Source organism: Bufo bufo, chromosome 2 (genome assembly GCF_905171765.1).
Source record: "Bufo bufo chromosome 2, aBufBuf1.1, whole genome shotgun sequence".
Lineage (NCBI taxonomy): Eukaryota > Metazoa > Chordata > Amphibia > Anura > Bufonidae > Bufo > Bufo bufo.
The window spans coordinates 189585287-189873644 of NC_053390.1; the positions used below are offsets into that span (position 1 = coordinate 189585287).

Below are 288358 nucleotides of genomic sequence, written 5' to 3' on the forward strand. Positions count from 1 at the left end.
GATAAAAAATAGATTTTTGGCACTTTTTTAAAAATTTTTTTGGTGCTCACCAGATGAGTTGGATCACATGCTATTTTTTTAGAGCAGGTCTTTACGGACATGACAATACCTAATATGTGCATTTTTTGAACTTTATTTTACTCAATAAAAGCATATTTGAAAAAAAATAAATTTTGTGTCTCTATTTTCTAAAAGCCATATTTTTCTTTATTTTTTTTTGGACGATTGGCTTATGTAGGGGCTCTTTTTTTGTGGGATGAGGTCACGGTTTAATTGGTGCTAATTTTGGATACATGTGACTTTTTGATCACTTTGTATACCTTTTTTTGGAAGTGCGGTGGGCAAAATTGCAATTCCATCATAGTTTTTCTTTTTTTTTTTATGGTGTTCACCATGCAGTAAAAGTAACATGATCCTTTTATAGAACAGGTCCTTACGGACGCAGCAATACCAAACATGTTTAGTGTTTTTTATTTTTTACATTTTGAACCAATTATGTGTGGATATAGGAAGGTTTTTTATTTTATTTTATTGCACACGGCCGTTGTTTTGGTCTGCATCCGAGCCGCGGACCCATTCACTTCAATGGGGTCGCAAAAGATGCAGACAGCACTCCGTGTGCTGTCCGCATCCGTTGCTCCGTGGTTTGCAAAAAAATATAACCTACTCTATTCTTGTCCGCGCTTTGCGGACAAGAATAGGCAGTTATATTAAAGGCTGTCCGTGCTGTTCCGCAAATTGCGGAACGCACACGGACGCCATCCGTGTTTTGCGGATTTGCAGACCGCAAAACACACAACGGTCGTGTGCATGTAGCCTAAGCCTGATCAGGCTTAGGCCTCCTGCACATGTACGTGTGCTGCCCGATACCTTATTGCGGACTGCATTCGTGGATCCGCAATACACAGGCGCCGTTCCGTCGGCATTCCGCATCACGGATCCGGACCCATTCACTTCAGTGGGTCCACAAATCCGGAGATGCGTAACGGAAGCACAGAACATGTCCTATCTTTTTGCGGAACGGCCGGATCGCGGACCTATTAAAGTGAACGGGTCCGCGATCCGCTGCGGGCTGCCCCATGGTCGGTGTTCGTGCATTGCGGGCCGCAGTATGACCACAGGGCGCACACGTTTGTGTGCAGGAGGCCTTAGATATACCACAGCAAGCCAGATGCCTGTGAAGGCGTCCGGTTGCCATGGTAACCATTGGGACGCTGTCCCTAAGGACCACGGCATGGAAGGGGTTAAACTACCAACATCGGTGCCAGCACCTGGACATTACAGTTAACACTCTGCCCGCTGCCGCTCTGGCGTCCTGAAAGGGGGAAGGGGGCAGGTGCTGCACAGTCAGGCCGCAGGGAAACTTGTGTGGAGCTCTGTGTTCGCGTGGAGCGCTGTGTCCTGATTGGACGCCGCACATGGCCAGTGCAAAACTGGTGACACACACACGGACACAGCGCACTTACACAGGGATCAAAGTTCATCTTAAAGGGGTTGTCCGCTTTCAAGAAGAAACCGGACAACACATGAGATATATTTTTTAAAACTTTTTTTATTTTGAGTCCCCTTAGGTGGCTTTTTTATTATTTTATATATTTTTTTTTTTGGGGGGGGGGGGGGCTGCAGGGTATGAGTTCTCCATTCTCGTAATTGGTGGGTGGTTTCAGACGTTGGAAACCCACAATCTAATAGTTATCCCGTATCCACAGAATAGGCGATAACGTTACGACTGAAATACCCTTTTAAAGGGATTGTTTAAAGGGGCAAATTTTTTATAGAGACCTCAACAAAAAACGAAACAAACAATAGTCAACCTCCCGCTCCCCCACCACTCCTGTTACTGGGTCCTGCTGCTCACACAGTTCTGTGCTAGGAAAGGCCCGCTCAGCCATTCACTGGTTGGACCAGGTCACCGCCTAGGCCAGTGATTGGATGGGCAGGCCTTTCCTGGCAGTGGGGACCTGGTGGGGACTGGGGTGCAGGGGGATAATATGAGTAGAATGAGTATCTATTATATCATATTCCAAACCTGTGACCCTTTAACATTAGATTGATGTTTTCTGTTAGGCTACGTGCACATGGTTTGTATGACACAAGGATTTTCTGCACAGATTTTTATACGGAAAATCCACAGCATAATAAAGTACCAGCTAAGTAGATGACATTTTCAATGTCTCATTTACACAGAAATTTTCTGTGCAGAAATGAAAGCGGTATTCCCATCTCGAACATTGGGGGCATGTAGCTAGGTGGGACCTGCACCTATACTTAAAAAGTGCCAGAGGGCGCACCACGCAAGCGTGGTCACCGCTCCATTCACTTCTATGGCGCTGAGGGAAATAGCCAAGCCAGCGCTTGGCTATTTTCGGTGCTCCCATAGGAATGAACGAAGGTCGGCCGCGCATGCGTGGTGCGCCCTCCGGCACTTTGCAGGCATTTCCTAGCGATAAGCCCCCAATGTTCAAGATAGAAGCACCCCTTTAAGCTGCAGTGCAGATTTTGAAATCTGCAACATATCATTTTTTGGGGGGGATTGTCAGTTCAGATTTCACCCATTGCAAATAATATTCAGGACACTACAGTAATAGCCTAGAGCGCCGAATGTTGTGTGCTGTACCCGTACTGAGGTCTTCCTAATACACAGTGAATGGACAATGTCCTATGTAGATAGGGTAGGTCACAGGGTTAAAGGGGTTGCCACCTGGACATTTATGGCATATCCACAGGATCCCACCTCTGGCACCCCCTACTATCTTAAAAACAGGACTCAGTCTCTCGCTGCTGTGGATGGATAGCCGGCCGTGCATGTGTCTCTCACCATTAACTGCTATGGAACCCATGTGTTGTCCGGTTTCTTCTTGAAAGCAGACAACCCCTTTAAGATGAACTTTGTTAATTGTGGATGAGTATATCACATATTACATGATGGATGTAGCAAATATATACAGTACAGACCAAAAGTTTGGACACACCTTCTCATTCAAAGAGTTTTCTTTATTTTCATGACTATGAAAATTGTAGATTCACACTGAAGACATCAAAACTATGAATTAACACATGTGGAATTATATACATAACAAGCAAGTGTGAAACAACTGAAAATATGTCATATTCTAGGTTCTTCAAAGTAGCCACCTTTTGCTTTGATTACTGCTTTGCACACTCTTGGCATTCTCTTGATGAGCTTCAAGAGGTAGTCCCCTGAAATGGTTTTCACTTCACAGTTGTGCCCTGTCAGGTTTAATAAGTGGGATTTCTTGCCTTATAAATGGGGTTGGGACCATCAGTGGCGTTGAGGAGAAGTCAGGTGGATACACAGCTGATAGTCCTACTGAATAGACTGTTAGAATTTGTATTATGGCAAGAAAAAAGCAGCTAAGTAAAGAAAAACTAGTGGCCATCATTACTTTAAAGGGTTTCTATCACTTCGTATCATATATTTAGGTGTCAGACACTAGCGATCCGCTAGTGTCTGCTCTAACAAACCATCCTAATATGATAGGTTTTGGGGCAGCCGTTTCGCTAAAATAACAACTTATATCTATATGCTAATGAGCCTCTAGGTGCTATGGGGGCATCATTAGCACCTAGAGGCTCCGTCTACCTTCATAAACTGCCGCCGCCCAGCGCGTCCCTCCAGCCCGCCCATCTCCTGCTGAATGCGATCCTCTCCGTACGCGTCTCTGTTCGGCGCATGCGCAGTGAATGTCAGACCGCTTCCCTGCTCAGACATCTCCACTGCGCCTGCGCCGATGACATCATAGTGCTCCGAGGAAACGGCGCAGTGGAGATGTCTGAGTAGGGAAGCGGTCAGACATTCACTGCGCATGCGCCGAACAGAGACGCGCACGGGGAGGATCGCATTCAGCAGGAGATGGGCGGGCTGGAGGGACGCGCTGGGCGGCGGCAGTTTATGAAGGTAGACGGAGCCTCTAGGTGCTAATGACGCCCCCATAGCACCTAGAGGCTCATTAGCATATAGATATAAGTTGTTATTTTAGCGAAACGGCTGCCCCAAAACCTATCATATTAGGATGGTTTGTTAGAGCAGACACTAGCGGATCGCTAGTGTCTGACACCTAAATATGTGATACGAAGTGATAGAAACCCTTTAAAGTAATGATGGCCACTAGTTTTTCTTTACTTAGCTGCTTTTTTCTTGCCATAATACAAATTCTAACAGTCTATTCAGTAGGACTATCAGCTGTGTATCCACCTGACTTCTCCTCAACGCCACTGATGGTCCCAACCCCATTTATAAGGCAAGAAATCCCACTTATTAAACCTGACAGGGCACAACTGTGAAGTGAAAACTATTTCAGGGGACTACATCTTGAAGCTCATCAAGAGAATGCCAAGAGTGTGCAAAGCAGTAATCAAAGCAAAAGGTGGCTACTTTGAAGAACCTAGAATATGACATATTTTCAGTTGTTTCACATTTGTTTGTTATGTATATAATTCCACATGTGTTAATTCATAGTTTTGATGCCTTCATAGTCATGAAAATAAAGAAAACTCTTTGAATGAGAAGGTGTGTCCAAACTTTTGGTCTGTACTGTATATATATATACATTTAGTGCTAACTTTGTCGCATATTCTCCATTGCAGTGATAACAGTGAGGCCTTGGATGATGTCGAAGCAGTGAACGGCAAGGTAAGAATTACACTGAGCATTTCATGTATTTTACAGACTCATCGATGGGTTAAGCCTCTTCCATATCACGGGTTTTGTTTCAGGCACCGCATTTAGGGACCGAATTACAGAAACTGCATCTGATCCTAAAACTGATGCAAAGTTTGCATCACTTTGCATCTGTTTTTAATTTGTTATTTGTTAACCAGTTCCTGGCCATTTACCCACCTTCCTAACCAGGCACATTTTCTTGTTTTTATCTTAGAAAGCCTTAACTTTTTTTCCCCCATTCGGTTATGTAAATAATTTTTTCGGTGATACACAGGGCTTTATTTTTGTCATTTTTATTTTAGTATTTATTTGTTTCTATTTTTTATAGAAAGGAAAGATCTAAAAAATGGTGGATGAGGGTACCAGTTATTTATATATATATATATATATATATATATAAAATAGAAAACAGCGGCACTGACTATATAGTTTATGAAAGGGTGCTATGTCCCAGGGTATAGGCTTATAACCCAAAAATAGTCAAGAAAATCGGACAGCACTCCAAGATATAAAAAATCGTGAAAAATGTATTTACCCATGTGGTACAGTACAGCGATGTTTCGGCTCATCCATAGAGCCTTTCTCAAGCATCCATCCATAGAGCCTTTCTCAAGCATCCATCCATAGAGCCTTTCTCAAGCATCCATCCATAGAGCCTTTCTCAAACATCCATCCATAGAGCCTTTCTCAAGCATCCATCCATAGAGCCTTTCTCAAGCATCCATCCATAGAGCCTTTCTCAAGCATCCATCCATAGAGCCTTTCTCAAGCATCCATCCATAGAGCCTTTCTCAAGCATCCATCCATAGAGCCTTTCTCAAGCATCCTTCCATAGAGCCTTTCTCAAGCATCCTTCCATAGAGCCTTTCTCAAGCATCCATCCATAGAGCCTTTCTCAAGCATCCATCCATAGAGCCTTTCTCAAGCATCCTTCCATAGAGCCTTTCTCAAGCATCCATCCATAGAGCCTTTCTCAAGCATCCATCCATCGAGCCTTTCTCAAGCATCCATCCATCGAGCCTTTCTCAAGCATCCATCCATCGAGCCTTTCTCAAGCATCCATCCATCGAGCCTTTCTCAAGCATCCATCTATAGAGCCTTTCTCAAGCATCTATCCATAGAGCCTTTCTCTTTGCTTAAAAAAGGCTCTATGGATGAGCCGAAACGTCGCTGTACTGTACCACATGTGTAAATAAATTTTTCCCGATTTTTTATATCTTGGAGTGCTGTCCGATTTTCTTGACTATATATATGTATTTTTATTTTTAATTTGTTAATAGCATAACGTGCAAGCGTATTTTTTATAAAATAGAATAAAAAATTCTGCAATCAGAAAATAAAAACAGATTAGAAAAAAAGGACTTGTCATTGTCTGGTTTTGAGTGGCAGAAAAAAAATTGTGACACCGTGCCCATGCTGCGGACTGCAAATTGTGGTCCGCAATACAGGGGCACTGTCCATATTACCTCCATCTGTGGACGCAGACACATTTACTTGATTCCGACGGTCCGCACCGCAAGAGTAGTGTATGCGCTATTATTTTTGCGGTGCATGGACATAGACACGGAAGCGCTCTGTAGTGCTTCTGTGGGCTTCCGATCCATGCCTCCATTCCACACCGTATCTTCTGGATTGTGGACCCATTCGAGTGAATGGGTCTGCGTCCGTGATACGGTGCACACACAGCTGGTTGTGCTATGGTTGTGTGCATGAGGCCTTAAACTGTCTGAAAAAACAGATGCTATTGTATGCAGTCATTTTAACTGATATTTCTATTACTTCCCATTGATTTTTTATTATTTTTTTCCCGTTTTGCAACTGAGAGCATCGCATCATTTATTTTTTTTTTTTTTGCTGGATATAAAAGCGCAGACATGTGCACTTTTCTATCCAGTAATAAAAAATTAACCTGAATGCAAAGTTAACAAAATGGATGCGCTTTTTTTTTTCTATAGAAGCTTTTCTATCAGTTTAAGGGCTCGTTCACACGAACGTGTGCTGCCGTAGCCGTATTGCGGACCGCATTTGCGGATCCGCAATACACAGGCACCGTTTTGTGTGCATTCCGCATTACTGATGCGGACCCATTCACTTCAATGGGTCTGCAAATCCGGAGATGTGGAACGAAAGCGCGGAATGGAACACTACGGAAGCACTACGGAATGCTTCCTGGGGTTCCGTTCCGTGCCTCCACACCGAAAAAAGATAGCACATGCTCTATCTTTTTGCGGAACGGAGTGATCGCAGACCCATTCAAGTGAATTGGTCCACGATCCCCATTTGGCTGCCCCACGGACGGTGTCCGTGCATGGTCCCCACAATGCCCCTCTATCATGGGGTGCAGGTCCCCACAAAGCCCCTCTATCACTGCCACTTTATCAGAGGGTCGGGGTCACCCACTTCAGCAAAGCAAGTCACCATCTCCACATGACTACCCTCCAGACTATAAGAACAGCTTGGCTGCAAGGTGAACCCCAACTTCAGCTCCACTTCAGCTCCCACTCATTGCAGTCAGAGGGGTGCACGCCGCTCACTTACCTGCTGGGGACACACCTGCTCCGGGCTCCCTCTCACTCCACAACTAGAAATATTGCAGAGCGCCCATGCTGCCGACCCTGTCTGTAGCATCACTCACCCCAGGGGCTGAAGGCGGAGACTGGATGCTGCCCATGACTCCCGCTAGCTTAGCTCCTCCCGGTCTGTGTAAAGATGGCGGACGAGGACGGTATCCACTCTAGTCAACAGAACGGAGGCCCGCGGACAGCTGGCGGCGCAACGCAAGTGATTTATGAAAAAAATATAAAAAATCACAGCCTCCAGGCCACGCAGCACACCCGTGCGCACGCCTATGGTTTTAACGCAGATGGAAGCAATTGTTGCTGACTCTTTGGGGCAAATTCATGAAAGCATTTACACCACTTTTATGGTATAATTTGAGACATTTTGCACTTCTTGCCACTTTTCAAAAGTATCAAGAAATGATGTGGGACTTAGGACTCATGCACACCGCTTTAGCCGTTTTTTGTGGTCTGCAAATGGATACCGGCCAAGAGCTTGTGCAGTATCGTCGGGCGCACTGCTTGGGGTCCCTTAAAGTACATATTTGTCGTGATGCCAGTTGCAGTGAAGCAACAAAGGCACAGGGCCCCTTTTAGTGAAGTAGATGGGACCCAGGTGTAGGAATGCCAGAGTGGTGTAGGATGGCCTAAATGTCCCTTAATGGTGTTGCACATGTCACGGTGCTCCTACCTGGATATGTTGGAACTCCAGGCATGGCCTTCCGAAACGCAGAAAAAGTGGGTAGTAGTAAGGGATGAAGAATAAATTGAGTCCAGACCTTGTGATGAAGTTGATAACCGCTTTACTTTCAATAAACTTTTCTCCAAACAGTTTCAGGCTTTATCTTGGATCCAGCAGGCTTTGACATTAACTGTGGCAGGCAAACTCCTCTCTACTACGTCTGTTGCTCTCTGGCTATGCTGTGCTGACAGGCTGGCTGTATAATTTAGCTTTCTCTTTATGCTGTACTTCACTTTGTAATCTGGTCTGTCTCTAACTTTGTCCAGGGAACTTTACTCCTGGTTGCTGAGGCTCTTTGCTGTGGCCTCCAGATCCAGCTAAGCTTAAGGTGCTCAAGCTGGCCTAGGCAAGGCTCGTCCAGCAGGGACGGGCTCCTGCTTCCTTCCCCTAGCAGGGGGTAAGCTAGACATTCCCCTAGAAGAGGATAAACTGAACTGCACTCTAACTAGGACGCCACCCTCCCTGCAGCAAGTGGGACACGCCCACCACACCACAGGGGGGTGTTAGAATGGAAAGGAAAGCTCCATTCTCTCTAAGATAGCTCTGCCATGTTTGCTGCCACCTGCTGGTAAAACAGGCATATCACATGTTAACACAAACAGTTGCGAAATAGGAAATGTATACTATATAGAACTTGGAATAAATACATATGATGACATGAGTTTAACCATAGGAGATAGTAGCAAGGTGTAAAAGTGGTAATGCACTTCTGGGGCGTTACATATGCTGCCATTTTTTTTTACTTCTTCACAAATATCCTATCGTTGTCCGCAAAACGGACCAGAATAGGACATGTTTTATTTTTTGGCGGGGCCATTGAACGGACTTTTGGCTGTGGACAGCTATGACATGCCTGGAGACCTATGTTAGGTTCCAGATGGTACATTCGCGTCCACAAGCTGCAAACTCCCCCCCCTGTCAAACCATTTACAGGTGAAACTCGAAAAATTTGAATATTGTGCAAAGTTCATTTATTTCAGTAATGCAACTTAAAAGGTGAAACTAATATATGAGTTAGACTCATTACATGCAAAGCGAGATATTTCAAGCCTTTATTTGGTATAATTTGGATGATTATGGCTTACAGTTTATAAAACCCCAAAGTCACAATCTCAGGTACCCTTTGCTCAGGGGGTTTGGATTAATTGGCTGACTACAGTGTGACACTTTGAGCCTAGAATACTGAACCTTTTCACAATATTCTAATTCTAAGTTGCATTACTGAATTTACTAAAATAAATGAACTTTTGCACGATATTCAAATTTTTTGAGTTTCACCTGTAGATGCTGCAGTCGGCAGCACATCTCCCTGTGTAATTAGTCATGTGCTTCTGATAATAGAGCAGAATTAGGGTGGGGCGACTGACTCCCACATTCACTTTGCATCGGCCTGTGTAAAAGGTCAATGAAAACCTTGGATGTGATGATCGATGTGTTTGTGCTCTTGCTAAATAAGATGAGATACCTCATTGGGGCGTACAGAAGTAGTATAAATTGTCTAAATTATATCTACAGCAGTAGTTCTGGCACCATCTGGACTACAGTACACTGCGTGCAGAATTATTAGGCAAATGAGTATTTTGACCACATCATCCTCTTTATGCATGTTGTCTTACTCCAAGCTGTATAGGCTCGAAAGCCTACTACCAATTAAGCATATTAGGTGATGTGCATCTCTGTAATGAGAAGGGGTGTGGTCTAATGACATCCGCACCCTATATTAGGTGTGCATAATTATTAGGCAACTTCCTTTCCTTTGGCAAAATGGGTCAAAAGAAGGACTTGACAGGCTCAGAAAAGTCAAAAATAGTGAGATATCTTGCAGAGGGATGCAGCACTCCTAAAATTGCAAAGCTTCTGAAGCGTGATCATCGAACAATCAAGCGTTTCATTCAAAATAGTCAACAGGGTCGCAAGAAGCGTGTGGAAAAACCAAGGCGCAAAATAACTGCCCATGAACTGAGAAAAGTCAAGCGTGCAGCTGCCAAGATGCCACTTGCCACCAGTTTGGCCATATTTCAGAGCTGCAACATCACTGGAGTGCCCAAAAGCACAAGGTGTGCAATACTCAGAGACATGGCCAAGGTAAGAAAGGCTGAAAGACGACCACCACTGAACAAGACACACAAGCTGAAACGTCAAGACTGGGCCAAGAAATATCTCAAGACTGATTTTTCTAAGGTTTTATGGACTGATGAAATGAGAGTGAGTCTTGATGGGCCAGATGGATGGGCCCGTGGCTGGATTGGTAAAGGGCAGAGAGCTCCAGTCCGACTCAGACGCCAGCAAGGTGGAGGTGGAGTACTGGTTTGGGCTGGTATCATCAAAGATGAGCTTGTGGGGCCTTTTCGGGTTGAGGATGGAGTCAAGCTCAACTCCCAGTCCTACTGCCAGTTTCTGGAAGACACCTTCTTCAAGCAGTGGTACAGGAAGAAGTCTGCATCCTTCAAGAAAAACATGATTTTCATGCAGGACAATGCTCCATCACACGCGTCCAAGTACTCCACAGCGTGGCTGGCAAGAAAGGGTATAAAAGAAGAAAATCTAATGACATGGCCTCCTTGTTCACCTGATCTGAACCCCATTGAGAACCTGTGGTCCATCATCAAATGTGAGATTTACAAGGAGGGAAAACAGTACACCTTTCTGAACAGTGTCTGGGAGGCTGTGGTTGCTGCTGCACGCAATGTTGATGGTGAACAGATCAAAACACTGACAGAATCCATGGATGGCAGGCTTTTGAGTGTCCTTGCAAAGAAAGGTGGCTATATTGGTCACTGATTTGTTTTTGTTTTGTTTTTGAATGTCAGAAATGTATATTTGTGAATGTTGAGATGTTATATTGGTTTCACTGGTAAAAATAAATAATTGAAATGGGTATATATTTGTTTTTTGTTAAGTTGCCTAATAATTATGCACAGTAATAGTCACCTGCACACACAGATATCCCCCTAAAATAGCTAAAACTAAAAACAAACTAAAAACTGCTTCCAAAAATATTCAGCTTTGATATTAATGAGTTTTTTGGGTTCATTGAGAACATGGTTGTTGTTCAATAATAAAATTAATCCTCAAAAATACAACTTGCCTAATAATTCTGCACTCCCTGTATATCAATACTGGCAGGTTCTGCAGAAGCAATTCACATGTAAAGAGGCCTCATGGGGAGGATTTCTTAAATCTGAAAAGCAGACTTCTGTAGAAAAATTCTAATGTTTATCCTTGATAACTGTATGTGCAGTGTGTCTGTACATTGATGTATTACGGTGCGTTTATGCTTAGGTTTTTAATAGTGTTTTTGTGCACTTTTGCATTTTTAGTGCTGTTTTTGCACAACAGTGTTTATTGTATTTTTTTGTGATAACAGCTAGCGTCAGATTTTAGCTGAAAGTCTAAGGGATATATGAAATGCAATTCTTTTGCTATTAAGGTTTTTATGTAGGTGGCGTTTTTTTGGGTCTCTGACATGTAGAAGCTTTTGGCATTTTTCAGGCGTTTAAAGCACATCTGTCACCAGATTTGTACCTATGAAACTGTCTGACTGGTTGCATGTGCGCTTGGCAGCTGAAGACATTTGTGTTGGTTCCATCTTCATATGTGACCGCATTGCTGAGAAAAATGAAGTTTTAATATTTGGAAATGAGCCTCTAGGAGCAAAGGGGGTGTTGCCGTTACTCCTAAAGGATCAGCTCTCTCTGCAACTGCCACTCCCTCTCCACCTTGATTGACTTTAGGAGAAGTCAGGGCCAGAAGTGATGACGTTCATACTGCCTGGCCCTGTCAATCAAAGTGCAGGGGGCCTGGCAGTGGCAGAGAGAGCGGAGAATCTAGGAGTAACGGCAACACCCCCTAGTTGCTCCTAGAGGCTCATTTGCATATATTAAAACTTCATATGTCTCCGCAATGCGGGCACATATGAACATGGGACCAACACAGATGGCTTCAGCTGCCAAGCGCACATGTAACAGGTCAGCCAGTGTCATAGGTACAAATCTACTGACAGTACCTTTAACGCTGCAAAGCAAAGCAAAAATAAAAATATTAATGTTAATGCAAGCCTTTTTTAGTGAGCAGAAAACAACAGCAAGTTCATTTGTGTAAGGCTACATGCACACGACAGCGGATCCGCAAAAAACGGAAGCCGCCCGTGTGCCTTCCGCAATTTGCGAAACAGAACGGGCGGCCATTGATATAACTGCCTATTCTTGTCCATTTGGCGGACAAGAATAGGACATGTTATATTTTTTTTGCGGGGCCGCGGAACGGAGCAATGGATGCAGACAGCACACGGAGTGCTGTCCGCATCTTTTGCGGCCCCATTGAAGTGAATAGGTCCGCATCCGAGCCGCTAAAACGGCGGCTCGGATGCGGACCCAAACAACGGCCGTGTGCATGAGGCTTAAGGGACATTGATAGATCATGCCATCCATGCTGTTCTCTTTTTGTTGAAAGATACAAAAACAGAGAGCAAACTGAATAAAGGCCAGTAACCAAAACATGCTTGTGTGTCCTGCATTTCACATCTGCAGTCCTGCGCTCCTGCATTTCAAATTTCCTCTTGCACACGACCGTATGCCCTCTGAGAGCGGGCCATATGTCCCGGAGCGGCATTGAATGTGCGCACGGGAGCACACAGCGTCATAGATTACAATGATGCTGTGGACGTCGGGCTGCCTGCGGGGCTATTGTCCTGACGTGCACAGCATCATTGTAATCTATATGATGCTGTGTGCTCCCGTGCGCACATTCAATGCCGCTCCGGGACATATGGCCCGCTCACCGACCGTATATCTCGGAGGGCATATGGTCGTGTGCAAGAGACCTAAAGCTGTCATCTGGGGCTGGTATTTTTTCAGCACAAAATCACCCCAAAAAAGTACCAAAAAAGTAGGTAAAAAATACCTGATTTTCACTCATTTAAAATATAGGCTGAGACCTACTTATTTTCCTAATGCAGATGTAGCAGTTCTAAAGCTGAGTGTGATATTTCGTCACCAAAGCTGTTGAAAGCCATTGAAAAAGTCAGTTAAAAGTTTCTTGCCATTGTTTAGTTAACTCGTTATGAATGCAGAAGAGGAATACATCTTTATTTCTACTGATTACATATTCACATGATTACGGGGCAGGCGCCATGAGTTGCAGCATCAGCAGTTTAGAGATTTCCTTCTGGTCAGTCAGAAAAAAACTGGTCACTTATAAGACTTGTACAGAATACAAAAGTTAACATTTTTTGCTACTTTGTTGCTTAACATGGTTTTTGAGGTGGGTGGGGCTTAGCGGAGGGGGCGGGTACACCAACACATTTACAATCATTTACGCTAGAAAACTGCCATAAATTGTAAATTAAATAATAGATTTTAGTTTCTGGTGCATGGATAGCAGAAGATGCGACAACTTATTAAAGCGATTCTCTCTCCAGGATGAACCGTATTAAACCAGACATACTTCCTGGTGGGGCTCATCATGCTGATTAAACGATGCCTTTCTTTGGTCTGTATGCTAAACGGCTGCAGCTTTTTTAGTCATATGCAAATGAAAAATTGTAGCAGGTGTGTCTAGTCAATACAGAACTGCCCTACTTTGTGAATGGTTCAGTGACAAGCCCATACTACCTAATTTACATCATTAATCCAGTCATTGTGCCTCTGCATGAACAACACAGGCCTAATTTCATCTTCATGGATGACAATGCGCCAGCTCATTAAGGGAACGGCTGCTGGAGACTGGGGTACCTCAAATGGGGTGGCCTGCACTTTCTCCAGACCTGAATTCCATTAAAAACCTATGGGATCAGCTGAGTTGCCGTGTAGAGGCTTGTAACTCTGTATCCCAGAACCTCAATGACCTGAGGGCCGCCCTTCAAGAAAAGTGGGATGCCATGCCTCAGCAGACAATAAGTCAACTTGTGAACAGCATGAGACGTCGTTGTCAAGCTGTGATTGATGCTCAAGGCCACATGATAAGTTTTTAAGATATTGAATTTTTTTTGTGGGGGTATACCCACCACTGGTGTTGGCTTTTGTTTCAATAAATTGTTTGAGATGAGTTAATATGCATAGAATGCTTCTACTTACATGCCCTACTTTCCTAATATAATATCACTGTAGCGTGAACTTTTTATGTTTTCCATAAATTTCACCCGAAAGCCAAATATTTCTAACTTTGTGTGTAGTGTATGATTAGAAAGACACCAGTAATATGTGTTAACTTATAAGCATAAAAAAGACATGCTTCTCGATGTGGTAATGCTATAGCTTGGTGATAACTGCTTGGTTTAGAGACTGCCAGGCTTTTTTCTTCCATTATTAATCCCTTCCTGACCCATGACGTACTACTACGTCATGGAAACCACTGCGGTGCGCGCGATCACTGCAGGGGCCCGGCAGTCCCTGGTAGCCGGGTCCCTGCTGCATCCGCCGGCATGGCTGTAAAAGCCGATGATGGCGGATTAACCCTTTCTATGCCACGGTCCGCGCTGACCGCGACATAGAAGGGGTTTGTGTCGGGTGAGTGAGTGCATCTAGGCCCCGCGCTGCTGTGGCGGGGCTCGATGTGTCAGAAGGCAGCCCGATGCCGTGCAGAGGCTGCCCAATGCTTTGCACGGCATCGAGACCTGCCTTCTACGGGTGCCAGGGAGATCCAGCCTCAGGCTTGGTCTTCTAGGCAACCTGTTCGTGTACTACTCACTGTAGTACACGAACAGGCAACACATTACAATACAGATGTATTGTAATGCATTGCAGAGGGGATCAGACCCCCAAAAGTGAAAATAAATAAAGTAAAAAAAGTTTAAAAAAGTGTTTTTAATAAAATTAATAAAGTAATAAAATTAATAAAGTAAAAAAACGCCCCTTTCCCCTTATTTTATAATAAAAAACTGAAAAAAAAACCACACTTATTAGGTATCGCCGCGTCCGTAATGACCGGCTCTATAAATATATCACATTATCCACCCTGTCCGATAAACACCTTAAAAAATAAAAATGGTGTAAAAAAAAGCCATTTTTGTCACCTTACATCACAAAAAGTGCAACACCAAGCGATCAAAAAGGCGTATGTCCCACAAAATTGTATCAATAAAACGTCACCTCATCCTGCAAAAAATGACCCCCTACCTAAGTTAATCACCCGAAAAAAATAAAAATAAATATCGCTGTCAGAACACGGAGACACTAAAACATCATTTTCTTGTTTCAAAACTTGTTTTGTGTGCTAAAGTGAAATACATTAAAAAAATACATATTAGGTATCGCCACGTCCGTGACAACCAGCTCTATAAAAATATCACATGACCTAACCCCTCAGGTGAACACCGTAAAAAAATAAAATAAAAAAAAGGCATTTTTAGGACATTACATCACAAAAATTGCAACAGCATGTGATCAAAAAGGCGTATGCCCCCCAAAATAGTGCCAATCAGACCATCACCGCATCCCGCAAAAAATGAAACCCTACCTAAGAGAATCGGTCAAAAAATAAAAAAGCTATCACTCTCAGACAATGGAGACACTAAAATATGATTATTTTTTGCTTCAAAATTGCTATTATTGTGCTAAAGTTAAATAAATAATAAAAAGTATACATATTTTGTATCGCCACGTCCGTAACAACCAGCTCTATAAAAATATCACATGACCTAACCCCTCAGGTGAACACTGTAAAAAAAAAAAAAAAAAAGCAATTTTTGTCACCTTACATCACAAAATTTGCAACACCAAGCAATCAAAAAGGCATATACCCCCCAAAATAGTATCATTTAAACCGTTACCTCATCCCGCAAAAAATTAATCAAAACAACCAATTTTTTGGTCCCCTTGCCCCATAAAGTGTAATAATGAATGATCAAAAAATCATATGTACCCAAAAATAGTACCAATAAAAACGTCAACTTTTTCTTGCAAAAAATGACCCCCTGCACAAGACGATCGGCAGAAAAATAAAAAAAATAGGGCGTTCAGAATATGGAGATACAAAAAACAAATTTTTGCTTTCAAAAATGCTTTATTATGTAAAACTGAAACAAACATCATAGAAAGTAGACATATTTGATATAATTGTGTCCGTAACAACCTGCTCTATAAAAATAGCGCATTATCTAACCTGTCAGATGAATGTTGTTAAAAATAAAAACGGTGCCAAAACATAATTTTTTTGGTTACCTTGCCCCACAAAAAACGTAATATAGAGCAATTAAAAATTATATGTACCCCAAAATAGTACCAATAAAACTGGCACCTTATGCCGTAGTTTCCAAAATGTGGTCACTTTTTTGAGTTTCTACTGTAGGGGTGCATCACGGGTGCTTCAAATTAGACATGGCATCTAAAAACCAGTTCAGCTAAATCTGCCTTCCAAAAACCATATGGCGTTCCTTTCCTACTGCGCCCTGCCGTGTGCCCCTACAGCAGTTTACGATCACATGTGGGGTGTTTCTGTAAACCGCAGAATCAGGGTAATAAATATTGAGTTTTATTTGGCTGTTAACCCTTGCTTTGCTACTGGAAAAAATGGATTAAAATGTAAAATCTGCCATATTCCATTAATTCTTGTGGATTAACAAAGTTTGTAAAATCAGTTTTGTATACCTTGAGGGGTGTAGTTTCTAAAATGGGGTCATTTTTGGGTGGTTTCTATTATGTAAGCCTAACAAAGTGACTTCAGACCTGAACTGGTTCTTAAAAAGTGGATTTTGGAAATTTTCTGAAAAATTTCAAGATTTGCTTCCAAATTTCTAAGCCTTCTAACATCCCTAAAAAATAAAATGTCATTTTAAAAATGATCCAAACATGAAGGAGACATATGGGAAATGTAAAGTAATAACTATTATATGAGGTATCACTATCTATTATAAAAGTAGAGAAATTTAAATTAGAAAATTTGAGAATTTTTCTAAATTTTTGGTAAATTTGGGATTTTTTCACAAATAAAGGTGAAATATATTGACTCAAGTTTATGACTATCATGAAGTACAATGTGTCACGAGAAAATCTCAGAATGGCTTGTATAAGTAAAAGTGTTCCAAAGTTATTACCACATAAAGTGACACATGTCAGATTTGCATAAAATGCCCTCGGCAGGAAGGTGAAAACAGGCCCGTGGTTGAAGGGGTTAACCCCTATTAAAAGTCTATATCTTTATTATATTTAGAATTATGTTTTTTTTTTAGAAAGCAGTATATACAGGGAGTGCAGAATTATTAGGCAAGTTGTATTTTTGAGGATTAATTTTATTATTGAACAACAACCATGTTCTCAATGAACCCAAAAAACTCATTAATATCAAAGCTGAATATTTTTGGAAGTAGTTTTTAGTTTGTTTTTAGTTTTAGCTATTTTAGGGGGATATCTGTGTGTGCAGGTGACTATTACTGTGCATAATTATTAGGCAACTTAACAAAAAACAAATATATACCCATTTCAATTATTTATTTTTACCAGTGAAACCAATATAACATCTCAACATTCACAAATATACATTTCTGACATTCAAAAACAAAACAAAAACAAATCAGTGACCAATATAGCCACCTTTCTTTGCAAGGACACTCAAAAGCCTGCCATCCATGGATTCTGTCAGTGTTTTGACCTGTTCACCATCAACATTGTGTGCAGCAGCAACCACAGCCTCCCAGACACTGTTCAGAGAGGTGTACTGTTTTCCCTCCTTGTAAATCTCACATTTGATGATGGACCACAGGTTCTCAATGGGGTTCAGATCAGGTGAACAAGGAGGCCATGTCATTAGATTTTCTTCTTTTATACCCTTTCTTGCCAGCCACGCTGTGGAGTACTTGGACGCGTGTGATGGAGCATTGTCCTGCATGAAAATCATGTTTTTCTTGAAGGATGCAGACTTCTTCCTGTACCACTGCTTGAAGAAGGTGTCTTCCAGAAACTGGCAGTAGGACTGGGAGTTGAGCTTGACTCCATCCTCAACCCGAAAAGGCTCCACAAGCTCATCTTTGATGATACCAGCCCAAACCAGTACTCCACCTCCACCTTGCTGGCGTCTGAGTCGGACTGGAGCTCTCTGCCCTTTACCAATCCAGCCACGGGCCCATCCATCTGGCCCATCAAGACTCACTCTCATTTCATCAGTCCATAAAACCTTAGAAAAATCAGATTTGAGATATTTCTTGGCCCAGTCTTGACGTTTCAGCTTGTGTGTCTTGTTCAGTGGTGGTCGTCTTTCAGCCTTTCTTACCTTGGCCATGTCTCTGAGTATTGCACACCTTGTGCTTTTGGGCACTCCAGTGATGTTGCAGCTCTGAAATATGGCCAAACTGGTGGCAAGTGGCATCTTGGCAGCTGCACGCTTGACTTTTCTCAGTTCATGGGCAGTTATTTTGCGCCTTGGTTTTTCCACACGCTTCTTGCGACCCTGTTGACTATTTTGAATGAAACGCTTGATTGTTCGATGATCGCGCTTCAGAAGCTTTGCAATTTTAAGAGTGCTGCATCCCTCTGCAAGATATCTCACTATTTTTGACTTTTCTGAGCCTGTCAAGTCCTTCTTTTGACCCATTTTGCCAAAGGAAAGGAAGTTGCCTAATAATTATGCACACCTGATATAGGGTGTTGATGTCATTAGACCACACCCCTTCTCATTACAGAGATGCACATCACCTAATATGCTTAATTGGTAGTAGGCTTTCGAGCCTATACAGCTTGGAGTAAGACAACATGCATAAAGAGGATGATGTGGTCAAAATACTCATTTGCCTAATAATTCTGTACAGGGTGTATTGCTGGTTTCTTTTATAATCATATATTGTCTGTGAATAAACCAGTAATAGGGTTCAGGTTTCTAAAAAAAAAAAATGTATTCTCAATATATTAAGGCCTTACTATGATGATGATTATTATTATTATATGATAATATATTATTTATTATACTATAGCCTTTTATTATGGATTAAATGGAAGAGAAAAAAAAATGAACAGAAAAAGAAGTCTCTGGGGACTTGAATTTAGGATTTCCACATATATGTCAGACCACTTACTAATAAGCTATAGCATTACCACATAGAGAAGTATGTATTTTCTATGGTTATCAGCCAACACATATTACTCTTTATAATCATATATTGTGCTGGCTAGGCCTCTTTCCCATGGGCGCGTGCGCCCCGTGGTTGTGCTGCGCTCCGCAAAATGCGGGCCGCAATGCACAAGCACAGTCTGTGGGGTAGCCGCAGCGGATCACGGACCGATTCACTTGAATGGGTTCGCGATCCGGCCGTTCCGCAAAAAGATAGGACATGTTCTATCTTTTTGTGGAATGGAAGTACGGGACGAAACCCCATGGAAGCACTCCGTAGTGCTTCCGTAGGGTTCTGTTCTGTGGTTCCATTCCGCACCATTCCGCATCTCCGGATTTGCAGACCCATTGAAGTGAATGGGTTCGCAATACGGCAACGGGGCGCACACGCCCGTGGGAAAGAGGCCTAAATAAAGCAGTAATATGTATATTACCTTTCTGAGCAGATCTCAGTGTAGTGAAGCTATAGTACATAGTGTATTTGTAGATACTAGGACACAGTTCTGCCCTCAGCATATCTAGATCTGTCAGTCAAGGGGAGGGGAGAGTGTGTAGAGAACAGGGGGTGTTACAAAGCAATGCTCAAAGCATTCAGCCCCGCCTCCTGGTGCTCAAACCTCCAATATGCATATGAATAAAACTTGTAACGGGGTGCCGAAGGCGCACTTGTCTCCCATCAGCCGCAGACCTGCTGCTTAGCTTCGGGAGTGAGGATCTGTGTTTGACCTCGTTCCCAGGGCGGCTTTGCTAGCTGGGAGGCTCCCTGCTCCTAGGTCTGCCTTGAGCGCCGAGCTGATCACTCGGTGCTCGACTGGTCGGTCTGTCGTCATGTGACGCTGGCCACGTCACATGACCCTCACTCCCCACTATAAATACAGGCAGCCTGCTGGCCACAGGTTGCCTGTTAATTTAGGTTCTTGGTGTTTGTTGGATACCTGTATACTTACCTGATCCTGTTCCCTGACGATCCTTTGCCTGCTCCTCCTGTACTGCGCATCCCTCCTGGTATTTTGACCTCGGCTTCCACCTGCCTATTCTTTGCGGACTCCTTTGGTACTTCTCGACTCTCCTGGTATTTATGACCCCGGCTTCTCCTGACCATCTGTCCCTCTGTACTGCGTTGTCCTTTTGGTTTTGACCCGGTCCGTTAACTATCCGTTATTTGTCTTGTCTGTTCTTCCCGCAAGTTAGGGACTGCCGTCCAGTTGTCCCCTGTCATCAGGACTCGTGAGGCAAGTAGGCAGGGCCAGGGGTGAGGGTGGAGCGCAGTGGTCACTATCCTTCCCCTGTGTGTGTGTGTACGTGACTGTTACAAAACTGTTTAGCATACAGACAAAAGAAATGTTTTAATCACCACGTTAAGCCTTTAGTAAACGAGCCCCAATGCCTTATATTGGAAGGTGTTGTGGGCATGTTTTGTGAGGTGTGGAGATCATATGAACATTTTGCCAACACAGATGCCTTCAGCTGCCAAGCGCAAATGAAACAGGTCAGCCAGTTTCAGAGGTAAAAATCTTCTGACAGATGCCCTTTAGGCAATTTTGTGGAACATCCGTGGTTCCATTCAGCAGCCCCACAAAAAATATAGAGCATGTCCTATTCCTGTCCTCAGTTGCGGACAAGAGTAGGCATTTTTTATAATAGTGGCGGCTATGTGCGGTCCGCAAATTGCAGAACGCACACAAGCCAGTGTCCGTGTTTTGCGGATCCGCAGTTTGGTGTGAATGTAGCCCCAGGTTGTCCCATGAAAAGTATTGTTTATAGTTATATCTATTCCACTATTGTAAACATTTTTTGCATTCATCAAAATTTTTTGATATACCCAGATATTACAGCCTTTGTGTGTCCATCAGCAATTACAATAATGCAGTCTCATTCTCTTATCACCTGCTCAGCATTTTTTCTGGCATACAGACAAGACATTGGAGATTCAGTAGCAGCCGGCTCTCCACATTAGGGATCCCTCTGCATCCCTGAAGGAGCAAGACTAAGCATGTATGTCCATCCTGACACATTTACTGAGGTGGACACAGAAAGGTTGTTCATTAGAGACAGCAGGTGGCGCTATTTTTTATTATTCCTGGAATATCTGAGGGTATGAGCATGATTTGTAGACACAAAACATGATTATGATTGTCTATATTGAGCTATAAACAATCTTTTTTATGGGACAACCATTTTATTTCTTAAATGCTCTAATAGTAATAATAATAATAATAAAGAGCAAAATATAAATCATAATGAGGAAAATAATTCCAATGGTAAGTTCATATGGAGGATATTAATACTGTGAAAGTCCGCCACGTAAACTACGTTAGAAACCATGGCAGTGTATATTCACTTTGGACACCATGAACTCGCTTGCAGCTTAGCTCCATTGATTGAAGAATTTTGAAGGATCCGAGGCTATCACAGCAGTAGTTCCTTTGGAGGCATGCAGGTGGCAGGGCTCCATAGGACCATATTGCATCTCCCATACACTAGAATCTGGGGCAAGCAATCTAACAACCACTTGTTAAAGGCCCCTAAGAGGACTTAAAATCTGTGTAAAAAAAAAGTGATGAAAAAATTTGTAAAAATATAAAAATTCAAATAAACTCCTTTTCCCCATAACAAAAAGTAAAGATCATTTGCACCGCCACAACCCAAAATTCCGAGCTATTAAAATATAAACATATTTATCCCATACTGTGAATGCTGCAATTTGCAGTATGCAGTTAGCAGTAACTATTTGCAGATTGGTTGAGTATGATCTGGTATGGTTATATGCAATTTGGATTGCAATATGGAATTGGAATTTGGATTGTGAACTTTGTAGTTTGCAATTGGTGGAACTGTAAGTAAACACACATATAACTGGTTCAGTATACAGTTCTAATCACTATATTAACAGTAGGAACATTATATAACTGTTTTAAATACCTATTTTGGCCTCTCTGCTTCCATAAAACACAGCTCTTAGTGGAGTGAATGTCTGTTCAGCTTCTCTCCTCTAGTGTAATGATTCTAGTAGCTCCTGCTAGGGGAATTTCCCACACAGGCTGTGTGTGAGGCTGGCTGTGATTGGTCAAAACGTATGCTGTGTGTAAGGCTGGCTGTGATTGGTCAAGACTCCTGCCCAGCAACAACAGTTTAACTATATGCTTTCTGTTGTTTCTGCTGTCATTGAGCTTACCTTACATCCATATAATGAATCTTAAAGGCATATTATCTTTTCAGCTTCTGTGAACACAATATATATATAACACTCATATGACATCCAAACATGAAGTCACTGTAAATAACTCTGCTTTTGTCTTTAACACACAAACATAGAAACTGTATTAAGGTTATTGGCAGGTCTAGCTGTATAAACATATAAGCTATGTTATAAACCTAGGAAAGGTCTTAGCTGGCCAGCTACAGATGGCACTAGATATGCAGTAGCATTAATTGTTAATGTCTCCCATCTTTCCTGTAAATTTGGGTTTTGGGTTATTACATGGTTTCCTCACAGGTTCTGCACATTTGGGGAACTGTACTGATGTGGGAAATGTGCTTTGTCTCTACAACTAATTTTCACACACAAGTCCCGTGTACACATACAATTCTAATCTTAATTGACCCCATAATTTCTGTACAGACCTGAAGGAAAGTGCATCCCCGTGTAATAAGTTCATACTCTGATCTTCCTCTCTCTCTAGGACGTATTGCCTAATTGTTTGAGAGCTTGCCTGTGTGGCTGCAGTCTGGGGCACAAAAAGGGTAAACAGCAGGTACTCATAAACTTATTTCTTCTGTGGCAATGAGAATCCATGTTTTGTGACCAATTCCTGTCCTCTTTCCCCCTGATCCATCCCACCAGAACAGTAGAGTGGTATGATGCTAAAATATTCTGGAATTATTAGGCGTATGAAAGTCATAGAGGGGATCTAGCTTGTGACTCCCTGCTATAAGATTCACAGTAAAAAAGTCACTAGTATATATATCTGTATCTGTAATCTTGCGCTGCAGGTTTTCAATGTGATGTGGGAAGATCACAGAAGCAAGTAAATCAAGAAAGTGGAAAACCACGCTGCTTGATACACCTCCTCCCTTCTTGGTATGGGTTACAAAAGGCACGGGGAAGGATCTGCAAGGGGTATACCTGAGGATCCCTCCTCTCTCCAACACTCCTGTGGGTAATTAAAGGTCGCAACAATAGTGAAGCCCAGACTGCCACCATCATGTGCAAAGATTTATTGTACTTACAACAGTATATCTGATAAAACGCATAAAACAATGGTATGCACACTTCGGTATCGCCCGACTCGTGTTTCCCTGTCATGCTTCGTCAGGAGCGAACATCTTAGCATCAGAAACCAATCTTAAATACCATTAAAAGGCACACCCTTTCCCTGCGTCACCACTCAGGTTCACACCTCCTTTGTTACAATATAAAAATACAATTCAAAAACACATCAAAATTTATCATAAAAGAAGGCCCCTTCTAGCTGGTCACAGCGGCTCTGCTCAATCACCTCATTCATTCTATCACATGACTCGACTAGTCAGACCTTCAATCCACCTCTCATCCTATCCCAGTTAGGAAGAACTCCTCCCATCACGGGTCCTACCTGGTCACAGGTCAGAGAAGTAGAGGATGTACAATACCCCTCCACACTATCTCAGGCCGGCCCCTTCTAGATGTAGCAGACAGCACAGGACTTATCTTGTCTAAATAGTTGTCACGACACCAAAAAAGCTGCGTGCATTCCTCATTTTATGGAACGTCTAGCCCATAATCGAACAGTCCTATCCTATTTTTTTGGGGGACAAGGTGACTAAAAAATGGCGAAACGCACAGTTTATTTTTATTTTTTTTCTGTTACGGCATTCACCGCATAGCAGATATTGTTAAATATTTTAATAGTTTGGACTTTTCGGACGTAGCGATATGTAATATGTTTATTTATTTATTGTTTATATATTTTATATGTAAAATTGGGAAAGGGGGTGATTTATACTTTATATATATATATATATATTTTTTTTTTACTTTTTATTTAATAACTATTTCCCCCTTAGGAGCTAGAACCTGGGATCTTTGGATCCCTTGTCCTATTCACCCTAATAGAGCTTTATTATGGTGAATAGGACTTCACACTCTCCCTGCTGCCCTGTGCATAGTGCACACGGCAGCAGGGAGGTTACCATGGCAGCCAGGGCTTCAGTAGCGTCCTGGCTGCCATGGTAACCGATCGGAGCACCGCGATTTCACTGCTGGGGCTCCAATCACAACTGCACCACCAATGAGAAGGAGGAGAGGGGACCCTGTGGCCACTGCCACCAATGATTTAATACTGGGGAAGTTGGGGGGGGGGGGGCGCACTGCGCCACCAATGTTTTTAAACCATTAATACAAATACAGGAAGGAGGTGCCGGCGGCAGAATCACATAGCCGGCACCTGACCTCTATGACAGGGAGCTGCAATCAAAGGCAGTTAACCCCTTAGGTGCGGCACCTGAGGGGTTAACTGCCTTTGATTTTAGCTCCCTGTCATAGAGGTCAGGTACCGGCTATGTGTTTCTGCCGCCGGCACCTGCCTCCTGTTTTTGTATTAATGGTTTAGTTATCATCATGGGTGGCGAAGTGGCCATAGTCCCTCCCCTCCTCCGCCCCTCTCTCTTCTCATTGGTGGCAGCGGCGACACAGGGAGGAGGGAGAGACTGCTTCCTTCTCCCCTGTGCTGCTGAGGAGAACATGGCAAGCATTGAGAGCAGCGCGCTCCATGTTCTCTGATACTAGGCTGCGCAGTAGCGCAGCCTAGTATCGGTAAATGGCAAATCCCGGTATCGAATAGATACCAATACAAAAGTATCGATTGGGTATCGATAATTCGATGCCCGGTGCAACCCTATGCGTTGAATGTCTATAAATTGGTGAATGGTCCTTATACTCGTCTCTTACTTCGAGCGCTCCAGAATCCTCCATGAAGTGGGTCCTGATTACACAGTCAGTATAGAAAAAAAGAAAGATTATTTCAAAAGGGCTAAGTTAAGGGTAAAGTTCCCACTTCGGTGCTTCAATCACTTGTCAAATGCACCGTTGACGCAATCAGTCACTGCTCTTCATTCTTGGAGGCCATTCCTTCTAGGTTCAAAATAGAAGGAGAGCAGATAGGAAAGTACTGCTAGTCCAGGGATACAAATCCCAAGCATATCACATAAATATGTATTTCTTCACTGTAGCTCGTCCGACCTCGAGTTTCACCAAAACTTCAGGGGTGTATTGAATGGCTATGTATACCTTTTCATTGAATTTTTTATTGAATTGAATGTATTTTGTGTTAAAAAAAAGAATTTTTTTCCCTTTCATCCTCCATGACGGCATACCATGAGAGATGACCCGCCTCCAACCAGGTAGGAGATAGGGTTTCGCTTATGATCGCGGACCACGAAGAATGAAAGAAGAAATTACCATGTGAGGAGGCAACAGAGTCCGAGCCCTAGTTGGGTCACGGGCGCTGAAAACGTGTCTCTTACCTGCTGCTAGGCGCGGGCAGACAGGTCCACGTGGAGCCGGACACTCATGGAGTCCCTCCGGTCAGTCACCAAGCTCCACACTGCGATCCGGCATGGCTGGCGCTCACAGTTTCGTCACCGGAAGTGGACGCGCTCCATGCGTTCCACGGCTTACTTCCGGCCTGGGGCCTGAGGACACTTCCGGCGGTGGATCGAATGCCGGGTATGGCGGGAGATTTGAAAAACAAGCAGGATTATGACGGAGGTCGTCCTCTGATCTCAGGTCTTAAGGTAAAAGTTATTTAAAAAAGGGGGAAAAGTGTGGCTATCTACCCTAAACATGTTGGATCCAAGTGGAGTTATGGAGACCACTCAGGGATCTACACTTGTGAGTAACGTTACCGATACAAGGGTTAAACAGTATATTCTGTAATTAACCCATATGTGTTTCTCTTTCTTTATGTACAGTACAGACCAAAAGTTTGGACACACGTTCTCATTCAAAGAGTTTTCTTTATTTTCATGACTATGAAAATTGTAGATTCACACTGAAGGCATCAAAACTATGAATTAACACATGTGGAATTATATACATAACAAACAAGTGTGAAACAACTAAAAATATGTCATATTCTAGGTTCTTCAAAGTAGCCACCTTTTGCTTTGATTACTGCTTTGCACACTCTTGGCATTCTATTGATGAGCTTCAAGAGGTAGTCCCCTGAAATGGTTTTCACTTCACAGGTGTGCCCTGTCAGGTTTAATAAGTGGGATTTCTTGCCTTATAATTGGGGTTGGGACCATCAGTTGCGTTGAGGAGAAGTAAGGTGGATACACAGCTGATAGTCCTACTGAATAGACTGTTAGAATTTGTATTATGGCAAGAAAAAAGCAGCTAAGTAAAAAAAAACGAGTGGCCATCATTACTTTAAGAAATGAAGGTCAGTCAGTCAGCCGAAAAATTGGGAAAACTTTGAGAATAAGGGCTATTTGACCTTGAAGGAGAGTGATGGGGTGCTGCGCCAGATGACCTGGCCTCCACAGTCACCGGACCTGAACCCAATCGAGATGGTTTGGGGTGAGCTGGACCACAGAGTGAAGGCAAAAGGGCCATCAAGTGCTAAGCATCTCTGGGAACTCCTTCAAGACTGTTGGAAGACCATATTTTCAGTTGTTTCACACTTGTTTGTTATGTATATAATTCCACATGTGTTAATTCATAGTTTTGATGCCTTCATAGTCATGAAAATAAAGAAAACTCTTTGAATGAGAAGGTGTGTCCAAACTTTTGGTCTGTACTGTATGTTTGCAGAGTGAGAAAGAGGTTGCTCAGAAAGTTAAAACTAGTCAGCGGGCAAAAAAGTGCAGCATTTGTTCTGTTAAACTTGCAGATTCCTATATTAGGAAAGTTTGTGTAAAATGTACTGACAATATTTCTAAAGATTTGGTTCCGTCTTTAAAAGAAGAGCTTAAAAATACGATCAGAGAAGAAATCAGGTCTGCTATGTCAGATCCCTCGGTAATTCCTTCCTGCTCTAAACAGGCGACAAAAACCTCTGATTCGGATCTAGATGAAGATTCGAAATCAGGAGAATTAGGTTCCAAAGACTCTTCTGGATCTGATTCAGAATTCAAAAACTATCTTTTTTCCTCTAAGGATACCAGAAAATTAATTAAAGCCGTTAGGGCCACTATGGATCAAATAACAAAAAAGTGGGGGGTTCCCCAGATAGATCTCTTTGCGTCAGCCGTAAACGCAAAGGTGGATCACTTTCTTTCCCTCAATCCGAAAGACGGAAACGAAGGGATAGATGCCTTATCAATAAAATGGGATTTTCATCTGGCTTACGCCTTCCCCCCTTTGCAACTAATATCTCGAGTGATAAGGAAGATACAGCAAGACAGGGCTCACGTTATCCTGATAGCCCCCTTATGGCCCAAAAAATCATGGTTTCCACTGTTAAAGATCATGTCCATTAAAAGTCCGTGGATTCTTCCTTGGGATCAGGATTTGTTGTCGCAGGGACCAGTTCACCATCCCGGGGTGGAAAGGCTGCATTTGGCAGCCTGGAACCTGAAAGGATGATTCTAAAAGCTAGAGGCTTGTCAGATTCGGTCATCAATACTATGACGGCCAGTAGAAAGGAGATAACCTCAAAAATCTATGTTAAAGTGTGGAGAACTTTTAATACCTGGTGTATGAAAGAAAAAGTATCCCCTGAAAAATTTTCCGTTCTTTAACTTCTAGGTTTTTTACAGTCCGGGCTGGAGAAAGGTCTACGTCCCAATACACTAAGGGTTCACGTGTCGGCTCTTGCAGTTTTTGATGAGAAAATTGCCAATCATTCTTGGATTATTAGATTCCTAAAAGGGGCAGACAGACTGAGACCATCATTGAGATCCACAATTCCCCCCTGGGATCTCAATTTGGTTTTATCAGGTCTAACAGAAAGTCCTTTTGAACCCTTGTCAGATGTCTCAGTAAAATATATAACGCTAAAAACCCTGTTCTTAGTGGCAATTACGTCAGCTCACAGGGTAAGGCCTCATGTACACGACCGTTGTGTGCATCCGCGGCCGTTGTTCCGTTTTCCGTATTTTTTTCGCGGACCCATTGACTTTCAATGGGTCCGTGAAAAAATCGGAAAATGTACCGTTTTGCAGCCGCATCCGTGATCCGTGTTTCCTGTCCGTCAAAAAAATAAGACCTGTCCTATTTTTTTGACGGACAACGGTTCACGGACCCATTCAAGTCAATGGGTCCGTGAAAAAACACGGATGCACACAAGATTGCCATCCGCGTCCGTCATCCTTGTCCGTAGGCTACTTCCACACAGACGGATCTGCTGATCCGTCTGCATAAAAGCTTTTTAGATCTGATTTTTCACTTAGTGAAAACTCAGATCCGACAGTATATTCTAACACAGAGGGGTTCCCATGGTGATGGGGACGCTTCAGGTTAGAATATACTAAAAGAACTGTGTACATGACTGCCCCCTGCTGCCTGGCAGGTGCTGCCAGGCAGCAGGGGGCAGACCCCCCCCTGTATTTAACTCATTGGTGGCCAGTGCGGCCCCCCCTCCCTCCCCTGTATTTAACTCATTGTTGGCCAGTGCGGCCGGCCCCCCCTCCCTCCCTTGTATTTAACACATTGGTGGCCAGTGCGGCCGGCCCCCCCTCCCTAATTAAAATGACCGACCCCCCATCATTAGTGGCAGCGGAGAGTTCAGTCTACAGGCAGCATGGTATTGAGCAGGAGGAGCTGAGCCGATTGATATATGATTTCGTAGGAAAAGAGTCTTCAAAACTTCTAATTTACTCATTTAAACCTCTGCCCTTTTTATGATTAGGAGTCATGTAGGCTGTGCTGTGATTCACAGATATCAATTCACAGTCATACAAAGAAGGCTGTCAATCTCTGAGTAGGACGGTCCAACTTGACTCCTAAGCATTAAAAAGCAGAGGCTTAAAGGGGTTGTTGCACTTCAGCGAGTGGCATTTACCATGTAGAAAAGGTTAATACAAAGAACTTACTAATGTATTGTGATTGTCCATATTGCTTCCTTTGCTGGCTGGATTCATTTTTTCATTGCGTTATACACCACTCATTTCCATGGTTCCGACCACCCTGCAGTCCATCACCGGTGCCTGTCCTTGCACACTATAGGAAAAGGCAGTGGCCTCTCTGGTGGCTGGAATCGTGGGACCGCACATAGGCTAGTGCTTTTTCCTATAGTGTGTTAGCATGGCCAGCGCTGCTGGATTACAGGGTGGTCGTAACCATGGGAAAAAGCAGTGTGTAATGTGATCGAAAAATCAGCCAGTAAAGGAAGCAATATGGATAACGACAATACATTAGGAAGTGGCTTGTATTCACTTTCTCTACATGATAAATTCCCGTTAGGCTACTTTCACACCTGCGTTCGGGTGTCTGCTCGTGAGCTCCGTTTGAAGGGGCTCACAAGCGCCCCCGAACGAATCCGTCCAGCCCTAATGCATTCTGAGTGGACGCGGATCCGCTCAGAATGCATCAGTCTGGCGGCGTTCAGGCTCCGCTCAGCAAGCGGACACCTGAACGCTGCTTGCAGCATTCGGGTGTCCGCCTGGCCGTGCGGAGGCAAGCGGATCCGTCCAGACTTACAATGTAAGTCAATAGGGACGGATCCGTTTGAAGATGACACAATATGGCTCAATCTTCAAACGGATTCGTCCCCCATTGACTTTCATTGTAAAGTCTGGACGGATCCGTTCAGGCTACTTTCACACTTAGAATTTTTTCTAAGTTATAATGCAGACGGATCCGTTCTGAACGGATACAAACGTCTGCATTATAGGAACGGATCCGTCTGAGCAGACACCAGACGGACCCGCTCTGAACGGCAGTGTGAAAGTAGCCTAAGGCGTAAGTCGCTAGGGTTGGATTCCCTACTGATAGGTAAACATAAGCATATTCTAAATAGGCATTTGGGAAGGGGGGTTTTAAAGGAAATGTGTTAGCCGTTTTGTCCAGTCTAAACTACTGACAGTGCTAGGTAGGGCTGGGGAGACCAGTTCAGACACACCTTTTCGCTGCGGATTTCACCCTTTTTAATGGAAGGTTGAGATCTGCAGCAAAAACGCATCTAATCTGCACCACAATCAGCAATTAGAAATTGCAGATTTTGGTGCGGATATATGCTGCAGAAGCTCACAGAAATCCGCACAGAAATTTGCACGGTTCTTATGTGCGGTCCTCCACTTGTGTGCAGGTAGCCTACCAGGGTGTTACAGCGATCCATCTAAAGTGAAAAACCCGGCAGGTGCGCTATTCTTGATGTGAAAGTCCTGCAGTCTGTAAAATTAACTGTGATCCTGCAGTCTGTTAAACCCTTCCTGACCTAACTCTGGCAGGAAGGGGTTAATTCACTTTAATAAAAATAAAATAAAAAAAAGAGTAACAATAAATAAAAAAATAATAAAAACAATAGTGAAATAAAGAAAATAAAAATGAATAGCTGTAGTAACTAGTTTTAGCAATAGTATAGCCGGCTACGTACACACATTTATTTCCACCTTTTCCATCTTTTTCTTCTAATCAAAATAATAGTATTACAGACTTTCTATGTGTAAAATACGGTATATAAATGTACACACATGTATTTTCCTTTTATAAAAATGTTAAAGTATAGGTATTCGTTTTAGCTATATTTAGTATAGCGGAGGGGGGGGGGGATTTGTGTGTCAAATATACACACGCATGCGTATTTTTTTTCTTTTATAAAAAATGAGCCAACAGCTTAAAATGTCCAAATTTCTCTAAAATGAATACTTTAGGGGGTCAACATAAGAAAAAGTCACTTTGAAGAGTAGTACAGTACAGTGCCATAGAACTATCAATAGAAATATAGGCCTCCAAAATCCAAAATGTGTTCCAGTCATTTGAGGTTATGTGGTGGGCCCAGCCAGTAGGTAAATTACACAAATAGCATCAGCGTCGGACTGGGTGCCCAGGGCCCCTTGGTCAAATTCATTTTGGGGGCCCACTGTACAGATACTTATAAATATCACCTACTCACAAAGAAACAGGCAGCAGCAAGATGCTCAAGACGATTGATTATGGAGATTCCTGCAGCATCTTCAAGAAGGCAGGTCGCTGGGGAAAGGGGATACTGGCTGGACTACCACTGGGCCTACTGGTCATCTCAGCAACCTGATGTATCTATAATAATAGTTTGCTAAATAACATACAAGTTTTTTTTTTATGACCATAGGCTGGTTGAAGTGCTGTGCACTGCCTGTGTATATGTATTGCAGTCAGTCTACTGTATCATGTGCCACTTGTTGCCCTGTGGGTCAGTCAGAGCCCATTTTTACAGTACAAACTTACGCTAATGGTTTTAGGACTGTTTGATCTTGAAATCTTTTAAAAAAAAAAAAAAAAAGTTGATAAGAAAGGAAAAATATACATTTTCTTCGTAATTTTCACAATTTTCATTATCTGTTATCTAATGGCACAAAAGAAAGGTCTCAGTGTCCCGTGAAAAATAATATCAAATAAATGTAGGCTGGCTCAGAAATGAATTAGTCACTTACAGTTAGCTAGGTAGGTCTATTTCTAAAACTGAAAAATTGGCCTGGAAAGGTGTGTGTGTGTGTGGTGTGTGTGGTGTTGTGTGGTGTGTGGGGGGGGGGGGGGGGGTAAACTTTCCAGCATTGAAGCGGTTAAGAAGCAGAATCTAAGAGAATAAAACTTTTATATTCTCAATACACCTGATAAAATCTCCACAAAAGGTATGTTTGCCCTGCTCTCCCCAGCCCCTACCTAGTACTGTCAGTAGTTTAGCATAGTCAGAACTGCTGACAGATTCTCTTCAAAGTTGAGTGCTGTATTGTACTTCTAACAGCACAGAAAGGTTTGGACAGTATTTCTATATAAGGTACATACGTCTAAGCATATGAATTGTTTCATATAGCCTTCAAGAATATATCTCGGTACAAAAGGAATTATTACATGAGCGATGTTCCATTTCTCGAGCATGACAACTGCCAACACATGGACTGCGTGACAAGGAAACAGTCCACTCACTTCACAGCTTATCTCAAAGGCTAAATTATTTCCAGATATGTTCATGTCAACAGGTTAGGGATCTCTGCAATGTGCCCAAAGCTCTGGACTCAGTCACAGCTTTCACTGGAAATCTCCAACTTGCGACAATTATGTTAAAGATTTCCAGTAGTAGCTCTACTGTATGCTGCTTCAGTTTAGGAGGCAGCCGGGTCGAAGCTCATGGACCCGTTTATGATGTCATCTCTTTCGATGTCTCCGTGAAGTTGATATAAAGTGATATAAAACTGAATAAGCAAAAGAACATGTCTTTTTGTATCTTTTATCTTAAAAAAATACAATATTGCAGTCCGTATAGTATTATAGGCAATCTCGGCCTATTTTTATCAGAGTTCATTTTAATTTTAGTTCACGCAAAATAATATTTGGAAAAGTTGATGAAATGTACATCTCGTGTTAAAATTTCTTTGTATTCAGCAAGAACTTTGAGACGTACAGCACTGTGCGGGTTTATTGTGATGCCAAAGTGCTGATCTTTTAATTAATGCAATTCATCACAGTGACATTGTGTTTAGATGAAGATATGCTTCACTGGAAATGATTTGAGATCTGTGAAGTAGACACAGTGGATAGATGAAACACATCTGTATATTAGGCAGATGAAAACAGTAGCTTCCTACCTCTATCCAAAATCCTCATTTAGTCAATATAGTTGGCTGTTCAGTGGCTTTGGCTGGTAGTATGAATCAGCAGAGCCCTTACCTTCTAATACCGGTATCATGGGATACAATCTATGCAAGGGGATCACTTGATCGCTGGAAGACGAATTATGCGACCAAGTTTAGCTAGACCCAGCATTTGCCCTTATTAGTGAGAGTTGTTTTCCCTCCCCTGTAATGTGGGCTGCTATGGAAGCTCCAATTGCAGAGGAAAATGACCTTTGAGAAACAAGGAAGTAAAAAAATTTCAAAAACCCCCAAAAAATCCTAAAATATCCCCCTCCAGTTTTGTGAAATGTAAAACAAACATTAAAGGGAACCTTTCACCTTGAAAATGCAGTGAAATCTGCAGGTGGCATGATCTAGAGCAGGGATCAGCAACCTCCGGCACCCCAGCTGTTGTCAAACTACAACTCCAAGCATGCTTCTTTCACTTCTGTGGGAGATTAGAGAACAGTCAAGCAAGTGTGCATGATGGGAGATGTAGTTTCACAACACCTGGAGTGCCGGAGGTTGCTGATCCCTGATCTAGAGCAAGAAGAGCTGAGCAGATCGATGTATATTTTTTGGGGGTAAAGATTCATTAAAACTTAAAATGTATTTAGTTAATCCTCAGCTTCTTCTATATTTAGAAGTCATGTGGGTCGTCCTACTTAGGTTAGTTTTACACTAGCGTTCAGAGATCTCTGAGTGCGGCATTGCCAGATGCTGCCTGAATACCCGCCGACCCCATTAACCATAATGGGCACTGGCAGAGGTCTGTCTGCAACCTGGCAAATATGCGAAGAATCGGCTGGACAAAGACCACTGCGTGCAGTGTGAACCTAGCCTTTCTCTGTATGCTTAGTCATACAAAATGGGTGTGCCAAGTTTTACGCTTATCCTCTATGCACAGGATAGATGTTATATGTCTGATCAGTGGGGGTCTGACCTCTGGGACCCCCCACCAATCATGAGAACAAAGGTCCTATGTCTCCCTCTATGAATGGAATAACCGTCATCTCTGTGGGACCGCTGAAAAGAAGCTGAGTGTGAGTGCAGCCCATTTTGTGGGTCAGTACAATTACAGAGATGTCACATTTCTAGAATTTTTGTTGCGTTTCACTACTTTTGCAAAATGAAAAGCCTTAAAAAAGTCTCCATATTCTGTGACCCATATTTTTTTTCTTTTTCTTTCATTGTTGCTGTGTAAGGGCTTGTTGTTTGTGGGGCAAGGTGCAGTTACACTTTTGTTTATTTTAATCTCACTAGGGGACTTTACTACGCAGTTACTTGATCTCTTCTATAATACACTGCAATACATCTATATTACAGTGTATTGTGGCGGTCAACATTAACCTAGTCTTCAGCACCCGACGATGACATTAGGCGGGACTACATGAGGGGCTGACTGAGTGACAGAGGGAGCCCCTCATTTTGTTTAACCACTTAGATTACATGGTCACTTCAGCCTCTGATCCTGGCTGTTGCAGCATAATAGCATAATGTCATCTGTCATATGAAGCTGAAATGGCAGTGACTTAAAAAAAGTTAAAATTATTAATATATATTTAAAAATTCTAATCTTCCCCTTTCACCCAAATGAAAATAAAGATAAACAGTATAAAAAATAAACATCCTAGTCATCACCGTGTCTGAAAACACCTGTACTAAAATATGAAAGCATTTTTATGGTATGTCGAAAAGTGTAATGGGGAAAAAAACTCAAAATGGCCACACAGTCACAGTTTTTTTTTTTGTTGCAGCTCCAAAATCGCCCTTACAAATGAGTTATGGGGGTTAGAATATCATAAAGCAAAGAAAACAATTAGTTTTTTTCCAAAGTTTTTATATATATATTTTTTTTCCGCACAGAGAACACCGTAAAGACAAAACCCATAAAGCTGTGATGGCGTTTCATTTTCTTTCCTATTCCACCTCATTTGGAATTTTTTCCAGCTTCCCACTACTTTGTAGGCAACAGTAAATGATACCATTAGAAAGTACAACTTGTCCAGCAAAAAATACGCCCTTATACAGCTAAGGCCTCATGCACACGGCCGTTGTTCTGGTCCACATCCGAGCCGCAGTTTTGGCGGCTCGGATGCGGACCCATTCACTTCAATGGGGCCGGAAAAGATGCGGACAGAACTCCGTGTGCTGTCCGCATCCGTTGCTCCGTTCCGTGGCCTCAGAAAAAAATAAAACATATCCTATTCTTGTCCGCGCTTTGCGGACAAGAATAGGCAGTTATATTAAAGGCTGTCCGTGCCGTTCCGCAAATTGCGGAATGCACACGGATGCCATCCGTGTTTTGCGGATCCGCGGTGTGCGGACCGCAAAAAACGGAACGGTCGTGTGTATGAGGCCTAAGTGAATGGAAAAATAAAAAAGTTCTGGCTCTGGGAAGGCAGGGAGTAAAAACAAAAAACCTCTGTCAGTGTCTGACATGTTTTTTTTAACAATATTTTAGAGAAACAGTTTCAACTGTGTGATGATTGAGAGGTCTCTTGCATGCACCATACCACCTCAATGTTATTGAATTCTTGGCTTTAACTTGGCCGTTCTAGAACCCCCTGTCTGAGACTTTGTTCCCAGACAATTACATGGTAGGAAAATTCAGACCGGGAATGTTCCTAAAAGCTGAAACACAAGGGAGATCCAGTATAAAGGAAAAAATAAACCTCAGAAGAATGCAATTGGGTGGACTACAGTGGAAAAATGACATTGCATAAAAAGCTTACTATGGTGGAGGAGTTTCTGATTGCAACATTGTCCTTTATATACATATGTGACAATAGAGCTCTGCCTTTATGGATTTAAATATAATTTAGAAGGATATTAGAACAATGGCATATTGTTTAGAGATTACAATAATCCTTCCAGTGAAGAACGCGGGTCATTTGATGTTAGAATAGTAAAAGTTGACCTTGAAAATCAAACTCGTTAACATTACAGAATGATATTTTCAGTATTTCCTTTATGACCGTCACACCCAAGTTTTCAAGAATATTGCTCGGCTTTAAGTCAGAAACGTAGCTTGCTTTGAAATTGTGTATATTATTTTCACTTGCGCCGACAATCACCTAATTTTGACAGGAGCTGAACTTTTGAAATGTTGTCCACATTCACACGACCGTATGTATGTTGCGGTCAGCAAAATGCGCATCCGCAAAAAATACAGATGACGTCCATGTGACATCTGTGTTGCATCGTTTTTTTGGGCGGATCCATTGTAACAAGGTATATCCTTGTCCGCAAAACGGACAAGAATAGGACATGCTCCATATTTTTTGCAGGGCTACGGAACAAACATTCGAATGCGGACAGCACACGGTGTGCTGTCCACATTTTTTGCGGACCCATTGAAATGAATGGGTTCTCATACAATCCGCAAAAAAAAAAAAAACAGAATGGACACGGAAACAAATTACGTTTGTGTGAAACAGTGCTGAGATTCTGTAGGAAATATTTGGAGATGGGACAAGGGTTAATTTTAAACTTTATATTATCAAATGGGGGTGTCTCCAGCTAGGAAAAACATCCTAGGTAAACAGTCCAGTGTAGAAAACCCATCTTCCTATACCCTATTAGCGAATTCTGAGTTAAAGATCCTAATTTCTTGGTCAGAGCAAAGAACAATTACAAAGTCTCTTTGGCACTGGAGGACTTGTCCTGTCCTGCGTTACACAGACAAGCTATTGATCTGAATGGGGACTGTGTAATGATTAATTCCTGCTGTGGTGGCGCTGCAGGGAAACTGAACACCTACTGCCCGTTTCCAAGCAGATCACATCAATAAGTATTGTCCAAAGTGGACGACCCCTGTAGTCGGGTCTTTAAAGAAAGAGTCTGCTTGTGAGCGCAGAGGGGGCCAGCAGATACCCAGGGCTAATGTCTGTGATCAGTGATAACACCGCTCGCAGACATTTTAAACCTTAGGCTACATGCACACGAACGTTGTTTGCTTCTGTGTCCGTTCCGTTTTTTTGCGGATACGATGCGGACCCATTCATTTCAATGGGTCTGCAAAAAATGCGGACAGCACACCGTGTGCTGTCCGCATCAGTATGTCCATTCCGTAGCCCCGCAAAAAAAATAGAACATGTCCTATTCTTGTCCGTTTTAGGCATTGTTACAATGGATCTGCAAATTTTTTTTCTTGCTTTACCTCCCCCAAATAACTGAATAAAAAGTGATCAAGTGATACACATATTCCAAAATAGTATCAATAACTACAGAACGCCCCACAAAAAATGAACCCTCACCAAACTCTGTAGACGTAACTATAAAAAGGTTATTGGGGTCAGAATATGGCGATGAAAAGAAAAAAATAGTTTTTTCAAAAGTTTTTATTTATTTAGTAATAAACCTCAAGAAAAGCTATATAAATGTGGTATCACTGTAATCGTACTGACACAGAGAATGAAGGTAACAGGTCAGTTTTACTGCACATGAAACGCTGTAAAAACAAAACCCATAAAACTGGCAGATTCAATTCCACCCCATGTTTAAGGCCTCTTTTGGCTTTTTCAGTGTTTTGCAGTCTGTTTTTCACAGACCATTTTTCCGTATTGGCATATACAGTATACAGTAATTACATAGATAAAATTGGGCTGGACATAAAATTTTCAATAGAAGGTTCCGCAAGAACGGATACGGAAGACATACGGATGCATTTCCGTATGTGTTCCGTTTTTTTGTGGATCCATTGTTTTGAATAGAGCCACGGAATGTGATTTGCGGGCAATAGGACACATTCTATTTTTCAGCAGAACAGAAATACGGAAACGAAATGCATACGGAGTACATTCCGTTTTTTTTGCTGAACCATTGAAATGAATAGTTCCGTATACGGACCGTATACGGAATGCAAAAAAACGGCCCGTAAACGAGGAAAAAAAAACGGTCGTGTGAAAGAGGCCTAACTTATAGAGATTTTTTTTTTTTTTTATGTCTGATTATAGCTATTTGATGAATAACACTGGCCTACATCCTCTTTATCCAGCAGCAAAATCATCTATATCAACTTTAGGCCTCCTGAACACGACCGTAGGTGTCCCGTGGCCGTATTGCGGACCGCATTTGCGGATCCGCAATACATTGGCACCATTCCGTGTGCATTCCGCATCACGGTTGCCGGCCCATTCACTTCAATGGGTCTGCAAATCCGGAGATGCGGAACGGTGCGGAACGGAAGCATGGAACGGAACCCTATGGAAGCACTATGGAGTGCTTCCGTGGGGTTTCGTCCAGTACTTCTGTTCCGCAAAAAGATAGAACATGTCCTATCTTTTTGCGGAACGGCCGGATCGCTGACCCATTAAAGTGAATGGGTCCGCGATCCGCTGCGGCTGCCCCATGCTCGGTGTTCGTGCATTGCGGGCCGCAGCATGGCCACAGGGCCCACATGTTCGTGTGTAGGAGGCCTTACTCATTCCTCTTATGAGGTATTATGGCAAGGTAAAACATGAATGGGCATTTGGGTCCCACCCAGTCCTGAAGCAATCTATACCATTGCAACAAGTCAGACTTCAGATTCCATTTTTGCAGTGCTGGAAAAATAAAAAAATAAAGACGCCTGGTTTTATGAGCATCTGCTCCAATCTATTACAATATCTATTCTTTTATACGTGATGCTGGCTGTCATCTGAGACGGACACAAGTATGAAAATCTTAGACTGAGAGGAAGATATTGGTCAGGCCCTATTGGTGAGGAAAGTTCAGAAATTCATAAAGGCCAAGGGAACTGTCTAGAACACATTGGCAATTGACAAGAGAAGGGTATGGAAAATGGATGTGAGCCCATATGACATAAAATTGTTCAGAAAGGCATCGTACTGCTGATAGGTAATTCAGAAAACGTGAAACAAGCGGAGAAGAAGATCAAAGCTCTAGAACACGCGGTATTTAACTATCGTCTGGACGGGTCTTGGTTAATCCATCCACCTTTGTCGGTGGCAGCATTGTCATTTGTCACATTTGTGCAGGACAGACTCTGTCATTATAGATTTAGTGCAGCGTTCTCTTCAGACGTCTATTGTTTGGTAATGCTGCTGAGCTTCTCTTTTCCAAGATGAACAGCCAAAAAACCCATTAATGTCACCTTTGTCCTGATTACAGTCCTGACAGTGCTGGCACGTAAGCGTCTAGGATTTGAGTGGGAGATCTTGATGCAAATCCCTGTGACTACTTCCTTCTGTCCTTTCTCCCGTGATTTAATCTCTGTGTATTTTGTCAAGGTCCTGAAGTATCAAGTAACATTAACCGCTTGTCTTCGTTCCTTGCTGGTACACAGCGTCAATAAGATTTGTTGCAGTTTTGTACAGCTGTGTTATATTTTATACAGTTTGTACTACGTGCATAGATATACCGAGCCTGGCATCTGTAGTAGATAGTGAGGTACATTTACTAATACTGTATTGGCATACCAAAATAACCATTCATAATAACAAGGGAAAGAGTTATAAGGGTTTCTCAAGATCCTCAGGATAGGTCATCAGATCTGATCGGTGGGGGTCCGACACCCCTGCCGATCAGCTGTTTTGAGATGACAGCGATGCTCCTGTGCTCACTGCGGCCTTCTCGCGGTTTACCAAGTGCTGTAAATTGTACATTGTTGTTATTGGGCTAAACTGCGCCAAGGCCACATGACCAATGAACATGTCACTCAGCCTAGCCCTAGGAAAAGCCGTGAGAAGGCTGCGGAGCTCACAGGAGCGCCGGTGCCTTCTTAAACAGCTGATCGGCGCTGGTCCCGGCTGTCGGACCCCCAACGATCAAATACTGATGACCTATCCTGAGGATAGGTCATCAGTATAAAAATCTCGGAAAACCCCTTTAAAGCCATTGGGGCAGATTTATAATTTCCCTGTGCCAGTTTTTTAAACGCCACTAGCGACACATTTTGTTTGATGTGGCGTTTGTAAATATCGTACCTGTACCAGACCTGTATTATACATGTCCAGCAGAACTTATATGTTTTGTGTATTTGTTACAAACTGTTCTTTTAATTTACTGTAAGAAAACGTAGCTTTTACCTTCACTAGGTAAGTGCTGTGACCCCTTCAAACAGCTGATCAGCAGGGTGCTAGGAGCTGGCCCCCACCATCTGATATTGATGATCTATCCTGACGATAGGTCATCAATATTTGAGCTTCGGAAAAAAAAACTTTAAGAAAGCCGTCTTTTATAATCAGTCACACTTGTGATTGGGATGCCATAACCTAGTTTAAAGTAACAAACAATAATTGCCTCTATAATTCAAATCAAGAACAGCACCGCACCCCTCGCTTTATTACCTCAGGAATGCAACATATCGTTTAATCAATGGATCCATATTTGGCACTTCATATGACGTCAGCATCTCCAAAACTGGTGATTTTATTGGGTCAATGCAGCACGTACAATTCTGCAACCTTCCAGTTTTGGAAATGCTGAAATGATAAGGAAAAGTGTTGTCTTGATACATATGGCATGGGCAGTGCACACCATTCTTTTTAATTCAGTTATGACTGGAAGTGTGCAAAACTGCATGGGCTGTGGTTTAAAAGCAAAATGTACTAATTTTGCACGTATTTTAATGTGATCAAAACTTAATTTTTGGCATAATACGATTGGTGAGGCCCAATAGAGGCCCCAGTAGAAAAAACTGAGGAGCCATGTCTTGCTAGAAAGGTTCTTATAGTCTGGTTTAGAAAGGTTGCTGATGACAGGTTCAAATATTGACAAAAAATTGGAGTTGAAATGTTGGACCCATAATGCACTCTGTGGATGGTCACGTAGCTTTTCCATGCACATGAGGCCTAATTCACATTTCCATGTCCGTGGAAAATCCATCTGTGTTTCATCCATGAAGATGTCCGTGTGTCCACTTTTTGTCCTCTGTTTGCCAACCGTATTTCACAGACACTGCTCCGCTGAAAATTAATTTGTAAACCATCTCCTATTAGTAGTGGTCAATGAAAAATGAACCAAACACAGATCCATAGATTTCAATGGGCATGTTTGGTCCACATCACGGACCAAAGTAGTGCACGATCAGTAGAAAACCACTGATGTGTGAACAAACACATCAATGGGTACTTGTGCTGTCTGTGGAAAATGTGGAAGACAGACATCCTTGAAAAATGGAAATGTGAATGAGGCCTTAAAGCCCTATTACACGGAGTGAATATCGTAGAGATTTTCGTGCATGCGATCAATAATGAACGAGAATTGTGTGCTGTCATAAGTATGAATGATTCAAAGATGAGTGACATATCGCTTGTTTCTCGTCCATCGTAATCTTTCAGCATACTAAAAGATTATCGCTGCTCGTTAATAGATCCGTTCGTAGAATGTGGTGTCATCTATTCGCTAATGATCTCATACATGCCTTTTGACCAAGCATCTGTCCCCCATCTTTACATGTAAAAACAAGGAACGATATATAAAATCGCAAGTACGAACGATTATCTATGTGTATAATAAGCAAAATTTTCGATCATTCAATCATTTATCGTGATCTGTATGACATCTGCTGGTGTAATAGTACCTTAAGTCTGATTAGTCCCAGACAAAGCTAAAGAAGTTGGGATGAGGTGGAATGATAGCTGTATGTTGGTGTAAGGCTACTTTCATACTAGCGTTTTTTGCGGATCCGTCATGGATCTGCAAAAACGCTTCCGTTACAATAATACAACTGCATTAATCCGTCATGAATGGATCCGGTTGTATTATGTCTTATATAGCCATGACGGATCCGTCATGAACGCCATTGAAAATCAATAGGGACAGATACGTTTTTTATTGTGTCAGAGAAAACGGATCCGTCCCCATTGACTTACATTGTGTGTCAGGACGAATCCATCTTGCTCCACACCACATCGCGGACAGAAAAACGCTGCTTGCAGCATTATTCTGTCCGCGATGGGAACGCAACCAAACGGAAAGGAATGCATTCTGGTGCACTCCGTTTCGTTCAGTTCAGTTTTGTCCCCATTGACAATGAATGGGGACAAAACTGAAGTGCTTTCTTCCGCTATTGAGATCCTATGACTGATCTCAACAGCGGAATTGGAAACGCTAGTGTGAAGGTATCCTAAGTTGGTTATTAGAAATAGAAATTAAGTAGGATGGTACATTATTCTGATAACAGAGCTTTGAATGTAGTCGAGAATAATAATAAAAAATTTTTTTGCTAATATTAGAACAGGGGTTTTAGTATTTCCATTGGTAAGGGCTCTTTCACACTTGCGTTCTTTTCTTCCGGCATAGAGTTCCGTCGTCGGGGCTTTATGCCGGAAGAATCCTGATCAGGATTATCCTAATGCATTCTGAATGGAGAGAAATCCGTTCAGGATGCATCAGGATGTCTTCAGTTCCGGAACGGAACGTTCTTTGGCCGGAGAAAATACCGTAGCATGCTGCGCTTTTTGCTCCGGCCAAAAATCCTGAACACTTATTGCAAGGCCGGATCCGGAATTAATGCCCATTGAAAGGCATTAATCCGGCCTTAAGCTAAACGTCGTTTTGGCGCATTGCCGGATCCGACGTTTAGCTTTTTCTGAAAGGTTACCATGGCTGCAAGGATGCTAAAGTCCTGGCAGCCATGGTAAAGTGTAGTGGGGAGCGGGGGAGCAGTGTACTTACCGTCCGTGCGGCTCCCGGGGCGCTCCAGAGTGACGTCAGGGCGCCCCACGCTCATGGATGACTTGTCGCATGGATCACGTCATCCATGCGCATGGGGCGCTCTGACGTCATTCTGGAGCGCCCCGGGACCCGCACGGACTGTAAGTATACTGCTCCCCCGCTCCCCACTACTACTATGGCAACCAGGACTTTAATAGCGTCCTGGGTGCCATAGTAACACTGAACGCATTTTGAAGACGGATCCGTCTTCAAATGCTTTCAGTTCACTTGCGTTTTTCCGGATCCGGCGGGCACCTCCAGCAAATGGAGTGCACGACGGATCCGGACAACGCAAGTGTGAAAGAGCCCTTAGAAAGATCATCGTGATTAAGGACGTTTGTCATCGTACATGTTACATAGTCACATAGTTAATACGGTTGAAAAAATACATCCGTCCATCAAGTTCAACCAAGGGATAGGTGGAGACATGAATCCCAGAAGGAAATGAGACTCTTTCTACACGTTTTCATAAGCATTAATGTTTTTTACTTTTAACCCCTTAAGGACCCATGACGTACCGGTACGGCATGGATCCCGAGTCCTTAAGGACCCATGACGTACCGGTATGTCATGTTTAGTTCCGATCACCGCCGCCCGGCGGGTGGTGATCGGAACCTGGTGCCTGCTCAAATCATTGAGCAGGCACCTAGGCTAAATGCCCGGGGGGGTCGCCGCAAACCGCAGGTAAATTCAGACCTGCGGTTTGCGGCTTTTTATTGTGCGGCGGCGGCTGGCGGAGGTGCCATCGGGTCCCCATGGGGCTGTGGGGGGGACCCGATGGCATTGAAGGCAGCGCGATGTCTAAGGAAGGCATCGCGCTGCCTTCCGGTGAAGAGCCTGTGAGATCCAGCACCCTGGATCTCACAGGCCGGAAGCTGTATGAGTAATACACACAGTATTACTCATACAGCCAATGCATTCCAATACAGAAGTATTGGAATGCATTGTAAAGGATTAGACCCCCAAAAGTTCAAGTCCCAAAGTGGGACAAAAAATAAAGTGAAAAAAAAGTTGAAAAAATAAAGTTTTCCCCCCAAAAAATTTAAAGTTTCAAGTAAAAATAAACAAAAGCGTCATTTTCCCCAAATAAAGTTAAAAAAAATTGGTAAAGAGTAGGAAAAAAAAATAAGTATACATATTAGGTATCAACGCGTCCATATCGACCGGCTCTATAAATATATCACATGACCTAACCCCTCTGATAAACACCGTAAAAATTTACAAATAAAAACTGTGCTAAATAGACAATTTTTTTGTCACCTTACATCACAAAAAGTACAACAGCAAGCGATCAAAAAGGCGTTTGCCCACCAAAATAGTACCAATCTAACCGTCACCTCATCCCGCAAAAAATTTGCCCCTACCTGAGACAATTCGCCCAAAAAATAAAAAAACTATGGCTCAGAATATGGAGACACTAAAACATCATTTTTATTGTTTGAAAAAAGCTGTTATTGTATAAAACTTACATAAATAAAAAAAGTATACATATTTGGTATCGCCGCGTTCGTATCGACCAGCTCTATAAAAATATCACATGACCTAACCCCTCAGATGAACACTGTAAAAAATAAAAAATAAAAACTGTGCTAAATAAACAATTTTTTGTCACCTTACATCACAAAAAGTGTAATAGCAAGCGATCAAAAAGTCAAACGCACCCCAAAATAGTGCCAAAAAAACCGTCATCTCATCCCGCAAAAATCATACTCTAACCAAGGTAATCGCCCAAAAACTGAACAAATTATGGCTCTCAGACTATGGAAACACTAAAACATGATTTTTTTTGCTTCAAAAATGAAATCATTGTGTAAAACTTACATAAATAAAAAAAAAAGTATACATATTAGGTATTGCCGCGTCCGTATCGACCGGCTCTATAAAAATATCACATGACCTAACCCCTCAGATGAACACTGTAAAAAAATTGAAAATAAAAACTGTGCTAAATAAACAATTTTTTGTCACCTTACATCACAAAAAGTGTAATAGCAACCGATCAAAAAGTCACACGCACCCCAAAATAGTGCCAATAAAACCGTCATCTCATCCCGCAAAAATCATACCCTACCCAAGGTAATCGCCCGAAAACTGAACAAATTATGGCTCTCAGACTATGGAAACACTAAAACATGATTTTTTTTGCTTCAAAAAAGAAATCATTGTGTAAAACTTACCTAATATGTATACTTTTTTTTGTCTTATGTATCGCCGCATCCATGACAACCTGGTCTATAAAAATATCACATGATCTAACCTGTCAGATGAATGTTGTAAATAACAAAAAATAAAAACTGTGCCAAAACTGCTATTTCTTGTTATCTTGCCTCACATAAAGTGTAATATAGAGCAACCAAAAATCATATGTACCCTAAACTAGTACCAACAATACTGCCACCCTATCCTGTAGTTTCTAAAATGGGGCCATTTTTTGGGAGTTTCTACTCTAGGGTTGCATCAGGGGGGCTTCAAATGGGACATGGTGTAAAATAAAAAACAGTCCAGCAAAATCTGCCTTCCAAAAACCGTATGGCATTCCTTTCCTTCTGCACCCTGCCGTGTGCCCGTACAGCTGTTTACGACCACATATGGGGTGTTTCTGTAAACTACAGAATCAGGGCCATAAATATTGAGTTTGGTTTGGCTGTTAACCCTTGCTTTGTAACTGGAAAAAAAATATTAAAATGGAAGATCTGCCAAAAAAGTGAAATTTTGAAATTGTATCTCTATTTTCCATTAATTCTTGTGGAACACCTACAGTAGGTGAACCCGATTTTGTGTCAATCTCGCTCTCTTTCTTGGCGAGATTGAGCACCTACGAGCCCCATCGCGGGAGCCAGCGCCGAGCTGGCTTGCCGCGATGGAGACAGAGCCGTCATAGAAGCGACGGGAGATCCGACTTGGATTCCCGCCAATTCTACACGTGTGCGGCGTTTGTTATGAATCCTGAGGGGGAAGTCCCCGCCGGATTTTAAATAAAAATCCGGCCTGGGTCCCCCCCTCAGGAGCATAACGGGCCCTTAGGTCTGTTATGGGTTGTAAGGAGAGCCCCCCCTACGCCAAAAAAAACGGCGTAGGGGGTCCCCCTACAATCCATACCAGACCCGTATCCAAAGCACGCTACCCGGCCAGCCAGGAAGGGAGTGGGGACGAGCGAGCGCCCCCCCCCCCCTCCTGAGCCGTACCAGGCTGCATGCCCTCAACATGGGGGGGTTGGGTGCTCTGGGGCAGGGGGCGCACTGCGGCCCCCCCACCTCAGAGCACCCTGTCCCCATGTTGATGAGGACAGGGCCCCTTCCCGACAACCCTGGCCGTTGGTTGTCGGGGTATGCGGGCGGGAGGCTTATCGGAATCTGGGAGCCCCCTTTAATAAGGGGGCCCCCAGATACCGGCCCCCCACCCTAAGTGAATGAGTATGGGGTACATCGTACCCCTACCCATTCACCTGCAAGAAAAGTGGTAAAAACACAAATAAACCACACAGTGTATTAAAATATTTTATTTTTCTGCTCCGGAGGCCGCCCCCTGTCTTCTTTATTAGCTCTTTTACCAGGGGGGGGCTCTTCTTCTTCCGCTATCCCGACGGGTCTTCTCCGCTATCCGGGGGGTCTTCTCAACTCTCCGGGGTTCTCCTTCTGTCTTCTCCGCTATCCGGGGGGTCTTCTCAACTCTCCGGGGTTCTCCTTCTGTCTTCTCCGCTATCCGGGGGGGTCTTCTCAACTCTCCGGGGTTCTCCTTCTGTCTTCTCCTTCTGTCTTGTTGACTCGGCGCACCCCGGTTCTTTGTCTCGCGAGACTCGGCGCACCCCGGTTCTTCGTCTCGCGAGACGAAGAACCGGGGTGCGCCGAGTCAACAAGACAGAAGGAGAAGACAGAAGGAGAACCCCGGAGAGTTGAGAAGACCCCCCCGGATAGCGGAGAAGACAGAAGGAGAACCCCGGAGAGTTGAGAAGACCCCCCGGATAGCGGAGAAGACAGAAGGAGAACCCCGGAGAGTTGAGAAGACCCCCCGGATAGCGGAGAAGACCCGTCGGGATAGCGGAAGAAGAAGAGCCCCCCCTGGTAAAAGAGCTAATAAAGAAGACAGGGGGCGGCCTCCGGAGCAGAAAAATAAAATATTTTAATACACTGTGTGGTTTATTTGTGTTTTTACCACTTTTCTTGCAGGTGAATGGGTAGGGGTACGATGTACCCCATACTCATTCACTTAGGGTGGGGGGCCGGTATCTGGGGGCCCCCTTATTAAAGGGGGCTCCCAGATTCCGATAAGCCTCCCGCCCGCATACCCCGACAACCAACGGCCAGGGTTGTCGGGAAGGGGCCCTGTCCTCATCAACATGGGGACAGGGTGCTCTGAGGTGGGGGGGCCGCAGTGTGCCCCCTGCCCCAGAGCACCCAACCCCCCCATGCTGAGGGCATGCAGCCTGGTACGGCTCAGGAGGGGGGGGGGGGGGGCGCTCGCTCGTCCCCACTCCCTTCCTGGCTGGCCGGGTAGCGTGCTTTGGATACGGGTCTGGTATGGATTGTAGGGGGACCCCCTACGCCGTTTTTTTTGGCGTAGGGGGGGCTCTCCTTACAACCCATAACAGACCTAAGGGCCCGGTATGCTCCTGAGGGGGGGACCCAGGCCGGATTTTTATTTAAAATCCGGCGGGGACTTCCCCCTCAGGATTCATAACAAACGCCGCACACGTGTAGAATTGGCGGGAATCCAAGTCGGATCTCCCGTCGCTTCTATGACGCGCTTGCTGGGATGTGCTGTCACTATTCCAGTGAGTGCGAGATCTCGGCACCATGTTGCCGAGTATCAGCGCGACGCTGTCGTGCTAAAAGCACAATCTCACAAACACCCACTGTAAAGGGTTAACAACGTTTGTAAAATCAGTTTTGAATACCTTGAGGGGTGTAGTTTCTAGAATGGGTGGTTTGGGTGGTTTCTATTATGTAAGCCTCGCAAAGTGACTTCAGACCTGAACTGGTCCCTAAATATTGGGTTTTTGAAAATTTCTGAAAAATGTCAAGATTTGCTTCTAAACTTCTAAGCCTTGTAACATCCCCAAAAAATAAAATATCATTCCCAAAATGATCCAAACATGAAGTAGACATATGGGGAATGTAAAGTAATAACTATTTTTGGAGGTATTACTATGTATTATAGAAGTAGAGAAATTGAAACTTGGAAATTTGCTAATCTTTCAAAATTTTGGGTAAATTTGGTATTTTTTTATGCAAAAAAATTAACTTTTTTGACCCAATTTTAGCAGTGTCATGAAGTACAATATGTGATGAAAAAACAATCTCAGAACGGCCTGGGTAAGTAAAAGCGTTTTAAAGTTATCAGCACTCAAAGTGACACTGGTCAGATTTGCAAAAAATGGCCAAGTCCTTAAGGTGAAATAGGGCTGAGTCCTTAAAGGGCTTCTGTCACCCCCCAACCCCCAATTTTCAGTTTTTGACTTATTATATTTTTTAATGTAAGCAGATTCCATATATGCCCCTCTTACCTCGGGCAGTGCAGTAATTACAGTAAAAAACGTACTTTTATTATATGTAAATTTCTTCACTACCAGCAAGTTGGGCGGACTTGCTGGTAGCCGCCGCATCCTCTTTTTGAAAAAACGCCCCCTTCTCCACTTGATTGACAGGGCCAGCTCTCCTCCTCTCGCTAGCCTTGCCTGCAGCCTCAAATCCCGCGCCTGCGCCGTACCGGTCGTCATTCGACGCAGGCGCTCTGAGAGAAGGACGCTCGCTTGGCCGCTCCTTCCTCAGTGCACCTGCGCCGATGATGTCAGCCCTACACCCTGAAGAGAGGTCTTCTCTTCCTGGTGTAGGGCTGACGTCATAGGCGCAGGCGCACTGAGGAAGGAGCGGCCGTCCTTCTCTCAGAGCGCCTGCGCCGAATGACGACCGGTACGGCGCAGGCGCGGGATTTGAGGCTGCAGGCAGGGACAGCGAGAGGAGGAGAGCGCTCGCTGGCCCTGTCAATCAAGTGGAGGAGGGGGTGTTTTTTCAAACAGAGGATGCGGCGGCTACCAGCAAGTCCGCCCAACTTGCTGGTAGTGAAGAAATTTACATATAATAAAAGTATGTTTTTTACTGTAATTACTGCACAGCCCGAGGTAAGAGGGGCATATATGGAGTCTGCTTACATTAACAAATATAATAAGTCAAAAACTGAAAATTGGGGGTTGGGGGGTGACAGAAGCCCTTTAAGGGGTTAAGAATTTGTCTAAACCTTTTTTGAAACTGTCTACTGTTCCTGCTGTGACCATGTCCTGAGGACGTCTATTCCACAGCTTCACAGTTCTCACAGTAAAGAAGCTTTGACACTTCTGGAGACTGAACTTTTTCTTCTTCAGTCGGAGGCAGTGCCCCCTTGTCTTTTGAGCACATTTTACATGGAACAGCTTTTCGCCGTATTTTTTGTATGGCCCATTTACATACTTGTATAGGTTAATCATGTCCCCCCTTAGACGTCTCTTCTCAAGACTAAATAAATTAAATTCTTTTAATCTTTAGTCATAACTAAGACCCTCCATTCCCCTTATCATTTTAGTCGCTCTCCCCTGTACTTTTTCCAGCTGCAGTGCATCCTTTCTATGTACTAGTGCCCAGAACTGGACTGCATATTCCAGATGAGGCCGCACCAGCGCTTTGTAAAGTGGTAGTATTACATCCCTGCCCCGCGAGTCCATGCCTCGTTTAATGCATGACAATTTCCTGGTGGCCTTAGAAGCAGCTGATTGACATTGTATGCTGTAATTTAATCTACCATCCACAAGGACACCCAAATCCTTCTCTATAAGTAAGTATCCCAGTGTTACAGCACCTAGGACATATGATGCACAGAGATTATTACTACCAAGATGCATAACTTTATATTTGTCCACATTGAACCTCATTTGCCAAGTTGATGCCCAATCACTCAGAGTGTTCAAGTCAGCTTGTAGTGTGTGGACATCTTCCATAGACTGTACCGTTCTACATATCTTAGTATCATCTGCAAAAATAGATATGGTGCTATTAATCCCGTCCTCGATATCATTAATAAATAAATTAAATAATAAAGGGCCCAGCACTGAACCTTGGGGTACACCACTTATAACCTGGGACCATTCTGAATAGGAATCATTGACCACAACTCTCTGGACACAGTCCTTCAGCCAGTTTTCATTCCAATTACAAACTATACTTTCCAAGCCAATTGACCTTACTTTACTTATTAGGCGTCTATGAGGGACAGTATCAAAAGCCTTTGCAAAATCCAGAAATACTACATCCACAGCCACTCCCCTGTCCAGGTTACTACTCACCTCCTCATAAAAAGAAATCAGGTTAGTCTGACATCTTCCGTTTTTGGTAAACCCATGTTGGTTATCACTTATAATATTATTTATAGTCACATACTCCTGTATATAGTCCCTTAAGAGTGCTTCAAACATTTTTCCCACAACAGAAGTTAAACTTACTGGTCTATAATTACCTGTGGAGGTCCTTGATCCTTTTTTGAATATGGGCACCACGTTTGCCTTGCGCCAATCACTTGGCAGTAAAGTTCAATTAGCCTTAGGCTACTAAATTCCCATTTCTGGTCATTTAAAACATAACATTTATTTCCTTTTATTAAGACTAATATACAGTCAGGTCCATAAATATTGGGACCGACACAATTCTAAATTTTATGGCTCTATACACCACCACAATGGATTTGAAATGAAACAAACAAGATGTGCTTTAACTGCAGACTGTCAGATTTTATTTAAGGGTATTTACATCCAAATCAGGTGAACGGTGTAGGAATTACAACAGTTTGCATATGTGCCTCCCACTTGTTAAGGGACCAAAAGTAAAGGGACAGAATAATCATAAATCAAACTTTCACTTTTTAATACTTGGTTGCAGATCCTTTGCAGTCAATTACAGCCTGAAGTCTGGAACGCATAGACATCACCAGGCACTGGGTTTCATCCTTGGTGATGCTCTGCCAGGCCTCTACTGCAACTGTCTTCAGTTCCTGCTTGTTCTTGGGACATTTTCCCTTCAGTTTTGTCTTCAGCAAGTGAAATGCATGCCCAATCGGATTCAGGTCAGGTGATTGACTTGGCCATTACATAACATTCCACTTCTTTCCCTTAAAAAACTCTTTGGTTGCTTTTGCAGTATGCTTTGGGTCATTGTCCATCTGCGCTGTGAAGCGCCGTCCAATGAGTTCTGAAGCATTTGGCTGAATATGAGCAGATAATATTGCCCGAAACACTTCAGAATTCATCCTGCTGCTTTTGTCAGCAGTCACATCATCAATAAATACAAGAGAACCAGTTCCACTGGCAGCCATACATGCCCACGCCATGACACTACCACCACCTTGCTTCACTGATGAGGTGGTATGCTTAGGATCATGAGCAGTTCCTTTCCTTCTCCATACTCTTCTCTTCCCATCACTCTGGTACACATTGATCTTGGTCTCATCTGTCCATAGGATATTGTTCCAGAACTGTGAAGGCTTTTTTAGATGTCGTTTGGCAAACTCTAATCTTCAGTTGACCCATTGTTGTCCGTTTGTTGCAGCCGTAATACAGATGCTAAAATGCTCCAATAGTTTGGCCATGTAAAAGCAGAGAGGTTTTCATGTTTTATGTAAATATGGTTTAAAAATAAGCAAGATAAAAGGCACAATTAAAAAACAAACCAAAATCAATGTAAAGAACCATAAGAAAGCAAATAGCGCATGCACACAACTGCCATTTTCTGACCCATTCATTTCTATGGGGCTGAATTTTTGCAACTGTTTTGCAAATTACAGAGCAAGTCCTATTCTTGTTCATACTTTCAGATGATAACAGCCCTTGCAATTGATGGACTTGCTCTGTAATTGAGAAATATAGAATGCACGCAGAAGGACCCCCCCCCCCCCCCCCCCCCCCCCTCGCAGCTCACCTGGCCCTGGTCCCGTCTGCAGCAGCTGGCTTCTCCTCTGTGTGGTCCTGGTATCTTCTCTCTGCTTCAGACAATCGCTGGTTTGAGGACCGTATTTTTCGCCCTCTAAGACGAACCTAGGTTTTAGAGGAGTATAATAAGAAAAAAATATTTTCCATTACACCTCAGGTCAGACCAGCCATCAGACCCCCAATGTTAATCAGACCTCAGATCAGACCCCCAATGCCTCAGATCAGACCCCCATGTCAGACATCAGCCCCCATCCATTAGTCCCCCATGTCAGCCATCCGCCCCATCCATCAGCCCCCCATGTAAGCCATCATGTCCCCATGTAAGCCATCATGCCCCCATGTAAGCCATCAGCCCCCCATGTCACATTTCTCCCCCTCCTTTGTATATAATCCCCTATGTCACATCACCCCCATGTCACATTTTTTCCCCATGTCAGATTTCTCCCCCTCCATGTCACATTTCACCCCCTCAATGTCACATTTCTCCCCCTCAAGGCCTCAATGTCACATTTCCCCCCCTCCATGTCAAATCACCTATGTCACATCAGCCCTCCATGTCACATTTCTCCCCCTCCTTGTCACATTTCTCCCCCTCCATCCATGTCACATCACCCCCTTCGTGTCACATCATGATCACATCATTACCCCCTATTGTTTCACATTTCAGTCCCCCCCATGGCACATCATCCCCCCCCCCCAGACGGCCCTGGCCCCATCCCCATGTCACAGACTACAGACATTGTCCCCCCTCGCATCATGTCACAGTCACCCCCCCCCTCCATTTATGATTGTTGTTTGTGTAATAATTTTTTTTTAAACACATGTATGCCATGCACTCTGGCACTAGTTTGCTCATCAGTGATCACCTACCCACCTGTCCTGCTGCTACGGCAATCTGGCTGTGTGTGAGTCAGACTTACAGACACAGTCAGCTCCAGTCCTTGCTGCCACCCGCCATCGCTGCGGCGCTCGCCAATCACACCCTCCTGGCCTGACTCAGTGACCGTGCTGCCGGGCCCGTGCTGCTCTGTGAGCTAGGGCCGGGGCCGCACAGCACCCGCATCACAAGTAAGTGATTTAAAAGAAAAAAGGTTTATTTTTCCGCCCTCCCCCAGGGTGCGCCCTAAGGCAGCCGCTTGTAGCCGGCCCTGGGCTCACCAATGGTTTACATCTTGTGGTGAACCCTCTGTATTCACTCTGGTGAAGTCTTCTCTTGATTGTTGACTTTGACACACATACACCTACCTCCTGGAGAGTGTTCTGGATCTGGCCAACTGTTGTGAAGGGTGTTTTCTTCACCAGGGCAAGAATTCTTCGGTCATCCACCACAGTTGTTTTCCGGGGTCTTCCGGGTCTTTTGGTGTTGCTGAGCTCACCGATGCGTTCCTTCTTTTTAAGAATGTTCCAAACAGTTGTTTTGGCCACGCCTAATGTTTTTGCTATCTCTCTGATGGGTTTGTTTTGTTTTTTCAGCCTAATGATTGCTTGCTTCACTGATAGTGACAGCTCTTTGGATCTAATCTTGAGAGTTGACAGCAACAGATTCCAAATGCAAATAGCACACTTGAAATGAACTCTGGACTTTTTATCTGCTCATTGTAATTGGGATAATGAGGGAATAACACACACCTGGCCATGGAACAGCTGAGAAGCCAATTGTCCCATTACTTTTGGTTCCTTAACAAGCGGGAGGCCAATATGCAAACTGTTGTAATTCCTACACCGTTCACCTGATTTGGATGTAAATACCCTCAAATTAAAGCTGACAGTCGGCAGTTACAGCACATCTTGTTCGTTTAATTTCAAATCCATTGTGGTAGTGTATAGAGCCAAACATGTTACAATTGTATTGATGTCCCAATATTTATGGACCTGACTGTATAACACCCTCTTCAATCAGTTTTTTTGCTGGGCGACTGGTATATCACACCAGTAGAAATTATTTGTTCCAATAACGCTTGTCCCTCTATATACCTGCATTATCGCAGTAGAACCGGACACAACTGTCGCACAATACAAATGCACTATAATATACTTTCAAACATTAAAAGTATATATAAAACAATGTACAAGGAAGGCAATCCATTAGAATATTCATAAAGATAAAATGTAACCTTTAATAATGTTACTATGAGGGTCCATTCACATGTCCGTAAGTGTTTTGCGGATCCACAAAACACAGACACCGGCAATGTGCATTCCGCAATTTGCGAACCGCACATCGCCGGCACTATAATAGAAAATGCCTAATCTTGTCTGCAATTGCGGACAAGAATAGGACATGTTCTATTTTTTTGCAGAAACGAAGCACGGATGCGGAAGTGCGGATCCGCAAATGCGGATGCGGACAGCACATTCCGGCCCCATTAAAAATTTATGGGTCTGCACCCGTTCCGCAAAATTGCAGAACGGATGCAGACCCATTTTGCGGACGTGTGAATGGAAAAGATATACCTCAAAATGAAAATAAATTAAATTATTAAAGTTAAGCAAAAACCATAGATGTGGTAGGCAATAACAAGTGCTCGGCGGCACTAAATCAGGTGCTTGGCGGCACCAAATCAGAAACCATATGTCCTACCACAATCCGGGGGGTTCCAGTGCACATCCATGAATCCCAGAGGGAAAGCAAAAAACATCTATTCCTGGGCTAGATGATGATGTGGTATTGAAGTACAGGGTGGGCAAAGAACTGTCCCTGATATTGCTCTACAGGGGGGTGCTATTCTGGCCCTGATAGCCTAACAACAGACCACCCGCCCTAATAAGAGCGACCCCGTCCGGAACCTTACCCTATATAAAAATGGCCCTACTAAGCCCCTAGCCCCCTGACTTCCAGGTGATCACTATATAGATCTATGTGTTTTTGACTCATTATAAAAGTATATTATAAGTATATCGCACCCCTCTGTGTATCACACCTATCAATAGCACACCTATACCAGTCCTTAAAAGGACTTTTGTGGCCCTATTAGCTAGCGTTTGGTGTCCCTAACAGCCTGTCCCTGCTCCACACAGCAACCTCTCCCTACACTGGCAAAACACTGAATGTAAAATGGCGGCCAGATCAGGTTTATTTATAAGGTAGGTGGTATGTCCTTGTGCTGAAATGTCTCAATTGGCTGTCCTGTACCACCTGATGGATGTGTCATGGGTCAAAGTTCTTCACAATGTAAAAGAATATGGCGGGCGCGAATATCTCCATATGTTCGGCGAATCGCAAACACGCAAAGTTCGCCGCGAAACGACCGCCGGGCGAACCGCAAGGCCATCTCTACCTATTAGCACACACAAAACCTGTCCTAATCACACAGAAGGACAAGTTACTTTACAACACTGAGGTAAAGAGCTGCCTCATCCTCCTCTCTGCTCTGCTTGTCAGGGATTATGATCCTGAATACAGCAGATAAGATCTTCAGCTAAATCTCTGTAGGAATGGAGTTCATGAGGAGACATGAAGTACAAGGAGGACGGACAGGATAGGTAATGTTGGGCTGTGGTAATGGAGACTTCATACAAGAGCTGCTGCTCATTAGCTACACCCCCACTATCCTCTCTGTACTTCATGTCTCCTAATGAACTCCATTCCTACAGAGATTCATCTGAAGATCATATTAAACTGTATTCAGGATCATGATCCCTGACAAGTAAGAGAGGAAGATGGCGCAGCTCTTTATCTTATCCTCCTGTGTAATTAGGACAGGTTTTGTGTGGACTAGTAGGATGGCGGCCATTTTATTTTTCCTAATGAGTGCCCCTCTGACAAAATGAGCCATTATAACTAATGAAAGGTGTTTGGTAATATATTTATAAGTAATATTTAAGTATTTTAATTTTATTAATTCCCAGAGCCCCCCTTTAAGTTCCCACCACAGCATTTCAATTGGGTTGACGACTGGACTTTGACTGGGCCATTGCAACACCTTCATTCTTTTTTTTCAGCCATTCTCAGTGGCGTAACTAGAACTGACTGGACCCCACAGCAAATTTTTGAATCGGGCCCCCTGCCCTTGCAACTTCTTAACAACCCCCTTCTCCTGTGCATCCTTCACTCTTAAAGCTAGTCAAGATTGAGCTCTCAGACGAAGCCTGGCAGCCGCTTCATCCGTTTCCTACAGTGTCACTGTATATAATGTAATCTTTATAATACTGTTGAGGGGGCCCTGATAATAAAATCTGTTAGTTCTCCTCTTAAGGGGGCCTCTTGTGAGTTCGGGGCCAAAAGCAGCCACTTCCGCTGCTTCCCCAATAGCTACGACCCTGGCCATTCTGTTGTAGACTTGCTGGTGTGCTTGGCATCACTTTCCTGTTACATGACCCAGTTTCGTCCAAGTTTTACCTGTTTGGGTCCATTCACACGTCCGCAAATGGGTCCACATCCGTTCCGCAATATCAGGAACGGGTGCGGACCCATTCATTCTCTAGGGGGCCGGAAGAGATGCGGAGAGCAGACTATGTGCTCTCCGCATCCGCATTTCCGGAGCGTGGCCCTGAACTTCCGGGCCGCAGCTCCGCAAAAAAATAGAACACGTCCTACTCTTGTCCGGAATTGCGGACAAGAATAGGCAGTTCTATGGGGGGTGCCGGCCGGGTGTATTGCGTATCCGCGATAGATGGCCTCACATTTGACTCTAGAATACTTTGGTATACAGAGGAGTTCATGGTCAACTCCATGACTGCAAGGTGCCCAGGTCTCTTGGCTACAAAACAAGCCCAAATCATCACCCCTCCACCACCGTGCTTGACAGTACGAGGTGTATTTGCTAATATGCTGTGCTAGGTTTTCTTCAAACTTGGTTCTGTGTATTATGACCAAACATCTCCACTTTGGTCTCATCTCTCTAAACAATATTATTCCAGAAGTCTTGTGGTTTATTCAGATGACACTATGTAAACTCACTTTTTCTACTACCGTGAACTTAAACATTTAACATGCTGAGGCCTTTAAAGTCTTAGCTGTAGCTCTTGTTTTTTTTTTTTGCAGTTTCTCTGAGCCTTGCACGGTCTGCCTTTTGGGTGAATTTGCTGGAATATCCATTCCTGGGAAGATTGTCAACTATCTTGAATGTTTTCCACTTGTGAATAATCTTTCTCATTGTAGAATGGTGGACTTCAAATTGGAACTGTACTTATAACCCTTCTCAGATTGATGAGCAGCAATATTGGCTTCTCTAAGATCATTGTTGATTTCTTTCCTCTTTGGCATTGTTTTAACAGACAAGCGAACTGCAAGAATTTCAGTTTTCTAGAGGTGGTCATTTGCTGTTAATCAGTTATTTAAGGGTATTTGATGATTAACAGTGCCTGGCTGATACTTACCATCTTAAAGGGGCTTTCCAGGATTTGCATATTGATTACCTATCCTCAGGACAGGTCATCAATATGAGATCGACAGGGGTCTGACTCCTGGCACCCCAACCGTTCAGCTGTACAAAGAGGCCGCAGAGCTCCGTAAGGGCTTAGGCCTCTTCGTAGGCCATGTAATGTCCCTTTCTTTGGTCACATGACCTAGGTGCAGTTGAGCCCCATTCAAGTGAAATATACCAGCTGCTATACCAATTACAGCGCTGTGCTTGGTAATCTGTGAGGAGGCAGCGTGAGCATCGCGCCCTTCTCAAACAGCTGAGCAGTGGGGACGCTGATCTCATATTGATGACGTATCCTGAGGATAGATCATCAATAAAAAATTGCGGAAAACCCTAAAAGCCTATGGAAGCTGTAAGGATATACTGTATTTATCGCTTTATAAGATACACCGAACTATAAGACGCCCCCCTCCCATCCCAGGTTTAGACAACAGAAAATCTGAAAAAAATATTTTTTTGATCCTCTTTGAAAGGAATGTGGTTTATTGATGTTTTACAAAAGTGGAGGAGTCAAGGTCAATAACTTTAGGGTGTAGGGAAGGGAATAGTTTTCGTCAGTTCCTGTTATTCCTAGTGTGTCATCTGCTGACCATTGTGACAACCAGCAATCGTGCATATGGTAACCTCATTAAATGTACCTATCCAAATAAATGTGTCTCCATTGCTCTGTTGTGTCAAGCCATGCTTCTTGTTCTGCTGCATTATTTTTGAGTATTTGTCTGAGACACACACACACATTAACGCACACAGCTCTGCAATACAGACATACAACACTGCCATACACACAGATACAGCTCTGCTATACACATACAGCCCTGCTACACACACTGCTATACTGTACACACATACAGCTTTGCTTCACGCACAGTTCCATTACATACATACAGCTCTGCTACACCCATACAGTTCTGGTACACATGTACAGCTGTTCTATACACATACAGCTCTGCTACACCCATACAGTTCTGGTACACATGTACAGCTCTGCTACACCCATACAGTTCTGGTACACATGTACAGCTGTGCTATACACATACAGCCTGCTACACATACAACTGTGCTACACCCATACAGCTTTGCTACACACACATACAACTCTGCTATAACACAGCCTGCTACGCACACATACAGCCCTGCTACACACACATACAGCACTGCTATACACACATACAGCACTGCTATACACACACGCACACTTTTTATTTTTGGTATGAGCTCACATTTTCCTGCACTAGTTTCGGCTGTAAAGTTTTCATGCTCTGGCTCCTCCCATTGATGACATCATCAAAGGTCCTTAAGCTGTACTGGAGTTCTCATCTCCTTTCAGTACAGCACAGGACATTCCTCCCCATGTGCTGAATGGATGGTTCTCCTGCTCGGTGTCGCTGGAAGAGAAATGGACGCTCTGTCGGATCAGGAAGCAGTCATGGCCATGCTGGATTTCCCTGATTACTGTTTATAAGACGCAGGCACTTTTTAGCAAGATTTTTTTTTTTCTTAAAAGTGTGTCTTATAAAGCGGAAAATGCGGTACTTGATTTTTCGGAGGTTGTATGTACCTAATTTTACAGTAAGACCTTCTAAGGACCAGATGTTTTTTTTTTTTAATGTCCTGATATGTAAAACCATAGAATTCAAAGAGGGTGTACTTTCTTTTTCTCATGACTGGATGTAATGGATGTAATGGGCAGTATATTTATTTTGAATAAATGGATAACTGATCGACACAAAAGAAAAATTTTTGGTAATGAATTATCTTTTCTGCCATTGTGATACTCAAAAAGGCATGCGATGATGTATGTTCTGCCACAGTAAAATATGTTCTACTTTAAATGTAAAAGTATTTTCAAATATTTTTCTGTATTTAAAAAAAAACAAACAGGGCCTATAAAAGTTATTGATTTGTAGGTCTAAAAAGGCTTGTTGATATGGTTTTGTGAAATGTATAAACTTATGAATATACAGTACTGTATATACAGAACACATCCACTAGGTGTCACTGTTTAGCCACACTGTATATATAACACAGCCTAATGAAAGACACTGAAAGTTGTGTAGGTGCTTATTAATACATACCATATGTGCCGCTGGCATATCGTAATAAACCAGGGATGTCCAACCTGCTGCCCTCCAGTTGTTGCAAAACTACAACTCCCAGCATGCCCGGACAGCCTACAGCTATTAGCCTACAGCAGGGCATGGTGGGAGTTGTAGTTTTACAACAGCTGGAGGGCCGCAGGTTGAGCATCCCTGTAATAAACCATTAATTTTGATGTTAATAACAGTGGATGGAGCAAATAATGTCGTTGATCCAATGACTTTAATCAAGGAAAAGCTTTGTGTTTTTTTATTTGTAGATATTGGTATCCTAAACCAGGAAGGTACAACAGTTGTTTTTGGTCTGAGGGCAGCACTGTTGTTGCAGGTTGCCAGTGGAATAGCTGGAAATCACCTTTGCATTCACCTGTCAAACACTATAGATGCATGTAGTTGTTATGTATTTATTTTTTCATTTTTAACCTCTTCAGAACGCTGCCATTTTTCACCTTAACCTCTTTAGGACACAGGGTGTACAGGTACGCCCTGATGTCCTGGTACTTAATGATGTCCTGGTACTTAAGGACACAGGGCGTACCTGTACGCCCTGTGTATTTCCGATCACCGGCGGGCGGTGATTGGAACAAGGTGCCTGCTTAAATCATTGAGGAGGCACCTTGGCTAAATGAACGGGGGGGGGACCCTGCGGTTTGCGGCTTATAATGTTACGGGCGGCGGCGGTGCCATCGGGTCCCCGTGGGGCTGTAGGGGGGACCCGATGGCATGGAAGGCATCTGCGCTGCGTTCCAGTGACGAGCCTGTGAGATCCAGCCCCCTGGATCTCACAGGCCGGAAGCTGTATGAGTAATACACACAGTATTACTCATACAGCCAATGCATTCCAATACAGAAGTATTGGAATGCATTGTAAAGGAGTAGACCCCCAAAAGTTAAAGTCCCAAAGTGGGACAAAAAATAAAGTGAAAAAAAAAGTTGAAAAAATAAAGTTTCCCCCCCAAAAAATTAAAAGTTTCAAGTAAAAATAAACAAAAACGTAATTTTCCCCAAATAAAGTAAAAAAAAAAATTGGTAAAAAATAGGGGGGGAGTAGACATATTAGGTATCGCCGCGTCCGTATCGACCGGCTCTATAAACATATCACATGACCTAACCCCTCAGATGAACACCGTAAAAATTTTAAAATAAAAACTGTGCTAAATAAATAATTTTTTTTGTCACCTTACATCACAAAAAGTACAACAGCAAGCGATCAAAAAGGCGTACGCCCACCAACATAGTACCAATCTAACCGTCACCTCATCCCGCAAAAAATGAGCCCCTACCTGAGACAATCGCCCAAAAAATAAAAAAATATGGCTCAGAATATGGAGACACTAAAACAAACTGTTATTGTGTAAAACTTACATAAATAAAAAAAAGTATACATATTAGGTATCGCCGCGTCCATATCGACTGGCTCTATAAAAATATCACATGACCTAACCCCTCAGGTGAACACCGTAAAAAATAAAAACTGTACAAAATAAACAATTTTTTGTCACCTTACATCACAAAAAGTATAATAGCAAGCGATCAAAAAGTCATATGCACCCCAAAATAGTGCCAATCAAACCGTCATCTCATCCCGCAAAAAATGAGACCCTACCTAAGATAATCGCCCAAAAAACTAAAAAAAAAAATGGCTCTCAGAATATGAAGACACTAAAACATGATTTTTTTTGTTTCAAAAATGATATTATTGTGTAAAACTTACATAAATAACAAAATGTATACATATTAGGTATCGCCACGTCAGTAATAAGTTGCTCTATAAAAATATCACATGACCTAACCCCTCAGGTGAATACCGTAAAAAAATAAAAATAAAAACAGTGTAAAAAAAGCCATTTTTTATCACCTTACATACAAAAAGTGTAATAGCAAGCGATCAAAAAGTCATACGCACCCCAAAATAGTGCCAATCAAACCGTCATCTCATCCCGCAAAAATCATACCCTACCCAAGATAATCGCCCAAAAACTGAAAAAACTATGGCTCTCAGAATATGGAGACACTAAAACATGATTTTTTTTTTGTTTCAAAAATGATATTATTGTGAAAAACTTACATAAATAAAAAAAAAGTATACATATTACATATCGCCGCGTCCGTATCGACCGGCTCTATAAAAATATCACATGACCTTACCCCTCAGATGAACATCGTAAAAAATAAACCTACCCTACCCAAGATAATCGGCCAAAAACTGAAAAAACTATGGCTCTCAGAGTATGGAAACACTAAAACTAGATTTTTTTCAGAAATTAAATGAAATCATTGTGTAAAACTTACATAAATAAATAAAAAGTATACATATTAGGTATCGCCTGGTCTATAAAAATACCACATGATCTAACCTGTCAGATGAATGTTGTAAATAACAAAAAATAAAAACGGTGCCAAAACAGCTATTTCTTGTTACCTTGCCTCACAAAAAGTGTAATATAGAGCAACCAAAATCATATGTACCCTGAAATAGTACCAACAAAACTGCCACCCTATCCCATAGTTTCTAAAATGGGGTCACTTTTTTGGAGTTTCTACTCTAGGGGTGCATCAGGGGAGCTTCAAATGGGACATGGTGTAAAAAAAACTAGTCCAGCAAAATCTGCCTTTGCTTTGTAACTGTAAAAAAATTATTAAAATGGAAAATCTGCCAAAAAAGTGAAATTTTGTAATTGTATCTCTATTTTCCATTAATTCTTGTGGAACACCTAAAGGGTTAGCAAAGTTTGTAAAATCAGTTTTGAATATCTTGAGGGGTGTAGTTTCTAGAATGGGGTCACTTTTTTGGAGTTTCTACTCTAGGGTTTCATCAGGGGGGCTTCAAATGGGACATGGTGTCAAAAAAACAGTCCAGAAAAATATGCCTTCCAAAAACCGTATGGCATTCCTTTCCTTCTGCGCCCTGCCGTGTGCCCGTACAGCGGTTCACGACTACATATGGGGCGTTTCTGTAAACTACAGAATCAGGGCCGTAAATATTGAGTTTGGTTTGGCTGTTAACCCTTGCTTTGTAACTGTAAAAAAATTATTAAAATGGAAAATCTGCCAAAAAATCTCTATTTTCCATTAATTCTTGTGGAACACCTAAAGGGTTAACAAAGGGGTGTAGTTTCTAGAATGGGGTAATTTCTGGGTGGTTTCTATTATAAGCCTCACAAAGTGACTTCAGATCTGAACTGGTCCTTGAAAAGTGGGTTTTTGAAATTTTCTGAAAAATTTCAAGATTTGTTTCTAAACTTCTAAGCCTTGTAACATCCCCAAAAAATAAAATGTCATTCCCAAAATGATCCAAACATGAAGTAGACATATGTGGAATGTAAAGTAATAACTATTTTTGTAGGTATTACTATGTATTATAGAAGTAGAGAAATTTAAACTTGGAAATTTGCTAATTTTTCCACATTTTTTGCAAATTTGGTATTTTTTAATAGATAAAAAAGATTTTTTTTTACTCCATTTTACCAGTGTCATGAAGTACAATATGTGATGAAAAAACTATCTCAGAATGGCCTGGATAAGTCAAAGCGTTTTAAAGTTATCACCACTTAAAGTGACACTGGTCAGATTTGCACAAAATTGCCTGGTCCTTAAGGTGAAATATGGCCGTGTCCTTAAGGAGTTAAGGACCAGTCCATTTTTTTGCAAATCTGACATGTGTCACTTTATGTGGTAATGATAACTTTAAAAGGCTTTTACTTATCCAGGCCATTCTGAGATTGTTTTCTCGTCACATATTGTACTTCATGACAGTTGGAAATTTGAGTCAAAATAATTCATTTTTGTTTATAAAAAAATACCAAATTTACCAAAAAATTTGAAAAATTCAGATAGTGATACCTCCTAGAATAGTTATTACTTTACATTCCCCATATGTCTACTTCATGTTTGGATCATTTTGTAAATGACATTTTCATTTTTTGGGACGTTAGAAGCAATCTTAAAATGTTTAAAGGTTTTCTACCACCACATTTTGACCTAATTAGCTGTCAGACACTAGCGATCTGCTAGTGTCTGCTCTACCTAACCATGCTATTGTAATTCCTTTCTCTGCAGCGGTTACCCTAATAAACGTAGTTTTATTGGTATGCAAATGAGCCTCTAGGTGCTATGGGGCGTCTTTTCAGCACCTAGAGGCTCCGTCCACTCACTATTTCTGCCGCCCAGCGCGCTCCAGTCCGCCCCTCTGCTCTAGATTGACAGCCTACTCGCGCCTGCGCCGTGTGCTTCTGTATTCGGTGCAGGCGCAGTGACTGTTGGACTGCTTTCTGCGACGTAATCGGCGCAGGCGCAGTGAAGATGCCGGCGCAGGGAGTCGGTCACTGCGCCTGCGCCGAATACAGAAGCACACGGCGCAGGCGCGAGTAGGCTGTCAATCTATAGGAGAGGGGCAGGCTGGAGCGCGCTGGGCGGCAGACATGGTGAGTAGACGGAGCCTCTAGGTGCTGAAAAGACGCCCCCATAGCACCTAGAGGCTCATTTGCATACCAATAAAACTACGTTTTTTAGGATAACCGCTGCAGAGAAAGGAATTACAATAGCATGGTTAGGTACAGCAGACACTAGCAGATCGCTAGTGTCTGACAGCTAATTAGATCAAAATGTGGTGGTAGAAACCCTTTAAGAAAATTTCCAAAACCCAATTTCTTCAGGTCTAAAGTCACTTTGCGGGACTTACATAATAGAAACCACCCATGGCCAGATTTTAGAAACTACACCCCTCAAGGTATTCAAAACCGATTTTTCAAACTTTGTTAACCCTTTAGGTGTTCCACAAGAATTAAAGGAAAATGTAGATGAAATTTCAGAATTTCTCTTTTTTGGCAGATTTTCCATTTTAATCAATTTTTTCCAGTAACAAAGCAAGAGTTAACAGCCAAACAAAACTCAATATTTATTACCCTGATTCTGTAGTTTACAGAAATACCCCATATGTGGTCGTAAACTTCTGTATGGGCACACAGCAGGGCGCAGAAAGAAAGGAACGGCATATGATTTTTGGAGGGCAGATTTCACTGGGATAATTTTAAGTTGCCATGTCACATTTGAAGACCCCCTGATGCACCCCTAGAGTAGAAACTCTAAAAAAATTACCCCATTTTGGAAACTACGGGATAAGGTGGCAGTTTTGTTGGTACTATTTTAGGGTACATATGATTTTTGGTTGCTCTATATTACACTTTTTGTGAGGCAAGGTGACCAAAAATAGCTGTTTTGGCACCGTTTTTATTTTTTTGTTTTTCACAGTGTTCACCTGACAGGTTAGATCATGTGCTATTTTTATAGAGCAGGTTGTTAGATCATTTTTGAAAATTATTTTTTAGTGTCTCCATATTCTGAAAGCCATATTTTTTTTTATTTTCTGGGTGACTGTCTCATGTAGGGGGTCATTTTTTTCAGTATGAAATGACTGTTTGATTGGTACTATTATAGGGTGCATATGACTTTTTGATCGCTTGGTATTACACTTTTTGTGATGTACGGTAACAAACAATTTGACACCGTTTTTTTTTTTTTTTTATGGTGTTCATCTGAGGGGTTAGATCATGTGATATTTTTATACAGCAGATCGTTACAGACGTGGTGATGCCTAATATGTTTACTTTTTTTAATTTAAGTTTTATACAATAAAAGCATTTTTGAAACAAAAAAATATAATATGTTCGTGTCTCCATATTTTGAGAGCCATAGTTTTTTTTATTTTTTGGGCGATTGTCTTAGTTTGGTCTCATTTTTTGCAGGATGAAATGATGGTTTAATTGGCACTATTTTGGGGTTTATATGACTTTTTGATCGCTTGGTATTACAGTTTTTGTGATGTAAGGGGACAAAACATTGCTTTTTTTTACACCTTTTTTATAAAAAAAAATTTGGTGTTCACCTGAGTGGTTAGGTCATGTGATATTTTAATAGACCTGGTTGTTACGGACACGGCGATACCTAATATGTATACTTTTTTTTTCACTTTTAACACAATAAAAGCATTTTTGAAACCAAAAAAATTATGTTTTAGTATCTCCAAATTCTGAGAGCTATAGTTTATTTTTATTTTTTAGGAGATTCTTTTATGTAGAGGCTTATTTATTGCGGGATGAGGTGACGGTTTGATTGGTACTATTTTGTTGGGCATACGCCTTTTTGATTGCTTGGTGTTGCACTTTTTGTGATGTAAGGTGACAAAAAATTGTTGTTTTAGCAGTTTTTATTTTATTTTTTCTACGGCGTTCAAGTGAGGGGGTGGATCATGTGATATTTTTATAAAGCCAGTCGTTACGGTTGCAGAAATACCCAATATGGTTTTTTTCCTTGTTTTTTTTTTTACAATTTTATGTGTTTTATTTTGGGAAGGGCTTTTTTTTATGAAAAACACTTTTTTAACTTTTTATTTTTGTCTGACTCTAGGACTTCAACTTCTGATCCCTTCTGCAATGCATTACAATGCAACCTGTATTGTAGTGCATTGGCTGTCAGCTTATGCTTTAACCGCGGCATACAAGGGGTTAATACACTGGCATCAGTGTTTTGACCGATGGCGGCTTATGCAGCAGAGGCCCGGCTGTCAGTGACTGCCGGGTCCGTGCCGCTGATCGGGCAGGCGCAGCTCCTGCATCCGCCCAATCAGCCCGCCGTATATGTACGGCATTGGCCCTTAAGTCACGGCATTGGTCCTTAAGTGGTTAAAAAATAAAATATGCATTAAGTAGTCATGGGTGACAAGAAAAATAAAAAGTCAATAAAAAGTCATGAAAGAAAAAAAAGAAATAAGGAGCAACAAAGAAAATAATTTATTCTTTTTCGGATACCGAAAAAGTCTGATACAGTCCAGTGGGAGGAATCTTTCCTCATATCATTCTAATTGGTACATGCTCGGCATCCATGGTGTCCATTTACTTAGGTTTTTCCTGTAAGTGCTTCGGTCCCAAAAATGTGAAAACTCCTAATATATATACTGTACTCCTAGTACTCCCGTTTCCTCCTACGCTCCAAAGACATACTGATAGGGAACTTGATTGTGAGCCCCATTGGGGACAGTGGGATGCTAATGTCTCTAAAATGCTGCAAAATATGTCAGCGCTATATAAGTGAGTAAAATTATAAATTAATCGGTGGGGGTCTGACTCCCGACACTCATGACGATCAGCTGTTTGAACAGGAGGTGGTGCTCTTATGAGCACTGCCTCCTCTTCAGGACTATAATCTGCATCTACTCGCTTGCAGAGATACAATGTAATTACAAGTACTTGTCCCATTCAAGTGAATGGAACAAACACTGTACCTCCAAGACGATGGCAGTATAATCTTGAAGAGGAAGTAGCTCGCTGCCTCCTCTTCTAACAGCCGATTGTCCAGGGTGCCATCGGTCGGACCCCCACCGATTAGATATTGATGACCTATCCTGAGTTTGATAATACACATGCATGCTGTTAATAAAATGTTCAAGCAATATGTCAGGGTTTTCTGTCACTTTGAAATTGATGGCCTATCCTCTTGTGCAGGGGTGCACAACGTTTCCTGGTTGGGGGCCACATTGCCAGACTGAACCAATGACTAGGGCCGAAATAAAAATTTAAAGGTGTATTAACAACTGAAATATTGTACTTATGGTATATTGAACACACATTATATACCATTAATGTCTATTTACATTTCCAGGACTCCCATCTAATGGGAGAAATAAATGAAAAATACATGTGAGCAGCCACAAGACATAGACATACATGTCTGTTACCAGATGGTTGGGGGCCACACAGAATGGTATCAAGGGCCGCATGTGGCCCCCGGGCCGCAGGTTGTGCACCCCTGCTCTAGTGCCACCCTGCCCCACCATTGATCTTATATTGACAGCCTATCCCTGTGATGGTTAACCTTCGACTCCCAAGTTGCACACTTGCTTCTCTGTTCTCAGAACTCCATAGAAATGAATGGAGCATGCTGGGAGTCATAGTTTCATCACAGCTGGAGTGCTGAAGGTTAGCCATCACTGGCCTATCCTATCGTTAGCCTCCTTCACAAAGTGCCCTACCTGAGGTGGCCAATAACCCGTTGGACACTGCATGTAAACAGTGCGACAATGCTCAAGCCTGTGCATGGACACCCTCCTACTCCGTGCAATGTACAGAATATATATATATTTGTAGATGTATGTGTTTACCTCTGTATACAGTATTTACTTGAGAGAATGTGTGTTAGATCTTGAATTGTCTCTCTGCTGCCCTGCGCAGGATCCCTATTCCATATTCTGCTATTGCACACAGCACACATTATGCCCTTGGTGCCCGGCAGTGTTCGTTTGTGGTCCATCTGCTATATTATAGGAATTCAGAAGAGTTCACAATCAGGACTGAGCTCCACCGTTGATACTTGTTGTAACCCTTGTACAGGGAAGTATAATATAACACAGTATCAGCTAGGGGTGGGCGATATAGGCGATATGCGATATAAATTTGGGCCACGATATGGATTTTCGCCATATCGCCTATATCGCCGGACCGCGATATGATCTCGCTCTCTGCGCGCACCATTTTCTCCTGAGCCGGCCGGCACAGTGGAGGGAGAAGGAGGGAGTCCCTCCCTCCCCACTGTGCGCGGCTGCCGCTGAACACCAATGAGGACAGAGTAAGAGGAGGGGAGGGACTGTGGCCACTGCGCCACCAATGAATGTATGGCACGGCCATATCCCACAGGGTCTCCCTCCTCCCCCCCATCATTGGTGGCAGTGGGCATTTCCGATCGGAGTCCCAGCAGTGTAATGCTGGGGCTCCGATCGGTTACCATGGCAGCCAGGAGTCACGCTACTGAAGTCCTGGCTGCTATGGTATGTTAGTGAGCAGCATTATACTCATGTGCGCCGTGGCCGCCGGGCGCTCCTTCTTCTGTCTGTGCGGTTCATTGCCAATGCTTATAGCATTAGCAATGCGCCGCACAGACCTATGAGAAGAAGGAGCGACCGGCGGCCACAGCGCACGTGAGTATAATGCTGCTCACTAACATACCATCGCAGCCAGGACTTCAGTAGCGTCCTGGCTGTCATGGTAACCGATCGGAGCCCCAGCATTACACTGATGGGACTCCGATCGGAACTGCCCACTGCCACCAATGATGGGGGGGGGGGGGGGGGGGGACCCTCTGGCCACTGCCACCAATGATTAATACTGGGGAGGGAGGGAGAGGGTGGGTGGGTTTGAGTTACCATAGGGGGTGGATCAGAGGCTGGGGGGGCAGATCAGAGGCTGGGGGGGCAGATCAGAGGCTGGGGGGGCAGATCAGAGGCGGGGGGGCAGATCAGAGGCTGGGGGGCGGCAGATCAAAGGCTGGGGGGAGCAGATCAGAGGCTGGGGGGGCAGATCAGAGGCTGGGGGGGCACATGAGAGGCTGGCTGCCATGGTCAGCTCCCTGCTGTTGTGTGCACAAAGCACAGGGCAGCAGGGAGAGTGTAAAGTCCTATTCACCCTAATAGAGCTCTATTAGGGTGAATATGACAAGGGTTCTAGCCCTTAAGGAGGCTAATAGTTATTAAATAAAAAGTAAAAAAAAAAAAAGTTTAAACACCCCCCCCCCTAATATAGAAAACAATATATCGCAATATATATCGCATATGCTTAAAATTATATCGCAATATAAATTTTAGGCCATATCGCCCACCCCTAGTATCAGCTTATTTCCATGAAGATCTCATCAGCAGAGTCAATCAGAGTTTTGTAGGGCATTGCTTCTAGTGCTTTTGACGTCTTCCGGTTTTAACTGTAATTCTAATGAAAGGGAGAAGCCTTTATGTCTCAGAAGTTGGTGAATATGATTTCAAAATAATTCTGCCTAATTCAACTCATGAGCACATTTAAACATCTGTCTTATTTTTTCTGTCATTTTCAGAACCCAAATGTATAAAGTGCTGGACTGGTGTTACGAACCAGCGGGTGTGAACCCACTGTGCCACTTGTCCTACCTCCTTTAAGGGCGTTGTCTAAGTGAAACACTCAAACTTCACAGTACCCCTGATGGTGGGGATACACTTTCCCGAGGGGAACACCAGGTCGCTACCTGGGATTGGTACATGAGGCAGCTGGTCCCGGCGGACCAGGAGGTACTTGAGCAAGGTACCAGAGGTACAGGCATTGTCAGCAGGCCGAGTCGTAACCAGGAGCAGCAGTGCAGGACCAAAGGATGAGGCAGAGGTGAAGTCAAACAGGCAATAGGTCAGGGCAGGCGACACAGGTACAGATCAGGCAATCCGGATCGACAACAGGAGAGTCAAGGCAAGCAGACAGGGATCAAACAGGTAGCAGAGTCCAGGAATACAAGTACGGGTCAAGAACACAAGCAGATATCAGGAACCTCAGCAGGACACAAGAACCTTGACACTGAGGCATCTGGGAAGGGGACTGAGCTACTTATATATGTGCAGGAGGGGCTAGGATTGGTCAGTGAGGTCACATGACCTCCCCCATAAAGCACAGGAAGTGACTTGCGCCGGCCCTTAAGGGAGTGCTGCAGGAAACAAGCAGCAAACATGCTGTGGCCACGGCTGAGAGGAAACTGTGCATTGGGACCGCGGTGGTAAGCAGGGGAACAGTGGTGCACAGCAGCCGCTGTTACAACTGGTAGGATATGGTCATTCAGAATTGGGTCTATGAAGGGTCGAAACATTATTTGTAGGCACGCACTAATGATGGCTGTGAAAATTACTCTTCAGTTAGTTTACAATGAAGGTCCTCCATCTATGTGAAGGATGATAGAGGTAACACAGTCCTATGGAAAAAGTCTGGTGATAAAATCTCCTCTATGGGACTTCCAGAAATAGTTGAGCCAGCACTTGGCTATTTTCAGAGGTCTCATAGTGGGGAATTGAGGTTGGCCGCGATGCCCTCAGTTCACTTCGAGGGTCCTGTTCTGAAGCTAGTTACCCATAGCTTAACACATGGGAAGAGAAAGCATGGTGGAATTCATGGTGTCTGATCAGAAGCAGACAGAAGGCTAGACTGCAGGGAAGTCAGGAAGTCTTGAGTGTGATAATTGATGGAAAGTTGTGTTTCCGCTGGAAATCTTTGTTAAGGTGGAATTCAAGTTGAGGCCTAAGGAATTATATTTTAAGGGTTTGTACCAGAATCAACATTTATCACCTATCTACAGGCTGAATGCTGCTGAGACCCCTACAATCACTAGAATGGGCACCCCCTTCCACCAGGTTTCTCCTCACTGCACTTGTGGAGGAGTTTGAATGGAGCGATGGTCAAACATGTGCATGCCACTCCACTCTACTCCAAGTCTATGAGACTGATGGACACGGGCGTAGCTAAAGGCTCATGGGACCTGGTGCAGTAGTTCAGCTTGCCCCTCCCCCCTTACCCCAGTGCTTTGTGGCTAGGGGCAGGGAAGCTCCTAGCCTTTATGTTGCCCAAGGCAAAAACTGAAATTGCATCCCCCACCATGCCAAATTTTTGACCTAACCTCTTCCCTCCCTGCATGCACTTTCAATAACACTGGTGTCTTCTTATGTGGCACAAGGGTCTTTGGGCCCCCTCAGGCTCCTGGGCCCGATATCGACTGCAACCTCTGCACCCCCTATAGCTACACCCCTAGTGATGGATATAGACAAGTCATCTATCTCCATCAGTCCCATAGACTTTGAATGAAGCATCATTGTGAGGGTGGGGCCCTCAGTAATCAGACATTTATCATCTATCCTGTGGTGATTCTGGTGCAACCCCTTTAAGTAACTATTCTATGTGATAATCACTGCTATTTATTTTCCTCAGTGTTGGCTACTATGGTACTTCTCGCTCACCAGGAAGCCATACGTGACCAATGAGTAGAAGAAAGTGATTGCCAGAATGAGCCAAATAATGTCCATAGAGTAGGGTAACAGGAAATAAATCAGACTTTTTTTTTTTAATCTCTTATTTAAGGGGGTGTTATCTTGCAAACTATACCTGAGCCCTTTATTTTATTTCTTCAGTCGGTGAGAGACCCACGTAGCATATGAAGATATAGACGTCGTTAAAGCGGAAGTACACTTTAATAAGCAGCTAGGCACAAGGCGCCTGTGCTTGTGAGTGGTGCATATATAGCTTGTAACCAGCATTACTGATGATTCAAGTTCTAAAAATGCTGCTGCTAATCTGCTAAGTTAAAGAAGACATGATTCATAAGAGCACAGGATGTTAGGCAATTTACACTGTGCTGGCTGATAAGATCAAAGCTGCTGTGTTCTGTTCATGTGCAGTAATAATCGTACCCTCCACTGAAATTTGGCTGCTTCGTTGTAGTAGAAATGATAGGGGTAATCAGTACAAAATCAAATGTAAATGTATTCTGCTCTGTGTAAAATGCATTTGTCCATAGGTATTGAATCCCAAAGACCATGAGAACTGAATTTTGCAACAGCATAGTTCACCATTTACATGTAATTAGTAGTGAAGATCTCAGCATCCTATATGCTTGCAGCAACATGTTCATCGTCTACCGGTAGCGAGTGTATATATAGCCTAAGCATTCTTCTGTAAAATGCATGAGTTCCAGAACTCCCACCTCGAGCGTGTACATATATTTCTAATTGAGCTTTATGTTTGTTTTGCTATTGATTGGGATTATTGACCATTTTACCAAGGAACAGCAGCGAAAAACCGGCCCAGTGCCAGCATCTGTGCTTAACCCCTTTTTTTGCATTTTTATGAATGTGCAGCAGGCTATTGTAGCAAAGTGATAAAGTACAGGGAGGATCCGCTATATGGACTGTACTTTATCAATTGGCTATAATTGCCTGTTGTTATTTAGACTAGTAATGGCTCCCCTGCATAAATACCCACCTCTTAGGGCACCTTCACACTCCATTAACTATGATGGAGTCTGTTCAGTTTCCGTTCGGGATCCTGTCCTTATCCTGTACCGGATAAAAAAGGTCTGCATGTAAGGCTTTTTTGTCTGGTCTTTTTGATAGAATCTCCATAGAGGCCTTGAACGGTACCGCCAATGCAGATGTGAACAAGTGTAGGCCTATGTATTATGTATTTGAATTACTGCAATTTTCGTAGTGCGACCTCTGGACTCTCAGACAACCCCTTTAAGCATATTATACAACTGACAGAACCTGTCAGAGTTTGGGGTGGAGGTAATATAATGTGCCTGGCTGGCACATAAGTGAAAAAAAAATTTGGGAGGATATTCTGAGGAAAACCAAGTCTGTTAGTAAATGATACGTAATGGGGGAGATTTATCAAAGACTGGCGTTTTACACTGGTCTTCGAAATCTCCTGCGCTTCCGGAGGATGTGATAATTTATGATGAGATGCAGGCCTCATCATAAATTACATATTTCTCTGTCTGTCCGCGTGCCAGAGTGAAATCTACGGCAGCTCTGAGCTGCTGTAGATTTCTGTCTTCATTTGTGCCTGTTTTCATAGATAAATGTGGCAGACCCCCTGTGCCCGCCCACACCCTCACCATGCCCCCTTTTCATAAGTAGCAAAGGCGGCACAGAAACGCCACCTGCAACTTGGTTGGGTCAACAATAGACTAAATTGTATGGGGGCATTTACAGTCTCAAGGAAGTGATGGAATACAGCTCTTTCCCCCAGAGACCATAGAGTTGTAGTGTATTGCTATTCTAGCTTATCTAGACCTCGAGCAGTGCAATCGAGTTGTTATTAACTTGACCCCCCCCCCCTTATTATGATGAGATGATTCTTCTCCTCCTATACCTATATGTATAGAAAGACTAAAGAGTGGCCTAAAGAGCCCATTAAAAATCTACCTATTGTAGTGGAGTGATTTAGTGGCCAGTGTAAAACTGAGGTATTTAAAGATTTGTTTGTGTTAATAGTACCATAAAAAAACCACGAAACATATAAAATAAAATCCAGCAAAAATGTGATTTCAATAATATGCTATTTCTTATGTCACCTTACCACAGTGATCCAACCTTGTGACATAAAGTGGGCTATCTTCATTAACTGAATTTTAGATCTGTATTATGCTGTGTCTCAGAACTACATTGCTTTCCTACGGTCATACTGTACTTTCATTTTTTTTTGTTGACCATCATATGTGTTCTCAGCAGGACGAGCCACCATCCTTAGAAGTAGAGAGGTGGTCATAGTTGCACATTTAGTAAATGGCTCCCTGGACCTGCAATCAGTTCAACTTATGATTGCCTCTTATTGGCGGTCATAAATTGAATAATACAGGCTCAACTTATGATGCTTTTGGGCAGGCCAATTGGATGGAATATGCATTGCAGGCCATCACCGCGTGAGTCAGTTGCTTTCAGATTGGCTGGGATATACAGCCAATCCATGTGTGTTTAATTGCAGTATAGTATGAGCCTGAATGTCCCACAGCCAATCAGTGTGCTTTATAGTGTACACTACTGTGAGCACTGATTGGCGGACTACTGAACAGTGTCTGCTGTAGGACTGCATCGTGCAAGCTGTACACTTACAGTACATTACAGGGTGGATAGAGTCAGGATCTATACCTTTCCTCTCCCCTCACCAAAAAATCCATCATGTTTAACCTCATACTAGAAGATTATTTTTATTTTTTTTACAAACTTGCACAAAAATAATCAGAGGGAAGAAAATGTAATATTAATAACCACAGCTATATATTACTAGAGCTCTTAATGCCATTCTGTGTGTATGAGACAAGATAGAAATGAACATTACATGTGAAGGTAGAACAGTACCTGTTATTAGAGGTTTTTAATAGATTCTCTTGTTACCATGGCAATGGCATTAGACCTAAAAATGGTCACAATGTGTATTTCTAGATGGAGCTGTTACAGTGTGAATACTATATTTATTCACTGTACAGAGGACTTCACTCCCCACACAGGAATCAACATGAGGGATTTCACTGATCAAGCCGAGGATTGACAAACATTTCTGTAAATACGTTAAATGAGTAAACTTATCCTTTTTTTACAACGCTCAGTCCTAGTGCTATTAAAGAGTTTCTTCGAGACCAGGAACCCATTTTTATAGGGCCAGGCAGGGTGCAATGGTTAAATAAACAAGACTCACCTGTCACCAGCGCTAAGCTGCCTCCTCTTCTTCTGGTCCCCACTGGACCACACCAGCATCACTGCTGCGGGCCAATCAGTGGCCTTAGTAGTGGCAGTGGTCACATGCCGTGCACATGTCTCTGCTGAGGCTGTTGATTGGCTGACAGTGGTCACATGCATGTCACCATTGCATCACACTTCCAGTCCAGTGTGGACCAGAAGCAGAAAAGACGGGAGCTTGGCGCTGGAACCCGAGTTATAGGCGAGTATTTATTTTTTATTATAATTGTTTTTCACCTCTACACCCTGCCAGGCCATATCAAAAAGGGTTCCCAGACTCAGAGCACCCCTTTAAGGATCTGACATGTCTTTCTAACATGTTATGTATCCCAGCATTCACTCTTCAGGATTCAAGATTGTTGTTACTGATAACTTATCCTCTTCAGTGGGGTTGAGCTGCTTCTAGGCCACGTGATCATTGAATGTGTCGTCACTGGCCTAAGGAAAGCAGAGCGAAGGCTGAGGCCCTCACAAGAGCACTGCTGCCTTCTCAAACAGCTGATTGGCGGGGATCCCGGGTGTCAGGCCCCCGCAATCAGATACTGATGACCTGTCCAGTCATCAGTATAAAAATCTCAGGAAACCCCTTTAACGTATAGATCATTCTTAAAGGCTATGGACACCTTTGTTTTACTATATTTTTGACTGAAAATAATAGTAGAGTTTTATTTAAAAATTTGCACCAATGGCATTGACAGTGAAATCGGTCTCCAGCGTCTATTCTCATGAAAAATCTAAGCTGATTTATCTCCAAATGGTGCAAAATGTTGAAGACAACCCTATTGCAGCTAAAAATGCATGCATTTAAATAAAAATAGATGCCGCCAAAGGTATCCATCGCCATGTATTTTCAATATGTAGCAGGGGCCACAACTTATGTTATTCACTTTACAACTTTTGCAACTGTTCATAGACCCTGCACCAACTAAGTACACAGTCGAGTCACATTATTATGACCACCAGGTAATGTCCAGGGTAACTGCCGTGTGCAGCACAGACAGCAGCTAGATGGGCTGGAGTGACTCAGTAAGGTCTTTGTAGTATGTCTTCAGAGGTTTCCTGGTGCCATGCTGACTGCAGTGCATCTGACAGCTTCTGGAGGGTGTGTGGATAGGACCCATAGAGCAAACACACAATTGAGTTGGTCCCACAGATGTTCAATTGCGTTTAAGTCTGCAGAATAAGGCAGCCAAGGTAGTACTTGGAAGTCGTGGTCATGCCCCAACCAATGTAGAACATTTCTAGCCATATGACGTGTTGCATTGTCTTGCTGGGAGATAATCAGCATGTATGGGTGTATCTGATCTGCAAGAATGGATTCATACTCAAATCGGTAGAGAGTGCCTTCCACATGGATAGGTGGGCCCAGAGAATGCCACGAAAACATTCCCCAAACTATAACACTGCAACCACCAGCTTGTTTTCTTCCAGCATTGGGTGCACGGTGGTTGCTCTCTGATGTTTCTCGTCTGACACACCAACGTCCATCCATTCAATGAAGCAGAAAACGTGACTCATCTGAGATGGCAAACCTTTGCCAATCAGCAGAGGTCCATTTCCCATACTGCCGCAAAAATTTAAGCCTTTTCTGCCGATGCAGTTTCATTAACAGAGGTTCTGTGACGATCCCAGGTTCATTTTGGCAGCGATTTTCTCCACTATAGCGGGTTGGTCTACCCTTGTGCACCTTTGTAACCGACGTTCACATCTCACATCAATGGCATGTGGTGCTTTGCAGTTTGCATGTCACTTATTCACAATGGGACCATTTGTCCTCTAACTATGCACTTTCGCCACAGCAGCACGAGAACAGTTTACAAACTATGCCTTTTCAGAAATACTGCCACCCTTGGCCCAAAAGCCAATAATCATCCCTTTTTGAAAGTCTGATGAATCACCCTCTTTACCTGTGACAGAATGAGGGATATGTGTACAGGCTATCGCACACCTTATATACCCACCAAGCCAGCTCACCACACGAGACTTCCTTCATGAGCTACACTCTGCTGACATCAAAAGTAGGCCATAATAATGTGACTCAACTGTATATTGGTAGGCTCTTACTTTCTTTCATACTATACTTTTCTTTGCAGCTTGCAAACCATAAAGACAAGACTGTGGAGTCACAACATGTTGACTGTTTAGAAGATCAGCTGCAAGAGTCCCAAATGAGAGCCTCAGAAGACACATTTTGCAGCGAGTCTACAGAAAGTCCGATTCAGGTATGTTTTGTAAGCATTGTTTGTTTTAAGACTTAGCATGCAAAACTTGGCTAGTCTTAATTTAAAAGTACCAGGATGTCAAGAGGAGCAAACATAACATCTTGCCATTAATAAGGCAGTGCTGCCAATTTTCTGCTAAGATGAGGTTATAAGGTTTAATCAGTGTTGCAAAAAATAAATATTTGCCATACCCAAGGCTGTTTTCCTCCTGCTTCCTGCTAAATATTCTCATGCACATGTCTAATAAAGAGGGTATTGTGGTACAGTATTTACAAAGTACAGTTTTCTTAACTTTGGGTTTATGCAAGAAAGATACTTACTTTTAATGCTTATTTCAATACATATTGGATGTTACGGTTTAAGTAAGGAAAATACAGTATTAAGACTTGCTTATATAACAATGACATTGGACGAAGCCTTTATTTACTGTAGTGTTAAGTCATGGACTAAAAATGGATCCTTACTATTGGCAAGATGTTAGTTTTGGGGTAACACTTTCTGCTGCTGGAGCCTAGCTGTCATTGCCATCTTCTGATGGCGTCAATTAAGCCAGAAAGCATTGTATATCCAAAATGTAAAGTAGAATGTGAAAGTGGATACATACAGTAACACCATATAGTAAATATACCTGTATGATGCAACAGTAGGTGGGATTTAAAGGGGTTGTGCCAAGTTTACAAGTTATCTCCTATGCACAATATAGGGGATAACTAGCTAATAGCTGTGGGTACAAACGCTCAGATCCCCACTGATCCCAATAATGGGGGTCCCATTCCCCTGTTCTGATGAAGTGACAGGTCGAGCATGCACCCTGCTGCTCCATCCATTCTCTATGGGAGCAATAGAGAGAGCCATTCTCTGTACTCGGCTATCTCTGGCGATCCTATAGAAAATGAATGGAGCAGCAGTGCGCATGCATGACCTGCTGCTCCATCAGAACCGGAGAATTGGACCCCCGTTCTTGGGATCAGTGGGGGTCTGAGCATTTAGACTCCCAGCGATTAGGTAGTTATCTTCTATCCTGTATATAGGGGATAACATAAACTTGGCACAACCCTTATATTGCTCTGAGACCATATATTGCTCTGAGACCATGGTGCTTTCCATCAAAGTAGCTTATTTGTGCTTACAGAGTTATGTCACCACCTTACATACTGTAGGTAATATGGTTGAATGGGTTGTCTGGTATGATTTTTTTTTTCTACAACAGAGTCACTCTTGCCCACTATCCACGTCAATGGGATTGATATGCAATGGAAAGTTGGATATTATCTTTAGTTGCACTTAAAACATTTAGCCATTATAGGGTTTTTCCAGGAATTCAATCTTGAGGACCTAGCAGTAGCCATGGCCATTGGCACTGTGTACTGAGCCAGAATCAGACAGCGCCATACACTGTGTAGTGGCTGCACTGGGTTACTGCAGCTCCTCTCCCATGCTTTAAAGGGGTATTCTGGTTTATTTAGTTATCACCTATCCGCGCATGTGCGACCAGCCGCTCCGGTAATTTCAGGGGAGCTGCCCGGGGTACAAAGCCCCTGTGGGAGTCCCAGCAGTAGGACCCCCACCAATCGTAAAGTTATCCTGTGGATAGGGGATAACTTGTACCAACTGGAATACCCCTTTAAGCTCTGTACACTTTAATAGTTCTGGTGACTGCAGCTCCTTCTAGCAGTGGGGGGTATTGGACCTAGTAATAGGTCATCAATATCAACGTCCTGAGAAACCTCATTAAGTAGTTAGTCATCCGATACGGGTCTGTGCACATAAATGCAGGATCCCTTTGCAGCACCATATGGACTCAATGGATTTGTAAAGCTTATACTTCTCTAGAAGCATTATTCTCTAATAATGGAACATTGTACTTTTTATTTTCTCACAGATTCTATATACAGGTGAAACTCAAAAAATTTGAATATCAAGCAAAAGTTCATTTATTTCAGTAATGCAACTTAAAATTAGAATATTGTGAACAGGTTCAATATTCTAGGCTCAAAGTGTCACACTCTAGTCAGCTAATTAATCCATACCCCCTGAGCAAAGGGTACCTGAGATTGTGACTTTGGGGTTTTCATAAACTGTAAGCCATAATCATCCAAATTATAACTGAATTGAATTAAATTGAACTTTGCACGATATTCAAATTTTTCGAGTTTCACCTGTATATCCGTGAAAAACAAACTCCTTTGTGCCACCATATAAATTTAGAGGCACATAGTGTATGATATGGGCCTGTAGTAAACTATGGCTGCTATGTCACTGATCTGTATGACATGGACCTGCAATACAGCTGTCTGCATAGGCACTGATAATTTGTCCCTAGAGACGTAAGATTGAGTTTTGGGAACTTTGAGCTTTTGGGCCAAAAAACTGTGGCTAATCTCCTGCTGAAGTTTTCCATCTTCAGCTGTGGGGGCAGGACTTGGCAAAGGGGGCATGGATTAACCCCTTAGTGACTAATGACGTACTGTGTACATCATGATGTGGTGTTAGTTACCGCGTCATGACGTGCACAGTACGTCATGAGATCAAAGTGCCACCGCAAGTACACTTGTGGTGACACCGGTATCTAAACGGGTGCTACGGACAGCTGAGCTGTCCAGGCACCCAGCAGGGGACCAATCACAGTGGTCCCTGCCTTTGGATCGCTGCGATTGGTCAGTCAGATTTGACTGACCAATCTCAGCATTCAGCAGTGCAGCTCCAATCTCCAAATTTTTTGGCACCTACCATCACAAAAAGTGCAACACCAAGCAATCAAAAAGGCATATGCCCCCCTTAATAGTACCAATCACACCATCACCTCATCCCACAAAAAATGAGATCCTACCTAAGACAATTGGCCAAAAAAAAAAAAATCTATGGCTCTCATACTATGGAGACACTAAAACATGATTTTTTTGTTTGTTTCAAAATTCTATTATTGTGTAAAACTTAAATAAATAAGAAAAAGTATACATTTTAGGTATTGCCATGTCCGTAATGACCTGCTCTATAAAAATATCACATGACCTAATCCCTCAGGTGAACGCCGTAAAAATAAATAAAAACTGTGCCAAGATTACCAATTTTTTGGTTACCTTGCCCCAAAAAGTGTAATACTGAATGATCAAAAAAATCATATGTACCCAAAAATGGGTACCAATAAAAACATCAACTGTTCCTGCAAAAAATGGTTGGCAGAAAAAAAAAATATGGCGTTCAGAAAATGACACAAAAACATATTTTTTTTTCAAAAATGCTTTATTATGTAAAACTAAAACAAACAAAGAAAGAAAGTAGACATATTTGATATCATCGCATCCGTAACAACCTGCTCTATAAAAATAGCACATGATCTAACCTGTCAGATGAACATTGTAAAAAACTGTAAAAATAAAAATGGTGTCAAAACAGCCATTCTTTGGTTACCTTGCCTCACAAAAAACATAATATAGAGCGATTAAAAATCATATGTAACCCAAAATAGTACCAATAAAACTGTCACCTTATCCCGTAGTTTCCAAAATGGGATCACTTTTTGATTGTTTCTACTGTAAGGGTGCATCTGGGGGGCTTCAAATGGGACATGGTGTCTAAATACCAGTCCAGCAAAAATCTGCCTTCCAAAAACCATGTGGCGCTCCTTTTCTTCTGCGCCCTGCCATGCGCCCATACAGCAGTATACCACCGCAGAATCAGGGTAATAAATATTGAGTTTTGTTTGGCTGTCAACCCTTGATGTGTTAAAGAAAAAAATTGAATAAAATGGAAAATCTGCCAAAAAAGTGAAATTGATAAATTTAATCTCCATTTTACTTTAATCCTTGTGGAATACCTAAAGGGTTAACAACGTTTGTAAAATCAGTATTGAATAACTTGAGTGGTGTAGTTTCCAAAATGGGATCATTTATAGGTGCTTTCTACTATGTAAGCCCCACAAAGTGACTTCAGACCTGAACTGGTCCTTAAAAAGTGGGTTTTGGACATTTTCTTAAAAATTTTAAGAATTGCTTCTAAAATTCTAAGCCTTCTAACATCCCAAAAAAATAAAATGACATTTACAAAATGATGCCAACATAAAGTGGATATATGGGGAATGTTAAGTAATAAATATTTTATGAGGTAACACTTTTTGTTTTAGAAGCAGAGAAATAGAAATTTTGAGAATTGCAAATTTTTCCCAATTTTTGGTAAATTTGGGATTTTTTCATAAATAAAAGTGAAATATATTGTCTCAAATTTACGACTGTTATGAAGTACAATGTGTCATGAGAAAACAATCTCAGAATGGCTTGGATAAGTAAAAGTGTTCTAAAGTTATTACCACATAAAGTGACATGTCAGATTTTCAAAAATAAGCCTGGTCACGAAGGTGCAAAATGGCCCGGTCATTAAGGGGTTAACCATCTTTTTGTCCTACTGTAGACAAGCAAATGTAGGGAGGCTCCTGCTTCACCAAGTTGTCTTAAGACAGTCACAGGACTGTGAGGAGAAGGAGGAGACATCTTGGGAAGCACAGAGAGGATGTCCTATGTTTAATTGTAATATAAGGCTAAATAGGATCAAAGGAAAGGAGACAATGAAAGGAGGAACTGATGAGCTTTATTTTTATTTTTTTTGTGTGTTCAATTTCTGTGTTTAGTGTCCCTAAAATGACACCTTAGAACTCAAGTTTAGTTTTGCTGACTCTGCTGCATACCATTTAAATTGCTTCTAGTTGCTCAATGTCAACAAACTATAAGATGGCATGAAATAACGAATGCTTACACTACGTCGTGTGTTGCTGGGGAGCAAATGATGGACATTTTAATGGCATGCAAACAATTTGAGCTCTGCTGAAATGATAGTATGTAGCTTTAGATATAAATTTACAGGAGCAATAACTCAATGTTCACATCTGTGTCCAAGTTTCCATTCATGACAAAACCCACAGTGCACTGCCAGACCCACCTCTAACAACAGCACTACCTGATGGACCCATTTACTTTATAATATGGTCCGTTGGGTCCTGCTGAGGTGTTCGCTGTTCTGCTGCAAAAAATAGTGCTTCATGCAGCATTATTTTTTCCATAAAATGTGACGGGATGTGGGCAGCATAAGAGACTGAATGGAGAAATTCAAATATGTGATGTCCATTGTTGAATGACCCTTGGCTTGGCCTACAAGGGAAGTTTCCAAAGAGGTTGGAAGCTAAAACATCCAAATTGCCTGCACCATGGCCTGCTGTCATTCATGTATTACACATTGTTTAAGATACATTCATTAATTCTGGTATGTTTCCTAAATGACCTGCTGTAAATTACTGTACCCTTCTAAGGTCAACTGAATGAGAGATTGGTAGTAACCAGCATTTCATCAACTATTAATAAGAGTTTCCATCTGTGATGTTATCTGCACAGCAGATGTGTCTGGGTGTGTGGAGGCCACAATGTATTAGGCTGGCGGAGTATTGAAAACTAAAGCCCAATACCTGCTGCTCTGGTACTTGCACAGAATATGGAAAAATATTCAGGTGGTCAAGGTGATCCAGAGGACACGTTTAGAAAAATAGGTTTATCTAATGAACAGAGACTCTGTTGTCATTCTCACAGACCTAGTGTAGTTCTTGGCAACAGCATCTCTTTTCTTCATTATTCTAAAATATAAGTGGAACTTGTCCTTCAAGTCATATATCCTTCTATTTCCGAGTATGACTGCGTACATTGATTGTGTAAGTCCAACTGCCAACAACAAGGCAGTCTCTTCAGATGGGAACCTACATGATCTGACATATCTCTACAAAGTGAACGCATGGCAAGTAGGACAGATCCGTAGGACAGATCCGTAGGAGCGCACGGCCAATATGGAGGCCTCCAAATGTACAGTGCAAAAAAATTCAAGTTAGACGAAGACCTCCAAACAATAGGAAGTAAATGTACAGGTGCATGCCACAATAGCTGATATGCTAAAGCAAACAATTTCACTCTGCAAGCTAGTTAAAACAGGTCATCAATATTAGATCGGCGCTCCTGCCGATCAGCTGTTTGAAGGGGTCGCAGTGGTCTCTTCAGTGTTTACGTGCACCATAGGAAGAGTTTACAGCTGTGCAATGTTCTTTGCTAGTCGGAGCTAGTTTTGGGTGGAGTCGTTCCAACTCCGACTTCAGCTTAAAAAAGATATCTACTATTAATAGTATAGATAATACACTTTTATATAAATTTAGGAAAGTTTAGAAATATTAATCATATATATATTAAATAGGCCCTTATTTTTGAAATCCAGTGATAAGGGTACTTTCACATCAGCTTTTTTGCTGGATCCGTCATGGATCAGCAAAAACGCTTCCGTTCTGATAATACAACCACCTGCATCTGTATTATCTCTAAAATGACCAAGACGGATCCGGCACTAAAACCATTGTAATTCAAAGGGCGCCGGATCAGTTTTCTTTCGTGTCTGAGAAAATGGATCTGGCACCATTGACTTGTATTGTGTTTCATTCCAGATCCATCTTGATCAGTAGCCCATGATGCACAGAGAAACACTGCTTGTACCGTTTTTGTGTCCGGCATGGGATCGCAATGGAACAGAATGCATTCTGGTGCACTCCGTTCCATTCAGTTTAGTTTTGTCCCCATTGACAATAAATGGCGACAAAACTGAAGCGTTTTTCTCTGGTTTTGAGATCCTATGATGGATCTCAATACCGGAAAGGAAAGCGCAGATGTGAAAGTAGCCTAAGCAGGGTGTTCTATTGGTGTTCCTGTGTTCTCTCCTGTCCCTTAGGGCTCATGCACTCAAAAGTTTTTTGCGTTCAGTATACTGGCCGTTTTTTGAGTTCAGTATGCGTTACTTATACTAAACCATTCATTTCAATGGGTCAGCAAAAAAAACTGAAGTGTCTCTGTGTGCATTCCGTTTCCGTATTTCCGTTCCTTTCAAAGATAGAACATGTACTATTATTGCCCGCAAATCACGTTCCATGGCTCCATTCAAGTCAATGGGTCCGCAAAAAAAACGGAACCCATACGGAATGTACTCCGGTTGTCTTCCTTATCCGTTCCATTTTTGCGCAACCATCTATTGGAAATTTTATGCCCAGCCCAATTTTTTCTATGTAATTATTGTATACTGTATATGCCAGGGCTCGACAAATCCCAGGTCGCCATGGCGACCAGAAATTTGGTCCTGACGCTTGGGTATTTGTCAGCCCGTTTTCAAAGATGCGCTCTCGGCGCGCACCATGGTTTCCTGAGCTGGCACAGTGGGGAAGGAGAGGAGTCCCTCCCTCCCCACTGTGCGCGGCTGCCGCTGACCACCATCGAGAACAGAGTAGGAGGAGGAGGGGAGGGACTGTGGCCACTGCGCCACCAATGAATGCCTGAATACCAATGTGCCAGCCATATCCCGGCCCCTATGACTGCACGCTGTGATCTGCGCGATTAACCCCTCAGTTTTTAGCTGGCTCCTAGATTCTAAGGAAATTTGTCAAGCCCTGGTATATGCCATACGGAAAAACGGAATGGAACCAGAAACACTACTGAAACAAAAAAAAGGATCCGCTAAAAACGGCCCGCAAAACACTGAAAAATCCATACGGTCGTTGCTCCAGGGCCCTTAGTTACAACGCCTGAAAGTGTGCTGCACATGATCAGTAGTGAAGGAAATTCACCTCTTGGCATGCTGCAATCAACTCAGACCTGCTAGACAGAACAGAAGGTGTTGTCCAGAAATAGGCAACTTTCCACAGGAGCCCGCAGCCTGCCTCTGCTATGGAAAGAATCATACTTACCTACTCCCCGCTACTCTGGTCCGGTGTGCCAGCTCCCATGTGTCCATCTTTCAGTCTGTAGCTTCTTTAATTCATCCCTGGTACGGGCATGATCATCTGCTCTCCTGCAGCCAATTACTGGCTTCAGCGGTGATGTGTCTCTTTTGGACAAGTCACTGCCGAATTCAGTCTCTGTTTGCAACAGAGAAAATGATCATGCCCATGCCAGGAAAGAATGAGGCAAGCTGTGGACCAGAAGACAGGCACGTGGGAGCCAGTGCGCAGGACTCTTTACATAGTGGACTGTGAGCTTCTGTGAAAAGTTGCTCATTACCAGACAACCCTGTTATGGCAATCGCTGAATACAGCGGATACACTTTTTGAAGGGCATCTCTCACTGTTTTTATAATTTGTAACACGTGCTAGTGCACTATAGTGCCCTCAAACATCATTCCAACCATTCCTTTGTTATTTTTATCCATGTCTCTCACCCCCAGAAAATTTGTTTTTATCAATATGCAAATTAATCTCAAAGTGACCAACAGGGCATCATCAACTGTTCAAAGAGCCCAATGCTGCCTCCTCAAAGAGTAGTGTTGAGCGAACTTCTGTTTTAAGTTCAGCGTCTAAAGTTCGGCTTCCGGTTAGCGGAGAATCCCGATATGGATTCCGAATTCCGTTGTGGTCCGTGGTAGCGGAATCAATAATCGGCCATTATTGATTCCGCTACCACGGACCACAACGGAATTCGGAATCCATATCGGGATTCTCCGCTAACCGGAAGCCGAACTTTAGACGCCGAACTTAAAACAGAAGTTCGCTCACCACTATCCAAGAGCCCAGGCCTGCCTTTCCCAAGAGCCTCGGTTCGCCTCCTCACTTTGTGCCAGTACCTCCGCCTGTTATTACAACTCTGTCAGTGCTTCCACTCCCCTCCACCCGCTACATCATTTTCTCTGTCTGAAATCTCACGCAGACCAGAAATCAGCACTGTATGTATAGCGCATAGGCGAGGACCAGAAATCAGCGCTGTGTGTACAGCACACAGGTACAGAACAGAAATAAACATTGTATGTATAGCGCATAGGCGCAGACCAGAAATCAGCGCTGTGTGTATAGCGCACAGGCACAGACCAGAATCAGCGCTGTATATATAGCGCACAGACCAGAATCAGCGCTGTATATATAGCGCACAGACCAGAAATCAACGCTGTATGTATAGTGCACAGGCACAGACCAGAAATCAACGCTGTGTGTATTGCGCACAGGCGCAGACCAGGAATCAGCACTGTATGTATAGCGCATAGGCGCAGACCAGAAATCAGCGCTGTGTGTACAGCACACAGGTACAGAACAGAAATAAACATTGTATGTATAGCGCATAGGCGCAGACCAGAAATCAGCGCTGTGTGTATAGCGCACAGGCACAGACCAGAATCAGCGCTGTATATATAGCGCACAGACCAGAATCAGCGCTGTATATATAGCGCACAGACCAGAAATCAACGATGTATGTATAGTGCACAGGCACAGACTAGAAATCAACGCTGTGTGTATTGCGCACAGGCGCAGACCAGGAATCAGCACTGTATGTTTAGCACACAGGCGCAGACCAGAGATAAGCGTTGTATGTATAGCGCACAGGCACAGACCAGAAGTTCATGGAAGGGGGGTGTTCTTTCTGAGGGGGGGGGGGTGTACTTTCTGCTTTAGCTCTTTCCCTGTAACTGTCACAGCTTCTAACAGAAGATCTGGCTGGTCACTGGTGGCAGTTGAAGGATGGAACTGAGCATGTGTGACCACCTCAGTGATGTTACTGAGTGTCACGCTCGTGTGTGGGAGGAAAACACCACACTAAGCATAGGAGGGAAAGGGGATACAGGAATAAGGCCTGGAAACTAGGGAAGGAAGATGGACACCTCTTAGAGAAAACCCTAACTCGAGTCCTGACTGACTACCAGTATGAACAGGCCCCAAAGGTAGGCAAGTTCATACACCGGATACCTAGAATCCTACCTCACCCTATAGGACCCTGGAACTAATGTCAAGACTGAGTTAACCTGTTCCTGCAAAGGAAAGGACGAGCAGGAGTTTCCCTCAGGCCTAATGACAAACAACAGGGAAAGACAACACACACAAATACTAAAACAAAATACAAAAGGGAACGGAAACACTTATCTTCAATGAAGCTTTGGTAGCACCAGGAACTCAGCCAAGAACCAAACACAAGCTAGCCACAAGTCCAACAGAAGCTATAAACCACGCGGCATAGTGGGAGAAACAACAATAAATAGAGAAGGTTAAATGACCACCATAGCCACACCTGGGGAAAGAAGGCGTGGCAAGCACCAGAAACAACACAGACGTAAAGCGGGAACGTCTGTATGTCTCGGTACGTCCGTGACACTGAGGTAGACAAGAAATAAGGAAAAGAGCAAACAGCAAACATGCATTTACATAAGTATTCGGATCCAAGTACAGGTTTGAAAAATTGACAACTCCTCCAATTGCCTGAATTAATAAACTATGTTACACCCCCCCCTTCTCCAGCACCAGTCTACTTGCTGCTGCTTTTTTACAAACTACAGCAGTGACATGCCAGTATACAGTATGTGACTGCTGCAGCCAGTTGCTATCCTCAGGCACGTCACTGCTGTAGTTTGTAAATGAGAAGCGCAGGTACACTGGGGCTGGAGAAACATAACATCATTTATTATTTTAGTTAATTGGGGGCTTCACCTGGATTTCTTATTTCAGACAATCCCTTTATGTATCTTACAAGGTATAAAGTGTGATATGAAAATGATCTTGTATCCATACCCTGGCTGGTACTTTTCAACAACGTTGTCTCAGAGTTGTGTGGGGTGTTCCCTTGTGGTTTGTTACCAGGCACACTCTGGAAATGTTCTCAAAATGGCAGTTTTGACTGAGTCGCTTAGTTAAAGGGGTTGTGTCACTTCATCAAATGGCATTTAGCATATAAGTTAATACAAGGCACTTTCAAGGTTCACATTGCCTTCGTTGCTGGCTGGATTCATTTTTACATCACACTATGCACTGCTCATTTCCATGGTTAGGACCACCCTGTAATCCAGCAGCGATTGATTGGTGCTGGATTGCAGGGTGGTCGTAACCATGGACATGAGAAGTTTATAGTCTGATGGAAAAATGAATCCAGCCAGCAAAAGAAGCAATATGGACAATCATAATACATTAGTAAGTGCCTTGTTATAAAGGGGTTGTCCGGGTTCAGAGCTGAACCCGGACATAACCATAATCTCACCCAGACAGCCTCCCCCTGACTTGAGCATCGGAGCAGGGCAAGGTTTTTTTATTTACTACAACACACTGCTGGGCGGAGGCTTCCACCCAGCTGTGTGTTCGGTGAAGTCACCGTCTCTGATGGGGGGCTTAGCGCTGCACTAGCCGTTTTACAGGCCTCCGCCTGGCAGCCCAAAGGAAAGCCCGGTTCATCACCGAAACTCCACATTCAGCGCAGGGCAGAGGAGAGCATCAAAGCATGACCCACATTAGCCAATACAAGCCTGCAAGTCTTTCTCTTCAAATCCCAACTGCCATAAACACAGTTTTACTTCAGGTTTCCATAACAACCCAGCCATTTTTATTTACTGCTTAAAGGGGCGGGCACAGTGGAGGTCACTGTTTTTAAAGGGGCGGGCACAGTGGAGGTCACTGTTTTTAAAGGGGCGGACACAGTGGAGGTCACTGTTTTTAAAGGGGCGGGCACTGTGGAAGTCATTGTTATTAAATGGGCGGGCACTATGGGGGTCACTGTTATAAAAGGGGCGGGCGCTATGAAGGTCCCTGTTAAACGGACGGGCACTGTGAAAGTCACTGTTAAAGGGGCAGTCACTGTGAAAGTCACTGTTAAAGGGGTGGTCACTATGAAAGTCACTGTTAAAGAGGCAGTTACTGTGAAAGTCAATTTTAAAGGGACAGACACTATGAAGGTCCCTGTTAAAGGGGCGGGCACTGTGAAAGTCACTGTTAAAGGGGCGGGCACTGTGAAAGTCACTGTTAAAGGAGCGGGCACTGTGAAAGTCACTGTTAAAGGGGCGGGCACTGTGAAAGTCACTGTTAAAGGGGCAGTCACTGTAAAAGTCACTGTTAAATGGGGGGTCACTGTTAAAGGGGCGGTCACTATGAAAGTCACTGTTAAAGGGGAGGTCACTGTGAAAGTCACTGTTAAAAGGGCGGTTACTCTGAAAGTCACTGTTAAAGGGGCGGTCACTGTGAAAGTCACAGTTAAAGGGGCGATCACTGTGAAGGTCACTGTTAAAGGGGCGGGCACTGTGGAAGTCACTGTTAAAGGGGTGGGCACTGTGAAGGTCACTTTTAAAAGGGCGGCCACTATGAAGGTCACTGTTAAAGGGGTGGTCAATGCTAAAGTGGCGGGCACTGTGGAGGTCACTGTTAAAGGGGCAGGCACTATGGAGGTCAATGTTAAAGGGTCGGGCACTGTGGACGTCACTGTTAAAGGGGTAGGCACTATGGAGGTCAATGTTAAAGTGGCAGGCACTGTGGAGGTCATTGTTAAAGGGACGGATACTGTAGAGGTCACTGTTATGGGGGAAACTGTCTTTTTACAATACACGGAAACATAAAATTAAATAGATGAAATATACCCGTGCAAAGCTGGGTCCTTCTGCTAGTTTCTTATAATAAACTGTTTTCTTGATGTAAAAGCAAAAGACCTCTCCTAAGAATAGGTCATCAGTGGTAAAGTCACAGAAAACCATTTTAACTATGGAAAACAGATGTTTCCAGGCACATGGCAGATTTCTGTCTTTAACATGTGCCTATTTTTAAAAATTTAGACAGGTTGTACAGCAGTTGACACTGTTGAAACAGTTTACAGAAGGAATGCCAGACCTGCAGCCCTTCAGCTGTTGCAAAACTACAACTCCCAGTATGCATGGACAGCCTACAGCTATTAGGGCATACTCGTTATACAACAGCTGGAGGGCCACAGGTGGAGCATCCACGGTTTACTGCATTCATTGTGTATTCTTCTCATAATACCATTGTGTAGGCTTATTGGATAATGTGGTTAACAACTTGTAAGACTGTGACTAATTCCAAAAACTTCCCTGAGAACTCTCTAAAACAAAAGCAGACTGGTCACCTTTGTTTAAGACGTTTGCTTGTAGCAGGCGCTCCTTATTATTTACCCAGAACCAGTTTACGTCATTGACCGGTGTTAGTGGAAACACACAGTTAGAGCGGCACTGCACAAAATATAAGAAAAAAACACATTTAAAAAATTGATAAAAAATGAATAAAGATCCTCACCAGACGATAAGGTATAATACACCGATTATTCAGAAGTGGATTCCTTTTTTGCAGAGGGAGTGGCGTATGCTCAGTAATTTCTTCCATAATATTCCAGAATTTTCACTTCCACCATTGTCTTCCTATAGACGACCTCGTAACATACGTAATAAATTAGTACATGCAGACATTGGTCCATTATGTCATCGTCTGACAGCCATTATTGATAAGAAAGGTTTAAGTTGTGAGAACTGTACCCAAATGTTGAAGGGAGATACATTCCTCCATCCAGGTAATCAGAAAAAATATTCCATCAAACATTTCCTATGTTGTAGATCAGATTATGTGATTTATGTTCTGGTCTGCCCCTGTAATTTATTTTATGTTTGTGAGACGACCGCTGAATTGAGATTCAGTGGGAATTGTCATGCAGTTCTCTTAGCTTAGCGGTGCAGGCAGAAGCTCCGCTCAGCTAATCCTGGCATATTAAATGGCTAAAGGATACCCATGTGCTATGCTAGGAGTTAGGAATTGTCCGGGGAGCACATTGCTGCTCCTGCCCGTACTCCCTGCGCTGCTGCTGCCCCATTGAGAAAATTAGTACTCCATACTCCGTACACCGCTGACAGCTCATCGGTGTACGGAGATCTGAGTTTTAAGCTCACACTGAATGGTGCGCTTTAGGGATGTAAAAGTATAGTAAAAATAAAATGTGGACACCTTCAGAGCCATTGTATTATTGATTTAGATTTATTTTGGGCTAAAAAGTAAAACATTTTTGCAATATTTTTTTTTTATGTTGCACCACTTGGCTTCTGTTACTTTATAGTGGTTATCTGGGATTTACATATTGATGACCTATTCTCAGGATAGATCATAAATATGAGATTGGCAGGGGTCTAGCTCCAACCCCCCTTCACTGATCAGCTGAGGAAGCCGGCCTATAGCCGATTGGTGAGTCTTCCGGAAGTTGAAGTCCCACTGATCTGATATTAATGACCTACGCTGAGAATAGGCCGTCAATGTGTAGAAACTCCTTTCAATGTTTCACACTATATAGCAGCTGCAGAAAGCTGTTCTGTGATCCTAGCTGTATGCTGGCTCGTTCACAGCTCTTTCCTGACCTTCCCTAAATTTCAAATTTTATTTGGGTATAAATCACCTTAGTGACCAAGATCAGAGAAAACTCTGCTCCTGGTCATTTAACCCCTCAGATGATGTATTCAATAGCGACTGTAGCATCTGAGTGGTTAGACAGAAGGAGGGTCTACCTCTGTTCTCCAATTAGAGCCCCTTTGGCGAAATTGTGGGGTCCGATTAGTTGTTGTGAAGGCTCCCAGGCTTGCCATAGTAAGCTACCTACTAAGCCATGCCTGAGGCATGGCTTGACAGGCAGCTAGTAAAAATCCCATAGACTGCAATTTATATTATACCTATAATATTTGTATTATTCGGATCAATTCCAATTCACTTACAATCTATTCGCTCATCTCTAAAGGTGACCATACACCTTATATAGCTATTGTCCGACAGCTATTCCTCCCAACCTACTAATACACGTGCGTCCTAGGATCAGCATGGGAGTGGATAATAACTTGCTTCCAAACTTCTCTGGGGAAGGTTATCGCTGAACAAAAGGATCAGGCATATTTGCCAGGTAGCGGCCAGATCTCCGCCAGACCACATTATAGTCAATCAAACAGGTGGGCATTGCGGTAACATCTGGCAATGACAGATCCAGAGATGTGTAGTAAGTCCAGTTTCTAGATACTCTACCGATGAGAGCGAAATCTCTCATATCCCCCAACTTGAGTCTTTGTAGGGAAGACGACATCCCTTTATTCGAAGATCTTCGCACACATCCGTTGCTGTCTAACCTTTCTACGTTTCATCTGGCCTACTTGTTACAACAAATAAAAAAATACTTTACGGGTCTCCCGATTGCACCAACCCACACTCCCTTTGAAAAACTGGCCTTACAAAAAAAGGAACCAAAAGGTAAAATATCGCAGTTATATGACATCCTACTCTCAAATCAGGGATCAGAGACCCCTCAGTTCATTCAGCAGTGGGTTGAGGATCTGAACATTTATTTATCCCCCTTAGAAGTAAAACAGGCGCTTAGGACGTTTCTTAAGGTGTCCAGGTGCGTCAAGTTGCAAGAGAACAGCTACAAAGTTTTAACAAGATGGTATTACACACCTCAGAGACTTCATCGCATGTTTCCAGAGTGTAGCCCTATGTGTTGGAGATGCAACCTTGAGGTAGGCACGCATGCCCATATCTGGTGGGAATGCACAAAAATAACCTCTTACTGGCAGGAGATTTGTAAGATTATATCTAATTTATCTAGCCTGAAAATACCCGTATGCCCTAAAGTTTGTCTCTTGGGAGTTTTAGGAGAAACTAGAGGCCCCAAATATAATCACTCATTAAGTAACACATTGTTAGCTGCAGCTAGACTTATGATAGCAATAGCATGGAAATAATCGAATCCTCCGTCTATTCAAAAGTGGATACTTAAATGCGATCAGCTCTTCCGCTTAGAACAGATAGCACACTGGGATGCTCTCACCCCTGTGAGGTTTGAAAATATTTGGAACCCTTGGAAGTCTTTTAGGAATTTCTCGGGAGTGTGAATTCTCAACGCAAAGGGGAACATATTGAGAAAGAGAGTCTCCACTTGCGCATTTGACCCTCATTTACTGTACTTATTTACATTGCCTGCTTCCGGATGGAATTGTGATAAGACATACCGTGTTACACCTGCCTCAATGGTAATCCGTTACATATCAAGCTTTCCTTCCCCTTCCCCCCCCCCCTCCTTATCCATTTTATTTTTAAGTTATGTCTTTGTCTTCTTTCCATTTTTATCATTTTATTCCCTTCTACAGTTTTTTCTTTAGTTGGTTGTTATTTGGTCTATATAGATCTCTAATGGAAGTATCTTCGCCTTATTGTCAAGATAGGAGAAAGATATTTTTGTAATTTTATCTCAAATGATTATGATTATGTCCTTCTTCTACAATTGGGAAAAAAAAAACAAAAAAAAAAACACTAGGGTAATGTACGTTCAGGATATATGTTTACTTCCAAAATGTTGTAACATTGTCGACCTTTATGTTCAGATTCTGTGTTAAAAACTAATAAAAACAATTTTAAAACAGAGATGTGTAGTAAGTACAAATTACCTTCTTAAATTTTTTTGACACTTTAGAGACAGTGGGGTAGATTTATCAAAACTGATGTAAAGAAAAACTAGTTTAGTTGCCCATAGCAACCAATCAGATTCAGAGCTCCTCTGGAAAATGAAAGGTGGAATCGGATTGGTTGCTATGGGTCTCTAAGCGAGTTTTCCTTTACACCAGTTTGATAAATCTCAGAGATCTGTCACTTGTGTAATTGGCTTTGTGAAGCGTTCTAATTAGTAAAGTAATATAAGTAACGATCATGAAAAAGACTTATAACAAGAAAACACAATTTTCTTTGCTTGGCGTCAATTTAAATGTTGTTATTGTAATAGGATATAGTTATTATGCACATCCATGTACGTCATTGTACCTTCTTGCTGTGCAAGTTGAAGTATTATATATTGAAGTATTTTCTGGAAAGTTTATTACAGATCTGCTCGGTCCAATAGCAGTCTGGGAATATGACAGCGCCAGTGATAGTAAGCAGATTTCCACTGATTTTCTGTGATACAGCAGATGTTATGATGAAATCTATTCATTGCCAAGGAAATTGCATTATAGTGGGAGCACACACATCAGTGACCTTTCTCATAATATCATACACTCCTGAACATTGAAATTGCAGCACCAAGAAGGAAAAGTCAGGGAATTATGGAACTCACAGAATCAATAGACCTGGCAATGATATGTAAATTATAAAAAAAAATGGAAACAAAATATTTACAACATCTCGATGTATTCAATATCGAGTATAAGTTCCACTCAGACGTACGTACACGTCATGGCATGCTATCAATAAGGTTATTAATGATTGTCTGAGGAATGTTCTGCCATGCTGAATGCACTTGGGCACACAAATCATCAAGATCTGCTGCTAGCAGCTCCCTTCGCAATTGCTGATTAATGACATCCCAGATGTGATCGATGGGAGACAAGTCCTCCATGGTAGCATGCTTAGGCCATGCAGGCTGCTCATAGTAGCATGAGTAATATGCGGCCTGATGTTCTGTTAAAAAACAGCTTCTGGGACAGGAGAAATGGCCATACCACTGGTTCCACCACGAAAAAAAAAAAAACGCTGAGATGTTAGTGTACCTGAAATGAATGCTAAAGGGCCCGTCTACCATATATTTTGCCACCACACACCATAATCCCAAGAATAGGACTGGTGTGACGTTCCCTCGTGAAGGCCTCTTCATGGTGTTGCCTTCATGGTTTCCAGCTATCACTGCATACAAGACAAAATTAGGACTCCTGACGAAAGTGTCACGGTAGGTGAGGGAAGGGAAGCAAACCAAATACAACAAAAGCAACAAAACACCAGGCTAGGCCCCAAAGCTAGGGAACAGGGAAAGGTCACCACCTGACAATCCCTGAGCCTTTCCCTAGCTGCTGACAAAATAGGAAAATCCTTAGGGTGGAAGTGCTCATGCGCTGGAACCTAAGCCTAGCTGAAACTGAAGCAAACCCTCAGCTAGAGAGCTGGAGAGAAGACAACCGGTTCCTAACGCAAGGTGCAGGAACCAGCGTCTTCCTTAGGCCTAGCCAGTACACACAACAAAAGGGAAGGAGTAGGACTTAGCTTAAGACGGACGGGGAGCAGGAGATCCACCGAACACCAACTGAGAACTCCAGAAGCAAATATAAACCGCAAGGGCTATAGTGAGAGGTGGGTATAAATAGCACAACTAAATAGCTAATTAGCAGAAACTGTGAGGAGGTAGGATCCTGCCCAAAACCACAACAAAGAGAAACAGAACAATCTGTCAGATAGACTCATGTGTAGCAAGTCTGTCAGATCTTCTCAGGCCTCTCACAGGGCAGGGCGTGACAGAATGAGAATAGACCTTCATTTCAGTCTAGCTGTGCATGATATCCTTTAAGAGTGGTGGCATAAGGTCAGTGCTTCTGGCCTATAGCCTATTGTTGGTTTGTGTAGGCACTGTTTGCCTCCCTAGGCTTAGGATGTGACATCCAGTTTCACTTGCAGTACAGAATGGATCACTACGTATCATTCTTATAATCAGATGATCCATCTGTGCAGGGGTATATCTACAGGGGGACAGGGGAAGCGGCTGTTTTGGGGCCTGTCCTCAGAAGGGGCCCACCCAGGATTAGGACTAAAAGATTTTATTGTCAGGGCCCACTCACCATTATTATACACTGACTTTATGTATAGTAAAAGTATACAGAGTAACATGACATACAGTATATACATGTAGGAAATGGATGGAGCAGCTGCTGGGCCTGGTCTGAGAGAGCGATTTTGACTAGTGAAAGAAGTGGGGGTTGCAGGGGATGCAAAGAAGTTGCCGGAGGGACCCGTTCAAACATTTGCTGTGGGGCCCAGTGAAGCCACTGCTTCTGTGTACCTCTTGCTGTCATTCCAGTTCGTCGTCGTTCTCCCAACCACTGGGACACACAATGCTGAACAGTGCTGACATCTCAGTGCTGTCCCTCTCAGTTTGTGACGTGGGGATAACTGGCATATCGACAAACAGGAGGCATCGCACAATCATCCCACACGACTTGATCTAATTTTTGAGGATTCATGTGGCTAAAAAAAGTTGCTTTCCATCTGGCTTTTGTGCCCCTCCTACATCTGAGTTTGATCATTTGCAGATCTTAGGAACACCTGCTACTTACTCGATTTGTATAACCTTTCGGCTTGTCCTTGTTGGTGTTGCAGTTTCAGTGTTGAGGAGTGCAGAACACGTTTTATGTTCTAATGCATTCTCATCATAATGTGCAAAGGTATTGAAGAGCATGTACAGTATGTATGTGTGTGTGTGTATGTATACACAAAAACTGCCCTATACTTTGCATGGCTACGTGCCTGTGTCACTGAATCGATAATACAATTCAAAGAGTGAATGATGCACATTTACCATCCAATCTTTACACTTATTTAGAGAATGTTCTTTCAAATTAAAATGGTTTCATGAGTGGCGAGAAACTATTAATAATCACTTACAATAAAAGGCGCTTTCAGGGACGGTGGCTCTCCATTTTACTTTCAGGTCCTGCACAAAACACCACAGTAGGAGAAAATTAGTACTATACTTACTAGTCATCCTCACCCTCTTGGGAACCCGGTCACATGACACTTCTATTTTGAAATTCCATCTTCCGCCAGCATTACGTCTTTTACTAGGTTTCTGGCCTGTGCTATGAAAGGGACATCACTACGGCTAGGAGGGTTCCTCTGCCTGGTGCATGCGTAAACTCCTGACATTTGCTTGCGCCAGCGTGAGGAATAGCTCTCGCCCAGTCCACAGCAGAAGTGACGTCCTGTCCATAAGAGTCCAGAAGAGGAGTATCATGTGACCGGGTTCCAAAAATGCCAATCCATGCAAGTTCAGAATGGTAAGTATGTTACAAACTTTCTAATACAAAGGTGTTATGTGTAATTTCAAGGCATTGTTCGGGTTCAGAGCTGAACCCGGACATATCCCCATTTTGACCCAGGCAGGCCCCCTGGTATTAGTATCAGAGCTTTTTTGTTTTTGTTTTTACACTGCTAGGTGGAGGCTTCAGAACCAGGGACTTCAGAACCAGTTACTAGTTTAACATTGAGTTATGAATAATTAAAGACTGGCAGGAAATGTATCAACAAAAACATCAAAAACAGTCACCTATTAAAATTCCTGTCATTCCAGTGATGTGACTCCCATACCGCTCTTTTGGGATGGGAAGTGATAAGGTCACATGACCACTGTAGCCAGTCACTGACTTCAGTAGTCACATGCAAGAACAGCATGTCACTGCTGAGGCAAGTTACAATATTTTCAGGTTCTAGTGGTCATTTCAGAAATTATTATTATTATTATTTGAGGGACCACTTGAACAAAGATTTCAAAAATCCAAAGCTATACAAAGGATTAGGCGAAGAATTTTCTTTAACTTTTGTTTTGCTATGACTTTGTGCCTTAAATATTTATTATTTTTTTAAAATAAAAAGTGTGGTATATTATACAATAAATACACATGCAATCTGTTTACAGTTGTGTATTTCCTTATTGATATCAGTAGGAGAAAAAAAATCCACAAAAACAAGCCATAAAGCAAAGGACAGGCTAGGTAGATCATGGAATACACATTTTACTAATCTATGAAGAAAAAGATATGCAAAGCCATGATATTTCTGGCTTACATGCAAAGCCAGATATTTCAAGCCTTTATTTGTTATAATTTGGATGATTATGGCTTACAGCTTATGAAAACCCAAAAGTCACAATCTCAGATACAAGTCCAGCAGGGGTTATAATAATAGATATTAGAGGGTAATAATTACATCATAGAGCAAGTCCAGCAACGAAACCCTTCGTACAAAAAGATAGCTAAAGTTTATTGAGAATGACAAACTAACCTATACAGTTATCCAGGTAGGCCCACACTTGGCTGGGTAAGCTAACTAATGGGTGGGGAAGGTGTCCCTAAACTGCTACCCTAGTCTAAACCTCAGCCCAGGGGCGTCCCCTAGTGGTGGGGACTCCCTGTCCTCGAGCCTAGCCTCGCCTCCTGTCTAACCCTGGAATGGTGACAGGTGGTGAAAGCTGGTATCAGAGTGGCCTACCAGTGGATGACTAACACATACACAAACAGATAGAAAAAAGGTGCCCACTGTATACAACCCTCGAGACGGAGCACCAGGAGGTACAGGGTACACCAGGTATATTTAAAAAAAAACCCACAAAAACGCACTCTATTTGGATGGTTGAGGATAATGATCTAGAGTGATAAAGAAAAGAAACCCCGACGCGTTTCACCCACGGAGTGGGATCATCAGGGGGTGATAAGGGGTGAATATATGATGATATTCAAAAAACCTGATAATCAACAAACGGAGCATATAAACGTAAATCAAGCCCTGTTGGACACTAATGCGTCATGGGATATTGCATTAAATAATATTGCGTATTGGAATCAGACCCAGCCTTGGTATAAAGGTAAATGTTTTCATGCTTTCTATGAACATCTCACTGAGATTCTCCTTGCCCCGGCATCCTCCCCTGTTCCTTATTTCTATATCTCCATTGATATATATCGCCATATCCTCATACCACTTATACCACCTGTGCCTGGCCCCCTGGCCCAGCAGCTGGATGTTCCTTGAATTGGAATGGTCCCGTCAGCATGTTTGGCATCAGAAAAATGTATTCTCCCGTTACTAGGCCTGGATACATTAAGTACCCGAATGTAGTATCATTTTTGAGTGGACCTTTATTTGTCCATATCTGTCACTGTGCCACCTTGTTATCAGTAAGGGGCCTGACATACCTGAGAATTATATGTACTTTTCCATATAGCTCCTTCACCCCCCCTCCAGCCTTATCCCCCCTCCTCCCCTTATTCCACCTTTGTCCCTATGCCTATGATGGGGCGGTGACTGTCCTATAATGGAGTTAGCCGTCCCTGGGCTGAGGTTTAGACTAGGGTAGCAGTTTAGGGACACCTTCCCTACCCATTAGTTAGCTTACCCAGCCAAGTGTGGGCCTACCTGGATAACTGTATAGGTTAGTTTGTCATTCTCAATAAACTTTAGCTATCTTTTTGTACGAAGGGCTTCGTTGCTGGACTTGCACAATCTCAGATACCCTTTGCTCAGGGGGTTTGGATTAATTAGCTGACTAGAGTGTGACACTTTAAGCCTAGAATATTAAACCTTTTCACAATATTCAAATTTTAAGTTGCATTACTAAAATAAATGAACTTTTGCTCGATATTCTAATTTTTTGAGTTTTACCTGTATATTTTGATTCAAGTGCATTAGTCCACTCACCACCTCAACGTGGCCTCTTTTGAGTGGTTCCCTACTCTAATTTGGTGCAGCGCCACATGGCAACCACCTGCACCACAACCCAGTGCCTGCAGGTGGCGAGACCCAGCAGCCAAACAACACCCCTGCTATCAAGTTAAAATGTAACTGTCATATTTTTTTTTATTCACTAGTTTATTAGAGCTAGGCATGTATACCTGAGTTAGTCTGTCAATGATTGTAAAAAGATCTGTAATTACCTTATAATAGCTTTCATTAGTGTCCCCTTAATGGTCCCTAAAAAGACTATTGCTAGGGCTTGTCTATCTACCCTTTAGTATAAACAGAAGACAGAGGGGCATTGCATGCCTGCATTAGGCATCAGAGTGAGGAGGCGTGTCTCTCAGTAATCCAATCTGATTGGCTGGCAAGAGGCTGCTGGCTAAAGCAAGTGTGTATGTGAAATGAGGGAAGGCAATTTTGGCCTCAGAGAACTGGCAGAGGAGCCATCTTGAGAAGATTCTCATAATGCAGGATTCAGAACAGCCATAACGAAGGGAAAAACTCAAGGAAAACAGTGGTATGCGAAGAAACTAAAGATAGCTTTATGAATAATGCTGCAGCAGCAGTAACATATCCTAAAATAGATTTTTGTGATGAAAACTTGACTGTTACACTTTAAGCCTCCATGAGTCCCACCAACCCACAGGCACAGTATCGCAACAGCCTCCATGCAGCACTGCAAAATGTGAACCAATCTCAAAAGCATATATAGTATATCCTACAGTCTGTCAGTTCCAAAATATTTTCTACCCATAGTCTTCACAATGTCTCTGTTCACACTTGCGTTGGGGGTCAATCAGTGTTTCCCTAATTTTTGATGGCAAGAACGGGAGAGCATATAGCAAAAAACTGTGCCATCATAAATTATAGAACTCCATTGAATCCCCTTAAAGTTGATGGGTGACTCAGTTGTTGGGTTTGTTGGATGAATGATCTATCCCAAAATCATGACTTCTGTTGCCGAAGCCATGGTGTTGATGTGAACACAGCCTATTTTATATTCCACTTATAGCTGTACCCTGTGAGCAACCAGTCATACAGCCTCTTTCCACAACAGCCAAAATTCAGCACCCTTGGGTGAAGCTAATGGAAACATACATTTTGCATTCTCATGTTCATGGGCAATTTTGTGTAGTGGGAATACTGTACAGCATTATGTTACTGTCTTTAGACTATTATCCCTCCCAGAATACAATATCATTGATTATGGTGGGAGCTTTCTATAGACACTATAGAGCTATCTAATTGCACCCAGTGGGATTCCTACATTAATGGTGTCTCGGGTTCAGTGAGATCATCTGTCTGCTAGTAGAATTACAAAGTAGAATCAACCCTCAGTACTCCAGAGGGTGAAAAAAAGCAATGCTGGCTGCACAGTCTGCATTAACATGACTGTAAATAGACATGATGAATAATTACTTATTGAAAAAGAAAAGGAAAATCCTATTTTGAGGATATGCACTCTGCAGCATGTCACACCACTAGAGACAGGAGAACTGTGTGGTAATGAATACATTTTTTAAAGAGATTGGTGAAATTAATTTCTAAAAGCTAAAGTTGTAGAAAAAGTTCCTTGAATAGAGATGTCCCGAATAGTTCGCAGGCGAATAGTTCCCGGCGAACATAGCTTGTTCGCGTTCGCCGCGGCAGGCGAACATATGCGATGTTCGGTCCGCCCCCTATACATCATCATTGAGTAAACTTTGACCCTGTACCTCACAGTCAGCAGACACATTCCAGCCAATCAGCAGCAGACCCTTCCTCCCAGACCCTCCCACCTCCTGTACAGCATCCATTTTAGATTCATTCGGAATCTGCATTCTCAGTGAGAGGAGGGACAGTGCTGCTGCTGCTGATCTAATAGGGAAAGCGTTAGCTAGGGCAGTGTTCTGTGTCCACAGACTCATCTGCTGTAAGGACAGCGTCCTGACAGCACCCCAAAAAGCCCTTTTCAGGGCTGGTACATCAGTCTGTTTTTTTGTTTTTTTTATATTTATATATATATTGCAGTTGCCTGCCCATGTGGTGTGAGAGGCTGCAGGCTCAGTCACAGACAGTACTGTGTGCGCACCATTCATACAGGGTGTGACAGAAAATACCTTGCAGATAAAAAAAATTATATTTATTATTTCTCTGTGATATAATAGCAGTTGCAAGCCAGTGAGTGACTGTCTGGCCTACAGACATTACTGTGTGCACACCATTCATACAAGGTGTCACTCACACATACCTTTTAGATAAAAAAAAAATAATTTAATATTTTTCTGTGATATAATCCCAGTTGCAAGCCAGTGTGTGTCTGGCCCACAGACTGTACTGTGGCCACTGGCTAGCCTACCACTCATACCGTTACAGGGTGTCACTCACACATACCTTTTAGATAAAAAATATTAAATTTAATATTTTTCTGTGATATAATCCCAGTTGCAAGCCAGTGTGTGTCTGGCCCTCAGACTGTACTGTGGCCACTGGCTAGCCCACCACTCATACCGTTACAGGGTGTCACTCACTCACAAATACCTTTTAGATAAAAACAATTCAATTTAATATTTTTCTGTGATATAATCCCAGTTGCAAGCCAGTGTGTGTCTGGCCCACATACTGTACTGTGGCCACTGGCTAGCCCACCACTCATACCGTTACAGGGTGTCACTCACTCACAAATACCTTTTAGATAAAAAAAATTCAATTTAATATTTTTCTGTGATATAATCCCAGTTGCAAGCCAGTGTGTGTTTGGCCCACAGACTGTACTGTGGCCACTGGCTAGCCCACCACTCATACCGTTACAGGGTGTCACTCACTCACAAATACCTTTTAGATAAAAACAATTCAATTTAATATTTTTATGTGATATAATCCCAGTTGCAAGCCAGTGTGTGTCTGGCGCACAGACTGTACTGTGGCCACTGGCTAGCCCACCACTCATACCGTTACAGGATGTCACTCACTCACAAATACCTTGCAGATAAAAAAAAAATTTTAAAAATATTTTTATGTGATATAATCCCAGTTGCAAGCCAGTGTGTGTCTGGCCCATAGACTGTACTGTGGCCACTGGGTAGCCCACCACTCATACCGTTACAGGGTGTCACTCACTCACAAATACCTTTTAGATAAAAAAAATTCCATTTAATATTTTTCTGTGATATAATCCCAGTTGCAAGCCAGTGTGTGTCTGGCCCACAGACTGTACTGTGGCCACTGGCTAGCCCACTACTCATACCGTTACAGGGTGTCACTCACTCACAAATGCCTTGCAGATAAAAAAAATCAATTTAATATTTTTCTGTGATATAATCCCAGTTGCAAGCCAGTGTGTGTCTGGCCCACACAGACTGTACTGTGCCCACTGCCCACCACTTATATAGGGTGGCACAGTACTTTCCACACATAGTACCACTTATCTAAAAATAAATTACAGGCAGAGGCAGGCCTGATTGGCCTGTCGTGGTGCTGTGATTTCCACTGGCCCTGGAATAATGCCCAGTGTTCAGAGGCCACGTACCCTGAACCCCAAAAATTCGGAGAAAATAGTTGACTGGCTTACACAGGACACCCAATCTTCAACAGCTTCCGCTAAGAACCTTGACGCACCATCCTCCTCCAGCTCAGCTTTGGTCACCTGCTCTCAAGTTACCACTCTCCCGCCCGCCGCCACCACCACCACTACCACCACAGCCGCTTCAATGCATCCCTCAGTTGGATGAGATTAGTGATGCACAACCATTATTGCCAGAGGATGTAGATAACAGGGATATGTCTCAGTCAGGCAGCATTACACACATGGACGTACAGTGTGATGATGATGATGATGTTGTACCCGCTGCTGCTTCCTTTGCTGAGGTGTCAGATACAAGTGAAGTGGTTGATGATGACGATGTGTCCGTGGATGCCACGTGGGTGCCTGCTCGAAGAGAAGAAGAAGAGGGGGAAAGTTCAGAAGGGGAGACAGAGAGAAGGAGGAGACGGGTTGGAAGCAGGGGGAGGTCGTCGCAAGGAGCTAGTGGCACAGTCAGACAGCATGTATCGGCACCCGGGGTCAGCCAGACAGCAGGCCAATCAACGCATGCTGTTGCCACCACCAGAATGCCGTCATTGCAAAGCTCAGCAGTGTGGCATTTTTTTTGTGTGTCTGCCTCTGATAACAGCAATGCCATTTGTTAACCTGTGCCAAAAGAAAATGAGTCGTGGGAAGTCCAACACCCACCTCGGTATAACTGCTTTGCGAAGGCACATGATCGCACATTACAAACGCCTATGGGATCAACACATGAGTACAAGCAGCACACAAACTCAAAGCCACCATCCTCCTCCTGGTCCAGCATCTTCAGCCACGTCAACCACTGCTGTCCTCCTTGCCCCCTCTCAACCACCCGCCACTCCGCCTCTCACCTTCAGCAGTTCCATCTCATCTGCCCACAGTCAAGTGTCTGTCAAGGAAATGTTTGAGCGTAAGAAGCCAATGTCACAGAGTCACCCACTTGCCTGGCGTCTGACAGCTGGCTTGACGGAACTCTTACAGCTTTTACCATACCAGCTGGTGGAGTCTGAGGCCTTCAAAAAATTTGTCGCTATTGGGACACCACAGTGGAAGGTACCCGGAAATTTTTTTTTTGCAAAAAAGGCAATCCCAAACCTCTACTCAGTGATTGAAAAGGAAGTCATGGCATCTCTGGCATACAGTGTTGGGGCAAGGGTCCATCTGACCACTGATACCTGGTCTGCAAAGCACAGTCAGGGCAGGTATATCACGTACACTGCGCATTGGGTCAACCTGCTGACGGCTGCCAAGCATGGAATGCGTGGCTCTGCAGCGGAGTTGGTCACACTGCTACGACTTGCAGGCAGGCCTACTGCCACCTCCTCTATTCCTCCTATTCCATCCTCTTCGATAACCTCCTCGGCTGAGTCCTCTTCTGCTGCGGCGTCTGGCTGCACATCAACTGAATCCCCCCAGCTCCCCAGGGGCTATTCCACATCCCGGATATGACAGTGTCACGCTGTCTTGGGGTTGACTTGCCTGAAAGCAGAGAGCCACACCGGACCAGCACTCCTGTCCGCCCTGAACGCACAGGTGGATCAGTGGCTGACCCCGCACCAACTGGAGATCGGCAAAGTGGTGTGTGACAATGGAAGCAATTTGTTGGCGGCATTGAATTTGGGCAAGTTGTCACATGTGCCGTGCATGGCACATGTGTGGAATCTCATCGTACAACGCTTTGTGTCTAAGTACCCAGGCTTACAGGACGTCCTCAAGCAGGCCAGGAAGGTGTGTGGCTATTTCAGGCGTTCCTACACGGCCATGGCGCACTTTTCAGACATTCAGCGCCGAAACAACATGCCAGTGAGGCGCTTGATTTGCGACAGCCCGACACGTTGGAATTCAACACTCCTAATGTTCGACCGCCTGCTCCAACAAGAAAAAGCAGTCAATGAGTATTTGTATGACCGGGGTGCTAGGACAGCCTCTGCGGAGCTGGGAATTTTTTTGCCACGTTACTGGACGCTCATGCGCAATGCCTGTAGGCTCATGCGTCCTTTTGAGGAGGTGACAAACCTAGTCAGTCGCACTGAAGGCACCATCAGCGACCTCATCCCATTTGTTTTCTTCCTGGAGCGTGCCCTGCGAAGATTGCTGGATCAGGTTGTAGATGAGCATGAAGAGGAAGAGGAAGAGTTGTGGTCACCATCACCACCAGAAACAGCCTTGTCATCATCGCTTGCCGGACCTGCGGCAACACTGCAAGAGGAGTATGAGGAAGAGGAGTCAGAGGAGGAATGTGGCTTTGAGGAGGAGGAAGACCAACCACAGCAGGCATCCCAGGGTGCTTGTTGTTGTCACCTATCTGGGACCCGTGGTGTTGTACGTGGCTGGGGGGAAGAACAGACCGTCAATGACATCAGTGAGGACGAGGAACGGGAAATGAGTAGCTCGGCATCCAACCTTGTGCAAATGGGGTCTTTCATGCTGTCATGTCTGTTGAGGGACCCTCGTATAAAAAGGATGAAGGAGAACGACCTGTACTTGGTGGCCACGCTACTAGACCCCCGGTATAAGCAGAAAGTGGCGGATATGTTAGCAAATTACCGAAAGTCAGAAAGGATGCAGCAGTTCAAAACCAAACTAAAAAATATGCTTTACACAGCTTATAAGGGGGATGTCACAGCACAACGGGAATCTAACTGGGGAAGAGGTGAAAGTAATCCTCCTCCTACCACGACCACGGCGGTAAGGACAGGACGCTTTACAGATGTGTTGTTGATGGAGGACATGCAGAGCTTTTTCAGTCCTACACATCGCCACAGCCCTTCGGGATCCAGCCTTAGAGAACGACTCGACCGACAGGTAGCAGACTACCTCGCCTTAACTGCAGATATAGACACTCTGAGGAGCGATGAACCCCTTGATTACTGGGCGTGCAGGCTTGACCTGTGGCCTGAGCTATCCCAGTTTGCCTGCCCCGCTTCAAGTGTCCTGTCAGAAAGGACCTTCAGTGCAGCAGGAGGCATTGTCACTGACAAAAGAAGTCGCCTCGGTCCAAAAAGTGTTGATTACCTCACCTTCATTAAGATGAATGAGGCATGGATCCCGAAGGGACTGACAGTGGGGTATATGTTTGACTAACAAAAGGCCTGATGACATGCCTTGGCCTCAAAATGGTCCCCACGCTGCTGTATTTAATGTCTGCATACCGGATGACTTTCGTGAATTCTCTGCCACCAACTAGGGTTCAAGCCACAATGTTTTAGTCACCTTTCTGCCTTGAAAACATAAATTTTTCCGGCCGCTGCTACAACAGCGGCTGCAACAATACCATTATTTTTCAGGCATGTGTACATGCCTAATTTTTCTGGCCTCTGGTGCTGCACAGTGGCTGCAAAAACAAAACCAAAAAAAAAAAAAGGCACATACAAGTGTCAATTCCCCTTCGTGATCGTTACCTTGTTTTGGTGAAGGGGCTTGCGTATCACAATGAAGCGATCATCACCTCTATGAGTGTGTTGGCAATGTTGCCACACCCCAGATGATAAGGCCGTTGCTTCATTATGATCAGAGCATAAGCGATCGGCTGGATAATTTTTTATAGAAAAAACATTAATGTAAATTTTTTTTAACATTAATTTTTTTTAATAAAGTCTCTTAATAGTTTATTAGAAATAATGCAGACAATTTAAAAAATCCCCATCAATTCCAATACAAAGCAAGTACAAAGCTCAGAACTAAATTATTGCAGGATGTCGTAATGGTTTGTTAATTCGACAATGGTTAATCAATTCTACACACGTCCCCGGATAGGGGACGTAACAGGGATTAAACTGATAGGAATAGTACTAGTTAAGACACCACTCATATAGGGTGTCACAGCACATTGCTCCGTGCACGCGCAGTGCCCCAACTTGGGAGTAAGAGGACCGACCAAACTGCTTTTTCCATCTCCCGGTTCCTAAAATCAATTCATTTTGGTGTATCAGAGTTTGGTCTGTCACTGTGAAGGCAGTCGAAGGTACCCGGCCTAAATTTTTTTTCACAAAAGGCAATCCCTGATATGGGACGTAACAGGGATTAAACTGATGAGAATAGTACTACAGAAAATACCACTCATATCGGGTGTGAGAGTAAATTGCATGGCGTAAACGCAGTGACCGTGGCGTGGATTCAAACAAAGGGGAGGGAGCCAGCGTTTTTTTAACTATCTCCCCGTTCGAAAAATCTATTTAATAAATGGACCCCAGATTGGGGACGTAACAGGGATTAAACTGATGAGAAGAGAGAACTACAGAAAATACCACTCATATCGGGTGTGAGAGTAAATTGCACGGCGCAGACGCAGTGACAGTGGATTCAAACAAAGGGGAGGGAGCCAGCGTTTTTTTAACCATCTCCCCGTTCGAAAAATCAATTCAATTCACCTTTCGGGGACCCTTGGTGTTGTACGTGGCTGGGTGGAGGAAGAAACCTTCAATGACATCAATGGGACATGGCTAGCTTGGTATCCAACCTTGTGCAAATGGGGAGTTTGCGGTTGGGGAGTTTGGTGTATCAATGTCTGTGAAGCGGGCGTAACCGTTACACTACCTGATCGATACAACATCATACCTGATCGTATACACACACTGGATGTTTTAAACCACGTTGTTCAAAATATTTTAGGATTGTTAGGTGATTTATGCCCTTTATGGATTAAAATCCAACTCTGCGTCAACTATGTAATTTTCAATGGGAGTTTTGCCATGGATCCCCCTCCGGCATGCCACAGTCCAGGTGTTAGTCCCCTTGAAATAACTTTTCCATCACTACTGTGGCTAGAAAGAGTCCCTGTGGGTTTTAAAATTCGCCTGCCTATTGAAGTCTATGGCGGTTCGCCCGTTCGCGAACATTTGCAGAAATTCGCGTTCGCCGTTCGCGAACAGAAAATTTTATGTTCGCGACATCTCTATCCTTGAACTGCTTCCATGGAAATCCGCAACCTCTGTGCAAGGATGCTTATCCATGGCATATTTGAAAAAGCTGCAGCATGCCAGGAAAAGCACACAGTTCTTAAAGGGAATCTGTGAATTACCTCGTTACAGATTACCTTAAGGCTCAGTTCAGACCTGAGCGTTTTACAGCGCGTTCCTACGCGCTGTAAAACGCTCAACAAGGAGAAACCAATGCTTCCCTATGGGAATGGTTCTCACCTGGGCGTTTTACAGCGCGTACGATCGCGCTGTAAAACGCCCGACGCTCAAACAAGTACAGGAGCGTTTTTTTGGGCGCTTGTCGCGCGTTCCCGTACATAGACTTTCGGGAACGCGCGACACTGTGTGTACGCTTGTCTCTGTATGCGCGATTGTAAACGCCCGTACAATCGCGCATACAGAGCGCTCCTTTCAGAACGCTCAGGTCTGAACTGAGCCTAAAAGAGGATGTGTCACCTATATATTTTTATTTAAGTAATTAAAGGGCCATTTTATTGTTTTTACTATGTGGGGATAATCCATGTAAGTGCTTTTGTAATACTCTTTATTAGGGAAATGTGTTCATTTTAATTAAAAAACAGTATGTAAAGTCTCCCCTGAGCAACACACTAATTGAAGTTTGCTAAGGAAAATCCATCTTCAGCCTTCAAATGAACACTGACACTCCGAATAACTGGCACACAGAGGCTTCTCGGCCTGCCTATGGTCTCTGTGCCATAGTCTCTGCCCCATTACCCTAACCTTGCCTCCCTAAATGTGTAATAGAACTCACTAAAAGTGATGTGGCATGCTTACCTGCAGATTAAATGCTGTCAACAGTCCCCTTAGGCCTCTTTCACACGACCGTTGTGTGCACCCGTGGCCGTTGTGCCGTTTTCCGTTTTTTTTCACGGACCCATTGACTTTCAATGGGTCCGTGGAAAAAACGGAAAATGCACCCTTTTGCAGCCGCATCCGAGATCCGTGTTTCCTGGCCGTGAAAAAAATATGACCTGTCCTATTTTTTTCACGGCCAACGGTTCACGGACCGATTCAAGTCAATGGGTCCGTGAAAGAACACGGATGCACACAAGATTGGCATCCGTGTCCGTGATCCGTGGCCGTAGGTTACTTTTTATACAGACGGATCCGAAGATCCGTCTGCATAAAAGCTTTTTCATAGCTGAGTTTTCACTTCGTGAAAACTCAGAACCGACAGTATATTCTAACACAGAGGCATTCCCATGGTGATGGGGACGCTTCTAGTTAGAATACACTACAAACTGTGTACAAGACTGCCCCCTGCTGCCTGGCAGCACCCGATCTCTTACAGGGGGCCGTGATCAGCACAATTAACCCCTTCAGGTGCGGCACCTGAAGGGGTTAATTGTACTATCATATCCCCCTGTAAGAGATCAGGGCTGCCAGGCAGCAGGGGGCAGACCCTCCCCCCCTCCCCAGTTTGAATATCATTGGTGGCCAGTGCGGCCCCCCCCCTCTATTGTAATAATAGTTTGGTGGCCAGTGCGCCCCCCCCCCCCTCCCTCTATTGTAATTATTCGTTGGTGGCACAGTGTGCGCCCCCCATCGGCCCCCCCCTCCCTCTATAGCATTAACAACATTGGTGGCCAGTGTGCGACCTCCCATCTCCCCCCCCCCATCATTGGTGGCAGCGGAGTTCCGATCGGAGTCCCAGTTTAATCGCTGGGGCTCCGATCGGTAACCATGGCAACCAGGACGCTACTACAGTCCTGGTTGCCATGGTTACTTAGCAATAGTACAATAGTAGAAGATTCATACTTACCTGCTGGTGGCTGCTGCGATGTTCGTGTCCGGCCGGGAGCTCCACCTACTGGTAAGTGACAGGTCTGTGCGGCGCATTGCTAAATGATCTGTCACTTACCAGTAGGAGGAGCTCCCGGCCGGACACAGACATCGCAGCTCCCAGGTAAGTATGAATCTTTTACTATTGTACTATTGCTAGTAACCCGCTGCCACCAATGATTGGGGGGGGGGGGAGGGTAGATGGGAGGCCGCACACTGGCCACCAATGTTGTTAATGCTATAGAGGGAGGGGGGGCCGATGGGGGGCGCACACTGTGCCACCAACGATTTATTACAATAGAGGGAGGAAGGGGGGGGGGGGGGGCGCACACTGTGCCACCAACGAATTATTACAATAGAGGGAGGAAGGGGGGGGCGCACACTGTGCCACCAACGAATTATTACAATAGAGGGAGGAAGGGGGGGGTGCCCCACTGGCCACCAATGATATTCAAACTGGGGAGGGGGGGGGTCTGCCCCCTGCTGCCTGGCAGCCCTGATCTCCTACAGGGGATATGATAGTACAATTAACCCCTTCAGGTGCGGCACCTGAGGGGTTAATTGTGCTGATCACGGCCCCCTGTAAGAGATCGGATGCTGCTAGGCAGCAGGGGGCAGTCATGTACACAGTTTGTAGTATATTCTAACTAGAAGCGTCCCCATCACCATGGGAACGCCTCTGTGTTAGAATATACTGTCGGAAATGAGGTTTCACGATCTAACTCATATCCAACAGTATATTCTAACATAGAGGCGTTCCCATGGTGATGGGGACGCTTCAAGTTAAAATATACCATCGGATTGGAGAAAACTCCGATCCGATGGTATAAAAGGGACTCCAGACTTTACATTGAAAGTCAATAGGGACGGATCCGTTTGAAATGGCACCATATTGTGTCAACGTCAAACGGATCCGTCCCCATTGACTTGCATTGTAATTCAGGACGGATCCGTTTGGCTCTGCACGGCCAGGCGGACACCAAAACGACTTTTTTTTTTATGTCCGTGGATCCTCCAAAAATCAAGGAAGACCCACGGACGAAAAAACGGTCACGGATCACGGAAAAACGGGACCCCGTTTTGCGGACTGTGAAAATATACTGTCGTGTGCAATAAGCCTTAGCTTCCCAGTCTGTCTCTGGTTAACACTGAAAAAATAGGGTAGGACCTGCAGCATTCAGCACTGATAGTATGTGTACGGCCTGATTTCTCTCCCTGTGTTTTCAGAGTTAACCAGAGAGTGGGAATATAGAGAGGGGCACTGACAGCAGATAAACTGCATAAAGCATGTAACATCACTTTAGTAAGCCATACTAAACCTTTTAGAGAAGTAGGGTTTGTGTAAGGAGACAGAAGCTGGGGCAGGGAGATCAGAGGCAGGCTGAGTTATCCAGTATCTTGAGTAGAATGCTGAAAATGGATTCTTCTTAGTAATCCTCAGAGTGTTACTAACAAGAGACTTTACATACTGTTTCTAATAAAAAAATAACATATTTCCCTAATACAAAATACACTTACTGTCCCTACACATTAAAAATGAAACAGCAATTACACTTTAAGGACTATGTAGACCTATTTTTTATTTTTTATTATTGCATTGTACTTATTTTGAACTAAAATAATTTTTTCAATTGGTCTTTATTAAAAGTAGGGAATCCTTTTTTGTGCACATAGTTGAGAAGCTGTAGTAACAGCCTTTGGATTTTCTGTCTTTTCCATCATTTGGGGAGCAGACAGGCTGCTTATCTCTACTCTCTGACATTATAAACACTGCTTATAGCTCAGTTCTTATCTTACTGATAAGAATGTGGCTTAAATATGTGTTTATGATCTCTTAGTAGTTTAGAGATAGGGGTTATTAGATGACTAGCACAAAGTGAAAGTACAAGTCAGTCACACAGAAAAACAGTTAACTGTTTGTAGCAGAATGGCTCAATATTTTTAATAAAGGCCAATTGAAAATATGATTTTTAGCCAAAAATGAGTAAAATGGAATCATAAACAAACATTGCCTCTGAAGGTGTACATAGCCTTTAGAAACCACTTAGTGAAATATGTTCCTTTTTTTCTATTCTTGTACTACTGTTTTTATTTCCTAATTGTAGATTTTTTTATTTTTTTTTCCTGTACACCATCATGTGGGTGGTCATCTTGCCTGAGCACAGAATTGACTGAGCCTGAACCATACTCATCTATGTTTCCTAGACATATCATTTCATGTTAAGGCATCCTCTATGTCTTTCCTCCTGCATGCCTTGAAGCTAAATAAGCAGTACATAGTCATAAAAAGTATTATGTAAATGGAAGATCTTAGACCTAGTTGTTCTTGTGAATTATGCTGTTTGTGCGTGCAGAAGCCATAGCAATACAGGCCTTGTATATGCTGATGTCTGATAGATTTCCATTTGGCATTTGTTCATGGTATCTTAACTTCTGTTTGCTTTATAGCTGTTTACTTAGCTGATATCTCTGGTAATGGGTATTGATTACTACTGTTTGTTGGGGGCATTGTACCTTAATGATAATTTTATTGCTTTTTTGCCATCAGGCACTGGTATTATTCTGCAAATTGCGTAAACATAAGTAATGTTGCTAAGTATAAAACTTGACTGAATTCCCAGATCCAATCCACGCCTCATGCTGTTTACAGAGAATTCAGCTGGCTCCTTTACGTTAGAAGATGAGCATTTCCTTCTTTCAAGTTTTGCATTTGAAACCCACATTTTATTATATGGCCTAAACCTGACTGGAATTATTTTTTTTAAACCTACACAATACATTGTGTACCCATTGGGTTTGAGTTGGCTATTAACCCAGTGCACATCTGTAGTATATTTCTTTTTCTGGAGTTTGACATTGATTCTTGTGTAAGCACCTGGATGAAGTCTTCGGCTTAAGCTTTGTCATATAACGTACTATGTATAAAAGACATTGGGGCAGATTTAGTAATGCTGTATAATAGTTAGACAGTGTAAGCTTTTAGACACTTTTGTCTAACTTTACACCACCTACTGGATGGCTTACTTTCGACCAATTTTTTTTCTCAAATTTAATCTGGCAGCGTCAAGTAACGTACTTATATACCTGGGAGGCTGAAGGTGCCCTCCTGACTAGAGTTGAGCGAACACCTGGATGTTCGGGTTCGAGAAGTTCGGCCGAACTTCCCGGAAATGTTCGGGTTCGGGATCCGAACCCGACCCGAACTTCGTCCCGAACCCGAACCCCAACCCCATTGAAGTCAATGGGGACCCGAATTTTTCAGCACTAAAAAGGCTGTAAAACAGCCCAGGAAAGAGCTAGAGGGCTGCAAAAGGCAGCAACATGTAGGTAAATCCCCTGCAAACAAATGTGGATAGGGAAATGAATTAAAATAAAATAAAAATTAAAAAAAATTAACCAATATCAATTGGACAGAGGTCCCATAGCAGAGAATCGGGCTTCACGTCAGCAGAGAATCAGTCTCTTCATGCCATAGCAGAGAATCTGGCTTCATGTCAGCAGAGAATCAGTCTCTTCATGCCATAGCAGAGAATCTGGCTTCATGTCAGCTGAGAATCAGACTTCATGTCATAGCAGAGAATCAGGCTTCACGTCACCCACCACTGGAACAGGCCACTGTCACATATTTAGGCCCAGGCACCCAGGCAGAGGAGAGAGGTCCCATAACAGAGATTCAGGCTTCATGTCAGCAGAGAATCAGTCTTCATGTCATAGCAGAGAATCAGGCTTCACGTCACCCACCACTGGAACAGGCCACTGTCACATATTTAGGCCCAGGCACCCAGGCAGAGGAGAGAGGTCCCATAACAGAGATTCAGGCTTCATGTCAGCAGAGAATCAGTCTTCATGTCATAGCAGAGAATCAGGCTTCACGTCACCCACCACTGAAACAGGCCACTGTCACATATTTAGGCCCAGGCACCCAGGCAGAGGAGAGAGGTCCCGTAACAGAGATTCAGGCTTCATGTCAGCAGAGAATCAGTCTTCATGTCATAGCAGAGAATCAGGCTTCACGTCACCCACCACTGGAACAGGCCACTGTCACATATTTAGGCCCCGGCACCCAGACAGAGGAGAGGTTCATTCAACTTTGGGTTGCCCCGCAATATAATGGTAAAATGAAAATAAAAATAGGATTGAATGAGCAAGTGCCCTGGAGTACAATAATATATTGTTAAGGGGAGGTAGTTAATGTCTAATCTGCACAAGGGATGGACAGGTCCTGTGGGATCCATGCCTGGTTCATTTTTCTGAACGTCAGCTTGTCCACATTGGCTGTAGACAGGCGGCTGCGTTTGTCTGTAATGACGCCCCCTGCCGTGCTGAATACACGTTCAGACAAAACGCTGGCCGCCGGGCAGGCCAGCACCTCCAAGGCATAAAAGGCTAGCTCTGGCCACGTGGACAATTTGGAGACCCAGAAGTTGAATGGGGCCGAACCATCAGTCAGTATGTGGAGGGGTGTGCACAGGTACTGTTCCACCATGTTAATGAAATGTTGCCTCCTGCTAACACGTTCCGTATCAGGTGGTGGTGCAGTTAGCTGTGGCGTGGTGACAAAACTTTTCCACATCTCTGCCATGCTAACCCTGCCCTCAGAGGAGCTGGCCGTGACACAGCTGCGTTGGCGACCTCTTGCTCCTCCTCTGCCTTCGCCTTGGGCTTCCACTGGTTCCCCTGTGACATTTGGGAATGCTCTCAGTAGACACCAACGTACTCGCGCATCTTCCTATCACGCTCCAGTGTAGGAAGTAAGGTGGGCACATTGTCTTTGTACCGGGGATCCAGCACGGTGGCAACCCAGTAGTCCGCACACGTTAAAGTGTGGGCAACTCTGCTGTCGTTGCGCAGGCACTGCAGCATGTAGTCGCTCATGTGTGCCAGGCTGCCCAGAGGTAAGGACAAGCTGTCCTCTGTGGGAGGCGTATCGTCATCGTCCTGTGTTTCCCCCCTGCCACGCACCAGTGATGGGCCCGAGCTGCTTTGGGTGCCACCCTGCTGTGAACATGCTTCATCCTCATCCTCCTCCACCTCCTCCTCCTCATCCTCGTCCTCCAGTAGTGGGCCCTGTCTGGCCACATTTGTACCTGGCCTCTGCTGTTGCAAAAAACCTCCCTCTGAGTCACTTCGAAGAGACTGGCCTGAAAGTGCTAAAAATGACCCCTCTTCCTCCTGGGCCACCTCCTCTTCCATCATTGCCCTAAGTGTTTTCTCAAGGAGACATAGAAGTGGTATTGTAACGCTGATAACGGCGTCATCGCCACTGGCCATGTTGGTGGAGTACTCGAAACAGCGCAACAGGGCACACAGGTTTCGCATGGAGGCCCAGTCATTGGTGGTGAAGTGGTGCTGTTCCGCAGTGCGACTGACCCGTGCGTACTGCAGCTGAAACTCCACTATGGCCTGCTGCTGCTCGCACAGTCTGTCCAGCATGTGCAAGGTGGAGTTCCACCTGGTGGGCACATCGCATATGAGGCGGTGAGCGGGAAGGCCGAAGTTACGCTGTAGCGCAGACAGGCGTGCAGCAGCAGGGTGTGAACACCGGAAGCGCGAACAGACGGCCCGCACTTTATGCAGCAGCTCTGACATGTCGGGGTAGTTGCGAATGAACTTCTGCACCACCAAATTCAGCACATGCGCCAGGCAAGGGATGTGCGTCAAACCGGCTAGTCCCAGAGCTGCAACGAGATTTCGCCCATTATCGCACACCACCAGGCCGGGCTTGAGGCTCACCGGCAGCAACCACTCGTCGGTCTGTTGTTCTATACCCCGCCACAACTCCTGTGCGGTGTGGGGCCTGTCCCCCAAACATATGAGTTTCAGAACGGCCTGCTGACGTTTACCCCGGGCTGTGCTGAAGTTGGTGGTGAAGGTGTGTGGCTGACTGGATGAGCAGGTGGAAGAAGAGGAGGAGGAAGCTGAGTAGGAGAGGAGGAGACAGGAGGCAAAGAATGTTGCCCTGCGATCCTTGGCGGCGGAAGGACGTGCGCCAAACAGCTCTCCGCCTGGGGCCCAGCCGCCACTACATTTACCCAGTGTGCAGTTAGGGAGATATAGCGTCCCTGGCCGTGCTTACTGGTCCACGTATCTGTGGTTAGGTGGACCTTGCCACAGATGGCGTTGCGCAGTGCACACTTGATTTTATCGGACACTTGTTTGTGCAGGGAAGGCACGGCTCTCTTGGAGAAGTAGTGGCGGCTGGGAACAACATACTGTGGGACAGCAAGCGACATGAGCTGTTTGAAGCTGTCTGTGTCCACCAGCCTAAATGACAGCATTTCATAGGCCAGTAGTTTAGAAATGCAGGCATTCAGGGCCAGGGATCGAGGGTGGCTAGGTGGGAATTTACGCTTTCTCTCAAATGTTTGTGAGATTGAGAGCTGAACACTGCCGTGTGACATGGTTGAGATGCTTGGTGACGCAGGTGGTGGTGTTGGTGGTACATCCCATGTTTGCTGGGCGGCAGGTGCCAACGTTCCTCCAGAGGCGGAGGAAGAGGCCGAGGCGGCGGCAGCAGCAGAAGAGGTAGCAGGGGGAGCCTGAGTGACTTCTTTATTTTTAAGGTGTTTACTCCACTGCATTTCATGCTTTGCATGCAGGTGCCTGGTCATGCAGGTTGTGCTAAGGTTCAGAACGTTAATGCCTCGCTTCAGGCTCTGATGGCACAGCGTGCAAACCACTCGGGTCTTGTCGTCAGCACATTGTTTAAAGAAGTGCCATGCCAGGGAACTCCTTGAAGCTGCCTTTGGGGTTATCGGTCCCAGATGGCGGCGGTCAGTAGCAGGCGGAGTCTCTTGGCGGCGGGTGTTCTGATTTTGCCCACTGCTCCCTCTTTGTCTTTTGCTACGCTGTTGGCTCGGTCTCACCACTGCCTCTTCCTCCGAATTCTGAAAGTCAGTGGCACGACCTTCATTCCATGTGGGGTCTAGGACCTCATCGTCCCCTGCATCGTCTTCCACCCAGTCTTCCTCCCTGACCTCCTGTTCAGTCTGCACACTGCAGAAAGACGCAGCAGTTGGCACCTGTGTTTCGTCATCATCAGAGACGTGCTGAGGTGGTATTCCCATGTCCTCATCATCAGGAAACATAAGTGGTTGTGCGTTAGTGCATTCTATCTCTTCCACCCCTGGGGAAGGGCTAGGTGGATGCCCTTGGGAAACCCTGCCAGCAGAGTCTTCAAACAGCATAAGAGACTGCTGCATAACTTGAGGCTCAGACAGTTTCTCTGATATGCATGGGGGTGATGTGACAGACTGATGGGCTTGGTTTTCATGCGCCATCTGTGCGCTTTCTGCAGAAGACTGGGTGGGAGATAATGTGAACGTGCTGGATGCACTGTCGGCCACCCAATTGACTAATGCCTGTACCTGCTCAGGCCTTACCATCCTTAGAACGGCATTGGGCCCAACCAAATATCCCTGGAAATTCTGGCGGCTACTGGGACCTGAGGTAGTTGGTACACTAGGACGTGTGGCTGTGGCAGAACGGCCACGTCCTCCCCCAGCACCAGAGGGTCCACTAACACCACCACGACCATGCATGTCCACGTCCGCGTCCCTTATTAGATGTTTTCCTCATTGTTCCCGTTCACCACAATTTTGAAAATGGCAAATTTGGGAATACTTTTTCAACCCAGAACAAAAACTGTGCTTTTACGGTCACTACAAATAATTTGACCAGCTAAAACAGTACAGATTTGGTTGAATATAAATGTGAGGCCTATTTTTTTCGCGCTGTGTGACAGATATACCTTCAATCACAGAATTAGACTTGTATCTGCACGGTAGCGTGTGTGTTAAGTTTTTCAGAATGACACTATCAGCACCTTCAATCTAAGATATCCTTTTTGGGATAGATTTAAAGTAGGCCTGATATAGCAGAAACTACTAATTTTGAGAATGGCAAATTTGGGAATAGTTTTTCAACCCAGAACAAAAACTGTGCTTTTACGGTCACTACAAATAATTTGACCAGCTAAAACAGTACAGATTTGGTTGAATAGAAATGTGAGGCCTATTTTTTACGCGCTGTGTGACAGATATACCTTTAATCACAGAATTAGACTTGTATCTGCACGGTAGCGTGTGTGTTAAGTTTTTCAGAATGACACTATCAGCACCTTCAATCTAAGATATCCTTTTTGGGATAGATTTAAAGTAGGCCTGATATAGCAGAAACTACTAATTTTGAGAATGGCAAATTTGGGAATAGTTTTTCAACCCAGAACAAAAACTGTGCTTTTACGGTCACTAAATATAACTTGACCAGCTAAAACTGTACTGATTTGGAGGAATAGAAATGTCAGGCCTATTTTTTACGCGCTGTGTGACAGATATACCGTATTTTTCGCCCTATAAGACGCACCGGCCTATAAGACGCACCTAGGTTTTTGAGGAGGAAAATAAGAAAAAAAATATTTTGAACCAAAAGGTGTGCTTTTGGTGGGTTTTGAACTAATTGTGGTCTGTGGATGGCACTGTTATGGGGGATCTGTGGATGGTGCACTGTTATGGGGGATCTGTGGGGGATCTGTGGGTGACACTTATGGGGGATCTGTGGGTGACACTTATGGGGGATCTCTGGGTGACACTTATGGGGGATCTCTGGGTGACACTTATGGGGGATCTCTGGGTGACACTTATGGGGAATCTCTGGATGGCACTGTTATGAGGATCTGTGTATGACAGTTATGAGGGGGATCTGTGGATGACACATATATAGCATCTTATGCTATGTGTCATCCACAGATCCCCTCCATAAGTGTCCCTGTAGTGAATGACCCTCAATACACGCTGGGGGCCGGCATCTGCTTTTATAATGACAGCGGGGCCCGTGCAGTGATTGTATTCTACTACACGGGCCCCGCTCACTGTATGATCCTATGTCTAATAGTTACCGTAATTGTAATTGTATGTAATCAGGAGCGCTGTGTATTGCCGGTACTTACAACTAGAAGCGGTAGGTAGCAGAGAGGAGGGAGAAGGCAGGCCGGGAGGACGGGCGCTGGCAGCGTGAGTCATACGTCATGCATCCACGCCGCCTGCTTCATTCATTCATAAAGTGGGCGGCGCAGACGCTTGACGTATGACTCACGCTGCCAGCGCCCGTCCTCCCGGCCTGCCTCCTCCCTCCTCCCTCCTCTCTGCTACCTACCGCTTCTAGTTGTAAGTACCGGCAATACACAGCGCTCCTGATACATACAATTACAATTACGGTAACTATTAGACATAGGATCATACAGTGAGCGGGGCCCGTGTAGTAGAACACAGTCACTGCACGGGCCCCGCTGTCATTTTAAAAGCAGATGCCGGCCCCCAGTCCCGCCTCCCTCACAGCTGATACACCCGCCGCACGGCATCGCGGCGGGTGTATCATTGAAAACCCGACAAAATCGGCAGCATTCGCCGTATAAGACGCACTGCTATTTTCCCCCCACTTTTGGGGGGAAAAAAGTGCGTCTTATACGGCGAAAAATACGGTACCTTTAATCACAGAATTAGACTTGTATCTGCACGGTAGCGTGTGTGTTAAGTTTTTCAGAATGACACTATCAGCACCTTGAATCTAAGATATCCTTTTTGGGATAGATTTAAAGTAGGCCTGATATAGCAGAAACTACTAATTTTGAGAATGGCAAATTTGGGAATAGTTTTTCAACCCAGAACAAAAACTGTGCTTTTACGGTCACTAAATATAACTTGACCAGCTAAAACTGTACTGATTTGGAGGAATAGAAATGTCAGGCCTATTTTTTAGGTGCTGAGTGATAGGCTCAACTTTCCCCTGATGGAGTATATGGCCAAAAAATAACCACACTATTGATGGTTAAATGCACTTGGGTGACACAGGCTCAGCCTGCACCTGATGTAGTATATGGCCAAAAAATAACCACACTGTTGATGGTTAAATGCACTTGGGTGACACAGGCTCAGCCTGCACCTGATGTAGTATTTGGCCAAAAAATAACCACACTGTTGATGGTTAAATGCACTTCGGTGACACAGGCTCAGCCTGCAGCTGATGTAGGATATAGCAAAAAATAACCACACTATTGATGGTTAAATGCACTTGGTGGTAGCTTGTGCTGGCGCACCACAAGCCACAAAATGGCCGCCGATCACCCCAGAAAAAAGTGATATAAAAACGCTCTGGGCAGCCTAAAAAAAGTGAGCAATTCAATATTAGCACTTCAATGATCCACAGCTGGAGATCGATCACTGAATTAAGTCTTTTGGAGGAGTTAATCTGCCTAATCTCGCCCTAACGTCGCAGCAGCAACCTCTCCCTATGCTTGAATCAGCAGAGTGATGTGCAGCGCTACGTGACCCAAGCTTATATAGAGGCTGGGTCACATGCTGCACTGGCCAATCACAGCCATGCCAATAGTAGGCAAGGCTGTGATGGCCTCTTGGAGCAAGTAGTATGACGCTTGTTGATTGGCTGCTTTGCAGCCTTTCAAAAAGCGCCGAACACCGAACCCGAACCCAGACTTTTACGAAAATGTTCGGGTTCGGGTCCGTGTCACGGACACCCCAAAATTCGGTACGAACCCGAACTATACAGTTCGGGTTCGCTCATCCCTACTCCTGACTCCTGAATTCAACTGTGCTGGCTTCATGAGGCAACTGGAGTAGGCACTGGCCACCACAAAGTGGTAGCTTCTGGGAAGTATTTTGGGGTGCTGGGATATTGTTTTGTGATGCACTGTGGTATTTGGCTGTACTGGGGCGGTATTTTATGTCTCAATATGGTATTGCTGGCACAACCTACTTGTGTTCATCCTGCTTTCTGTCAATTTGGACTCACCTACAACATGGGGCCACTTTCAGTTTTTCTCCAGGGCCACTTTAAATTTCCAATCCGCCCCTAGAAGGAACAACAGGGCTCCATAGACATCACACTTTTATGCCCTTATGCAATGCAGATAAATTGCTGACAGTCTGAATATAACATAAACCCCAATTATTTTTTTATAGGCACACCCTTTTAGTAAAATCTTAGCTTGTGAAACTGAAAAGTGGAAGTATCTACAATAATTTCAAAGGTAAAATCGGAACCAATAGTAATTTAACTTGGCTTCGTGAGAAAGCCCCATATCAGGGACCAAGTCATAAAGTGAAACCAGGTTTTCATCATGAGCCATGTTTACAGCTACAAAATAGTTATACCAATCTATTTGGTTATTGTGGTCTCATATACCATAATTTAAACAATAAAATTCCCGGAGAACGATAGGTAATGTATTTATTTTCTATCTTATTTTGAAAAGTAACACTAAAGCACTGGACACTTAGGCTACTTTCACACTAGCGTTCGGGGCTCCGCTTGTGAGCTCCGTTTGAAGGGGCTCACAAGTGGCCCCGAACGCATCCGTACTGCCCCAATGCATTCTGAGTGGATGCGGATCCGCTCAGAATGCATCAGTCTGGCAGCATTCAGCCTCCACTCCGCTCAGCAAGCGGACACCCGAATGCTGCTTGCAGCGTGTGGGGGTCCGCCTGGCCGTGCGGAGGCAAACGGATCCGTCCAGACTTACAATGTAAGTCAATGGGGACGGATCCGTTTGAAGATGACACAATATGGCTCAATTTTCAAACGGATCCGTCCCCCATTGACTTTCAATGTAAAGTCTGGACGGATCCATCTGAACTACTTTCACACTTAGAATTTTTTCTAAACTATAATGCAGACGGATCCGTTCTGAACGGATCCAAACGTCTGCATTATAGGAAAGGATCCGTCTGTGCAGACACCAGACGGATCCGCTCTGAACGCTAGTGTGAAAGTAGCCTAAAACGTATTGTAAATGGAAAATCCTAAGAAAGGAATAAATTGCAATTTGAAGTGCCTAGTATGAATACAGACGCCAAACTGCATGAAGGATACAAACCGGAATCTTCAGTGTTGCTGCTGCATTATTTTGTATGGGCCGGCAGATAAAATCATTTCTGTGTCTTGTATTTTAGACATGGCTTGTATTGTTGCATGCAGGTTTTTGTTTGCAAATGAGAAGCATTATAGTGAGAAAGCATCATGAAGCAGTATTTTTTCGATAGAAAGCCAGCATTCATCCCAGATATCTGGCAGATCCCATTGTAATGAATGGGGAACCGTAACACAGATGTGAACCAACCAGGTGGTTGACCAGTTTATATTACTGGCTGCATGTGTGCTGTTACCAGTAGATGCATGCAGCTAGTAATATGCATTATTAAACTATTGTTTACATATGGGTCCCTTGACCTGCGCTGGGAACATGGCTTCTAACGGCAGATTCCGTCCATCAGCAGCCTCCATTCATTTACACTGTTGACAGACTGCGCATGCGCTAGGTCCCCTGTCGGAGACCATTGATGGACAGAATTCTCCATCAGCGGCCTTGTTTTCAGAGCAGTGCCAGTGTTCAGGTCAGGGGACTTGTGTGTAAACATGAATTATGCATATTAAACTATCTGACATCAGTGCCGTTTAATAATGCTTATTACTAGCTGCATGCTTATGCTGTTACCAGCACTAGTGCAGCTAGTAATATAAACCAGCCAACCCCTTTAAGCCATATTTAGATGAGTAGATGATCATTAAGGCAAATTACACAATTGCGATTTAAAGCTGATGTAAAACAAACAAATTAGTTTGCATGCCATCGTTTACTAGAGGATTGGTCACTGTATTTAGACAGCGATTTACATAAAAGGCACCTCTTTTTACATCACACAATGTACTGTACCTTTACATTAAGAAAAAAAAAATACAATGCAACAACAAATAAAGTACAAAAAAGTAGTCTAATGCTAATGCTACGCTTATTAAGTACATTTGAGATTCTTGGCAAATACATTTTGTACAAAATTATTTGGGCCCGTCTGCCACACGTCAAGGCGATCTCTGTAAAACGGGAACATAACACTAAATTCTACCTGTTATGTGCCATGACGGCTACCATAACATTTAGGGAGGGCCATCTGGCACCAGGAGAGGTGTGGAGTGGGCTCGGCATTTATGTTGGTGCCTGCGTTCCCTGGACTTAATGGAGCCCATTTTGGCACCAAAAATGACAAAAATTAAGTAGGGCCCAGCATGTATGTGGAACCTACTCTCCCTGAATTTCATGGTACATAACAGGTAGAATTTAGTGTTAGGTTCCCGTCTTAGGCTACTTTCACACTGGCGTTTTGGTTTCTATTCGTAAGATCCGTTCAGGGCTCTCACAAGCGGTCCAAAACTGATCAGTTTTGCCCTAATGCATTCAGAATGGAAAAGGATCTGCTCAGAATGCATCAGTTTGCCTCTAATCCGTCTCCATTCCGCTCTGGAAGCGGACACCAAAACACTGGCTGCAGCGTTTTGGTGTCCGTCTGACGAAACTGAGCCAAACGGATCCGTCCTGGCACACAATGTAAGTCAATAGGGACGGATCCGTTTTCTCTGACACAATTTGGCACAATAGAAAATGGATTTGTCTCCCATTTACTTTCAGTGGTGTTCAGGACGAATCCGTTTTGGCTATGTTAAAGATAATACAAACGGATCCGTTCTGAACGTATGCAGACGGTTGTATTATCTGAACTGATCCGTCTGTGCAGATCCATGATGGATCCGCATCAAATGCGAGTGTGAAAGTAGCTTTACTGAGATCGCATTGACTAGAGATGAGCAAATTTCATGTTATGAAATTTGTTCACGCTTCGTTTGGTGGTAAAAGCAGAATTGCATTATGGATTTCGTTACCACGGACCATAACGCAATTCGATGATGGAATGCATAATGGAATGCCTTTTGAGGCATTCCATTATTCATTCCGTCATAATAGAAGTCTATGGGCTGCAAAACTGATCCATCACGTTATGCAGGAGAGGACTATAGGCATTCTGTTATGCATTCTGTCATAGAATTGCATTATGGTCCGTGGTAACGGAATCCAAAACGCAATTCTGCTTTTAACACCAAACGAAGCGTGAACGAATTTCAAAATATGAAATTCGCTCATCTCTAGCCTTGACATGTAGCAGACGGGCCCAAACAATTTTGTACAAAATGTATTTGCCAAGAATCTCAAATTTACTTAAAAAGCATAGCATTAGCATAAGGCTACATGCACACGACCGTATGTGTTTTTCAGTCCGCAAATTGACATCCGTATGCCATATGTTTTTTTTTGCGGATCCATTGTAACAATGCCTAAAACGGACAGGAATAGGACATGTTATATTTTTTGCGGGTCAACGGAACGGACATACGGATGCGGATAGCACACGGTGTGCTGTCTGCATTTTTTGCGGACCCATTGAAATGAATGGGTCTGCATCCTATCCGCAAAAAGAACGGAACGGACACAGAAACAAAATATGTTCGTGTGCATGAGGCCTTAGAATACTTTTTTGTACTTTATTTGGTTTGCAGAGTGCTGTTGCATTGTATTTTTTTCTTTGTGTTTTCAGCCATAGCAACGTGCACCTGCGCATTGGGATGTGCTGACTGACCCATTTTTTTCTTTGCTGTACCTTTACATTACCACAGTTCATCAAGGAAAACTGTAATTTATTTGTTTGCTCCAATTTTACAAGAGATGAACGAGCATTTTGAGTACAATCGTCCAGTCTCCACATACATTTACACTACTCGATTATCATCCTACACGAGTGGTTAGTGTTCGAATTGTAACAATTATCTACTCCACAATATCTGCCTTAAGGATGTTATCCCATGATAAATGTAAAAAATGAACATGAAAACAAAAGATAATACATGACCTTCTCTTTCTAACAAAACTTAAACCAGCCCTATAGCTCACCTGGAGCCAGAGATCTCCCCCTTTATTTCTCCAATTGATCTGCTAGATTGATTTCAAGCCGGCAGCTCAGGGCGTGTGCCCTTTCTCAGGGGGCATATCGTTTCTGCCCAAGCTGGTGGCAGTTGAAGACTGGAACTGAGCATGCGTGTCCGCCTCACTGTGATGGACAGAGATGTTTGAAAAAGAGCAAACAGCAAGTGGCGCGCTACAGATAGATTTAGAACCAATCCTGTAGCTTAGTGATGCCCAACCTACAGCCTGCGGGCCAAATCCAACCCGCGAAGCTGTGTCATGCGGCCCCCGCAGTGACCGGAAGCCTTAGACTTTTCACTGCCTTTTATCAGGGCAGGGTGCGCTGTGAACGGCACAGGCAGTGCCTGTGCCTGCAGTAACCAATAGCAAAGCTCTGGACAGCAAGGAGCTTTGCTATTGGTTAGATTGGGCGGGCGCCGGAGCGATACAGCGCCCTGCAGTAGGGGAAGCCAGCGGGAGGAGGGGAGGAGGGGCCGGCTCCCGGGGGTGGCTGAAGCAAAGAGTGCCGGGCGCGCTGCGCAAGGACCCCGAGAAGCATGGCAGCTGAGGAGCTGACGCCTACAGCCCAGACATCAAGATGGACCTGCAGAAGAAGGTGACAGCGCAGGGTGTAATGTATTGATGTGTGTAATGTATGTAGAGCAGTGTGTGATCATCACATACTGCACAATATACATTATACACATGTATACATCACATGCCCTCTTCACAGCAGTAATGCTCGCACGTGCCCCCTCACATTAATAATGGCCAGATATGTGCCCTCTTTATAGCAGTAATTCTCACACATGCCCCCTCACAGTAATAATGGCCAGATATGTGCCCTCTTCACAGCAGTAATGCTCACACGTGCCCTCTCACAGTAGTAATGGCCAGATATGTGCCCTCTTCACAGCAGTAATGCTCACACATGCCCCTCACAGTAATAATGGCCAGATATGTGCCCTCTTCACAGCAGTAATGCTCACACGTGCCCCCTCACAGTAATAATGGCCAGATATGTGCCCTCTTCACAGCAGTAATGCTCACACATGCCCCCTTACAGTAATAATGGCCAGATATGTGCCCTCTTCACAGCAGTAATGCTCACACATGCCCCCTCACAGTAATAATGGCCAGATATGTGCCCTCTTCACAGTAGTAATGCTCACACATGCCCCCTCACAGTAATAATGGCCAGATATGTGCCCTCTTCACAGCAGTAATGCTCACACGTGCCCCCTCACAGTAATAATGGCCAGATATGTGCCCTCTTCACAGCAGTAATGCTCACACATGCCCCCTCACAGTAATAATGGCCAGATATGTGCCCTCTTTACAGCAGTAATGCCCACACGTGCCCCCTCACAGTAATAATGGCCAGATATGTGCCCTCTTCACAGCAGTAATGCTCACACATGCCCCCTCACAGTAATAATGGCCAGATATGTGCCCTCTTCACAGCAGTAATGCTCACACGTGCCCCTCACAGTAATAATGGCCAGATATGTGCCCTCTTCACAGCAGTAATGCTCGCACGTGCCCCCTCACAGTAATAATGGCCAGATATGTGCCCTCTTCACAGCAGTAATGCTCGCACGTGCCCCCCTCACATTAATAATGGCCAGATATGTGCCCTCTTTATAGCAGTAATTCTCACACATGCCCCCTCACAGTAATAATGGCCAGATATGTGCCCTCTTCACAGCAGTAATGCTCACACGTGCCCTCTCACAGTAGTAATGGCCAGATATGTGCCCTCTTCACAGCAGTAATGCTCACACATGCCCCTCACAGTAATAATGGCCAGATATGTGCCCTCTTCACAGCAGTAATGCTCACACGTGCCCCCTCACAGTAATAATGGCCAGATATGTGCCCTCTTCACAGCAGTAATGCTCACACGTGCCCTCTCACAGTAATAATGGCCAGATATGTGCCCTCATCACAGCAGTAATGCTCACACATGCCCCCTCACAGTAATAATGGCCAGATATGTGCCCTCTTCACAGCAGTAATGCTCACACATGCCCTCTCACAGTAATAATGGCCAGATATGTGCCCTCTTCACAGCAGTAATGCTCACACGTGCCCCCTCACAGTAATAATGGCCAGATATGTGCCCTCTTCATAGCAGTAATTCTCACACATGCCCCTCACAGTAATAATGGCCAGATATGTGCCCTCCTCACAGCAGTAATGCAAAAGCATCCCCGGCTGACTGGGATAAATATAAAAAAAAATAAGCAAACATTGGCAAATCACTGGGCAACAGCAATTCATGAGGAACAACAAACCACAGGACATCATGGAGTATCTGGAAAATGGCAGCAAAGGACACTAGAGAATCACTGGGCATCAGCATATGACCAGGGCACCATGCCACTTGACATAAAAGATGAACAGACACCCAAAGCTGCCTGTGGTACTAGATCACTAGACATCAAGCACTGCCTGAAGCATAAAACCACTGGGGTGTCTAGATCATAAACCCACTGTACACTAAGGAGCAGGGCCATCTGAATCACTACACCAATGAAAAACAGAGACAAAAAATATTCTACATTTTTCACACCAGCACCTGGTTCTGAATACCTTTGTAATTGCATGTAATGAATAATTTAGAACCGCCATTGAGTCATTCGTTAAAATGTATCATTATAGCGGCACCTGCCGTTTGTTAATTTTCTTTTTTCTCTGTCCACCTTGCTGAGGTGGTCGCACATGCTCAGTTCCATCCTTCAACTGCCACCAGCCCTATCTTCTGTTAAAAGCTGTTGCAGGGAAAAAGCTGTGGCAAAAAGGACACACCCCCTGAGCTATGATAAAGAGCTGTAGCAGAAAGGACACGTCACCTGAGAAAGTACAGGCCCCCTAAGCTGCAATCCTGAAAAAAATGAATTGAAAAAAATGAATGGAGAGATCTCTGGATCCACGTGAGTTACGGGGTTGGTTCTAGCTTTATTAGAAACAGATTGTCTGATTTTTATTTTTGACATTAATTATGGGATTATTCTTATTAAAGCATTTAGGCAGAAATTATTTAGTGGTTAAACTGAGCATTTCTACATGTTCATTGCATTACCCTAAACATATAAATTACACTTTTATTTCCATCTGCAGCCAAATGAAATAAGTATGATGCATTTGTGTACTTCCCCCCAACATGAAAGAGTCATATCTTACATGTGTGACCTGAGAAGAGTCATATTTTCTCCGAGTCAAGCACCTCTGCTCCACCTAAGAAACGCCCCTATAGATAAAATCTTGCGCATGCGCAATATTCATTTCAGCCAGAATGACGTGGCGTAAGTATTGCGCAAGTATCTTCTGTCGCAGTGGGAGCGGATAGTTGAGAACATTCCAGCACGGAGTGGCATGAGGGGAAGGGGACATACACTAAACTATCTGATTGGTCTGACAAAGAAAAGGCAAGTGCGCGATTTCAGGCGAGATTACAAGCAGTGAGAGCGAAAATTATCTGTCAATCAAAGTCTAGGGGGAGGGAAATAGGCCCTAATGGTGTGAGGGGAAGGAATTATGTATGCAAATGAGCATAACGGCGGGAAAGCTTTATAGGGCGATATAATAGAACATGTCCTGAGAAGGTTATGGACGGATCGATGGGAACTATCAGGGTAAACAAGCTTTAAGGTACATTCAGTTTTATATGTGAAAACATGGTGACAGGTTCCCTTTAAGCATATGGAATTAATGTACGACTGGTGCCACCTTGTACAATAAAGCAATGGTATACATGGTATAGTCTAATATGTGTCCTACACAAACATTCAACGTAATATCTCTATACTGAAAATGCTTTCAGTTGCTTCGCAACTTATACAACAATCTGTCACTTTTCAAAACACAGGAAAATAATCCAATTTCCAGAAAGAAAACATTTCCATCGTTAAGCTCTTTATTAATGATGAAGTGTCAGACAACGAAATGTGTGCTGCCACTGGTTATGCCGCCAGCCAGTCTTCCTTGACCACAAATGCTCCTGTTGTAAGGGCTTCTGCTGGGCTGTCTCCAGTGGCAGTTTGCAGAATATTGGAGATTTATGAGACGCTTGAGACAGATCTCAGCTGTTTGTATTGTTTAACAAAAAGTTTTGCTCAACAATTTGCTGAAATTTCAGACACACACTTGACTGGCCTTTACACATTATGTGAACGTTTGGAACACTTTGACATATGATTCATATTTTCATGGACAAGGTGTCTCCCTATTGACTTAAAGGGGCAGTTTAGGATACTTTCACACTCGCGTTTTGGGCGGATGCGTCATGGATCTGTAAAAACCGACCCGTTACAATAATACAACCGCATGCATCCGTCATGAACGGATCCGTTTGTATTATCTGTAACATTGCCAAGTCAGATCCGTCATGAACTCCACTAAAAGTCAATGGGGGACGGATCCGTTTTCTATTGTGCCAGATTGTGTCAGAGAAAACGGATCCGTCCCCATTGACTTACATTGTGTGCCAGGACAGATCCGCTTGTCTCAGTTTCGTCAGACGGACACCAAAATGCTACAGGCAACGTTTTGGTGTCCGCCTCCAGAGCGGAATGGTGACTGATCGGAGGCAAACTGATGCATTCTGAGCGGATCCTTTTCCATTCAGAATGCATTAGGGATCTCACAAACGGAAAGCCAAAACGCCAGTGTGAAAGTAGCCTTACATGGGCGTACAGCACCTGCACTTGGAAAAATATGCAATGTGGAAGAATTTTGCTTCTGCATTTCCTTATTCGGCAGGTTTATAAAGCTGCTAAGGTAGCTTCTGTTAGATACGTCCTATTAAGACCAGGTACTTTACCTTAAAAAGTTTTTCCAGCAAGAAGAAATAATATTCAATGTGTTTCTAATGGAAAGCGAGCTTGTTACTGCACCACAACCTCCTAGGATTGTCCCTCTCCCAGGGCTGAGAGCAACAGCTCCAGTTTCTTCTCATGCTTAGGACAGGAGAGTGTTTCCTGTATCATCAAGTTAACGTAGCTTTGTGCGAAGGGGCTAGCGGACTGTCTCCTTTAGTGGCTAGCTAGCCCCCTTCTCATCACGGGCAATCCAGAAACTGAGAAGGGAGAAGGCTTAGCTACTGCAATCCGGCAGCCCCTTCACACAAAGCAATGGTCACGTACTGTCTCCTGTGTCCACCCAAGGCAGGAAGAGACGCTGACATGACCCTGGAGTGGGGCTGCAATAAAGTGTATAGTTTTACATTAGATACAAGAAGGAAAATAAGGAGGCAAATAAGCAAAATTTTGGCAATGCTGAATTTTATCCATGTACCATAACAAAATGTCTGCTCATGACTATTCATTAGGAGTTCTGTTTTTGCATAGCAGAATACAGGATTTAGGAGCAGATTGGTCTATTATGTCATCTGACATAGGGCTCATGCACACGACCGTATGGCTTTTTCAGTGTTTGCGGTCCGTTTTTTACGGATCCGTTGTTCCGTTTCCTTTCCGTTTTTCCATTCCGTTTTTCCGTATGCCATATGCATTATACAGTATTTACATAGAAAAAATTGGTCTGGGCATAACATTTTCAATAGAAAGTTCCGCAAAAACGGAACAGATACGGAAGACATACGGATGCATTTCCGTATGTGTTCCGTTTTTTTGCGGACCCATTGACTTGAATGGAGCCAAGCACCGTTATTTGCGGACAAGAATAGGACATGTTCTATCTTTTCACGGTACGGAAATACAGAAATACTGAAACGGAATGCACATGGAGACACTTCAGTTTTTTTTTGCTGAACCATTGAAATGAATGGTTCAGTATACACTGCGTGCAGAATTATTAGGCAAATGAGTATTTTGACCACATCATCCTCTTTATGCATGTTGTCTTACTCCAAGCTGTATAGGCTCGAAAGCCTACTACCAATTAAGCATATTAGGTGATGTGCATCTCTGTAATGAGAAGGGGTGTGATCTAATGACATCAACACCCTATATTAGGTGTGCATAATTATTAGGCAACTTCCTTTCCTTTGGCAAAATGGGTCAAAAGAAGGACTTGACAGGCTCAGAAAAGTCAAAAATAGTGAGATATCTTGCAGAGGGATGCAGCACTCTTAAAATTGCAAAGCTTCTGAACGTGATCATCGAACAATCAAGCGTTTCATTCAAAATAGTCAACAGGGTCGCAAGAAGCGTGTGGAAAAACCAAGGCGCAAAATAACTGCCCATGAACTGAGAAAAGTCAAGCGTGCAGCTGCCAAGATGCCACTTGCCACCAGTTTGGCCATATTTCAGAGCTGCAACATCACTGGAGTGCCCAAAAGCACAAGGTGTGCAATACTCAGAGACATGGCCAAGGTAAGAAAGGCTGAAAGACGACCACCACTGAACAAGACACACAGGCTGAAACGTCAAGACTGATTTTTCTAAGGTTTTATGGACTGATGAAATGAGAGTGAGTCTTGATGGGCCAGATGGATGGGCCCGTGGCTGGATTGGTAAAGGGCAGAGAGCTCCAGTCCGACTCAGACGCCAGCAAGGTGGAGGTGGAGTACTGGTTTGGGCTGGTATAATCAAACATGAGCTTGTGGGGCCTTTTCGGGTTGAGGATGGAGTCAAGCTCAACTCCCAGTCCTACTGCCAGTTTCTGGAAGACACCTTCTTCAAGCAGTGGTACAGGAAGAAGTCTGCATCCTTCAAGAAAAACATGATTTTCATGCAGGACTATGCTCAATCACACGCGTCCAAGTACTCCACAGTGTGGCTGGCAAGAAAGGGTATAAAAGAAGAAAATCTAATGACATGGCCTCCTTGTTCACCTGATCTGAACCCCATTGAGAACCTGTGGTCCATCATCAAATGTGAGATTTACAAGGAGGGAAAACAGTACACCTCTCTGAACAGTGTCTGGGAGGCTGTGGTTGCTGCTGCACGCAATGTTGATGGTGAACAAATCAAAACACTGACAGAATCCATGGATGGCAGGCTTTTGAGTGTCCTTGCAAAGAAAGGTGGCTGTATTGGTCACTGATTTGTTTTTGTTTTGTTTTTGAATGTCAGAAATGTATATTTGTGAATGTTGAGATGTTATATTGGTTTCACTGGTAAAAATAAACAATTGAAATGGGTATATATTTGTTTTTTGTTAAGTTGCCTAATAATTATGCACAGTAATAGTCACCTGCACACACAGATATCCCCCTAAAATAGCTAAAACTAAAAACAAACTAAAAACTACTTCCAAAAATATTCAGCTTTGATATTAATAAGTTTTTTGGGTTCATTGAGAACATGGTTGTTGTTCAATAATAAAATTAATCCTCAAAAATACAACTTGCCTAATAATTCTGCACTCCCTGTATGTACCGCATACTGAACTCAAAAAACGGCCAGTATACTGAACGCAAAATACTGTTGTGTGCATGAGCCCTTACTCTGCTGGACTGGCCTGGGCCCTGAGCCTTTGGACACATTCAGAAACAAGGCAGCCTTTCAGAATCATTGAAGCTAATTTACTAATACTAAAAGTCTCTTTACACTGAACATCAGCCACATCGCTAACAAGCATTCATATGATTATCTGCTGGTGTAAAAGTGCCGCGATAACGGTCGTTCAACGGGTAATATGATCATTTGTGCGGTCACCAAAATCATAGTTTGCTGGCAGCAGATTGTACTCCACTGCTGGCAAACAATGATTCTGTATGGGGACGAATGACGGCATTAGCGATTGCTCATCCCCATACTGTGGAGGGGATCACTGCATGTAATGGCAGCAGTTTGCTTCACTGACGAAGAGGCGCTTGCCGGGAAGGAACGCTTCCTTCCCAACTGTAGCCTGCTAAATTATTCAGTGTAAACATAAAGTAGACAGCCCACCTTTAGACTGTCTGGTCTAAGTTTATACCACCTATTAGTTGGCTTACTTTGTGCCAGAACTTTGCATGAAAAATTCTGGTACACCCCTTGTTGGGCATGGTGGAAAAAGTTTTTAAAACCCTAATAAAATCCTAATAAATGTGGTGTAATGCATGTGCGCTAGAATTCTGGCCGCTTGATTTAAAAAAGAAAGTTATTTAAAATGGTACAAAGTGACACTAAAAAATTCAGTACCTGAATGCTCATAAGGAAACAAATCAATAGTGAATACTGAAAACAGATCAAAAATTGGAATCAAATACACTTTTACGCTGCGGCTGAATGAACCTGGCCGCCAGTAATGCAAAGCTTAGTGAGTCTTGTGTATGCGCCATTACTGTAAGTAGCAGCGCGTGATGAATCTGAACCCGGATTTGTTATGGATTGCGGTGCAATGAACTCCTAATCTTTACTGTAATCAGCAAAAAGATTCAGATTTGTCCAAAACAGGACACATTTGAATCTACCAACACTAAAAGAAAGAGCACATGCCGCAGAAACAACCCCATTGAAAAGTGTGGAACCGACTTTAAATTGCACAAAGTTTGCACATGAATATATCCTTAGGATTGTGAGATTAAATAATATAGTTAAAATTACAGAGTCCTCCTAAATTTTATAACATTTTTCTCTAATGTATAATTGCTGCCCTTTTTTTTTTGTTAGCCAGCCATAACTTTTTTTTTATTAGCTTTTCTCTTTACAGGGAGTTCCGCTTTCAGTCTGAATGTCATCATGTATATTGTGCAAAAAGTACTTATAAATAGTGTATTTATTCATCAGGTATTATTTCTGGACGCTTTCTGATTAGTTTGGCCAGTTTTGTAGTCATTTGCTGTATCCAAATATCCAGCGCTATTGTGCCAATCAGATAATTGAGTCCTAAATAGTCAATTGAAGCCAAACCCCCAAACAAATAAAGCATAGTCTTTAGCACAATGCATTTCATTATTTATGAAGAAACCCATTGACACCCCATAAAAAATATGAAATTTTATAGCCTCCCACAGGACACTGGGTATATTGTGTTATAACCACTTTCCGCATGTGACTCCTTCAGGTGACATTGAGAACCAAATCGTGGCAAGCTACAGAAGCATTTCTTCCATCATCCATCTGTTTTTACAATTCAAACTTTAGTAGACTGTAAACTAGTATCTTTAGTAGTGTAGATATATAAAGCAAATGTAAGGCAGACTCCTTGTAGTCTTTTTAAATATATATAAAAGAGTGCTGCCGTGCAGTTTTGTGGGGGTTTAGGGGGGGATTTTTTTGTTTGTTTTATTAGTTTTTTTTTTAGCTTTCTGTAGGCATTTTTTAGGCATGTCTACCCACATAGTGTGTTTTACTACCACTGTGTTTTTATGGTGGTTTTTGCAATCATTTTTTTATAGGAAGGTGTGTGTAAAGTCACTTCCTATGTAAAGCAGTATGGGGAAATACATTGGTGCAAAAATGGCATAAAAAACCCCACCGACATACATTGCACATGTGTTTTTTAAAGCTACAAAAGAGAAAAAACGATGGAGGTCTATAGGAGAAACCGCCAAGCAATGAGGGAAAAAATGGCAGACCCAGAGAATGCTGTGATTTAAAAAAAAAAAAAAAACACCATTGACTTAAAGAGGACCTTTCACCTGAAAGTTAAACTAAAGATATAGCCTTACTTACATGCCCCCTGTATTGCTTATTCAGTCATTCATTTTTCAATCAGTGCCCCCGTTTGTCCGCGCTGCCCCCCGGAATATTTGCCGCCTTGTATGCTAATGAGCCATTCGGCTCAACTGGGCGGGCCTTCAAAAGTTCTCCCGGGCGTGTCATTCTTCTCCCTGGCACGGAGCGCATCCAATCAGCGCGCTCCGCTCTTAGCCAGGGAGAAGACTCTCCAGTTCTCTCGAGATTCGCGAGAACTGGAGCTATTTCAACCATCCGGAGCCGGCGCCATTTCGCGAGAACTGGAGCGTCTTCTACCTGGCTAAGAGCGGAGCGCGCTGATTGGATGCGCTCCGCGCCAGGGAGAAGAATGACACGCCCGGGAGGACTTTTGAAGGCCCTCCCAGTTGAGCTGAATGGCTCATTAGCATACAAGGTGGCAAATATTCCGCGGGGCAGTGCGGACAAACGGGGGCACTGATTAAAAAAATGAATGGCTGAATAAGCAATACCGGGGGCATGTAAGTAAGGCTATATCTTTAGTTTAACTTTCATTTTCAGGTGAAAGGTCCTCTTTAAAAAAAAAAAACACAACTCAAGGGTGAAAAAAAAAAATTTTTGTTCTGCATTTAATATTTCCCATAGACTTTCATGTATCATCTGGAGCTGGAGTTTCTTGATTAAAAAACACATTTCACTTTAATTTAGCCAAGTAACCCTACCATACTTATTTTCCCTTATAACATGGTTATAAGGGAAAATAATGGCATTCTTAATACAGAATGCTTAGTAAAATAGGGATGGAGGGGTTAAAAATAAAATAAAAAAATGTAACTTACCTCCTTTACTTGTTCGCGCAGTCTGGCTTGTCTTCTTTTTTCTTCTTTGATGACCTTGGAGAAAAAGGACCTTTGGTGACGTCACTGCACTCATCACATGGTCCATCACATGATCCATCACATCCCTATTTTACTAAGCGTTCTGTATTAAGAATGCTATTATTTTCCCTTATAACCATGTTATAAGGGAAAATAATACAGTGAATAGACTTTCATCCTAGCAACCATGCGTGAAAATCGCACCGGATCCGCACTTGCTTGCGGATGCGATTTTCACACAGCCCCATTCACTTCTATGGGGCCTGCGTTGAGTGAAAAACACAGAATATAGAGCATGCTGCGATTTTCACGCAACGCACAAGTGATGTGTGAAAATCACCGCTCATGTGCACAGCCCCATAGAAATGAATGGGTCCGGATTCAGTGCGGGTGCAATGCGTTTACTTCCCGCATTGCACCCGCGCGGAAATCTCGCCCGTGTGAAAGGGGCCATAATGTTGCTCTCTGATGCATTTTATCATGGCAACATGAACTTAGAGACACATTTTGTCCAAGCCAAGAACATCTGTAAATGAAGTCAAAGCAGTGCATCTCTTTTTGTTACATATTCCTTTAATTTTGCTTGTGTTTTATAGAATTTGAAGCAAGAAAACGCAAGACCAGAGACACCTCTCCAAGGTAAGTAGCCATGGTAACAGAATGACCATTGAAACATGTAATTGGAGTTCTCACTAATTTGGGATCCATAGAGAATTAACTAAAGTGTAACCTTTCTGGGCAGAACGCTGGAACAAATCTTTTCTGGTTTACACCGCACAATGTTACAGCCGATTGTCGGGAAGGAAGCGTTTGGCTGCCTGTTCAGTGAAGGAGAAGGCTACATTTACATAGTAACATAGTAACATAGTAACATAGTACATAAGGCCGAAAAAAGACATTTGTCCATCCAGTTCGGCCTGTTATCCTGCAAGTTGATCCAGAGGAAGGCAAAAAACCCTGTGAGGTAGAAGCCAATTTTCTCCACTTTAGGGGAATAAAAAATTTCTTCCCGACTCCAATCATGCAATCAGAATAACTCCCTGGATCAACGACCCCTCTCTAGTAGCTATAGCCTGTAATATTATTACGCTCTAGAAATACATCCAGGCCCCCCTTGAATTCCTTTATTGTACTCACCATGACCACCTCCTCAGGCAGAGAGTTCCATAGTCTCACTGCTCTTACCGTAAAGAATCCTCTTCTATGTTTGTGTACAAACCTTCTTTCCTCCAGACGCAGAGGATGTCCCCTCGTCACAGTCACAGTCCTGGGGATAAATAGCTGATGGGATAGATCTCTGTACTGACCCCTGATATATTTATACATATTAATTAGATCTCCCCTCAGTCGTCTTTTTTCTAAAGTGAATAACCCTAATTTTGATAATCTTTCAGGGTACTGTAGTTGCCCCATTCCAGTTATTACTTTAGTTGCCCTCCTCTGAACCCTCTCCAGCTCTGCTATGTCTGCCTTGTTTACAGGAGCCCAGAACTGTACACAGTACTCCATGTGTGGTCTGACTAGCGATTTGTAAAGTGGTAGGACTATGTTCATATCACGGGAATCTATGCCCCTTTTGATGCAACCCATTATCTTGTTGGCCTTGGCAGCAGCTGCCTGACACTGGTTTTTGCTGCTTAGTTTGCTGTTTATTAAAATTCCTAGATCCTTTTCCATGTCAGTGTTACCGAGTGTTTTACCATTTAGTATGTACGGGTGACTTGCATTTTTCCTTCCCATGTGCATAACCTTACATTTATCAGTGTTAAACCTCATCTGCCACTTATCTGCCCAAGCCTGCAATCTATCCAGATCCCTCTGTAGTAGTATACTGTCCTCATCAGTGTAAATTACTTTACACAGTTTAGTGTCATCTGCGAAAATTGATACTTTACTATGCAAGCCTTCTACAAGATCATTAATAAATATATTGAAGAGAATAGGGCCCAATACTGACCCCTGAGGTACCCCACTAGTTACAGTGACCCAATCTGAGTGTGTACCGTTAATAACCACCCTCTGTTTTCTATCATTGAGCCAGTTACTTACCCACATACAGATGTTTTCTCCCAGTCCGAGCATTCTCATTTTATATACTAACCTTTTATGCGGTACAGTGTCAAATGCTTTGGAGAAGTCCAGATATACGACATCCATTGATTCGCCGCTGTCAAGTCTAGAACTTACCTCCTCATAGAAACTGATTAAATTAGTTTGACATGACCGATCCCTCACGAAGCCATGCTGATATGGCGTTATTTGCTTATTTCCGTTGAGATGCTCTAATATAGCATCTCTCAGAAAACCTTCAAACAGTTTACCCACAACAGATGTTAAACTTACCGGCCTATAGTTTCCAGGCTCTGTTTTTGGCCCCTTTTTGAATATTGGCACCACATTTGCCATGCGCCAATCCTGTGGGACATTCCCTGTCAGTATAGAGTCTGCAAATATCAGAAATAAGGGTCTGGCTATGACATTACTTAATTCCTTTAGGATACGGGGGTGTATGCCATCCGGTCCTGGCGATTTGTCTATTTTAATCTTTTTAAGCCGCTGATGTACTTCTTCCTGGGTCAGACAGGACACTTTTAATGGGGAATTTATTTTTGCATTCTGCATGTCATCTGACAATTTATTTTCCTCAGTGAAAACATTGGAGAAAAAAATATTTAACAGCTTTGCTTTCTCCTCGTCGCTCTCTGCGACTCCCCCCTCATTACTCTTTAAAGGGCCAACACCTTCAGCTTTATACTATTTAACATTTATATAATTGAAGAACATTTTAGGGTTAGTTTTACTCTCTTTGGCAATTAATCTCTCGGTCTCTAGTTTGGCCGCTTTTATTTGTTTTTTACATGTTCTATTTTTTTCCTTATAGTTTTTCAGTGCTTCCGTGCAACCCTCCTGTTTTAGTGTTTTATATGCTTTCTTTTTGTCATTTATTGCTTTCTTTACAGTTCTATTTATCCACATTGGTTTCTTTTTGTTCCTTAACCTTTTATTACCATACGGTATGTACCTCTCACAATGAGTTTTTAGGATGTTTTTAAAGATATCCCATTTTGTGTCTGTATTTGTGAGGACTTTGTCCCAGTTAGTTTGGCCTATGGCCTCTCTTAGTTGGCTAAATTTAGCTTTTTTGAAGTTTGGTATTTTTGTTCCTCCCTGTAGAAACGCTCTTTTGAATGATAATTGGAAGGTTATTACTTTATGGTCACTATTTCCCAGGTGTCCCCCGACCTGCACGTCTGTTGTTCTGTCAGGTCTATTGGTTAATACTAAGTCCAGTATGGCCGTCCCTCTAGTCGGGTCCTGAACCAGTTGGGAGAGGTAATTGTCTTTGGTTATAGCCACGAACCTGTTTCCCTTATGAGATATACAAGTTTCAGTTTCCCAGTCTATATCTGGGTAGTTGAAGTCCCCCATAATAACCACCTCATTATGATTTGCCGCCTTGTCTATCTCGTTTAGTAGTAGATTTTCTGTGGACTCTGGTATATTAGGTGGTTTATAGTAAACTCCTATTAGTAATTTATTGTTGTTTTTAGCTCCATGTATCTCTACCCATAGTGACTCCACATGTTCATGTCCCTCACTTATATCTTCTCGGACTGTGGGCTTTAGACAGGACTTTATATAAAGGCAGACCCCTCCCCCTCTCCGGTTTTGACGATCCTTTCTAAACAGACTGTAACCTTGTACATTAACTGCCCAGTCATAGCTATCATCCAGCCATGTCTCAGTTATTCCCACTATGTCATAGTCCTCCTCACACATCACTAATTCCAGTTCACCAGTTTTATTAGTCAGGCTTCTGGCATTAGTATACATACATTTGAGAGGTTTATGTATATTTTTTACCCTACACCTTTCCTTCTGAATTGTTCTAGTCCCTCCTTCGATTCCTCCCCCATTCTTATTACCTTGCCCCCGGTCTCTATCTGCACTATCTTCCCCTCCTATAACGTAATTACCCTCCCCCCCAGTCCCTAGTTTAAACACTCCTCCAACCTTCTAGCCATCTTTCTCCCCAGCACAGCTGCCCCTTCCCCATTGAGGTGCAGCCCGTCCCTACGATAGAGCCTGTTGCCGATAGAAAAATCGGCCCAGTTCTCCAGGAACCCAAACCCCTCCATCCTACACCAGTTCTTGAGCCACTTGTTAATCTCCCTAATCTCCCATTGCCTTTCTTGTGTGGCTCGTGGTACAGGCAGTATTTCGGAAAATACTACCTTTGAGGTCCTTGCCCTCAGCTTTTGACCTAAATCCCTGAAATCATTTTTAAGGACTCTCCACCTACCTCTAACTTTGTCATTGGTTCCGATATGGACCATGACCGCTGGATCGTCTCCAGCCCCTCCCAGTAATCTGTCAACCCAATCCGCGATGTGTCGAACTCTAGCGCCAGGAAGACAGCACACTGTTCGGCGATCACGGTCTTTGTGACAGATTTCCCTATCTGTTCCCCTAATAATGGAGTCTCCCACTACCAGCACCTGTCTGGCCTGCCCTGCTCTCCTGGTTCCCTGCTTACTGGAGCTGACATTCCCCTGACTGGCAGAGGAAGTGTCTGGCTGCAGCAGTGCCGTCCCCGGACTGACATCCCCCTCATCTGCCAAACGTGCAAACTTGTTGGGGTGTGTCAGATCAGGGCTAGCCTCCCTGGCACTCTTCCCTCTACCCCGCTTTCTAACTTTTACCCAGCTAGCTACCTCACTTTCCTCAGCCTCCTCTCTGTCACCCTCCCCCTCATCTACCCCAAAGAGTGCTTGCTCGGTGAGAAGCAAACTCTTTTGCAAATTATCAATGCCTCTCAGTGTTGCAACTTGCCCATTTAGAGACTCGATCTGCGATTCCAAACGGGTAATTTGCTCACATCTAGAACAAAGATATACACCCTTGAACTCCTGTTCCAGGACTGCATACATCATGCAAGATGTGCACTGGACTGCGTTGTAAATTGTGCAACACATACTAAATGGGGATTACAACAGTAAAAAAGTAAAACAGTATAAATGATTTAGATTTAGACCCTGTCTGCTGTAGTTGAAGGACCACGTAAAATTAAGCCAACAACACACAAGGAAATTATATCCAACCTTAGTTTCCAAACTCCTTTTCTTAAACTCCTTATTTTTTAACTCCACTTAATAAGAAGCCACTTAGTAGAGCAAGCCTCAGAAAGAGCAGGCTCTGAAGAGTATAAGTGGCTCAATTTATAGCACCTGGTTGCCCCAGGCACTCGCCTTAATTAAGCAGAGAAAAAAAAAAAAAAAACGATTTTAAATGCAAGTACAAAAATACAAACACTTAACTTTCAATGATCTCTGCTGCAATCCACACTCAGCCACCTGCAATCACTCCCACAAAACCACACACAGCTCTAGAACTCCTTATTTTTTAACTCCACTTAATAAGAAGCCACTTAGTAGAGCAAGCCTCAGAAAGAGCAGGCTCTGAAGAGTATAAGTGGCTCAATTTATAGCACCTGGTTGCCCCAGGCACTCGCCTTAATTAAGCAGAGAAAAAAAAAAAAAAAAAAAAAACGATTTTAAATGCAAGTACAAAAATACAAACACTTAACTTTCACTGATCTCTGCTGCAATCCACACTCAGCCACCTGCAATCACTCCCACAAAACCACACACAGCTCTAGAACTCCTTATTTTTTAACTCCACTTAATAAGAAGCCACTTAGTAGAGCAAGCCTCAGAAAGAGCAGGCTCTGAAGAGTATAAGTGGCTCAATTTATAGCACCTGGTTGCCCCAGGCACTCGCCTTAATTAAGCAGAGAAAAAAAAAAAAAAAAAAAACGATTTTAAATGCAAGTACAAAAATACAAACACTTAACTTTCACTGATCTCTGCTGCAATCCACACTCAGCCACCTGCAATCACTCCCACAAAACCACACACAGCTCTAGAACTCCTTATTTTTTAACTCCACTTAATAAGAAGCCACTTAGTAGAGCAAGCCTCAGAAAGAGCAATCTCCTTCACAGTATGATGCGTCCCCTTACAGAATTATTGTTTCTGGGCAGCAGATGGCTGTTTAGACCAGGAATGATGATTGACGTGCCAGCACAAACCACGGGATCCACAGTGATCAAGTGAATGGGTCCGTATCTGTGATGCGGAATGCACGCGGCCGGTGCCCCATGTATTGCAGAACCTCCGTATGCGGTCCGCAGCACGGGCATAGAGCCCTTACGTTCGTGGGCAAGAGGCCTAAGGCTGGCTTTGGCTATAGGTGATAGGCTTGTTTCACACATAGACTTTTTGGTCATTTTCATTGGTTTTCGGTGTGTTTTTTGCAGCATTTTTTAATCAAGAATATCCAGATGATGCATGGAAGGCTATGACTATTTCAATGTTCTTCTTTTTTAATAAAATCGCAGCATTCTCTGGGTTTGGCATTTTTTCCCTCATTCCTAGGCGGTTTCTCCCATAGACCTCCACTATTTATTTATTTTTTTGTAGCTTTAAAAAAACGTGCAGTGTGTGTGTGGGATTTTTTTAATATCATTTTTGTACCAATGTATTTTCCAAATCCTGCTTTACATGGAAGCGTCAGGAACTTTACAGTGGGGTACACAGAAAAATGATTGCAAAAACCGCCATAAACAGTGGAATTTTCATGATGGATTTTACAATTTGCAAAGCTTCGAGTGTATTCTGCAGCAAATACACAGCAGAATCTGAAAAAATACACCACCAAATAGGAAACAAATGTGCATGTAATACATGCTGATTTTGGTTCAGATTTTTCATGGATTTTGCCAGAAAAGTGAAATTCCGTTGGACAAATCCACCCTGTGTGGCTTTCCAGTAAGGATGCTCATGAGCAGTAAAGGGCGTACAGGCACATTTAAAAACATTTGTGAGGATCTGCTTTCTTGCTCACTCACTGCTAAAATGCCAAGATCTTAGCGTAGATCACTAACAACCAAGAAAAAGGTTAAAGTAAATTGTTTTGACCGATGGAATCAGTAATTTTAGTACATAGACATAACGACTTAGGCTACTTTCACACTCGCGAATGGATCTGCAGAAAAGCATCCATTCAGATAATACAACCGTCTGCGTCCGTTCAGAACGGATCTGTTTGTATTATCTTTAACATAGCCAAAACGGATCAGTCATGAACACCATTAAAAGTCAATGGGGGACGGATCCGTTTTCTATTGTGTCAGTGAAAACGGATCCATCCCCATTGACTTACATTGTGTGTCAGAACAGATCTGTTTGGCTTAGTTTCGTCAGACTGAAAGCGGAACGGAGACAAACTGATGCATTCTGAGCGGATCCTTTTCCATTCAGAACGCATTAGGGCAAAACTGATCTGTTTTGGACCGCTTGTGAGAGCCCTGAACGGATCCGACAAATGAAAACCAAAACGCCAGTGTGAAAGTAGCCATATTAACAAATTACCCACGGTTAGATCATTAATTCCGGATAGGTATAAATGCCAGAGCATGTGGTTGGAAATCTAGCAAGGCTCTATCTTAGAACATGTCCCTCGAGAACGAAAATGCTGATCCATCTATTTATAATTATTTCCATCATCTGCTCCTTTGTGGTGGATGGAAGGATTTTATGATGAGACACCCAGGGAATTACATAATACAATATATACCTTGCATGACTAACCTGTACTGCAAGGAAGATGACAGTATCCTGAAGCAGAGAATATTACAGCTTGCCTAGGGTGTCTGCATTTTTGTGAAGAAATTTACTTGCTGTTTTATTAAGGGGATTATCCTAGGATTTTGTGTGCGGCTCCTCTGTTCATCTTCCTGAATGCACTGAGTGAACAGGGGGCGATTCTGTAGTGCTGCAAACATGAGCGCTGTTTGCAGGTGGGAAACTACATTTCCCACAAGCAAATTGCGTCTCTTCTAGGCTTGTACAGAGCAAGCTCCAGAGATCGGCTATAGAAAGGTGCTTGTCCGAATACTGCATTATATAACCAACAACGACAAGGTGGGACAAAGTCACAAAGTTTGGTAGCACACCATGGTTGCGCAAGATTTTTGTGACTTTTTGGAGTTCAGAGTCCTGCTCACCAATTTTTCAACAAGCGAGTGGAGCTAAGACGGCTATGTAGTGGGGCGGCTATGTAGTGGGGCAGCTATGTAGCGGGGCGGCTATGTAGCGGGGCGGCTATGTAGCGGGTCGGCTATGTAACTGACCCAGCACATTTATTATAATCTACACCTGGAAACTGGCATAGGTTACAGTGCAAATCTACACCAGCTCCCTTGCTCCTGTAGATTTCCAGTTTGGCTCTCGGACCTGCACAGATGCATCACAATTATTAAGAGGAGGTCTCCAGTGGGGGAGAGATAAAGACTGGCAAGTAATACATCTTAATAAACGTCCCCCTAGGTACTTTGGAGGTTGACTACAAACGATCCATGCATTTTACATGATTGAATGTAATTTTGCGTTTATTGCTTAATTTACATGTAAGTGACAATGATGGATACTTTTCATTGTGGGAAAAAAAACACTTAATGCACTTTGGTGTTAACCATACACTGTATCATACAATGTATTTATTTAACCTAGAATATTATTGTGTTAAGGCCCCTTTACACTGATAGATTTAGCAGACGATAACCGGGAAGGAAGTGTTCCTTCCTGGCAAGTGCCTGCTCGTCAGTGGAGGAGACCGCTGCATTTACATGTAGTGATCTCCTCCACAGTATGGGGAGGAGCGATAGCTAATGCCATCTCTCATCCCCATACAGAATTATTGTTTGCACCAGCAGTAGCGGTTTAGATGGCATGATCTGCTGCCGACAAACAATGATTTTGGTGACCGCAAAAACGATCATATTGCCCGATGGAACTAGCATTTCACTCGTTCATCGGATAATCGGTGGCACCTTTACACTGGCAGATAATCACTAACGAACGCTCCTATGAATGCTTGTTAGCAATTATCTGACTGATGCGCGGCCAGTGTAAAGGGGCCTTAATGCCTTTACTGTATATTGAAGTGTCTTTATAATACAGACATTGAAATATTCCACAATGGATTTTTGACCTGTGTAATGGCAAAGTTAATACCAAAGGGAAAAAACTTGTGCTGCTCCTATAGAGGCAGATCATCTTTCCTCTCCTCCTAGAAATACCATACCTCTCACCAGTATGGTGCGTCCACACATACGTAATATGTACAGTGTCAGAATGTACAAAAGCACGTCGGGGACAATGGGAATGGTAATGCCCAGTTGACAATTTCTGAAACAAATTGCTGGAGAAATAACAGGAACTTCAGAGTTGCCATAGTGCTCTAGAATCATTATTTTATGGGTCAAGCAATTATTTACTAAAACAAAATTAGCTTGTAAATCTTTAGCTTGTACAATATACAGTAACTTGTCTCAGAGGTGCATACAGATGGACATATATATGGAGGTTCTGTTGGGGACCTCGGTCACAGATTGTGACCAAATTGTAGGAAACCCAAAGGCCACATTATAGTCAATGGGGTCCATCAGGCACTGCTGGTGTCCATCATAAGATAGCTCCAGTGCTTCTGATTTTTCAGTTTTTCTGTTCCTTGACTGGGCCAGAATAACAGAAGATACCTTGTATCAGGTGGACCTAGCCTTAAAGGGGTTGTCTTATAGGTGCGGGTCTCCCTCTGCTGCTATATAGAGAACGGAGCCTCTCAAGGTGGTGGCTGGAGGACTCCGGTCCGGCTCCCCATAAAAGTGAATGGCAACATACCACGCATGTGCGGCACCCACTTCCATTCTTTTCTATGGGGCTGACGGAAATAGCCGAGCCAGCACTCGGCTATTTTCGCTGGCCCCATAAAAAAATGAATGGAGGGCAGCTGCGCATGTGCTGTGAGCCCTCTTTCACTTGCGGGGCTCCATTCTCGATATAGGTGCGGGTCCTGGCGGTGGGACCCGCACCTATAAGACAATGGAGGCATATCCTAGCGATATGCCCTCATTGTTCATGATGAGGCAACCCCTTTAAGGTGCATTTACACCTGCTGACTAAACAGGTAATTATTAGAAAGGGACTGTTCCCTGCTCGTCAGTGGAGGTGAAGAGCTGCATTTATAGCAGTGATCATCTCCACTGGATGGGGACAAGCATTGTCTACTGCTGTCGCTCGTCCTCATACAGATTCATTGTTTCTGAGCAGCAGCACGCTGTTCACACAGTATAATCTACTGCCCAGAAACTATTTAATGTGTTGGATGAAAGATCACCTCGAACGCTGGTTCATCAGGTGATCGGCCGCCCATTTCCACAGGCCAGTCATTGGGAATGTTTGTTCCTGGTAATAGCCCCGTGTACTGAATGTCCAGGACAGGATACTTAGACAGCTCTTCAGTTATTCTTTTGTAGCGCAGAGAGATATGATGCTAGTTTCTGTCAATAGGAAAGATTAGCGGTGTCCCCTGTGTCAGGCTTGTTGAAATGTGCCTGTGTGGACTTGTTTTTCTGCTGTATGGTCTCTGCAGAGCCATTGTAATCATACCGCCAGATCAGGCTTTTGTTCATTTGGAGCATTCTGTTTCTATGTTCTTCAGCACCACATACTGAAAGCTTCACAGTTGAATGTCTGTTTGTAGCCTTTACATGTGCACATAGTATATTCTGTTTTACTGTAATAATGAGCAAGGCCTCTAACTGAGCAGATATGTGCTATCATGTACATTTGGGAAATCAGTGCACCCAAGCTAAAATCTGCATGTCTTTAAATAATAAAAGACAAAAAAACAACTAGGCCTCAAATAATAAAGCACCTTACGTGGCTGCAGTGGCACAGCATTTACTTTCACATGTCCATAGTAGCCATTATGGATGCAATACATTTTTTGTTATCTTATGTAATTCTACTGTGAGCTAATGGACTCAGGTTTTTAGCTGTTAAATCAATATTTCTTTGCACCGCAGATGGTCCTGTATGTTATTAGGGGTCTGTGGAGATCTACTTTCTTCAACAGAGAGAAGTGATCAAATAGCTGATACTCTTCAAGATGTTGCTAATACAGTAGATGTGTTATTAAAGGAGTATATGCCTTGCGAATTAAAAATATTGTAGCAATTGCTGAGAAACGACGTCAAAAGTGATGACTAGTATGGGTCAGCCTAAGTTGTAAAGAGGTTGACCTATCTGGACATTTATGGCATATCCACAGGTAGCCATGAGTGTTTGATTCTCTCTGTTCATTGCTATGGAACTTCTGAAAATAGCTGAGTAAGCATGCTTGGCTATTTATGGAAGTCCCATAGCAGTGAATGGAGAGAGCTCCACACATGTGGCCACCAAAGCGTTCATTGAAGCATGTTAATGGGCTCCCATTCTTGAGATAGGAGCAGGTCCCAGACCTGAGACATTTATTGCATATCTTGCCAATATGCCATACATGTCCTGGGAATACTCCTTTAACTTTTATAAAAAGTTGGTACGGTATATAGTTGGTATATGACATGCTATTGATTTCAAACAGAGAGAGGTATTCATTCATGTGGTCATCTCTCCACAAAACCTGACACTGGATAACCCTAATTTTTTACTTTATTAAACAGGATATGACCAAACATGACAGTAAGACCTGGACAGGCAAGGGTACCGTGGTAGATGGAACACCACTGGACCAAGTGTACCAGTTTGACTTGGGGCCAAACCCAAAGGGTGGAGTTTAAGTCATCCCCATTCTTCACAATACCCCTGGTGGTGGGGATAGACTTTACCAAAGGCTCACCAGGTCGCACCTCCGGGATGGTCCTGGTGCACTTGGCACCTTACCTGTAAGGGACAAATGCTGGTGCAAGCACCAATGATCCAGGCAAACACAAACAGACTGAAATTGCAAAAAAAATACTATACCGCATGTATATTTCAAATGGGGGAAACAAATGTTTTCTCACAATCCTTCTTAGGGTGTGGTAACAAACCTTCAAACTACCACATACCCCATGTAGTGGTTTGAACTTTTGACATTTTTTTAAAGGGAACCTGTCACCAGTTTTATGGTGTCCAAACTAAGGGCAACATAAATAAGTGACTGATTCTCTTAGCAAAATGCTGGGTCACTTTCTTTAATTGACCCAGTCAATCTGCCAACATCTTGTATTGAAAAGCTCCAGCTCATAATGATGAGTCCTGAATATTCATGAGCTCCTGACTCTCCCCGCCTACCTGCTGCTGATTGACAGTTTTTTTCCATATGAATCAGCAGCAGGTGGGCAGGGGCTTGGCTATAGCTCTGAATTAAATATATGCTGGACTCAATGACATCACGCTGGACTCAAATCAGCTCATTAGCATGCGGCATGTGGCATCTTTGTGTGTATATTATGAGGTAACCATCTGTCACACCAGTAAGTGAATACATCTAAGGTACTTTTTAGTAGTTAATGATTGTATATAATTAGTTAGATTATAATCAAATATGCACATGACAGGTTCCCTTTAATTTAAAAAAATCCTTAAGGAATTTATCATGTAGAGAAAGTTAATAGAAGCCACTTACTAATGTATTGTTATTATCCATATTGCTTCCTTTGTGGACTAGATTCATTTTTCCATCACATTATACACTGCTCATTTCCATGGTTACAACTAGAGGTGAGCGAAATTCTCAAAAATATGATTTGGTCGGTTCGCCGAATTTTCCGAAAAGATTTGATTCAATCAGAATTTATTAGTGGCATTTCTGGGTGCAGAGAGCCTGTATAGTGGTGTAGAGCACTGTGCCTTGCAGTTACACGCATAGGGAGTCTGCTGTGGTAGTGAAACCATACTGTGATTCAGTATGACATGCAGATGACAGGTGTCGCTCTTAGAATCACTGCACACTTCACTTATTTGGATAGATACTGGGCCAAAACTGACCAACTAACTCAAGTGTTTACACCGTTGTCAGCTGATTCCACATAGATGTCTACAGAACCTGTTCTTTTAAACACTTATACAAGTAGAGCCTCCCTGGCAGAGTGGAGAGGGTGTTAGCAGTAACTTTGTGTTGGTGTCACTGATTATTTTGCCCTTCCTCTGATCCGTCAGAACAATAACGGATCCTGTCTGTTGAGCATCTGCCTTCACTCGTCAGCATTTGGTCAGTAATCCATCAGTATTGCTAAAGCCCAAAAAAAACAGGGGTGGATCCAAAACAGAGATGACACGTGAATGGAATATTTGCTTGTCTTCTGTGTTTTGTACCTACTCCTGCTTTTGGTTACCAAATCATAAGCCAATTCTGATGGGACCATGTCATGCAGGCCTTACAGCTGCTACATAGACAGGTGTCACGGTGGGGAGTGGGGGAAACCCCCCACCATGCCGTGTCAAAGGGTAAAAAGGGGATAAGCCTGGCCAAAAGGAGTAATAAGGGAGCAGGTCACCTCCTACAGAATCCCTAATCCTCTCCCTGACTCCTCACTGTATGAGCGGACCCCGATGGTAGCACGACTCATACTCGGGATTCCTAGAGACCCTAAGTCGCCCTGGTAATCCCTCACCAAGGAGCCGGGAAGAGACGACCTGTTCATCCCAGTCACAGAGGAACAGGAATCTCTATCTGAGGCCAGTCTGCAAGGAGAGGGGAACACATACAGCATATGGAGATGGCAGGTAAGCAAAACCAATAACACACTGACTGGAACCCGTGCACTAGTGCTGCTGTGCACACCAACATTAAAGGACACAGCACACACCACAAACCACACAGGAACCCAGGACACCCATAGCTGCAATAAACATGAGACAGGGGGATGTCTAGCAAACATGCTGGACACCAAACACCACCAGACATGTAACACCACACAAAACAAACAAACACTCTGAACATAACCCACTCGCTACAAATAGGGACAGGAAGGGAAGGAGACACCGGGATAACATTTATGACCACAAGGGTGGCCCTTACTGGACAGATGGAACACCCTGGACTGGGGCAGAGCTCCAGCACCAACAACAGCTGAAGTACAACTGACTCCAGCCAGGAAACCACAGAAGATATAAGCCAAGTGACCACACCCAGTCAGGTAGTTAACCCTTACAGCACCAGACAGGTGGAGGCTAAGACTTAAAGGGGAAGTGCACACACAAGCATACCAAACGCGTAACCACCGGCAACAGCATGCGTGGCAACCATGTCACGGCAATCACCCAGAGGGCCAAGACACTGCCACCGCATGCTCTTACAGCAACACGTTGCCACGGGCAACCACAAGTGTGGCAACGGTGTCACAGCGTACACCATAGGCCGTGACAGCAGGATCCATTGTACGTCTCATTGTGTGTCAAATAAATGATGTGAACCAGGCCAAAAAGGCAAAATAGTTGCCCAGTCATGGAGTGGGGATGGTTGGAGCATGAGAAGTCCACAGAGTGGCCCGATGACATAGTGGTGAGGTGCCAGTAGCATGAGGATACCACAGAGTGGCCCAGTGGCATAGTGGGGAGGTGGCAGCAGCATGAGGAGACCACAAAGTGGACCAGTGACATAGTGTTGAGGTGGCAGCAGCATGAGGAGACCACAAAGTGGCCCAGTGACATAGTGGTGAGGGGGCAGCAGCATGAGGAGACCACAGAGTGGCCCAGTGACAAAATGTTGAGGTAGCAGCAGCATGAGGAGACCACAGAGTGAACCAGTGACATAGTGTTGAGGTAGCAGCAGCATGAGGAGACCACAGAGTAGTGATGTGGCAGCAACATGAGGAGACCAGAGTAGTGAGGTGGCAGCAGCATGAGGAGACCACAGAGTGGCCCAGTGAAATAGTGTTGAGGTGGCAGCAGCATGAGGAGACCACAGAGTAGTGATGTGGTAGCATCATGAGGATACCACAGAGTAGTGATGTGGCAGCAACATGAGGAGACCAGAGTAGTGAGGTGGCAGCAGCATGAGGAGACCACAGAGTGGCCCAGTGAAATAGTGTTGAGGTGGCAGCAGCATGAGAAGACCACACAGTAGTTATGTGGAAGCAGCATGAGGAGACCACAGAGTGGCTTAGTTACATAGTGTTGAGGTTGCAGCAACATGAGGAGACCACAGAGTAGTGATGTGGCAGCAGCATGAGGAGACCACAGAGTGGCCCAGTGACATAGTGTTGAGGTAGCAGCAGCATGAGGAGACCACAGAGTGGCTTATTGACAAAGTCGTGATGTGGCAGCAGCATGAGCAGACCACAGAGTGGCACAGTGACATAGTGGTGAGATGGCAGCAGCATGAGGAGACCACAGACTGATGAAGTGGCAGCAGCATGAGAAGACCACAGAGTGGTGATGTGGCAGCAGCATGAGGAGACTACAGAGTGGTGAATTGGCAGCAGCATGAGGAGACCACAGAGTGGTGAAGTGGCAGCAGCATAAGGAGACCACAGAGTGGTGAAGTGGCAGCAGCATGAGGAGACCACAAAGTGGTGAAGTGGTAGCAGCATAAGGAGACCACAGAGTGGCTTAAAGACATAGTGTTGAGGTGGAAGCAGCATGAGGAGACCACAGAGTGGTGAAGTGGCAGCAGCATGAGGAGACAACAGAGTGCCCTAGAGACATACTGTTGAGGTGGCAGCAGCATGAGGAGACCACAGAGTAGTGATGTGGCAGCAGCATGAGTAGACCACAGAGGGGTGAAGTGGTACCAGCATGAGGAGACCACAGAGGGGTGAAGTGGCAGCAGCGTAAGGAGACCACAGAGTGGCTTAGAGACATAGTGTTGAGGTGGAAGCAGCATGAAGAGACCACAGAGTAGTGATGTGGCAGCAGCATGAGAAGACCACAGAGTGGTGAATTGGCAACAGCATGAGGAGAATACAGAGTGGCCCAGTGACATAGTGTTGAGGTCAGGGCTGTGGAGTCGGAGGCAATTTTGGGTACCTGGAGTCGGAGTAGGAGTCGGCAAAAAATGAACCGACTCAGACTCCTACTAGATTTAAATTGGAATAAAATAAAAAAAGCAAGTTTAAATGTCCCAAGTCACAAAAAGTTATAATTAATTACCGTATGTTTTGCCCTATAAGACGCACCTGCCCATAAGACGCACCTAGGTTTTTGAGGAGGGTTTTGAACTAATGGTGGTCTGTGGATGACCCTATTATTGGAGCATCTGTGGATGGCACTGTTATGGGGGCATCTGTGGATGGCACTGTTATGGGGGCATCTGTGGATGGCACTGTTATGGGGGCATCTGTGGATGGCACCGTTATGGGGCCATCTGTGGATGGCACCGTTATGGGGGCATCTGTGGATGGCACTGTTATGGGGGCATATGTGGATGGCACTGTTATGGGGATCATTGTGGGGGCATCTGTGGATTGCACTGTTATGGCGGCATCTGTGGATGACACATATATAGCATCTTATCTTATGTGTCATCCACAGATCCCCCCATAACATTGTCCCTGTGTAGTGAATGGGGGCCGGAATCTGTTTCTGTAATGGCAGCGGGGCCCGGTGCCTGCTTCATTCATAAAGTGGGCGGAACAGGCGAGTGACGTAGTGAGCTACGATACGAGCGCCCACCCGGCCTCCTGACTGCCAAGAAGTTACTAGTAAGTAGTACAGCGCTAGATTTAAGATGATTGGAATACTTTAACAATACCCAGAAGTTAGATATGATTACCGTATACTACAGTGATCGGGGCCCAGTGTAGTAGAATACAGTGACTGCACCGGGCCCTGCTTCCATTAAAGAAACAGATTCCGGCCCCCAGCCCCTCCTCCCTCTCAGCCTATTCACCGGACGGTCGCAGTATTCGCCCCATAAGACGTACTGCTATTTTTCCCCCACTTTTGCGAAAAATACGGTACTTCTCTACTGTAAGAATAAAGGCCAATGCTTGCAGTGCGTCACGTTACCGCAAAACGAACACGTTAAGTGACCATAAAGAAGAATGCTTTTCATATGCTTCACTATATGGCACGCAACGCACAGTTAAGAAACTTATACTTATACTTTCCATTGTGTTGTGTTCCGCTGTTACAGGGAACGCAACGGCCATGGTTAACCTAGCCTTTCACTGATAACTGATTAAGTAAATATGTTTTTCTGCAGGACTAGACACTTGTATAAGTAAAGGGAATGGATAGTCAATAGTTCAAGACTGAAGCTGTAAACCATTTGAAAAACTGCTGTCATTCAGCTAAGGCTATAAAAACTTGTAAACTCAAAATGTTAGCTTAAACTTTAAACATGACTATGGGATTCTACTAGGGAAATCATGTTTTAAAATAAATGCCCCTTCTCCTGCCCCTTCCTGGATCCTCCCACTGCCCTATCTTCAGCAGAAGATCAGCACACAAAGGAGAAGCGCCCCCTGAGAAAGCGGAGGAGCGAAACGTGCGTCGGGGTGCGCTCTCTGCCAGACCTGGGTTTGTTCCATCTGTGCCTTCTATCAACTCTAGGTAATATGTTATAGTATAATTTTTTCTTATTAAACGTTTAATACTACTATTGTTGTCCCTCCATACTGCTTATGGGCTAGCTGTAGGTGCTGTTACTTCACCCTTGCTTCTGGCTCCTATTTTGCAGTTGTTGTATGTTTATCTGTGGGGGTTGGAGGTTTGTACGTGTATTGGGGGTAGGGTTTATATTGCCTGCTTAGTGCAGCATACACACTTTCCCTATTCCTCTTTTGGATTTTTGGACTCATTTACCCAGAGTCAGGCGGCTGAGCGGCTTATCGCAGCGCTTGTCTGCACTGCTGCTACTCATTTTATCATTGTCTATGGTCTGTTGTTATATTTATTATTCAATATAATATTTGTGTTAAAATTGTATATGTGTGTCTTTTTCAATTGGTTGTGTTATAACTTTTCTGCACACATAATCTCATCCTTTGGATGATTTAATAGGTGGTACAGAGGAGAAGGCAGCAGCTTCCTAGCCAGTAGTTCTGTGGTAATGACATGTTGCCTTTCTTTCCTTCAAGGAATGTATAAAATACATTTGCATATTAAATACAGAGGAGTCGGAGTCGGAAGTACCAAAAACTGAGGAGTTGGAGCATTTATCTACCCCATCGACTCCACAGCCCTTGTTGAGGTGGCAGCAACATCAGGAGACCACATAGTGGTGATGTGGCAGCAGCATGAGGAGACCACAGAGTGGACCAGTGACATAGTGTTGAGGTGGCAGCAGCATGAGGAGACCACAGTGTGGCCCAATGACGTAGTGTTGAGGTAGCAGCAGCATGAGGAGACCACAGAGTAGCCCAGTGACAGTGTTGAGGTAGCAGCAGCATGAGGAGACCACAGAGTAGTAAGGTGACAGCAGCATGAGAAGACCACAGAGTAGTGAGGTGGCAGCAGCATGAGGACACCACAGAGTAGTTAGGTGGCAGCATGAGGAGACCACAGAGTAGTGAAGTGGCAGCAGCAAGAGGAGACCACAGAGTGGCATAGTGACATAGTGTTGAGGTGGCAGCAGCATGAAGAGACCACAGAGTGGCCCAGTGACATAGTGTTCAGGTGTTAGCAGCATGAGGAGACCACTGAGTAGTGATGTAGGAGCAGCATTAGGAGACCATAGGGGGTGAATTGGCAGCAGCATGAGGAGGCCACACTGGCCCAGTGATATAGTGTTGAGGTGGCAGCAGCATGAGGAGACCACAGAGTACTGATATGGCAGCAGCATGAGGAGACAACAGATTGGCCCAGTGACAGAGTGGGGAGGTGGCAGCAGCATGAGGAGACCACAGAGTGGCCCAGTGACATAGTGTTGAGGTGGCAGCAGCATGAGGAGACCACAGAGTAGTGATGTGGCAGCAGCATGAGGAGACCACAGAGTGGTGATGTGGCAGCAGCATGAGGAGACCACAGAGTGGGCCAGTGATATAGTGTTGAGGTGGCAGCAGTATGAGAAGACCACAGAGTAGTGATATGGCAGCAGCAGGAGTAGACCACATAGTGGCTTAGTGACATAGTGTTGAGGTGGCAGCAGCATGAGGAGACCACAGAGTAGTGATGTGGGGCAGCATGAGGAGACCACAGAACGGCCCAGAGACATTGTGTTGATGTAGCAGCAGCGGTAGCAGCAGCATGAGAAGACCACAGAGTGGTGGTGTGGCAGCAGCATGAGGAGACCACAGAATGGCCCAGAGACATTGTGTTGATGTAGCAGCAGCATGAGGAGACCACAAAGTGGCATAGTGACAGAGTGGGGAGGGGGGCAACACCAGTACCAGCTGAAGATGGTGGCTGGCAGTAGGAGCACCTGGCATAAGGTGTGGCATCAGGCGGGTGGCAGCATCAGAATAGTAGCTGAAGAATGTAGCTTCAATAAACAGGCCTCTTTTGTCAAATTGTAAGTGTGGCACTATGGATGATCTAGTCTGATGCATCAGGTACTGGTGTTTGAAAATCATGGCTGATCCACGCCTGAATCATCTTCACAAAGATCAGTTTCTTCACATCTTGTGTGGAAAGGCGAGTTCTCCTTGGATTAACTATGCCCCCCTTCCCCCCGCACTAAACACCCACTCTGATGCCACACTGCTGGCCGGGCAGGAAAGCTTGTCCAGGGCAAACTCGTCCAGTTGCGGCCACAAATCGTTTGGCTGCTCAGTAGTCCAGGGGATCTTTGATGTGGGGTGGTAGGGTGCACTCCAAAAATGCCACAACCTGCTGTTCAGGTTCTGCTCTATGTCTACCTGCTGCTGGTGAGTAGTTTCTTCAATAGGCGGGTGAAGAAAACTGCTCATCAGCGACTCTAGATTTAAGTTGCTGCTAATGGAGCTGGTACTGCTCCTCCCCCCAGCAGCCATGGCAGTGGAATGTGAGCGCAGAGGGCCCCCCAGGCAGACCTGTGTGAGTATGGGTGATGGCTCACATAGACAGCAGCCAACTGACTACATAGGATGTCTCGATAATAGTTCAATTTGTCCTCCCTCTCAGCGGGTGTAAAAAAGGCCCCCATTTTCGACCGGTAGCGAGGGTCTAACATAGTGAAGAGCCAGTAGTCATCCCTCTGACAAATGGTGACAATTCGGCTGTCACTACCCAAGTAAGTAAGCATGCATCGGACTATTTGCGCAAGTGACTCAAAGGGACTCCCTGCCTCCATCTCCACCGCATACTGCCACGGTGTGTCTGGGTCCTCTGCTTCCTCTTCCTAATCGCCCTGTAGCTCCTCTGGCTGCTCCTCCTCTCCTGTCACCTGTGTAGAAAAACCACCCATTTCTCTACACATTGCTTGTACTCGAATGTCCTCCTCCTCTTCCTCCTCTAGTTCAACGTCCACAGGGCTCATGTGGCCGTGAGATGTAGTCACCACGTCTCCTATCCCCCAGCCAGCCAGATTTAGCAGCATCTGTTCCAGGACATGAATCAGTGGAATGACGTTGTTCATCCCGTAGTCCTGGCGACTGACTAATAAAGTGGCCTCCTCAAAGGGCCCAAGCAAATGGCAGGTGTCACACATGAGCTGCCACTGGCTAACATCGAAGTTACACAGGAAAGTACCTCTGTCTGCCTGTATCTTCAAGAAATCGTTTATGGCCTTTCTCTGTTCATATAATCGGTCCAACATATGGAGGGTGGGATTCCAACGGGTGGAAACGTCGTATATCAGCTTATGTTGGGGGATGCCGTTCTGCCGCTGCAGCTCAAGGAGGGTGTGGTTTGCGGTGTACAAGTGGCTGAAGTGCATGCAATGTTTCCTGGCTATTTTCAGGATGTCTTGCAGATAGACGGAAAACTTCAGGAACCGCTTTAGAACCAGACTGAACACGTGCGCCATGCAGGGCGCATGGCTCAGCCCTCCTTGACGCAGCGCCGACACCATGCTCATCCCGTTGTCGGTTACCATGGTTCCGATTTTGAGTTGTCGAGGAGAAAGACAGGATTCGATTTCTTGATGAAGGACGTGGAACAGTTCCTCCCCTGTGTGACTCCGGTCGCCCAGGCAAACTAGGTGCAGAACAGCGTGACACCGCCGTGCCCTGCACATGTGGTATGCTGGTGGGGCACTCTTAATTGTCCCTGCAGTGGAGGCTGAGGACACGGTGGAGGATGAGGAGGCACAGGCAGACATTGTCGCAGGACCAACGGCGTGAGAACGTGGAGGCGGAAGCGATGTCACCGGGCCAAGTTGCTTGTGTGGCTGGGCAGGAACCACATTCACCCAGTGGGCCGTAAAGGACATATATTGTTCTTGACCATAGTTACAGCTCCATATGTCGGCACTGCCATGCACTTTGGCAGACACCGACAGGCTCAAGGACTGGCCCACCTTCTGTTCTACATATATGTGCAGGACTGATACTGCCTTTTTGGCAAAGAAATGATGGCTTGGGACTCTCCTCCTCGGCTCGGCACAAGCAATCAGTTTTTTGAAAGGTGCAGAGTCCACCACTTGGAAAGGGAGGGACTGCAGCACCAGCAACTTGGCCAGGACCACATTCAGCTTCTGTGCCGTTGGATGAGTGCACGCATACTGTTGTCTCTTGGCAATCGCTTCAGTGATCGATTGCTGATGGAATGACTGACGAGGAGGAGCAGAAGCATTAGGACCAACAGATGATGGGAAGGACAGACAGCTCCCTTCGGCTGAGGTGGTGAAGCCTTGACTGCATGAAATGGGTGATGCAGCGGTTGCTGCAGCAGGCTGGACCACCACATTGGATCCACAGTTCTCCTAAGCCACTTTATGGTGAAGCTGCATGTGTTGATGCAGGGCGGTGGTGCCAACATTGGCACCCTGCCCATGCGTCACCTTCTGCCCACAAAGTCAGCAAATGGCCATGTTCACCTCCTCCGGTGGCCTTACCAATAATTGCCACACCGCCGAGTATGGCATTTTTCCCCCAACACTCCGTACTGACTGCCTGCTACCGCTGCCTCCATGAACCCCTGCAGCACTACTTCCCGGGCAGGTAGTCTCTGCGAAGCGGGCGGTCTACCCTGGACACATTTTGGCTCCCGAACTCCCGCTGCTGTCACCCTGCTGACTCCCAGCCACGCTACCACCTTGCTGGCTCAGCCGCTGCCTCAAGCGCAAGCTGCCACACTGAGCTCCTGATGATGATGAAGCCCCTTCTTCACCCGGCTCCCAAGTGCGATCGGCTTCATCATCATCCACTACTGTTTGCACGTCACTGATGTCCCCCTCAATGTTCTTAGGGCCAGGAGCCTGACAGCTCGCACCATCAGCTCCCACGCGACTCTCATCATCACTACTTTCCCGCCTACTGGAGGAAGCGGCAGATCTCTCCTCCAGATCTTGGCTTGGCAGTAGCTACTGATTGTCCTCTAGTAGGTCGTCCTCGCTGAAAAGTGGAGTGTAGCCTATGGCATATAGTATTTCTCTAGCAGAGGGATTAGAAAAGGACAAAGGCAGGTTGAGGACAGGTGAGGGCACAGGGCTTGCTCCCGAGCCATGCCAACTAAGCCTTGTGTCTGAAAAAAACACTGACTCTTGGCTGGGGGTGTCTGATGTCACTTGCGATGAAGTAGAAGACTGAGTCAACCATTCAAGCACCGCTGGGTTGCTGGTCAAGACACGACCGCTAGATGACACCGGGAGCTCAAGCCTCTCGCTGCAACTTCTTCTGCCAGCCCGCCCCCCCCCCCCCTTTTCTTCTGCTGCCTGTGACAGAAACATTTTGGCCACTCCCTGTACCCTTTGAAGGGCCTGTCACATGTCTGTCTATGGTAATGTGAGAGAAAAAAAGAAGGAAAATAACCACAAGGGTGGATCCAATCCACTGGTCGTATATTTTGATAGTTATAAACATTAAACAGCGGGTAATGATAATGGGCAAAGAATAGTATGAAGCTTAGCTGATAAGTCACAAACTATTTTTACCCACCTATAGATCCATAAGTGGCAAAACTTAAAATAGTATAATGCAATATATAGTTATAAAATCATTATGGAGAAGAATAAAGTATAAAAATTGTGACCAAAAAAAAAACTCACCTCAAAAGGGAGGTGTTTTGTGGGATAAAGCTCAAGACACCCACAAAGTTTACCTCCCTTGCCTGGATAGCTCGTAGAATCTTAGTAAGAACGGCAGTTCAACAATGGGTACTTCTTGTTAATTCCTTTAATGATAAGACATGTCTGGTCCAACGCATTTCGGGGTTACATTAATCCCCCTTCATCAGGAGCAGTCACAAAACAATGAACATGTATGAACGACAAACACATAGTATATTATATAAAGGGATGCAAAAAACACAGCCAAATCATTGGCATAGGACGTCATTTCCGGTTCCGGAAGTGGTGCGTTCCACTGTGAAACGCACCCGTTTCTTTAGTGTATTAAAACAAGTAAAGTTTATTAAAGCAAATAAAAGTTTGTAAAAGACGACTTCTTTCGCCTGTATAGGGGGAAGAGATAAGGTGTAGGGAAGTTCCGGGCTAAAAAAGAGAGTTCCCCGGAGTCGGCAGAATCGGAAGTGGTGCGACTGGTGCCAATAATTTTGTCCAGCCCATTTTTGGAGTTTGGTGTGACATTATGTCCAATTAGCTTTTTTTCCCTCCCTTTTTTGGTTTTGTTCCAATACACACAAAGGGAATACACATGTGTATAGCAAATTATGTGTTACTGCAATACTTTTCTGTGAGAAATACTTCATTTTCTTGAAAAATTTCATGGGTGCCAACATTTACGGCCATGACTGTATAATTATTTTTTTTTATTACATATTTTGCTTATATCTTTTTTTATATACTTTTAGGCTTTTAAATACTTTTACATCCATATATTTTAATATTAATATTTTTATTGATATTAATATTTTTTATATGTATGTTTGATAATTATATATGTGCTTATCTATTCCAACACTTTTCATTCCTTATATTTATATTGATATAAATTATTGATGCAAATATTTCCCCCCCACTAATCTCCCCTCTTCATGATACGCATAGAGTGAAAGAGAACACTCTACAAAAAAAAGATCTACCCTTTCCATACCATATAATGAGGGAAAAGACGCTACATCAAAGGGTCAACCCACTTCCTGGGTCCATAGAAATCAGGGCCGATAGGAGCGCATTTGCGTTCCAGCTATGCACTCCACAGTTGCGCAATGGAACATCTGCGCTCCCCGCCTGCACAATGGAACCTGTGCGTTCCACGATTGCGTCCCACCAGGTCCGGACCGGAAGTCACACCACTTCCAGTTCCGCCGACTCCGGGGAACTCTCTTTTTCAGCCCGAAACTTCCCTACACCAAGACCGTTATCTCCTTCTATACAGGCGAAAGAAGTCGTCTTTTACAAACTTTTATTTGCTTTAATAAACTTTACTTGTTTTAACACACTTAAGAAACGGAACCGGAAATAACGTCCTATGCCAGTGATTTGGCATTGTTTTTTTGCATTCCTTTATATACTATGTGTTTGTCGTTCATACATGTTCATTGTTTTGTGACTTCTCCTGATGAAGGGGGATTAATATAACTCCGAAATGCGTTGGGCCAGACCTGTCTTATCATTGAAGGAATTAACAAGAAGTACCCACTGTGGAACTGCCGTTCTTCCTAAGATTCTACGAGCGATCCAGGCAAGGGAGGTTAGTTTTGTGGGTGTCTTGAGCTTTATCCCACAAAACACCTCCCTTCTATTATATTCTTCTCCATAATGATTTTATGACTATATTGCCTTATACTATTTTAAGTTTTGCCACACTTATGGATCTATAGGTGGGTAAAAATAGCCCATCCAGAAGGGTCTTTTGATTAACACTCTCTTTTTTATAATTTTTCCTTACTCCTGACTTGTTTGTCTGACATACTGTTAGATTAAATAATTAAATTAAAAGGAAATTAATACACTCCAAAAAGCTGTAGAACAATGTAACTTGACTGCAGAATGGCAAATAAGACGTACTTTTTTTTACTTATACACCCCCAAAAAAACTGTAGAACAATGTAACAGCACAGCAGATCGGCAAATAAGATGTAGTTTTTTTACACTTATACACCCCAAAAAAGGCTGTAGTACAAAGTAACTGCACCGCAGAAAGGCAAGTAAGACGTACTTTTTTTACACTTATTATCACGGACGTTACCGCGATAGGTGGCAGGAGATCAGTGAGATTGGCAACATGTGGTTTGATCTGACATGTTTTCAGCTTGGATCAAATTACGTCTGTCTTGTTTCTGGTGCTTGCCACACCTTCTTTCGCCAGGTGTGGCTATTATGGTAATTTAACCTTCTCTATTTATTGTTGTTTCTGCCACTATGCTATGCGGTTTATAGCTTCTGTTTGAGTTGTGAATAGCTGGTGTGTGGATCTCGGCCGAGTTCCTGGTGCTGCCATAGCCACTTGAAGTTAAATGTTTTCTTTCCTTTTTGTATTTTGTTTCGGTTATTTAGTGTGTTGCTTTTCCCTGTCATTGGTATGAGGCCTGAGGGAGACTCCTGTTCGTCCTTTTTTTTGGAGGAACAGGTTGTCTCAGTCCTGACATTAGTACCAGGGTCCTATAGGGAGAGTTAGGACACTAGGTATTCCTGTTTATGAACTCACTTACCTCTGGGGTCTGTTCATACTGATAGTTAGTCAGGACTTTCATTAGGGTTTTACTAGGAGGTGTCCATCTCCTTTCCCTAGTTTCCAGGCCTTATTCCCTCACCCCTTTCCCTCCTATGTTCGGTGTGGTGTTTCCCTCCCATACCCGAACGTTACATTTATACACCCCAAAAAGGCTGTAGTACAAAGTAACTGCACTGCAGAACGGCAAATAAGACGTACTTTTTTTTTACTCTTATACACTTGCATTACGCAACCCTGCAGGGTGAGCGAGTGTGAGGTCACATGGGTAGTTAAATAACTGAGGGTTGCTCTTGGTACTCACAGTTTTTGTATACCCTGGGCAGGTGTACAGCAGTGATGGAGAGGCTGGCACATGGATCCTCTGGGGCACTCTCTGTATATAGGGACCAGGCCAGGTGGTAGGTGAGGTGCCCTGGGTGTTGCAGGTTTAATGTGCCGGTGGCAAGATCACTTTAAGTTCGTGACGTCAGTGCCGGTAACGGTGGCACACCGATTTCCTTGTAGTAATAATTGAGGAACACAAGTTGCAGTGAACCAAAACTTCCTTTTACCGAACAGTTTAACTATTTACAGTCTTTGGTCAGTTCCACATGTAAAAGGTGATGACAGGCAGGTTTCATACATCAAATGGCAGGCAATGTTCTGGCAAGATACTCAGAGGGTTAAACACTTACAGATCAGGCTGCACTTTTCCTCAGAATCCTGTCTGTCTTTCTCCAAGGCCCGTATGCCCTATTGCTGGCTTTATCCTTGGTTAGGGAATACTTCCTCAGGTATATGTCTCCTTGCTTTAAATATATTCTTCTGCCCTTCAGCTCTCTGTTTGGCTGGAATAAACTTGGCTCTGCACTGTACTTTTGTAGGAACTTAGTTTCTCAGGAGGCAGACTCTTCTCCTGGTGGCAAGCTAGGAGCCTGGGCTATCTAGCTGCATGTCAGAAGCTGCTTCTCAGCTACTCCCTGGCTGAGGTGACTCTTGGCTTCTGCACACTCCCCCTCTGACTGACCCTTTCCTGTCTGGGCCTAACTATTTATATAAGGGGGTTCCCTAGCTCCTTCTACTGTCTAGGAGGAGGAACTACACCCCTAACAGGCCTGGTACACAGGAGATAACATAAGTAACATGAGAATATACATTAAAATGAAATATAAAATACAATGACCATGTTCCACAGGAGGTGGAAAACAACGTGACCCAATTGACCCTTGAGTAGTGCCCACCCTTACGTAGTGGGACACTACATACCCCGTTGCTTTGAAGTTGCCCGTCCTCAGCACAACACAAGGGGCCCGCCCAGCTGGACACTGTGACCTGAAAGACAAAAATGCAAAGCAGGCACATACATCTACATTTGCAATGAAAATATCAGGCAGCTCCGCTGGCAAAAAGAACAAGTGCGGTGAAAAGGGGCATCATTCTCTTCACTCAGGATAGTATAGGGAACAGGGGTGCTGACCTGGTACAGCGTATCAGGAATAACCAGGATAGTCCATAATAATAAAATACAATGGTCCCATAAAACAGCATCTCAGAGGCCCACATGCATTAGGGTCATCTCTGGGCACAGTTCTTGAATTAAGATTGCACATAAGTCACAGCACAGAACTCTACATTTCAGGGATACTTTTTCCTGATAAGTCCTGGTAGATAAAAGTAGTGCAATAATATCCCCTGATCAACCTGAAAAGGGGGTTAAAAAGGGTAAAGGTGCAAAACAACAGAAAAAGCAGGCACAACTTGGATGTGGTCCTTTAAGGCAGGCAGGATGTCCTGGTAACCAATATGGCAGCAGAGCACTTGGTATTCTCAGTGTTTTTTTTTTTTTTTTTCAACCACCACTGGGCCGTGGGTAACTGGCAGCAGCTCTTTGGGCCAAAAACAAAGGACTCCTGTCCTGCATCAGTTAAATTCACTGTGAGGGTCCATCAGCAAAACATGGCCTACCAGGCCTACTTACAGGTAGGTATCCAGTTCATACTGGTCATCAGATGTGGTACATCCTGGCTCCGCTCCGAGTCTTGGCCTGGAACGGGGTTCCATGCTTGGCTGGGCCCACAAAATAGTATTGTCAGGCAACTGTATAATGAATGGGCCTGTCAATTGCACAGGCTTCGCAAGCCTGGGGGTTGTTGCTGCAGGAGGCTCCATAGATCTGGGTAGCGCCGGCTTCAGGCGATGGACCCGACTCCTTGCATAACAAAGTTTATCAGGTACTGCAACGGCGGGCACAGCTATGGAGGTCGCCGAGCTGGTGGGGACGGGAACTTTAACTGCAGGCTCGGGGACATCAGAGTCCTTTGGGGGATCACTATGGTCCGGTGGTATCGGTACCACTCTGGACGCGACAAGTTGGCGCAGGCCATGAAGGTGGATCTCTAACCTGGCAATTTGATCCTCCAGTCTCTCGGGCGCTGCTCTGCTGCAGGTCTCCGGCAAAGTCGCAGCAGGTTCAGGCACTGGGTCCGAACTTTTTCCTCGCCGCAGGGCATCAAGGGCCTCATGGAAGCTCTGCAAATTTTCCATATTCGCCTGTGTCTTTTCCCTACGGGGCAACTCAGGTGAGGGGTAGGGACTTACCCATTTTTCCAGCACTGTAGGCTGCCAGAAGACATTGGGGCCGGTGAAGGAACCCCTCTCCTGGTATGTGTTGTGAGCCGGTTCCATCGGGCGCTCAGGCTCACGTACTGGACTGGTGGGCTCCTCGGGCTCCTCCCAATCTTCTGGTCCCGGCTTGGGACGGGCTACAGCCGTAGCATATGGACCTCTCAGGCACTCAGCGGGGGTAAACTCCACCTCCTCTCCTTCGCGGAGGTTGTGCAGATGTTCCGGCAGGTAGCTGCGCTTTACAGACCTCCGGTTCACAAAAAGGTCTCGGCCTGTGGAGTAGTCTTTAATAAATCCGAACCCCCGGCTTTTGTCGAATGCCACCACTACCCCCATTCTTCTTTCCAGGCGGGGCTGAGTGTTCGCGTTGCGCTCGTAATCAGTTTTCGCAAGGTCCTCGAAATATATTTTCTTTCGGGTACTCTTTTGTATTGCCGCAGCGCGTATCTCGGCCATTAATAAGGACCATTGCGCAGAAGGCTTTGTAAATCCCTGCCATGAGCCAAGGCTCGGCTCAGGCTGCAATTTCGATGGGAAGCAGGTTGGCCCCTCCGGTCCTGGAGTATAGGCGGGTGGTGCTTCTCTCTCCTCCATCATGGCAGGCTCTGGGGTCTGGCTTGCAGGTAAGGCCATTCCGGCTGGAGAATCTCCTCTCTGCAACATGCTCGATCCCTTTTCTGCACACGACTGGATGGCACGTAGGACTTCACACAAGACCTCCCACTGCTCTGGGAGGCCGCCTCCTAGGTTCTCCAACATGGAGAGGCGGAGTCCATCTTGGCAGACATGCAAATAAGGTGATAAGGCGGGGGCGCTAACATACAGTCCTTCCCGCTCTTTCAGCAGAAGGCGCCAAATTTTTCCCACCAAGAAAACACAGCGATGGCGCAGCAATAATTCAGTCAGCTTAGGCGGCCATCTTTAAGCATAAGGCTGTCAATTCACTGACAGCAAGCGGTGACTCAAAAGCAGCAAACAGTCCACAATATACAGTTTTCACACCGCAATTTTTCACAGTTCTTTGACCCAACAATTTTCAAACAAACAGATAGGGCATTTATCACTTTATAGGCAATAATGGCACACAGTTCAGATTCCACTATGGCGTAGGAATATTCCGCATCCTGTTCGTGATGCCAAAATATGCAGTATGCAGCCCTGCAGGGTGAGCGAGTGTGAGGTCACAGGGGTAGTTAAATAACCGGGGGTTGCTCTTGGTACTCACAGTTTTTGTATACCCTGGGCAGGCGTACAGCAGTGATGGAGAGGCTGGCACATGGATCCTCTGGGGCACTCTCTGTATATAGGGACCAGGCCAGGTGGTAGGTGAGGTGCCCTGGGTGTTGCAGGTTTAATGTGCCGGTGGCAAGATCACTTTAAGTTCGTGACGTCAGTGCCGGTAACAGTGGCACACCGATTTTCTTGTAGTAATAATTGAGGAACACAAGTTGCAGTGAACCAAAACTTCCCTTTACTGAACAGTTTAACTATTTACAGTCTTTGGTCAGTTCCACATGTAAAAGGTGGTGACAGGCAGGCTTCATACATCAAATGGCAGGCAATGTTCTGGCAAGATACTCAGAGGGTTAAACACTTACAGATCAGGCTGCACTTTTCCTCAGAATCCTGTCTGTCTTTCTCCAAGGCCCGTATGCCCTATTGCTGGCTTTATCCTTGGTAAGGGAAAACTTCCTCAGGTATATGTCTCCTTGCTTTAAATATATTCTTCTGCCCTTCAGCTCTCTGTTTGGCTGGAATAAACTTGGCTCTGCACTGTATGTTTGTAGGAACTTAGTTTCTCAGGAGGCAGACTCTTCTCCTGGTGGCAAGCTAGGAGCCTGGGCTATCTAGCTGCATGTCAGAAGCTGCTTCTCAGCTACTCCCTGGCTGAGGTGACTCTTGGCTTCTGCACACTCCCCCTCTGACTGACCCTTTCCTGTCTGGGCCTAACTATTTATATAAGGGGGTTCCCTAGCTCCCTCTACTGTCTAGGAGGAGGAACTACACCCCTAACAGGCCTGGTACACAGGAGATAACATAAATAACATGACAATATACATTAAAATGCAATATAAAATACAATGACCATGTTCCACAGGAGGTGGAGAACAACGTGACCCAATTGACCCTTGAGTAGTGCCCACCCTTACGTAGTGGGACACTACACACTCCAAAAAAGGCTGTAGAACAAAGTAACTGCACCACAGAGTGGCAAATAAGACGTACTTTTTTTACACTTATACAGCCCCCAAAAAAAGCTGTAGTACAATTTAAATGCACCACAGAATGATTAATAACAAACAAGGTTTGCTGGAATTACAGAGGTATTATCTAGGGCAAACCTAAAAGCAGCAGTATAATAGCAATTTGGATCCCCAATAAGTGCAGCAAGGTGTAATAGAATCGCTCCTATTACCCAGGATGTACACTCTCCTATTGCACTCTGTTCTCCTTTTATAGCGTGGATGATGCCTCCCTATGCTTTCCCTACACCTTGAGTAATCTTTCCCTAAACTTGTAAATCGTTTTTTTTTTTCAGGAAAATTACGTTTTTTCTAACACTGTTCCTAGCGCCTGCTGACGTCTCTTCCTGCACTAAGCACATTGGAGAATGGCAGAATCCAAATTGGCTGAGGGTATTTATAGGGCTGTGACATCACAAGGCTGGCTGCTGATTGGCTGCATGCATGGCATTGTGGGTGATCCCTCGTTCCCAGAGTTCTTTGTTCCATGTCCTAACATGTGCAGCAGCCATTCTAGGAAAAAATGCAATTCGTTACCACAAAGCGTGAGGAAATTCGGATTCGGTGCCAATCAAATTCTTCCTGAAATTCGTATCGAATTCCACTTCGTCAACTTCGATTCGCTCATCTCTAGTTACAACCACCCTGCAATCCAGCAGTGGTGGCCGTACTTAAACACTATAGGAAAAAGTGTTGGCCTCTCTGGTGGCCAGGACCGTGCAGCTCACATAGGCTGGTGCTTTTTCCTATAGTGTGCAAACACGGCCACCGCTGCTGGAGTGCAGGGTGGTCTTAATTATGGAAGCAAGCACTGTATAATGTTACGGAAAAATTAATCCAGCTAGCAAAGGAGGCAATATGGACAATCCCAATACATTAGTTAGTGCCTTGTATTAACTTTCTCTACGTAATAAATGCCATTTACTGGCACAACCTCTTTAAACCATTTTGACTCTAGACGTTCCTTACTTTTTTATTATTCTCATTATTTATTACAGTATATTGTACAGGGTGGCACGCAAATATGTAGCCCGTCTCCAGCGGTATAGCAAGAAGAATGAGCAAGTGAATTGTTTTTTTTTAATTACCCACAAGTCACGAAAGATGCTAAAAGTGGTCCCTGTTAACGTCTATGCATCTTTGGGCACGTTGACGTATGTTGGCTGATACTGCTTGCAGCGCCTCAACAGTGATGCTGCGGATATTGTTTGTGATGTTTTCCTTGAGTTCATCCAGGGGATGTGGATTGTTAGCGGACACTTTCTGTTTTAAATTTCCCCACAGATAAAAATCACATGTGGACAAGTCTGGGAAATGCGGTGGCCATAACTGCTTGCTTACAGTTCGCTCCTCCGTAAACAGTTGATGAACCCGTGCCAGTGCGTTCTGGGAGGTGCAGCATGTTGCCCCATCTTGTTGGGGAAAAAAAGGAGATATTTTCTTCTGGGTTTAGTTGGTCATAAAACTGTTCAAAGATGTTCAGGGAACTCGAGGTATTCACAGTTGATTTAAAGAAAATTGGGCCCACTATTCGTGTTCCTGACACTGCATACAAAATGAAAGCTGAGCTCTGATTTGTTGCTATGGATAACTAAGACAGATTTACTATTAGGCAGTTTGATTTGGAGATATTGGAGGCGGGCTACTTTTTGTTCGCCACCTTGTATAAGGTGTAATCTGGGCTTTCAATATGAATGATTACAGTGGTGTTCATTGAATATAATATCACAAAAGCCAAGATTATGTGGCAATTGTTTAGTCTAAGCAGATGCAGATTACAGTGACATCTCATTCATAGTCAGAGCATTATCTTGTAATCGTGCTAGAATTTCACATGACCTAAAAGAATAATTAAATATGAATTGTCAGCCGTTGGTCTTCAGAGAATGTGCACGTGCTTGAATTCTCTGCAGACCTCTAAAGACAACAGCCTATTCTTGTCTGTTAAAATAAAGATGTGGGAAGAGAACCAATGAGTCTAAGTTTGTTGCTGGCTATGTAGAAATGAATAGGTTAACACAGAAGAAGTGGGTATTGTAGAGTGGAGCCATTGTTTCACAGTTTTTGAAAATGTAGTTTAATTATACTAGCAAGAAACACAGTTAACATATTAAACTGATTGAAATCAAGTGTACGAGGAACGAGCCATCCCATTGAAGCAAATTGTAATTACACCTGCTCACCACTATGATGTCTGAGGATATTCTGAGGATAGGTCATCAATATTAAAATCCCAGGAAACTCCTTTAACCCCTTAAGGACCCATGACGTACCGGTACGTCATAGGTTTAAAACGCGATTGCGGCATGGCGGGGGTTAATCGGAACAGCAAGCATCCTGTCACAACGCCAGGGGGTCATGTGACCCCGTATCGGCAATCGCAGAAAACCGCAGGTCAATTCAGACCTGCGGTTTGCTGCGTTTCCGGTCCATTCGGGTCTCCGGTGACCCAATGAACCGGAAAAAGACTGTGATCGGTGGTGTGATTACACACCACCAATCACAGTCTGAGCATTTGGGAGAGGCGGTGCTGGCCGTGGTGCTGATGGCTGCTGTCCAGGGTGCTGATTGGTGCTGGAGAGAGGCGGGAGATTCAAACTCCCAGCTCTCCTCTCTCCCCTCCTCTTCCTGTTTCAGCACCTGCACCGTCCAGCACCGTCCTCACCAGGCTCCTGCGATCCCCCCCGTCGGCAACCATCACCCTCCTGCACCCATCACCCTCCAGGTAGGTTAGGGTCAGTGAGGGAGAGGCACCGTTAGGCAAGGATAGAAGGGAAAAGTTAGTTAGGAAAAAAAAACAAACACTTTATCTAAATTTATTCTTTTCTAGCTTTGAGACCCCAGTTTCCGCCAATACATTCCCACTAAGCGGGCGAGGTATGGCGTGAAGCTGTACAAAATTTGTGAGAGTACCTCAGGGTACACTTACAAATTTTGTATGTACGAGGGGCGAGATTCCCGTATTCAACCCCCAGAATGTCCCCCCCACTCTGGGTGTTAGCGGGAAACTCGTGTGGGACCTTATGTACCCACTGCTAGATAAGGGTTACCACTTGTACATGGATAACTTTTATACTAGCTTTCCTTTGTTCAGGTCCCTTGCCGCCAGATCCACGTTCGCTTGTGGGACCGTGCGGAAAAATCAGCGCGGCCTCCCTGCCCACCCCCTCCAGGTACCTATCTCCAGGGGTGAGACCTGTGCCCTTACCAGTGGAAACCTGTTGCTGGTCAATTATAAGGATAAGAGGGATGTCCTTGTACTGTCCACAATCCACGGTAATGGCATCACCCCTGTCCCTGTGCGAGGTACCGCGGCAACGGTCCTCAAGCCCGATTGTATCGTCGACTACAATCGGTATATGGGAGGACTTGATCTCTCTGATCAAGTCCTCAAGCCATATAATGCCATGCGCAAAACCCGGGCATGGTACAAAAAAGTTGCGGTCTACTTGGTACAGGTTGCCTTGTACAACTCTTTTGTACTGTCCCAGAGTGCTGGCAACACAGGGACATTCCTCCAATTCTATGAGGCAGTCCTCAAGGACCTGATTTTTTCAGACCGGGAAAGAGCAGGCCGGAGTACCTCGGGAATTGGAGGCGTACCTCGGGAATTGGAGGGGGGGCGTCCCTGGCCAACATTTTCCAGGTGTGGTCCCCCATACTGGAAAGAAGGGACGAACCCAAAAAAGATGCAGAGTGTGTCACAAGAGGGGGATACGGAAGGACACCACCACTCAATGTGACACTTGCCCCGATCATCCGGGCCTCTGCGTTATCGATTGCTTCAGGGAGTATCACACTTCCATGGAGTACTAAATTTTTATAATCCCCAACAGTCCCCTAGAGAACATAAAAAACTATGGCTCTCAGACTTTGGAGACACGGAAACAATTTTTCCCCACAAAAATATTAGTTTTAGTGCAGGCATCCTCAAACTGCGGCCCTCCAGATGTTGTAAAACTATAACTCCCAGCATGCCCAGACAACCACACAGCCATCAGCAGGGCATGGTGGGAGTTTTACAACATCTGGAGGGCCGCAGTTTGAGGATGCCTGCTTAGTGTCTCCAAAGTCTGAAAAAAAAGTGTAATATAGAGCAACCAAAAATCATATTTACCCTAAAATAGTCCCAAAACAACAACAACCACCTTATCCCGTAGTTTCCTAGATGGGGTCACTTTTATGTAGTTTCTACTCTAGGGGTGCATCAGGGGGCTTGAAAGGGTACATGGTGTAAATAAACCAGACCAGCAAAATCTGCCTTCCAAAAACCATATGGCGTTCCCCTTCTTCTATGTCCTGCCGTTTAGCCAAATAGTAGTTTACGACCACATATGGGGTGTTTCTGCAAACTACTGAATCAGGGCAACCCATATTGAGTTTTGTTTGGCTGTTAACCCATTTTTTACAGTAATAAAATAAGGGTTAAAATGGAAAATTTTCCAAAAAATAGAAAACTCCAAAATTCGTTCTCCATCTGCCATTAACTCTTGTGGAACACCTAAAGGGTTAACAAAGTTTGTAAACCCAGTTTTGAATACCTTGAGGGGCATACTTTCTTAGATGGAGTCACTTTTTTGAAATTTCTATTCTAGGGGTGCAACGGGGGGCTTGAAATGGGACATGGTATAAACAAAACCAGTCCTGCAAAATCTGCCTTCCAAAAACCATATGGCGTTCCCCTCCTTCTATGTCCTCCCGTTTGGCCAAACAGTAGTTTACGACCACATATGGCGTGTCTCTGCAAACTACAGAATCAGGGCAACCCATATTGAGTTTTGCTTGACAGTTAACCCTTGCTTCGTTCCTGGAAAAAATGGATTATATTGGAAAATTTTCCCCAAAAATCTAAATTCTTACATTTTATGTCCATTTGCCATGAAGTCTTGTGGAAGGGTTAACAAAGTTAGTAAAATCAGTTTTGAATACCTTGAGGGGTGTAGTTTCTAAAATGGGGTCATTTTTGGATGGTTTATATTACGTAAGCCTCACAAAGTGACTTCAGACCTGAACTGGTCCATAAAAAGTGGGATTTGGAAAATTTCTGAAAAATAAAAAAATTTGCTTCTAAACTTCTAAGCTATGTAACATCCCCAAAAAATAAAATATAATTCCCAAAATGATACAAACATGAAGTAGACATATGGGGAATGTAAAGTCATCATAATTTTTGGGGGTACTACTATGTATTACAGAAGTAGAGAAACTGAAACTTTGAAATTTGCAAATTTTTCTAAATTTTTGGTAAATCTGGTATTTTTTTATGCAAAAATGGCAGCACTGATTGGATAGAGTGAGTCTGTGAAGGTAAACACCCCAAACTGGTTACCTTCCCTCTGTACACTTACAGAAAGCTAATAGCAATTAATTCTTAACTTCTAGTAGAAATAATAAAGGAATGGCACAACATACAGACATAAGAATAGATGCTCCAGAATTATTATTACATGGGGGATGCATGAAGCTATTAAAACAGACATGTCAGGAGCAGTGAAAGGTCCTCTTTAACACTCAGTTTTTCTGTCCTTGATTTATTGTAAGTACCTATGCCTCAACATACACCGATCAATCATAATGTTAAAACCACCTGCCTAATACTGTGTGGGTAGCTCTTATGCTTCCAAAACAGCTCATCCCATCAAGGTATCTGACATCAAGACTCCATGAATCGGACCAGATTTCTGAGCACATTCCCTGGATGCTTGTTTGGATTTTGAAGGCCTCGTCAACACTTTGAACTGTTTGTCAAGTCCATCAAACCATTTCTGAGCAATTATAGCCATGTGACAAGGCACATTTTCCTGTGGAAAAACTTGCAGCCATTAGTGAAAACCGGTGCCATGAATGGATGTACTTTGTTTGCATCAATGTTTAGGTAGACAGTCCATATTGAAGTAACTTGCACATCCCAAGGTCCAAGGTTTCCCAGCAGAACATTGGCCAGGGCATCATGATGCGTCCACTGGCTTGCCTTCTTCCTGGTTCTTCCCCAGGTAGATGCGCACTTATCTGGCCATTCACAGGATATAAAAGAAAACATAACTCCTTAAACCAGGTCACCTACTTCCATGCCCCCTGGTCCATTTCGGATGCTGACGTGTCAATTGTAAACACTTATGGAGGTGTACAGGGGTCAGAATGTACACTTCGACCGGTGTGCAGCTACTAAGCTGCATATGCAGCAAGCTGTGAGGCAACATGTGTTTCTGTCATAGCGAGTAGTACGTTTTTCACCAGTTTGTGCAGTAGTAACTCTTCTGTGTGATCTGATCAGTGGGGCTAGCCTTCACTCCCCACAAGTATCAGTATACCTTGGGTGTCCATGACCCTGTCGCTGGTTGTCCTTCCTTGGACCACTTTTGGTAGGTACTAACCATGGCATAGCAGAAACATCCCACAACACTTGCCATTTTGGAGATTTCAGACCTATGTATCTAGCTGTCACAATTTGGCATTTGCGAGAATCACTCAGAATTTTAACCAGCTCCAGCACATGAGCTTCAATAATTATCTGTTCACCTGCTGCTCAACATATTCCACCACTTTGACAGATGCCATTGTCACAAGGTAATCAGTGTTTTTTCTCTTTGCCTGTCATTACCGGAGTTCAGCTGTATGTATACAAAGAACACTTATCTTAGGTGATCACGGGGGGTTGTTCTGACTGCTGAGACCCCCAGTGATCACAAGAACAGAGGTCACCGTGTCTTCTTTGTGAATGAAGTAATAGTGCACATACATAAACACTGCTCTATTCTTCATTTCTGTAAGACTGCCGGAGATAGATCCGTTGCATGTCAATTCTTTCTGCTTGTTTTCAGTGTGGATTTCAAATCTGTGGCAAATCCTCAATTAAATATGCAACAAAATTCATATGTAAAAAGTATCCTTTATTGCGATAGCTTGCAGTTTGGGAGCTAGCACTTTGAGCCACTTTGTGTAACTAATCTATATGTAAAACATGTGGATTTAGCCACAGATTCGCCATGTTTTTTCCCATCCTGTGTAGACATCCCCTAAGAGGTCATCCGCTAAAACTGTACTATTATCCCCTAACCTGACCACAGACAGGTCCTGCATTCAACCCTCTCAGCATCAGTGGGAAAATAAATAGTGTACATGGCAGACAAATACTGGACCGAAAACTGCTATTCATTGCCAGAAAGCTTATACTAGGGAGGATGTTTGTCTTTCAGCATAAAACAATATAAAGCTCATTACAAGATAAATACTGACGTGGCTTAAAGCGAAAACTCACCTTTGTGACAAAAAAGGATGTTTCTGCTGTTAAATACAGTGACCCTAAATCAAATACAATGCAACAGCACTCTAATGCTATACTGACTATACTCACTATATGAATAAATGTGAGGTTCTCAGTAAATATGTTTTAATCAAATATATTTGTGCCATCCACCACGGCAAGGTGACCTCTTTTGGACAGTGAACCTAAGTTTATTCTAAGTGTATGCTGTTACCAGGATTTCCACACCTTACTTTCTACCCTATAGCAACCCAGACAAAAAGAGAGCTAAGGATACAGAGGACACGAGGAGTGCCTTAGATTTCCCATTAGGCTCAGCTTTTTGTGAGCGACATAGTTTGATAGGTAACCAACAGCTTCCACAAACAGTCTATTATAACAGGCAGTTCTGCACCTGGAGCCTGCAGAGCACACTAATGTACACAGCCATGCTGCCGTGTTTCTCACTTGCTTGCACAGGAATGGAAGTGATGGTAGATGTACCAGTACTTGCTGGCAGTAAGTTCCTATGAGAGCACTTTTACTATGGATATGTGGAAATATATTCGGTGTGCTGCTTAGCAAACAGCAGGTCAAACTAACTGGGGAATAGGGAAACACTAGATCTTTCTGACTTTCCATAGACATTTTTCTTAGCATGAATCAGAGTACAGGTTTGCATGGACAACACTGGATGTCGAGCAAGAAACACAACTACGGGTTTATCCGCATCTACATCGAAGACTTTGTTCTGGGCCTCTGTCACAGATTCCATAAAAAAGAATAGGACTTTTTTTTGTCTAGAAAAAAAGATTTGCCCTGAACAAACCCCATTATAGTCAATAGGCTTTGTTTGGTTCAGTTAGGTGCCAAATCCAGCACTTCCATTATTTTCATTGTTCTGATCCTCTAACGGATGAGATCAATGGAAACATTGTCAATACTGTTGTGAACCAAGCTTAATATATAAAAATTCTTGTAATATAAAGTCTGGAAGGCTCTCACTCAGCGAAAGGATTTGAAAATGGCACATCAATTTATAAATCACTTTACAAGCAATCGTTGAAACAAGACCTTACTTAGAAACAGAAAAGCCGCGTTTCTATCAGCGTGACGTGAATTTAGAACATCGTAAACATCCTCCTTTATTTAGGTTTTTGGTAATCCAGTTTAGTCATGTTTAATTAGCTCTGCTCAGCGTTGTTTAAAGGGAACCTGTCATCAACTTTATGCTGACCTCACTGAGGGCAGCATAAAATACTGACAGAAATGCTGATTTCAGCGGTGTGTCACTCGTGAGCTAAAAGTAAGTGGTTGCTGAGAACCAGCATCATAATCATTGCAGCCCGGGCCTTGAAAAGAGTCAAATCTACCTGAGAAGAGTCATGTTTATTCCTAATCTCCTGTTCTCTCACCCACCTGCTGATGATTGGCAGTTCTCTCCTAGAGAGAAAGGGAGAAAACAAGGTAGAAGACTGTCAGTCATCAGCAGGTGGGCAGGAGAGCAGGAATTCAGGAATAACCATGACTCTTCTCAGGTGGCCGTGACTCTTTTACAGGCCCAGTCTGCAATTGTGAGGTTGGTTTTTGGCAACCACTTACTTTTAACTTATAAATGACTCACCTGTCTCTTCTTTGTGCTGCCGTTAGTATGGGCAGCATAAAGTTGATGACAGGTTCCCTTTCAGGACATGGCAGCTTCTGTATAGAACATGACATCTGTAGGTCACAAGATGCCCTAGAATCTCTCTTCGCTCCTAAGCAAGTTCTATGGCTGTCACAGGACTGCAGACATCAGGAAATAATTGCTGTAGACAGTGTCGGACTGCAGTGCCTAGGGCCCACCAGTGGAAATTATTCTAGGGGCCCACCCTAGAGCTACCAAAAAGAAATATTACTTGTTCATTTTTCGCGCTCATGCACATGAATATTTGCAGTTTAGCACACAATACAGTGTGCAAAACAGAACGGTATTGTGCACTGCTCTATATCAGGTTGTTTCTCATCAAGCAGCTCATTGTAGTTGATAACCTAATCTGTTAAGGTCCCTTTACACAGGGCGACAGAGCAGGAGATTGTTGGGAAGGATGCAGTGATCTCCATTGTATGGGGAGCAGTGATCACTACTGTCAGTGTTCTTCCCCATACTGACTAGTTGTTTGCCGGCAGCAGATTGTGATTACACAGCACAATCTACTTCCAGTTAATGATCATTTTTATGTGCGCACAAACGATCGTATTACGGTACCCGATGAATGAGCATTTCATTAGTTCATCAGGTAATCAGCTTACACGGCATCCACCGCAGCCATTACGCCCAAGAGCTACTAAAGCGAGCAACACGGTAACCTGTGTCACAGTGAACTATACTGTGACAATATGTCTATCTTTATTTTTACATAATAAAGCATTTTTTTTTAAATCATGTTACCATTTCTGAAAGCCATCTATTTTTTTTTTTTTCTTACTTGAAACCTAGGTATCCTACAGGTTAATACAAAAAAAAAAAACAACTAAAGCACAAAATGAAACAAAAAATACAGTATTTTTTACATTTACGTCTACGGAGCTGTGTGAGGACAAATTTTTTGAGGGGCCGATCTGTACTATATTGATACCGTATGTTGGAGTGTGTATGACTTTTTTAGCAATGTTTATTCAAATTTTTGTATCATGCAATCATAATCGTGATATAAAACGACAGCATGTTGCAGGAAAACTACAACTCCCAGCAGGTCCTGAAGGTCTGCATCTCACAGGGCATGCTAGGAGTTGTAATTTCCAGAGGGGAATGCAGTTAAACGTGAAATTATATTTTTATTAAACTATAGATTTACCTATATTATATTATACTGTCTTTGGGGACTAGCGGCAGCCTGTGATGTCCACCACTGAGTCACAGGCAGCTTCTGTTTCATGGGGGACACAGCAGCACCACCAGCACGTCTGCACACTCAGGAGCACAGTAAAAGGGATCTGTGAGGACGCAGCGTGCATGCATGGCAGGGAGTGAGAAGGAAGCGCAGGCATCGCACCACATGTATCAAGAGGCGGGTCCTGCCACCCACTGAAAGATGGCAGCGCCAGCCGCCAGCATCACTGCAGGGCAAGTTAAGGGGCGAGATGATGAAGATCATCTCGCCACCTTCTGTATGTCTGTGTAGCTCTGCTCTTCCTATTGAAGTGGCAGGCAGCGGCACTTGCCAGCAGAAAGCTGGGGCTGCCTGCCACTGCTGATTAATATGTAGACCAGAGGTCGCACAATTTTTTTTCCAGAAGAGTAAAAATACTCCTCTGATTTTGATGAGTATTTTTAGCCGAGGAGGAGTATGAATTTTGCGGTAATTCACATATATAATGCATAGGCCCACATAACGTTATGAGGCTGATATTTCTGCAGGGAACCATTGCTAGTCTCCCATGCAGAAATACATTTTACATTTATCCAACATCATACACTAAACATAAGACCACTGCTGCCATACACTGCACCCACCTGACGCTGCCATACACAGGGCCCGCCTGACGCTGCCGTGCACAGGGCCTGCTTGATGCCGCCTTACACAGGGCCCGCCTGACGCTGCCATACACTGCACCCACCTGACGCTGCCATACACTGCGCCCACCTGACGCTGCCATACACTGCGCCCACCTAACGCTGCCATACACTGCGCTCACCTGATGCTGCCATACACTGCGCCCACCTGACGCTGCCATACCCTGCGCCCATCTGACGCTGCCATACACTGCGCCTACCTGACTCTGCCATACACAGTGCCCACCTGACGCTGCCATACACAGTGCCCACCTGACGCTGCCATACACAGGGCCCACCTGATGCTGCCACACACAGGGCCCACCTGACGCTGCCATACACAGCGCCCACCTGACGCTGCCATACACAGCGCCCACCTGACGCTGCCATACACAGCGCCCCCCTGACGCTGCCATACACAGGGCCCACCTGACGCTGCCATACAAAGGGCCCACCTGACGCTGCCATACACAGTGCCCACCTGACGCTGCCATACACTTCTCCCACCTGACGATGCCATACACTGCGTCCACCTGACGATGCCATACACTGCGTCCACCTGACGATGCCATACACTGCGCCCACCTGATGATGCCATATACAGTGCCCACCTGACGCTGCCATACACAGGGCCCACCTGACGATGCCATACACTGCGCCCACCTGAAGCTGCCATACACTGCGCCTACCTGACGCTGCCATATATGGCGCCCACCTGACGCTGCCATACACTGCGCCCAGATGACGCTGCCATACACGGCACCCACCTGACCCTACTATATACATATTACATACACAGCTCTACCACATGCCTATTACACAGATAGTTTACTTTATACACATTGCACACACAGCTTTGCTACATGTCCATTACACAGATAGAACTACTGTGTACACAGAAAACTGTACAATAGACTGGATATACTGACATAGCCCTGCTTTATACACACCTTACATACATAAAATACCTCTGCATTCTCCACAGCACAGCCTGTGTTCCCCTAACTCCTCCCACACACATGGCTGATCACGTGACTGTGACATCACCACAGGTCCTGTAACCACAAAGTAGTGTTTAGTCCAGTCTCTGGAGCTGCTCCTGGTGAGAGAGATTTCCGTGAGGGGCGGGGCTTCAACTAGGCAGGGGCCCACCGAGGATTTCCCCGGCTCCCTGGAGGGCCAGTCCCAGCCTAGCTGTAGAACATCACAAATTACAAAAAGGCACTGAAAGATCTCGACCTTTAACTAAGCACTCGGGTAAAACAGAATGGTGAGAAATTCTTTAGCTTATAAGAACAGAAAGTAACCTGCTATACACTCACCTAAAGAATTATTAGGAACACCATACTAATACGGTGTTGGACCCCCTTTTGCCTTCAACAAGGTGCTGATAGCATTCTTTAGAAATATTGGCCCATATTGATAGGCTAGCATCTTGCAGTTGATGGAGATTTGAGGGATGCACATCCAGGGCACGAAGCTCCCGTTCCACCACATCCCAAAGATGCTCTATTGGGTAGAGATCTGGTGACTGTGGGGGCCATTTTAGTACAGTGATCTCATTGTCATGTTCAAGAAACCAATTTGAAATGATTCGAGCTTTGTGACATGGTGCATTATCCTGCTGGAAGTAGCCATCAGAGGATGGATACATGTTCTCATTCTGTTTACGCCAAATTCGGACTCTACCATTTGAATGTCTCAACAGAAATCGAGACTCATCAGACTAGGCAACATTTTTCCAGTCTTCAACAGTCCAATTTTGGTGAGCTCGTGCAAATTGTAGCCTCTTTTTCCTATTTATAGTGGAGATGAGTGGTACCCGGTGGGGTCTTCTGCTGTTGTAGCCCATCCGCCTCAAGGTTGTGCGTGTTGTGGCTTCACAAATGCTTTGCTGCATACCTCGGTTGTAACGAGTGGTTATTTCAGTCAACGTTGCTCTTCTATCAGCTTGAATCAGTGGGCCCATTCTCCTCTGACCTCTAGCATCTACAAGGCATTTTTGCCCACAGGACTGCCGCATACTGGATGTTTTTCCCTTTTCACACCATTCTTTGTAAACCCTAGAAATGGTTGTGCGTGAAAATCCCAGTAACTGAGCAGATTGTGAAATACTCAGACCGGCCCGTCTGGCACCAACAACCATGCCACGCTCAAAATTGCTTAAATCACCTTTCTTTCCCATTCTGACATTCAGTTTGGAGTTCAGGAGATTGTCTTGACCAGGACCACACCCCTAAATGCATTGAAGCAACTGCCATGTGATTGGTTGACTAGAGAATTGAATTAATGAGAAATAGAACAGGTGTTCCTAATAATTCTTTAGGTGAGTGTATATACAGTATTCATACTTCTTGTTCACTTTGCATCATTTTGTGAATATTTTTGTGTAGGATTCTCGCTCAACAACAAGAACAAAAGTATTAAATCTCATGAGATGCTTTTATGGACGTGCTGACTTCTCAGGCCATGTTCTCATCTTGTTGGGCCTTCCATTGTTCTGTTCCATCATAGGAATGGATCAAAAGGAAAACTGGTAAAAACCGTACTTTGACTGCTTTTTCCGGCGCTTGCTTGGAAGGATTCAGACCCAAATCATCGGACAGATAAGGGATTAACTTTTATTCGCAGGGTAGTCAATGCGTTTCGAGGGCTGGATTGCCCTCTTCATCAGGACTGTATACACTGAGGGGAATTACAGGACATTTAAAATGGCAGTTTTTGGCGCGCAGGCCAAGGGGAGTGGGGGGGGGGGAATCGGGGCATGTTTGGGTTGGGTTGATTGACATTACCCTTCCCGTTATACATCATACAGCAATGGTATATGCTTAATTTAAAACCAATCAATAAATAAATAAAAGTATACTTTTTGCTTATGTATCTTTCTAGTTGTTTTTTAATTGTTTTTTAATGGCAGGCACCCACTATTTTTGCAGAGCAAAAGTTGCCCTGTGTCTTCCAGACTAGAAGGAGGCAGTCCCCCACACTGCATGTCTGTGCTAGGTTTCAGAGTGGGTAGGTGCGCCTCTCATTAATCCAATGTGATTGGCTGGCAGGGAGCTGCTGGCTACAGCATGTTTGTATGTGAGCAGTTGTGGCTTCAGAGAACTGGCAGAGGAGCCATCTTTGAAGGTCCTCATATTGTAAATGTTTATCAAAGGAAAGGAAAAGTAGTACAAACAGTATTTTGACCGCTTTTTCCAGCGCTTGCTTGAAAGGTTTCAGATGTGGTTTGAAGGGAAAGGTTTGGGGGGAAAAATGAAATAAAATAAAACAGGTGTACCCATCGGAAAAATAAATGTGCACTGATGTGTACTATTGTGAGGTGTGCACGTTTTTTTTCTATATCATCCTATCACAGTTTTGTTCTTGTATATTTTATCTGGTCAGGACGTATTTTTATTCATATTTTGTGTACTGGTTGATCTAGTAGTGGAATTAGTAAATTATTATGCATTCTTGGATGTTATTTGAGGCAGACGGCTGGATGTATAATACAATTAGTTCTTGGATATCGTTTAGACCATCTGGCATGAGTGTATTCAGTTGGTATATCCAATAGATTTCCCGTTTTTGGAGGAGACTTAACCTATTGTAAGGATTATATGGAATATGATCAATCGGAGTAATTTTGATTTTGTGTTTTTCTTTCTCTGGGGTGTTGTCATAGTGTCTAGAGACACTATGTTTAGGTTAGAGTTTCCGGATATTGTGCCTGTGCTGGTTTAATCTGCAGTGTAGTGGTTGAATTGTTAAATGACATATGATGACTGGCATGTGAGGTGATGTTTTATTTGAAAAGTGGTTTGGTTGGTATTGGAAGTAAATGTTTGTTCATTATGTGTTATAGTGTGGCAGCATAGACATCGGGTTGTTCTGCATTTGTAGCTGCCTGATTGGTCGATTTGTGTCATATCGACCTGTTATTTCGTTTTTTGTTATTTTGGTCTACTGGGGACCACAAAATTCTTGATTGTGGGTGCTCGCCTGTAGGTTATTTTTGATTTTGTTGAGAGCTGTTTTTTCAGATGGGGGTCTTGAAGAAGAATGTGCCAATGTTTTTGTAGTATATTCAGGATTTCTTTATTGGGAGTACTATACTGAGTGATTAGATTGGTGTTTTTGTGATCATGTGTTTTTTTGGCTTCTTTTTCAAAACACTCTGTCTGCATTATTTTAAGGCTTTTTTTGTATGCGTTCTGAATACGTTTTTCAGGATACTTTTTCTCTGTAAATCTCCTTTCTAAAACTTTTGCCTGTTCTCGGAAGTCTTCTATGTTGGTGCAATTTCTATGGATTCTTTTGTACTGACTATATGGGATATTTTTTTAACCATTTATTGTGGTGGAAACTGGAAAAATGTATGTAACTATTGGTGTCGACTTTTTTAAAAAATGTTTTGGTGGTAAGTTTGTTGTTTGTACTGGTAACTATGATATCTAAGAATTCGATGGTGGATACCCCAGTGATACCACAGTTTGTGGAGTTGAGAGTTTGGCAAAAATGTATGGCGGTGTCTTTTTCACCCTTCCAAATGATGAAGATGTTATCTATTTATCTCCTCATATATATTATGTGGTCTTTGTATTGTGTATTGTTCCAGATATGGGCTTCCTCAAACTCCCCCATCGCGGTCCCTTTGCACTGGTTGTTTATTGTGTTGTTGTATATGAAGTAATTGTTATCGAATATGAAGTTCAAGCCCTCTATGAGAAACTCAATCTGCGCTATGTTTAGTGATTTGTTTCTGAGCAATATATTTTTCACACATTTAGTGCCTAGTTCGTGTTCAATGTTGGAATAAAGTGCTGTGAGATCTAATGTGAGTAGGGAGTAATCAGGTTGCCAATTAATATTTTTCAATTCTTGGATAAGCTGGCTGGAGTCGTGAAGGTAACTGGGGAGATGTTTTACGTATGGTTGCAGAAACAGGTCTAGATATTAGGATAGGTTGCTGGTTGCACAGTTGGTATTTGAAACGATTGAATGTTTTTGTGGATTTTTGGTAGGTGGTAAAAATATGGTGTGCATGGGGTTTTTGGCGTAGTCAAAATACATAAAATATATACTTGAGGCAAATTTTACCTGACTGCCATTTCGTTAGGCAAACTGTCATTTTCATAAGACAAACTGCGCCAGACTGCCAACCACACACACATACAGTACAGACCAAAAGTTTGGACACACCTTCTCAAAGAGTTTTCTTTATTTTCATGACTATGAAAATTGTAGATTCACACTGAAGGCATCAAAACTATGAATTAACACATGTGGAATTATATACATAACAAACAAGTGTGAAACAACTGAAAATATGTCATATTCTAGGTTCTTCAAAGTAGCCACCTTTTGCTTTGATTACTGCTTTGCACACTCTTGGCATTCTCTTGATGAGCTTCAAGAGGTAGTCCCCTGAAATGGTTTTCACTTCACAGGTGTGCCCTGTCAGGTTTAATAAGTGGGATTTCTTGCCTTATAAATGGGGTTGGGACCATCAGTGGCGTTGAGGAGAAGTCAGGTGGATACACAGCTGATAGTCCTACTGAATAGACTGTTAGAATTTGTATTATGGCAAGAAAAAAGCAGCTAAGTAAAGAAAAACGAGTGGCCATCATTACTTTAAGAAATGAAGGTCAGTCAGTCAGCCGAAAAATTGGGAAAACTTTGAAAGTAAGGGCTATTTGACCATGAAGGAGAGTGATGGGGTGCTGCGCCAGATGACCTGGCCTCCACAGTCACCGGACCTGAACCCAATCGAGATGGTTTGGGGTGAGCTGGACCGCAGAGTGAAGGCAAAAGGGCCAACAAGTGCTAAGCATCTCTGGGAACTCCTTCAAGACTGCTGGAAGACCATTTCAGGGGACTACCTCTTGAAGCTCATCAAGAGAATGCCAAGAGTGTGCAAAGCAGTAATCAAAGCAAAAGGTGGCTACTTTGAAGATCCTAGAATATGACATATTTTCAGTTGTTTTACACTTGTTTGTTATGTATATAATTCCACATGTGTTAATTCATAGTTTTGATGCCTTCATAGTCATGAAAATAAAGAAAACTCTTTGAATGAGAAGGTGTGTCCAAACTTTTGGTCTGTACTGTATATACGAATGCGACCGCAGAGGCATCCTTAGATACCTTACATAAAGGTATCCGTACACACATCACTGCTGGAGAGACACAGGGCAACTTTTGCTCCACAAAAATAGTGGGAGCCTGCCATTAAAAAACAATAAAAAACAACTAGAAAGATGCATAAGCAAAGAGTATACTTTTATTTTTTAATTTATTTATTTATTGGTTTTAAATTAAGCATATACCATTGCTATATGATGTATAACGGGAAGGGTAATGTCAATCAACCCAACCCAAACATGCCCTGATTCCACCCCCCACTCTTCTTGGCCTGCGCGCCCAAAACTCCCATTTTAAATGTGTTTTAAATGTACTGTAATTCCCCTCAGTGTATACAGTCCTCATGAAGAGGGCAATCCAGCCCTCGAAACGCGTTGACTACCCTGCAAATAAAAGTTAATGTCTTATCTGTCTGAGGATTTGGGTCTGAATCCTTCCAAGCAAGCGCCGGAAAAAGCAGTCAAAGTACGTTTTTTAACAGTTTTCCTTTCAATACTTACAATACTGTGTATACCTCATCCACTGGGGCACCACAGAGCGACCACTGCAGCCTGGAACAAGCCAGTGTGCTGTACCCTAACCTATCAAACCTCTCTCTACAAAGTGACACCGCACATTTGGCGCTGCCTCCCTCTTTTCTTGTTTTACATCATAGGAATGGAGAAATGGAATGCAAGCCAGAAAGGGACACCATAGAACCCATTAACTGTAATCTGTTTCACTAGGTTTCCATTATGTTATGTAATTTTACTGGACAAAATATCACAGCATCCTGCAATATTTTTTCCAGTATTTTTATGGAATCTACAACAAAGGTTCTTAGTGAAGCCACCAATATGCTCAAATCCTGGCATATCAATATTTTCTTGAACGTTATATTTGGCATGCCTCGCTTGGTGTTAACGTTTATATAGACAGACGTATACAAAGTTATTGAAAAATCTAGAAAAAACTGGGCACTCTCAGGATGCTGGAACCATCTTGTAATTTAATAGATAAATGAATAATTAAAATAGTAATAAATAGACAACAAGTACAATAAATAATCGACCTAAAATGTATAAATGATAGCTAAAAAGTCCAGAGTAATATAGCAGCAATCAATCAAATGGCAACGTATGAATACCAATAATAAAATTGGTTTAGTGAAGATCACTTGACCCCTAAAGGAACTTCAAACATAATCCAGTCCATACATCGATATAACTGCTGGTGCGACTATAGCAATAATATGACTGCGTTAAGATGATGCGATCCCAACATGATGCAATTCAAAAGTTGTAGGGTAATCGCACTCGCTTATTGCTGACTTGAAGTACAAGGTGGGCCATTTATATGGATACACCTTAATAAAATGGGAATGGTTGGTGATATTAACTTCCTGTTTGTGGCACATTAGTATATGTGAGGGGGGAAACTTTTCAAGATGGGTGGTGACCATGGTGGCCATTTTGAAGTCGGCCATTTTGAATCCAACTTTTGTTTTTTCAATAGGAAGAGGGTCATGTGACACATCAAACTTATTGGGAATTTCACAAGAAAAACAATGGTGTGCTTGGTTTTAACGTAACTTTATTCTTTCATGAGTTATTTACAAGTTTCTGACCACTTATAAAATGTGTTCAATGTGCTGCCCATTGTGTTGGATTGTCAATGCAACCCTCTTCTCCCACTCTTCACACACTGATAGCAACACCGCAGAAGAAATGCTAGCACAGGGTTCCAGTATCCATAGTTTCAGGTGCTGCACATCTCGTATCTTCACAGCATAGACAATTGCCTTCAGATGACCCCAAAGATAAAAGTCTAAGGGGGTCAGATCGGGAGACCAGGTGCTGCACCTGCCAACGTGGGAGATTAGACGGACATCGCCTGTAGGACATCGGTCCACATCAATACCGGACCTCCGTCCAGAGCGACATCGGGGTGGAATCGAGGCATACGGTAGGACTACTCCAAGTTTATGCCGGCATATACATACAACATTTAAACCTACAGCAGAGTAGTTCAGCGGGACGCCGCTGCTACTCTAATAGAGCGGGACACCGCTTCAAGTTGATATAATTTCCAGCACTACATTGTGGTGGGACATAAGATCAAGAAAATTGCAATAAGACATTATCACAATACATCAAGTCAGCAATAAGTGAGTGCGATTACCCTACAACTTTTGAATTTCCTCATGTTGGGATCGCATCATCTTAACGCAGTCATATTATTGCTATAGTCGCACCAACAGTTATATCGATGTATGGACTGGATTATGTTTGAAGTTCCTTTAGGGGTCAAGTGATCTTCACTAAACCAATTTTAATATTGGTATTCATACGTGGCCATTTGATTGATTGCTGCTATATTACTCTGGACTTTTTAGCTATCATTTATACATTTTAGGTCGATTATTTATTGTACTTGTTGTCTATTTATTATTATTTTAATTATTAATTTATCTATTAAATTACAAGATGGTTCCAGCACATTTTCAAGCGGACAGGGTGAGTCCCCTTTACTGTGAGCACCTCTATTGGCCATTAGTCGGTCCTGTGCGCCACAAAAATTCTTATAGTATACAAAGTTATGTCTGTACCAATATATGCAAATGTATGTGTGTAGAGATGAATGCAAGTGTATGCCTATTCAGACATATGCAAGTGTATGCGTATACAGACATATGCAACAGTATGCCTATACAGAGGTACAGTGGTATGCAAAAGTTTGGGCACCGCTGGTCACAATTACTTTTACTGTGAACAGTTAATGAAAGTTGAAGATGAAATGATCTCGAAGAGGCATAAAGTTTAAGATGACACATTACCTTTGTATTTTAAGCAAAAACTATTTTTTATTTTTCTCTTTTACATTTTTAAAATACCAAAAAAGGAAATGGGCTAGAAGCAAAACTTTGGACACCCTGCATGGTTAGTACCTAGTAGTACCCCCCTTAGCAAGTATCACAGTTTGCAATCACTTTTTGTAGCCAGCCAAGAGTCTTTCAATTCTTGTTTCAGGGATTTTCATCAATTCTCCAGTTCTGTGAGATTCCTGCGCCGTCTTGCATGCACTGCTGTTTTGAGGTCTATCCAAAGATTTTCAATGATGTTCAGATCAGGGGACTGTGAGGGCCATAGTAAAAACCTTCAGCTTGCACCTTTTGAGGTAGTCTATTGTGGATTTTGAGGTGTGTTTAGGATCATTATTCATTTGTTAAGGCCATCTTCTTTTCAACTTTTTTGCTTCCAGAATTTGCTGAAATTTCATTGAATCTGTAGCTGTAGCGCTGTCAAATCGCATCGGAGAGCGTCACAGCCAGGGAGAAGGTGAGTTTTTTTTTTCTTCCTGGCTGTGACGCTCACCACTGCGCTACAGCCAGGGAGAAGGAGACCCTCATGGAGAAAGACTAAGTCTGCTCCTCATTGTTCCGATGCTAAAAGTAGCATACCAGGTGGGAGAATACAACGGGGGCCACAGCAGGCGAATGGAGCGGCGCCCAGAAAAAATAGTAAGTGCAGTTAGATCCCTGCACTATGCCCTACGTATCCTGATAGTTTATAATGTTTGGACCTATAAAAGGTCCTCTTTAAGTTATGTGAACTTCTGACAAGTCTATGCTAGAAGATGAATTTATAGCAAATTCACATGCAAAAGATTTGTTGTGTGACTGTTCCATTCATCTGAATGGAACAGTCCTGTGACAACACAAATTTTTCATTGGAGGCTTCTTGTTACCACATAAACCAACTTGTAATGGTTTATTCCATATGTCAAACTTAAGGATATCTGCTATATATAGTGAACTTCTCGAACCTGTCATTAGTTGAAATTCAGGCGTGCTTACTATTTAGGCGGACTAGGCCACTGCTATGGTCAAGGGAGGAACTCCTCTTGTTCCATAACATAGATCAATTGCATTTTTGCTCAGCTGTCACTATGGGGAGCTCAGTGCAAATACATTTTACAGCTTCCATTGAGTTCAGTGGTAGCTGTATAAGTTCATGTGAACTGATTTCCCCCTAGTGGTGGCTTCAGGTAGCCAGTTTATTCATGTAGTTAAGCAGGAGATTTACAGCTGTATGGGGGAGATTTATGTCAGTTGTCTGGTGTAAAACCATTCATAAATATGGTGAACAGAGCAAGCACCAAGCAAGCATTTCTGAAGCGCTTCTTCATTATTTTTCTGACAGAAGTTGGGTAAAATGGGTGAGGCAAAGTGTTTTTTAATAAAAAAATGTTACCACTAAATAAAAAAAAGGTACATTTGTCAGTATCTGTCACGGATGATGTTGCAGATAGCTGGATGAATAAACGTCCGAATGGCTTGATCCCAAACTAAGGAGCATATAGGTGAGTCCTATAAAACCCTAAGAGCTCTCCCTGACTGCTATGCCCATGCAAGGGTCTCAATGGTAGACGATTGCATGCCCACGTACCTAAGACTGTGTGACACCTGAAAACCCTATAATAGTGAGGGGACACGACCACCGGCTCCCTGCACTTAATACGGATGGAGTCAGGGTCACCTAGAATCAAGCCAGCAAGGAAACATAATACATGAAAAGACTTATGTGAGTAAACAGCAGGAGCAGCCTCCAGCAGTGAACACTTCATCCAGGAAGTAGTATAAACCGCAAAGTGAGGCAGTATGGGAGGGAACATAAAGGGAGACGATTAGTCTAAATAGGTGACACCTGGGAGAAGGAAAGGAGATGACAAAGTGAAACCAAAACAAAGAACGTCATGCAAGAGGTAGAGAAGGACGTCTGCCAGACCTTCTCACAGAACTGGCGGTGACAGTATCTAAGACCTTCCATGGCCCTTATCAGTTTAGTCGCTCTTTTCTGTACTTTTTCCAGATTCGGCCCAGCCTAATTCCCCTTAGTGACCACCCATACGCCTTTTTACGGTGGTCACTAAGGGGCATTAGGCTGGGCCGCAGTTTTTTTTACGGCAGCCCAGTCTAAGTGCTGCATCGGGGAGCAGGGGCCCAGCTCTCACATGAGAGCCGCGGCCCTGCTCTAACAGCCCGCATCGGCAGGAGTGCCGATCCGGGCTGTTTAACACTTTACATGCCGCATGTAAAGTGCTGACAGAGGGAGCGGACTCCCTCTGTCTCCCATTGGCACCCCGAAAATGCGATCGTTGGGTGCCGATGTGTGTGAACGCTGGCTGGGGTCTCGTGTAGGCCCCAGACTAGCCTTGAGTCATTTCCAGCAGGCCGCGCCTCTCTGTTACAGCCTGTTGGTCAATATCCGAATAGCACTAAGATTAAAATGCAATGCACTATAGGGATAATGCATTGCATTTTAAAATCAATCAGAATGTTTTCTGTTATAGCCCCCTTGTGGGTCTATTAAGTGGTAAAAAAAAGGTTAAAAAAATCCCATAAAAAATTACTTTTTTTCCATTGAAAATACGCTCCAAAAAAAATCTCACCCATATGTTTGGTATTGCTGCGTCCGTAACGACCCGGACTACATAAATATCATGTAACTTATCCCCTACGGTGAACTCCGTAAAAAACAAAAAAAAGGAAATGGGCTTGGCGGCAATAAAAAAAAGGAGTTTTATTGCAAAAAAGTTGTAAAATGGAAATAAAACTATATGTATTTGGTATCACTGTAATCGTAGTGACCCAGAGAATAAAGATATGTTATTTATACCAAAAAATGAACGCCGTAAAATTTATAACGTAAAAACGCAGTGGCAGTATTGCTGTTTTTCCCATCTCCCTCCCAGAAAGAGTTAATAAAAGTTAATCAGAAAGTTATATGTACCCCAAAATGATGCCATTAAAAAGGACAACTTGTTCCGCAAAAAACAAGCCCTCATAAAACTATATAGATGGAAAAATAAAAAAGTTATAACTCTTGGAATGCGACGATGAAAAAAGGAAGAACAAAAACGCTTGGCCAGTAAGGGCCAAAACAGGTTAGTTAAAGAGGACCTTTCATGGGTCCAGACATTATAAACTAAGTATCAGGATATGTAGGGCATAGTGCAGGGATCTAACTGCACTTACTATTTTTTCTGGGCGCCACTCCGTTTGCCCGCTGTGGCCCCCATTGTATTCTCCCGACCTGTATGCTAATTTTAGCATCGGTACAGGGAGGAGGAGACTTCCCTGTTTCTCAATGGGTGTCTCCTTCTCCCCTGGCTGTAGCGCTGTCCAATCGCAGCGATGAGCGTCAGAGCCAGGGAGAATTGAGTTCGTTTTTTTTCCTTCCTGGCTGTGACGCTCTCCGCTGCGATTGGACAGCGCTACTGCCAGGGGAGAAGGAGACGCCCACGGAGAAAGACTGCGTCTCCTACTCGTTATTCCGATGCTAAAATTAGCATACCAGGCGGGAGAATACAACAGGGGCCACAGCGGGCGAACGGAGCGGTGCTCAGAAAAATATAGTAAGTGCAGTTAGATCCCTGCACTATGCCCTACGTATCCTGACACTTAGTTTATAATGTCTGGACCCATGAAAGGTCCTCTTTAAGGGACCTACCTGCCCTGACATGATTGGACACATGAAGAAGATGAGGCACTTGCTCTGTCAATGTGCTTGACCACCGAAGGTTCAAGATTCTGACATATGTTAAGAGTTGGTATGATACAATTTTTTTCAATTGAAGGTTATGTTAGTTTATGCCATGCATTTCACTGCCAGCTAATCAGTTTGTTCGCATTTTACATTATTTCATAGTTGGTCAGGCTTGAATAGAGGCACTTTTGTTCCACTGTTTCTTCTATTAGACCATGATAGTGCTGGGATCACTGAATACATTCTGTCACACTAGTTGTGCTTACCAGACCTTAATTGATATGTTGATGCTACATTTGCAAGGTTCACAACATTGTGTTTTGTGGTTTTAACTCTTTGATCGGTAGGAGAATTTAAAGGAGTTTTTTCCCATTAACATTATTTTTCACCAAAACACAAGATATGTGATAAATATATGATTTCTGGGGCTTTCACTATTGGGCCCCCCCCCCCCCCCTCCCCCTATGACAAGAATGATTCTGAGTCTCCTGTGCGATTGGAACCATGGTGTCATGTGTTATCATCACCTCTCCATTCATTTCTAGGCATCTATCCCATAAGCACTCAGCTTTGTCAGTCCCATAGAATTTAATACGGTATATATGAACCTTTCGGCTGTGGTCCTTGAGTAACCCTTCTCGCCCAGACAGACCTGACTAATCCATGTGTATTTGAATGACTGGCATGTAATACTATATTTTCCGATCAGCATGGTTAGAGAAACCTGTTCACCTTTTTTATACTGTAGTTGTGTGTAATGTGTTATGTATCTGGGGTCATTTCAATGTAGACTTTTCACAGTATGACATTATACAGGTGAAACTCGAAAAATTTGAATATCGTGCAAAAGTCCATTTATTTCAGTAATGCAAATTAAAAGGAATTGCATTAATGCAGCTTAAAATTAGAATTTTGTGAGAAGGTTCAATATTCTAGGCTCAAAGGGTATCTCAAAATTGTAACTTTGGGGTTTTCATAAGCTGTAAGCCATAATCATCCAAATTATACCAAATAAAGGCTTGAAATATCTCGCTTTGCATGTAATGAGTCTCTCTCATATGTTAGTTTCACCTTTTGAAGTTGCATTACTGAAATAAATGAACTTTGCACGATATTCTAATTTTTCGAGTTTTACCTGTATACAATGGAAATAATTTTCTGCTGGAATGTACTAAGAAAAGTATTTGTTGCTGTGTATATAGGTGATATGTACTAGAGGTAGAGTGATTTAGTACCGTAAACTTATTAAGGTCTGTAATGCAAACAGAAAACTCATTTGTACATAAATCTACAATTCCATATAATCAAACATCTAGATCTCTCATCTGAGCTTAGTACATTAAATCTTCTATATTTTTATACCATCAGTTAAGGAAGTCTATGTTTTTGATTTCCAAAAATGGTTCTCTTGGGTATGACAGTGAGGGTGTATGATTTGTGTATGCTTTTAGAAATCTGTGTGTTCTTATCTTTTCCTGGACATATTATATGTGTGGCTGTCGCCCAAAGATATGCTCCATAGACCCCAAATTAACAAAAAATATAACAAAATACGAATACATTTGGTATGTTCACACTGGAAAATCTGTTCCATACAGTGCTGATATGGTACTGCATCAAGGGCCTTGCTGACATTATAGTCACTGTACTAGCTAGGGTCTGCCTAGTTTTCATTAGAGAAGACTCTGCTGCTTTGTAGAGAAGAAATGAAGGCGGGTTTACACCGCACAATATAACAGCTGATTGTCAGGAAGAAAGTGTTCCTTCCTGACAGTCGGCTGCTTGTTAAGTGAAGTAGACCGCTACATTTACATGCAGCAATCCCCTTCACAGTATGCAATCCCTCGCCCCATACGGAATCATTGTTTCTGGACAGAAGATCACTGTTTAGACAGCACGATCTACTGCCCAGAAACAATGATTGCTGTACCTTCGCAAATGACAGGATCACCCGATGAACAAGCTTTTTGCTTGTTCATCGGGTGATCAGTGGCACATTTAGATGGGCAGATTGGCGGGAACTACAATCGGGCAGTCTAAATCCACCTTTAGTGACTGCTCTTCACTCCAAGTTCATCTTTAAACAATGCCAACTGTATGCAAGACTGCAGAACTTGACTTCACTTATAGAAGCATGGCCGCATCGCCAATTAGGCGAGGTGAGGTAATCGCCTCAGGCGGCACGGCCCTGGTGACAAGTGGAGGGCGGCATCGACAGGGAGTGATGAGCGCTTCCATAGTGGTATATTCATCTGTATTGCCGTCCTCAGGACAGTGATACAGATGGATGTGCTGCGGGTCAGGGGAGAGGCGTCTCCCTTCCCAGCCTATCAGAGGCCAATGCAGGCGGCACGATGATGTCATCGTGCCGCCTGAGCCGTACAGAGCGGGACACAGGCCGGAAGAGGCCTGCAACGCTTCACTGAGAGTGTCATGGAGATAAGTATAAGTGTTTATTTTTTTTATATGGCACACAAAGCATAAAGGAGCGCTATGGGTGCATCTAGGGCACTCCTTACTGGCACATTATTGGGGGGCACTATGTGGGCACAAAAGTGTTTTATACAGGGGCATCTAGGGCACTCCTTACTGGCACATTATTGGGGGCACTATGTGGGCACAAATGTGGTATTTTATTTCGAGGCACTATGGGTGCATCTAGGGGCATGTCTTACTGCCACATTATGGGGGGGCACAAAAGTGGTATTTTATATGGGGGCACTATGGGGGCATCTAGGGGCACTCCTTACTGGCACATTATTGGGGGCACTATGTGGGCACAAATGTGGTATTTTATATGGGGTGGCACTATGGGTATCTAGGGGTACTTACTGGCACAGGCACAAAAGTGATATTTTATATGGGGGCACTATGGGGGCATCTAGGAGCACATTATTAGGGGGGCATCAACTGAGGGCAAAAATAAGGGGTATTTTATATGGGGAGCTCTGTATAGGGGCATTTTATACTGAGACACATTAGAGGGGTACTATGGGGAAAGCGGAGCAAAAGGAGGGCATCTACTGGGGGCACTAACAAGGGATATTTTTTACTGGTAAATTATGGGGGACACTGAGGGCATCTACTGGGGCACTATATAGGGGCATTTTATACTGAAACATTATGGGGAAGGGGGGAAGGGGGGAGAGATACACTATGGGGGCATTATATAGGGGTATTTTATACTAGCACACATGATGGGGCACTATGGGCACATTAGCTCAACTGGGGGCATTAAAAGGGGGTATTTTTTGCACTGGCACACATTATAAGGGAGCATTTTTTGTACTGGTGCTCATTTTAAGGGGGCATTTTTCTACTGTCACATAAGAAGAATTATTACTACTGGGGGGGCACTTTGATGGGCTTTATTACTACTGGGGGACTGTGGGGAACATAATTACTAGTATGGGCACTATTGGAGCATTATTACATCTGGGGCACAGTGGGGACATGTTGGGGGCAATGTAAGGGCAATTATTACTGCCAAGTGTGCTCTGGCAGAGAGTTATTAGTTGGGACTTTTGGGAGCACTATTACCATGGGGGCACCCTGGGTTTATCTGTTTCTGCAGTTTGGTATTGGGGAGCACAACAGCACAGTATTGGGGGTGTTAGGAAGATTTGTCTAGAAGATGGGAGGATGATAGAAAAGTAGTAAACTAAGATGTTTTTTGTCAAACTGCAGAGATGAGAGATGGCTGAAAGAAATCATCATGCCGGTCTAAACTTAATGGAGAAGATGGAGAAAGAGAACATCTACATCAGAGGAGACGTCACTGGATGTAAGAGGTATGGGGTGTTGTATTACCCTGTATGTTCTGTAGTGATAAATGTAATGTTAGGAGAGAAGAGGTTTGGTTGAGAATTTGGTTTGGGGGGGGGCTGTTTCAATTTTCGCCTCAGGCAGCAGAAAGGCTAGGTGCACTCCATATAGAAGTCACTTTTTTCAAGTCCTAATCAATGGCTCTTGGTAATCAGATACCCCCAGGAATTGAGTAGAGCAGAATTCTGTAACAAGAAAATATATATATGAAGCACGTATCAGTTAACAACTACAGAATAATAAACTCACCGATAAATAATGGAAAACTGGATGGGGATGGCAGCGGATGAGGGAGATGGAGTCTGGCAATGGAACAGACAACAATGGCATACAGGTGGGGAATAAACTTAGTAGAAACGGACCCTAAACTGCTATGGCCAAGTTCATACTTCAGTTATTTGGTCAGTTATTTCCATCGGTTTTGGTGAGCCAAAACTAGTAGTGATAAGATATAATGGAAAGATTTGCACCTGTTGGAAATAACTGACGAAAAGTGTGAACATTGTTTAACTGTCCCTTTACATGGGATGATATTACAACAGATAGTCGGGAAGGAAGCCTTCACGACAATCTGCTGATCGCTGATGGAGGAGACTGCTGCATTTACAAGCAGCAATCTCCTCCAGAGTATGAGGAGGAGAGATCGCTGATTTCGTCACTCTTCCCTATTGTAACGAATACAGGGGAGGGGAGGGACACAGAACTAGGCCTCAAGGCTAGGGAAAGGGAAAAGGTCACCTCCTAGGAAGCCCTTAAACCTGGCCCTGACTCCTGTCAGTATGTATAGACCCTGAAGGTGGGAAAATACATACGCCGGAACCTAGACCCTAGGAGCCCTGAAATGCCCTGGGTAGTGGCAGGGAATGAGACTACTGGTTCCTTCCCAGGTGAACGAACCAGCATCTCCCTGAGGCCTAGCAACAACAATCATAGGGGAACAACCAAATACAAAGAGCAGTACAACTTATCTAATAGAAAATGGATGAGCAGGAACACAGGTAAGGTCCACACACCAACTCTTCCAAATCCAAGCAGAGAATATCAACCGCATGGTATGAAGTGTGAGACCAAACTAAGAAGGGAAGCAGTAATGACCGCCAGCTGCACCTGACAAGAGGTGTGGTCAAATCATTACCAAACCACAAAACTGAGAATCAAGAGACTGTCAGTTAACCTCACGTGCAGTCAGTCTCTCCGATCTTCTAACCTCCGTCACAGAAGGTACCGTGACACCTATAAGGACTCGTTGTTTGCCAGCAGGAGATCGTGTTTACACGACACGATCTGCTGCCAGTAAACGATCACTTTTGCGTGTGCACAAAGGATTGGATTACCCGATGAATGAGCAGTACATTTACACCACCCGATCATTGCTAACGAGCGCTACTATGAATGCTCGTTAGCGATAATCTGAGCAATTTTCGGCCCGTGTATAGGGCCCTTAAATCTAAGTAGACAGCAAGAAAATCACAAAACCCAACCAGCAAACTGAAAGCTGACCCCACAACAAACACGACTACATTAAAGACAACAATAAGACCGTGGAACCACAGATCCCAGGATACACTCAAACAAAGCAACAGGACTCGTATTCCAGATTCTGGAAGCAATTGCACATTGCAATCGCTATACTCAACAAAGAGACTCAGAAACTGAAGATATTTAAAGGCATAACAATCAAAAAGCCCCTTCTAGTAAGCACCAGACTAAGCAAGTTGAAAACAGAACTAGATTCATGTGTAAGGCAATTGCACAGCACCTAAGTAAAACATAGTTAATGAGAAACAGGCAAAAGATCCATGTTGCTCATAACACTCTTCATTTCCAGGCTAGCCTCAGGACTTTGTGTATGGTGAAGCAGACCCAAATTATTGTTCTCTTTTTTTGTGCTCGTATCTGAGATCAAAATTTTGGTATCTGAGGTGTAAATTTATTTAGGGGGTCTGGTCTGACATCTGAACAAATTTTTCGGGTCTGCTCTTTCATCTCACTTAAAAGGGTCTTCTGAGACTTTACAACTGATAAATAACCTCTGGATAGATCATCAGTATCTGATCGTGGGGGTCTGGGACCCCCGTTGATCAGCTGTTTGAGAAGGCATTGGCACCCACAATAGAACCAGGGCCATCTTCCCTCTCACCAAGCACAGCGCTGTCCATTTGATACCAGCTGTGCTTTGTATCACAGCTGAGCCCCATTCATTTCAATGGGGCTTAGCTGTGCCTAGGTCATGTGACCAATGAACATGACATCACATGGCCTAGACTAAGCTACTGTGAGTGCTGATGCCTTCTCAAACAGCTTATCAGCCAGGTTCTGGATGTGGGACCTCCACCAATCAGATACTGATGACTTATCTAGAGTATACGTCATCCGTAGTAAAGTCTCAGAATAGTCTGAATTAACCTTGTGGTCTGGTATGAGTCCTGAATCAATATAGGGGTCTGGGCTGAGGTCTGAATTAGTTAAGGAGTCTGGTCTAGTATTTAACAACATATTTTGAGGTCTGGATTAATTTTGGTGGAATTTTATTGCCTATGGTTCTCCTGTGCTGCATTTTCTAGTATGCTTTACCAGTTTCATGTTTTTATCCCCCTATCCCTACAGAGATGATAACCCTGTTAGATTGGGCCCACTGAGGCCAAGCATCCACTAGATTGTCATGATTATTATACAGTCATAAAAAGTATATAAAGGAAAAAACCTAAAGTAAAATAAAATACCCATAATTTACTTCTGTAATGCACTTCTTTATTTGTTTCTCTATGCTCCATGCTCTGCTTCTGGTCTTTTGCAATTTCACATTATATTGCAGTTCTGGGCGGGAAACACATGCTAGGCCATCAGAGTTTCTGGTTTGTCAGGTGCTAGATTAAAGAATTTTATATATAGTAAAATCCCAATTATGTGACAGTCTTTTACGATATCAAATAAACACAGATAGCTGGCAGGTCTTCTAAACACTTCTAATAATTTTGTCATGTTTGGGGTGGGGGTGGGATTTTCCACAATTTATTTTTTACCTGGAAAAATATTGATTGCATGCATTTTTTGAGTTTTTCTATTATGGAAAAGCTCATTGACAGTCTGTCAGTAATATCTGTAGATTCTTCTTGCATAAGCCAATACTACGAGTGACTGTAAGAAACTTTGTAATACACTCACCTAAAGAATTAGGAACACCATACTAATGGTACGTGTTTGGACCCCCTTTTGCCTTCAGAACTGCCTTAATTCTACGTGGCATTGATTCAACAAGGTGCTGATAGCATTCTTTAGAAATGTTGGCCCATATTGATAGGATAGCATCTTGCAGTTGATGGAGATTTGAGGGATGCACATCCAGGGCACGAAGCTCCTGTTCCACCACATCCCAAAGATGCTCTATTGGGTTGAGATCTGGTGACTGTGGGGGCCATTTTAGTACAGTGAACTCATTGTCATGTTCAAGAAACCAATTTGAAATGATTCGAGCTTTGTGACATGGTGCATTATCCTGCTGGAAGTAGCCATCAGAGGATGGGTACATGGTGGTCATGAAGGGATGGACATGGTCAGAAACAATGCTCAGGTAGCCCGTGGCATTTAAACGATGCCCAATTGGCACTAAGGGGCCTAAAGTGTGCCCAGAAAACATCCCCCACACCATTACACCACCACCACCAGCCTGCACAGTGGTAACAAGGCATGATGGATACATGTTCTCATTCTGTTTACGCCAAATTCGGACTCTACCATTTAAATGTCTCAACAGAAATCGAGACTCATCAGACCAGGCAATATTTTTCCAGTCTTCAACAGTCCAATTTTGGTGAGCTCGTGCAAATTGTAGTCTCTTTTTCCTATTTGTAGTGGAGATGAGTGGTACCCGGTGGGGTCTTCTGCTGTTGTAGCCCATCCGCCTCAAGGTTGTGCATGTTGTGGCTTCACAAATGCTTTGCTGCATACCTCGGTTGTAACGAGTGGTTATTTCAGTCAACGTTGCTCTTCTATCAGCTTGACTCAGTCGGCCCATTCTCCTCTGACCTCTAGCATCCACAAGGCATTTCTGCCCACAGGACTGCCGCATACTGGATGTTTTTCCCTTTTCACACCATTCTTTGTAAACCCTAGAAATGGTTGTGCGTGAAAATCTCAGTAACTGAGCAGATTGTGAAATACTCAGACCGGCCCGTCTGGCACCAACAACCATGCCACGCTCAAAATTGCTTAAATCACCTTTCTTTCCCATTCTGACATTCAGTTTGGAGTTCAGGAGATTGTCTTGACCAGGACCACATCCCTAAATGCATTGAAGCAACTGCCATGTGATTGGTTGACTAGATAATTGCATTAATGAGAAATAGAACAGGTTTTCCTAATAATTCTTTAGGTGAGTGTATATCTTATCAGAGAAAAATGCCTTGTTCTTCATTTTTCGGTTGTTTCTCCCTATCCTTTCCAAAACTAAGATTTTTCTGAATTCTGTGATAATTCCATCTTGTGAGATCCCAGGATGGGCTGCCTGCTCACTGACGGATCAGATTACATCAGCCCACAGAATCTATTGAGACGGGTAGGGGGAGGAACAGAGAAAAGCAGTTATGACTCATCAGCTAATAGGACATTTTATAACTCCTACCAAGTCCTTTATAAAGTTTGAGTGTTTTATTTTGTGACGCAGGAGCCCATAGTTGACAATGATGATGAAAAACGTTCTTCCTCAGGGATACCAAAAGTATTAGAACCATGTGCTAAAAAATGTGCTAAACTGCGGGTGAAATCCATAGGCCCAAAAATACAGCGACTCACCAGTGGACTCCTGACTATGATTGTTTATGGCAAACTCTGCAAAAGACAAAAAGGAAGACCACTCCTCCTGGTTCTCAGATACAAAACATCTCAAGTAAGTCTCCAGACTCTGATTAGTGCGCTCCGTCTGTCCGTTTGACTGAGGATGAAAAGCCGAAGAAAAAGACAGTTGAATTCCCAGACGAGTACAGAATGCCTTCCAGAATCTGGAAACAAACTGAGTCCCACGATCTGAGACCACGTCAGAGGGAATGCCATGAAGTTTCACAATGTTGTCAACAAACACCTGTGCAAGGGTTTTAGCATTAGGTAGGCCTGGTAATGCAATAAATGTACCATTTTACTAAAGCGATCAACTACCACCAGAATAACTGTCTTTTCTGAAGAATTAGGTAGATCAGTGATAAAGTCCATGGATACATGAGTCTATGGTCTGCACAAAATGGGTAACGGAAGTAAAGATACAGAAGGTCGAGTATGTGTCACCTTGGCACGTGCACAGGTACGTAGTACAGGCTGACACATAGTCCTTCACACACTTACGCCACCCCGGCCACCAGAATCTACGATATTTGAGGTTGGCAGTGGATCTACTCCCAGGATGTCCTGTAAGAACCGTACAATGATGTTCCTCCAACACCTTGTGATGCAATTCCGGTGGCACAAATAGTTTCCCAGAGGGACACGAGTCCGGTACGTCTCCCTGAGCCTCTAACACCTTCACCTCAAGGTCTGGGTAGAGGGCGGATATCACCAGCCCTTTAGACAGTATGGGACTCGGGTTTTCAAAATCACCACCTCCAGGGAAACTACGTGACAAGTCGTCCGCCTTGACATTCTTAATCCTAGGATGATAGATGACAGTGAAATTTAATCTGGTGAAAAACAGGGCCATTTGGCTTGTCTTGGGTTCAGTCGTTTCGCTGACTCCAGATAAGCCAGATTTTTGTGATCAGTGAATACCGTGATAGGATTAATCGCCCCTTCCAACCAATGACGCCATTCCTCAAAAGCCAATTTAATGGCCATCAACTTTCTGTTACACACATCATAATTTTTCTCAGCGGGGGATAGTTTTTTCGAGAAAAATGCACTTGGTCGCCATTTACCAGGTGATGGGCCCTGTGACAAAGCTTCTCCTACCACACCTCGGATGCGTCCACTTCCACAATAAATGGTTGTGACACATCTGGCTGCACCAATATGGGAGCAGAAGAGAAACATTCCTTAATCGCAGAAAAGGCTTGCAACGCCGAATCAGACCATACAGAGACATCCGTCCCTTTCTTAGTCATGTCCGTTAAGGGTTTTACTATTGTCGAATAATTCTTAATACATTTTCGGTAATAGTTGGTGAATCCTAAAAACCCCATAAGAGCCTTCAGATTTTCGGGTCGATCCCATTCCAATACAGCACGGACTTTCTCAGGATCCATTCGAAAACCCGAAGATGACAGCAGGTAGCCCAAGAACTGCACCTCGTGTTCTGCAAAAACACATTTCTCTAATTTTGCAAACAATTTATTATCCCTTAGAATCTGTAACACCTGTCTCACATGATTCTGATGTGTTTCCATGTCAGGAGAATAAATAAGAATGTCATCCAAATACACGATCACAAACCTCCCCACCGGGTGATGAAAGATGTCATTCACAAAATTTTGGAAGACCGCAGGGGCATTGGTCAACCTGAAAGGCATGACCAGGTTTTCAAAGTGCCCCTCAGGAGTATTAAAAGCCGTCTTCCATTCATCCCCTTCCTTGATCCTAACCAGATTATATGCCCCCCTTGAATCCAACTTGGAGAACACCTTGGCACCAATAATCTGGTTAAACAAATTGGGAATCAAAGGAAGAGGGTAATGATCACGGATAGTAATTTGATTGAGTTCGCGAAAATCTAAACATGGCCGAAGACCTCCATCTTTTTTTTTTTTGCAAAAAAGGACCCTGCAGCCACTGGAGACTTGGAAGGTCTTATGTGCCCTTTCTTCAAACTCTCAGCAATATATTCTCTCATGGCCTGCCTTTCAGGTTCAGAAAGATTATACAACCTAGATTTAGGCAATTTAGCCCCGGGAATAGGATTGACAGGGCAATCATATTCCCGATGGGAAGGTAAATCCTGACATCCAATCTCAGAAAACACATGGGCAAACTCGGATATAAAAGAGGGTACAGCCTTAGCAGTAACCACAGAAAAGGATGTATTGAGACAATTATCAATGCAATAGTCCCCCCAATACAGAATCTGCCTAGCTTGCCAATCGACAGTTGGATTATGCTTGGCAAGCCACGGAAAACCCAGAACCATAGGTGCAGGGAGACCTTCCAAGACAAAACATGAGATAACTTCTTGATGAAAGTCACCCACTCTTAATCTGATATCATGCAAAACTTGCGACAAGCACCTCTGAGTAAGAGGGGCAGAATCAATAGCAAATACAGGAATGTCCTTTTTTTTATATACTTGGTGGTAACCCCTGCATGCGGACAAACTGAGCATCAATCGGTTCACCCTGGCTCCGCTGTCGATAAATACTTCAGTTCCCACAGTTTTTGACTCTAGCGCCACCTCGGCAGTCAAGAGAAATCAAGTACTACCAGCAAAGGACAAATGCACATTCTCTGACTCCCCACTCACACCTCCAATAGTCAGATAGGATTTAGACGCCCCATTTTGTTTCTCTTTTTGCCGCTGAATTATTGGACATATATTGACAAAATGTCCCCTTTGACCGCAGAAAAAACATACTCCCTGCTTGCGACTCCTACTTTTGCAAGCAGATCCCAGAGTCACTCCCCCTAATTGCATGGGTTCATCCCCAGATATAAGCTCAGGTGTCTGTTCACCCAAAGAGTCAAAGGAATACGGTACATTATGTAATAGAACATCCTGAGAGAGTGGGCCCTTAGATCTCTCTCTCAGGCGTCTATCAATACATACAGCCAAAGACATAGTGGCTTCCAAAGACTCAGGATTCTCATGAAAGGCCAAAGCGTCCTTCAGCCTCTCAGATAATCCCTGACAAAACTGTCTACGGAGAGCTGGATCGTTCCACTCAGTATCCGTAGCCCACCTCCTAAATTCGGAACAATAGATCTCTGCCGAACGCTATCCCTGACGCAGACCGCGTAATTTAGTCTCGGCCAGGGAGGTTTGGTCCGGGTCATCATAGATGAGACCTAAAGCTCAGAAAAATGCATCTACTGATCGGAGAGACTGTGATCCGGTCGGCAGAGAAAAAGCCCAAGACTGGGCGTCCCCTTTAAGCAACAAAATAATTACACCCACTCTCTGGCTCTCGTCCCCAGATGAGTGTGGGCACACGATTCCCTGAACCGAATACAATTATCACTTCCTCCCGAGAATCTATCCGGAAGAGCATCTTTAGGTTCAGGACAGGTCAGGTAACCACTACTAGGATTAGCCAACAGTGGTGTCTGCATCTGTGAGACTGTCGTGCGGAGGTCATCCACCTCCAGAGACAGCCCCTGTAGCTGTCCGGTCAGTGCAGCGATAACATCCATGGCTGAACTGATACAGACAACAAAATGACGGTTATTCGGCGGTTTATAATGTCACGATCAGTGTGAGGGAAAAACTCCACACTAAACACAGGAGGGAAGGGAAACAGTAACTGGGCCTGGAAACTAGGGAAGGAACAGGTCACCTCCTAAACAACCCTAATCCGAGCCCTAACTACCTATCAATATGAATAGACCTTGAAGCTACAAATATTCATATGCTGTATACCTAGGCCCTTATATCCCTATAAGGCCCTGGAATGAGGTTAGGACCAGAGACAACCCATTCCTCCCCAGATGGACGAATGGAAGTCTCTGTCTCAGGCCCAGATACAAACAACAGGGAATATAACAAATACAAAATAATAAGAAAAGACAAGACTTATCTGAAAGTAGAAAACTGGCAACTCTAGAAGCACTACAGAGTACAACCGACCAGCTAGTTAGAAGGCAGGAAGAAAATCTATAAACCGCACCTCCAATAGTGAGAAGCGGCTACTAATGGGAAAAGTAAATTACCAACAAGCAACACCTGAAGCAAGGGGTGTGGCATTCACCAAAACACAGATTTAATAAGATCCACAGTGAACTTGTCAATTTAAACCACGAGTTGCCAGTCTCTCCGATCTCCTGGTACCTGCCATGGGAACGTCCGTGACAGTTATGTTCATTGAGATTCAATGCCAAAGCTTTTAACTCCCACACATTTTTGTGTGTCTTTGACATTTACATCAACATATAAATATGAACATTGCACTTTTCTTCCTAGATAGTTGTAAAAAATGTCTGGCTCACAATAATTTGCATGTGCTTTTACTATTTCACCTATATAATACAATACATAAAAAAATAAAAACCTTACATATTCATAGATAACAAAATTAATTCACTCTATTTAATGAACACAGTCTCTTTAAAAGCAGAGCTCTCACATATATATAAAAAAAAATGCGCTCTGGCGTAGATATATAGATGACATTTTAATTATATGGGGGGTTCACATCAGTCATTAATAGACTAAATAGATTTAATTAACAGTAACCAGCTCAATCTAAAGTTCACCCCTAATATTAGTTCCAAAACGGTGGAATTTCTGGTTTTAAAAATAGAGATACGAGATCGATCATTTATCTGTAGCACATATCAGAAAGAAGTGGCCAAAAATATTTTATCTTAAGTACAAGTTGCCATCTACCGAGATCGCTACTTAATGTCCCAACGAGCCAATTTCAGCGTCTTAAAAGAAATTTCACACAAGTAGAACAATTTGAAAAAGAAACTGAGTTATTGAAAGCTCAGTTTCTGGAAAAAAATATCCATTGGAATTATTAGATAAATCTTTTAGTACAGTGAAAGGGATGGATAGAACTTCACTTTTTATCCAAAAACAAGGGGAAATCAAACTATGGCAGATCAATAAAATTATATTACCATTTAACGTGAACTATAAAAAAGTAGCCAAAGTTATTAAGAAATATTATTGGCATCTGTTAAATGATAAATATTGTGCCAAAAACAATATATAGGAAGAACAGAGGGTCCTCAAAATAATAACTGCTGAACATATTAACAACATCAAAAAGGGATATGAGAAACATACACTATCCAATCACTTTAAAATACATCTTGCCAGTAAACCAATGGGTTTGAAATTCATGAAATTCTACTGAATCTGTCAGTGAAAGTTAGGGGGGGAAGGGGCATTTCATCTCTCGGATGTCAAGATGTGAATCGAAGAAGATTTATGAATTTGGATCCTTGATGCCAAAGGGGCTCAATGCAGAACTGGAGATCTTCGGGTTCTTGTAAATGGGTTGGGGGGACGGAACACACGAAGCATCGATGCAAGGCTGTATACCTGCGCACTGACGCTCCCTGTGACCTTCCCCTCACCCCCTTACTTCGAGCAACTCTTCCACAATTTTTTTATTTATCTTTTTTTTATTCCTTTTTATATATTCTCTAATGCTGCTACAAGGGATAGGAGGGGAGTGTATTATCTATTAATGCAAGTGAGTAGGTTAATTAGACGTACAATATGAATTGATATTTATATACTAGTAACTGGTTAACAGCAATACCCATATAAATCCATAAGAGATTGTTTTAATGATGATCCGGTCCAGAAATTTGAACCTTACCAAAATGGTTTGAAACCTGTGTGTTACGTCCTAGCAGCCATTTATTGCTTTTGCACCACTGAGGAAGGAACTGCAGGTTCCGAAATGCGTCTGGTGGCGGTTCCTGAACGGACGGTGTGGACAGATATTTATTAGTGTCACGGCATAGCAGAACTCTGGTCAGCCGTTGGCATCTTGGCAGGTTTAGCACATATGTGGGAAGAGACGCGCAACAAGGAGCTGCACAACCAAGCCAGCACGATACAAGGCTTGACAGATGAAAAGCAGCGCAGGTTGCATCACGATCGTGGTGCTCCGATCACAGCCTGTCAGGGTTCTCCCAGCGTCCAGATTTAGCGCATATAGGGAAAGAACTTAGGCTGAGCACCCCCACTGACCTCCTTCCAGATAAGCAGTGCACCACTAGCATTGTTTTATACTAAGTGTCTCATTATCTTAATGAAGCAATAATAAACGTTATGTTTTAAGAAATACAACAAGGTACACTCAGTTCAGTAGCAGTAAATTGTAGACACCACTGAGTTTTCAAATAGTGGGTCACGACGACCTAACCCTTGACCACTATTAATTGTGCATAGATATAATTGATTAACTTTGAACGCAAATAGCAGGTTTTCTTGCGACAAGTCCAGATTTGGAAGCGTGGGCAACAGAAGCTAAAAGTGTTTTCTCTGAAACAGAATACATTCAAACTACCTCGTCCAACAGTATCAAAAATGTCTTTAAAGATCTAACAGTTGCTTACAAAGACCTTACAGTGTCCTGGTGGGAAATTAAATCTCTAGAGCATTATTTGAAGGAGAATATTGATTTATGCGCCTTCTCCTCGAAGAGAAGAAACTCAATCTTGATTCCAAACAAAAAAAGGTGAATAACCTTAGGGAACAAGCACTTAAATTCAAGGACGAAGCACAATTCCAGAAAAAAGAGGAATATCTCCATAATACCATAGACAGATTTCAGTATATGGTTAAGGAACGCAAGCATCAACAATACTTGAGAGACTCTACTGAGTTTAAAGAGAACAGAGCATACCTCTTCTTGAACAAAACTATTCAGAGAGAGGTTCAAAGTGAGATATCATCTTTAGAGGCCGAGGGCTCAGAAACCGAACAAGGTAGAACAACAAGAGGAGGAGGGAGAGGACAAAGAAACAGGGGTAGAGGAGGTAGAGGACAGGCAAGAGCAGGCCCCCGAAAAAATAATACAAGAGGCTATCAAACATGTAGCTCAACTGGTCCCTCACCCTCTACCTCATCCTCTACTTTTTTAGCCCAGGCCCCCATACAAGCACCTTATCAACTGAGGAAAAAGTGTAGGGGGCGTATTGGCCTCAAGTGGAATGAGCAATAAACTGGAAATTATCAACCTCTCCTCCCATAAGCTTACCGCTGATGATGTCTCCCTTCTAAACAAGGGTCTATCCCTTGTTCCCACAGTCCACTTTGATACATTTGAGTGGAGTAAGGACATAGCCCTGTTTATAAGGAAACTGCTCTGGCACAAACACTTCACGTTACAAGACAAAAAAAAGTGTGATGAATTGAATATGAATACCCAGGAACTCGAGGCCACTAGGACACTTGTTAACTTAATGGAGGAGGGAGAGAGATATAGGGCTGAAGGCCCTTTTACACAGCTAAAATTAAATAGCACACAGATGCCACCTCCCCTACCCGATTCAAGTATATCCATCTTTCATAAACTGGTATCTAGAGACCTAGAGCGAATCCAAGTTAATAGAGGTGGAAATAATTTGAATAAGGAAGAATTTCAGGCCCTTAAAATATTAGAGCGTGACCGTAATGTGGTAATAAAACCCTCAGACAAGGGGGGCAACTTAGTCTTCATGGATACAGGGAAATATAAGAAGATGTGCTTGGACATCCTAGGAAACAGGGAGTCATATGAATTACTATCTAAAGACCCTGGTCCCATGTACACTGCTCAAAAAAATAAAGGGAACACAAAAATAACACATCCTAGATCTAAATTAATTAAATATTCTTCTGAAATACTTTGTTCTTTACATAGTTGAATGTGCTGACAACAAAATCACACAAAAATTAAAAAATGGAAATCAAATTTTTTAACCCATGGAGGTCTGGATTTGGAGTCACACTCAAAATTAAAGTGGAAAAACACACTACAGGCTGATCCAACTTTGATGTAATGTCCTTAAAACAAGTCAAAATGAGGCTCAGTAGTGTGTGTGGCCTCCACGTGCCTGTATGACCTCCCTACAATGCCTGTGCATGCTCCTGATGAGGTGGCGGACGGTCTCCTGAGGGATCTCCTCCCAGACCTGGACTAAAGCATCTGCCAACTCCTGGACAGTCTGTGGTGCAACGTGACGTTGGTGGATAGAGCGAGACATGATGTCCCAGATGTGCTCAATTGGATTCAGGTCTGGGGAACGGGCGGACCAGTCCATAGCATCAATGCCTTCGTCTTGCAGGAACTGCTGACACACTCCAGCCACATGAGGTCTAGCATTGTCTTGCATTAGGAGGAACCCAGGGCCAACCGCACCAGCATATGGTCTCACAAGGGGTCTGAGGATCTCATCTCGGTACCTAATGGCAGTCAGGCTACCTCTGGCGAGCACATGGAGGGCTGTGCGGCCCTCCAAAGAAATGCCACCCCACACCATTACTGACCCAATGCCAAACCGGTCATGCTGGAGGATGTTGCAGGCAGCAGAACGTTCTCCACAGCGTCTCCAGACTCTGTCACGTCTGTCACATGTGCTCAGTGTGAACCTGCTTTCATCTGTGAAGAGCACAGGGCGCCAATGGCGAATTTGGCAATCTTTGTTCTCTGGCAAATGCCAAACGTCCTGCACGGTGTTGGGCTGTAAGCACAACCCCCACCTGTGGACGTCGGACCCTCATATCACCCTCATGGAGTCTGTTTCTGACCGTTTGAGCAGACACATGCACATTTGTGGCCTGCTGGAGGTCATTTTACAGGGCTCTGGCAGTGCTTCTCCTGTTCCTCCTTGCACAAAGGCGGAGGTAGCGGTCCTGCTGCTGGGTTGTTGCCCTCCTACGGCCTCCTCCACATCTCCTGATGTACTGGCCTGTCTCCTGGTAGCGCCTCCATGCTCTGGACATGACGCTGACAGACACAGCAAACCTTCTTGCCACAGCTCGCATTGATGTGCCATCCTGGATAAGCTGCACTACCTGAGCCACTTGTGTGGGTTGTAGACTCCGTCTCATTCTACCACTAGAGTGAAAGCACCGCCAGCATTCAAAAAACATCAGCCAGGAAGCATAGGAACTGAGAAGTGTCTGTGGTCACCACCTGCAGAACCACTCCTTTATTGGGGGTGTCTTGCTAATTGCCTATAATTTCCACCTGTTGTCTATCCCATTTGCACAACAGCATGTGAAATTGATTGTCACTCAGTGTTGCTTCCTAAGTGGACAGTTTGATTTCACAGAAGTGTGATTGACTTGGAGTTACATTGTGTTGTTTAATTGTTCCCTTTATTTTTTTGAGCAGTGTATTTCCTTGAGCTGAGAAATATTCTTAATAAAGGATTCCAAGAAAAATCCGCAAATTTACTGCTGGGCTGGTGGGAGGCCAATTACATTGGGTCTGAAGAAATGGAAGAGTGGCAGGATAGGGTAGTTCTTTGGCTGAGGTTCATAGATGATGTGTTTGTTCTATGGAGAGGGACCGAAGAGTCTTTTGTGGAATTTGTGGAGGTGATCAATAACAATGATCTGGGTCTCAATTTCACATCAACATGTGATAAATATGCACTACCATTTCTTGATGTTTTAATTGAAAGAGGCCCAGACCAGAGTATAACCACCTCAGTATACCGCAAAAGTACGGCAAGTAACAGCCTTCTTTGCTGGGATAGCGCACATCCATTCCCTCTTTGAAAAGGAATCCCTAAAGGCCAATATTTTTTACTCCGGAGGAATTGCTCCACGATGAAAAAGTGCCGCAGACCTGAGAATGAGGTTTAGGGAGAGAGGCTATCCCGACGGAGTTTTACGTATGGCCTATGAAACTGCTTGCAAAGAACAGAGACCGCTGTATGCCAGAACAATATTTGAATTATTGGCACCTTTGATAGTGGCCATCAAGAAGTAAAGCGAGTCATCTCCAGACACTGGGACATATTAAAAGCTGACCCAGATTTGGACAAGGTGCTGGGGTCATATCCTCAATTAACATTTAGAAAGGGACGCAGTCTGAGGGACAGATTAGTTAACAGTCATTTCCAGCCACCTGAGAGAACTGGCTCTCTAGAAAACCTTTAGGGACATTTAAATGTGGAAGCTGCACAGCATGTAGCCAGGTACGAAAAGCTAAAACATTTGTCCTATACTAACAAGGAATACACCATCAGAGACTTTGTAAACTGTCTCACAACTGGTGTGGTGTCAATGCACTTGCCCACTAGACTATGTGGGCAAAACCAAGAGGGAATTCAGGCGACGTATAAGAGACCATGTCAATGATGTCCTCAATGACAAGGTGTCGGGATTCGAACCCGTGACCAGCCACATCCCAGGCGGTAGCCCTGCTTACTAGGCTACCGTCCTCTCTGGACATTCCTCCCTGAAGCCTATTAGTTAACCTCAGTCTTGCCTAGCCTTGCTCATTACCATTGATTCCCCACACCTGGTACTTCCCTATATAGTCCAGCCCCTTGCACTCCAGTTTGCTGATTATTGAGCTCCTGAGCCTTGATCAAGCTTCTCCTCATCTGTTGCTCCTGCTACTGCTGGAAGTCCACTGCTGACCAGGAATTGCCTACCGACTACTCTTCTGCCTTATCCCTACCTACTGAACTGCTACCACCGTTGCCATCCGGATTGTCTGACCACGCTTACTGCCGCCTGCCCTGACTCACCGCCTGCCTACCGACTACTCTTCTGCCTTATCCCTACCTACTGAACTGCTACCACCGTTGCCATCCGGATTGTCTGACCACGCTTACTACCTGCCTGCGGTCCTTGCCACTGGGCTCCACTCCTACCTCCAGCCAGCGGTCCTCTGACTCAGGTGAGCCTGTAGGACTGTTACAGAATAATCAGCCACACTATGGAGTCCGCAATGGCCACTCTGCGTAAGCAGGTCTCCGAACTTCAAGAATTTGGTACTACATATCAGGAGAAATTTGCCCAGCTCCAAGGCGTAGTCCAAAGCCAGCAAAGGGAGATTATTGAACTACAGAGGCAACACCTGGACGTCCGCGGCGCGGCCGCAGACACCCGCATGCCACTCCCATCAAGATTCGGCGGCGACAAACGCCAGTATCGGGGGTTTCTAAACCAATGCCGCATCTATATTCAGATGTACCCGGCCCCCTTCACCACCGAGAAAAAGAAGGTGCTATTCATGGTCAATCTCCTGACGGAAGAAGCATTAGCATGGGCATCACCTTACGTGGAGACTAACAGTCAGCTCCTGGACGACCTAAACAACTTCATCACCGCCATGAGCCAAGTCTTCGACGACCCCAACCGCTGTGCGACAGCTGAGGCGCGACTACATAGTCTGCGGCAAGGGAGACGCTCCATCGCCGAATACACCGCCGAGTTTCGCCGTTGGGTCACGGACACCACCTGGAACCCAGCGGCACAGAGGAGCCAATTCCGGCGAGGCCTGTCAGAATTAATAAAGGACGAACTCGCCAGAGTTGAGGCCCCGGACGATCTGGATGACTTCATTCAGTTATGCATCCGGATAGATCAAAGACTCTCCGAGAGGAAGAGAGAAAGACTCTGGTCCTCGGACCACAGACCCACTTACTCCTTCTCTTCCAACGCCCAGCGCGGCCCCCAATCAGCAACTGAACTTTGCAGCTCGACGCTCTACGTAGGTCTCTATCTACAGCTGAGAAGGAGAGACGGCTGGCCGAAAACCTCTGCCTCTACTGTGGGGAGCCGGGTCATTTTGCCATCAAATGTCCTCATAAGATCCGAAAGACTATTGCCGTCACGGAACTAAAGGAGCAACCACAGACTCCAACCCCGTCAGCAGCCCCGGAAAATAACAATACGGCGGCTCATGGATCCCATTTCATCATTCCCATCCTCATCGACATTGAGGGGCGACAACTCCCCTGTTCAACGATGTTAGACTCCGGGGCGGGAGGCAACTTCATGGACTTAACCTTCGCCCGCGAAAAGAACATTCCACTGACAATCAAGGCAGCCCCCGTTGACCTGGAAACCGTCGACGGATCCCCACTCTCCTCGGGGCCGGCCACTCACGAGACCACCGAACTACAACTCCTCATAGAACCCGATCACCGCGAAAAGATCCACTTCTCGCTGATCGCTTCCCCGAAGTTCCCGGTGATCTTGGGCATCCCTTGGTTGGCCACCTACAATCCCTCCCGATTCCCTCCCGCCCCTGGGGCTCGATCTCCATGGACTTTGTGGTAGACCTTCCTCCTTCAAAAGGGATGAACACCATCCTGGTCGTGGTCGACCGTCTCACCAAGATGGCCCATTTCATCCCCTACAAAGGCCTACCCACAGCCAAACAGACGGCCGATCTTATTCTCAGAGAGGTCTTCAGGCTGCATGGGATCCCGGACGACGTGGTCTCCGACCGAGGCGTACAATTTGCCTCAAAGTTCTGGAAGAACTTCTGCCTGGCGCTCGGGGTTAAAGTGAACCTGTCCTCTGCTTTCCACCCTCAGTCAAACGGGCAGACTGAGAGAACTAATCAGACCCTAGAGCAATACCTACGCTGTTTCAGCTCCCACCTGCAGGATGACTGGCTTGATCATCTCCCCACGGCCGAGTTCGCCTACAACAATGCTGAGCACAGCTCAACCAAGCACAGCCCCTTCTTTGCTAACACAGGCTTGCACCCGGTGTTCATTTCCCACCTACCCGTTGCCTCCACCCTCCCAGCAGTGGCCGAACGCCTAAAAACCCTACAGGAGGCACAAGAGAACATTATAGACAACCTCCAGCTTGCCCAGAGGCGCTTTAAACAGGGAGCAGACAGACGTCGCAAACCCACCCCGGGCTTCCATGTGGGAGACAAGGTGTGGCTGTCCACCAGGAACCTCAGATTGAAGGTCCCCTCCAAAAAATTTGCCCAAAGATACATGGGTCCGTTCCGGATCACCGCACAAATCAACGAGGTCACGTTCCGGCTCGACCTCCCGGACTCCATTAGGGTGCACCCTGTCTTCCATTGCTCTCTCCTCAAGCCATACGTGGAGAACACCTTCACAGGCCGCCACTCGCCCCCTCCACCACCTGTGAGGGTACAGGGTGAAGAAGAATACGTTGTCGCAAAGATTCTCGACTCCAGGATCCACCGGGGAAGACTACAATACCTAATTGGGTGGGAGGGTTACCCTCCCGAGGATAACTCCTGGGAGCGAGAAGAAAATGTCCACGCCCCCAGACTGGTAAAAGAGTTCCACCAACGGCACCCCGGTAAGCCTGCCCCTGCGGTGCCCGGAGGTCACCTTGGAAGGGGGGGAGTACTGTCGGGATTCGAACCCGTGACCAGCCACATCCCAGGCGGTAGCCCTGCTTACTAGGCTACCGTCCTCTCTGGACATTCCTCCCTGAAGCCTATTAGTTAACCTCAGTCTTGCCTAGCCTTGCTCATTACCATTGATTCCCCACACCTGGTACTTCCCTATATAGTCCAGCCCCTTGCACTCCAGTTTGCTGATTATTGAGCTCCTGAGCCTTGATCAAGCTTCTCCTCATCTGTTGCTCCTGCTACTGCTGGAAGTCCACTGCTGACCAGGAATTGCCTACCGACTACTCTTCTGCCTTATCCCTACCTACTGAACTGCTACCACCGTTGCCATCCGGATTGTCTGACCACGCTTACTGCCGCCTGCCCTGACTCACCGCCTGCCTACCGACTACTCTTCTGCCTTATCCCTACCTACTGAACTGCTACCACCGTTGCCATCCGGATTGTCTGACCACGCTTACTACCTGCCTGCGGTCCTTGCCACTGGGCTCCACTCCTACCTCCAGCCAGCGGTCCTCTGACTCAGGTGAGCCTGTAGGACTGTTACACAAGGATACGTCGGTGGCACGCCACTTTCTGCAATGTCATGGAGGTGATATTAACTGTCTCAAATTTGTAGGGATACAACATGTTCCCAAACCAAAGAGAGGCGGAGATTGGGATAAGATGATCCTGAGGGCTGAAACTAAGTGGATATACAGATTAAATTCTGTGACACCGAAGGGTCTGAATGAGTATATTTCATATAAGCCATTTCTGTAATTGACATCCACATCTGTCCGGCCCAAACAAGACATCTGCCCTATGTATCTGATTTGAACCTGTTGGCCTCCTACAAATATCCTAACACCCTTATATGACATCGCATAGATGACTTACGCAACAGTGTGCTAATATTTCTATCTTAATGTACAGTAGTTTTCTGAAAATCGTGTCTGTGTCTGCTAAGAAGGGCTTAAAATGTATGTGCCCACTTAGCAGATTCGTGATAATTGTTGCCGATCGCTATACACTTGCCTTTGATGGCGAATGTACACAAATACTTTGCCCTGCAAGGACCTGCCGGGGACGTGGTGTTAGATCCTTATAGCAACTAACACGCCCACCACTGACGTCACTTCCGGCTACGAGCGAAGCGCTGTGGACTAGGCATAGCTGTCTACAGCGGCTCTAGGATCGCGCGCCCTCGCTCCGGATTGCTTTGACAAGTAAGTGGGAGGGTAGTTTGGAGCGCTCGCATGATGCCCATTGGTTAATTAATCGAATGGGCAGGGTTGAAAGCGCTTTAAAAAGGAGACACATAGACCTACATGTTGCCACTGCCCTACTATATGTGCGGTAGCGCTGCCTCCGCAATGGGTCTCGATCGGTCCCGGCCACCGCACGGATGTTGAAAATTGCGGTCCCCAATACACAGAACGGATGCACAATGTTCGTGTGCAAGAGGCCTAAGAAAAATGTTTCATTAACATAACATATGCGCATAAAATATGAACTAGCTGAGAATTGGCACAATAGCTCATTCAAGTATATGGAAATATTGTAGCAGACCGTGAGGATGTTTTATAAGTCTATTATTAATCAAGAGAATTGTGTAATCCAGCTAATACAACTAAATATTAATTTACACTACTAACCACACGCCCAAAGCGAAGAAAAAACAAGGAATCCACATTTTAGTATTTTTTATTTTTTATATATGCGAGAGCTCCGCATTTAAAGCGACCGTGTTCATTAAATAGAGTGTATGAATTTTTAGTTATCTATGAATATGTAAGGGTTGTTTTTTAACCCCTTTCTGACAGAGCCTAATTTTGCAAATCTGACGTGTCCCTTCATGTGGTAATAACTTTGGAATGCTTTTACTTATCCAAGCCACTCTGAGATTGTTTTCTCATGACACATTGTACTTCATGACAGTGGTAAATTTGAGTCGCTATATTTCATCTTTATTTATAAAATAATCCAAAATTTACCAAAAATTTAAAAAAATTTGCAATTTTCAAAATTTCTATTTCTCTGCTTTTAAAACAGAAAGTGATACCTCATAAAATATTTATTACTTAACATTCCCCATATGTCTACTTTATGTTGGCATCGTTTTGAAAATGTCATTTTATTTTTTTTGGACGTTAGAAGGCTTAGAATTTTAGAAGCAATTCTTAAAAGCTTTAAAAAAAATTCCAAAACCCAGTTCAGGTCTGAAGTCACTTTGTGGATCTTACATTGTGGAAACCCCCCTATAAATGACCCCATTGTAGAAACTACACCCCTCTAGTAACTCAAAACTGATTTTACAAATTTTGTTAACCCTTTAGGTGTTCCACAAGAATTAAAGGAAAATGGAGATGGCATTTCTAAATGTAACTTTTTTGGCAGATTTTCCATTTTAATTAATTTTTTTCTTTAACACATCGAGGGTTAACAGCCAAACAAAACTCAATATTTATTACCCTGATTCTGCGGTTTACAGAAATACCCCACATGTGGTCGTAAACTGATGTAAGGGCACACGGCACAGAGCAGAAGAAACGGAGCTCCATATGGTTTTTGGAAGGCAGATTTTGCTGAACTGGTTTTTAGATGCCATGTCCCATTTAAAGCCCCCCTGATGCACCCTTACAGTAGAAACTCCCAAAAAGTGACCCCATTTTGGAAACTAGGAGATAAGGTGACCAGTTTCATTGGTACTATTTTGGTGTACATATGCTTTTTAATTGCTCTATATTGTATTTTTTGTGAGGCAAGGCAATCAAAAAAATTGCTGTTTTGGCATTGTTTTTATTTTTTATAGAGCAGGTTATTACGGATGCAATGATATCAAATACTGTATATTTACTTTCTTTCTTTGTTTCAGTTTTACATAATAAAGCATTTTTGATACAAAAATAAATTATTTCTTAGTGTCTCCATAGTCTGAGAGCCATAGCTTTTTTTTATTTTTTGACCGATTGTTTTAGGTAGGGTCTCATTTTTTGCAGGATGAGGTGACGGTTTGATTGGCACTATTTTGGGGGGCATACGCCTTTTTGATCGCTTGGTGTTACACTTTATGTGATGTTAGGTGACAAAAAATAGCTTTTTTGGCTTTTTTTTTTTTTTTACGGTATTCACCTGGGGGGTTAGGTCATATGATATTTTTATATAGCTGGTTGTTACGGATGCGGCAATACCTAATATGTATACTTTTTTTTATTTATTTCACTTTAACACAATAATAGCATTTTTGAAAAATGGTAGCCGCCGCAAAAAAACGCCCCCTCGTCCTGTTGATTGACAGGGCCAGCGAGCGCTCTCCTCCTCCAGCTGGCCCTGTCATCATTTCAAATCCCACGCCTGTCTTCATTCGGCGCAGGCGCTCTGAGAGAAGGAGGCTCGCCTCCTCAGCACTCCCTCAGTGTGCCTGCGCCGATGATGTCACCGAAAGAGAAGACGTCATCGGCGCAGGCGCACTGAGGGAGTGCTGAGGATGCGAGCCTCCTTCTCTCAGAGCGCCTGCGCCGAATGAAGACAGGTGCAGGATTTTAAATGCTGACAGGGGCCAGCCGGAGGAGGAGAGCGCTCGCTGGCCCTGTCAATCAACAGGACGAGAGGGCGTTTTTTTGCGGCGGCTACCAGCAAGTAGACGCCCTACTTGGTGGTAGTGAAGTGATTTGAATATTTTAAAAGATCGTTTTTTTAAGGAAAAGAAGCCACAGCCAAAAGGTAAGAGCCCTATGTAGGGAATAATCGTTATAAAAGGATTTTAACAAGCCCAAAAAAAAAAAAAGGTTTTGGGGGTGACAGAAGCCCTTTAATGTATTGTATTATATATGTGAAATAGTAAAAGTACATGCAAATTACTGTGAGCCAGCCATTTTTTACTACTATTTGGGTTACATTAAGGGCTCATGCACACAAACGTATTTTTTTCCGCTTCCGTTCCGTTTTTTGTGCGGCCCGTATGCGGAACCCTTTACTTCAATGGGGCTGTAGAAAATACAGAAGTTACTCCGTGTGCATTCCGTTTCCGTATTTCCGTTCCGCAAAAAAAGTAGTGCATGTCCTATTATTGTCCGCAAATCATGGTCCGAGGCCCCATTCAAGTCAATGGGTCCGCAAAAAATACAGAACGCACACGGAACACATCCGTATGTCATCCATATTTCATCTGTATTTTGCGGATCCATACTGTAGAAATGCTATGCCCAGCCCATTTTGCTCATGTGTTTGGTGATTAATAAGTTACTGTTTCGTTTCCGATCTGCAAAAAACGGATTGCATACGGAAATCATACGGATATGTTTTGTGGAATAATGGATTGGAAGAGGACTTAAATCATAGGAAAATAAACCTCAGATACGGAACAACGGATCCGTGAAAAACGGACTGCAAAACAACAACGGTCGTGTGCATGAGCCCAAATACTGAGGGGTGGTCAGGGGCTAGGCTCCAGAGTAACTGGTGAGCTCCCTCCATTATATTGCTAATTTTGTAAAGCTATTGCACTTTTCTTGATTATTTTAGAGACACATGAACATTGCACCTTACTGTATTATTTTAGAGACATATGACACTTGAGATATGTTTTTTGTATTTTAGGTCAGTATCAAAATGCACCTTATCACAAATGTATAAGGCCTTCTGCTGTGGTGTTTTGATGTTTCATAAAGAGGATAGAAAACACCATAACCACATTGAGGACTGTATGGCGAGTCTAAGTGTAGGTTGTGTAAAAGTCCAGTCATATTGTGCTACTGCACAAACCTTCCCACCATCTAGAATCATGTCACAAAATCACTCTTTTGGACTGGTACTCCCTTGCCTGCCAGATTGTTAGGTTCTGCACATGACCAGGAATTGCTACCATCTATGTTTCAAAGTCCCTCAAGTCAAAAGAAATTTCCTTCAAGTACCCCAAAAGTTATGATCAATATTATCAGTATTCTGATCCTCTGATCTGTATTCATGATTGAAGTCATGAATGCGTGGATGCCTTCTTTTCCTTAAATAATAATAATAAGGCTGAGTTTACTTCATTGTTTAGCTTTCCGTTCTGATCCATCAGGAAAAAAAAAACTGATCCCACTTTTTTTTGAGCACCAATTATGATCAGTTTTCATCAGTTTGTGTCACTTCCGTCAGAGATCAGTTATTTTTGACGGGAGAAAAAGTCCTGCCTGCAGTATGTTTGAGGCTGGGTTCAGATCTGTGCTCTGTTCCTCTGCCGGAACAGACTGCCAGAGTTCACCGTATCCGGCATAGCTGGATACCACTATGCAGCGCCGGATCCCCATTCACTGTAGTGGGATCCGGCTGTAATTTGGCTGCTTTCCGGCATATATTCCGACTTTTGGTCAGAAATGTCACGTGTAGCATTTTTTGCGCTGCTGAAAGCCGGCATGTACGCTGGATACAGTGACTGGATTACAGTGCTACAGTTCACAATGCAAATATGAACCCAGCCTAGGGTACTTTCACACTAGCATTTTTGTTTTCCGGTATTGGGTTCCGTCACAGGAGCTCAATACAGGAAAAAAACAGATCAGTTTTATCCTAATGTATTCTGAATGGAGATCATTCCGTTCAGGATGCATCAGTTCAGTCCCTCTTACGTTTTCTGGACAGAGAAAATACCGCAGCATGCTGCAGTTTTCTCTTCGGCCAAAATTACTGAACATTTGCCAGAATTGAAGTGTATTAGTGCCGGATCTGGCATTAAGTGTTCTGGCAAAACTAATCCGGCTTTCCGGTCTGCGCATGCGCAGACCTTTAAAAATGCAAAAAAAATTAATACAGGATCCGTTTTTCCGGATGTCACCGGAGAGACGGATCGGGTATTTCAATGCATTTGTCAGACGGATCCGCATACGAATCCGTCTGACAAATGCCATCAGTTTGCGTCCGGAACTACCTGACGGAATTCTGTGCAGCAAAATACCTGATCTCTGACGTAAGTGACAATAAACTGATCATAACTGATGCTAACTGAGTATAACTGATGCTCAAAATAACTCATAGTTTTTTGTTTTTTATTTCTTTTTGCTAAACGGTGATGTGAACTCAGCCTTATTTGCATTAACATTTCCTTGATGTTTAAGTCACTAGGCACAAGGAATGTTCTGGTATACCGTATTTACAATTGGCAGATATTTAGCAGAATTTTTTGCAACTGAAAATGAGTTCCTTTCATCTGAATGGGGTTATTAAGATGCAAATAAATGGAAATCATCTGGCCTTATTCCGAAAAATAGGACAGTCACAGAAATTGTTCTAGTAAATCTGCCATATGTGATGTACCTGTATGGTATCCCAGTAAGCACCAGTACGGGTTTAAAGACTGAGCATAAGGGAGTCGATGATATCCACTATCCACTGAATTATCAGAGACGATAAGTGGGCTCATCTGCGTATATGTATGTTGCAGGATTAATTTTCTCTTTGAAATATATTTTTTATGTTATGTTAACCTAAGGAGTCCACAAGCAACATGTAGGTTACTACTGTTCCATGGACTGTATGTTATAAATATGTTTGCTGAATCATGCGTGCCACAGGACATGGAGGTACAGTCCTGGCCACCAGATGATGAGTATCTATAATATGTGCATGAGGTCTGTGCAGTGTGATCTTACTTTAACAACTGCATGATTAGAACATTTGCTGCTATGGAGTATTTGTTGCAGTAGTTGGGGGAAATCTGCAGATTACATAAGCAGTTTTTTATGCATACAGTATTTTAGCCTCAGTCTGGCGTGTCTTTAAACCATGACATATATTAAGGAAATATGTATACTTCCGTCTTTTGTAGTCACTCCTGTGTTTGATTAAAAAAAAAAATCACCAAAAGGCTGGATCAAAAGCTGCATGTGCGAATGAGGCTTTGGAATTATTTTTTTAGGTGCAATAATGATGCAACACCTTGTAAACTTGGCCTCCAAAGGTTTTCAGAAATCAGAAGACAATTGACTAAAGGTAGGACATTAAATTAAAAAAGAATCTGTACTTACCTGATAAATTATCCATCCCTCCTATGGTCTCTGCTAGTCGTCAGTTTTCCTGCAGCGGTGACAGGCCATCTATCAATATCACTGCTGCTGTCAATATCTGACCTTAGTGGTCTTGTGCCATATATGCCGGCATCACTGTTGAGGTCAGTGATTGGCTGCAGCAAAGGCTGGCGAACCCACCAGTGTGGTGGAGATTTATCAGTTGAGTAGAGGTTATTTTATGCCTTGTCCTCCATTTAGTCAATTTTCCATAAATTTTGGAAAACCAATTTTTTTTTGTGTGTTTACAGTTGTTTTATAAATCACAAAATAGTTGGGGCTGTTGATTCACATTGTATACTGGCAGATACCGTATATGCCAGCAAGACACACTTTTTGGCATACATGGCCTCTAAAATATATGGCATGTCAGTGTATCAATACATTTTCACACAGGTAAGTACTATGGAGCCACATGCAGTCCTTATTCTGCCTTACAAACTGCTCCTTTGGGTGCTGTACGTACAGTGTGAGTCCCCTTTATAAAACCACATACATATCACACAATGCCTCCATTATTTTGTGTATACTTACAGAACTCCACAGAAGAAATCTCCGTATGACTCTGTATGAAACTGGCGGCATACAGTAATACAGTAAGGCCATGTGCTCGTTTACTGGGGTCCTGTTACATCCCGTACAAAACAGAGTCTTAACAGATATGCCAAAAAGGGGGGCATGGTGTGGGTGGCCGACAGGCCCATCTCATTAAGAATTTTCTAGGCCTGTTTTAGGTGTAGAAAATTATATAAATCTACGCCACCAAGGGAGCTGGCATAGTATTTAGACAGGCGGAAGATGCACCTAAGTTATGTAGAGGATGGCGCCTCTACAGCGCATCCACCGCCAGTGCACAGGGTTATTAAGACTGGTGTCTAAAACGCTGGTCTTAATAAACAACCCCATTAGTCTTTTGCATGTAATCTTTCTATTACAGAATCCTGTTTAAGCTGCTAGTTTTCTTTTACTCATTAAAATCGTATCATCTGTAAACCTGCTTCATAGGAAACCTTTGAAATAACCTTGCAAAGTGTTGTATTTGTTATCAAAGAAGATAAGTTTTCATAGAAGTATAGGCTACTTTCACACTAGCGTTCAGAGAGCATCCGTCTGGTGTCTGCATAGACTGATCCGCTCCTATAATGCAGACGTTTGGATCCGTTCAGAACGGATCCGTCTGCATTATAGCTTAGAAAAAATTCTAAGTGTGAAAGTAGTTCAGACGGATCCGTCCAGACTTTACATTGAAAGTCAATGGGGGACGGATCCGTTTGAAGATTGAGCCATATTGTGTCATCTTCAAACGGATCCGTCCCCATTGACTTACATTGTAAGTCTGGACGGATCCGCTTGCCTCCGCACGGCCAGGCGGACACCCGAACGCTGCAAGCAGCGTTCGGGTGTCCGCCTGCTGAGCGGAGCGGAGGCTGAACGCTGCCAGACTGATGCATTCTGAGCGGATCCGCGTCCACTCAGAATGCATTGGTAGCTGGACGGATGCGTTCGGGGCCGCTTGTGAGCCCCTTCAAACGGAGCTCACAAGCGGACACCCGAACGCTAGTGTGAAAGTAGCCTAAGCATGTTCGCTGTTTAAAGAGAATCTGTTACTTTGATCTTGGTAATTATCAGCAGTAATATATGCGTAGTACTGTACATAAGGAGGAGTCCAGATCACTATTTTCCTATTGACCCCCATTCCCCTTCTGTCAGTACTCAAAGCTGCACTGAAATACATCGTTTGGACTACTGGGCTCTGCTAACATATTGGAGAGGACTCATGTGCACATGCACAGAAGTCCAGACAAGGTATTTCAGTGCAGCTAGAAATTCTGACAATGGGGGTGGGGTGGGTGCATTAGGGTTAGGCCTCATGCACACGACTGTTGTTGTGTTTCGTTCCGCAAAATGGGGTTCAGTTGTTCCGTGATCCGTTTCCGTTTTTGTTTCCGTGTGTCTTCCTTTATTTTTGGAGGACCACCAGACATAAAGAAAGGTAAAAAAAAAGTCTAAGACAGGTTTGCCATGGAAATTATAAGAATAAAACGGACGCTGATGACAATCTTGTGGGCCTCCGTGTTTTTTAGCTGTCCCATTGACTTGAATGGGTCCGCGAACCGTTTTCCGCGGACAAGAATAGGACAGGTTATATTTTTTTGACGGACTGGAACCACGGATCACGGACGCGGATGGCAAACGGTGGACTATCCGCATTTTCAACGGCTCCATAGAAATGAATGGGTCCGCATCTGAAACGCTAAAATCGGCGGAACGGATGCGGAGACAAACAACGGTCGTGTGCATGAGGCCTTAGGGGGGATCAGTAGGAAAATAAGAAGTAGCGACCTGGACTTCTTTTCCACAGTACTAATCATGTATTACAGCAAATGAAAGTCCAGAATCTTGGTGACAGATTCCCTTTAATACATTGTTAGCTTGTATACATATACCACATGCGCGTTAAACGTTTTTTTTGTGGATGCTTTTTGCCCATGAAGACAAGACATGAATAATTTCTACAATAATGTTGTGGCATTTTGGGTTTTTAAGTGTCTTTCGCTTTAGAAGCAAGGAGCTGGCCACCTGTGGCCTGACAGATTTACTACAATTTACACCAAAAGCTAGTATAAACCATGGAAGGACCGGCGATGATGATGTGGCCAGCAAAAGGTGTTGGAGGAGGGAATAGATTTCCTAAAGTGCTCTGTATGAAGAAGTCTGAGATGCTGGCACCCAGCTTGAAAGCAAACCGGGAGGAAGAGAGGCAGCATGGGAAGAACAGAGGGCACCATGAATATTGATCATACATGTATCATGTATAGTTATATTTTGGGTTTGGATTAGATTTGTCATCCAGAACTTTATTTCATGTGTCATATGTTCCAGAGAATGATCTGCTAAGGATGGAGAAAAACTGTGGCTTCCAAAACTGCCTTTACTAAGAGCAGAATGAAAGCCTAGAGCTGGATTTAGGGCTCATGCACATGAACATATTTTCTTTCTGTGTCCATTCCGTTTTTTTGGCGGACCGTATGCGGAACCATTCACTTCAATGGGTCCGCAAAATAAACAGAAGTTACTCCGTGTGCATTTCGTTTCCGTATGTCCAGATTTCCGTTCCGCCAAAAAATGAAACATGTCCTATTATTGTTCGCATTACGGACAAGTACAAAAAAACTGAAAACAGATATCCTATCTGGCGTGTGTGAATTGCAGCGGTAACTGTTGCAGAGTAATCCCGAAACTCCATTTGTATACCAAAAGAGAGAGTAGTTCCGTGCAGTCTTAATTATGGTTAGTTAGTACTGCCCCTGATGAAGCGGTGCGAAACCCCGGTTGGGCTATGAGATTTTATAGTATTTTTATATGAATGAAGCAAGTTTTATATCTTGGAAGTACAATAAAAATAATTTATTTTATTAAAAACACGGTGAGCACTATGTTCATATCCCTTTCCCGGACCTTTTTGCTGAAGTGAAGAGAGATATCGAGACACTCGGCATTGAGGAAAAAGTTTTTTACATTTTGGGTTTTGAAGTACCCTGTGGCTACAGGAACACCGTGTAATCGCACAGACATATAAGAGGAAGGACGCTTGTGGGATTATACATTGCATGCAAGTGCTAACTAGCCATAAATAGGACTGCGAGGAACTACTCTTTATCTTTTTGCATTAGTTCTGTTCTATTAGGGGCCAGCTGTTCCATTCCGCGAAATACGGAATGCACACGAAAGTCATCCGTATTTTTTGCGGACCGCAATACATACGGTCGTGTGCATGAGCCCTTAGGAAGGAGAGGAGGTTCTACAGCCTTAGGCCATCTTATGTTCTGGAGCTGTTTTACCAGTTGAGGTAACTACACCTGTGGCCTATTTTAAAAGCTGTATTGGCATGGTGCCACCAACAAGTCACTCAGTCATGGTGACGGTGGCGAGGTTTGGAAACTGAATCTTTGCCCCAGTTGAAGGTGAACTTGGCCTACAAACCTCATTGTCCTTGGAAATGTTCCACTTCTAAATTTGTTTTACAAAGCTGGTAGTTGTCTTTTAACACATCTATAATATATAAAATAGCAAAATTGCTCGGTATATTTGATTTATAAAAAACTCAGGGACAAGGAGAATTAGGCTTGAAGAAAACTGTCTTCAACAGAGATTTGAGGTATAGGTTTTAGACAGTGTCTGGACCGGTTTGTCCAAAGACTCAAAATCGTAATTGTGAAATAACATCCGGAGTCTCTCCAGACTTGTCTTCCATTGAACACATCTGGGACATCATTGATGGGCAATAGCAAAGGGAGCTGCCAGCATCAGATCTTGATGATTTCTGTGCCCAAGTGCATTCAGCATTGCAGAACATTTCTCAGACAACCATTAATAACCTTACTGATAGCATGCCAAGGGGTTTATTGTGTGCATTCTACCAATACTCGATACTGAATAAAACACAATATTTTGTATTGTTTTGTTTCCATTTTATATCATTTGCATATCATTACCAGGTCTATGGATCCTGTGATTTCCATAATTCCACAACTTTTTCTTCTTGCTGTTGGAATTTCAGTGTTGGGGAGTATATCTCCCACCATTTAAAAGGTGCCATTATTATGAGATATCAATGTTATTCACTCTACTGGTTTAGATGTTACTGTATGTCTGATCAGTGTATATAGGTTCATGAATTTATTTATACTTGTATATCACATCCAAAGCATTGTTGTGTAACAATATTAACTTAAGTTATATCATTCTGTGACTGGGCAGCTCTTAATGACTATTTCACCCAGGGACAGATGATGGGGCACAGTAGGCAAACTAGCCAAAAAACCCTGATCAAGTGAATTACTTCCTTCTCTACTGACAGCTTTTGACATTTAGAGGGCATATTGGCATATACGGTAGTTGTGATTGTCTTAGTATATAAGTGGTAATAGGTTCCCATTTGTAACACAACTTTTGTGTAAGCTTATATTTAAAATCAGTACAGCATATAAAAATAGGATATCCAATTCTCACAATATTTGAAGATTATTTTACTCTTCCTTGTAGGATTGTGTACTTAATAAACGTTGGTTTCCTTGTATTTACATACATATTGTGTTTTCATATAGGAGTCGCTACTTCGCTTTGACACATGCAAAATTCCCAACAGGATTTCCTTTTATATTTTCATTTAACCATTTTTTTTTGTTCCTACTCTAGGAGTGACATTCCTTGTAAAGTGTTGAGAATTTATTTCTGCTTAAATAATACTTAATACTTGTAATCCATGCAGGATTTGAAACTAGAAGATGATTATGACAAGCAAGCAAAGACACTGCTCATAATATACAAATCTTCTAATGCTGTATCTTATATTTTATAACACGTACATGTGTAGACTGAGACTAGTGCTACACAGTGACAGTTGTTGCAGCCAGGATCACTGTGTAGCGGTGATCCCATAGAAATGAATGGGATCGCCGAGATAGTCGCAAGAAATCCAATATGGCTGGGTTTTTTGCGACTGTAACAGCAATCCCATGAATTTCTATGGGGTCAATGTTACTCAGCGATCCTGGCCGCGACCAATGTAGCCCTAGCCTTAGACTTATGTGCAGATTTACTACATACAGATCTTGTAGATTGGGCGTGTATTTTACCATATCCATTGCAAAGGGTTAAATCCGATGTGAAAACTTCCAAAACAAAATTAACTTTTTGCAGATTCGAAATACCAGACACATGTGAAAAACACACTCCACAAATATAAATTAAAATAAATAGTTACAAAAAAAGACATGCATAGGGTAAAAGGTGGCAATCACCTCAAATAAGGAGCTGCATACAGAGGTAACAAATATAAAAGAAAACACAAAAAAGTGCCAGATTCATGAGTAAAAAGAGACATCAATTAATAAATAGGGCAATTTGGCAGACACCACAGACCTTGGGTAATTAGTTACAGCAATGGTCACCAATATAAGTGTCCCACAACAAATAGTAAAAGCATAAAATAGCAAGTAAACAAATGAATACCGACCACACAGCAGCTCCGTCCCAACATATGTTTTGCCTATTGCTTCCTGCGGGGAAAGGGGATGGGGTTTTGATACGAAATACAGATTGCCCTGCAAAAAATTAGCCTTTACACTGCTCCGTAGATTCAAATATAAAAAAAGTTGTGATTAGGCTTGACTGAATCGTGTTCAGATTGCTCTATCCGAACCCAATTTGTTTGAAAACTTTATTTACAATATCTCCTCTGTAGTGCACTAAAATAGATGGGCTCTGCTAAAGGCCTGAAGAATTTTGCTGCAAATAACGTGAGAATTGCTTTGTCTCGCATTTGTGACGTTACACTTCGGTTATGCACATAAAGGACTGTTCCAAAATCTGAAGCAGAACTCAGCTTCGTTAGTGAGATTTTGAAACGGTAATTTAAATAATTTATATGCGCATAAGCGAAGTGTAACATCATAGACGCAAGTCTCACGTTATTCGCAGCAAGATTTTCGAGGCCTCAGCACAGACTATACATTTTAGCACACTACGGAAGAGATATTGTAAACACAAAGCTATCAAACGAATCGGGTTCAGAATCAGCAATCCGAACCAGATTCATTCAATCCTAATTGTGATGCAAAGAAAAATGAACACGGGAAACACTATAAAAAAGTGGTATTGCTGTAATCTTACTGAGATTACCCCAGAATGAAGTTAAAGGGAGTGGTGTATTTGAATGGAGGAGACATCACATGGAGATGATTTGCCTGGTGACATGACCCTCCATCAGCAACCATTTTATGAACAAGACATCTATGTGGACAGCACAAAAGACTTGGAACAAAGGGCATAGCTTATGAAATATAGAAAATGGCACCGACTGTCAACAAAGGCTATATTAGTAAGTGCTTTATGGTCATTTTACAAATATGTTGGTGAACAGTATCCAGAAAGTGGCCAACCCCTTTAACTTGAGATTTTAACTCATAGGGAATGCAATAAAACTGAAACCCATAAACCAATGCGGAATTTCGTTTTTTCCCAATTCAACCACATTTAGAGTTAGCGTACGGAATGCAATATTAAATGGGGCTTGTTTCATGAAAAAACACACCCTCATATGGCTAGGTGAATGGAAAAATTAAAAAGTTATGGCTCCAGGAAGGGAGGAAGTACAAAAACTGAAAAACAGATTTATTTTCCCATGTTTGCAATGCATTTAAAGGACCACTAAACCCTGAAAAACAAGGATAAAAAGCATAACCTGCTAAGGGAAATTTGTCTTTACCTTTTTTCAGCTTAGGGCATCTTGAGACTGCGGCAGAAATCAGATTTAAGGCATTTCCTGCAGTGAGACAAGTCCCTCATTGCAAAAGGACCTGTGCCGACATCAGCACAGGTCCTGCTGAATGAAGATAGAAGGATCCTCTATCTTCATTCAGCAGAATCTGCGCTGACGTCACCACGCTCACCACGTCAGCGCAGGTCCTTTTGCAGGTCCTGAAAGAAGACGATAACAGCTACGTGATCAGGTGGATGAGGTAAGTATTTTTTTTATTATTTTTTAACCCTTAATGGACATTTTACTTTGCATTCTGTATTAAAGAATGCTTATATTTTCCATTATAACCATGTTATAATGGAAAATAATAAAATCTACAGAACACCGAACCCAAACTCCGGGTTCGGGTCTGGGTACCAACATTCAGTTTTTTTAACACGGGCGTGCAAAACGTATTAAAACGCATTGCACTCGCGCGGAAAAAACTGAACAACGCAACGCAATCGCAGACAAAACTGACTGAAATTGCGTGCACACTCGCGTGGGTTTCTCGCAAGCCACCCGCAACGCATCCGGACCTCTTCTGCGACGCCCGTGTGAAAGGGGCTTTAGACTGGCGTACGCCCTCTACATCTTGATTGACAGAGCCAGGCATGATGTGGCTCTGACAATCAAAGTGGAGAGGATGCGGCAGTTGCAGAGCAAGCAGACCTAAGGTAATCAGCTATAAGTGTTGACTTGCAGGTCACTTTTGGATATTGACTACACAGTTTGGTACTAGTCACTGGTGGCTCAGTGGTTAGCGCCGGTGCTTTGTGCTGGGGTCCTAGGTTCAATCCAACCAGGGCCAACATCTGCATGGAGTTTGTATGTTCTCCCTGTGTTTGTGTGGGTTTCCTTCAAAGACATACACTACTGATAGGGAACTTAGATTATGAGCTCCCCTGTGGGACAGCGTGTGATGATAAAATGTAAAATGCTGTGGAATATGTCAGAGAGTGAGTAATAAATGTTACAAACATGTACCACCTCGATTAGCATTACTGCCTGGGATATTTGCAATATTACCTAAGGAAAGTCAGTTTATTGTGGATGTCAAAGGCATAAGGCCAACCTGACAATAATCAGCTTATTATCTGTGCTGTGACATAAGAAAAGGCCCGCCGATAGCCAACCAATGTAAATGTGACCAAAAAGTCTCCATATTACAAATAGATGAGTATTCTGGAACCTGATGAAATCTTTGGAATACAAGGAAGCAGTTTATATATAATGCAACGTATCCTATAACTATCTACTGTCTATTTCAACTTTCCTAAGCCATAGATGAATGACACAAACGCCTCATTTATGACTTTGAAAATACACTTCAATTATAAGCTGGGTTAAATGGTTGTCCAGCAATATTGTATTTTTTATATATGGCTCAAAGTAAAAATAAGAAAGCGGTCATACTGCCCCTCACGGATCCTCCATGGCTGCCATTCCGTTGTTGCTCTAGTCTAGCTGCTCTCCACTTCTTGGTCCGGGCTTGGCACACAGGAAATTATTGGATATGCCCACGCTGGCATTTTCTGTGTGCTGGACCTGGTCTAGGCAGTGGTGAGCCGCTGAGACTGGAGCAGCACTGGGGCGGCAGGGTATCCGTGAGGGTGTGTATGATTTCATTATTATTTTTAACCCAATGTGAGCTATATATACAAAATGTACAGCCCTTTAGCCTTAGGCTTTCACACTGGCGTTTCTGGGTCCGCTTGTGAGATCCGTTTCAAGGCTCTCACAAGCGGCCCAAAACGGATCAGTTCAGCCCCCAATGCATTCTGAATGGATAAGGATCCGTTCAGAATGCATCAGTTTGGCTCCGTTGCGTCTCCATTCCGCTCTGGATGCGGACACTAAAACGCTGTTTGCAGCGTTTTGATGTCCGCCTGACGATACGGAGCCAAACTGATCCGTCCTGACTTACAATGTAAGTCAATGGGGACGGATCCGTTTTCACTGACACAATATGGTGCAATTGAAGGCGGATCTGTCCTCCATTGACTTTCAATGTAAATCAGAATGGATCCGTTTTGACTTAGACATTTTTTTTGAAAGAATAATGCAAACGGATCCGTTCTGAACGGATACAAGCGTTTGCATTATAGGTGCGGATCTGTCTGTGCAGATACAAGACGGATCCGCACCGACCTCAGGTGTGAAAGTAGTCTTACATGGTTTTGTTCCTGGTGCTACTAACTGATTCTATTAACTAACATTATTAAAGGGGTTATGCAGGACCTTTCCAGTTATGTAATGCCCTCAGCCTGCCTCCTGAAAAGAAGATTCATACCTGCTCCTCGTCACTCTGGTGCTGCGTGCTACTTTCATCTTCCCTCTCTGTTTTCTTTCACCGGCGCATGAATATGGTCACCTGCACTGCTCCAGCCAATGACTGGTGTCAGCAGAGACGTGACCACAAGCAGCACGTCACTGCTGAAGCCAGTCATTGGCTGGAGAGGTGCATGTGACCATGGCCATAGCCAGCTAGATGTAAACAGTGCCAGGACCGGAAGATGGAAAGAGCAGAGGCAGCGTAGAAGACCAGAGCAACGTGGAGAAGGTAAGTATTTTCAAGTGTTTTCTTTTCAGGAGGCAGGCTGGGGGCATTACTTAAAATATAATTCTAACTGGAAAATCCCTTTTAAAATAGCTGGTTGTTGAGTTTTGGGACCCTCACCGAACTAATATTGATGGCCTACTCTAGTACTCCAGTTTTTTTTTTTATATTGATGACCTATCCTCCATATAGGTCATCAATATCCAATCATTGGGGTCCATCTGTTCAAGTGAATGGGAAGTGAGCTGCAGTAAACCAGCACAGCTACTTCATAATGGACAGATCCTCCTGTTTCAAGGCTCTGTCCGCTGTTTAGTTTTTGGTGTGAGCGGCTGCTGAAAACAGTTGATTGTCGGAGGTGGCAGATGTTAGACTCCCACCGATCTGATATTGATGACTTTTCTGGAGGATAGGTCATTAATATCTAAAAGCTGGAATACCCATTTAAGAGATTTTAGAGTTGTTAATAACCTATTTATTAATACAAATTAAAAATAAGTAATAGCAGAAGTAATACAAGATTGACAGATCATTTCTGTACTGGTTAATATAACTTATGTTCTTACAACTTTGAGTATTTACCGCCTATAACCACAATGCTCAAACATAGCTGTTACCTACCAAAGCAATTTGATTTATCTTTTTGGTTTAAATTTCAGGAAATGTAACTGAGGACATTCAGCAACATCCAACTGTACAACTACTTTCTCAAGATGACACCGATTTCCCAAACCAGAACCAGATATTTATTCGTAGACCAGAATCTCCAGATGTTGTACGGGAAGGGATCGCATCAAGAAAATTTACCGATCTATAATCTAGTAAGGGAGTCTGGAGGAAAATATTGGTCCATTGTCTCTGAAAACATGATTCAAGGCAAGGATTAGATCTAGATCCTGCAGAAGATCCAGGACATTTAGACCTAGAAAAGTTATGTCACTGTTATTTGTAAATCTCTGGTCTACTGCAAGTAACTTGTAAGCTGGCATTAAAGCATCACATAGTGGTCAAACGGCTCTCATCTCTTTATCAGCAGTAGTCTGTGTATCTGCATGATGAACAATTTTATGTTATGGCTTGTAAGGATGGGCGGAATGAATTGCATTTGTTACGAATTTCACAAAAATTCATCCAAAAAACGAATCCAAAGCTGTTCTGTTTATTTTGGACGAATCGCGTAAAATGGTGCACAGTGCCATTTTACTTTCCATGTTGCCAGGCAAAACCATGAGGGAGGAAAAAGAAGGATGGTCACATGACACTGGGAGGAAGTGGAGGGGAGGGCTCACCCTGATTGGCTCAAAGGCTGACACGCAGCCTGGATCAGCCAATCAAAGAGGCATCAGGCAGCGAGGTGCCTGTGCAGAATGTTATTCTAACTTGTACTGGCTACATGGCAAAAAGATGTGCAGTAGCTCTGCCTCTGCAGACTGATATACAGGACAGAATAGGAGCTATATTTGGGGTATATTTAGGGGCCATAATCAGGGAGGGAGAGTGAGAACTGTTTATTATCAGGTGTATTTGCTTTGAGGCTACTGTCAGCTCAGCTTCTGGCAACTAATTCTACATTACAAATTCTTTCAAAAACAGACAAATAATTACATTTTTGGAAAAAAAGTTTGCCCTTTTTACCTTTTTATTTAGAAACTAGTTTCTATCCATTTGTAATTGGACATTTAATTGCACCTCTGTCTTTAAATTTCAGGAAAAAAAACTGTTTTGCTAGTGCTATGTAATAATCTGTGTGTGTACCAAACCCGTGAATTTTCATTGATAGGCATCATAATAAAATGCCTGGAAAACAGAAGACTACAAAATGAGAAACCCAGGCCTCGTCCTCCCAGAATCAGAATATGGCTAACATTATCAGCCATTCATCCAGAAGTAGTAGTAGGAGTAGTAGTAGTGGGCCACAATTCTCCCTGGCTTCTGAAAGGCAGAACATTATTAAGGACAAAGAGGATGAGAATGTGGACTGGATGGCTCACTCCTCCTCTGAGTCACACTAGGATAACATTGAAGTCACTTATGAGTCTGACACTGTGTCTTGGAGCCAGGGGTCACAGTATTTATCCTGTTCCTCCATTCCAAGCCTTTCAGTTACATCCTTGCTGTCATCACTGCCCCCTCCTAGTTAGGCAACAAGACTTCTTCACGCACTACAGAAGATAAACAAGAGAGTTGTATGATGACAGTTAGTATTTGGAATATCATGAGAAGGGGGTTCAGGAAGAGGTGGGAGACCCCATGCATAGCTGTGTTAGTGGTGCTAGTTATGGCACCCATAACCACGGTGGTGGTAGTGACAGTGGCACTTAGGGCAGTACAGAGCAGGGAATTGGGAAGGGGCCAAGGAGCTCACAATGACATATTGCAGTCTGATTAAAGTGGCAGGGAGGGTGATGACTCTGATGATAATTGTGTGTTGGACAGAAGCTGGGAGTTGGATAGAGGTGCTGAGGAGGAAGTAACATCAGAGGAGGAGGTTGGTGGCAACAGCCATAAATGGCAGAGGCAATATAGGCTAGAACCTCCCACAGAACTGCCAAGACCAGGTCTATTTCTGGAACTGGTGATACCGCTGATACGGTGGGCACAGGCCCAAAACGTGCCAGACCTAAGCCAAGCTCGGCTGATGCTAGCTCTGTGGAGAGTGTGTGAGTTTCTGGCAGCTTTTCTCCACACTAGATAAAAGCATTTGGTGTGCAAGATCTGCAGGATTAAAATAAGCCATGAGCACTCAAGCACAAACCTAGGCACAACTACTCCATCACAGCACATGGACAGTTTACTAGTCACCGTGGGAAATAGAAGGGGCCAGCTAACACAAAAAGAGTGTACTCCTTCTCCCAGACTCCTTTGTGGCAGTAAGGCTGCATCCAATTGCCGTACAGTCTCCTTGTCATCCTCTTCATCATGTACTGCTTTCTCCTGTTTAGACTATTTTGACTCTGCTCTGTTGTCAGCCATCAATATTGGAATGTGTAGCCAGGTAACAACTCTACATGCCCAGCAATCTGCTGGTGCGACAGCTTAACTCCCACCTGGCTAAATTGCTGGCAGTACAGTCTCTGCCGTGCCATCTAGTAGAGTCTGCTGCCTTTAGGGAACTGATGACGTGCGCTCAGCCTTGTTGCAAGATACCTAGACAGCATTATATCTCAAAAAAAGCCATCCCTGCCTTGTACTCTTATGGCTGCACACCAACCAACCTTGGGGTCTGAGATTACCCCTTGATGAGCCTACACTAGCGTTGTGCCTAACAACCTAACAAGGTTAGCCTCCATTTGGAGCTACATTTTATTATTATCTTTACGTTATTACCCTATGGTGCGCCTATTTTGTGTATCCTAGTAAACAACGTCTGTGGTTTTGATTCTCCTACCCGTTTTTTCCGGACATTTCGGCAGCACATAAGGATAAGTGACCACCCAGTAATATGGAATACGTCCATAATCGCTTCGAACACAGAGAGCGACTCGTCACACAATGTGTACAAGCTCATACTACCACCATCATCTCATCAGAAGCGAATCCTGCTTATGTAGGTATTGACGAAAGATCACTCTCCTCATTGTTCTTTGAACTTGAAAGGAATATGATCGGCAAGATCCAACATCAACTGGATGCCAAATTCCTTGAAATATATCTTATAGAAAACCTAGTCCCTAGGGTTCTATGTCTGCGGTAAAAACATTCGTTTGAATACGACATGGACTTTTGTAAGGATTGGGACAACTATCTGCTTCATTGCGCTAAAGGTCTCATGTCTAGACTATTAACTAAAATAAAAGCTATAGCTTTGAATCTAGGGACTAAAATCACAGATTGTTACAATAACATCCTTCCTCACAAGGAACGTCATTCATTTCTCAAATTTGACCACATGATCACCACACCGGTTATATCACATGAGAAAGACATTTTGAGTAAAAAGGCAGGCAAATTATCCAGAGACAGGACAAATTTTAATACCAATAATATTATGTTCTGGCTCAAAGAACGTACCACTGCTGATTCTCCACCCATGGAGGAATCAAGGGCTATGAACGCCGAGCCAGGGTCCAAGCGTACACTGCCGGCCTCCTCTAGCACAACTCAATAACCACTACATCCCATCCAGTCCAAAGCCAAGCATAGTGTCACATTCACCCACAGTAGTAGACGTGGTCTTCAAAAGATACAGAGACGTCACACTCACACACCCAAACATCAATCCAATTCCAAGCCACACCCTTCTTTACCCACTACCACTCATCCACCCACGACACCTGAAGTTCAATTTTTTACCCCTATAGCTAACATTCCACATTCTGAAGAGACCCTACTGGAAGCCTACTCTAACTCTAGCCAGTCATCCCAGATCATCACTCATATTCAACCATTAGAAGCTACCACCTTGGATCTCTTCGGCCATGAAATATTGTCCAACTGTGCCCCTCAACCTGCCACCCACCACCTTTTTGCCACCTACATGCCAGGCCTCAGCACATCAGTCATCCAACAGAACCATGTCACCATCCATGCCGGCAGACTTTGAACTCTATTCGCTTATTACTCTCCATGAAGGTTCACCGATTCAATCTCTGGCTATTCCAGATCCAGTCAACTCACTCTCAATTAGAGATCCGGATCTCGGTCCATTTGATCTCACTAATTTGACATCAGTCTCCAATACTGGTCCTTCTTTTTTATGCCTACCCCCAATAATCACTCCAGTATCAGTGTATCCAATCCTAAAGAGCCCCAACGCAGTTACCATAACCAATTACTTTAATCTACTAGGCAACTGACCAGTAAAATAAAAAATGCGGAAGGGGATGCAGAGGGGGCCAAAGTAAAGCAAAAAGTCTAACAACTGTGAAACCAATGAAAACAGACATTAAAATTTTCAATCTTTCCACATATCATCTCAATTCTGGTGAAAATGCAGTATTATCAAAAAGTCTCTCCTGTCCCTCATCTAGGATCAAAGGTTTTGATTTATTCCTTCACCTACATAACTTCATTAGAAAATTGACCCTTAAAAGACATTACTGTCTAATGGAGAACACTGAGAGAAAGGCTGACACACCTACCCACGGCTTTCCATCCACTTCAGAAAAACAATATATTGCTACCGACCTGAGATCCGGCTCCAGTTTTTATCCCCTCCACCACAAGGGCAATTTTATTGAGACTTTTTATGATTTAGTAATGGAAGATTTTAGAACCATCCACCAGAAACCGATTTTAACTCACAACCTCAGTGCCCAAGAGATATCATCAGTTAAACATCTACAAGAAAACACTGATTTAGTTATTCGGAATGCAAATAAAGGAGGTGGGATTGTCATTCAAAATAGGGAGGACTATATTAAACAGGCACTCTGTATACTGTCCGATACTGAGTACTACCAACTGCTCACTGATAACCCAATGATAGAGCACCAAGCAGCTTTTAAGACCATCATTAACTCCACCTCCCACATATTGAATAAGAAAGAACAAGAATATATCTCAATTACGAATCCAGTAACTGCTATTTTTATCATTTGCCGAAAATGTATAAAGATGCCACTAACCCACCAGGCCGACCGATTATCTCCGGGTGTCACGACCATGCTCATGGTCGTGACTCCTGGACCCGCATGCTGTTGCCGCGGTCTGGTCTTGTTATCAATCACAGGTGAGGGCTGAAGTATGTGGCCTCACGTGTGGTTGCTGCTGGCAACATGATGTTTTTCACAGTATAGCGGCCTGACCTTTTGCTGGGCAGCTTGCTGTTAAGGGCATGCGGTTGCACCTGACAATCTGTCTTTGTAGGTGTGTCTTTTGTCTGTATGGTGTGCACTGTGACATTTACTCTTCATTTGCGCTTGCTCGCGGTAGCGTGTGGTGTTGTGTGCATGCGGTGGCAGTGTCTCATTGTAAACAGATTAGGAATGCACAGTGTGGAGGACTTGGACAAAATACATAGATGACATTGGTGTTAGCCCAATAAAGACAGTAGCAAGGTGCAGAAGTGGTAACACCACTCTGGGGTGTTACATAAGTGATGGTCACAGCTTATCTAAACCATCCTTGTACAAGAGCCACAGAGCATGCCTAAAAAACTCTCCCATAGATGTCAATGAGGTCCCTTCCAGACCATTGCGTCTATGGCCCATGGTGGCTGCTGTAAAGCATATCTCTCAGTGTCATTAACAACATCTCAGGAAAGATGGCTGCCTCCATAATCATGTTCAAGAAACAGAATAAAATATTACAATAAGAAAATAAAAACAGATTAGAAAATGTCTCCGTATCTGACTGAGGGAAAAAATATAGGTGACACATTCCATTTAAAAGAGTTTTACCTGTTAGCAACACTAGAAAGAACATTATTCATCTAAAGTGACTAATAAAACCTATAGAAATATCCTCCCAACAATGTTACACAATGCTTTTTTTTATTAAATCGGCTATAAGAGAGGGGAGTTCTCAATTGTACAGAATTAAACAGTGAGTCATTTAAATTACCCAACGTATTGTAAAACATGGCCACCTTTTTTAAGTATCTTGAAGAAGCCACTCCAACACATTAGTTATTTGAATCAATAGTGGTCCTGCTTGTGTTTATATGACTGAATCCTGAAAACAGCTGAGACCTTCTGTGGTACACCATTACTTCTAAAGTGTTCCACCATCTGCAAATACTTTAGTGTCCAACTGAGTGATTCAATAAGTGTGCATTGTCTTCAGGAATCATTATTTTAGTTTTGGAGGAGGTGGAAAGTTTTACAAAATCAGGACTTCATATTTCTTTTAGCCACAGCTATTTGGCTGCATTCCGTAACTGACAGCAAATTTTAATGACGACAGAGAAAGGTTACAGACTGATACAGAATACTTTGGGAATAGCTTTAATATTTGACCTAGATATTTGGTCTAGAAGGTAATGATTAGTGTTGAGCGCGAATATTCGAATCGCGAATTTTAATAGCGAATATCACCATTTTGAGAATTTGCGAATATTTGGAAAATAGTGCTATATATTCGTATTCGCGAATAGTGTGGAATATTCTAATCGCAAATTTATCTCGAATATATTACATTGCCTATTTTCGCAATCAAGTAAACAATGACTGCAGATCATGAATTCTCGAATTTGCTCATTTATGGGCACCCCCTCCGATCAACCTAATGAAGTGGTAGTGACTGAAATGATGCTGATAGGCTATCAATATTACAGTCTCTAAAACATATTTTATTGTCCCCAGGACATCAGATAGTTCATCAATGTGTGTTCAGTGGGGTTTAATAAATTCTAGACATTTGAATAACAAATAATGCTGGGCATACTATAAGGGTGCCTTCACATACGGCAGATTTTGTAGCAGAAAATTCCACAACTGAAAATCAGCTCAATTCACCTTAATAGGGCTTGCAGAAATCCATGTGCTTGCTGCCCCATTCAAATGAATGGTACTGATTTTCAGCCACGGAATTTTCTGCCACAAAATCTGAAACCTAAAAAGGATAAAAGATTTTATGCTCACCTAACTGATCAGCTACCCCTGTTCCTGATTTGTCTCGACATGCACCATTGCAGACAATCACTGAAACTCAGCTGCAGAACCAAACACAGCCCCACACTATCTTCATGAACCAGAAAACTAGGAAATATGTCAAAGGTACAGTCATGTATCAATTGCCTTTCCCCTCACACAGTTGTCAGTTCTAAGTTGCTCTACCCAGGATATAAAGACCTTAAAACCTTTGCTGAAAATGTGGCATAATGTCACCTAACTAAAAGTTTTTTATGTTTATGTGTTCCTTATTAATTTTTCTTTAAAGAGGTTATCCCATAGGTAATGTAAAAAATTTAAATAATAGTACATTATAATATATCATTTATAATATATAAAGCCTCTTTCTAACAAACTTAGAACCAGCCCTGTACCTCACATAGATCCAGAGATCTCCCCATTAATTGCTGCAATTCCTCTGCTAGATTTATTTCAATCTGTCTGTTCAGGGGATGTGTCCTTTCTCAGGGCCATGTCCTTTCTGCTGCAGACGGTGGCAGTAGTAAGATGAAACGGAGCATGTATGTGAGCCAGGCAGAGAATTAATTGAAGAAAAAAAAAATGCAAACAGTATGTGGCGCTATACAGATACATTTTGAATAGCTCAGTGGCTATACTAAATTTGTAATTATATGCAATTACCAAAGTATTCAGATCCAGGTGCTGGTTGGAAAAATGTAGAATATTTTTCCTGAGACAACCCCTTTAACTTTTGGAAGTTTATTCAAATGTTGTGAAAGGATCTATTAGTTTTCTACCTGAAAGAGACTTGTCTGTGGCTAAAATGTAGCATATTTCACAATATGCATGGGAGAAGTCAGCCCTGTGCATCAAATGCTTTATATCTTAATAGTTTAGTCACCAAAAATGTGTTGAGAAGAAAAAGTGTGCATTAACTGCAGAAGACTTGTGAAGAATTAAATATTTGACTCCAGTGTCACCATGTTCTAGAACTGCAACATTCTTGAAATAACCTGATGTACAATGTGTCAACTTTGCAGAGGTATTGCTAAGGTCAAGGAGGCGGAAACTTTAATAGGGTTCCCAACACACATAGGATTTTCTGTTGGTGTTTTTTGCCTAAAAACCATGCCATGAATTCCATGCATATGTTTACAAACGTTTTTCCGGAAGCCGTTTTTATTCATACATTTTTAGAATGTGTTTTTTCTGTTTTTCAAGTTCTATAAAAAAAAGCCTATGGAAAAAAGCCTGATCAAAAAAAATAATAATAATAATACTTTGTGCATGGTGCATTTTTGAAAAACTTGAATGACAAATAAAAACCACATGACAAATGAAGAAAAATGCCAAAAATCATTGCTTGTAGTGTATAGTCTGGTGCCAGTGACTGTGCCTTAGTTCCAAGAAAATGAAGCAATGGCTTTTGTTTTTACAAACACTGTGAAAAAATTCTAAATTTTCAGGAGCAAGTACAGTACAGAACCTGACAGACAAGACAGGAGATGTGTGACTGTGTAAGGGCAGCAGTACAGTACAGAACCTCACAGACAATGCATGACTGGGTTATTGGTTATTCGCCAGGGCCTACTGCCCCACCTAATAAGATAACCTATACCCCAACCCCCTCTTACCCAAAAAAGGAACACTCACAGACTGGGTTGGATTAAATCGGCCACAGCAGCCATTTTATTAATAAAATAAATAAATACATAACATATATAAATAACAATGACAATGAAACCCCCTGACGAGGGAGGTCATAGAAGCCCCAAATTCCTCAACATATATGTATAAACACGCCAACCCGGCACTTCCATCTTGCCTCCAGCCGCAAAACTCCAGCTCGGAGACACCAACTGATGGACGCCTCTCTGAACGAACCCAAAAATTCCCCAACTATGAGAGTCCAGCCCCCCTCCTGGAGGCCCTTCCATTTTCCACACCATCCAAGACCACCAGCTTCTATGACCTTTCCCCGCCAACAACACGCAGCTTGACTCTTACACCTCAAGCCTGCGAGTTCCTCCACATACAGTCATGTGAAAAAATTAGGACACCCTTTGAAAGCATGTGGTTTTTTGTAACATTTTTAATAAATGGTTATTTCATCTCCGTTTCAACAATACAGAGAGATTAAAGTAATCCAACTAAACAAAGAAAACTGAAGAAAAGACTTTTCAAGATCTTCTGTAAATGTCATTCTACAAAAATGCCTATTCTAACTGAGGAAAAAGATAGGACACCCTCACATGTATTCCCTCTTAAATTGGCTCAGATCTCACACAGGTATATCACACCAGGTGCACATAATTAGTAGATCGTTACTCTGCATGTTGAATGAGGCTTGCCCTATTTAAACCTCAGACATTTAGTTTGGTGTGCTCCTGACTGTTGAAGTGAGAGTGAGCACCATGGTGAGAGCAAAAGAGCTGTCAGAGGACTTCAGAAAAAAGATTGTAGCAGCCTATGAGTCTGGGAAGGGATTTAAAAAGATCTCAAAAGATTTTGAAATCAGCCATTCCACTGTCCGGAAGATAGTCTACAAGTGGAGGGCTTTCAAAACAACTGCCAACATGCCCAGGACTGGTCGCCCCAGCAAGTTCACCCCAAGAGCAGACCGCAAGATGCTAAAAGAGGTATCCAAAAACCCTAAAGTGTCATCTCGAGAACTACAGCAGGCTCTGGCTACTGTTGATGTAGAAGTACATGCCTCTACAATCAGAAAGAGACTGTACAAGTTTAACTTGCATGGGAAGTGTGCAAGGAGGAAACCTTTGCTTTCCAAGAGAAACATCGAGGCCAGACTGACATTTGCCAGCGATAAAGTTGACAAAGACCAGGACTTCTGGAATAATGTTCTTTGGACAGATGAGTCCAAAATTGAATTATTTGGACACAACAGCAGAGGACATGTTTGGCGTAAACCAAACACAGCATTCCAAGAAAAGAACCTCATACCAACTGTGAAGCATGGAGGTGGAAGTGTCATGGTTTGGGGCTGCTTTGCTGCAGCAGGACCTGGTCAGCTCACCATCATAGAATCCAAGATGAATTCTACTGTGTATCAGAAGGTGCTTGAAGAACATGTGAGACCATCAGTTAGAAAATTAAAGCTGAAGCGGAACTGGACCATGCAACATGACAATGACCCAAAACATACTAGTAAATCAACCAAAGATTGGCTGAAAAAGAAGAAATGGAGAGTCCTGGAATGGCCAAGTCAAAGTCCAGATTTGAATCCCATTGAGATGCTGTGGGGTGACTTGAAAAGGGCTGTACGTGCAAGAAACCCCTCAAACATCTCACAGCTGAAAAAGTTCTGCATTGAGGAGTGGGGTAAAATTTCCTCAGACCGATGTCGAAGACTGGTAGATGGCTACAAGAACCGTCTCACTGCAGTTATTTCAGCCAAAGGAGGTAACACTCGCTATTAGGGGCAAGGGTGTCCTATCTTTTTCCTCAGTTAGAATAGGCATTTTTGTAGAATGACATTTACAGAAGATCTTGAAAAGACTTTTCTTCAGTTTTCTTTGTTTAGTCGGATTACTTTAATCTCTCTGTATTGTTGAAACGGAGATGAAATAACCATTTATTAAAAATGTTACAAAAAACCACATGCTTTCAAAGGGTGTCCTAATTTTTTCACAAGACTGTACCTAGCGCCCTTTCAATACCACCTTGCAGGCCCAAGGACCACAAATCAATCCCCACCGCGTTTAAATGAACACCATCGGCTCTCCAAAATCCTCCGGTACCCGACTCCAATTCCATATGCCGAACCACCACCGCCCCATTCCTGGCCACAAATTTACCAACCGCCCTATTTACTTTTATCCGCGCCTTATTCAACCGCTCTACTGACCTGGCATCCCGCCACGACTTCCGATACACCATGTCCAACCAAACAGTTATCATACCCGGGAACAGCGACCACAACCTCAAAAGGTCGAATTTTATGTCCTTGATTAAGTCCCTACACGACCGCGCCCCCAAATCATTGCCCCCGACATGCAGCATAAGGATATCCGGGGCCCTATCCAGTCGCGCGTGCAGATGTACCTCCCCCATCACCCCCCCCCCCCCCCACACACAACATCCCTCTCCGCCCAATCCATCGTACCACCGCCTCACCTCTACCAATCCCTAACTGACGCCCATTTGGCCTCACGTCTGCCCGCAGAGCCCCCAAAAAATGAACGAATGCCCGAGGATCCATACTAGCGCCGCTTCACCATCTGCAACATAAAGGAGAAACGAAAAATAAAAAACATGGGACAAAACACGGCATCAATAAAACACAACCCTCACAAACACCCCAAACGCACATACGACTTAAAACGAACCGATTCCCACCTCCCAATCTTCTTGATTACTTCGTCCCCCAACCCCATCCTTGCAGCCTCAGTCGCCGTCCCAATCCGGAAGGAATGACCTGTGAAACCTCTTGAGTCCATTCCCAACGATGCCAAACACTTTTTGAACACTGCCACAAACTGAAATCTGGACAAAAACGAACCATTCTCATGACGTAACAAAGGGCCCTCGCCTGCCCAGCTAACCCCTGCCCTATACTCACTCAAACAATTGACCGGGCATACCAAACAACCTGCAACCGCGTACAACGATACGCTGCAACCCTTGCCTTCTCTATCAGTCTTAGACACCCTAAGTCGCACCACTACCCTATCCCCGTACAAATCTACATCCTCCCCCCCAAACCCCCCGGGCTAACTACACTTCTGCTCACCAACTCACCCAAACGAAACGCCCCAAAAAAAGCCAATGAAAAAGCTAATCTAAACAGACGAACCTCACTCGCTGATCTACACACCGAATCGACACAAACCCCCACCCGCAGCAACAAATCAAAAGAGACCGGCCTCCTACTGTTAGCCGCTCGTCCACCCCCGTCTAAAACCTTTTAGAACCTGCTTCACTAAAAACGTCTTCGTAACGTCCGGAAGGCCCCGCAATTTAAAGCCAAAAACCAATCCGGCCAAACATTGATTAACCCTTGCCACCGACCAACCGTCTTTGACAATATGCCCCCAAAACAATACCAACGGGGCCTCCCCCCATCCACCCCCACTCCCAAACCAGCACACCATAGCTCCCAACAACGCCAAGCCTTACCATAATCCAACCAGGTACCCTCACTCAACGACTGCCTAAACAAACCTGCTACAGTACCTCAAAGAGTTCCCAGAGCCACACCGGACACTCCAACTCCTCCTTCTCCGCCTCCGGCACCAGTTGACGAAAAACGCTCCAACTGTAAACGAGAAAGAGAATCAGCCACTCCATTAGCAACTCCTGGCACATGAACCGCTACAACCCACGTGTTCAAAGGCAAACACATCAACACTAAATGCTGTAAAAGCCTGATCACAGGAGGGGAAGATGCCGTAAGACTATTGACCGCCTGCACAACACCCAAGTTGTCACAATGCCACCTCACCTTCTTGTCCCTGAACTTGTCACTTGTCCTCACCCATCCTCTCACGAACCAGGCCTCAGGCCACTTTCCCGCGCACCATTGTCCTTCACAGTACACACCAAAACCCACCCCACCCGCTGCATCTGAAAACAACTCAAAACTCTCAACTACGTCCCCCATAACCAACGCCCTACCATTAAACTGCCCCAAAAACCCGTCCCAAACCTCCAAGTCCCTTCTCAACTCTTTCCCCAGCCAAATAAAATGATGCCCTGAAACCACCCCCCCCCCCCTCGTTGCAGCCGCCAGTCTCCGACAAAATAATCCGACAGGCGAAATTCAACTTTCCCAACAAAGATTGCAACTCCTTCAAACAAATCTTTGGCCCACCCCTCACCGACCGCACCGCAGCCCTCAGGTCGACCAACTTGTCCTCAGGCAGCCTACACTCCATCCGCACCGTGTCAAGCACTATACCCAAGAAACATAATTCCGTAGTATGCCCAACCGTCTTTTCCGCCGATAATGGCACACCAAACGACTTAAACACTGACTGCAACGACGCCAACAACAACCCGCAAACCCTAGAATCCGCCGGACCCAAACACAAGAAATCGTCCAAGTAATGACTAAGTGAAGTACACCCCGCCACATCCTTCACCACCCATTCCAAAAATGAGCTAAATTTCTCAAAATACGCACAATAGACAGAACACCCCATTGGCAAACACCTGTCAACAAAATAACCCCCATTCCAAAAACAACCAATGCAAACTATCCGGATGAACCGGCAACAGACGAAACGCCGCCTCAATGTCCGTCTTTGCCAACAGGGTACTCGGCCCCAACTTCCTCACCCAACCTACCGCTGTGTCAAAAGAAGTGTACACCACTGAGCATAACTCCGGATCAATCCCGTCATTCACCGACGCCCCTTTCAGGAACGATAAATGGTGAATCAAACGGAAAGCATTCGGCTCCTTTTTTGGAACCACCCCCAGCGGAGAGACCCGCAAGTCCCCCATAGGCAAACCCTCAAAAGGCCCATCCATTCTCCCCAAAGCCACCTCCTTAGCCAATTTCTGCATCACTACCTCTGGGTGCATCAACGCCGAACGCAAATTCCTCAGGGCAAGACGGAATAGCAAACCCTCTTCAAATCCCTTCCTTAAAAACTCCGCCCCTTCCCTATCCGGGTATCTACTTAAATATTGCCCCATCACGCCCACCCTCACTGGCGTCAGCCCCTTTTCCAACCGACTCACCGCCCCTCGACCTGGGCCCCCGGAAACAACGACTGGCCCCGTGACTCCCCCCACACACCGAACATTCATGTTTAAACTTACATTTTTGCCCAAACTTGCAACTTCCTTCGTTGAATAAAAAACACAAGCCCTTGGCCGAAGCTGCGGCAAAACCGGACTGCCCTGCCCCCCCCTGGTCCGCTCAAAAAAGCTGCCCCTGCCGCCCCGGTGCCATCACCCGCATCCACAACCCTATATCTTTATGATCCTAACGCATGCTGGGGTGTACCGCCTTCCTCTGACAAAACTGCTCGTCATACCGCAACCACCCTGACCCCCCATACACCCTATAAGCTTCCCCTATCGCATCCATATAGCAAAAAAGAGGAGAACAACTATCCGGCGCCCTCTCGCCAATCACACTCGCCAAAATAGCGAAAGCCTGAAGCCAATTACCAAAGGTACGGGGAATCAGCCGATAACGCCTCTTCTCCTCCTCCTCCTTTTTTCCCACATCCTTCCTAGCAACTTCCAAATTAAAAACGCTCTAATGGGAGAAGTGAGAAAATATCTACATACTCCCGTCTTTAAATCCGGTCCCTCATCTCCTGCTTTAAATGCGCCCCCAAGGGGCCCTCAAAGGAAACGTATACCTCCCCCTTAGCCGCGTCATCCACCCTGGGTCTATCCTCCTCTCCCCCCGCCTGCGTTTGCACTGACACCCCCCCCTCGCTGCCAGTCGCCCCCCCAGGCCCCGTCCCCCCAGGTAACTGTACTGATCCACCTACCGCCGCCCCACCCCCACTCCCCCTCCCTACCCCCCATGCCTGCAAAGGCCCTGCCCCGCCGGACCCGGACCCCATACTCGCCAGACCGCACAATAACCACCCCAACCCACAAATCACCTCAGACTGGCCACCCCACCTCCCCCCATACCAACACCCTGCATTAACGAAAAAAGCGTCCCCAATGTTGCCTCACCTAGCTGCCCGGGCGCTGTGAACCCCGCAGCCGTTGATCCGGATTCCCGCCGCTCCACTTCCAACCGCACCATCACGGATCCTCTCGCTGGCGACGAACCTCCGCTGTCGCCCGGCGTCCCAGCATCTTCAGGGCTGGACGCGCTCAGCGCCGACCTGGATAGCTGCTCCCCAGACACACCACCAAGACCAGCCGGGGGCTGTCCGTCATCTGGAAGGGGCCTGTGCACCTGCGCAACACTCCAATCCACAGCCCCGTACTTTTTGGTGCTGCACGCTCTCCCACGCCGAGTGGGCCTTCCCCCCAACGCCTGAGGGGAGGAGCCCGCAGTCCCTGGTCCCGCCGTCCGCATGGATTCCTCCCGAGCCGGGAGGACTTAGGAAGGGGATGAGAATGTCCCCCCCAGCCCGGAGGGTCCCTGGAGGGGCTCCTTACCTGGCGCTGGACTCTGGGGAAGTCCTCTGCGATAAGGCCACCGCAGCCGTTTTTCGCTTGGCAGTGGGCAAACGGCACCCACCACCTCCCCCTGCAACAAGCTGGCTACCTGGTCCTGTAGCCAGCCTGGACCTCGGGCCTCTGCCGCCGCCCTCAGCCTCGCCAGGACTTCCTCAACGTCGGACATGGCAAGCAATCGGTAGGAGATGTCCGCACTTCTTTTTCTCCCCTGCAAAATGGTGCCTCCCTGCATGCGCACGCCCCCTTTATAAACTATACCCCGCCCTCCTAAACGCCCGCCCCAATAACACCGCAGTAACCCCTTCTCTCCCGGCCCTGGCACCCAAAACCCCTCATGTCGGCCTCCCTCAAGTGTCCAGCCTCACTGGAGATGTGCAGCTGTGTAAGGACAGCAGTACAGTATGACAATGACAGACAAGACAGGAGATGTGTGGCTGTGTAAGGGCAGCCATACTGTACGGAACCTGGCAGACAGGGCAGGAGATGTGTGGCTGTGTAAGGACAGCTGTACTGTACGGAACCTGACAAACAAGGCAGACGATGTACGGCTGTGTAAGGACAGCAGTACAGTATGGAACCTGACAGACAAGGCAGAAGATGTGAGGCTGTGTAATGACAGCAGTACAGTATGGAACCTGACAGACAAGGCAGGAGATGTGTGGCTGTGTAAGGGTAGCAGTACAGTATTCAACCTGACAGACAAGGCAGGAGATGTGTGGCTGTGTAAGTGCAGCAGTACTGTACAGAACCTGACAGACAAGGCAGGAGATGTGTTGCTGTGTAAGGGCAGCAGTACAGTATGGAACCTGACAGATAAGGCAGGAGATGTGCGGTTATGTAAGGCCAGCAGTACAGTATGGAACCTGAGAGACAAGGCAGGAGATGTGTGGCTGTGTAAGAGCAGCAGTACAGTACTGAACCTGACAGACAAGGCAGGAGATGTGTGGCTGTGTAAGTGCAGCAGTACAGTATGGAACCTGACAGACAAGGCAGGAGATGTGCGGTTATGTAAGGCCAGCAGTACAGTATGGAACCTGACAGACAAGGCAGGAGATGTGTGGCTGTGTAAGAGCAGCAGTACAGTATGGAACCTGACAGACAAGGCAGGAGATGTGTGGCTGTGTAAGAGCAGCAGTACAGTATGGAACCTGACAGACAAGGCAGGAGATGTGTGGCTGTGTAAGTGCAGCAGTACAGTATGGAACCTGACAGACAAGGCAGAAGATGTGCGGTTATGTAAGGCCAGCAGTACAGTATGGAACCTGACAGACAAGGCAGGAGATGTGTGGCTGTGTAAGAGCAGCAGTACAGTATGGAACCTAACAGACAAGGCAGGAGATGTGCGGTTATGTAAGGCCAGCAGTACAGTATGGAACCTGACAGACAAGGCAGGAGATGTGTGGCTGTGTAAGAGCAGCAGTACAGTATGGAACCTGACAGACAAGGCAGGAGATGTGTGGCTGTGTAAGAGCAGCAGTACAGTATGGAACCTGACAGACAAGGCAGGAGATGTGTGGCTGTGTAAGTGCAGCAGTACAGTATGGAACCTGACAGACAAGGCAGGAGATGTGCGGTTATGTAAGGCCAGCAGTACAGTATGGAACCTGACAGACAAGGCAGGAGATGTGTGGCTGTGTAAGAGCAGCAGTACAGTATGGAACCTGACAGACAAGGCAGGAGATGTGCGGCTGTGTAAGAGCAGCAGTACAGTATGGAACCTGACAGATAAGGCAGGAGATGTGTTGCTATATAAGGGCAGCAGTACAGTATGGAACCTGACAGATAAGGCAGGAGATGTGTTGCTATATAAGGGCAGCAGTACAGTATGGAACCTGACAGACAAGGCAGGAGATGTGTGGCTGTGTAAGGGTAGCAGTACAGTATTCAACCTGACAGACAAGGCAGGAGATGTGTGGCTGTGTAAGTGCAGCAGTACAGTACTGAACCTGACGCACAAGACAGGAGATGTGTTGCTATGTAAGGGCAGCAGTACAGTACTGAACCTGACGGACAAGACAGGAGATGTGTTGCTATGTAAGGGCAGCAGTACAGTACTGAACCTGACAGACAAGGCAGGAGATGTGTTGCTATGCAAGGGCAGCAGTACAGTATGGAACCTGACAGATAAGGCAGGAGATGTGCGGTTATGTAAGAGCAGCAGTACAGTATGGAACCTGACAGAAAAGGCAGGAGATGTGTGGCTGTGTAAGAGCAGCAGTACAGTATGGAACCTAACAGACAAGGCAGGAGATGTGCGGTTATGTAAGGCCAGCAGTACAGTATGGAACCTGACAGACAAGGCAGGAGATGTGTGGCTGTGTAAGAGCAGCAGTACAGTATGGAACCTGACAGACAAGGCAGGAGATGTGTGGCTGTGTAAGAGCAGCAGTACAGTATGGAACCTGACAGACAAGGCAGGAGATGTGTGGCTGTGTAAGTGCAGCAGTACAGTATGGAACCTGACAGACAAGGCAGGAGATGTGCGGTTATGTAAGGCCAGCAGTACAGTATGGAACCTGACAGACAAGGCAGGAGATGTGTGGCTGTGTAAGAGCAGCAGTACAGTATGGAACCTGACAGACAAGGCAGGAGATGTGCGGTTATGTAAGGCCAGCAGTACAGTATGGAACCTGACAGACAAGGCAGGAGATGTGTGGCTGTGTAAGAGCAGCAGTACAGTGTGGAAACTGATGGATAAGGCAGGAGATTTGCGGCTGTGTAGAAGTAATAAAATAGTAATAGTGTCAGCAGGAGCAGTAGTAGCTGCAGCAGTACAGTATGGAACATGATAGACAGGCAGACACCAGTAGTGGCATCATTGGCCAGTGATAAATAGCCACTGTCAACAACAACAGATCAATTCAATGTCACCAGCTGGGGGGTGGGGGGGTGGAAATTCTCACAGATCCATGCCTGATTTATTTTCACTAATGCAATGTTTGTGGAGGGGATTGAATTGAGCAATGCAAAATCAGACCATAGGATCTCTGCAAGTGCAGAAGAGGGCATTCTTAGCCACATTACAGTGGCTGAAATGCGCAGGCACTCTCCTGGACATAGTCAGCATCTTCTGCAATCAGCAAAATACTTTTTTTTTTAAGTGCTGCACTACCAAATTTATAATGTGCATCAGGGAGCATGTATTAAACTCCCAAATGCAGGGCAGCCACAATGTTCCTGCCATTGTCCTTGACCCCGGTTACCAGTTGTGGTTGGCAGCAGGGGCATAACTACCATAGCGGAAGACCATGCGACTGCAATGGGGCTCAGGGCAAGAGGGGGGCCCAGTCTTAGTTGGGATTATCTCCTCCTTTACTGGATTCTACCCTCTAAAGGAACAACTTTTAGCAAATGAGGCAGTGGTAAAATGGCCAAAGGGTCATTGAAAAGGGTTTAGCAGTAACCCTTCTGTCTTGTTTGAGGGGCCTGGTTTGATCCTTGCTATGGGGCCCTTACTTCTCTACGTACGCCACTGGTTGGCGGGGAGACATCCAGCAAGAAATATGAAAAAAGAACTGCAAGTTATCTGCTGTTTGACTTCTCTTTCACAGGCTCATCATTTGAAAGACATCATGGCAGTTTACACATATTAAAGGAGGGGGAGTGGAAGCAACACTCCATTTTGAGTTTTTCCATTACACTATTCAACGTATGGGATAAATACTAATATAAATATTTTAATAGTATTGACATTTTTGGACACAACGAAGCCTGTGATGTTGATTTTGTTTGATTGCTTACTTTTCTTTATTTAGTGTTATTGCTGATCACAGACATTAGCCCCGGCATCCAACAGCTATGGCGCCCGCTGCGCTCAGGAGGGAGCATCATCTTTAAACCTCGCACTTGGAGGGAAGGGCTTAAAACTTTCTGTTTCCCTAAAATTAAAATTAAAAATAAATATATATACACAGAAATAAATAATATTAATAATGAATGAATACCTATCTCAAAATGACATGGAAGGGATTTTTTTTCAGTTTTTACACATTCTAGACATTTGTTTAGACCATCTGGGTATAGTGTGTTCAGCTTGAATATCTAGAATGATTTGCGGTTCACTGAAGTGGTGAATCTATTCCAGACATCACCTGAAATTTGTTCAACAATATCAACAATAATACGTTTGAGGGAAGACGGATCTTCAGAATTTCATTCTGAAAAGTGGCATGATTCACTGTGCTGTCTAAATCCATTAGGTGTTTTGTGATGCCGTTCTGCATGGTCTGAATTGTTCTTCCAATGTATTGGAGACCGCAATCACTTTGGAGAAGATATAGGACAAAGTCTGAGTAACAGTTCAGAAAGGAATGCTTCTCCTGTATTCATAGATGTGAAGAATTTGCTGCTGTGTACTATACTAAAGCAGCATAAATAACACACCCCTTTTAAAACAGAATAAGGCCATATTTTTCATCGGAACATTTAGAAGTCGGCTTAGTAACTAGGACCAAGAAGATTTTTGAGTGTTTTGGATCTTCTAAATGTGGCTCAAAGGGAACAATCCTCTTTAGAACAGAGTCATTCTGAACCAGGATCCAGTATTTTGTAAGTATCATTTTAATCTGTGCATGAATATTATTAAAAGTGGTCCTAAAATGAAACTTATATTTATCCAAGTTCTTAAATGTTTCTTTCCTTTTCCAATCGATCTTTCTGTGTCAGAGAATTGACCTCATTGAATGCTGCTGTGACTAATCTTTTGGGGACCCCTTTTCTTTGAAACACGTACCGTATGCATTATTCTAGGCTGTGCTGGGAAATCACTATGTTTAGTGTAACTGTGTCTTATACACTGATATTGACCATATGCTACACTGTGTAGCCATTTTGTAAGATGGCCGCTGTTGAACGGTAAGTAACGGTTGTCATCTACGCAGGGGTGGGATTTAAATTTTTAATAAAAGGTTCCCTACTCAACGGCGGACACGCGGCATCACGACACATGTTTACATATACATACACCATACATATATGCAACACAAATACACATAAATACACCATATATATACTACACACACATACCACCCAACTTTTAAAAAGCCTAAGGAGCTAAACTATGGAATGGAAGCGCTCATCTCCAGCTGCCGCTATAATTTTAACAACCGGATCTGGAGAACCTGAGGGAAATGGCTGAATCCCATGCCTGCATCTACGGTTTTAAAAAAATGTCCTAGTGCCAACAGGATTATCAACATCTTTAAATATCACAAGGTCTAAATATTCAATCTCAGACTTTGAAAAATGAAGGTACACTGATCTGTGATCAAATAAAGTTTTTTTTAAAAGAAACTTTGAAATATGTTTTAAGAAGAAAAAGTCAATTGGACAGAGTCCAGTGCTACCAAGAAGCCAAAAAATAGCCAGTACACTGTCAACACCAGGATTAATATAGTAGATGATTTTTGTCTGTGATTGTGATTTTTATGTGAATTGGACTGATAGCTGACTGACACATACATAAAAAAATAAAAGTACTGTAGCATTAAATATTGATGTGCAGGGCAAGCAGAGCCCCACTGAGTGGCACTACACTACACTGAGTCTGAGCGTATCCTGTCCCTACCAAAAACCTATTTTTTTATATCAGTTAAATCTAACTAGCATGTTCACTTGCATGAAATTATTGTCAATCATGTTCACAAATCAGAATTGACGGACTTATGGATTTTATAATATCACAAATGTAATATGGATACAAACTTTTGTATTATAATAATAAAATATTTAATAATAAAAAAAAAATCTAACTAGCTGCTATATCTTCCCTAAAGCTGCCCCTGTCTGACCCGAAACAAGCTGTATTGTATGTCTAAAGATAAGCTTTCTTTGTGTTTTATCTCTGCCAGACATCCTGTCGCATCAATGTACAAGTATAGAATACACATAGCTTCCCTGGTTGGGATCTTATAAAGTGCCTATTATCATCTCCACTGGTTAACTGAGGCGACATGATGGGTAGGCCTGCCAGCCAGTGCCACGCTCAGTGTCATGTGATGATCCTTCTTCATCTTCCCTGTCCTGCTGTGCTGGCTTCTAATCTGTAAAATGGAAGACAGATGACAGAAGTTTCAGGGTCACTGAAGTCCTGATGATTTGGGAAACTGGTATGTGTTAAAGCACCCTAAGGCTGGGTTCACACCTGAGCGTACTCTGTATGCGCGTTTTTCCAGCTAAGTCTATGTGCAGGAACGCATGACAATATGCCCCAAAGAAGCTCCTGTACTTCTTGGGGCGTAGGGCGTTTTACAGCGCGTTCGTACGCGCTGTATAACGCTCAGGTGAGAACCATGCCCATAGGGAATCATAGGTTTTTGCCTGTTGAGCGTTTTACAGCGCGTAGGAACACGCAGTAAAACGCTCAGGTGTGAACCCAGCCTAAGGTTGATTTAGTCAATGTCTTATGGGCAGATGAAACACAAATGAACCTTGATAGACCATTTAAGTGAATTCAGTCCTGGATCGCTAATGGACATGAGGGCAGGTTGTTTTCATAAAGGGTAGTAAGGGTAGGCTTTTCTATAGGACTATAAAAATGCCCCAGAAAACCACTCATCCAAACACAATGAAGGAATGTCTGAGAGTTCATCCACACACACAAATAGACATATGTGCAAGCCTAAAATTCTCTCTATAGAATTTCACCATGGACTTCACCCTGTATTGTTCTACACTCTAATTTTGTGTCACAGACTTTGTTTCAGATTTGCCACAAATTTCCTATGCAGCGAAAGCCAATAGGCAGCTAAATCAACAGATTTTTTTTTTTTTTACTGTCTCACAAATTTAACCCCTTAGTGACCACCAATACGCCTTTTTACTGACGTAAACACAGGGGGTTTAAGACACATAGCTGGTGTTAATGATTATATGTACCCAAAATGGTGCATTAAAAACTATAACTTGTCCTGCAAAAAACAAGGCCTCATAAAGGTATATTGATGAAAAAACAAAAAAGTTATAGCTCTTGGAATGCAATTTTGAAAAAATGTGTGTGGTCACCAAGGGGTTAATGTTTTTTTTATTTTTTTTTTATTTTTTTTTATTTCTTTCTTTTTTACCAGCATTTTTTGCTCACAGATTTTTTCACATGGTTTTCCAGATCTGTATCTATGGGAAAATACACAGAAAAAAAAGGTCACATGTGGAGCACTTTGACCCAAAAACAACCAAGACTGATAAAAAATGCTTCAGAAAGATACACTGTCTGTTTTCCCTACTGACTTTCAACAAACATTTACCTGCAAAATATATAAAAAAACGCCACGTGAAACCACCCACACGGGTGCTGATCACAGAACAACTTCAAAAACGTCTAGTTTCTGCAATAGAAGTCACCAGTATTTATGCGTGACCAAATGGCGTGGAGAATCTTAGTGACGGGCAAAGGTTAAAAGAATTAAATATATTTAACCATGAGATGAGACCTCCAAGCATAAAAACATGTTACATGTAAAAACCTCCTCAAAAGACACTGAATAACGTCTCTGTCTTGAGAAAAAAAAGATTCAATCTTCGATATCGAGAAAAAAAAGAAACAAAGACTCAGTTTTGCATTCACATCCTAGCTTTTTGGTTTCAAAAAGTACATAAAAAAAATTTGAATGTGGAATCCAACATGTCTGAATCTGGGGAATAGTCTACATCAGGTGCTGGTCACAGCAGCATCAAAGCTTATGTAAATGTCAAAATCTGGTGGTAGAAACCCTTTAAAATTAACCCATACCCCGTTACATCTTCTCCCCTCCCCAGGTTTGAGATTAGAAAAACATGGCTGCTTTCTTTCAGAAACAGCTCCACTCTTGTTCGTTGTTTGTGTCTGGAATTGATGCATCTCGTGGCCATGTTTACATCTGTTATACACGGTTGAGTCACATTATGATGACCACTTCCTACTTTCAATATCGGCAGTGCGTAGCTCATGAAGGAAGCCACGTGTGGTTAGCTGGCTTGGTGGGTATATAAGGTGTGCGAAGGGCTCTCTGCATACATATCTCTCCTTACTGTCATGGATAAAAGGGTGGTTTATCAGTCACAAAAAGGAACGATTATTGGCTTTCAGGTCAAGGGTGGCAGTATTTATGAAACTCTGCAGTTTGTGAATTGTTTCCATGCTGCTGTGGTGAAAGTGTATTGTGAGTGGACAAGTAACACCATTGTGAATAATTGATGTGGAAACTGCAGAGAACCACGTGCAATTGATGTGAGAGGTGAATGTTGGCTACAAAGGTGCGTGAAGACGGACCGACACACTACAGTGGATCAGGTCACTGCCAACATGAACCCGTGGATTACCAGACATGTCAGCAAACCCTACTGTGTATGGGTCTCCGAAGAAGACAGATGGTCACCGCATCACTGCTAACGAATTTGTTTTGGCGGAAAAAGCTTCAGTTTTCACAGCAGTATCAGAATTGGACCTTCTCCGATGAGTCATGGTTTTTCCTTCATCTAATGGAGGGACAGTGTGTGCAACAGATGGCCAAACACCCTGCAACCATTGCTGGAAGAATACAAGCTGGTGGTGGCAGTGTTATGGTCTGGGGAATGTCTTTGTGACATTCTTAGGGCCCACTCATCAATGTGGAAGACGTTCTCAACTGATCTGGGTATGAAGTCCATCCTTGCCGAACCTGTACACCCATACATGCTGATTGTCTTCACTTCATACATGCTGATTGTCCTCAATACATCTGCTGGATTGTCAGAGCACAGCGTCAGTATGCAAGTGAGTATGAAGATAAAAATGACATAACCGGGCTCTGCGACACTTACATTATACACCACTTACTCTAGTTTGAAGGTTGTTTATGAGATGACATACCCTTTAAATAGAAACCAAAAAAACTCTCTGTAATGAAGAAATCTTAAAGGACATGGTCATGCTGGACATGGTTCAGACAGCATGAAACAGATGAAAGGTTCTTTTTAAAGCTGTGACTGGTCCATCACATGACAAGCTGACACCGTCATGCTCTCCGTAATTTAGAGAAATGCATGAAGTGCGTTGTCAGATGTGGCAGAACATGCAAGATGCTCCTGCATCATAGATATTGATCTAGACTAACTCTTATTTCTCTTTCTGCATGTTGAGATATAAAAATATATTGAAATTATTTGAGCTCTTGTACATTTCCATTTAATTTAATATTAATTAACTGTTCAGATTTAAATTACCATTGGGAAAATAGCTCAATTAATGCAGGGGACACTGGAACCTCTGCTTAATTCAGATATTACATAATGGTACATGACAATTCATTAGAAATAAATATTCCCAGGCGTATATTTAAATTAAAATAGAGTTGTCTAGAAAACATGATATTGGACATTATTAGTGTTACATGCCTACTTCCCATTCCATTACATGCCTCATGGCTGACAGGCCAAATACCTCACATATTTTCATAAATGAAGGAATGTCAGCGTTCATATGCTAATGTAGTCAGATGATCTTCCTTCTCGCCCTTATTAATATTTATTAACTACCTGCTTTCTATCCGTAGTGTGCTGAAGGCATTGAAGCGCTCACCACTCTCAATGTTCTGATTGTCTATGGCTTTTGTTCAAAGGGACGATCTGTAAGTGATGTGTAAATCAGTCATGACGGCGATATAAAGAACATTTCCTGCTAATGTATTGCAATGCGGAGGCATTCAGGCCTCATATACAGTAGTTGTGTTTGTGATCGCTGGTACATGGTGTCTATTTGTATAGTGTTCATCACACTGTCTTTACTGGGTTGGCTTGTCATGAAGCATTTCATTAGCCAATGCAAGAACTGGTCTGAATAAACTCATTCCATATACAGATATGGTGGTGGGTAATAGCAATACATTTTCTAGAGAAGTTTTCAACCTACTGGTTAAAATATAGGTGGGGATTTATTATTTGCAGTGGTTTTGGTGTCAGTTTTAAGTCTGTCTTTGATTTGTGTGCCTACACCAATAATATATTGTGGCGCACATTAATAATATATTTGGCGCAAGTGAAATGTGATGTACGGTTATGTCTGTAAACCCCCCTCGCCCCGGACCTACCTACACAGACCTAGAGAGTGGGGCAGAACTACCATGATAACAGCCATTAGCAAGTGCTGAAGGACCTGTGATGCTGGGACTTGTAGTTGACTCCTCTTATACCTCCTCCTCATGTATTGTCCTCTGATATCACATAATAACAGCCTGGATATGCTGGGAGTTGTAGTTCCCTCCTCCTATACCTCCTCATGTAATGTACTCTGATTGTACATAATAGTCTGGACATAATGGGAGGTGTAGTTCTCACCTCTTATAGCTCCTCCTGTAATGTTCTATGATATCCCAAAATAACAGTCTGGATATACTGGGAGTTGTAGTTCTCTCCTCATATACCTCTTTCCTGCAATATCCTCTCATATCACATGATAACAGCCTGGGAGTAGTTTTTGCCGGGTCCTCGTCTACTCATCCCGGCAATGACATGCAATGATGTTAATATATTGCACCTGCTGGGGAGAGAAGGATGTGCTCCATATATTGGGAGAATGGGGCTAGGTGAGTATTACAGATTTTTATTTTATTTACACCATTGGGTGCCTTCACTTAGGCCCCTTTCACAGGAGCGAGTTTTCCGTGCAGGTGCAATGCGTGATGCGAACGCATTGCACCTGCACTGAATCCGGACCCATTCATTTCAATGTGTCTGTGTACATGAGCGTTGTTTTTCACGCATCAATTCTGCATTGCGTAAAAATCGCAGCATGTTCTATATTCTGCGTTTTTTACGCAACACTGGCCCCATAGGGCTGGCTGAAAATCGCATCCAGATGCACTGCGTTGCGTTGTAAACGCAAGTACCTTAGCAACAGTGAAGGGATTTAAAGGCAGGAAATTGCCTTTCACAGTGTGTGCCTTCAGCCATTGCATGCGAGAGGAGAGTTTGAAGGAGAATACTGCGCTTGCGGAGCAATCTCGAGCATGCAGAAGGCACCAAAAGCGATGGACGTGGACAGGGCTCATTCTCCTTGTCCAGGAGAGGCCCTGCATTTGGGACACAAGGTCGGGGAAATACCACGACCAGTATAAGAAGAAGGCAGCATGGGTGGACATAGCTCAGGAGCTGTTCACAGCCATATGCGAGAAAACAAAAGGGCAGAGTCGCCAGAGTTTGGGTAAGTGGCCAATCTTTACATGTGTGATCCTAGCTGTCCTCCCTAACATAGCACATGGCATCGTCTGTCCTCCCTAGCATAGCACATGGCATCGTCTGTCCTCCCTAGCATAGCACATGGCATCATCTGTCCTCCCTAACATAGCACATGGCATCGTCTGTCCTCCCTAGCATAGCACATGGCATCGTCTGTCCTCCCTAGCATAGCACATGGCATCGTCTGTCCTCCCTAGCATAGCACATGGCATCGTCTGTCCTCTGTAGGATGGTATTGTTTGGTAACATATTTCTTCTGGTATTTTTCTAACAATGTTGATGAGGTCAAGAATTGGTGGCGGAGCTGCAGGAACCAATTCCCTAAATAAATAAATGCAGCAGCAAGGCCGCAGTGGGTTGGGACTAACCAAGAAAAGGCCCTATATATATCGGGAGCAATTTAGGTGAACAAATGTTCAAAAAGTCTTAATAAATGACCTCCATTGTAATCCTTTATAGATACAATTCCTCAATAAGACTGGGTTTCCGTAGTCAGATTTTTTTATGCCATTTTTGAAGCCAAAGCCAAAAAAAGTGGAGGGCACTTATAGAGGAAAAGACTGATTCTTCTTCCCTGCTTCTTGAGTTGTCTTCGAAAAACATGACCGTGGAAACCCAGTCTAACAATTAGTGTTGATCGCGAATATTCGAATCGCAAATTTTAATTGCGAATATCGGCACTTCGAGAATTCGCAAAGATTTAGAATATATATATTTTGTATTTGTATTTGCGAATATTCTAGTAACCTCCCTTCTTGCTTGTGGGCCAATGAGAAGGCTTCAATGTCTTTGTCTAAGTTTAGCAACATCCCTAGCAACCAATAGGAAAGTTGCCTACCCCTTACTATATAAGAACCTCCCCAGCAGCCATTTTCTGTAGTTTTATGGAGTTCTGAGAAAGACAGCAGTGTTATTACTGTGCTCTGTGCTTTCCACTCATTACATTAGATAGTTAGTTAGTTAGTTATCTTATATATAATACAGATAGTTAGTGGGAGATAGTCAGTGTAGGTTAGATCCTGATATAGTGTAGCTGATAGGTTCTGCTGTCCATACATACGTGCTACAGACATAGTGCTGTGATGTCACAGGTTCACAACAATACTTAGTATACCAGTCAGTAATATGTAGTCAGACCTGCTAAAATGTGAAGTTGCACATATTACGCAAAAATATGTGCATCATTAATTGCCGATTTGCGCAATTGTGATTATATTGGAGCACTCTATCTGCAAAAAAAGCTATTGTAATGTTCTGCTGTGCCAACCATTTTCTCCAGTCTCAGGAAACTTCTAGCAGCTTGAAAAATTTAGCTATAGTGCCCCATATTACATTGCTGATTTACGTAATTAAGAAAATAATCTCAAATTCGCGAATATATGACGAATATTCGCCCAAATATTTGCAAAATATCGCGAATTCGAATATTGCCCCTGCCGTCACTAACAATTACATACTGTAGTGCAAGTCCATCAAATTAAAGCAAGAGCAAACCTTGAAGGAGATGCCAGGAAACTGAAATCTAAACATCTTTAAGACACAAGTCCAGTGAGCTGTAATTATTGCTGTGCAGTGAGGAGACAGGAAACCCATCCGGAGGAGAGGCGACTTATTCTGAAGAAATGTCATTTCCCTTGTGCACAGTGCCCATTGTAATCTTAAGTGTGTAGGGAAGAAAAGGAGGAAAGGGACAGGCCGCGTCAGCCGTCTCCTCTCCCCACCTTGCTGACACATTTTCAGATGCAATGAATGTACAAGTTGTTTGCAGTCTTCAGAATATTTTGCAATGACATCAGCATGAAAGCTGCTGAGAGCAGCACAAATGCCAGCACTGAAAGCTAGGAAATGACATATTGCTGCAGGACTAAGAGGCACATGGTATACCTTGGCCCTGATGCAATGTGCTTGGCAGATATACTGTAGTATGATCCATTTTAGTGTTCCTCTTGGAACAGGTAATGATATAGTAAGAATCACCAGCACTTGCAATATCCTACAAGTAATGGATAACGCTGTGAGCCTGTAAGAAATCTGTTGAAATCAGACTGGTTTCCTAACCCTTTTAGCCCTGGGCTATTTTCGCGCTGGCTCAGATGTCTTGGTTGCATCTGAGGGGTTAAATGTCTGCGATCTGCGTTAGTGTCAATCACAGATGCTATTGCGCCCACTCTGCTAGACGTCCATGTAGCTTCCTTTGCTGGCTTGATTCATTTTTCCAGCTCATCATACACTTTTAATTTCCATGGTTACGACCACCCTGTAATCCATCAGTGGTGGTCGTGTTTCCACACTATAGGAAAAAGCGTTGGCATGTCTGGTGGCCAGGACTGTCGGAGTGCACATAGTCTAGCGCTTTTTCCTATAGTGTTCAAGCACTGCCACCGCTGCTGGATTTTATGGTGGTTGTAACTAGTGATGACCGAACATCTGCCAGGACGGTTCGTAAACGCAATCAAATGTTCACGAACCGCAAGTTTGCGGCGGGTCACATTCATTTTAATAGCAGGCGAACCTGAAAAACCTTCAGCTCATATTTGCAGCCAAGAAATAATTACTAGAAGTGCAAAAATAGTCCCACAACATGGACAGTGACATACCAGATGTATTATTCGAATTTGCGATCTCCATTCATTATTTTTTTTAATGCGAAATATTGGCAATATAATTTTCGCATACGCGCATGCGCACACCAGTCATAATAATTTTTTCCAGTATCGTTTGTCACTGTGTGTAGCAGAGAGAACGCAGCAAAACAGCAAACAAATGCTGCAGTACCCAAATACACTATAAAGAAAGTATATTCTTATATAACACCCCGCTTCAATATGTGGTTTTGGGGGCCGTTGGTCTATCACAGCAGTTAGAATACTTTTTTCTAATTGCGTTTGTCACTCTTTGTAGTTGTAGTATCGCTGCAGAACCGATCACCAGTCACAATGCTGTACTATACAAATCCACTATAATATGCTTTCTATATTAGAAAGTATAAGTGTATTACACCCCTATATACTGCACACCAATCAATAGCACACCTATACCAGTCCTTAAAAAGACTTTTGTGGACCTATTAGCTAGCGATTTGTGTCACTATTAACACTAACAGTCTGTCCCTGCTCCACACAGCAACCTCTCCCTACACTGACAAAAGCCTGAATGTGAAATGGCAACCAGATCAGGTTTATTTATAAGGTAGGGTGCATGTCCATGTGCTGAAATGTCTCAATTGGCTGTCCTGTACCACCTGATGGATGTGTCATGGGTCAAAGTTCTCACAATGTAAAAAAATATGGCGGGCGTGAATATCGCCATATGTTCGAATGTTCGGCGAATCGCAAACGAGCAAAGTTCGCCGCAAACCGACCGCCGTGTGAACCGCAAGGCCATCACTAGTTGTAACCTCTGGATACAAGCAGTGTATAATGTGATGGAAAAATGAATCCAGCCAGCAAAGGAGGCAATATGGGTAATAATAATACATTAATAAGTGGCTTGTGTTAACTTTCTCTACATAATAAATACTATTTGCTGAATTGAGACAACGCCTATAACAAAAAGCAGAGATCACATTTACATGTGTGGTCGTCTGGTCGATACAAAGAACTAGTTCATGAATTATTTCATTTTACAAAGAACCAGGGAATATTATTACATGTGGGGGAATGGTGATTTAGACATAACTACAGGAAAGGATTCTTCACAGTTAGAGTAGCCTAACTATGGAATGCTCTAAGAAGTAAAGGCAGCATTTCTAAAAGGAATGACTGCTTATCTAATAGCAAATGGCATTGAGGGTTAAAATTAAGCTGGCAATGAATATTGTATACGGTTGAACTTGATAGATGCGTCTTTTTTCAACCCATGTAACTATGTAACATAGAAAATCTAGGAGTAAGAAACCAGTTTTATTGTCCATGTACCATTTATTATTACTATTATTAATACATATTATTATTATTATTATTAATAATAATAAATGTTAATATTATTAATATTAGAGTATTTTGCATCTCTTAAATAATGTTTACAGATTGGGGGCAAAGCACAAATGTAATAATTAAAGTATTTCTAGATGAAAGTTTACTCCAGCAAAATCGAAGATACTCAAACCGGTACTTGGAAAATGGCCTCTGGTATCTGATCGTTTGCTAAGGTCAAAATATGTTTTTACTTTTTAGCCTCATTTATCACTGTTACTTTTGCTTTCTTTCTGCTTGGGGTTTGGCTCAACACACTGTATATAAAAGAATTACAAATGCCTCCAAAACCCATCCTTATCACTATTACCACAGGCCAGAATATAATTAATTCTCAAACGTAATTTAAAAAAAGTATGCAACTGGCAAACCTGACAAATTCAGGCTTCAGTTCAATTTATCTTATTCACCCTTCATCCCTGTCAGATAGATGTTGGCAGCTGTATGGAGGCTCCACAAAGTGAAGACATGCTCAATGAATGCCAAACTAATAGAGCATTTTATGATAAACGTGATATAGTAACAAGCTGAAAAGTAACATATTGCATCTAAGGGCTCATGCACACCAACATATTTGTTTTCTGTGTCCTTTCTGTTCTTCTTAGGCCCATACGCAGAACCATTCACTTCAATGGGTCCGCAAAAAAAACGGAAATGTCTCCGTGTGCATTAAGTTTTCATATGTCCGCATGGTCTTCCACAAAAAGAATAGAACATGTCCTATTCTTGTCCGTTTTGCAGAAGAGGATAGCATTGTTATAATGGATCTGTCTTTTGTGGACTGCAAAATACATACGGTCGTGTGCATGAGCCCTTAGGATGTGTTATCAGTGGTTACCACAGCACAGGCGGATCCAGGGGGGGGCAACGGGGCAATTGCCCCCCCCCCCCGAGCTGCTCAGAAGGGGGGGGGGGGGGGGGGCGGCGGCAGGGCACAGGGAGATGAACGCTTTCATTGTGGAAGCGTTCATCTCCATAGTCATCTGTATCGCCGTCCTCGGGACAGCGATACAGATGACTGTGCTGAGGCAGGGGAGGGAAAGGCGTGTCCCTTTCCCTTCCTCTGATAGGCTGCAGGCACTAGGCTGGCAGCCTATCAGAGGCCGGCACAGGCGGCGCGATGACGTCATCGCGCCACCTGAGCCGTACAGCACGGGACACAGGCTGGAAGAGGCCTGCATCGCATCGCTGACATGGAGGTAAGTATAAGTGCTTATTTATTTTGTGTACAATACTGGTGGCTACTGGCACATAATGGGGGTCTCTGGCTACTGGCACATAATGGGGTCTCTGGCTACTGGCACATAATGGGGGTCTCTGGCTACTGGCACATAATGGGGGGCTGTCATTACTGGCATATAATGGGGGCTGTCATTACTGGCACATAATGGGGGGCTGTCATTACTGGCACATAATAGGGGCTGTCATTACTGGCACAAGGGGAGGGGGCTGTCATTACTGGCACATAATGGGGGGCTGTTATTACTGGCACATGATGGGGGGCTGTTATTACTGGCACATGATGGGGGGCTGTTATTACTGGCACATGATGGGGGGGCTGTTATTACTGGCACATGATGGGGGGCTGTTATTACTGGCACATTATTGGGGGCACTATAGGGGCACCTACTGGCACATGATGGGGGGGCTGTTATTACTGGCACATGATGGGGGGCTGTCATTACTGGCACATAATGGGGGGCTGTCATTACTGGCACATAATGGGGGCTGTCATTACTGGCACAAGGGGGGGGCTGTCATTACTGGCACATGATGGGTGGCTGTTATTACTGGCACATGATGGGGGGGCTGTTATTACTGGCACATGATGGGGGGGCTGTTATTACTGGCACATGATGGGGGGCTGTTATTACTGGCACATTATTGGGGGCACTATAGGGGCATCTACTGAGGCCACAAAGAAGGGGTGTTTTATATGGGGGGATCTGTACAGTAGAATTTTATACTGGTACACATTATGGTGGGTACTATGAGGAAGGGGGGAGAGGAGTACTATGGGGTCATCTACGGGGGGCAGTAAGAAGGGGTATTTTATACTTGCAAATTATAGGGGACACTGGGGGCATCTACTGGGGGATTTTATACTGGTACATTATGGGGGGCACTAGGAGGAAGGAGGGAGAGGAGCACTATGGAGGCATTTACTGGGGGCACTATATAGGGGTATTTTATACTGGCACATTATGGGGGCACTATGGGGACATTAGCTCAACTGGGGGCATTACAAGGGGGTCTTTTTTGCACTGTCACATTATAAGGAGAATTATTTCTACTGGGGGGCATTATGGTGGGCTTTATTACTCCCACATGGTATGATCCCCTAGTAGCAGCACCATCCTTTCCCTGCTCTGCTATTCCTCTGCCCCTTCTCCAAATCCTTATTATGAAATCTTTCTCATTAGGATAAAGCACAACATCAGCTCTGCCGAGCCCCCGACCAAACAGTGGTGTCCGAGATCCCCAAGGGCCAAGCCAAGTAACTGTAAGTTTTCATGTGAAATATGTTATACACATATAGCCTACACTGTGCCACACAATATACAGTATACCTCTACACTGAGTAGTCTGTTCTATAACCACCCTTGTTTTGTGGCCACGGACAGAAAATAATCTGGAAGTGCCCCTCCCGAGACCAGGCTCTGGATCCACCACTGTACCACAGAGTACCTTTATGATACTGACAGGGGATGCAGGGCATAATAATGCTCCGAAATTGGGCAGGCTCATATGTTATTAAACTGCATTATCTGGATTCTCCTAATAGTTTTAATTTATTGTTACCTAAGGTGCTTTAACAGCTTCTGGAGAAAGTAGGCCGTTCCCTGTGGCTTCTCTGGAGCCAGCCAACAGGCAACAGACTGGGGCAGCTTTAGGAAAAACGTGAAGCATTTGCTAGTAAGATTCCAGTTCTCATTAGAGGTTTTATTTTATTTTTACTACTATCAGTATATATGCTGTGCATAGTCTGTACTATAACAATATAAAATTCGTACAGAAAGATTTTTGTAAACATTGTAGATATTGGGTCAGATTTACTATTGAAAATCCACAAGTACTTTTATGTACTTTGCACCAGAATTCCTTACACCACATTTATTAAGCATTAATTCTGCCGTGGCTGACAAGGGGCATGGCTTTAGATGAAGCACTGTGTGCAAAATTGTGTCACAAAGAAAGCCAGCAAGTAGGTGAAATAAAGATAGACTGGGCGGTCTAACGGTACACCAGATTTATCATCCAGGTTCAGTCACTGTGACAAATCTGACCATTCTTTAGGCTGTCTACTCTAAAGACCCCTTAAAGTAAATGTGTCATCAGAAAATGACCTATTGTTTAAATCATGTTTTTATGTTTAACATATTTTTAAAGAATTTTTGATTATGTTTTAGTTTTCAATTTCAATATCTATATTTAAACAAACAAAACATAAAATCCTGCAGTTTTCTCACTGGCCACTAAAGCTAATTATATGCGCCACTTCTTAGTTTGTACAGATAATTTTACTGCAGTTATCTGGTTATCTATATACAGAGGTGATCTCATTACAGATAAGACAGGATTAGGCCTCATGCACACGACCGTATTTTGTTTCCGTGTCTGTTCCATTTTTTTTGCGGATAGGATGCGGACCTATTCATTTCAATGGGTCCACAAAAAACGCGGACAGCACACCGTGTGCTGTCCGCATCAGTATGTCCGTTCCGTTGCCCCGCAAAAAAACAGTGCATGTCCTATTTTTTTGTAGTTTGCGGACAAGGATAGGCATTATTACAATGGATCAGCAAAAAAAAAAAAAACTGATCCGCAAAAAAAACTGATGCCATACAGAACGTCATCCTTTTTTATTTGCGGATCTGCAATTTGCGGACCGTGAAACATATACAGTTGTGTGCATGTAGCCTAAACTTTATTTAATTCTCACTTTTACTAACTTTTACTACTTGTTACTCCCACATGGGGACTTTGACATGCGATTCTTTGATCACTTACATAATGCAATGATTTACTTATGTAGTACAGTGTATTATGCTGTCAATAGGAAACTGACAGGCAATCTTTCAGGCTGTGTCTCAGGCACAGCCTAACAGGCATGCAGCCCCCAGCTGCAATGTTAAGATGTTGGCACCCTGCGAACATAATGGTGCTAATTAGAGATGATCGAATCGAAGTTGACGAAAAGGAATTTGATCAGATTTTTTGGAAAAAATTGATTCACACCGAATCAGAATTTCCTCACGCTTCCTAGTAATGAATGACATTCCTAAAATGGCTGCTGCACCTGTTAGGACAGGGAGCAAAGAACTCTGGGAATGAGGGATCACCGACAATGCCATGCATGCAGCCAATCAGCAGCCAGCCCCTGTGATGTCACAGCCCTATAAATAGCCTCAGCCATTTTGGATTCTGCCATTTTCCAGTGTACTTAGTGCAGGGAGAGACGTCAGCAGGCGCAAGGGACAGTGCTAGGAAAGACTTCATTGTGCTGAAAAAACGATTTACAAGTTCAGGGAAAGATTAGTTAAGGTGTAGGGAAAAGATAGGGAGGCATCATCTACACCAGGGATCAGCAACCGTCGGCACTCCAGCTGTTGTGAAACTACAATTCCCAGCATGCTCCATTCATTTCTATGAGAGTTCTGAGAAGAGCAAAGCAAGTATGCATGCTGGGAGTTGTAGTTTCACAACACCTGGAGTGCCGGAGGTTGCCTACCCCTGATCTACACTATAAAAGGAGAACAGGGTGCAATAGGAGAGTGTGCAGCCTGGGTAATAGGAGTGTTATTCATGCACACGGCTGTCGTGCAGCTGTTCCGTGCATTGGGGACCGCAATTTGAGCTCCCAATGCACGGGCAATATCCGTGCGCCAGCTGGGACGGATCGAGACCCATTCAACTTGATTCGTCTGCACCGTAAACATGTTCTATTTTTTTGCGATGCAGAGGCACGGACAGAAACACCATGTAAGCACTCTGTAGTGCTTCTGTGAGGTTCCGTGCCTCCATTCCGCACTGCAGCTCAGGATTGCGAACCCATTAAATTAATTCCAGCAAACCTTGCTTGTGATTGGGGTGCAAGTTCTGTGTGATACAGCCATTTACGGGGTGTATTAATAGGAAAGATACGTACGTCCTTTTAGCCATTCTGCGTTGATTTTACATTGTTTTACTCTTTTTGGGGGTGTATTAATAGGGGAAAAAAAGGGAAAAATATGTCATAATTGCCGTTCAGCAGGGAAGTTACATTGTACTACAGCCATTTACGAGGTGTATTAATAGGATAGATGTGTACGCCCTATTATGCGCCCTGCGTTGATTTTACATTGCTTTCCTTTTTTTGGGGGGTGTATTAATTGGAAAAAAAAAGAAGGAAAAAATATATTCCATAAGTGCCTTTCAGCGGTGAAGTTTCATTGTACTACAGCCATTTACGGGGTGTATTAATAGGAAAGATACTTACGTCCCTTTAGCCATTATGCTTTGATTTTACATATTATTATTTTTTTTGGGGGGGTTTATTAATAGGAAAAAAAGGGAGAAATATATGTCATAAGTTCCATTCGGCAGTGAAGTTATATTGTACTACAGCCATTTAGTTGGTATATTAAAAGGAAATACATACGTCCCATTAGCCATTCTGCGGTGAATTGTGATTGTTATATTTCTTTTTTTGGGGTGTAGTTATAGGAAAAAGAATACATCTTAATTGTGATATTTTTTTTTTTAAGGGGGGGGATTTTATTAATCAGAAAAAAATATATATGTATTAATTGCCATTCAGCAGTGAAGCAACATTGTATTACAGCCATTTACGTGGTGTAGAAAAAGGAAATATATGTATGTCCCATTAGCCGTTCTGCAGTGAATTGTGATTGTTGTATTTCTTTTTTTGGGGTGTAGTCATAGGAAAAAGAATACGTCTTAATTGGAATTCTGCTGAGAATTGTTATTATTTTTTTTGGGGGGTGGGGGAGTTTATTAATCAGAAAATATATATATGTCTTAATTGCTGTTCAGCGGTAAAGTAACATTGTCCTACAGCCATTTACGTGGTGTAGAAAAAGGAAAAAGACGTATAGGTAAAAAAATAAATGGAAAAAATATATGTCATAAGTGCCTTTCAGCGGTGAAGTTACATTGTACTACTGCCATTTACGGGGTGTATTAATAGGAAAGATACTTACGTCCCATTAGCCGTTCTGCGTTGATTTTACATATTTAATTTTTTTTTTTGGGGGGGGGGGGGTTATTAATAGGGAAAAAAAAGGGAGAAATATATGTCATAAGTGCCATTTGGTGGTGAGGTTATATTGTACTACAGCCATTTAAGTGGTGTATTCAAAGGAAATATACATTCATCCCATTAGCCATTCTACGGTGAATTGTGATTGTTATGTTTCTTATTTTGGGGTGTAGAAATAGGAAAAAGAATACACCTTAATTGCTGTTCTGTGGTGAATTGTGATAATTTCTTTTTTTTTGGGGGGGGGGGGGAGTTTATTGACCATAAAAGAAAAATATATGTCTTAATTGCCGTTCAGCAGTGAAGTAACATTGTCCTACAGCCATTTAATGGTGTAGAAAAAGGAAATATACGTACGTCCCATTAGCCGTTCGGCGGTGAATTGTGATTGTTATATTTCTTATTTTTGGGTATAGAAATAGGAAAAAGAATATGTCTTAATTGACCTTCTGCTGTGAATTGGGATTATTTTTTTGGGGGGGGGGGAGTTTATTCATTCATCAGAAAAAATATATATATATGTCTTAATTGCCATTCAGCGGTGAAGTAACATTGTACTACAGCCTTTTATGGGGGGTCTTTTGTTATACAGTATGTCAAACAGACAGGTAACAGGCCATTAATAGGGAATTGGCAGTGGGAAAAATGTTTTTGTCGCAGGCAGCAGAAGAAGGGGGGATGGCAGCAGGAGTTGCAGCGAGAGGCCTGAGCTCCCAGTGTTTTCTAGCAGTCGTGTATTGACCACCAACCCAGGGGTGCTTGAATGGTTGACTCGGTCTTCAACTTCGTCGCAAGTAACATCAGACACCCCCAGCCAAGAGTCGGTGGGTTCCTCCGACATGACGCTTAGTTGGCATGGCCCAGAGCAGGCCCTGTGCTTCCACCTGTCCTGAACCTTCCTCTGTCATTTTTAGTTCCCTCAGTGCGAGAAGTATTATAAGCTGTAGGCTCGGCTCCATTTTTCAGCGAGGACGAGCTACTAGAGGACAGTCAGCAGCTACTGCCCAGCCAAGATCTGAAGGAGACATCCTTCGCTTCCTCCGGTAGGCGGGCAAGTAGTAATGTTGAAAGTCGCGTGGGAGCAGGTGTTTTGTGAGCAGTCAGGCTATTGGCCCTGAGACCATTGAGGGGGACACCAGTGACATGCAGACAGTAGCGGATGATGATGATGATGATGATGTAGCCGATCGCACTTGGGAGCCGGGTGAAGAAGGGGCTTCATCATCATCATCAGGAGAAGAGGGTGTCAGTTTGCGCATGAGGCAGCGGCTGAGCCAGCAGGGTGGCAGCGTGGCAGTGAGTCAGTAGGGTGGCAACAGTGAGAGGTCAGGAGCCAAACATGCCTGGGGTAGACCACCCACTTTGCAGGAGCCTACCGGCCCAGAAAGTAGTGGAGTGTTGAGGGGAAAATGCCATACTCGGTGGTGTGGCAATTTTTTGTTAGCGCACCGGAGGAGGTGAACATGGCCATTTGCCAAATTTGTGGGCAGAAGGTGAAGCGTGGCCACGGTGCCAATGTTGGCACCATGGCCGTGCGTCAACACATGCAGTGTCACCATAAAGTTGCCTGGGAGAATCGTGGCTCTGATGTGGTGTCCAGCCTGCCGCAGCAACCGCTGCATCACCCGCTGCATCACCCACTGGCACACACCTAATTTCATGCAGTCAAGGCTCCACCACCTCAGCCGAAGGGAGCCGTCAGTCCTTCCCATCATCTGCAGGTCTTGATGCTCCTGCTCCTCCTACTCTTCATCAGTCATTTTGTCAGCAATTGATAACCAAAGCGATTGTCAAGAGACAACAGTATGTGTGCACTCATCCAACGGCGCAGAAGCTGAATGTGCTCCGGGCCAAGTTGCTGGTGCTGCAGTCCCTCCCTTTCAAATTGGTGGACTCTGCACCTTTCAGAATCTTGTGCCGAGCCGAGGTGGAGAGTCCCAAGCCGTAATTTCTTTGCCAATAAGGCAGTACCAGCCCTGCACACATATGTAGGACAGAAGGTGGGCCAGTCCTTGAGCCTGTCGGTGTCTGCCAAAGTGCACGGCAGCGCCGATGTGTGGAGCTGTAACTACGGTCAAGGACAATATATGTCCTTTACGGCCCACTGGGTAAATGTGGTTCCTGCCCAGCCACACCAGCAACTTGGCGAGGTGACGCCGCTTCCGCCTCCACGTTCTCACGCTGTTGGTCCTGCGACAATGTCTTATCCTCCACTGCAAGGACAATTCAGAGTGCCCCTTAAGCATACCACATGTGCAGGGAATGGCGGTGTCACGCTGTTCTGCACCTAGTTTTCCTGGGCGAACGGAGTCACACAGGGGAGGAACTGCTCAGCGTCCTTCATCAATAATCGAATCCTGGCTTTCTCCTCGACAACTCAAAATCGGAACCATGGAGACTGACAACGGGAAGAACATGGTGTCGGCACTGCGTCAAGGAGGGCTGAGCCATGTGCCCTGCATGGCGCATGTGTTCAATCTGGTTGTAAAGCGGTTCCTGAAGTCTTCACCCCATCTGCAAGACATCCTGAAAATGGCCAGGTAACTGTGCATGCACTTCAGCCACTCATACACCGCAAAGCACACCCTCCTTGAGCTGCAGCGGCAGAACGGCATCCCCAACAAAGGCTTATATGTGACGTTTCCACCCAGTTGTAATTCCACCTTCCATATGTTGGACTGATTATGTGAACAGAGAAAGGCCATAAACAATTTCTTGATGATACAGGCAGACAAAGGTACTCCCCTATGTAACTTCGATGTTAGCTAGTGGCAGCTCATGTGCGACACCTTCTGTTTGCTCAGGCCCTTTGAGGAGGCCACTTTATTTGTCAGTCGCCAGGACTACGGGATGAACTACGTCATTCCACTGATTCATGTTCTGTAACAGATGTTGGCTTGCCAGGGGACAGGAGATATGGCGACTACATCTCATGGCCATATGAGCCCTGTGGGGGCTGAACTAGAGGAGGAGGACATTCTAGTACAAGCAATGTGTAGAGAAATGGGTGGTTTTTCTACACAGGTGACAGAAGAGAAAAATCAGGAGGAACAGGACCAGCCAGAGGAGCTACAGGGTGATGAGAAAGACGAGGCAGAGGACCCAAGCACACCATCGCAGTATGCAGTGGAGATGGAGACAGGGAGTCCCTCCGAGTCACTTGCGCTAATGGCCCGATGCATGCTCACTTGCTTGCGTAGTGACAGCCGAATTGTCACCATTTGTCAGAGGGATGACTATTGGCTAGATAAGATGCCTTTATTGTCACTGTACAATACAATGTAATACAATGTACAATACAATGAAATGTTGTATTGTGGCTCTCCACCATGTTAGACCCTTGCTACCGGTCGAAAATGGGGGCCTTTTTTACACCCGATGAGAGGGAGGACAAACTGAACTACTATCGAGACATCCTATTTAGTCATTTGGTCGCTGCCTATGTGCGCCATCGCCTATCCTCACGCAGGTCTGACCGGCGGGGCCCTTTGCGCTCACATTCCACTGCCATGGCTGCTGGGGGGGTTGGGGGACAGGAGCAGTACCAGCTCCATCAGCAGCAACTTAAGTCTAGAGTCGCTGATGAGCAGCTTTCTTCACCTGCCTAGTGAAGAAACTACTCACCAGCAGCAGCATCTAGACCTGGAGCAGAAACTGAACCAGCCGGTGGTGGCATACTTGGACAGCATCCTGCCACCCCCCATCGAAGATCCCCTGGACTACTGGGCAGCCTAGCTCGATTTGTGGCTGCAACTGGCCGAGTTTGCCCTGGACAAGCTTTCCTGCCTGGCCAGCAGTGTGGTATCAGAGTGGGTGTTTAGTGTGGTAGGGGCCATAGTTACCCCAAGGAGAACTCGTCTGTCCACCCAAAATGTGGAGAAACTGACCTTTGTGAAGAAGAATCAGGCATGGATCAGCCAGGATTTTCAAACACCAGTGCCTGATGCATCAGACTAGATCATCCATGGTGCACACCAACACTTTGACAAAAGAGACTTGTTTCTTCTAGCTACCTGCTTCAGCTACTATTCTGATGCTTCCACCCGTCTGATGCCACACCTGCTGCCAGGTGCTCCTACTGCCAGTCACCATCTTCAGCTGGTACTGGTATTGCCCCCACCTCCCCACTCTGTCACTTAACCACTCTGTGGTCTTCTCATGTTGCTGCTACCTCAACACTATGTCACTGGGTCACTCTGTGGTCTCCTTATGCTGCTGCCACTTCATTGCTCTGTGGTCTCCTCATGCTGCTGCCACCTCAACACTATGTCACTGGGCCACTATGTGGTCTCCTCATGCTGCTGCCACTTCACCACTTTGTGGTCTCCTCATGCTGCTGCCACATCAACACTGTGGTCTGCTCATGCTGCTGCCACCTCAACACTTTGTCACTTGGCCTCTTTGTGGTCTCCTCATGCTGCTGCCACATCAACACTCTGTGGTCTCCTCATGCTGCTGCCACCTCAACACTATGTCACTGGGCCTCTTTGTGGTCTCCTCATGCTGCTGCCACTTCACCACTTTGTGGTCTCCTCATGCTACTGCCACATCAACACTGTGGTTTGCTCATGCTGCTGCCACTTCAACACTATATCACTGGGCCTCTTTGTGGTCTCCTCATGCTGCTGCCACATCAACACTCTGTGGTCTCCTCATGCTGCTGCCACCTCAACACTATTGTCACTGGGCCACTTTGTGGTCTCCTCATGCTGCTGCCACTTCACTACTCTGTGGTCTCCTCATGCTGCTGCCACTTCACCACTCTGTGGTCTCCTCATGCTGCTGCCACATCACCACTATGTCACTGGGCCACTTTGTGGTCTCCTCATGCTGCTGCCACTTCACCACTCTGTGGTCTCCTTATGCTGTTGCCACATCACTACTCTGTGGTCTCCGAATGCTGCTGCTACATTAACACTATGTCACTGGGCCACTCTGTGGTTTCCTCATGCCGCTGCCACTTCACCACTCTGTGGTTTCCTCATGCTGCTGCAACTTCAACACTATGTCACTGGGCAACTTTCTGGTCTCCTCATGCTGCTGCTATATCACTACTCTGTGGTCTCCTCATGCTGCTGCTACCTTAACACTATGTCACTGGGCCATTCTGTGGTCTCCTCATGCTGCTGCCACCCCACCACTCTATGGTCTCCTCATGATGCTGACACCTCACCACTGTGTTATTCCGCCACATTGTGGACTTCTCTTGCTGTTCCCACCCTCTCCATTCCATGACTGGGCCACTATTTAGCCTTTTTGGCCTGGTTGACATCATCATTTATTTGACCCTTCTTCTGATCAGTCAGAAGGAAGGAAAATTGAGATGCACAACTGATCCTGTCTATGTAGCAGCTGTAAGGCCTGTATGACATGGCATATGATTTAGTAACCGAAAACAAGAGTGGGTACAAAACACAGAAGACATGCAAAGATTCCATTCACGTGTCATCTCTGTTTTAGATCCACTACTGTTAGTTTTTTTGGCTTTAGCAATACTGATGGATTACTGACCAAATGCTGACCGAGTGAAGGCGGATGCTCAACAGACAGAATACGTTTTTGGGGGTTATTGTTCTGATGGATCAGAGGATGGGCAAAGTAATCAGTGACGTCAACACAAACTTACTGCTGACACCCTCTCCACTCTGTCGGGAGGCTCTACTTGTATAAGCATTTAATAGAACAGTTTCTATAGACATCCATGTTGAATCAGCTGAAGACGGTGTAAAAGGAGTGTGCTTCTTCTTGACGCTAACATGGACCTGTAAGGCTGAGTTCACCCTTGAGTTATTGTAATGCAAGGCACCAACAAAACAGACCAGTGAAGATGAAGTCAAGGGCTTTATTAACAAAATAAACAAAGTCCAGGCAAAACTTCACTGGAACTAATAACAGGCAAACAAAACAAAGGGAAGCTAGGAGTAGTCCCAATCCATGCATAAGTCCTTGTGTAACTTGCCAAGTGAACGGATGCAACACGGAAAATCCCGGGTCCTGGGTCCTAATGGAACGGACGAAGTCAAAGCAAACTTCAGTCAGCAGCAAGCAGTACTGACCTTCACCTGGATGAGGGAAGATAACAGTGGGCACTGACCGACCTGGGAGGCCACCTTTTATGTGCCTGCTAACAAATCCCAGGGCGCCAAGTGTCCACTCCCCATAGGTCATGATCCTGCCCTACACCTGTGCACACGGCTTTGGTCAGTCATTAGTCAATTAGACCAATGCTGGCCCCCTAATCTGCTTTGAACTTGCGGCCAGGTGCTATTCCCTATGTTGGTCGGCGAAGCGCATAAGAAGCGCATACACGCAACCGCGTATCCCCTTGCGAACCCGTTTTTGAATGTAAATGCGGATGCACGTCAGGCTCTGCAAGAGTGTGCAAGCGCATCAACATGGACACCGGAATGGAATCTGCAACAGGCATCGGAGACAAGCTCGGCCGCAGCGTATTGCCACTAGCCTGACCAAGCTGTCCCCGAAAGCCATGCGGTCTTCCCCTCCGGCGCACATGTGAGCGCATCCCCGCGTCGGTTCACAAAAGGGTACATCAATGGAGACACGCGTAACCTGTCCTGCAGCTCCACGAGGACCCTTTTTGGTCACACCGGAGTGCGAGACAGGTGAGGATCTTACTGTTATTTGGTCAGTTTTGGCCCCATAACTGCCCAAATAAGTGAAGTGTGCAGGGATTCTAAGAGCAACGCCTGTCATCTGCGTGTCATACTAACTCACAGTTTTATTTCACTACTCCCTATGTGTGTTATTGCAAGGCACAGTGTTCTACACCGCTATACAGTCTCTCTGCACCCAGGAAATAGCTGTTTTTAACGTGTTTCGCCACGAATAAATTTGGATCGAATTGAATCTTTTCTGAAAATTCAGTGTACCGACTGAATAGAATTTTTGAGAAATTCGCTCATCTCTAGTGCTAATCATAATGGTGTTGTTGGGTGACAGAGGGAGCCCCATCCCTCTGAAACCACTTAGATTCTGCAGTCGCTATTGAATTTGGTATCTAAGTGGTTAAATGGCCGGGATCAACGCTTCTACCGATCAACGCCATTAGAAAGATGGGCTCCTGCTATTCTCTACATGGGAGACCCATGCAGTTCTAAAGGGGGTGGTTGCCCCCCCCCCCCTTCTCCCTTATCAGGTCACTGTGCAGCAAGCCGCTCATATGGTATATCTGCCCCTGGTGTGTATATAAATAACCTCATACAATTTATTATATATAATATTGATAGACAAACTACTGACAAGATATTTCCTGTACTGTAACCAGATTAACAAAGAGTTAATTTAATTTCCAAATTAATATTTCACTTGATTTCACTCCCATAAAACTCTTGCATCACAGCTCTCCTCCGGCACTGAGAACCATGCTGCGGCTTATATTTGTATGTTATATGTCTGAAGGGCTATTGCCGTCACTGAGACTCTCAGTCAGATCAGCCAAAGGATAAAGGGTGAGTCATCCTGGACTGCAGCCAGAAAGCTTCTCTAAGACCTGGAACAATAGAGCACCATCCTTTAAGGTATGAAAACGCCACTCACCTCATCTCTAAGTCTTCCATAATTTACTTCATCACATTTTTAGATGTCTTGACCTGTGACAAATAAGGATAATCTAGCCTTAGAGCTATGGCTTGTAACCAAGGGAGAAAATTACTCATCAATACAATGGAAAATTGGAAATGATCTTAGTTACATCACAAATCTCAGTACAGGTATATTTAGTCAGCAAAATGTGATTAGGGAACCAGTAACACTTCTGTGAGACAAGGCGAGTATCTTAAAAAGTGCCATATACTGTACAGCTGAATGATCTTTTGGCTGGTTCCTACCATACACTGGCATGTCTTGCTTGGCTGAGCATGAACATATAGTGATTGGGCAGAGGGGGGTGGCCTCTGCCCGACTCCCCTGGCAGTAGCTTATCCTCCTTCCAACAAAAGCATCAGGCAATTGACTCCAACATGCCTAATCCTTATCTCCTGTGACATAAGCCATCAGGGGAGATTCAGGAGGCCACAATACACCCATTTGGACCCCATTGACTATAATAGGATCTGGCAGAGATCCATCCATTACCCAGCATATATGCCGAAAATCGCTGAGGTTTTTGTCCGGCCAATTCTCGCCATGGTCTGCTGGACCTGCTGGCCGGAACACCCGGCTGCTGGTGTGAAAGAAGCTTTAGTGGTAAGAACAAATATTATATTAAAATTAGTCTGTCTGCAGTTTTGATGAGTCAAAGGTGGTGATAGCACTATGTAAGTCAGGCATCCTCAAACTGCGGCCCTCCAGCTGTTGCAAAACTACAACTCCCAGCATGCCCGAACAGCCTACAGGTATCAGCCTACAGCAGGGCATTGTGGGAGTTGTAGTTTTACAACAGCTGGAGGGCCACAGTTTGAGGATGCCTGATGTAAGTGATAGACAGAGCAAGGCAAAGACACTTTATAAATTGCATGAGTTTTAATCCTCCCGGTACCAGGACCACAAGTGTCCAGGAGGCGCCCCTCCATAGTCAATGCCCTGTACTCACTACATTGAATACTTCTCAGCCCCTCCCCTCTGCTCCGAGGGACAGTGTCAGTGTTTTGATTGGACAGTAGAGGGGAGGGCATTAAACATCATGGGACCTCCTCCTGGGAACTTGCGATCACAGTACCAGGAATACTTCCCAGTAAAGACAACATAAAAACAAGATTTTACAGCACAAACGTGAACTTATATATTGTCTCTTTTCACATAGACAGGGAGATGGCACCTTGGGCTAAATTACATACTATATTTATAATGATAGGATGTATACCATTGGGCTCTATGAGAGCATGTGCAGGTACAATTTTATAGGCAGCCAAGGGAGGAAGATACTAGTACTCTGACTTCTAGGGGACAAGGTTACATTGCCACTAGCCACAAGGCATTCTTGGGGTACTGAGCAGCAAAAAGATCATGTGCTGCGCCTGCCCACAGGACACCCAAGGAGAAAACAAATGAGACAAATGAGTAAATTGGAAAGAAAATGAAATATTCACATGTTCTTATGGACCATTATCCTTAGGCCTCTTTCACACGGGCGTTGCGGAAAAATGTCTGGGTGCGTTGCGGGAACACCCGCGATTTTTCCGCGCGAGTGCAAAACATTGTAATGCGTTTTGCACTCGCGTGAGAAAAATTGCGCGTGTTTGGTACCCAAACCCGAACTTCTTCACAGAAGTTCGGGCTTGGGATCGGTGTTCTGTAGATTGTATTATTTTCCCTTATAACATGGTTATAAGGGAAAATAATAGCATTCTGAATACAGAATGCTAAGTAAAACAGGGCTGGAGGGGGTTAAAAAAAAATAAAAAATCATTTAACTCACCTTAATCCACTTGCTCGCGATGCGGGCATCTCCGTCTGACTCTTTTACTGTCTAGGACCTGTGGAGAGCATTAACTTTAGTTTAAGGACCTGGGATGACGTCACTCTGGTCATCACATGGTACGTCACATGATCTTTTACCATGGTGAATCACCATGGTAAAAGATCATGTGACGTACCATGTGATGACCGGAGTGACGTCATCCCAGGTCCATAAACTATAGTTAATGCTCTCCACAGGTCCTATACAGTAAAAGAGTCAGACGGAGATGACGGGCATCGCGAGCAAGTGGATTAAGGTGAGTTAAATGATTTTTTATTTTTTTTAACCCCTCCAGCCCTGTTTTACTATGCATTCTGTATTCAGAATGCTATTATTTTCCCTTATAACCATGTTATAAGGGAAAATAATAAGGTTCGGGTCTCCATCCCGATCGTCTCCTAGCAACCGTGCGTGAAAATCGCACCGCATCCGCACTTGCTTGCGGATGCTTGCGATTTTCACGCAACCCCATTCATTTCTATGGGGCCTGCGTTACGTGAAAAACGCACAAAGAGGAGCATGCTGCGATTTTCACGCAACGCAAAAGTGATGCGTGAAAATCACCGCTCGTGTGCACAGCCCCATAGAAATGAATGGGTCAGTATTCAGTGCGGGTGCAATGCGTTCACCTCCCGCATCGCATCCGCGCGGAATACTCGCTCGTGTGAAAGGGGCCTTAGGATATGGTCACACCCGAAATCCACAGCAGAGATTGACATGATTCTCATTTAAAATTTGCACCACGTCAACTTATGTGCCTGTTCCGTTACAGACAGTATCTCATCTACTTTTCTGCTACTGTAAACACCTCATCCGTCCTCTCCATTTTAACACATCGCCATATTTAAGAATATCATTAACTTTTTATGTTTCATCAATTATGACAGAATATCCATGTAGACCTGGAACTTTTCCCCTTGGCAGTGATGCGCTTACTTTATCTAATGGTATAATTGTTTTATTGCACATGTATAGCTGCTTTTCTAATATGTCTAGTATTTTGTTTCATAAATTCTGCCCTGAAGTCGTCATTTGTATTCAACCTGGTATATATATTTTTATAAAATTGCACTAAGGCCTCTTTCACACTTGCGTTGTCCGGATCGGTCGTGCACTCCATTTGCCGGAAGTGCCCGCCGGATCCGTAACACCGCAAGTGAACTGAAAGCATTTGAAGACTGATCCGTCTTCAAAATGCGTTCAGTGTTACTATGGCAGCCAGGACGCTATTAAAGTCCTGGTTGCCATAGTAGTAGTGGGGAGCGGGGGAGCAGTATACTTACCGTCCGTGCGGCTCCCGGGGCGCTCCAGAATGACGTCAGAGTGCCCCATGTGCATGGATGACGTGATCCATGCGACACGTCATCCATGAGCGTGGGCGCCCTGACGTCACTCTGAAGCGCCCCGGGAGCCGCACGGACGGTAATTATACTGCTCCCCACTACACTTTACCATGGCAAACAGGACTTTAGCATCCTGGCAGCCATGGTAACCATTCAGAAAAAGCTAAACGTCGGATCCGGTAATGCGCCGAAACGACGTTTAGCTTAAGGCCGGATCCGGATTAATGCCTTTCAATGGGCATTAATTCCGGATCCGGCCTTGCAGCAAGTGTTCAGGATTTTTGGCCGGAGCAAAAAGCGCAGCATGCTGAGGTATTTTCTCCGGCCAAAAAACGTTCCGGTCCTGAACTGAAGACATCCTGATGCATCCTGAACGGATTTCTCTCCATTCAGAATGCATTGGGATAATCCTGATCAGGATTTTTCCGGCATAGAGCCCCGACGACGGAACTCTATGCCGGAACACAACAACGCAAGTGTGAAAGAGCCCTAAGATCGTATTAATTTAATCCGGATGATTCTCTGTTTATCCTTCTTTATTTTTTAATGTCACTGTTTAAACTAACCCCCTACACTCTCTGGCTAAACTAGAAGAAGTATCCTCCCAGCCTTAGGCCTCATGCACACGACAGTCTTTTTTCACTGTCAGTGATTTGGCTTCAGTGGTCCGTGTCAGATTTTGCTTCAGTTGTGTTTCCTTGTGTCTTCCTTTTTTTTTGTCTGACAGGGGGAAAAAAAGGAAGGTTAATGAAAAGTGTAATTTTATTGCACCAAGGTCTTGTATAAAATAAAAAACGGACGCGGACACGGCACCAGTTGTGCATCCGTTTTTTTTGACGGACCCATTGACTTGAATGGGTCCGTCCTCCATTTTCCACTGACAAGAATAGGACAGGTTATATTTTTTTGACAGACTGGAATCACGGATCACGGACGGAGAAAAAACGGAGGACTATCAGTTGTTTTTCACAGCTCCATAGAAATGAATGGGACCTCCGCTAAACTGTGAAAAATGACGGAACGGACGCAGATGTACACAACGGTCGTGTGCATGAGGCCTTATTTAGATGATATCTCAAAGTTATAAATTATTTCCTGCATATCTGTTGCTGTATCAAATATTTTCATTAAAAAAAGTATTATCTACCTATTTTACAGACATTCTCCCTCATTTTTAAAAAGGTACCACATAGGCCAGGAGTCTACCTTTCATAATCACATTTGCAAATATTTGGGATGGAACCTTTTCCTTTTTTAGACTGATGACATACAATACATTGTGATAGAGTATATATATATATATATATATATATATATATATATGGAAAAAATTGGCAGCACCGACTATAAACAAAAAAGGGGGTGGGTGCTATGTCCCAGGGTGTAGGTTCATAACCCAGGAAAATAAAGAAAAATGGACAGCACTCCAAAAGCTATAAAAATGTGAAAAGTTTATTTACCCATGTGGAACAATTTAGCTGCTGAATTTTTCCACATGGGTAAATAAACTTTTGACATTTTTATAGCCTTTGGAGTGCTGTCCATTTTTTCTTTATTATATATATATATATATATATATATATATATATACTGTATCATGAATATGTATATATTATTATGTATTAAAGCACCATTAATTCCAGGGTTCTGTACATGTAATAAGGATTTTCATAATATAAACCAAACACAAGTACAAAAAGCATAAACTGAGTGAAGAGGGGGGGAGAGGACCCGGTCTTTTAATCTACAAGGGAAGGAAGAGCAGACAGTAGGTGAGGGAAGAAAATTGTTGTATTGTAGTGTGATGGCAACAGGGTTTGTAGGCTTTTTTGAAGAGGTGATTTTTCAGGTTGATTGGAAAGTTAGAATGATGGGGAGAGTACAATGTGTTGGGAATGCATGGAAGAAATGTACATATACTGTGTGAATATGTATGTATGTGTATGTTTGCATGACTCATTCAAACAGAAAATGTATTTGTAGAGTTATTTTTTGTTTCCCACTAAATGTATTTCTGAGAACACAACTCCTCTGATTAGTACTTTGGCTATATAATGGCTATAAATGGAGGAATAGGTAGTTAAATTCTGATAACCGATGAGTAGTGTTCAGCAAACCCGAACTGTAAAGTTCGGGTCTGTAATGAACTTTGCAAGTTCGGGTACCAGGACCCAAACCCGAACTTTGCCGGAAAAGTTCGAGTTCGGTGTTCGGGCATTTAATAAAGCTTTTGAAAGGCCATCACTTAGAAGCCATCACAGCCATGCCTAGTAATGGCATGGCTGTGATTGGATGGTGCATCATGTGACCCAGCCTCTATACAAGCTGGATCACGTGTAGCACCGCCCATCACCTCTGAGTAGTGCAGAGACAGGAAGCAGGCAGCTGAAGCAAGAGAGAGTGTTAGGAATCTGGCTATTTGTTTTGTGGGTGACCTATAATGATTTTTTGTGGGTGCAATACACCGTCTTTATACCCCTGACACAGAAATATAATAAGAATAATAATTAATCTGGCTGTTGTTAATTCTGTGGTTGACCTATAGTGATTTTTTGTGGGTGCAATGCACCAATTTTGTGCCCCTGACACAAAAAAATAATAGTTGATCCGTCTGTTAGTTTGATGGGTGAAATACCAATTTTTGGTGTGAGATACACGTGCACTTTATGCGTGGCAGGGAAATTAATATAGTTAATCTGACTGTTAGTTCGGCCAGTGACATATACCTATTTTTGGTGTGAGATACACGTGCACTGGATATGTGACAGGGAAATTAATATACTGTAGTTAATTTGTCTGTCAATTCAGTGGGTGACATATACCTATTTAATATAGTTAATCCGTCTATTAGTTCGGTGGGTGACATATACCAATGTTTTGTGTGAGGTACACCTGCACTGAATATGTGACAGAGAAATTAATATAGTTAATCCGTCTGTTAGTTCGGTGGGTAACATATACCCATTTTTGGTGTGAGATACATGTGCACTTTATACTTGACAAGGAAATTTATATAGTTAATCTAACTATTAGTTCGGCCGGTGACATATACCCATTTTTGGTGTGAGACACACGTGCACTGCATATGTAACAGGGAAATTAATATAGTTAATCTGACTGTTAGTTCGGCCGGGGACATACCCATTTTTGGTGTGAGGTACATCTGCACTGCATATGTGACAGGGAAATTAATATAGTTAATCCCTCTGTTAGTTTGTTGGGTGACTTTTTCCCATTTTTGGTGTGAGGACACCTGCACTACATACGTGACAGGGAAATTAATATAGTTAATCCGTCTGTTAGTTCGGCCGGTGACATATACCCATTTTTTGTGTGAGGTACATCTGCACTGCATATGTGACAGGGAAATTAATATAGTTAATCCCTCTGTTAGTTTGTTGGGTGACTTTTTCCCATTTTTTGTGTGAGACACACGTGCACTGCATATGTGACAGGGAAATTAATATAATTCATTTGACTGTTAGTTTGGGCGGTGACATATTCCCATTTTTAGTGTGAGATACACGTGCACTTTATACATGACAGGGAAATGAATATAGTTAGGCTACATGCACATGACCGTATGTGTTTTGCGGTCTGCAAATTGCGGATCCGCAAAAAAAAAACGGATGACATCCGTATGCCATCCGTTTTTTTTGGGGGCGGATTCATTGTAACAATGCCTAAAACGGACAAGAATAGGACATGTTCTATTTTTTTTTGCGGGGCTACAGAACGGACATACTGATGCGGACAGCACACGGTGTGAATGGGTCCGCATCCTATCCGCAAAACAAACGGAACGGACACGGAAACAAATGTTCGTGTGCATGTGGCCTTAATCTGACTGTTAGTTCGGTGGGTGACCTCAAAGAATGAGGAGAGCATCAAAAAAGGGACGAGGCCTTGGTCGTGTGCTGCTGGTTCTGGTGAAGCCTCTGTTGCAGGGAGAGGGAGTGGTCGATCTGCGCCAGCTACACGCCCAAATGAAACACCTTCCTCAGGTGCATGTAGGCGACAGGACATTCTGTGTCATTTTGTAGGCCCGAATACCGGTGTACTAATTGTGAGGCCAGAACAAGTAGAGGCGGTAGTAGATTGGATGGCTGACAGTGCCTCCAGTTCCTTCACATTGTCTCCCACCCAATCCCCTGCTGAAACCGCAGATTTGGCACCTGCAGCCCATGGGCATCTGTCTTTCACCTCACCCCCTTGAAAATCAGCCAAGCAGTCTCTTATGCTTTTTCATGACTCTGCTGGCTGGGTTTCCGTGGGCCATCCACCTAGCCCTGCCCCAGAAGTGGAAGAGATTGAGTGCACTGATGCCCAACCACTTATGTTTCAGGATGTGAACATGGGAGGACCAGCGCAGCATGTCTCTTATGATGATTAAACACAGGTGCCAACTGCTGCAGCTTTCTGCTGTGTGCTGAACGGCAAGGAGGGCAGGGGTGAAGACTGGGTGGAAGATGATGTGGAGGATGATGAGGTCCTAGACCCCACATGGAATCAAGGTCATGCGAGTGACATATGCAGTTCGGAGGAAGAGGTGGTGGTCACACAGCGCCAGCCGCACAGCAAAAGAGGGAGGAGGGTGCAAAAGCAGAGTGACTGTCCCCTAGCCATATGCCTGCTACTGCGCACTGCACCCAGGGACTGAACACACCAAAGCCAGCTCCAAGGAGTTCCCTGGCATGGCAGTTCTTCAGACAATGTGCTGATGACAAGACGCGAGTGGTTTGCACGCTGTGCAATCAGAGCCTGAAGCGAGGCATAAACGTTCTCAACCTGAGTACCACCTGCATGACCAGGCATTTAAATGCAAAGCACGAGCTGCAGTGGAGTACACACCTGAAAAACCACAAATGATCTCAGGCTCCTCCTGCTCCCTCTTCTGCTGCATTCTCAGCCTCTTTCTCCTCCTCTGGAGTGACAGTGGCACCTGCCACCCTGCAAAAAGAGGATGTGGCAGCAACACCACCACCGTCACTCAGCATGTCCACACTGTCCCATGGAAGAGTTCAGCTGTCCATCCACCAAACACTGGAGACAAAGAGGAAGTACCCCCCTACCCACCTGCGATCCCTGGCCCTGAATGCCAGCATTTCAAAATTCTTGGCCTATGAAATGCTGTTATTCCGTCTGGTGGAGACAGAGACTTTTAAAAACCTTATGGCGGTTGCTGTCCCACAGTATGTGGTTCCCAGCCGCTACTACTTTTCCATGTGCTATCCCTGCCCTGCACAACCAAGTGGCGGACAAAATCAGGTGTGCACTGTGCAGATACGTGGACCAGTAAGCACGGGAAGGGACGTTATATCTCCCTAACTGCACACTGGGTAAATGCAGTGGCAGCTGGGCCTGAGAGCGTATAGCAGTTTGGCGCATGTCCTACCGCCGAAAATTGCAGGACATTTCTCGTTGCCTCCTGTTGCCTCCTCTTCCTACTCCGCTTCCTCCTCTACCGCCTCCTCATCCAGTCAATGTAACACCTTCACCACCAACTTCAGCACAGCCAAGGGGAAATGACAGCAGGCAGTTTTGAAACTCATCTGGCTTGGTGTGGTCTGGTGTGCGATAACGGGCGAAATCGCGTAGCAGCTCTTGGGCTAGCCGGTTTGACGCACATCCGTTGCCTGGCGCATGTTCTGAATTTGGTGGTGCAAAGGTTCCTGAAAAATTACTCAGATATGTCAGAGCTGTGGAAGAAAGTGCAGGCCATCTGTGCATGCTTTTGGCATTCTCATCCTGCTGCTGCTCACCTGTCTGCGCTGCAGCGTAACTTGAGCCTTCCCGGTCACCGCCTCATATGCGACGTACCCACAAGGTGGAACTCCACCTTGCACATGCTGGAGAGACTGTGCGAGCAGCAACAGGTGATAGTGGAGTTTCAGTTGCAGCATGCATGGGTGAGTCGCTCTGCGGAACTGAACCACTTCACCACCAACGAGTGGGCCTCCATGGGGACGTGTGTTCCCTGTTGCGCTGTTTCGAGTACTCCACCAACATGGCCAGTGCCGATGACACAGTCCTCAGCGTTACTATCCCACTTCTATGTCTCCTTGAAAAAACACTTCGGACGATGATGGAAGAGGATGTGGCACAGGAGAAGGAGGAGGAGGAAAAGGGATAATTTCCACGGTTATCAGGCCAGTCATTCACAAGTGGCTCAAAGGGTGGGTTCCTGCACCAACAGAAGCCAGGTGCACAACTGTCCAGCCAGGGCACAGTTCTGCAGGATGAGGAGGAGGAGGAGGAGGAGGAGGAACCGTGTTCACAGCAGGGTGGCACCCAAAGCAGCTTATGGGCATCAATGGAGTGTGGCTGTGGGGATACAGAGGACACAGACAATACACCTTTGACAGAGGACAGCTTGTCGTTGCCTCTGGGCAGCCTGGCACACATAAGCAACTACATGCTGCAGTGCCTGTGCAACGACCGCCGAGTTGCCCACATTCTAACCAGTGCTGATTACTGGGTAGCCACCCTGCTGGATCCCCGCTACAAGGAAAACATGCTGTCTTTAATTCCATCACTGGAGCGTGATCAGAAGATGTGCAAGTAAAAGCGCACGCTGGTAGACACGCTACTAATGGCATTCACACCTGACAGCGGGGGCTCAGTGGAAGCACAAGGTGAAGGCAGAGGTTGGAGGAGGAAGAAGTCGCCAAAGCAGCTGGGGCAGAAAGGATATTTAGCATGGCCGAAATGTGGAAAAGCTTTGTCAGCACGCCACAACAACCAGCACCACCAGCTGATACGGAACGTCTTAGCAGGAGGCAGCATTTCAGCAACCTGGTGGAACAGTACGTGTGCACATGCCTACACGTACTGACTGATGGGTCTGCCCCATTCAATTTCTGTGTCTCCAAATTGGGCACATGGCCTGAGCTTGCCCTTTACGCCTTGGAGCTGCTGGCCTGCCCAGCAAGTGCGTTCTCCGAACGTGTGTTTAGCACAGGGGGGGTAATCACAGACAAGCGCATTCGCCTGTCCACAGCCAACGTGGACAAGCTCACGTTTATTAAAATGAACCAGGCATGGATTCCACAGGACTTGTCTGTATCTTGTGCAGAATAGACATGTATACCGGCCGCACCCAGCCATTGTTATACTCCAGCGCACTTTCTCTTTGCATTCTCTTTTCTATTTCCCAATGTTTTGGGGTCTTAGTCAAAGTTTAGGTCCCCATTGATTTCAATGGAGTTCGGGTTCGAGTTTTGCTCAAGTTTGGGTCCACTCATCCTTACCGATGAGGACTTGTTTAGATATATTTGGGATCTCATGTCAGCAGCCATATGCCTGAATCTTATGACTGATAAAGCTCATACGCTTAGTAATCCAAGAAATTCTCCCTCCACGGCCCCAAGGGATGTAATTATCAGAGTTCACTTTTTTCATATCAAAGGTTTGGGTTAAAAACACATTTGCCCAAAACTTCGAAATTTGACAATCTGCTCTCATCTTTCTTCAGCAATATTAGCAAAATGCTGAGAATGTATTGATATTACGTCCATCTTGAAATCAAAGGACATGCAATACCTCTGGGGTTTACCTCTGAGGTTGATTTTTACCAAAAAGGGCACCTCATATACTTTCTGTAATGTGTGAGCTGCTCATGAGTGACTGTGCTCCTGGGACTGGATGGACAAACTGACAAATCTGCTAACCTACTAGTAATCCCTGACAAATTAGCCATGGGATGGGGGAAAGTCGGATAACTTTATAATGTATTTTCTGTGTATTTGTTTGATATGAACTGACTTGGACTAATTTAGGTATTGTCTCCCCTCTCCAAATCCTCTCCACCCGCCCTAGTACACCTGGCTTGGTTTAGCCCCTTGTGTAATATGGGCCTTATACATTAATCTCCAGGACCACTAGGGATTGTTACTGTCTAATGACACGGGCAGTATAGTATGTTTTTATCTATTCTCTTTTTTAGTTCTTTTTTTTTCTTTTCCTTTGTTTTCTTGTGGCAAATCAGGAAATTCAATGCATAAAGAGCATCTTTAATTTTCACTTGCTTTTATACAGAGGACATTGCATGGAAATGAACTATGAAGCTTGACATAGGGGCTTCTTAAATATATATCAAATCATCAATGCAATGTGAGTTATAAACTTCTTGCATTGTGTTCAGGGAATATTAAGAGTAAGTAATCTACTTTCTTTCTTTGGTACCCTAGACAACTCCCACACCAGAAACCCACATAAAGTACTGTAACCGAGACTTCCCAGGCTGAATGCATTCTGTTACAAGAGCAAACTAACCATTGCTCACAGTCCACCCACAAAGGACTTTACAATATCTTGGTTCACAGTGTTCCCCTTCCAAGATAAAATATCACCTTGAGATACTTTCTACTGTAAACAGTTCAGAACAGATTGCTTCTGAGCCCCATGATGGCACAATGCTAAAGTTCTATCTCATATGGATATTATGTGTTCGTTTTTTTTGCCAGATCTCCATAATAATCTTGAAGACCGTTCAATCCCTTAAAGTGAACCTGATGGAGGGCAGCATAATGTAGTGAATGACATGCTGATTTTTATCTGCTACTGTAAAGTAGTTTACCATTTGGCAGCTAGAGTTTATTGCTGACAGCAAGCGCCAGAGAAGAGAAGAGTCTGGCTTATTCATAAACACCCTCTTTCCCCGCCCAGCCACAGCTGATTGACAGTTTTCCTCTATGGAAAAGGCTACAGCCAGAGGGTGGGGATCGAGGGAGCTCATGAATAAGCTGGACTCTTCTCTGACCCATAAACCTCCTGCACACAGCTGTATCTGATTTGCAGTCCGCAAATCATGGATTCTTAAAATACAGATGTGGTCCGTGTGCATCCTTCCGCACATTTCGTGGGACCTACTTTAAAAAAGCCTATTCTTGTCCGTAAAGTGGACAAGAATAGGACAGGTTCTATAATTTGCAGCCTGGCTGCATGTATGTAGTGTAGTATGCAGTCGTTTTTTTTTTTTGCAGACACATAGAAATAAATGGGTCCATGTGCAATCCGTGAAAAAAGAGGATTGTACTCGGACCAAAAATATGGTTATGTGCATGAGGCATTAAATAGTTAATGCAAATTACTTTACATTAGTGGAAGAGTGACAGGTTGCTCAAAACAGCATATCTGTCACTACTTTATGGTAGAAGCAGAGAAAAGAGACTGGATCCAGCGTGTAGAAATCACAAATCTTCTTTATCCCACATCAAATGTTAAAAAACGCACATAGTTAGTGACCAGCAGTCTGACATGTTTTGGTCAAAAGACCTTACTCATAGACTGAGGTCAGTCTATGAGAAAAGCCACTTTCAGACAAGCATCTAGCACACTCCGGACTCGCAGCGTGAGTATGTGGTAGCTCCCGTCCTGACCTCCCAGCACTGACGGGGTGGTATGATGATATCGATTTATAATGCTATGTAACCCTTAGGCCCTATTCACACGGGTGAGTATTCCGCGCGGATGCGATGCGTGTGGTGAACGCATTGCACCCGCACTGAATACCGACCCATTCATTTCTATGGGGCTGTTCAGATGAGCGGTGATTTTCACGCATCACTTATGCGTTGCGTGAAAATCGCAGCATGCTCTATATTCTGCGTTTTTCACCGTGGTGATGTACCATGTGATTGGAGCATGTGATCTGACGTCACCAAAGGTACTTTAGCCCACAACTCATCATTAAAGAACTAAAGACCGGGAGAACTACGCGAACAAGAGGAGAAGGTGAGTTTATTTTTTTATTTTTTTTTAACCCTCAATTGATCACCTATTAAGCATTCTGCATTCAGAATGCTATTATTTTCCCTTATAACCATGTTATAAGGGAAAATAATACAATCTACAGAACACCGATCCCAAGCCCGAACTTCTGTGAAGAAGTTCAGGTTTGGGTACCAAACATGCACGATTTTTCTCACGCGAGTGCAAAACGCATTACAATGTTTTGCACTCGCGCGGAAAAATCGCGGGTGTTCCCGCAACGCACCCGCACCTTTTCCCGCAACGCCCGTGTGAAAGAGGCCTTAGAAGTCTAGAATGTATAGGATCACAGTGACAGCATTATGTCAGTGTTATCCAATACATTAGGGTTACATAGCATCATAAATCAATATAATGCTATGCAACTCCGTCAGTGCTGGGAGGTCAGGACAGGTGCTCTCCCTGACAAACGCTGTGAGTCCAATGCATAAGACTCTTTCGTGTGAAACCAGCCTAAGGTCTTTTGACCAAAGCATGTCAGACTGATAGTCATTGACTATGTGCGTTTTTTAACATTTGATATGGAATACAGAAGATTTGAGATTTTTACTCGAATGGACCAGTCTGTTTTTTTCTGCTTAGATTATCCTGGCTGTGAATTTATTGTGGATCCGTGCTGGAGTATACTGCATTGTTATCTGTGAGCTGCATTTTATTTTCATCATTTCAACTAGTTTATGGTACCCTTATTAAGAGCAGTATAAAGTTCATGGCTGATTCCCTTTAAGACAGTCGATTTTGATCTTTCATCTCCCAAAATAATAAATAGTTTATTTTCCTGCATGATATAATGCAAAATATAGATGCTGTGTTATGCCTAATGCAGGGCCTATGGGGGCAGCCTACAACACAGGAGTTCAAAGGCCCAGTACTGTATGTATGGCTGGTGATCATCAGAGAAGGCACATATGGTTTCAATTGCTTACTTGCATTGCTTTTCCTGTATTTCCCATCCCTGACCCTTTCCCATTATACCACGTGCTACCACTAGCCACACTTGTCTGACACCTATAGCAGGAACCAATTAGAATGAGCAATGTAGGATTTCAGCTCTATGTATAACCATAGAAAACTTCATTTGTAGCCAATGATTGATGTAGCCAATGGAACGGAAACACCTGATTGTGCCGTATTGGCTTGTGTTATGAATTATTCCTTTTAAACAAGTCATGTAATATCATGTCATCAGAAAGGCTATTATTTAAAATGGGAAATATTGTAGCAATAATGTATTAGTTTGGTAGCTGATTTACAGTACCTAAAATGTAACAAGGTAAAAAAAAGGGGGTCTGCTTTTTTCCCCCAAAAACAGCAGCACAGTTGTCCATGGGTTGCGCCTGGTAATACAGTTTAGGCCCGTTCTTGGAAATAAGCACTAATATTAGACACAGAGTGGTGCTGTTGTCTTTTTATATTCTTCCTAATCATCCCATTGATATAGAATATGTGATACAGCTCAACATGTGATTGCTGTGTCTTGGCTGCAGAACCTTTGTCCTGTGGGTATGTAGGCCTCAAGCATGGTATTTGCACAAGAGTACACAGAGTTCTCCCAAGTTCAGCCTGGGGTCTTTATATGTGCAGTGGTGACATCAGAATGTAATACCTTTGTTCTTCAGGTTAGGACTACATATATTATGGTTGGGAACAATGACAGGGTGTCAACTTAATCCAGTGTCATGTCATTGATTTGGACATACTTATATTTTATTGAGCAATCAACATGCCTCTATGGCCTGCATTACTCACCGTATACGCCTTTGTGTACATTGACACTTTATATATTACTAGCTGAAGGACCCGGCTTCGCTCGGGTATATGTAATCTATTTCATTTAATGTTTGTGTGTTGTTAAAAGATATCAACACTATCCACTTATGCCAGTGACATCTACAGCACCCCGCAACCTTAACAGTGACCTCTATAGCCTTCCACCCCTTAACACTGACCCCCCCACAGTGCCCCGTCCCTTAAATTTGGACCTCCACAGCAGCCCACCCCCTTAAGGCTCCATTCACACGTCCGCAATTCTGTTCCACATTTTGCAGAACGGAATTGCGGACCCATTCATTTCTATGGGGCCGCACTATGTGCTGCCCGGATCCAGAATTGCGGACCTGCACTTCCGGGTTTGCAATTCCGTTCCCGAAAAAAGTAGAACATGTCCTATTTTTGTCCGCAATTGCGGACAAGAATAGCCATTTTCTATTAAGTGCCGGCGATGTGCAGTCTGCAAAATGCGGAACGCACATTGCCGGTGTCCGTGTTTTGCGGATCTGTGGATCTGCAAAACACTTACGGAATTTGACCTTTACAGCAGCCTTCACCTTTAACAGTGAGTTTCACAGCACACCACCCCCTTGACAGTGACCTCCACAGGCGCCCGCCCCCTTAACCTCTTTAGGACACAGGGTGTACAGGTACACCCTGATGTCCTGGTACTTAAGGACACAGGGCGTACCTGTACGCCCTGTATATTTCCGATCACCGCCGCGCGTCTGGCGGCGATTGGAACAAGGTGCTTGCTCAAATCATAGAGCATGCACCTTGGCTAAATGCACGGGGGGGTGGGTCCCGTGACCCCCCCCCCCCCCCCCGTGACGGAGATCGCCGCAAACAGCAGGTCAATTCAGACCTGCGGTTTGCAATTTTCATGTTGCGGGCGGCGGCGTTGCCATCGGGTCCCCGTGGGGCTGTAGGGGGGACCCAATGGCATGGAAGGCAGCGCAATGCCTTCCTGAGGCATCGGCGCTGCCTTTCTGTGACATGCCTGTGAGATCCAGCCCCGTAAAAAAATAAAAACTGTGCTAAATAAACCTTACATCACAAAAAGTACAACAGCAAGCGATCAAAAAGGTGTAAGCCCACCAAAATAGTACCAATCTAACCGTCACCACATCCCACAAAAATGAGACAATTGCCCAAAAAAATAAAAAATATGGCTCAGAATATTGAGACACTAAAACATCATTATTTTAGTTTTCAAAAAGCTGTTATTGTGTAAAACTTACATAAATAAAAAAAAAAGCAAACATGTTAGGTATCACCGCATCCGTATCGACCGGCTCTATAAAAATATCACATGACCTAACCCCTCAGATGAACACCATAAACCATTTTTTGTCACCTTACATCACAAAAAGTGTAATAGCAAGCGATAAAAAAGTCATATGCACCCCAAAATAGTGCCAATCAAACTGTCATCTCCTCCCGCAAAAAATTAGACACTACCTAAGATAATCGCCCAAAAACTGAAAAAACTATGGCTCTCAGAATATGGAGAGACTAAAACATGATATTTTTTTTTGTTTAAAAAATTATATCATTGTGTAAAACTTACATAAATAAAAAAAAAGTATACATATTAGGTATCGCCGCGTCCGTATTGACCGGCTCTATAAAAATATCACATGACCTAACCCCTCAGATGAACACCGTAAAAAAATAAAAACTGTGCTAAATAAACCATTTTTTGTCACCTTACATCACAAAAAGTGTAATAGCAAGCGATCAAAAAGTCATATGCACCCCAAAATAGTGCCAATCAAACCGTCATCTCATCCTGCAAAAATCATACCCAAAAACTGAAAAAACTATGGCTCTATTTTTTGTTTCAAAAATGAAACCATTGTGTAACACTTACATAAATAAATAAAAAGTATACATATTAGGTATCGCCGCGTCTGTAATAAGTTGCTCTATAAAAATATAACATGACCTAACCCCTCAGGTGAATACCGTAAAAAAAAAAAAAGTGTAAAGAAAAGCCATTTTTTGTCACCTTACATCACAAAAAGTGTAATAGCAAGCGATCAAAAAGTCATACGCACCCCAAAATAGTGCCAATCAAACCATCATCTCATCCTGCAAAAATCATACCCTACCCCAGATAATCGCCCAAAAACCTAAAAAACTATGGCTCTTAGACTATGGAAACACTAAAACATGATTTTTTTGGTTTCAAAAATGAAATCCTTGTGAAAAAATTACATAAATAAAAAAATGTATACATATTAGGTATCGCCGCATCCGTAATAAGTTTCTCTATAAAAATATCACATGACCTAACCCCTCAGATGAACACCGTAAAAAAATAAAAATAAAAACGGTCATCTTACATCACAAAAAGTGTAATAGCAAGCGATCAAAAAGTCATATGCACCCCAAAATAGTGCTAATCAAACCATCATCTCATTCCTCAAAAAATGAGACCCTACCTAAGATAATCGCCCAAAAACTGAAAAAACTATGGCTCTCAGACTATGGAAACATTTAGGCTGGTTTCACACGGGCGTTGCGGGAAAATGTGCGGGTGCGTTGCGGGAACACCCGCGATTTTTCCGCGCGAGTGCAAAACATTGTAATGCGTTTTGCACGCGCGTGAGAAAAATCGTGCATGTTTGGTACCCAAACCCGAACTTCTTCACAGAAGTTCGGGCTTGGGATCGGTGTTCTGTAGATTGTATTATTTTCCCTTATAACATGGCTATAAGGGAAAATAATAGCATTCTGAATACAGAATGCAAAGTAAAACAGCGCTGGAGGGGTTAAAAAAAATAAAAAAATAATTTAACTCACCTTAGTCCACTTGATCGCGGCCCGGCATCTACTTCTGTCTCCTTTGTTGAATAGGACCTGTGGTGAGCATTAAATACAGTTACAGGACCTTTGATGACGTCACTCCGGTCAT

At 43.8% G+C, this 288358-nt stretch overlaps 1 protein-coding gene across 1 annotated transcript; it reads left to right on the plus strand.

The window, feature by feature from the left end:
- Positions 1 to 25729: 25729 nt before the first annotated feature.
- Positions 25730 to 227007, plus strand: LOC120990753. The gene is made up of 5 exons (XM_040419655.1): positions 25730 to 25795; positions 26817 to 27023; positions 75982 to 76110; positions 134241 to 134283; positions 226738 to 227007. The coding sequence occupies exons 1-5, from the start codon at positions 25730 to 25732 to the stop codon at positions 226893 to 226895; spliced, it is 603 nt and encodes a 200-aa protein (XP_040275589.1). The 3' UTR covers positions 226896 to 227007.
- The last annotated feature ends 61351 nt before the right edge of the window (positions 227008 to 288358 follow it).

Bases quoted from the DNA above. Each gene is read 5' to 3' on its own strand.
- LOC120990753 (XM_040419655.1), top strand. From the start codon at position 25,730: ATGGCGGGAGATTTGAAAAACAAGCAGGATTATGACGGAGGTCGTCCT. The intron at 76,111-134,240 runs GTATGTTTTGTA...TGTGTTTTATAG, and splicing joins CTACAGAAAGTCCGATTCAG to AATTTGAAGCAAGAAAACGC. The intron at 134,284-226,737 runs GTAAGTAGCCAT...TTTAAATTTCAG, and splicing joins ACCAGAGACACCTCTCCAAG to GAAATGTAACTGAGGACATT.